The sequence below is a fragment of the Manis javanica genome, chromosome 4 (assembly GCF_040802235.1).
Source record: "Manis javanica isolate MJ-LG chromosome 4, MJ_LKY, whole genome shotgun sequence".
NCBI lineage: Eukaryota > Metazoa > Chordata > Mammalia > Pholidota > Manidae > Manis > Manis javanica.
The window spans coordinates 26721981-26932560 of NC_133159.1; the positions used below are offsets into that span (position 1 = coordinate 26721981).

The 210580-nt window shown below is 35.8% G+C and overlaps 1 protein-coding gene across 8 annotated transcripts; it reads left to right on the forward strand.

The window, feature by feature from the left end:
* The first annotated feature begins 47018 nt into the window (after window positions 1-47018).
* Window positions 47019-210352, forward strand: ZMYM4 (zinc finger MYM-type containing 4). Of its 8 annotated transcripts, none has more exons than XM_036990700.2 (30): window positions 48161-48685; window positions 131808-131853; window positions 157869-158393; window positions 160023-160084; window positions 160442-160612; window positions 167856-167940; window positions 168179-168434; window positions 172126-172300; window positions 172409-172621; window positions 175588-175738; window positions 176218-176333; window positions 177671-177946; window positions 178120-178270; window positions 179027-179199; window positions 179745-179895; window positions 180453-180593; window positions 180911-180948; window positions 181834-181978; window positions 184124-184242; window positions 184637-184808; window positions 186765-186818; window positions 187224-187403; window positions 187901-187995; window positions 191519-191690; window positions 191868-191963; window positions 195779-195930; window positions 202713-202824; window positions 204198-204446; window positions 206695-206824; window positions 207711-210352. In XM_036990700.2, exons 1-30 carry the CDS (start codon window positions 48647-48649, stop codon window positions 207916-207918), a joined length of 4653 nt encoding a protein of 1550 aa, XP_036846595.1. In that variant the 5' UTR covers window positions 48161-48646; the 3' UTR covers window positions 207919-210352. The 8 variants fall into 8 exon arrangements, 7 of the variants coding, with proteins under 7 accessions (XP_036846595.1, XP_036846598.1, XP_036846597.1 ...); XM_036990701.2 differs by lacking the exon at window positions 48161-48685 and adding an exon at window positions 48765-48880; XM_036990702.2 differs by lacking the exon at window positions 131808-131853 and having other exon boundaries at window positions 48411-48685.
* Window positions 210353-210580: the final 228 nt, after the last annotated feature.

Consider the following 210580-nt stretch of genomic DNA (forward strand, 5'->3'; position numbering starts at 1 on the left):
TATTTCTAGGCTCATTTCTGAGCCCTCTTTAATAAACTCTCTCCTTACCTAAATCTCTTCAAGACTTCAAACACCATCTAAATGTTAATAATCTTCAAGTGTGTATTTCCCATGGTGGAGTAGATCTCTGAGTCCCCAACTCATATATCTAATTATCAGGTATCTTCACTTGGAAGTTTAGCTGGCATGTAAGATTTAATATGTCCAAACTGAAGCTCTTGATTTTATCAACCTAACTTGTTCCTTCCCCCAATTTTCCCCAGCATAGTAAATACTACTACCTAGTTTATAAAAAATAAGGATTTATCCTCTTCAAAGATCCAAAAATCAGTTCTACCTCCAAATCCATTTACTTCTCTCCATTTCTACCACTAAAACTTACTGTTTCACCTCCATCTCTTACTTAAATTATTGCAACCACTTTTTAACTTGCCCCTTGACTCTCTTCTAGGCCCTCTCTAATCCATTTTGCACATGGTAACTAGAGCAGTATTATAAGAAAAAATAATTCAGATATCATTTTCCTTCCCTATTTAAAGATCTTCAGTAGCTCCCCATTGCTCTTAGAATAAAATCCAAACACCTTGCCAAGATTTACAAGGCCTGACTTGATCTGACCCCTCTCTGCTTCCCCTATCTTATATCTTTAGTTCCCTGACCCCATTCATAAGAAACCCCTATCTGTTCTTAGAATTTATCAAATTTGTTGCATGCCTTTTGCCTCAGGGTGTTTAGACCTGCTGTTTACTCAGCCTGAAGTGCTCTTCAACTTTCTGCAGAGTTGTATCTCAGCTTGAATATCACCTCAGAAAAGCCTTCCCTGCCACTGACTGCATTTAAAGTAAGCCTCTCCTCTTGTAATATATGTGATAGCTTTCTTCACAATTTGTATTCATCTTGTTTATCTTCTGTCTCTGTTAGACTTGGATTCTGTTTGAGTTCTTTAAGACCACCACTGGTACCTAACACAGACACTGGCCGAGATGCTTAATAAGCATGTGTTGAATGAATGAATGAAAGCATAATGGCTTGGGTTCCATATCCAGAGCCTTGTCTCAGTATCCTTCACTTTTCTGATATACACTCCTTAGGGAAGTTGTGAAGATTGTTATGAAGTGTTTAGTACTTTCTAAGTGCTCCATAAGTACTAGCTATTGTTATGAAAAAAAATCAGAGGCTTTTAAAAGTGCTTGAGTGTTATTGCCCAGAAGACAAACGGAGTTCAGTAATAAAAATCTTGTTAGTGTACTTTTGAAGAGGCAAGGAAGTTTCTAATGCATTTTATAAGAAAGCCTATCCTTGAATTGAGCAGATTAAAAGAATGATCCACCATAACTAAATGAGGGCTTTTCTTAAAACACTGGGATGTCTTAATATTGGGAAAGTTATTAAGATAGTAAAAGAAAAGTATTAAACGAATATATCCTATCAACAAATCAAATAAGAAAAAGCATGTGGATGCTGAAAAGGCATATGATAAAATTCAAAACCAGTGAATTTTAAGTCACACTGCCTTAGTTCTTTTAATTTGTCAGGCTATTGTCTGAAATAATCTCTCTCTGGTCAACCTCTTCCCACTTTTTGGCTAGCTCCCATCCATCTTTCAGGACTTGACTTACACCAGCCCATCTCTGAAGGCTTCTTTGACCTCCAAAGACCAAGTTGCTGCATTTGATTAGCACTCCTTGCTTTCCCTCTCCTACAGCCCATCCCACCTTAGTGTAGACTTTCTAAATCGTACCCTCTAGACTGTAAGATCATCAGGACAATGGCTGAGATTCTCTTTTTGTTGTTGTTGTTACATAAATTAACCCATTTATTATTATCTAGCAATACTTCAAATAGTGGCGCCACTACTGGTCTTTTAATTCCTTCAGTCTTCTGATGGCCAGATGCCACCACTACTGTTTTCATACAAGAACCACAGGGCTAGATCCCCACAACTCAACTCTTCATCTTGGTTTTGTCAGGAAAGGAGAAATTGTACTTGGCATGCTGGCTTATTTCAGTTTTTCTTTACCATTTTCCTGAGGGAGGCACCCTAATGGGCCCCATATTTACCGATGATTCCGACCCTCTTAGTGCATTTCACCATGTCGCCACCAACTAGGTGCAAGCCAAGAGAGGTGAGATTCTCTTTTAACCATCAAATCCTTAGAGCCTGGTGCTGGAATACTCAGTGTAAATCTGAATGAATGAATGAAACCATTAATCTTTCCTTTTCTAAGCCATTGAAGAATGGCCCTAGTCATAAGTGACTAATTTCAGATATTAAATATAACTCTGTGGTTCAAGTATGTGGAAATTACGCTGGATGGGATGTAATACAATCATTACCATGTTATACTCTGAATGTGGTGAACTTACAATTCAAAACCGTAATTAGAATAAATAAAAAGCGTAATTATCCTCTGGTTTGACTTGTTATGAGGCCTAAAAGGATAAGGGGGATGGAGATAATAGGTTTGATGGAAGACATTGCTACTCCCTAATGAATATTAATGCAATCAACTAAATTTACACCTTCAACTGTATCCTAGGGCCTGAGAAACTATGTTGATCAGCTTAATTTGTTTTAATTTAGCTTCACAGTTTCAACTTTGCAGAGGCTCTTCAGTTTCCTGATCTCTCAAATTGTGACGCCACTATTGGTCTTTCAATTCCTTCAGTCTTCTGATGGCCAGACACCACCTGGAGCTTGTCTCTGGAGCTTCATGCACAAAATAGGGGCCTCAAGTTATTTTGTTTGGGAACAGGAAAGGGGGGACCTAAGCAACCCAAATGCACAGTCCCCTGTAATAAGTGATTCATAGATGGAGCCAAAGGGCAAACACTAAGGGTGCCGTAAAGATCCTCACCACTAGGTGTCTCAGTGGCCGTGCCACTTCCTCCATCTCTATGGAGAGCAGCTAACAGCACAAACTCCATTACTCTATTGTTACAGAGCCTCCAAGCAAATAACCTTTCAGAAGGGTTGATTTCAAAACATGGGTAAATTTCAGCTCTAATCAGAATCTAGATCGCCTCTCTCAAGAGCAGAAACATTGGCTTAACCACAGTGTCTCACTCTGCTTTCCTTTGTTCAAGGATAGCATGCTGAAACTGAAGGAACAAAAACAACAACAGACTCCAAGAAGGGACTAGCAGTTACCAAAGGGGAGGCGGGGGAGGAGGAACGGAGGGAGGGAGAAGGGGATTGAAGGGTATTACGATTGGTACACATGGTGTGGGGGGGTCACGGGGAAGACAGTGTAGCACAGAGAAGACATGTAGTGATTCTGTGGCATCTTACTACACTGATGGACAGTGACTTCAATGGGGCATAGGGGGGAACTTAATAATACGGGTGACTGTAGTAACCACACATTTTTTGTGTGAAACCTTCATAAGAGTGTATATTTTATTATATACCTTAATAATAAATAATAATAATAATTTGCTATTCCTCCCTAAAAAGGATAGCACGCTGCGACGGTAGTATATTTGTTTATTTAATTATTTCTCTATTTATTATTTATTTATTGGGGGAGGGTGGAAGAGCCTTAGCCTGAAATTATTATGATATTCTACCTGATCTTGATCATCTCCAACCTCCACAGCGAACTAAATGTCCTTCTCGACTTTCTCCACACAGGTACCATAGTCTTGAAGGCATTTATCACACTTTGCAGCGAAATTGACCACTTGTACTGATTTTAAAAGTAAAAAAGCGTTCGAATTTAAAGAATCACAAAATGGAGGAAGATAGTGCCTAGACGGATCCCATGTATATGAATTTTTACCATAAGAGGACATCAGAAATCAGTGAGAAAGGAAAGAAGTAACTCAACAAATGGCAACAAATAGTTTACCAAAAAAAGTAGCAAGCTAATTCCAAATTGATTAAAGTGATAAATGTATTTTAAAATCAAATCCTGAAAGAATGTGAAAAAGAATGTATATCAGATCTTTGTCAGGAACAGAAATTTCTAAGATTTAATAATAAATTACAAAACAAAATATCAATAAATTTCCAGCATTAAGATTAGAAATCACCATGTGAAAAAATAAGACAACAAAAATTAAAAGTTAAACTGAATAATTGCAAAGAAAAGTTAAGTGGTTAATATCTTTGACATAGAGAGAATTTATACAATTTTAAAAGAAAAATTACCAAGGTCCCAATAAACAGCTAGAATAAGTGAACAAACATGTGGAAAACATTTGTTTTCACTGATAATTTACAGATATGCAAATTAAAATGAGATAACATTTTTCAACTTAGTTAACACAAATTGAAACAGCTACTACTGATATAGCCAATTTGGAAAATTATTTAACATATTCTTCAGCAAATTCATTCTCTCCCTCTCTCTCTCTCTCTCTCTCTCTCTCTCTCTCTCTCCCCTTCCTCCCTCCCAGACACCCTCTCCCTCCAGCTCCTTCCTCCTCTCTCATTAATTCATTTTTATTCCACGAATACCCTCTGTGTGCCTGCTCCTGCTAGAAGCTAGCCTAAATTCCAAATACAGAAAAAACTTCATGTACAAATTTGTTCATCTCAACATGATTAGTAGTAACCTCAAGTTGAAAATGTCCTATTTGTCATCCTTAGACAAAGTAACCTAATGTCATGTTTTGCTCAAGACAGTCTTGGTTTATGCCTGATGTCCCAGTCAATGGTGCACCTTATTAAGACAACTTTCTGGTTGATGGCAGTCAAGTATCTTGAGGAAGGACCAGTTTTTCTAATTTGCACAGAAGTATTTGTAGGAGCTGCTGTGCATCTAGTTACTGAGGTTGGGTGGTTTCTGTTTTTATCTTTATTTGTATGTAATTTCCAGATCTTCTAAAATGGATTTTATTTTTTACATGCATTAACTTCTAATTTTCACAATCCTATAATTTTTCTTCTTATTTCACCACTTTTTTGAAGATAAGGAAATTGAGGTCTGAGAGATTAAGTTACTTATCTAGAGTCCCACGGTTATTAAGTGGTGGATTTACACCCAGGCAGTCTGTCTCTACCTTTAAATACTAAGGTATCCTGCCCATAGGGACAACTGTGTCCAATATGTAATTGTGATTCATTTATGAGGTAATAAAAACTACTTGTGCTTATAAATGTTATTTGAAAAGTGCTCACAAATAAGAGGCCCAAAAGGTCTCTATCTCTCAGAAACAAAATATTTTCTCTTAAGTCCTCTAATTGAAAACACATTATAAATATAAATAGCTGAGTTTTAAAAAACATAAGATCATTAGATGCAAAAATTCATAAACAAGGAAGTTAACTGTAAGAATCCCAAACACCATAATTACGAACATCTCTTTTTGATACATGGTTATATTTATGTTTAAATTTCAACATACATTAAATACACATAAGAAAAAAATCTTTTAAATGTATTGGTTGACAAATACTATTTTTCTTACATGATTAACTAAAAATGAATTAAACAATATGCATTACTATTTAACTGAAGAAATGTAAAAAATTATGTGTACTTTATGAGTGTTATTAAAGATTTATAAAAACAACTGTATAAAGCTACCTTTAATTATAAGTTTAACTTAAAATGTAAAATAAATTAAATAAATTATTTAAATAAAATAATTTTTCTTATCATGTACTATAGAAAAACAAAATTTAAATTATCTTCTTAAAAGGGATGCTGGTATTTTCAAGTACCATATCACATGTCTAAATCATACTACACTGGTACCAATCAGTTAAATTCCCTTTAATGGGCTTGAATATTCCCAAGTCTCCTTGGCTACAGATGCACAGATCATGTTAAAGGCTGGCTGTAGATGTTTCATCCATTAAATTTGATACTGCCTAGTTTCATTCTGAGACATTGGAAGCTGTATAAATTGACTATGGGGATGAAACAGATTCAGGTTCCCATCCCAGCTCCATCACAGGCCATTTCTCCCTGGGCAAATTTCTGAACCTGAGTTTTAAATTCTTCATTTGTGAACTGATAAGGGTAATAATACCTCCTGGTGTTAGCTTGAGGATTAAATGAAATGAATCATACTGAGCACCTAACACAGGTCTGGCTTCTAGTAAATTCTCAATTAAAGTTAGTTATTATAATTGTTACGTCCAAATTCTGGGAACCCAACTGGGGCTTTTATGTGGTGACTCTGGTTGGACAGGGTCAAGTTTGAAAATAACCACACTGGCTTGAGCAAGGAAGGACACAGGGGAGGCACAGCTTGAGTGACATTTCCCCAGAGAACATAAGGGAACAATATGGAAGGGCAGGACAAAGCAGGCAAGATCATCAAGTCTGGTTGGTTTTTGGCTGGAATGCTGGGCACTGCAAGGGGTTATCTGGGGCAAGCCAGATTGAATTTTAATATCCTTTAGAACACTAAGGGGATAGGCTTCCTGTCCTGACACTGCAGTGAAAGTCAGTTTGGGCACTAGCTCTCCCCTGCTAGTCACTGGGACTGTAGTGAGAAGAGCAGCGAAAGAGCCTTTGTCTAACCTGCCTCCCCTCATACATCCCCAGAGTGGGGCCTTTGCTCCAGGTTATGTGCCATTCTTCAAGGCTGTCATCATTATCGCATAACATGCCCAGAGGCTCCATGAACACAGTACCACATAACAGGGGGCAGAGTGCACACAACAAGGGAGGCAGCATGCCATGAAATCCTTTGCCATCTTTCAAAGTCTAACTCAGGATTAAGGTTGTAAGGATTAAATGAGATAATGCAAATTAGTACGGGCCTATCACAAAGGTTGGGTGTTATTCCTCTGTACCACCAAGTTCCAAATGACCTAGAATACAGTGGGCATTGGTTGATTAAAGATCATTTCCCCCGACTTCTTTAGGCAAGGTCTATCTGTCACTTGCTCCCAGGGCTCCTAAACCCCCTGTTCCCCGTCTGTGGCTGTATTTACCACCCTACATTGCATTTCTATGGTTTGATGACTTGCATGTTTCCTCCACCGTGCTGTGAGTTCTCTGAAGGCAGGGATCACATCCTTTGCCTGTGAATTTCTATATTAGATGCTTAATGTTTCATGACTGTTAAATAAAGCAAAGTACGTTGAAAACAAATATGCATTTTAGAATCTTTATAGACCTGGCTTTGAATCCCAACCTGAGCATTAAAACCGTGTGTCCCTAGTAAGTTACTTCATTCACAGCCTGTTTTCTCACCTGAAAACAGGGAAGACAATAATTCCCTCTTAACATTGTTGTGAGAATTATAAAGGATAGTGTGAGAAAGGATGGAGCCTCCCAGACCTGGCCAGTTTTAGGTGCTCAGTAAATGAGTTCCTATTCCCCTCTAGGAATTTATACTCATAAACTAAAGAAATGAAATTAAAAATCTCCTGGACTCTGAGTTTCCTTCATTTGTAAATTCTCAAGGAAGAATACATGAGCTAAACGTACAGTACTATAGTGCCTTTAGCTGAGCCATGGCTGTTAAAGGAAAAGTCTAATGTTTTATTACAATGCTTAGTTAGGTCGTCCTTGATATTCTCTATAATGGAAGAAAATACAGTCTCTTTGGGGTCGACTCAAGGAATAGTCCTCATAGAAGGGAAAGTGTGGGCAGGAGTCATCACGGAGGCTACTCCTCGTCCCCTCTTATAAGCAGCGCCATTTCTTCCCAGCCTTCTTCACAGACACTAAGAGCTCTGCTAAGTGCCTCCTGCTCCTCCCCTGGGACTTCTTTGTGAATCACCCCAACCAGACCAAGGCTGGAAATAGAACTCAGGGTTTATCAGTGGGGGTGGAGGGCGGACAGCAGGGGCTGAGTCTGACAGAGGGAGTTAGTTGGATTTTTTTTTTTTTTTAGTTAGTTGGATTTTGAATAAACACACATCTGATTGCACAGAGGGTAAAAGGTGATGGGAAGGGAAGGGAAACCAAAGAGGTCAATGAAAAGATTTTCCTACGAATGCCCTTGTAAACTGCCTGCGGAGGTTGCCAAGTAGCTCCTCCTACAAATCCTGCCTTGCCCACCTTCCATCCCTCCCCCACTGCCTTTTTGCTGCCTGCTGAATTTAGACCACGAGCCACGTGCCTGCTGCCTCTTCCAGCCCTCCAGGGAGTGAGGAGCCAATCATTTCTGAAGAAGGCCCGTGATCCACGGCACAAAGTCCAAAGCCCGCTCCTTGTGCGTAGCACAGTTGGCCGCAATTATTTGAGGCGAAAGATGCAATCTTATGAGAGACGGCTCTAGGAGGCAATGGCCTAAAATTCTGATCAGCATATTCACAAAACTGGATTAAACACATCACCTGCCCCCAACCACATAGTTATCATTCCAGCCTTCTTGCCCTTTCTCTTGCCCATTGCCCTTTCCCCCCTGCGGCCCACTCAGTGAAGAATGACCTCTCCTGCCCTCACAGTCTTCTCTGAATTGAATTTTTTTTCAGAAAATTATCTCACCCCCACAAGTCTGAACCATGATTTTGAAAAAAGCTCAAAACGCTTAATTCTAAAACATTAGCACCTCCGACCTCTTTTCTTAGGATATTTTATCCAATTCCATAAGAAAATTGCCCTGTGTTATTTCTCTTCCTCTCAAAATTCTCAAGGAATTGTCTACTCCTAATTGCCTTAAATCAGTTTCTTTTTTTTAAAAGAAAAATAACAACAAAAACAAAAATGTTTCAGGAAATAGGAACAAACTCACTCCTGGAAGGCAGTAAGCATGATTTTCAAGAAGCATATAGATTCTTGTGCCAACTGTTTGGGTTTGAAGCCTGCGTCTGCCACTTAACTGATTAAATGGTTTTATCAGGTCTCTGAACCTCTCTGGGCCTTGAGAGAGGTTTCCTCATCTGTAATATGGGGGTGTGACAATAATAGTACTTGCTTTTAGTGTTAAGAGTATTAAATGAGTATTTGAAGCTCATAAAACAGCACCCAGCACATGAGGGTGCTATAAAAACATGCTGATATTTTACCAGAATGTAGATTTGAACTCCAGTATAAAGATGGCAATTGGAGCTTATATCTTAGGTCTCTAATAGCTCAACCACCCTGCTACATCCTGCAAACCACCAATCCCAGTCCATTTAAACCTGTTCCAGCCTTACACCACTCTCCTACTTGGCCACCTGAATGCTTGTTCTTATAATAAAGTACGTCCTTGAAAGAAGAGAAATGCACCTGCCTGGTCAGAACTTCTGCTATGACAAAACCACAGTGGTTCAGTTCCTAGGTTCGAAGAAACTCCAACTTATGGAAATGAGATTGTTTGCAGGAGTGAATGGAGGAAGGGCAGCCTTCAAAAAGGAAACCAATATTTGGTCTGTGAGTCTGTAATCATAGGCAACACAGTAGTATTTCGAAAGGTCAGCAGTGTCCCTTTTGAGCCAGCATTTCTGATGCAGGGGTTCTTGTTCACGGAGCCGAAGAATGAACTTCACAAATATTCAAGGTAGGAGAGCCAGGGAAAGGCTTTTATTGATAGAGATAAAGTGAGAGGACAGAACTGACTCACGCCAGGAGGGGACAAGAGAGTCCGTGATGGTGCGTTGTCTGGGGGATTTATAGTAAGTTGAAGATTTTCAGGAATGTGGGTAAAGGGCTAGGGGTGCAGACTTGTACCATGTGCCCTGCCCCCAAGGTGGGCTGGGTTGTTGTCTGTTTGCTAGGGCTGTTTACAGTGAAGTCATGGGTTATGCTGAGATACCCTTCTTTATTTGTGAAAGACTCAAACATTCCACGCCAAGTTGCGCCTGGCCTTTTGAGCTTTACCTGATCTCACTGAAGATGTCTATATTCCTAGTCTGGTGTCTTTACCCTAGAGAATTAGGGTGACCTTGACTTTCCATAATGCTTAACACAGAGTTTTAATAGGGACTTCATTGCACATTGTTACATTATTCTGTCTGTAATTATCTTGCTTTACTTTTTTTTCCAGAGGCCCTCACCCTACTCTGCCTAAACCCACGGTCCCTGTCTCATTTCTTCAGCCCTCATCCTTGAGTCTATATGATTTCTTCTTGGTTCTACACCAGATCCTTCAAGCTCCTAAGAGGAAAGTCCAGGGATTAGTGGCAAGGACACTGCCAATAGGTTACAAGGTAAAATTTCTCATCACAAGAAAAAAAAATTGTACCTGTGGGATGATGGATGTTAAATAGACTTACTGTAATCATTTCACAATGAATACAAAAATCAAATCATTATTTTGTACACCTGAAACTAATAGAATGTTGTATGTCAATTACAGTCCGATGAAAAAAGTTACAAGGAACCCCTCCTGAAATAACACTGGAAATAACACATAGCCAGAAAAGGGGCACAGCTATACCAAAGCTGCTGGGACTATTTCACTACCTTCTGCCCCTTTTTCCTTTCAATTTGCTTTCCTAATGCTAAGTACAAAGTACATTACAATGAGGAGAGACCTTTCTTGGGAGGAGGTAACAGATTATAAATATTAGGAAAGTCAATAATGTTTTTATTTTTCATGGCACTTAGCTAATTTGTCATTTTATTATTTGGTTTCTTGGTCTTTGTCTGTTACCCCACTACAATGGAAGCTCCAGGAGGGCAAGAAGCAGGCCCCAGTCTTGCTTACCCTTGTATCCCCAGCAGCCAACACATGCAATACAACACAACAGCATACTGTTATAGATTTTAACATAGAAAAAAAAGCTAGAAGGAGTATTGGAAAGCAGTTATTTATATAATTTTGGGGTGTATAAAACATTCCTAAATGAGAGAAAATCATGATGAAAAAGATAATTAGCTCTAACTACATAAAAAATGAAAAATAATGGTATCCAGCAGTTATTTGTCACTTTATACGTGCCAGTTTCTGTTCTTTCTGTTCTAGGCACTTTGTACATCTTAACTCAATTAAGCACCCCAACCATCTTATGACGCAGGCATTATTATTAACATCTCCCTTTTACAGAAGGAAACAGAGGCACAGCAAGATTAAATGTGCTCAAGATCAGCTACTAAATGGTGAAGGCTGGATTTGAACTCAAGCAGTCTAGTTCCAGAGTCTATGCTCTCAAATCATTTTGTCACAGTTGCCTCTGAAAGAAACTATAGCAAAATATTAGAAACAAGCAAAAGACTGGGAGAAAAATTGTGCAACATATATAGGAGACAATGGCTAAATTGTCAAAATATGTGAGTTTCTAAAAGTCAATAAAAAAATGCAGATAATCCAGTTGAAATATTGGCAAAAGATATGAATTGGAAATTCCCTGAAGAAATAAACATACATGGTTAATAAATATTCCTTATAGTCATGATTCTTAAAGTTATAACAGTAATGAGCTTCTACTGTTTACCCTTTTGATTGGCAAAAAGTAGAATATTGCTAATATCCAGTATGTGCAAGGGTATGGGGAAATAAAAAGAGTAAACCAGTAAAACTGCTTTCTTCTTTTATTCAATGGGTTACTTTTCATTACTCTCACTAATGATTGATCAATAAATGTTGATTTTCAAATTGTCCCAGATTTGTCCAGTGGGAGCTCCTTCAAGCAGGTTCATGTCTCCTTTTAACATGTCCCATAATTCTTTGAACACTACTTACTTTCTGGCACAAAAATAACATTTGCAGCCTTGTCCCTTCTCAACCATGTAATCAGTCATTTCTCTAAGATGCCCTGGTTCCTTGTACAAACCATTTGTATATATTCAACCAAGCCTCTTCAAGGGTAATTGTAGTATCATTGCTTTCAGGTCCTCTTGAAGGGCTGGAAAAATGAATGTATATAAAAATGATAACTATAATGTTAAGTAAAATAATCAAGACAGAAAATTATACATACTGTGCATATTATATGGTAGTTTTCATTATACACACACAGATATAGCAAAAGTCTGAATTATGACATTCAGGGTAACTTTTTAGAATATCAATTTGTATTCCAAATTTTCTGAAATGAGGCATTTATAAAAAATTTTGTCAAAAATACATCATAGTGATTCAACAGTCCACCTCCCACTCCCTTCTGCCCCTACCCATTCCCCTTCCCCTTGCTTACCACCAGTCACTTCTCAGTGTCTATGAGTCTACTGCTGTTTTGTTTTTTCTGTTTTGCTTTTTTATATTCCACAAATTAGTGAAATCATATGGTACTTGTCTTTCTCCACCTGGCTTATTTCACTGAGAGTAATACCTCTAGATCCATCTGTGTTGTTGCAAATGGCAGGATTTATTTTCTTCTTATGGCTGAATAATATTCTATTGTGTAAATGAGACATTTTTTAAATTGGTTTTTCAATAAAACTTTTTATTTTAGGGTAGATTTAGATTATAGAAAAGTTGCAAACTTAGAACAGAATTCCCTTATATGCTGCACTCAGTTTCCCTTATTATTAATGTCTTTTGTCATAATTAATGAACTAACATCAATCATTATTATGAATGGAAGTCTCCACCTTATTCAAATTTCCTCAGTTTTTACCTAACGTCTTTTTTCTATTCCAGGAGCCTATCCAGGACATCACATACATTTAGTCATTGTATCTCCTTAGGCTTCTTTTTGGATGTAACAGTTTTTCAGACTTTCCTTGTTTTTGATGACCTTCATAGTTTTGGGGAGTACAGGTCAGGCATTTTGTAGAACGCCCCTCAATTGGGATTTGTCTGACATTTTCCTCAGAATTGGACTGGAGTTACACAGGGGAAGACCATAGAAGGAGAGTACTATCCTCATCATATCATACCAAGGACACTTACAGCACTTATTGGAATATTATTTTTATATTGACAAAAATGAATATGCTTTTTAAAGTTCAGCCTAAGAACAAATAAAATGCATTTTCTTGTATATTGGTTTAGGATGTATATTTGGCTGCTATAATCAAAACAAAACCCACAAAAATTTTAAAACATGATGGAAGTTAATTTATTTCTCTCAAAAAGGTCCAGATAAAGCAGTACAGGGCTGGTGGGGCAATTTTCTTCATAAGGGTGATAAAAGATCTAGATTCTTATGGTTCTGTCTTCCTTAACAAGTAGCTTCCACAGCTACCACCAAAGCTGGCACAGTTGCAGCTAAGATGGGTGCTCTAGAGCCTGCCATCCCATTCATACCCACAGGGAGAAGGATATTATACTCTTTCCTTTTAAGACACACCTGGAAGTTGCCTGTTTCATTCATTCTGCTCATATTCCATTGGCCAGAACCTAGTCATATGGCTACCTCTAGCTGCAAGAGAGGCTGGAAGTGTACTCTTTTGGTAGGCAGCTCTGTGCCCAGCCAAAACTTCTAGAATGATTAAAGAAGGGGAGGCTGGATTTGGGGAAGACTATCAAGAGTCTCTGTCAAAGCTGGAATGCAAGCATCCTGAGGGTGAAAGATGGATATAGAAAATCCAGCACTTTAGTGGCTATTAACCATTACCCTCGTTACCACCCAAAATTTCCATGTGAACCCCAGACATTGCTTTTTCTAATGTCATTTGGCTACCCCACTGTTAAGGAATTTACACCAACCACTTCACTCCACATAATCCCCAACCTCATGTCATTTCCACATTTCTCTGTCCCATCCCATTTTCCTTTCCTTTTCCTCTAGGGAGCAAAGCCAAACCCCTCAATTTGCTTGAAGTGGTTTATCCAGCCACATTCATGCCCCTAGGGTTTCTCCTTCTACTTCAAGGGAATTCTCAAGATACGTTCTCAAATAAAGAGCTTCTCTTAGAAAAATTTTAAAATGTTCAGCACCTTTATGCTGAGAATATCCTTCCCACCAACAGACGTGGTAGAATTCCCTTGTCTGGCACTCCTTGAATGTTCCTTCATGTGGCAACCAGGAGTACAAGCTGAAACCATAGTTCACAGTAGGCTTCCTGACCCCGTGAAGGACGATATGGAAAGGTTTGTTCTTAGGTGCCCTCAAGCGTTCCCTCCGCTCTTCCCCTCTCCCTCAGGCTTTCCACTCCTTCCTTTCCCTTTGTGGTACTCCCAAGCCTCCCTCCCCACCTTTAGTTTTTCAAAACAATTCATGAACCATATTTGACTAAGTTAGACCTAACAGCAGGGCATCTAGTTACTAATTTCAGAGCATTTACATTTTAACAGAGACTAAGAGGTGAATGTCTAAAGAGAAGAATTTCAGGTATCTCATTGTTCTCAGAGGAAACTCCTTATCGTTGACATCATTCAGGCTAAAGAATGAGATAAAAACAAACTTTTAGTGAACAGCCAGTATGTACTATGCTTACTCGGTGCTCTCATGGTATAGGATTGCACCATGTCCATTGCCTGTCCAGATAGGCTGGTCAAAGTTGGAGAGCCGAGAGAACCACATCTCACAAAGTTGTTAAACTGACTTAGCTGGGGAGCAATCTTGATATCATAAACTCTGATGATGGGGAGGTAGGTAGAGAAAATGGATTATTGGATCCAAGAGTTATCCCACCCCATCCAGCCTGGGGAATCTGAAAACAGCAAAGGGAGCTTGGGAGGATTCCAGCGTAGTTTAGGTATTTGCTTCAGCTAGGCTGCACAAGATGGAAAATAAAATTCTTGTGGCTTGAATTTATTAATTCACTTAGGTCACAAAAGATGTTTCTCCCTTACTATTGCAAAATTCTCACAAACTGTTGACAGCCTTGTATGAGTAATACACTCCAGGAAAGAGAATAAGTAATTTCTTAGTGAATGCAGTTTGTATTGTAGATAAAAACCTGGTGTTCAAAAGAGGAGTCTGAGAGGTAAAAACTTTGAGGAGGTAAAAACGTCTGGTCCAAGCTCCTCACTTCACAGATGCTGACACTGAGGCCACAGGAAAGAAGAGGTGTTCAAAAGCACACCGCCAGGCAGCAGCAAATTAGATTTTTCTTCTTGGTCCAGGCTCCTCTTTGACCGAACAACCCTCCCAGCTCAGAATCCTGATTTCTAGTAGAAGGCACAAGAGTGACTCAGGAGGCAAATCAAAAATAACTTACTAAGTGGATTTGGCGCTGCTGACAACCTGGTGGGTAAGTGCAAAGATAAGTGCAAATCAGCCTAGCACTATACTGGAGAGTTATTTGGCAACCAGTGTCCATAGCCTTGAATATATACATGCCCCTGATCCTGAAAGTCTACTTCTTGGAGTTGATTGTAAAGGCATAATCGGAAGTGATGGACAAATATGTTTATTGGAGCATGATCTATAATTTTTAAAAATTAGTGTAAAAATTTTATACATGCATGTAATGAAAATATCAGTACGAGCAGGTTTATCATGAAATTTAGTAATCCTTGTCCTACCAGTCCCTACCCACTAGTTACACCCCCCAGGCTGTCGACTATATTCCGTTTTTTTTTTTTCTTTTTGGTATCAACTTTCATGTCGATTTCAGAAATTATTCATTTCTTTCCTGTTGTACTAAGTGAGGATTTAGCTCCTTACCCTTACTAACCTCTCCTACTTCCGCTCTTCATTCTCCCAGTATCACAGTGGCTTGTTAAACCAGTATTTACATTACTGTGATTCCAGGAGCATTATTCACTTCTGGGCCAGGTAGTGTTTTATGATTGCAATTTAGACTTTGTCCTTTTCTTCTTCTTGTTTTCCTACAGTTATCGCCTCATTTTTATATTTGCTTAGTTTTCAATATTCATAAAATTAGCTTTATTTATGTGTTCCATGGGGTCTGCTTTATGTCCACCAATATTATTTTTCAACTGGCCACAAATATCAGACATTCTATCATTTAAATTTTTCCCCTGGATATCTCTGTTCCAGTGTCTTCGGCTGCTCTTCTCTGGAGTAAGAGAGAGATTTCTAGAACTGTTGCAAGATATTACTATAGGACTTCTGTTCACCATTTTCCTGTATTGTATCTTCTGTTTTCCCCAATTTATTTCATTTTTTTTTTTTAGGCTTATTCCCTTCTTTTATTGGAGTATATCCTCCAGAAGTTTCTCCATTAAGGGGGCATGCAATTTAATCTACTGAATCCTTGTAGATTGGAAATGTCTTAATTCTACCCTTATACTTACTAGTACGGTAAGGTAAAGAAAACTAAGTTGATATCCCATATTTTTCCCCTCAGAATTTAGAAAGTCTTGCTCTACTGTCTTCTAGCTTCCAGTGTTACATTTTGATGTCAGAATGTCATTGGTTTTTTCCCCTCTCTGGAAATTGTCAGGAATTTCTTTTTATTGTCTGCAATCTGATATGTTAAGATAATGTGCCTATGGTGAGCCTCTTTTCATTCATTGCATTGGGCACATTGGTAGGCTCTTCCATCTGGAGACAATTTCTCTGAACCTAAATGTATATAAAATGTTAATTGTGCATAGATTCCTTGTATTTACATACAAATAGTTATAACATAGTTTAATTCTCTTAAACTGTCCTATATTGAATTCTAAAACTTCCTACTGTTATAAGATGCAGAACAGGGAGGGAGACATTTAGTGAGATTGTGAATAAACACACATATACTGAACCTTCTTTAAAATTATTCTATCAATGACTCAGTATCTTTAAGTGGAGTGTGATAACACAGCCCATGTTAAATATACACATTTCCCAACTTTCTCTTCTTCTCACATTCTGTTCATGTTAGCTAATCAACTGAATTTTGCATTTTTTTGGTTCTTGAGCTATGATTATATCCTTTCTTTCCAACTCTTAAAACCATTGAATTTGATAGGATCCTAGGATATATTCATGTCTTCCATTAAACATTTTAAGTTTTAAAGATGTTGGAACTTGAAGGAGTCTTAGAATCTTGCAGTTTTATATGTTCCTAGAATAAGCCAATTATTTACATTGAATATTTTAAATCTCTTAATTTAGAATATCTCATAGTTTTGTCTGACTTGCAGCCTCAGCCAAAAGATCATTCTCCCAACTTTTGAGTGCCTACCGTTCTCTGGGGAATCCTAAAAAGACTCATGAGCACAAGCCTGCATGAGGAAAGTAACAGGACTATTGGGACACTAGAATTTCCCTTGAAACAAAGGATTTGCTCCAGATGTTCTAATAGCAACTATTAGGACCTCATAATCCTAGTATTATCTATTGCTTTTTATTAGTAATTATCAAGATCACAAATGTTTCTCTATATCACCTTGTGAACTATACAATGCTTCCCTGTTCAAATTTGTTGATTTATCTGTTCATTCAACACATGTCAGGGGAAGAAAGGGTCTTCCCATTTATTGAGGACCTATAATATGCCTGGCACTAGGCTAGGCATCCACAGACATGACCTTATTGAATCTTCCCAGAAACTTTCAAGATGGGTGTCACTATCCCTATTTTACAGATGAGAAAACTGAAGTTAGGAGGGCAGCTCATTTGCTCAGGTTCACCCAGGAAGTCACTGTGCTGAGTATGCTTTGAGGGAAACAGGTTCTTAACTCTAGAACCTTTACAATCTAATGCCGACACACAAATGGCTATAAAGCAAAACAAAATAAATAAATGGGAAGGTAAAGGTACATGTAAAATGCACAGAGCCTGCAGAAGGGGAATTTTGTCCTGATTTGGTGGGGTCAGGTGTTTGGGCTGGACTCTAAAGGGTGAGTAGGATTTTAAACAAAATAAGGATGTTGCTTGAGCAAAGCCACAGTGGCGTGAAAGTGCATCTTGTGTTTGGAGAACAACAAGTGTCTCCGCTGTTGGAGAACAGAGAAAGTAGAGGCAGAGAGGGGAAACGAGGCTGGATCACGGATGGTCTTGAAGGCCCTGCTGTGGAATGTGGACTTGATTCTTAAGGCAATTGGGAGTCAGCAGATGGTTTAGAGCAACAGTTCTCACTGTGTGGTACATGGGAAACCCTAAGACCTTTTCAGAGGGTTGATGAGGTCAAACTTTTTTTTTTTTTTGATATCATTAATACACAATTACATGAGCAACATTGTGGTTACTAGATTCCCCCCATTATCAAGTCCCCACCACATACCCCATTGCAGTCACTGTCCATCAGCATAGTAAGATGCTATAGAATCACTGCTTGTCTTCTCTGTGCTATACTGTCTTCCCCGTGCCCCCCGCCTACATTATGTGTGCTAATTGTAATGTCCCTTTTCCCCCTTATCCCTTCTTTCCCACCCACCCTCCCCAGTCCCTTTCCCTTTGGTAGCTGTTAGTCCATTCTTGGGTTCTGTGAGTCTGCTGTTGTTTGGTTCCTTCAGTTTTTGCTTTGTTCTCATACTCCACAGATGAGTGAAATCATTTGATACTTGTTTTTCTCCACCTGGCTATTTCACTGAGCATAATGCCCTCTAACACCACCCATGTTGTCGCGAATGGTAGGGTTTGTTTTCTTCTTATAGCTGAATAATATTCCATTGTGTATATGTGCCACATCTTCTTTATCCATTCATCTACTGATGGACACTTAGGTTGCTTTCAATTCTTGGCTATTGTAAATAGTGCTGCGATAAACATAGGGGTGCATATGTCTTTTTGAGACTGGGAAACTGCACTCTTAGGTTAAATTCCTAGGAGTGGAATTCCTGGGTCAAATGGTATTTCTATTTTGAGTTTTTTGAGGAACCTCCTTACTGCTTTCCACACTGGTTGAACTAGTTTCCATTCCCACCAGCAGCATAGGAGGGTTCACCTTTCTCCACATCTTTGCCAGCATTTGTCAAAACTATTTTTAAAATAATAATAGTAATAATTTTTTCATCTTTTAAAAAAATTGTGATGAAAAGTACACACCATAATATCTGCCATCTTAAGCACTTTTAGTATACACTTCAATAGTGTTAAGTATATTCCCATGGTTGTGCAACTATCAGCATCGCTCATCTCCAGAACTTTTTCATCTCATAAAATCAAAACTCTATACCCATGAAATGGTAACCCCCTATTTCCCCTTCCACTAGCCCCTGACAACACTATTCTACTTTTGTTTCTACTTTAGATACCTCATATATATGGAAGCACATAGTATTTGTCTTTTTGTGACTGACCTATTTCACTTAGCGGAATTCTTCAAGGTTGTTCCCTGTTACAGCGTGTGTGTGTCATAATTTCCTTCCTTTTTAATGCTGAATGATTTTCCATTGTATGTATATATGACATTTTGTCATTCATTCATGGACATTTGGGCTGCTTCCACCTCTTAGCTAATGTGTATAATCCTGCTATGAACGTGAGGGGTCACATACCTCCTTGAGATCCTGCTTTTGATCCTTTTGGATGTATACCCAGAAGTGGAGTTGATAGATCATATTGTAATTCTATTAATAATTTTTTGAGGAGCTGTTATACTGTTTTCCTTAGTGGCTGTACCGGTTTACATTCTGTTGTTTGCTTTTTTAACTATGTTGACATTTGCATTTATGTTGCAAACCAATGGTGGGTTAATGTGCTGTCACTACAGCACAGTGGCCCCAAACTGAATCTGTAGTCTTTACTGCCACACAATCACAGAAAAAAGTATGTTCCTGAAGAAGCAGTAAAAATGATTAAGTTTATTAAATCTTGACTCTCTCTTACCTATCTTTTTGACTTTTTATGTGATGAAATATGACAAAAGCATGAAGTGCTTAGGCTGCATATAGAAGTATGAGGTTTATTTGAAGGAAAAGCACTAGTGGGATTATTTGAGTCGGGAGCAGAGTTAGCTGCTTTTTCACAGAACACTATTTTTACATGAAAAAATGATTGACAGACAAGTGATGTTTATGCAGACTTGGGTATTTGACAGATGTTTTCTCAAAATCAAATGAAATGAGACTATTACTTTAAGGAAAACAATTGACAGTATTTGTTACCAAAAATAAAATTCAAGGTTTCATGTGAAATTAAAATTTTGGAAAACCTGTCATTGTGACCTTGACAGTTTTGCAAAACTTAAAGATTTTTATGATAGATTGGTGGTGACATTAATGAGAGGTTTTTGATATTTTATAATGAAACATGTCAGCATTGGAAGGATCAGCATAAAGTAGTGAATCAATATTTTCCAAATGACCAATGCATGGTGTTATATAATCATTCAAAGTACAAGATAGACCAATGGACTTTAATGTAAGAAAATACAGAATTCATTGATGTGGTTTCAGATTGCCCACTGAAACTAATCTGTGATAAACTATAAATATTGATTATTGGTGAAATACCAAAGAAGAATCCATGTTCAAAAAGGCTTTTAAAATACTTCTCCCTTTTCCAATAATATATATCTGTGTGAGGCCAGATATTCTTCCTATACTTCAACCAGAACAGCATATAACAATAGATTGAATGCAGAAGATGAGAATTAGCTGTTTTTTTTCTTAAGCCAGACATGAAAGAGGTTTATAAAAATGTAAAACCTTCACTTTTCTCACTAATTTTTTTGTTTAGGAAAATGTATTTTTCATAAAATACTTATTTTAACACCTAATGGGTTCATACTATAATTTTAAATAAACTAATACGTATTTTAAAACCTTCTGAGTTTTGCTTTCATGCATAAACAAAAAAAGATCAACAATTTTATTTATTTATTTATTATTAAGGTATCATTGATATACAATCTTTGTTTTTCTTTTTTTTATTAAGGTACTATTGATATACACTCTTATGAATATTTCACATGGAAAACAATGTGGTTACTACATTTACCCAGATTATCAACTCCCCATCCGTACCCCATTGCAGTCACTATCCATCAGTGTAGTAAGATGCCACAAAATCACTATTTGCCTTCTCTGTGCTACACTGTCTTCCTCATGAACCGCCGACATCATGTGTACTAAACATAATGCCCCTCAATCCCCTTCTTGCTCCCTCCCCACTGGCCCTCCCACACCCCTTCCCTTTAGTAACCACTAGTCCCTTCTTGGAGTCTCTGAGTCTGCTGCTGTTTTGTTCCTTCAGTTTTGCTTCGCTGTTATACTCCACAAATGAGGGAAATCATTTGGTGCTTGTCTTTCTCTGCCTGGCTTATTTCACTGAGTATAATGTCCTCCAGCTCCATCCATGTTGTTGCAAATGGTAGGATTTCTTTCTTTCTTATGACTAAATAGCATTCTATTGTGTATATGTACCACATCTTCTTTACCCATTCATCTACTGATAGACACTTAGGTTGCTTCCATGTCTTGGCTATTGTAAATAGTGCTGCCATAAACATAGGGGTGCATGTGTCTTTTTGAATCTGAGAACTTGTATTCTTTGGGTACATTCCAAGGAGTGGAATTCCCGGGTCAAATGGTATTTCTATTTTTAGTTTTTTGAGGAACCTCCATACTGCTTTCCACAATGGTTGAACTAGCTTACATTCCCACCAGCAACGCAGGAGGGTTCCCCTTTCTACTTATCCTCACCAGCATTTGTTGTTCTTACAGGTGTTTTTCTGTGTTATACATTTATTTTTAAGTGCAGTGGAAGTGCAAGATAACCATAAGTCCCTAAAAGGTTGAAAAATTGGTGAAAATGTCCAATGGAAGAAAGCATCTTATAAAGAATAACTTCCTTGCACCCCTCCCCTAACAACCATCTTTCACAACCAAGTCTTCTCTTCTTTTGATGAGTGTAATGAAACTAATTGAATTATATTTTATGTGCAAAAGACTTCTTATTTGAGGGTTAATATGGTATATTGCATGGTATACATTATACAAAATTACCTTATATAATGGTCTCTATATATAATTATGTATCATATAATATATACCACATAATATACCATATAATGGTATCTTTATAATTATATTGCATAATATATACCATAATAAATGTATACACTATATAATTATATATAATCACATAATATATAATATGCAATATATGTTATATAATACACAATTCTCTCTATATAATATATATCTGAATATCATTATGTTATATATAATAACTATATAATTATAATATATATACCAGATTATATTTTTATAATTATACTACATACCCTTATATGATTCTATATGTTATATACTATAATCTACATGTAATATACTATTATATAAATTCATTTTCATTGCTTAATATTTATTTCCATTGTTTAATAAATGTATTTATCTACCTTTAAAAATTACATATCTTAGGTTCTAAGTTTGCTCCTAAGATTTTCATTCATTGGTGTATACACTCTAAAACTCCCTCCCCTTAAATTTTGGGTGGGACCTGTAAATATGACAGGATATAATTTTGTGGTTAGGTTATCTTATATGGCAAGAGTGAAGGGATTTTGGAGATGTTATAAGGTTCCTTATCAATTGACTTTAAAGTTAATCAAAAGGGAGATTATCTTGGGTGGGCTGGACCTAATCAGCTAGGCTTTTTATAAAGGGGTTAGAGGTTAGAAACAGAAGTCACAGAGAGTGGAAGCACCAGAGATGTTCACCTGTTTGCCTCGAAGAAGCAAACTATCATGTCATAGAGAAGCCCATGTCCAGGAAGTGGTGGGTGGCCTCTAACAGCTTCAGCCTAGGCCTTAGCTTAGGGCCTCAGTCCTATGGCTAGAAAGAACTGAATTCATCCAACACCAGTGAGCTCGGAAGAGGATCCCAAGCCTCATATGGGATTGAAGTCCTGGCTGGCATCTTAATTTCAGATAATAAGACCTGAGTAGAGAACCCAGCTAACCCATGCTCAGATTTCTGACCCATAGAAGCTATGAGATTAATAAATTTGTGTTGTTTTAATCCACTAAATTTCTGGTAGTTTGTTGTACAGCAATAGAAAACTGGTACAGATGTGTAAAATTATCTATTGCCACAGTAATTCTGTGTAACAAACCATCCCAAAACTTAGTGGCTTAAAGGAACCACCATTTATTATTTGTCATGACTCTCTGGATCACCTGGGCAATTCTTTTGACCTGAGCTGGGCTAGTCTAGTCTCACTTGGACTTGCTCATGAATCCATGTACACCTGCTGGGTTAGCTAGGGGTTGGCTAGTCTAGAATGGCGTCATATGGGATGATTTAGCTCTACTCCACATGGCCTCTTATTCTAGGAGGCCAGCCCGTGTTTGTTCTCACAGTAGAGGCAAGGTGAAAGAGAGGAAGAGAAAACACATTAACAATTTTTTCAATAGTTGGAACTAAGTTTGCTACTGCCCCATGGACTGAAGCAAGTCACACAAGAAGAGAAATGAAAATATATCCATAAAAAGACTTGTGAAAATGTTTATAGATTTATTCATAACAACCAACAACAGGAAACAATCCAAATATCCATAAGAGAAAGAATAAACAAACTGTGGGATACTCACAAAATGGAAAGTAACTCAGCAATAAAAGAATGGATTTAAACAAAAAAAATAATAAAACAACAGAACGGATAAACATCAAAACCAGTATGTTGAGCCAAAAAGGTTGAGATACAAAAGAGTACATCTGAATGATTCCATTTAAATAAAGTTAAAGAACAGGTGAAGTTCATCTATAGTGATAGAAATCAGGACAATAATTGCCTAAAGGGGATGAGGATTGAGTGGAAGGGGGCATGAGGGTACTCTCTGGGTTCATGGAAATGGGCTTTATTTTCATTAGGGTGGTAATTATACAAGTATATAAATTTATCAAAGTTCATTAAATTGAACATTTTAGATCTATGCATTTCATTGTATGTAAATTTTACCTTAAACAAACACAGATGTAGTAGAAAGGAACATAAGTGTTAGGGTCAAAAAGCCTTGGATTTGAATACCATTTCCATCTCCCAGCTGTATAAAGTTACTTAATCTTGATAGGCCTTAAATTTTTCACCTATAAAATAGGAAGGTTGTTTACCTCACTTTTTTTTTTACTGTGGTAAAATGTACCTAACATAAATTTAGCATTTGAATCATTCTTAAGTGTACAGTTCTATAACATTAAGTACATTCATATTGTTGTAAACCATCACCATGATCACAGCCATCATCTCCAGAAATCTTCCATCTTCCCCAGTAGAAATGTTGTACGCATTAAACACCAAACCTCTATTCTCCACTTCCCACAGTCTTTTGCAACCATCTTTTCACTTCCCATTTCTCTGAATTGGACTACTCTAGATACCTTATAAAACTGGAATCATACAATATTTGTCCTTTTGGGAATGGCTCTTTTCTCGCATAGCATAATTCTTTAAGGTTCATCCATTTTGTACCATGTGTCAAAATTTCCTTCCCTTAAAAGGCTGAATAATATTCCATTGTATTGATGTACCACCTTGTTTTAATCTATTCATCTGTCAATGGACCCTTAAGTAGCCTCTATCTTTTGGCTATTATGAATAATGTTGCTATGAACATGGGTATGCAAATATCTGTTCAAGTCCCTGCTTTCATTTCTTTTGGGTGTATGTCTGGAAGTAGATATGCTGGATCATATAGAAATTCAATGTTTAGTTTTTTGAGGAATTGCCATACCCTCTTCCACAGTGGCTTTACCATTTACATTCCCACTAGCAATGTACAAAGATTCTAATTTCCCCACATCCGCACCAACACTTGTTTTCATTTTTATATAATAGACATCCTAATGTGTGTGAAGTGGTATCTTATTTTGGTTTTGATTTAAATCTTCCAATGACTAGTGGTACTAAGCATCTTGCTTATGGATATTGCATACCTTCTTTGGAGGAATGTCTGTTCAAGTCCTTTGCTTATTTTTTAATTGGTTGTTGTTGCTGAATTGTAGGAGCTCTTTATATATATTATATATATTCTGAATATCAATCCCTTATCAGACACATGAATTGAAAATATATTATCCCATTCTATGGGTTGTCTTTTCACTCTATTGATAGTATCCTTTGATGAACAGAAGTTCTAGTTTTGATGAAGTTCAACTTATCTACTTTTCCTTGGTTGCCTGTGCTTTGGGTGTCATATCCAAAAATGGTTGCCAAATCCAATGTCATGAAGTTTTTCCCTTATGTTTTCTTCAAATAGCTTTATAGTTTTAGCTCTTATATTTAGGTCTTTGACCCATTTTGAGTTAATTTTTATATATGGTATATGGTAAGGGTCAAACTTCATTCCTGTGCAGGTGGATTCCAATTTTTCCAAAATCATTTGTTGAAAAAATTGTCCTTTTCCCATTGAATAGTCTTGGCACACCTTTGTCATAATAGTTTGACCATATATGAAAGGATTTCTTTTTCAGTTTTCTTTTCTATTGCATTGGTCTGTTTGTCTGCCTTTGTGCTAGTACTACCATACTTCTTAAAAATTTATTACTGCAGCTTTGTGGTAAGTTTTAAAATCAGGAAGTGTGAATCCTCCAGTTTTGTTGTTCTCTTTCAAGACTGTTTTGGCTATGTGGGGTCCCTTGAGATTCTATATGAATTTTAGGATGGATTATTTTTGTTCTGCATAAAACATCATTGGGATTTTGATAGGGATTGTATTGAATCTGTAGATCACTTTGGGCAGTACTGACATCTTAACATCATTACGTCTTCCATTCCATGCATTTCCATTTCTTATGCCTCCTCTCATTTCTTTCAGAATTGTAGTTTTCATTATACAAATCATTCATCTCCTTGGTTAAATTAATTTCCAGGCATTATATTCTTTTTATTATATTTATTATATTATTATAAATGGAATTCCTTTTGTAATTTCATTTTCAGATTATTCATTGCGAATGTATAGAAATGCAACTGATTTTTATTTTGTGTTGACTTATTCTGCTACACTGTAGAATTCCTTTATTAGTTGGAATATTTTTTTGTGGAATCTTTAGGGTTTTCTACAAATAGGATCATATCATCTGCAAACAGAGAAAATTTCACTTCCTCCTTTCCAATTTGGATGCCTTTGAATCTTTTTCTTGCCTAATTGCTCTGTCAATGATTTCCATCTTTACATTGTATGTAAGTGGCACAAGGGACATACTTGTCTTGTTTCTGATCTCAGAGGAAAGTTTTTACTCTTTCACTTTGAGTACGATGTTTGCTGTGGGTTTTCATTATTATATATTAATTATTCTATTGGTAGTGTCTTTCTATTTCTAGTATGCTGAATGTTTTTGTCATGAAAAGGTATTATATTTTGTCAACTGCTTCTTTTGTTTTAGTTGAGATGATCATACAGTTTTCTTCTCTTCATTCTGTTAATGTGGTATATTACATTGATTATTTTCATATGCTGAACCATCCTTGCATTTTGGGAATAAATCCTATTTGGTCATATAAATAATCCTTTTAATATTCTGTCAAACTCAGTTTGCTAGTTTTTGTTGAGAATTTTTGCTTCAGTGTTCATAAGGTGTATCAGTTTATAGTTTTCTTTTCCTGTATTGTCTTTATCTGGCTTATGTAACAAGGTTATGTTGACTTCATAGAAAAAGATGGAAAGTGTTCCCCCTCTTCAATTTTTTGGAAGCATTTGAGCAGAATTGATGTTAACGCTATAAATATTTAGTGGGATTTACCAGTAATGACACCTAGTCCTCACTTTTTCTTTCTTGGAAGGTTTTTTAAATTACTGATGAAATCTCTTTCTAGTTCAGATTTTTAAGATTTTCTCATTCTTCATTATCTAGTATTGGTAGGTTATGTGTCTTTAGGAATTTGTCCATTTCATCTAAGTTATCGAATTTATTGGCATATGATGTATATACTGCTCTCTTATGATCCTTTTCATTTCTGTAGAATCAGTAGTAATGTCCTCACTTTATTTCTTATTTAAGTTATTTGAATCTTCTCTCTTTTTTCTTAGTCAATCTAGCTAAAGGTTTGTAATTTCTACTTATCTAGAGAACCAACTCTTAGTTTCATTGATTTTTCTGTCACAGGTTTTTGTGAGGATTAAAGAAGATAAAGTGATACCAGTTGTTAAAGAAGAAATGAAAGTGGTCAAAAGTCATATTTTAAAGAGTTCAACTTCCTTAAATAATTCAAAGAAGTTAAGCTAACATTAAGATGCCATTATTTTACCAAGTTGGCATAGTTAGAAACAGAACCTGCTAGAAGTCACCTCCTTCTGGATGAGTTTAGTTACTAAAGGGAGATACTTAGAGGAGTTTTAGGGAGACTGGTAATATTTATTGAAGTGGGAGCTGCTTTGATGTTTTAAAAATTCATCAAGCAATGATCAAGCAATGAGTAGTTATTATTTACTGGGTACAGAGTTTCAGTTTTGCAAGATTAAAACAATTCCTGAATTGGATGGTAGTGATGATTGCAGAACAGCATTAATGTACTTTATGCCAGTTAATTGCATACTTAAAAATGGTAAAATGCCATGGGGAAATGACAGCATTTTCAACAGTTGGTGTTGACAAAATTGGATAGCTATATGAAAGAGAATGAAACTAGATTATTGTCTAACCCCATACAGAAAACCAAACTCAAAATGGATCAGAGACCAGAATGTAAGTCATGAAATGATAAAACTCTTAAAAGAAAACATAGCCAAAAATCTCTTGAATATAAACATGAGCAACTTTTTCCTGAATGCATCTCCTCAGGCAAGGGAAACAAAATCAAAAATAAACAAATGGGACTACATCAGGCTAAAAAGCTTCTGTATAACAAAGGACACTATTAACAGAACAAAAAGGCATCCTACATTATGGGAGAATATATTTGTAAATGACATATTTGACAAGGGGTTAACATCCAAAATATACAAAGAACTCATATGCCTCAACACCCAAAAAGCAAATAACCCTATTAAAAAATGAGCAGAGGATATGAACAGACTTCTCCAAAGAAGAAATTCAGATGGCCAACAGGCACATGAAAAGACGCTCCACATTGCTAATTATCAGGGAAATGCAAATTAAAACCGCAATATGATATCACCTTACACCAGTTAGGATGGCCTATATAGAAAAGAATAGGAACAACAAATGCTGACGAGGATGCAGAGAAAGAGGAACCTTCCTACACTGCTGGTGGGAATGTAAACTACTTCAGCCATTGTGGAAAGCAGTATGGAGGTTCCTCAAAAAACTCAAAATAGAAATGCTAGGAATTCCACTTCTAGGAATTTAACCTAAGGATGCAGGAGTTCAGTCTCAGAAAGACATATGCACACCTATGTTTATTGCAGCACTATTTATAATAGCTAAGAAATGGAGGCAACCTAAATGTCTATCAGTAGATGAATGGATAAAGAAGAGGTGGTACATATACATAATAGAGTATTATTCAGCCATAATAAGAAAACAAATCCTACCATTTGCAACAACATGGATGGAGCTAGAGGGTATTATGCTCAGTGAAATAAGCCAGGCGGAGAAAAACAAGTATCAAATGATTTCACTCATCTGTAGAGTATAAGAACAAAGCAAAAACTGAAGGAAGAAAACAGCAGCAGACTCACAGAACCCAAGAATGGACTAACAGTTGCCAAAGGGAAAGGGACGGTTGAGGGGGAGGGCCAGTGGGAAGAGAGGGAGAAGGAGAATAAGGGGCATTATGATTAGCACACATAATGTAGTGGAGGGGGGCACAAGGAAGGCAGTACAACAGAGAGAAGACAAGTAGTGATTCTATAGCATCTTACTATGCTGATGGACAGTGCCTGTAATGGGGTATTGGGTATGTTGTGGGGACTTGATAATGGGGGGAATCTAGTGACCACAGTGTTACTCATGTAACTATATATTAATGATACCAAAAAAAAAAGGTAAGATGCCAAATTTTATTTTATGCACATTTTACCACAATTTAAAAAATCTGTTGAGTTACATGCTTAAAATTTGTACACTTTTCTATATGTAAGTTATATTTTAATTATTAAAAAATATATAGTACCAAGGATGGGAGTCAGATATAAGCAGACTGCTGGTGAAAGTACAACTAATATTTTTCTGGAAGGATATCTGACAGAGCATGTATCAAAACCATAAACTTAGCCTTGCAATTCTAAATCTAGGAATTTAACCTAAGGAAATATATATATTTTTATTTTGGTATCATTAATATATACTTAAATGAGTAACATTGTGGTTACTGGATTCCCCCCATTATAAATTCCCCCCCCAAATACCTCATTACAGTCACTGTCCATCAGTGTAGTAAGATGCTATAGAATCACTATTTGTCTGCTCTGTGCTATACTGAATTCCCTGTGCCCCACCCCCACAACCTAAGGACTGGTTAAAAAAATATATGGTATAGGCACACAGTGGAATATGTGAAACCATAAACAATGCTGTAGGTTAATCTTTTTCAGCATGATAATATGTTTATGCTACATTAAGTGAAAAAAAAACAGGTGATAAATATGAGAGAATAAAAAGCAACAAGAAAATGCCAATGGTCATCTGCTTTGAGCAATAGGAATGTATATGATTTAAGTTTTCTCCCTTTTTTTGCTTTTCTGTGTTTTAACTTTTATTTAAACAATAAGATTTATAATAATAAAAAAATGCAAATAATTAGCAGTTAGAAAAAATTAAGTGTTTGGCACATAACAGGTGCCCCAAAATGATAGTGCCTGTTCCTTCTTTTGGAAAAGTAATCACTGACTGCTCATTACCTGTGTTTGTCAGGGTTCTCCAGAGAAAAAGGACAAACACCATACCTATACCATATCCATATCCATGTCTAATCTATCATCTCTAAAAAGAAGTATTTATTCTAAGGAATTGGCTCTCAAAATTATGGAGGCTGGCATGTCCAAAATGTAAAGCCTGGGTTGGCAGGCTGGAGACCCAAGAAAGAGCTGATGTTGCATTTTAAATCCAAACACTGTCAGTTGATAAAATTCCTTCTTGCCTGGACTCACTTCAAACCCAATGACCTACAAAGACTAAAAGTGAAGGGATGGAAAAAGATACTTCGTACAAATAATAGGGAAAAAAAGCAGGAGTTGCAGTACTTGTATCAGATAAAACAGACTTCAAAACAAAGAAAATAACAAGACACAAAGAAGGATATTACATAATGATAAAAGGATCAGTCCAACAAGAGGATGTAACTGTTATAAATATCTATGCACCCAACACAGGATCATCTGCATATGTGAAACAAATACAAACAGAATTAAAGGGGGAAATAGAATGCAATGCATTCATTTTAGGAGAGTTCAACACACGACTCACTCCAAAGTACAGATCAGCCAGATAGAAAATAAGTAAGGAGACAGAGGCACTGAACAACACATTAAAACAAATGGACCTAACAGACATCTACAGAACACTCTACCCAAAAGCAGCAGGATAAACCTTCTTCTCAAGTACACATGGAACATTTTATAGAATAGATCACATACAAGCCACAAATATAGCCTCAGTAAATTTAGAAGAATTGAAATTGTACCACAATTCAGACCACAAATGTATGAAACAAAAAAATAAATTATGCAAAGAAAACAAAAAAAGCATACAAACACATGGAGGCTTAACAACATGCTCCTAAATAATCAACAGCTCAATGATGAAATAAAAACAAATATCAAGCAGTATATGGAGACAAGTGAAAACAAGAACTAAACAACCCAAAATCTATGGTACACAGCAAAGGCAATTCTAATAGGGAAGTACATAGCAATAAGGCTTACCTCAAGAAAGAACAATCCCAAATGAACAGTCTAAACTCACAATTAATGAAACTAGAAAGAAAAGAACAAATGAGGCCCAAAACCAGTAGAAGGAGGGACATAATAAAGATCAGAACAGAAATAAATAAAATTGAAAAGAACAAAACAATAGGAAGAAACAATGAAACCAGGAGTTGATTCTTCAAGAAAATAAAATAGATAAACCCATAGCCAGACTTATCAGGAAAAAAAGAGAGTTTACACACACAAACAGAATCAGAAATGAGAAAGGAAAAAAATCATTACAGAAACCACAGAAATAGAAAGAATTATTAGAGAATACTATGAAAAATTATATGCTAACAAATTGGATTACCTAGAAGAAATGGACAACTTTTTAGAAAAATATAACCTCCAAAGGCTGACCCAGGAAGAAAACAGAAAATTTGAACAGACCAATTATCAGCAACAAAATTGAATTGGTAACCAAAAAACTACCTAAGAACAAATTCCTGGACCAGACAGCTTCACCACTGAATTTTATCAAACATTTAGTGAACACCTAATATCCACCCTCCTCAAAGTTTTCCAAAAAGTAGAAGAGGGAATACCTCCAAGCTCATTCTATGAGGCCAACATCACTCTAATACCAAAACCTGGAAAAGACACCACAAAAAGAAGAAAATTACAGATCAATATCCCTGACAAAAACAGATGCAAAAATACTCAACAAAATAGTAGCAAACTGAATTCAAAAATACATAAAAAAGATCATCCATCATGACCAAGTGGTATTTATTCCATGGATGCAAGGATGTTACAATATCGAAAAATCCATCAACATCATCCACCACATCAACAAAAAGAAGGAGAAAAACCACATGATCATCTCCATACATGCTGAAAAAGCATTTGACAAAGTTCAATATCCATTCATGATAAAAACTCTCAACAAAATTGGTAGAGAGGGCAAGTACCTCAACATAATAAAGGCCATATATGACAAACCCACAGCCAACATCATACTTAACAGCAAAAACCTGAAAGCTTTTCCTCTAAGATCAGGAACAGGAAAAAGATGCCCACTCTCCCCACTTTCATTCAACATAGTACTGGAAGTCCTAGCCAAGGCATCACACAAAATAAAGAAATAAAAGTCATCCAGATTGGTAAGGAAGTAGTTAAACTGTCACTGTTTGCAGATGACATGATATTGTCCATAAAAAAACCCTAAAGAACCCACCACAAAACTACTAGAAATAATAACTCCATTCAGCAAAGTTGCAGGATACAAAATTAATACACAGAAATCTGTGACATTCTTATATAACAACTATGAACTAATAGAAAGAGAAATCAGGAAAACAATTCCATTTATTATTGCATCAAAAAGAACAAAATACCTAGGTATAAACCTAACTGAGAATGTGGAAGACCTATATCCTGCAACTACAAGAAACATATGAGAAAAATTAAAAAAGACACAAATAAATGGAAATACATATCATGCTCATGGATAGGAAGAATTAATATCATCAAAATGGCCATCCTGCCTAAAGCAATTTACAGATTCAATACAATCCCTATCAAAATACCAACAGCGTTCTTCAACGAACTAGAACAATAGTTCTAGTTTAATAGAACTAGAACAAATTGTTCTAGAATTCATATGGAACCAAAAAGACCCCACATAGCCAAAGCTTTCCTGAGAAGGAAGAATAAAGCTGAGGGTATCATACTTCCCAACTTCAAGTTCTACTAAAATGCTACAGTATTGAAGACAATTTGGTACTGGCACAAGAACAGACCCATAGATCAATGGAACAGAATAGAGAGCCCATATATAAATTCACACATATATGGTCAATTAATATATGATAAAAGAGGTATGGATATACAATGGGGAAATGACAGCCTCTTCAACAACTGGCATTGGCAAAACTGGACAACTACTTCAGAACAAAACTGGATTATTGTCTAACCCCATACACAAAAGTAAACACAAAATGGATCAAAGACCTGAATGTAAGTCATAAAATGATAAAACTCTTAGATGAATACATAGGAAAAATCTCTTGAATATAAACATGAGCAACTTTTTCCAGAACACATCTTCCTTAGGCAGGGAAACAAAAGCAAAAATGGACATCAAACTAAAAAATTCTGTGCAGCACAGGACACCATCAGTAGAACAAAAAGACATCCTACAGTATGGGGTAATATACTTGTAAATGACATATCTAACAAGGGTTAAAACATCCAAACTATATAAAGAACTCACAAGCCTCAACACCCAAAAAGCAAATAACCTCATTTAAAAATGCACAGAGGTTCTCAATAGACACTTCTCAAAAGAAGAAATTCAGATGGCCAACAGGCACATGAAAAAAAGCTCCACGTCATAAATTATCAGGGAAATGCAAATTAAAACCACAATGAGATATCACCTCACTCTAGTTAGGATGGCCAACATCCAAAAGACAAGGAACAACAAATGCTGGCGAGGATGTGGAGAAAGGGGAACCCTCCTACACTGCTGGTGGGAATGTAAATTAGTTCAACCATTGTGGAAAGCAGTATGGAGGTTCCTCAAAAAACTCAAAATAGAAATACCATTTGACCCAGGAATTCCACTCCTAGGAATTTACCCAAAGAAAACAAGATCCCAGATTCAAAAAGACTTATATACCCCTATGTTTATCGCAGCACTATTTATAATAGCCAAGACATGGAAGCAACCTAAGTGTCCATCAGTAGATGAATGGGTAAAGAAGAGGTGGTATATATACACAATGGAATATTATTCAGCCATTACCAGAAAACAAATCCTACCATTTGCACCAATGTGGATGGAGCTAGAGGATATTACGATCAGTGAAATAAGCCTTGTGAAGAAAGAGAAGTACCAAATGATTTCCCTCATTTGTGGAGTGTAACAACGAAGCAAAAACTGAAGGATCAAAACAGCAGCCGACTCACAAACTCCAAGAAGAGACTAGCAATTACCAAAGAGAAGAGGATGGGGTGGGTGGTGGGGATGGAGGAAGAAGGGCAATAAAGGGTATTATGATTAACACACATAATGTAGGGGGTTGCGGGGAGGGCAGTATAGCACTGAGGAGACAAGTAGTGACTCTATAGCATCTTGCTGCACTGATGGACAGTGACTGCAATGGATGTGGGGTGGTGGACTTGATAATAGGGGTGAATGTAGTAACCACAATGTTGCTCCTATGACACCTTCATAATACTGTATATCGATGGTATCGTAATAATAAATTTTTAAAATTCCTTAAAAAAAAAAAAGATTGCCCAGACAGAGAGAGATTCCTTCTTGCTTGGCAGGGGTGAGGAGGTGTCTGTCTTTGTATTATTCAGCCCTTGTACTGATAACATGAGGCTCCCACAACTATGGAGGGCAATCTGTTGACTCATAATCCACTTATTTAAATGTTAATCTTATCCAAAAAGCATTCCTTCAGAAATATCCAGAATAATGTTTGACCAAATATTTGGGTATATGGCCTAGCCAAGTCAACACATAAGGTTAGCTGTCACATTAGTATTCTGTTGGGCTTGGCTGTGGGCATGTGGTGAGACATAGGGGAAAAAGATAAAAGATTTAGCTCTCTGGGCCAGTTGAGTGTTTCCATGGGACTTCCCATGTGGAAGCCAGCATGCCCACAAACTCTTACAATCTGCCTCAGTTAAGGTTTTCACAAACCTCGTAAAATCCAGCTGTTTACCCCACTTTAGGAAATATCCACTTTAGGCGTGATCTCACATGCAGATGCCTAAGATTAGAGCAATTGAGACTGAAGAGGACAGACTTCCTGTGCCTAGAAGAAAATAAATGCTCTTTTCCATGTAGTTCTTCATCTTAGGAGTTGGAACTTGCTATGTTTCTAGGCTGCCACCGTTGCTCAGGTGAGGCTACACAGAGAGGGGACTGTGTTGACCTCTCAGGATTGTGCCTATCTACATTTTCAGTATTTTTTCTCCCAAAATTTGCCTGCTTGTCATCCTTTACCACTGTTTCTTATTTTTTACTTTATCATTCTGTTAGGTGATATCTATTCTATGCTTATGGAAACATTGCAAACTGGGGGCTTTGTAGGTGCTTCTTGTTGGTATATGTGGAAAGTTTAAAACTATTTAACACCACTCAAAATCTGGAAATTGCATAGTATATCCATACAATGGAGTATTATTCAGCCATAAAAAGGAGTGAGGTTCTGATATAGGTTTTAACATAGATGAACCTTGAAAACGCTATGTGAAGTAAAAGAAACCACTCACAAAGACCACATGTTTTATGATTCCATTCATATGAAATGTTCAGGACAGGAAATCTATAGAGACAGAAAGTTGATTAGAAGTTGTTTAGGTCTACTGGGAGAGTTGAGGGTAGGCAGATAGGAGAGTGATAACTAAAGAGTATATTTCTGAGGTGATAGAAATGTTGTAAAGTGACTATGGTGATGGTTGCACACAGCTGTGAATACAGTAAAAAACATTGAATTGGTCACTTTAAATGGGTGAATCACATGGTGTATAAATTATATCTCCTTGAAGTTGTTTTAAAAAAACCTGAGTGTAAATGTCCAAAATAATTGAAATCAAAGTCACAAAGAGAGATGCGTATATCCATATTCATAGCAGCCTTTTTCACAATAGTCAGAAGATGGAAGCAATCCAACTGTCCGTCAGTGAATGAGTGTATAAACAAAATGTGGGATATACCTACAATGGAAAATTATACAGCCTTATAAAGGAAGGAAGTTCTGACACATACTGTAACATGAATGAACCTTGAGGACATTACGCTAAGTGAAGTTGGTCAGTCACAGAAAGGTAAATATTGTATGATTCCACCTATACAAGGTATCTAGAGTGGTCCAATTCATAGAAACAGGAAGCAGAATGGTGGTTGCAAGGGGCTGGGTGCAGAGGAGAATGGAGATTTAGTGTTTAAGGGTATACATTTCAGTTGGGGATGATGAAAAAGTTCTGGAGAAAACTCATGGTTATTCAGCTGGCCTACAACAATTACTGTCACTTGCCAGGCTATGTCTTTTTTCCTTGTCACACTAAAATTTCAAAATACCTAACTCATCAGCATTAATATGCTCATCTTTAATATATCCTTGTTAGTCCTGAATTTTACCCCATCCACTAAGACATGAAGATAAAGTTCTTAGAAGAAGCAGTACAATGATATTTACCTTCTTTCATAGAAAGAGACCAATAACTATGACAACTCTACAGAATGTATTTCCCAAGGGTTGAATGCTGGATAGAGTGTGGCTTCTAAAGTTGGATTGACTCCATCATGCATGATTTCCTCCTTTTGACACAGCTCATCATCCACTTCCTGGCCTCGATCCACTGTCTCAACCTCATTTCCAGTTTGTGCTGGCTCAGAGGCAGAGGTTTTGATGCTATATTGTACATTCAACCTTTGCAACATATTTTGAGAGGCTTTACTATTTTTATTTTTTATTTTATTTTTAAAAAATGTTTATTAAGGTATGATTGATATACACTCTTATGAAGGTTTTACATGAAAAAACAATGTGGTTACTACATTTACCCATATTATCAAGTCCCCACCCACACCCCAATGCAGCCACTGACTATCAGGTACAGCAAGTTGCCAGAGATCCACTGTGTGCCTTCTCTGTGATACACTGTTCTCCCCATGACCCCCACACCATGTGTACTAAACATAATACCCCTCAGTCCCCTTCTCCCTTCCTCCCCACCCGCCCTCCCACACCCCTCCCCTTTGGTAACCACTAGTTTGTTCTTGGAGTCTCTGAGTCTGCTGCCATTTTGTTCCTTCAGTTTTGCTTCATTGTTATACTCCACAAATGAGGGAAATCATTTGGCATTTGTCTTTCTCCACCTGGCTTATTTTACTGAGCATAATGTCCTCCAGCTCCATCCATATTGTTGCAAATGGTAGGATTTGTTTCTTTCTTATGGCTGAATAGTATTCCATTGGGAATATGTACCACATCTTCTTTATTCATTCATCTACTGATGGACACTTAGGTTGCTTCTGTATATTGGCTATTGTAAAAAGTGCTGCGATAAACATAGGGGTGCATCTGTCTTTTTGAATCTGAGAAGTTGTATTCTTTGGGTATATTCCAAGGAGTGGGATTCCCAGGTCAAATGGTATTTCTATTTTGAGTTTTTTGAGGAACCTCCATATTGCTTTCCACAATGGTTGAACTAGCTTACATTCCCAGCAGCAGTGTAGGAGGGTATCCCTTTCTCCACATCCTCGCTAGCATTTGTTGTTCTTAGTCTTTTCGACGCTGGCCATCCTTACTGGTGTGAGGTGATATCTCAGTGTGGTTTTAATTTGCATTTCCCTGATGATAAATAAGTGATGTGGAGCATCTTTTCATGTGTCTGTTAGCCAGCTGAATTTCTTCTTTGGAGAACTGTTTCTTCATATCCTCTGCCCATTTGTTAATCAGGTTATTTGCTTTTTGGGTGTTGAGGTGTGGAGGCTTTACTATTTTTAATATGCTTTGATGATTTCCCATCTTTGAAAAGAACTCTGTTGACCCAAATTTCCCTCCATCGACCACCCTATTTCTCTGCTCATCACAGCAAAAGTTCTTGAAAGAATTGCCCATACCTACTGTCTTCTTTAGCTCCTATTCTTCATCTCCTATTGTCTTTTTAGCCCACTCCAATCATGCTTCTGTCCATGTCAGTCCACTTAAATGACTCCAGTCTAGATTACTAATGGTCTTCCAATCCTATAGTCAATTTTGGGGCCTCATCTTATGTGTCCTTTCAGTGACATTTGACAAACTGGTACTTGAGTCTCTCTCTTGAAACCCTTTTTACTTGGCTTCTGAGGCCACACTCCTCCTGGTTTTCCTGCTACTTTATTGATTCTCCTTCTTTACCGGAGTTATAAATGTTGGAGTGCTTCAGGGCTCAGTTTACCCTCTCTATCCAGTCTTATGTCTTATTTTGGTGACTCCCCCATTTCTATCTCAAGCTGCTATCTCTCCTGAGCTTCAGACTCTAATGTCCACCTGTGCATTTGACATTTCCACCTGGACGTCTAAGAGCTATCTCTTGCTTCCTTCTTTGACCCACTCCCTCAAGTCTTCTGCTGTACTCTTCTCAACCTCAAATACTGAGCAACACAATTCTGAGTCATCCTTATGTCACCTTTTTCTCTCACTCCCAGCATCCAGTTCCTTAGCAGCAATCCTATTGACTAAACCTGCAAACATCCTCAATTAAACTAATTTTCACTAATTCCACTGCCAACGCCATAGGTCAAACCATTTGCCATCTGTCACCTGCACTACCACAAGGCCTCTTATGTGAACTCTTGCTCCATTATGGTTTGTTCTGCACATGGCATCTGCAGCATTCACGTCACTCCTTTAAAAAAAGCCTCCAATGAACAGAATAGAGACTCCAAACATTAATCCAAACATATATGGCCAATTAATATACGATAAAGGAACCATGGACATACAATGGGGAAATGACAGTCTCTTCAACACATGGTGCTGGCAAAACTGGACAGGTACATGTAAGAGAATGAAACTGGATCACTGTCTAACCCCATACACAAAAGTAAATTAGAAATGGATCAAAGACCTGAACATAAGTCATGAAACCATAAAACTCTTAGAAAAAAACATAGGCAAAAATCTCATGGACATAAACATGAATGACTTCTTCATGAACATATCTCCCCGGGCAAGGGAAACAAAAGCAAAAATGAACAAGTGGGACTATATCAAGCTGAAAAGCTTCTGTACAGCAAAGGACACCATCAATAGAACAAAAAGGTATCCTACAGTATGTGAGAATATATTCATAAATGACAGATCCGATAAAGGCTTGACATCCAAAATATATAAAGAACTCACACACATCAACAAACAAAAAGCAAATAATCCAATTAAAAAATGGGCAGAGGAGCTGAATAGACAGTTCTCTAAAGAGGAAATTCAGATGGCCAACAGGCACATGAAAAGATGCTCCACATGGCTTGTCATCAGAGGAATGTAAATTAAAACCACAATGAGATATCATCTCACACCAGTAAGGATCGCCATCATCGAAAAGACAACAACAAATGTTGGTGAGGTTGTGGAGAAAGGGGAACCCTCCTACACTGCTGGTGGGAATGTAAATTAGTTCAACCATTGTGGAAAGCAGTATGGAGGTTCCTCAAAAAACTCAAAATAGAAATACCATTTGATCCAGGAATTCCACTTCTGGGAATTTATCCTAAGAATGCAGCACTACAGTTTGAAAAAGACAGATACACCCCTATGTTTATCACTGCACTATTTACAATAGCCAAGATATGGAGGCAACCTAAGTGTCCATCAGTAGATGAATGGATAAAGAAGATGTGGTACATATACACAATGGAATATTACTCAGCCATAAGACAAAAACAGATCCTACCATTTGCAACAACATGGATGAAGCTAGAGGGTATTATGCTCAGTGAAATAAGCCAGGCAGAGAAAGACAAGTACCAAATAATTTCACTCATCTGTGGAGTATAAGAACAAAGGAAAACTGAAGGAACAAAACAACAGCAGATTCACAGAACCCAAGAATGGACTAACAGTTACCAAAGGGAAAGGGACTGTGGAGGATGGGTGGGAAGGGAGGGACAAGGGTGGGGAAAAAGAAAGGGAGCATTATGATTAGTATGTATAGTATGGCGGGGGCATGGGGAGGGCTGTGCAACACAGAGAAGACAAGTAGTGATTTTACAGCATTTTACTACTCTGATGGACAGTGACTGTGAAGTGGTATGTGGGTGGGGGGACTTGGTGAAGGGGGGAGCCTAGTAAACATAATGTTCTTCATGTAATTGTAGATTAATGATACCAAAAAAAAAAAAAGCCTGCTATGGCTTTCCTTCATGCACAGAATAAAATTAAAAAATTATTACCATAGCCTCAACTTCTCTGACTTCTTCTCCTTCCCATCTCTTATTTGGTTCTAGAAATATTGGCACATTGCTGTCCTTGAACACTCCAAGTTTGTTCCTCCTGAGGGGATTTACACTCGTGGATCCCCCTGCTAGGAATGCTCTGCTCATTTGCACACAGCCAGGCTCTTGCTCATCATTTAAATCTCAGCTCAAATGTCACCTCCTCAGAAAAATAGCCTCCCACTACCGTATTTAAAGTATCCCTTTTTCTGGACTATAAAATAAAGATAGCTAACTATAAACTTCCTTTTGTATAATGTATTAGAAATTGACATAGACTTATTTTTACCACTTATCACAAAATAAATGCAGAGATGAATTAAAAATTTCAAGGAACCAAACATATTGATGAAGATCATGGAGTGCCACAAATCCTTCTTCCATATTTTTTATGTCTACTTTGCTTTGTGATAGGAAGTTTTATGAGCAATAAATATCAATTGTTTACGGTTTCCACCATGAAAAAACAGAGCTGTCAGAAGTTGAAGGTTCAAATAATAATTTTAATTCCTCCACATGAGAACAAAACAGCACAAAAAGGTAAATTTATACAATTAGAGGCCGAATCAGAACAAAAATTACAGCTTTTCTAAACATCATTCTAGGGCTTTGCAACTTCACCTGGCTTTCTGAAGGATGTCCAGGGACTTTATACTACAAGGTTGCTTGACAGAATTAGATTCTCACAAGTTAAGTCAGATCCCCATAGTATGTCATCTGCTTTTAGTTTCTTGAAGTATGAGTTTAGGTGGGGACAGAGTTAAGGAGTTCAAGTTGAGACATTTGCAGTAATTGGAGTCTACACAGATTGGGTACCTCTCCTCTGTGCTCCCTACCATACTGTGTGTTTACCTCTTTCATACCAAACAATTTAATTTTCAAACTGTATGTCCATCTCAGCCATTATCTTATTTATCTCAGCACTTCTAATTTCTGGCATATGCCAGGTTCGTAAATAAGTAAATTATGTCAAGTCATCATGCAGTAGATATGAGGGTCTAGAACTCAGAAAAAGGTCTGGACTGAAAATGTCAATAGAGGCAGCCAATTAATTATGTGATGGATGAGATTCCATCAGGTAAGGTTTCCATCTTCCAGGTCCTGTAAAGCTGACTCTACTCTCGTCTCTGAGCCTATTTTACACACCTGGAGTATGTTCATGCCTTAGCTGGTCTTTTTTAGTGAAGGGAAATGGGTAAAACATATTTTTCACATGAAGGCTATGTAATATGCACTCATTGTTTGGGTGTGATAAACTTCTAAATCTCTATGATAGGAGATTTATATAAAAGACAGTCCCTGAAAAAAATTGAATTGAAAATGAGGACATTCTATTAATAAATGGTATAGTAAATTTGTTGTAAGGAATCTAAATAACTTCAGATAAATAACAATTTTCCCTCTCCTTTCTGCACTACTTTTTGAAACATGACAAAATTTCCCTTATTGCTCCAGTGTATATCAAGATATAGAGTCAGAGTTTGAAAAAGACATATGCACCCCTATGTTTATCACAGCACTATTTACAATAGCCAAGATATCAAAGCAACCTAAGTGTCCATCAGTAGATGAATGGATAAAGAAGATGTGGTACATATACACAATGGAATACTATTCAGCCATAAGAAGAAAATAAATCCTACCATTTGCAACAACATGGATGGAGCTAGAAGGTATTATGCTCAGTGAAATAAGCCAGGCAGAGAAAGACAAGTATCAAATGATTTTACTCATCTGTGGAGTATAATAACAAAGCAAAAACTGAAGGGACAGAACAGCAGCAGACTCACAGAACCCACAAATGGACTAACAGTTACCAAAGGGAACAGCACTGGGGAGGATGGGTGGGATGGTGGGGATAAGGGGTATAAGGGGTATTATGATTAGCACCTATAATGTAGGGAGGGGGTACGGGAAGACAGTATAGCACAAATAAGACAAGTAGTGATTCTATAGCATCTTACTATGCTGATGGACAGTAACTGTAATGGGGTATATGGTGGGGACTTGATAATGGGGGGAATCTAGTAACTACAATGTTGTTCACGTAAGTGTATATTAATGACACCAAAAAAATAAATTAAAAATAAATTAAAAAAGAAAAGATATAGAGTCAGGAAAGATTCAGTCCAATGCCCTCAATGCCCTACCCTTCTGTTAAAGAATAAGGGTCACATGTTGATGATTCAATGGTGGTACAAAATTTCCAAGTGTCTTCAAATCACCAGAGCATGAATAAAATAGTTTTAAAGTGAATTATACTCTCATATTCCAAATTTTTTGAAAGTTAGTAATTTATGCATGAGATGTATGTTAACTATCACTTAAATGGAATATTCTCTCTTTTTGGGTATGTAGGTGTTTATTTTATTTGTATTTAGGTGTTCACTTCTCTGAACTACTTTCCTTATACATACATCATTGAAGCTGAAAAGTTTCCATTGTCCTTACTATTATTTTTTATTCTTTCAGAAAGGTACAGGAATATACTTTATGACTTGTGTTAAGTTTAGTTTTTCCATTGTCCTCATTTCAGAATGAGAATCTTAAAACTTTTTAATTTAATTTTTTATTAAATAATATTTGAAAGCCTTTTTTTTTGGGTTAGATGCATATTTTTTCTTTCCTTTTTCTAAATTAAGGTATCACTGATATACAATCTTACAAAGGTTTTGCACAAGCAACATTGTGGTTACTACATTCATCCCTATTATACATCCCCCGCCCCACATCCCATTGCAGTCACTGTCCATCAGCATAGCAAGATGCTATAGTCACTACTTGTCTTCTCTGTGCTATACTGCCCTCTCCGTGACCTCCCTACATTATGTGTGTTAATCATAATGCCCTTTTATCCCCTTCTTCCTCCCTCCCCACACACCCTCCCCATCCCCTTTCCTTTGGTAACTGCTAGTCTCTTCTTGGAGTCTGTGAGTTTGCTGCTGTTTTGGTCCTTCGATTTTGCTTTGTTATTATACTCCAGAAATGAGTGAAATCATTTGGTACTTGTCTTTCTCTGCCTGGTTTATTTCACTGAGCATAACACTCTCTAGCTTCATCCACGTTGTTACAAGTGGTGGGATTTGTTTTATTTTTTATGGCTGAATAATATTCCATTGTGTATATGTAGCACCTCTTCTTTATCCATTCATCTACTGATGGACACTTAGGTTGCTTTGATATCTTGGCTATTATAAATAGTGCTGTGATAAACACAGGGGTGCATATGTCTTTTTCATTCTGCGTTACTGCATTCTCCTGTGTGGGTTTATATGTGGCCTCTCTGTTCTTTTCCATTGGTCAATGACTCTGTTCTTGTGCTAGTACCAAATTGTTTTGATTATTGTGACTTTGTAGTAGAGCTTGAAGTTAGGGAGCATAATCTCCCTGTCTTTGTTCTTCTTTCTCAGGATTGCTTTGGCTATTTGGGGTCTTTTGTGGTTCCATATGAATTTTAGAACTATTTGTTCTGGATCGTTTTTGATAGAGATTGTATTGAATCTGTAGATTGCTTTAGGCAGGATGGCCATTTTGACAATATGAATTCTTCCTATTCATGAGCATGGGATGTATTTCCATTTATTGGTGTCTTCTTTAATTTCTCTCATGAGTGCCTTGTAGTTTTCAGGGTATAGGTCTTTCACATTCTTGATTAGGTTTATTCCTAGGTATTTTATTCTTTTTGATGTAATTACAAATGGAGTTGTTTTCCTCATTTCTCTTTCTGCTAGTTCATCATTTATATATAGGGATGCCACAGATTTCTGTGTATTAATTTTGTATCCTGCAACTTTGCTGAATTGAATTATTCTAGTAGTTTTTTGGTGGATTATTTAGGGTTTTTATGTATAATATCATGTCTTCTGCAAACAGTGAGAGTTTAACTTGAAGGTTTTTCTTTATGTCAGAATATTGTACACAATTGCCTGGTGTGCTGAAAAGAAGATAAGCATTATTTTCTTCAAGGACAAGAAAAACAAGGGTTATCTTTTAACAAAGGAATCCATCTTCTCCAGTTTCTACAGATAATTAACAATGCTTTTGTGTAAATAAAAGTAGTAGATCAGATTACTGGGTCTTCATTACTCAAAGGGAAGTGTTAAATTGGATCAGTTTTTTCTGTTCCTTTCCTTCATTCCCATTGACAAAAAGACAAATACTTCAAATAGTGAGATAAAATTGTGACAGTTCTCATTAGCAGTCATAACTCGTAGAATCAAAGAAATTTAGAATTGAGTATAATTAGCAGAGCACTTAGCTTGGGGATGGCATATATGATGGTTATGCAGCCTCCCTCCACCCTCATCTGTGGCAGACATCAGTGATCAATTTTAGAAACTAACTGTGACCCAGTATATGCTTTCTACACAATGCACCCAGCAGCCATCACCAAGCACTTGGAGTTCCCAGTGAGGCCCATAAAGGTAAGGTGACCGGCCCACAGTGGCTGACAGAGAACCCCTATATTGTATAATGTAAAAATCCATTCTTTTATGAGCCTTGACTCAATTGATAATGCCTCAGAACCCAGCAAGGGCATATAAGAATTTATACAGTGTGGATCATTTCCATCTGGAAAGACAGACAGGGTCCTATGGCATCAAGAAACCCGAGGGAGCAGCTAGGGACAGACAGCAGAACATTACTGATCCTTCTCTTATCCCAGAGAGAGTCAGGGAGTAAAGAGGAGGAAAATTAAGATCCTTCCATAAGCCTTATAATTGTGGAATTCTTGAAACTGCCCCATCAGGTAGCAGGGAAGGAACAACGGTGTCCCTCTATAAGCAGCAGTCCACAAGAGGGGGTGCCCAACTCTCTTTCTGCGTGCTCATGTTGTGGGTAAAATGGTAATGTTTCCAGAATCTCTCGCCTGGCTTTAGTGCATCTCCATATCAATAGGTGTTTCCAAGGGGTGGAGAGAAGTAGCCATCTCCATATCAATAGGTGATTTCAAGGGCAAGCAGGGCACATCTGAGGTTGGGTTTGGTCCCTTCTCCTGCAGGCCCGTGGTGAGAGACATGGGAGGGCAAAAGTGGATGACTGCTTGTAAGAAATAAACGGGTTTCTGCCACTTTATTTCTTCCTTTGACTGATTTCAGTTTCGAAGGTGTTTTGCCCCTGAATTTTCCTTCTGGAGTTACAAGGTTCCCATAATTAGAGTTTAGAGGTTCTTCAGAAACTAATAAAAGAAAAAAGAAAAGGAAGGAAGGAAGGAAAAAGGAAGGAATGAAGAGATAGAGAGGAGGTGGGGGAAGGAAGGAAGAAGAGAGGGAAGAGAGAACAAACAAGAACAACAAATATACAAGAGAAGGAAGAAGTCCTTCTTGAGTCATTTTTATTTCAGCACTTTGTTTTACTCTCTTCTTAACATTCTCAGAATTTGTATCTAAATGTCTAATTTTGTTTAAAACATATTTGAAAATAATGGATAGAATTCCTTTAGGTAATAACTTCTTTGGGGAAGAAAGGCCAAGTCTTCCAGAGATTTGCTCCGTAGCTCTAACAATGTCCCTAAGACGGCGTTTGCATGTCTGCGCCACGGTGCTGGGGAAGCCTGAGGCTTTGGATCCATTTGGTGTCCTTGTATTACTCTCTTGATTTCTCTGGATGCTCAGCAGTCTGCTGGTCCAACAGTGGTGTATCTTTTAGCCTGGCCCCTCTAAGACTGCTAGGAGCCTAGAGGTAAACCACACCTTTCCTGAGGTTTAGTTGTTACACTTTTTGTTAATGGCGCTGTGAGATCTAGAGCTACTTACCCCCCACTCCATATCTGCCAGCCTGTTCCCTTGGCTACCTTCCCTATTCTTCCACATCTGTGAGAACTTCTGGACACGTTGTATATCAAATTGCAGTTATGCCCCACTCACCAGCAGAACTCCTTCCAAGATACACTGTATCTAATTTTGTATATGGAATACTGTGTTCTCATTCTTTAAAAACCTTGCCCCATCATGTAAGCTTCAATACTGCCAAGATTTGGATTCACCCCAGGCTACAAGACACTCTGAGGGGCCAAAGACAGGTCTTTTCCCTCTTCTCAACTACACCGAGTCATCACTTTTACTTGTGTGTAACTCTTTGCCTCTTTGCATGTGGCATAGTCTGCAAGTCATCTCTACTCGGATTCCAAAAGCAAGAATGCATTCTATTTTGAAGAGCTGGAGTGGAAAGAGAGGAACAAGACACGTGTCTCTCTTATCTCTTTTCCTTCTTCTTCCTTCTACTGTTTAATTAAGACTCAGGCTTTTCTTTTACTTCCCTCTGTTACAGCTTCATGGCTTCACTGCCCTATATGAAAGGAGCATCTCCTCTGAAGTATGAGAGAACTCTATGAGGGCCTTACTGGTGCTGAACTTCACAGGTTAAATGGAATTAAGGACATTTGGCAAATTCTTTTTCTCTCCACTAAGCCTATTCTACTCTTTCCTAATTAGGGAAATAAGTCTCAGAGTTACACTTCAGGCAAGAGTCTATAATGGAATATGAATAAAGAAGAAAATTAAAGTGAATCAGCTTGGTATTTGCTAAATATTACACCAATATATTATGCTTTTTTAAAAGAGAAGTCAGAAAATTGGATTTGTGTGTGAAATATTCCATTTTAAATATTGGCATATAATAAAACAATTTTTAAAAAATTTAAAAAATATATGAAATAGTTTATAGTACTTGGAACCAAAAGTGTTCTAAGAGATATAGGGATATTAGCTAAATCTCCCAACAACCCATTTTACAGATGAGGAAACAGACACAAAGCAAGTAACTTAACCAAGATCATATAGCTATATATGGTGCAAACCAAATATATGTCTGTGGGATAGAATTGTCTGCAAGGCCACCAATTTGCAGCCTATAGTTTATGATACGCTTGAATAAGCCAGAAAGAAAAAGTCTTAGAATTCTGGTTTGGCTTCTTTACTGAATGATCTTGGATTAGTTACTTAACCTCTATAAATTCCTCTGTAAAATTAGGATAATATGATTAACCTTGTAGTGCTTACTAAGATGATTTTTTCTTTTTTCCTTCTTCCATATGGATGATTGCACTAAAACATTCACTGTATGCTTGTATATTATTCACAGAATGCACAAATCCTGCCTATTGTTCAAGACCCTACACATTCATATCTCCAGAAACAGTCTGATGTAGGAGACAGGGCTAGCCTGGAAGTAAAAATGCCTATTCCAGTCCTGATGCTGTTACTAATTCCTTGTGCGATCTCAAACAAGTTTCTGGGCCTCAGTGGCTCCATCTTTAATATGTGGTGTTGGATGAAATCTTTGTTCTGAGAAATCTGACATTTCTCTATGGTGGGAAGGAGCACGAAAGGAGAAGAGAGAGGATAAGGGGGGAGGCTGGGTAAGCAGGCTTATGGTTTTCCCACTTGCACTTCAAATTTAGTAACTCCACTTTAAGCTGCCAGATTTTATTAGAAAGGAGTATTCCACTGCCAATAAAACAAGTGGAAACTACTGGACTTTTCATGCACCCACATTCCTTGGAATTATTTTTTTCTTGGCTTCTCTTTTTATTTCCTTCTTGTCCTGTACATGGAACTAAAGGTCTGATATGTTTTTTAAAATTTTGGCTGAAAAACACTTTTTTTGGGAGGGGATAGGGGGGGCATCCTTCTCTGTTCTTTCCTCTCCAGAAGTGAAATTAATGATGAACGTGTCTGAGCAAGGACCGGCATGGGAACCTCCAGCAATATCACAGACAGTTTTCAGTAAAATGTGATGGATTAGGAAACTTCTGTTTCAAAACAGCTACCAAGAGACACACACAAGTTAAAGTGAGGCACAGAAATTACATCTCATTCATTGTGATTTTAGTTGCTCATTTGCTGAACTCATTTGCATTTGAATGTTTCTTGTATAGGGAATGACCTTCAGTAGGCACATCTTCCTATTTCTTACATATATGGCTTACTCATTTGACTACTCTTAAGCTATCATTACGAACTCCAGTATGGTCCTCCACCTGAGGATGGAGGACTTGGATTGGACCCAGAGGAATGAATCAAACTCCCCCTTCTCTTCACCCATCCTCAGCTCTGGTTTCAGGGAAGACAAACTCAAACCTATTTCCCGTTTTCTGCTAAGATGCTCATCCTTTGAGTCAGATTCTTAAAGCTCCTTCAATGGAGGTGAATGAGGACACAGAGTATCTGCAAATCATCACATATCTTCAGAGGAGAATCACAAACTCTTCAAATATCATGGAAACTTCACTTTTAATCTTGTACATTAAAACTAATTTATCTCTTGAAGACAGCTTGGTGCACTGAAAAGCCTGGTAGGCTATGACTCAAATCTTGATTGTAATTCCACACCATCCTGTAGGTGCTTCAGGGCAAATTTCTTCTCTGGACCAGTCTGCAATTTTACCAGTGGGAGTATTGGAGTAGATGCTTCTCGAGATTCTTCTCGACTTAAATATTCTAAGGACAAATTACTATTGAGGAAAGTATCTCTAGTTGTTGGTTCAGTCCTCAAAATCACCAATGATCTGATTTTGAGGTTAGGCTGTCAGAGTTGGTCCTTAATAGTCTATGCCTTGTGCTTCAGATCAGGGTGTCTACAGGCAGAAAAGCTGCATCTCCCTGAGATGAATGGATTGTTCCCTCATTGGTTGGGGTTCTTCATGTTCAGAGGTCCATTGAGAACTTCAGCTCACCATCATTTTCCCTTTACAATGGTATCTCCGCAGTCAAGAGTAAGATGATGATGTGGACCCCTCACTGACATTTCACCCAATTCTCCAGATAGCCCTTTCACTAATTTCTTTCATTCCTCCTTCATCACTGCGTCATGGCCCCTTTAAGGAAGCGGCCATAGTTGAGTGGTGGGAGCAGCTGCTGGCAGCAAAGAGACTTGCAGGATTTGGCCTACCTTGGGCCACTCACCGCGCACGCTCCGGACCGGGGGCTTGGTGGGAAAGGAAGGCGGGGCTTAAGGTGCGCCTGCGCATCAGGGGCGCGCGCAAGAGGCTGGTTTGGTGATCCCTTTAAGAAACCGCAGGCGGAGGAATTTCTCTGAGAGAAAATAATCCTACTCACGGGGCCCCTTGGAGGCCATTAACCCCCCGAGTCCCGGCCCCCCTTTCCCGAGCGGCCCTACGGCCTACGCGCGCACCCGTGGGGTCTCCAGATATCCGATCCGGAGCGCGGCATTCGCCCCCTCCTCACTCCCTGCGCCAGGCCCGGCCAGGTCCGGGGGAGCTGCTGCCAGGCGGCCGTGCCTGCAGTGTGGGCGGGGGCCGGGGGCTCGAGAGGTTCCGCCGCCACCGCGCCGGGAGCCGCAGCGGTTCCGAGCGGGGCCCAACATGGCGGAGAGAGAGGTGGAGTCCGGCCCCCGAAAGAGGGTAGGTGAGGTGAGGCGAACTCGGGCGGCGGGCGGCGGGGGGGCGGGGCGGGAGCCGCCGCGTCCCGGGGCCGGGGCTGGAATGGGCCAAACGCAGGCTCGCCGAGGGGTCGCTGAGGCCCGGCTGGGGAAAGGTTGCGGGCAGGACTGAAACGCGCTGGGGTCTGGAGCGCGCTGGAGAGTGGTCCTTCGGCAGGTGGGACAAAGATTTGCTGTTGGTTCGGAGGGGGAGGGGCGGGGGTGGTTGTTTGCTTTTAAAATTTTCCTGTATTAGGGTGGGTTATCGGGGCCAGGGGAGGGAAGGTGTCAGATTCTTAGGTGCATCTTTAGTAAATCAGAGCCTGGAAGTTAGCTGGGGAGAGAGGTCAGGTGGGGGGTGGCGGGAATAAGTCGTGGAGGGGTCTCGTGAGAAATACCCAGAGGGTTTTTCAGGAACACTATCGCGAGCTCATTTTCCTGCCTCCTTTCCCCTCCCCCCATAATCGTTATCAAGACGAAGGTGGAGGTGGTGCTCTTACCTGTGAAGAAGTGGGGTCGTTGGCATGTCCTGATTCAGGAGAAAGATTTTGGCAGCTGTAAATGTCATGTTCTAGTCTAGACTCTTGACCAACAATTAAGAACGTGGAAAAAGAGTATGACAAGTTTTGTCGTAACAAGGATGTTCTCAACGAGCCTGCAGAGGTGAAGCCAGTTCTGTATAGGAGTTGTTGAGTTCCTTTTAAAGTTTGTCTTGAAACTTTTCTTACTTAATTTTGAATGATTTTTTTTCAGATGGAGAACAATACTGTGCCATCGATTGAGCAATATTTTTCAGATTTTTCTTTTACTTCCTTCCCCTACCTTAGCCTGTTAAGCAGTAAGCTTCCTGTGAGGAATCTTTCTGGGAATGGGCTCAATGTGATTAAATTAGTGTGAAGCCAACCGCATAGAGAATGACCTAATCTTTAAGAGTGTCCTTTCAATTTAGCATATAATTTTTGATTTCATAATGGTATTAGTGCTAACATTTTGAGTGCTTACTATGTGCCTGGGACTGTGCTTTACAAGAAGAATTTAACCTCACATTAACTCTGTAAAACCCATTTTGCAGATGAGCAAATGTAGGCGAAGAGTTAAGAAATTTACTTAAGGTAGCTAGTTAACAGGTTGAACTGGGATTTGAATCCAGGTTTGTCTCAGTTGTGGTGCTGTGCTGGACGCCACGCAGGAATTTCTTTAATACGTTTCTCTCCTTATAACTAAACGAAGTGTCAAATAAGTATTGAAATTTTCAACGATTTATTAGGCAAGTATTTTCAATTAAACAGCAGAATTGAAAAAATTTATAGGGAGTGTCCATATACCCCTAGATTCTGTGATTAACACTGTACGGCTATTTGTTTTATCACATATTTATCCATTTATCTATCCCTTTGTCCATTCATCAGTTATTTTATTTTACTATATCTCATTATAGTATTTTGAGCAATTAAAAGGTATTATTGATATACACTCTTATGAAGGTTTCACATGAAAAACAAATGTGGTTACTACATTTACCCATATTATCAAGTCCCCACCCATACCCCATTGCAGCCACTGTCTATCAGTACAGCAAGTTGCCAGAGATCCACTATGTGCCTTCTCTGTGATACACTGTTCTCCCCGTGATCCCCCACATCATGTGTATGAAACATAATACCCCTCAGTCCCCTTCTCCCGCCCTCCCCCACCCCTCCCCCCCGACCCCTCCCCTTTGGTAACCACTAGTTCGTTCTTGGAGTCTCTCAGTCCTCTATTTTCTTCCTTCAGTTTTGCTTCATTGTTATACTACACAAATGACGGAAATCATTTGTCATTTGTCTTTCTCTGCCTGGCTTATTTCACTGAGCATAATGTCCTCCAGTTCCATCCATGTTGTTGCAAATGGTAGGATTTGTTTCTTTCTTACGGTTGAATAGTATTCCATTGTGTATATGTACCACATTTTTATCCATTCATCTACTGATGGACACTTAGGTGAACAATTAAAATTTAATGTTGGTAGTCTTACCTTTATAAAGTTTTAGATCTTCATGTAATAATTTGTCAGATAAAATGTTAAGCTGCATGATAGTGTGTCCAAATAGTTCATTTAGTATAAATATTGAGGATGGAGTATACTTGTTTTGAAAGTTTAAATTGTTCTTCAAGCTGTGACTCAGTTTTAAACTGGATCCACATTATGCTTGAGTGAATGCAGATGACATGTGGTCCACCAATTAAATATATAGGGTAAATTACTTTAGGTATGTAATGTTCATTCACAGAGATTGCTGAATTCAGTTGCTACTCATGCCGTTGTTTTATTCACCTTGTAAGATAGAATGTTCTAGAAGACATCCATGCACTTCTATAACAAATTCAACTAGATTAAAACATTTTTTTTCTGTTGTAATACACTTAAAAGATGCCACATTGGTAGTAGTCTGAACTTTATTATTTTTTTTAACCTCATGTCATATACACAGTACTCGTACAGCTTTTCCCCATTATTTCCTGGTTTCATTATGGAAGAAAATTGAAGTACAGTATCTATCTTTTAGGTCCCGTAATCCATTTTGTGTTTGATATTTGGTCAAAATGTTCAGTAGGGTTGTCCTTAATGGTACACTTGGTACATGTGTTTTTTTTTTTTTTCTTATTTATTGTGTGTGCTACACTCCATGTGGGTTCCACATGTGTACTCCCAAGCAGATTTGTGGGGACTATGTACAAATGTACAGTATTTAAAAAAATAATTTAACTGTTTGCCTTGAGGCAGTTCAGCAGAATACATAGGCCTAGATAATTTAGGTTATTTAATCTGAAATTCATTGATGACATGGTATTGTATTTATGGTGCTTCCTGACTTTGATGTTTATTATCATAAGTCACAAAAAGTTGTTGAGCACCTATGGTAGTTGATGAACTAACTGTATGTGAGGCATTATGCCATGGTATTTATTATTATTTGGAATAATATATTCTGGCTCTTCTGCTAAATTGTGAAATTTATAGGACAGGGCACATTTTATTGTTTTTGCATTTCCAACACCTGTGACCTCCACATAATAGGAACTCAAAAGACATTGAATTTTGGTAAGAAATGTTTACTTGTTACAGTAAAGGCTGTGTGGCTTGGGTACTAAGTTAGGCGCTTTGTAATTTTGGGAGTGTCTATAAAGCATGCTGTCGCTTTATACCAAAGTTCTCTCCTATAGATTCACATATAGGGATTTCTGATTGTTTTGGATTATGGGTAGGTTGGAGAGTGTATTTTAAAACCATTGGTTTAACAAACTGAAGTTCTGTGTAGGTCTGTCTGGTGTCTTATATTCATGCTTGTGGGTAATTAGAGCAATAGTTATTAATTAGGTAAGTTTGATTTGGTTGTATTCAGACTATATCTGAATGCCAGTCTCTTAATTTGTGAACAAGGGGAGCTGAGTGTGTGGGTGGTCAGTACTATATCCATCTAACATCTCTGTTAGAGAAAGAACCAAGTTCATTTGAAGGCCAGTATTAAACATATACACATACAAACACTTTCTATCTTTAAAGTCAGGATATTGAGATATTATTTAACACTTTATTAGATTGTAAAACTTCTTTTCTAAAATTGGTTTTAAAATGCATTTCATAGGCATGTTGCAATGCAGGGTTATTATAATAAACTTATGAAACATGAGATTATCATCTGGTGCCCATTGTTTTGTGTGAAATCCCTATATCTTTTCAAACTTTACATATAAAGTAATAACTTTTGTAAATATGTGTTATTACATGGTCTTGTAAATGGTATTCAGTTTCATACGTAAACTTCTCTGTATATTAAATGAGATATGTATACTTGCTGTGTTTAAAAAAAGAGAAAGCTTATGTATAAGTAGTATGCTTCCATTTTTGTAAAGAACAAACTGACCTTTCTTCCTTCCCTGCATATGTGTCTATACTTCTGTATGTATGAGCTTGGAGAACATTGTGGAAGAGACATGCCAGACCCCATGTTCCCATTGATGAGGGAGTGGGGATGAGAAAGGAAGGGGAGAATAAGGGAAAATTTTGCAAAATAGAAAAATACTCATGTTACAGTAAGTGAAAATGTAGACTATAAAATGTTGTCTATATTGTAAATAGTAAAAACAACATGCACGTAGACAAGGACTAGAAAATATAACGAACAAATGAAAAACATTTTATTATATGATGGGATTATGGAGTTGTTTTATTTTGAATTTCTGTTATTTTAATATTTTATAATAAAGTAATTGTAAAAGGCTGATCCCTCTTAATTCCTTAGTGAACTTTATCTTTTGCTAAATGTTACTTAAAAACATCGTGCATATCATTAAGAATATTTGCAGTTTATGTGTACACAGTGTAAGTTGTGTACTTGAATGATGCATTGCCTTTGTGTAATGAGCATTTGAAAGTGCCATTCTAGTGTTGACAACTACCTGAATTGTTTTCCCATTGCCCGTCTTATAACTAGCAGAGGATTCTGTAAATAATGATAGTACTTGGTATTTATAAACATTTAAGTTCTGGTCGTTATTCTAAATATTGTATATGTAATATATGCTTCAATCCTCATTAATTCTGTAAAGAGTAGTCATTATTACTGTCTCATTTAATTTTTATTTCTATTTATCATCTTAACCATTTTTAAGCATACATACAGTAGTAGTAACTATTTGTACCTTATACAACATCTCTAGAACTTTATCTTGTAAAACGGAACTATATCCATTGAAAAATTACCATTTTCCCCTTCCCCAAACCTGAAAGTCAACATTCTACTTTGTTTCCAAAAGTTTGACTACTTTAAATACCTCAAATAAGTGGAGTCATGCAGCATTTGTCTTTTTGTGACTGGCTTATTCCATTTAGTATCTTCCAAGTTCATCCACGTTGTAGCATGTGACAGGCTGTTTTCTTTGTAAAGCTGAAAAACATTCCACTAGTGTATATATATCTGTATCTGTCTGTATCTCACAGTTTCTTTTTCCACTTACCTGCTGATATACTATACCATTTTATTAATGAGGAAACTGAGGCACGGAGATACGCAAGGTCATAATATAATAGGCTAAACAAGGATCAAATACCACTTGAAAGATTATACTGTTTGATAAAATTATAGATTAGAATTCATTATAATAATGTTATATAATATGCTAATTATGTATATGTATTATATGCATATTCTGTAATATATGATAATATAGGCCTAGAAATCACGAGTTTTGGTTGTTAAAATAAATTGAATGGTTTAATCAAACTGATGTAAATTATTTCTCAGGAAGCATCAAATAAACTTTTGCCTCAGAAATACATTCTTGTATGAGATTACCTTAAAACATAGCAAATCGGAGGTTTATTTTTAAGAAAATATACACCAAGTATTTTAAAGCTATGATTTATTTTAAAAATAAAGTTTGTGCTTCCTTGGAAAATGAAAAGGTTTTCCTTTTTATTAAAGAAAATATAAGTATATAAACATAAAATTGCAGTTTCTATGGATATTTAAAAGATTTCTGAATTTGAAAATAGGAAAGCAACCACTCTTTAAAAAAGATTGACATGTCCTTTAAATATTCTGATTCTTTTACTATTAGTTAACTATGTAGTTATTTTAGCAAAGGAAAGAGAAAGGAGGGCATTAAAGCATAGTATTAAGTTGAAGCATGTGAAATTGCTGACATTTGACTGACCTACAAAAAAATTCATTTTCATGTGGATCAACCTAATAGTAAGAGCATGAACTTTTCAAAGGTAGGTTATGGTGTAGTCTGTGGTATTTAGCAATATTGGGATAATAACATTCACACCTATTTTCTTATGTTTAGGGAATACTTATAATTAAAAAAAAATTTTATTAAAGTATTGTTAACATACAGTCTTGTGTTGGTTTCAAATGTACGTCATAGTAGTTCAACAGTCCCCGTGGTCAACTCTTACAATGTTATTTTAATTTCTTTCTTACCATCTTAATGGCATCCCAGAACTTGAGCTAGCTGCCTTCCTGCCTTTGACCTAACATAGCACCTGAGCAAACCTTTGCTGTCCAACATAGAGGCTGCCCATTCCTGTAAGTGCTTTGAGGTCAAGGATCATATGTATTCATCTTTCTTTACATCTCCTGACATGTTTTGTAAATTAATTTAGGTGTGTGTGTGTGTACTTGCATATTGCACATTTGTAGGCAGAAATTTAAACTTTTTATTATCATAATTCCAGATCAATATAGAATGTAAAATATAGATTGGTATAGTGAAACTCTATATTCCTATTACCCAGCTTTGACAACTAATCAGTTATGAACATTTTGCCATTCCTGTCTTACCTAGCTGCTTCCTTCCTTTCTTTTGGTTGAAATCATTTCAAAGAAATTTCAAATGTTACATCATTTAATGTATAAGTACTTTTGTATGTATGTCTAAAAGGTAAGAATTAAAAAAAACTACAACCACAATATTATTACACCTAACAACATTAAAAGTTCCTTAATCCAGTCTGTATTCAGGTTTCTCTGATTTTTAAAATCTGAGCCTTTACAATTCATTTTCTTAAATCACTATTATAATAAGGTGTACTGTTTTATTTGGTTTATATGTCCCTTAAATTTACCCATCTTGTCCCTACCCTATAATCCCTGCACTTTTTCTTGTTACTTGTTGAGAAAAACAGGTTGTTTGTCCAGGAAAATTTCCCACATTCTGGATTTGGCTGATCAGATCCTTGTGGTGTTTTAACATGTTCAATTACCCTTCTTCATATCTTTCACAAATTAGTAGTTAGATATAAAGCAGTGATTCTTAACTCTGGCTGAAACTAGAATTACCTGGAAAGCTTTTAAATACCCTGATTCTCAGGTCACATCTCAGATCAATTAAATCAGAATTTATGGGGTGGACTCTAAGCATCAATATTTAAAAATATTTCTCAAGTGATTCAGTCTATAGCCAATATCAAGAACCTTGAATTGATAGAGCTTTATGAAATTTAGGTTCAGTTTCTTTGGAAAGAAAAATTCATAAGTAGACATAATTTATTCTATAAATTATACCCATTTATAATTATATGTAAGTAATACTGTACACTATGTATTACATATAGTAATATAAAATAATACATTGTTAATATGTAGCTATATATTATCTATATATAAATTGTGTAATTTACTTTCTATCAATTTTAAGAATGAAAGGGTGTGCTATTTAATAATTACAGTGGGATAATAGCCATAGACTTGTACTGCCCTGAACAAATTAGGATGCTGTGGATTCTTGTTACATCATTCCAGGAGGCACATGAGTTGTCACACTTCAGTGATAACTAAAATTGGTAAGTATAAGTAATGTCAGTGGGATCCAAACATTCTACTTTGTTCTTTTCACCTGATGGATTTACCAGCTATTGATACTGCCTAGATTCACTATTTCATTCATTATAAAAATGATTTTTCTATCATTTCACCTATGTTTATTCACTAGAATTATTATTTTTTTACTTAAACTATTATTGATACATGATCTTAAAAGGTTTCATGTGAATAGCATCGTGGTTTCAACATTGGCCCTTATCATCAAGTCCTCATCCCCCCATTGCAGTCATTGTGTATCAGTGTAGTGAAATGCTGTAGAGTCATTACTTGTCTTCTCTGCTGTACTACCTTTTCCATGACCTACCTATATTGTGATTGCTAATTATTCACTAGAATTCTTATGTAAGAATTTCTTCATCTGTTATTTGGTTACCCTGTAGTATCATTTGCACAGGAAAAGAGTAAATGCTTTTTTTCACCCCCATTATTTACCAGTTTTCAGAAGAATGATTTAATGTCATAGCAAATGCCAAAGGTGATGTTGAGAGGGGATATCATTATGAACTTATGGATTTTAATATATTTGGTATATTTAAATTTACTGTGGCCAGTATTATTATTATTTAAGAAATTTTATTAAGGTATTATTGATATATACTCTTATGAAGGTTTCACATGAAAAACAATGTGGTTACTACATTTACCTATATTATCAAGTCCCCACCCATACCCCAATGCAGTCACTGTCCATCAGTGCAGCAAGATGCTGTGGCCAGTATTATTTTGATGTTTAAATGTGTCACAGTTTTGATCAATGGCTATCTGTATTAGTTTCCTAAGCCTGCCATAACAAATTATTACCAATTTGGTGGCTTAAAACAACATAAATTTATTTTTTCACAGTTCTGGAGGCTTAATGTCCAATATCAAGTTGTCAGCAAGGCCATGGTCTCTGAAGACTCAAGGGAAGAATCCTTCCTTGCCTCTTCTAGCTTCTGGTGGATTGACCTGTGTTCCTTGATTTGTGGCAGCATTACTCTAGTCGCTGTCTCCATCTTCACATGGCTTTCTCTCTTTGTTGTCTTGTGTCTTTTGTAAAGATACTCTTAATTGGATTTAGGGTCTGTTCTAATCCAGGATGAACTCTTCTCATCCTGGTAATTAAGGATCTTACCTTAATTACATCTGCAAAGACCCATGCTGCTCATATTCTGCGGTTCTAGGTGGACATAATTTTTTAGGGTCCATAATTCAGCCCACTTAGAGTCTGCCCTCTCATCCTCAAAACTGAATGCCATCTCACGTGTAAGATACACTCACCTCATCCCAGTATCCCCCAAAGTCTCAGTTTTACAGCATGAACTCTAAAGCTCCAAACCTCATCTAAATATCAGCTCAGAAGTCCCACATCTAAATCATCTAAATTAAGTATGAGTGTGACTCTGGTTATGGTCCATCTGAGGTTAAATTTATCTCTGGATTTGTGAAACCGGAAAACAAGTTTTCTGCTTCCAAAATACAATTTTCAGATGGGCATAGAATAAACGTTCCTATTCCAAAAGGAAGAAATAAAGGGATCACTGGTCCCAATAAAGTTAAAAACCCAGGAGGACAAATTTCATTAGGTTTCAAGGCCTAGGGATAATTCTCTGTGGCTTATGGACTCTTGCTTTGGTGGCCTACCTCTTTGGCCTCTGCTTCTGTTTGTGGCTCTGTTTTCAGAGTCATTTTCCTTTTCTTGAGGGGTAGCACATGTTTGCAGCTGATTGGCTTTATTCTTCCCTGTGCACAGAATTCCAAAAGTCAGCTTTTTTTTCTGTCCAGTCTCTTTTCCTTTAGGTACAGGTTGGCAATGTTTTTACTGTATAATATGCTCAGAAATACTGTAAATCTCTTTATATTAATGGGGGTTCATACAATTAGACAAGAGAATTATTCACAGCTCCTTTCTGGATAACCCATCCCTATTCCTGACTTAAGTTGAAGTGATTGATTGGGATCCATGAGTTCCAACCAAATGGTTGTCCAGCTAGACCCTTGGCCCTTTCTGTATAGCACATCTTTCTAATAGCGAATTTCCTAATTTTAACATCCTTTGCAATCTGGGTATGATGAGAACCTCCCAGTCATCGAGAGTTTCCTTTTTTGCTTAATCGTTCCTTCCTCGGTTTATCTCTTTCCTCTTGATTTTTACTGTAAGCAACAAGGAGAAACCAGGCTGTATTTTAATAACTGTGCTAGAAATCTCCATAGCTAAATATCACAAATTCATTGTTTCCAAGTTCTGCTTTTTACCCAACAGTAGAACCCAATTCAGCTAAGTTTTCTGCTACTTTGTAACAAGGATTAGTTCTAGTTTCCAGTAACAGAATTCTTCATTTCTTCCTGAGAACTCAACAGAAGTACCCTTATCTTTCATTTTTCCCAACATTCTTATTCATGGTATGTATGTGCTTTAAGATGATTGAAGCTTTCCCTTCTTTGCTCCTTATTTTCTTTTGAACCCTCACCAGAATTGCCTTTTATATCCATATTTGTACCAATCATCTTTAAGCAATCTAGACTTTATCATGCTTCTCAAAATTCATCCAGCCCCTACCCACTACTCAGTTCCAAAGCTACTTCCACCTTTTTAGGTGTTTATTACAGCAGCACTCCACTTCCATTACGAAAATCTCTTTTAGTTTCTTAGGTTTGCCATAACAAATCACCACAAACTTGGTGTCTTAAAACAGAAATTTATTCTCTCAGAGTTCTGGAGGCTAGAAGTCTGATATCAAGGTGTCAGCTCTCTGAAAAGGGAAGAGTCCTTCTTCTATTCCAGCCTGTACTGGTCCCAGGTGTTTCTTGATTTGTGCAGAACTCCAGTCTTTGCCTCTGACTTTACATGGCCTTCTTTTTTGTTTCTTCTTTTCTGTCTCCTGTAAGAACAGCCTTCATTAGATTTAGGCCCACCCTGATCCAGGATGACCTTATGTCAAGATCCTTACATTAGTTATATCTGCAAGGTTCATTCCAAAAAGGTCACATTCTGAGATTCTGGGAAGTCAGCTTTTGGGGGGGGTTGCAGTTCAACCTACAACAGGGTCTTTAAGGTTGGAACCTGAATTCTTTTTAAAATTGTTGTTTTATAGTTAAAGAATTCCCTTAAAATTCTTTTTGTGTTAAAGTGTACATAATATAAAGCTTACTGTTTTAATTATATAAAGTATATAATTCAAAGGTAGTTATATTAGCAGTGTTGTTCTGCTACCACCACTATTTCACACCAAAGAGAAACTTTACCCCATTGCCCTTCCCTCCAGCCTTTGGAGTGCTTTGATCTACTTTTTCTCTCAATGAATTTGCCTCTTTTAGATATTTTATGTAAGTGGAATCATGTAATATTTAACCTATGGTGTCTGGCTTATTTTACATAGCATAATGTTTCTTAGGTTTATCCATGTTGTAACATGTATCACAACTTCATTTTTTAAGGCTGAATAATATTCCAGTGTATGTATATAATGTATTTTGTTTGGGTATTCATCTGCTAATGGACAGTTGGGTTGTTTCTACCTTTTGGCTATTGCGAAAAATGCAGCTGTATACATTGTCATACAGATACCTGTTTGAGTCCCTGTGTTCAGTTTTCTTACCTAAAATGAATTTGCTGGATGGGAATTCTATGTTTATCTTTTGAGAAATTACCAAACTTTTCCACAGAGGCTGCACCAGTTTCTGTTCCTGCTCGCAATGCACAGGGGTTCTGATTTCTCCATATCCTCTCCAATACTTGTTCTGTTCTTTTCTTTCTGTACTTTTTTTTGTTTGAATAGTAACTATCCTAATGGGTGTGAAGAGGTATCTCATTGTGGTTTTGCTTTCTATTTTTTTAATGACTAATGATGAGTATCTTTTCATGTGCTCATCAGCTACTTGCTATCTTCCTTGGAGAAGTGTCTTTTTAAGTCCGTGCCCATTTTTTAATTAGGTAGTTTGTCTTTTTGTTGTTGAGTTGTAGGAGTTCTGTGTATATTCTGGATATTAAATGCTTATGAGATACGTGATTTGCAAATATTTTCTCCCATTCATTAAACTGTCTTGATAGTGTCCTTTGATCCACAAAAATTTTCAATTTTGATGAAGTCCAGTTTATCTGTTTTCCTTCCGTAGCTTGTGCTTTTGTTGTCATTTAAGAAATCATTGCCAAATCCAAGATCATCTAGTTTTTCTCATGCTTTCTTCTAGGAGTTTTTATAGCTTGGCTCTTTAATTTAGGTCTTCATCATTTTTAAGTTATTTTTTGTTTATGGTATAAATAGTTGGTGGCACTGTAAACCAAGATGGAAAAACTGGGAAAGAATACACATAGGCTGAAGGAGGAAAGTATTATTTCCTTACTTTAGATTACTGATCTAAATTGCCGATGAGTACATAACAACTTACATGTAAAATCTAGATCAGAGTTTTTCATCCTCAATACTGTTGACAGTTTGGACTGGATAATCTTTCCTTGGGGAGGGAGGGGGAGAAGTTGTCTTGTGCATTGTTGCTGTCTGGCAATATGGCTGCCCTCTGTCAACTACATGCCAGGAGCATTGACTCCCCATTTATGACTACTGAAAATAATCTCCAGACATTGCCAAATGTCTTTTAGGAGACCAAATTACTCCTGGGTGACTACAAATATCTAGATATTTTTACCATATATTCTAAAGACCTGTCCAAATTGTTCTTATTTATGTATTCAGCTACTTCTCATACCATTCTCTTATATAAATTCTGATAATACAGCCACATTGATTGACATGACAGTTTTCTTACCAATGTGCCTTTTAAGAAGCATTTTATTCAGCTATAACTTCTATTTATACTTAGCATATTTCTTTTCAGGATATTTCTGTGCATGTATACATGATGAACATCTATGCACAGTATGTTAACATGATTAAGATCATATGTATGATTTTGTTTCTTGAGTTTTTTAACTTGAATTTTCATCCTTAGCACTTTACTTTGTTATTAAAAATTTACTGTAAACATAATTTTTGTGGTTTGTAATATTATATGGCATAGATAAGCTATAATATAGGAGTGTTCTTCCATCTTTAGATTGTTTGATTTTTTTCTCTTAAAAATGGGGGGAATGCCAGGACAGGGAGGTAATAGCCAAAGAGTTTGAGATGTCTTTTCTGGGATGATAAAAATATTCAAAAATTGATTATGGTGATGGTTGTGCAATTCTGAATATACTAACAGTCACTGAATTGTGTACTTTAAATGAGTGAATTATATGGCATGTGAATATCTCAATAAAGTTGTTATGGAAAAAGGATGCTAAATTTAGCTAAAAGTATTATATATAATTTATAGCTCTAGTTTCCTAGAAGTGATTACTGATTCAAGGCATGTGAAAAATATATTTAAGGTTTATTGAGGTACAATTTTTTTAAAAGATCCTGGTATTTTTAAATATTTTAATTTTTTTATTAAGGTATTATTGATATACACTCTCGTAAAGGTTTCACATGAGAAAACAATGTGGTTACTACATTCACCCATGTTATCGAGTTCCCTTATACCCCATTGCAGTCACTGTCCATCAGTGCAGTAAGATGCCACAGATTCACTATTTGCCTTCTCTGAGCTACACTGTCTTCCCCATGACCCCCCATACCATGTGTACTAAACATAATACCCATACTGAGGTATAATTTATATAGAGTAAAACTTACTCTTTTTATTCTGTATTGTTTAAGTTTGTTTATCCATTTGCCAGTTGAAAGACAATTGTTTCTTAGCTCTTGGTGATTATAAATAACATCATTATAAATATTTGCCTATAGGATCTAAAAGGAAACATTTGTTTTAGCAATAATATTACTACTTTTAATAATTTGCTATCTCAAAAAGTTTGAAAGCAGAATATACAAAAGGAAAAACAGCTTCATTCTCAAGAAGGAATTAGCACAAAGGTAAAGCTGATTATGTTGGGTATAATTTCTTTATACTTGTTCAAAGTAACTCCATAGTGAATTTGAGGCAGTTTACAAAAAAACGTATTTAAAAAGATTAAGAGAAATGAGGACCATAGTGAAGGAAAATAGATAGGATAATTCTAATGTGCTTGATGAGATACTATGAGTAGTTAAAGAGGTCCCAGTGTCAAATAGAGCAAACATTACTGCATCTGTGAAGAAGCAGCATTTTCTAGCACAGCTTCTAAGTGCAGTAATTTCAGATGTGAATCTTCAGTAGGGGACACTGAGTAATGAACAATGTCTTCAGTACCATTTTCTTTTTAACAGAAAAAAGCAGTCTGAATTTCTTATCTATAGTTTTTGTATAAACGTGTTTTCATTTCCTTTGGGTAAATAATTAGGAGTGGGGCTTCTAGGTCATGTATGTTTTCTTACATTGTGTTTTAAGAGTTATTTATGTGTTTCGGATAAAAATTCCTTTATTAGATATGTGTTTTGCAAGTATTTTCTCCTAGTCTGTGGCTCATAATCGTTTTCTTAACTGTTTTTCAAAGAGCTGAAGTTGAGGTTGAGGCTGATGAATACACACACACATACACAGACACTAATATTGTGAGAATTAGCAGATAGATAACATCAGAGGACCTGGAGAAAACATAACATGTTGTATTTGTTTTTAATTAGCCATATGCTTCAGGATCCCCTTGGGGGAATTCCATCCCCCTCCCTTACAACACACAAATATTCAGCTCCTATTTATCCCAGACCTTCTGAAATAGAGTATGAGAAAGTGGAGGATTGCAGAGTAGGAAACACTGTCATGACAGAATTTGGCCCTGGTACTTAACATAACATGGTTTTTGTTTCCTTGTGGATAAAATGGAAACAAAGACAATCTAACTCTTAGTAGGTTTCAGTAGGTTAATGCACAGGAAGTACCTAGCTTATACTAGGTGGTAATTTCTAGAAGCAAAGGATAAAAAAATTAGAGCCAAGAATAGTGTCATGGAAGCCTTGAAAGTCATTTCCAGGAAGCAGGAGTGAAAAATTACTCTTTTCTTGCCTTCCATTCTATGTAGCATTGAATTATTGAAGAAACAAAAGTTTGCTTCAGTTACTTTTCAATTCATTTGTTCTCCTGAAATTGACTTTGGTTTTCCTGAAATTGGCTATGATGTTTTTCACAAGTTCTTGAATTCTAGCATATAACAACTTTCTTCTATGATCTTTATATAATTCTTTATAGAATTTATGTCAGAGTTAAATGTCTCTTTAAAGATTATAGAAAATACACATGCCTACTGTCCATCAGTCTTTGTGTTTGATATCTTAACATATATGTTAGAGAAAAACACTTCCCTTATTGTAATTTTTATATATGGAAAATAATTTTTCTTCAGAATTAATTTTGAACTAATACTTCATTTACTATAATTTTTATATATGGAAAATAAATTTAAAAAATTTGAGTAATAAATTTTTAATTTTGAAGAAAAACTATTTTCCACATATAAAATAGGAAGGAAGAGTGCTGCATTTAATAACAAAGGAAGATTTGCTTTGTTTAGTTGTCATTTGTTGTAAGAAAAGAATACAGAAAGACCCAAAAATAGCAAATTATTTTTTGCCTTACTGTATAAGTAAAAAGTTTTATTGGAGAAAAGCTGCTTTTGTTTAGTGTGAGGAATACAACTCTGCATTTAAGAGTTTTCTAGTTGAGCACTACTTTTTAAAAAATTCTTTGTTAGGGAAATTTTCAAAAAATGTAAAGCAAATGGTTGAACAACACTCAGGTATTCATCATTCTTCTGGAATAGTCATCAGTTTTCTGCCCTTGTTTCATCTATTCCTCTTAAATTTTTTCCCTCTAATATTTTAAAGCAAATCCTAGACATACTTCATTTCATCTATTAATACATGAAGTATACATCTCTAACAGATAGTCTTATAAAAAGAAAAACAATACCGTCATCTCACTGAACAAAATCAGTGATTCCTTAGTATACTTAATACTATCTGTTCAACTTTCTTGTTTCAAAAAGTTAGCGAAACAAGATTCATGGGTTGCTAAAACAAGACTCATGGGTTGCTGTGTCTCTTCAGATGTTTCTAATCAATAAATCTCTCCATTAAAAAAATACCATTTGTTTTTAGAAGACACTGGATGATGATATGTTCTGCAGCATTTTCCATGTTCTGGGTTTTGCTGATTATATTATGGTGGCATTGAACATGTTCCTCTGTCATGTTTCCTGTAAACTGTTAGATATGTGATTAGATTCAGGTTCAGTTTTTCTGTGTTTTTTTTAAAGAATTCTTCATAGGTGGTGCTTTGTACTTCCTATGACATTGCTAGTGGAAGCACTTCACTTTTAAGGAATTTTACCATTGTAAAATTTACCATTTTACAATGGTATATCAGGCAATGTCAGCCTAATGCATATATTAAAAAGTTCCTCTTCAACTGTTTCTGACCTAATGGTTTTAACATTCATTGATAATTATTTCTTGATTCATTGTTTCATTAGGGGTTATAAAAGGATAGTTTCCTAATTTATTTCTCCAATGTCTGTAGGTTAGGATTATTTTATAGAGAAGGACTTCACCATATCAGCCAACCATTGGGTTTCCTTGTTACCTTGAAATATTGTTAATATAGAAAGGACAAGATAAACACTTGATTCTTTTACTTGGCATTTTTGAGAATGAGTTGATGCCCTGGCAGCCTCCACAAATGATCAATGAGGGCTGTTTTTTGGCATGGGGGATAGCATGGTACATCATTATAAATGGATATATATGTATATTTATTGTATGTCAGTCTGTTGTACCATCTTTGGTCAGTAAAAGCCCCCAAGTTGACTCTTGTGTCATTTTGTATGAGTCCAGTAGTCTTTTATAACTTCCCTGATTTCTGGTGCAAGGTAAATCAGACTCATCTGTCTTCTCTACTCCAGATCTGAAATCAGCCATTTATCCCAGGAGGCCTGGTTCCTTTTAGTGGGAAATGGTATTTAGAGACTATAATATGTGATCACTTTTTAAAGTTACGTGATCTTAGATTTTAGATTTAGAAGGGTTCTTTGGAGTTTCTACCCAGTGTAATGGAATGTGTGTCCTAAGTACTTTGCATGTTCATAATTGGACTCATTTGAAAGCCATTTAAAATAAGTGATAAAGATTCTCATATTAAATATGATCTTTGTGTTGCTTATAAGAGAAATTTAAAATGAAATTAAACTAATATAAGTTAAAAATAAAAGGATAAAGCAAATGCAGCAAAAATTAGGATTTTAATATTAAAACTATTTATGGCAAAAGAAGCAACTGTCACAAATTTCTGATTCTATGTTTGTAAAAGATAAGAGTTCATATTGAGGATGCAACTACCACCAGTCATCATATATTATAAAACCTTGCACTGAAGTATATATAAAACTAAAACTTAAATGATTTAGAGGAACTGAAGTTCAATTGAATTTGTACACTATGAAGAGAACATTGCCATCTTTTTATACTCTCTTGGAATATTTATAGAAACAATTTACATTTCAGAAAATAATTGCAAATTAAAACCTTAAAATTTAGAGACTGTATTCTTTGACCACAGTGTAGTAAAGCTTAAATGAGTAAAGTGTCATTTAAAACAACACAACCATTTGGAAATTTTAAAACTAAGCAATTCACGGGTTAAGTGAGTTGAAGCTATCTTTAAGTACAAACTGTTCAGACTACAACAATGAGTTTTTATGTCAGTTATACTTCAATTAAAAAAAATATAACAATTGAGCATGCCATATTACAATTTTGAGATACAAGCAGAGCTATCCTTTAAGAAAATATTCAACATTAAGTGCTTTTTAATATAAAAAAAAGAATTGCATAGTGAACTTTGTTAGAACAGTGCAGTAAACGAGGAAGGGTAGAATTAATAAAGTTGAAAACAATGCATTAGAAAAAATGAATTAATGGATAGAAAATCTATAGACTGATAACTGATGCTTTGTGAAGAGACCAATAAAGTAAACAAGTTTCTGACAAGTCTAATTAAGGGGAAAGAAGAAAGAAAGTAGAAATAAATAGTATTAAGGAGAAGAAAATGCTGTAACTGTAAATAGATTGGGGATAATATGTTGAACTATTCTATGTATGATACATAGATTATTTTCTATTTTTTTATTTAACTTATTTTTTTTATTTTGGTATCATTAATATACAATTACGTGAACAACATTGTGGTTACTAGATTCCCCCCGTTATCAAGTCCCCATCACGTACACCATTACAGTCACTGTCGATCAAGTAGTAAGATTCTATAGAGTCACTACTTGTTTTCTTTGTGCTCTACTGCCTTCCCTGTGTCCCCCCCTTACATTATGTGTGCTAATCATAATGCCCGTTATTCCCCTTCTCCCTCCCTTCCTCCTCCCCCCAGTCCCTTTCCCTTTGGCAGCTGTTAGTCCATTCTTGGATTCTGTGAGTTTGCTGCTGTTTTTTTCCTTTCAGTTTTTGCTTTGTTCTTATGCTCCACAGACGAGTGAAATCATGTGGTACGTGTCTTTCTCCACCTGGCTTATTTCACTGAGCATAATACCCTAGCTCCATCTATTTTTCTGTTGTTTTTAAATGAGTGCTGATACATATGTAAGTTCAGTGAAATGGGAGATTTCCTAAAATAAGTTAATGAAATTGATTCAAGAAATAGAAAACCTGAATAGGCCAATAACTGTTTAATAAATGGTAGATCATGTCAAAGAACAACCTCCTCCTGCCCCCAAGTTTCTAGTCTTCTTTGTAACATCTGAGGAACAGTTTATTTTCATGTTTAAAAAATATTTGCTGCAGTCGAAAACCTCATATCAAGATGCTGTAAAAGACCTTGATATGTTTACTATTTATTTCCTATAAAACCTCTTTCTATAAAACTAAGAAGAGAGGGTTTTTCTTTCACATAATAAACATGTATTAGAATCCAACAAACATCCCTTGAAATTTAGGAAGGATACCTGCTGTTAGTAGAATTACTACTGTTCTGGAAGTTCTAGGCAATATAGTAGATGAGGAAAAGAAATAAGAGGTTTAAATCTTGGAAATTATGATTATTTTCTCATGGTATAGTTAGTTGCATGGAAATCTCAAGAGTATCAATAGGAAATATTTTAGGGCTAAGAAAAAAATGCAAAAATGAAAACAATCTGGAGGAAAAGAAGAAAAGACATTAGGATTATAAGAAACAGTAAATGCCTAGTTGTAAAATAGAAATATTTTAAAAAATCCCACAAAACTCAGTAACTGACTATAAGTAGTTGAGAAATACATTAAAAAAAGAAGATTCATGAAGCAATAAAAAATTAAAATTATTTGGAATAAACCTAATAAGAAATATGTGAGACTTAAAATGACAAGACTTTACCTAAGGACACGACACGATAATAAAATAATAACAACAGTAGTCACAACAACTAATCTTTATTGAACATTGTTTTTCAATACATGTTTTAGCTCCTTTCATCCTCAAAATGATCCTGTAATACATTGTTATGCCTGAGGGTAATGGAGAGGTAAATTGCCTTGTCAGAGTTACTTAGCTGGCTAGCATGAGGAAGAATGGGTTTGGGACTCATTCAGGCTGTGTGACTCCAAACTCCAGAGAATCAGTAACCACTATGCTTTGATGACTCTTGAAAAAAATAGAGTGATACAATGTGTTCCTGGATGGGAAAACCCAATATTATAAAAATATGTCCCATAAAGTTAATATTTCAGTCAGCATCCCAATGAGATTTTGTTTTTCTTTCTTTCTTTTTTATTAATGGTGAGGAGGGTAGAATTTGAGAAAACAATGATCAAGTTCATTAGGAATTACAGATATGAGAAAGACAGCCAAAACAGCTTTCAATTAGAAGAATAACGGGAGTGGAGGAGTAGGGGAATGGCTGGGTACCTTGTTCTACAAGATCTTGAATATAATAACAGTATAGAAATGCTCAGGTAGATTACTACAAATAAAGAGATTCATGTCTATATGTTAAATGGTGTTTGGACAGTCTGCCGGTCCTTTAGACAAAGTTAAGATTTTTTTCTCACTGCAGATACCAAAACAGATTCTAGAGGAGTTGGATATATGAATAGAAGAAAATGAGACTATTAAATGAAAAATTATTACCCAAAGAAAATAGGTAAATATAACAACTTGATATAGGGAATGCTTTTTTAAACATACCAAATATATATATATGTAATTCAAAAGAATGGTAGATTTGACTACATTGAAAAAAAATCACATTTTTATAAAGGAAAGTATTTGGAATACCTGACAAGCAGAAGTGACTGTTTTCAGAAGAATGAGGTATTGGGCAGATGAAAGCAGAGAACCACTTTAGTAGTCACCTTAGATTTCTCAGTGCTCTGTATCCCTAATTTCCATCCAGTAACCATTCATGCTTTCACTCAACAAATGTTTGAGTGTATATTATGTACAAGGAACCATTGTAAGTATTGAGGATACAGTAATGAATAAAATGGAGAAAATCTCTGCTCTATGGAGTTTACATTCTAGTGAGGAAACATTTAAAATGGAACACTTCTGTAGAGGAACATGAAGAAAAAGGTAAAGTGTGCTATGGTAGACAGGGCATTGCATTTTTAAATTGTGGCATTTAAGCAAAAATCTGAAGGGAATGAGAAAGCAAGCCCTGTGGGCTTCTGAGAGGAATAACATTCTACGTAGAGGGAATAACAAGGGCAAAGACTGAGGCTGGAGGGTGCTGTGCATGTTTTATGAACAGCAAAGAGGTGGTAGCTGAAGGTGAGCAAAGCGAGCAAGGTGGCCAGTAGTATGATGAGGTCAGGGAGGTAAATGCCTAGAATCATGTAGGGGCTTTAAAGGCTAGATAATTTGTTGTCATCCTCAGATGTTTCAAAGCACTCCTGGCCATTACTCACTAAAGATCAGTGGAATTATCCTGTTTTGGTAACCAAAAAAGCTAAATTTTCTAGATTTAGAGAGCAAAATTGCCTAATTGAAAACCACTGCCCTACTGAATTGCTTAGGTCCCTTTGGGGAAGGCTTAGAGGAATATTTATGGTGTACTTGTAGTGGTGCAGAGTCCTTCCTCAAGGGGACCCAGTCTTTTCTAATTCAGGAGGCTAAGGGTCTGAATTGACTAGGTCTGGAAACTATGTGAATGTTCATGACTTCCACTGTGATGACACAAGGCAGTTTTTGGTCACTAGATTTAGACATTTTTCTGCTAAACAGATTAAACTGCCCATCTGTTTCATTCCTAGGAGCAGCGTGAACAATTAGCCACAGCCCAAGATCCCTGTGAACCAAACCATTCTGATAACTGGTTTGTCCTTGCTGTCCTTATCTTTGGAGTTAACTGCTAAGACTTGGGCCCCTGCTACTTTGGGATCCCATCTTCCTCAATGAAATCAGGTAGCCCATATCAGTGGTGACATTCTCTACAGTCATATCTGACTTAGGAAAGAACAGTCACACAAGTTTTCATGTATGTGGTGCTCCCCTTCTGGGCCTTCTCAAGGAATGTAGTTGAGTGTACTGGCTATAGAGGGTAAATCTACTCCAGTGTTCCGGTCTCCCTGAGCTTCTGGATTTCCTCTTTGTATAATGCCAGTGAAACTCTAGTATCTTAAACTCATTAACCTCAAATGTTCATTGTTAGTGTAGTTTTTATTAGCATTTCCCTAATGATTGTCAAGAATTGCTGAGGATAAGTTTCAGTCAATAAAAAGCTGTTAGAGCCAATCTCCAAGCGCAGAAACTAACAAGTTAAATTCAGAACCTATGGTCAGTAAGCTCACCCATGTTGGTGAATTTAATCTCTTTGTTCTAATACTCTTAGCACCTACTTTCACACATACCTGTAGACTTTTGCCATTATACATTAGCAAAATCTTGGCATTTTTTTGATGTGTAAACTATCTCCTCTTGGGTCATAGTGTGTACCTTTTCCTCTACAACCTGCTGAAATTTGAACCTAGTTACAGGTCCAGTGGCAATGGGATTAGTTGTGGTTGGTCTTGAAGAGAATGAGCACCCTGCACTTTATTTGCTCTACATAAGATATCACAGTAATTTGAGGTAAAGGAAGGCTACTCTAACTTAGATACAGAAGGACAAGTTACTTCCTCTGGAGATTTGAAATTGTCTTTTTTCTGTTTCAAACACATGTTCTCATTCCAAGTTTCAGGGTGCCATTTTTTCCCAGTCATTGCACTTACTGTGAGAAACTTGGTGAGACTGAATTCTTCTGACATTGTAATTCAGATATTTGTGCAATTAAATTTTGTATTTGTCACCAATATTGGCCTGTGGTTATAAGGATTAAGAGATTTTTCTGTATTGTCATGAAAATGCTGTGTTTCTCAGACTGTGATTTGATCTGAGAATTAATGGAGCAGGACTTTGTTCTGTAACTGCTCAAGAGCACTTAGAAAACCCATCCCAAATTGCGGACCTTGTAGTCATCCTTACTGCCTGAATAGTGAAGTGCAACAGCCACTTGGGTTTGAACCCAAGGCACTTGCTTCAGTTGGTACTTTATCACAATCAAGCACAAGGGGTATGGCTTGATTAACTCATGCCACTGCATACAGGGAATTACTAGCATCCTTCTTCTGCTTGGGCCTAGCCTTAAACTCAAGGACACAACCAAGCCAATCTCCAAGTCTTTGTGAGTGTATCTACTACAACCACTGCCGGTACTAATCTTCTATCACTCAGGGTCAGAAACCACACAATAATTTGAATAGGGAAATTTTAATATATAAAGTATTATTAATCAGTAACAGAATTAACCTTAGGGGGTAAAGAACTAAAGTATATAGACTAGCAGGAAGGAAGGTGTACTTTACTTTAGAAGAGCAGCCACTAGCTCTATGGCTGAGGCAGTGTAGAAGAGATGGAACACATTTGGAAGATGCTCTACTTCTAGGTCTCAAGACTGAGATTAAGATCTTGGAGAGGGTGTGTTCCACTTACTACTGGAGAAGTTTGAAGTGCTGCACATTTTTGCTCTGTAGGATACCTTCTTCTGGAGTACTGACAAAAGTTACTATGAAACTCCTTGCTGGAACTGGCTAAGAAGCTAGCAGGGGCACTGGCATAATTCTCTGGGAAGTCTCCTGCCCGTTGGAGTGCTGCTGAAACTTGCTAGGTAGCTGTCCTCTGGGGTGCTGACAAAACCTGTAGGAATCTAGCCATGGGGTTGTGTGTGTGTGTCACTGAGAGCTGGTGGGAAGTTTGTGCCTGGTAAGAGGTCCATTTGTGTCTTGCCTGCCATTAGCCTCCACTGGGGCAAGCAGGTTAGTGCAGTGTAATGGGAAGAGAGCTCTCACCAGTCTGAATTATTCCTCCAGTGCCACCTGCTGACAAGGGTTTAACACAATGAAGACACGGTTAGAGGGGCTAGCTCTATTAATCACAAAGCAGCGCAGAGAAGAGTGGATTTGGAGTTGAGAGGCAATACATTTGTAATTGGTACACTTAGATACTTATATTTTTAGTACTTTACATGCCCTTGAGTAGACCTTGATTTCCATATTGTGTCATTTTGCTTCTTCCTGAAAGGTTTACCTTTAATCTCATTGTGCTGGCTTGCTGCTGATGAATTCTTCAGCTTTTGTATATCTGAAACACTTAATTTTGTCTTAAAAAAAAATAGTGGTAAAATACACATAACAAAATTTACCATCTTACCCGTTTTTTAAGTGTATACTTCAGTGGAATTAAATACATTTAATGTGCAAACATCACCACCATCTATCTATCTAACTTCATAGCTCTTTTCATCTTGTAAAACTGAAACTGTACCCATTAAACAATAATCTCCATTACCTTTTACCCAAGCCTTGTCAACTATATTCTGTGTTCTGTTTCTATTTCACTTAGTATATAATGTCCTCAAGTTTCAGCCATATGGTATGATGAGTCAGAATTTCCTTCCTTTTAAATGGTACATAATATCCCATTGTATGTGTATACCAGCTTTTGCTCATTCCACTTGGGTTACTATCACAGTTTAGCTGTTACAATGTTGCTATGAATGTGGGAGTCCAGTATCTCTTTAAGACTGTTTTCAGTTCTTTGGAGTATATATCCAGAAGTGGAATTACTTGATCACATAGTAATTCTGTTTTTAATTTTTTGAGGACCACTGAGTATATATCCAGAAAGTGGAACTGCTTGATCACATAGTAATTGTTTCTAATTTTTTGAGGACCCGCCATATTCTTAACCATAGCAGCTACACCTGTAACTTAAAAGATTTATTATTATTATTTATTTAAAAAAATTTTCATATCATTAATCTACAATTACATGAAGAATACGATGTTTACCAGGCTCCCCCCCTCACCAAGTCCCCCCCCCACCCCAGTCACTGTCCATCAGTGTAGCAAGATGCTGTGTAATCACCACCTGTCTTCTCTGTGTTGCACAGCCCTCCCCATAAACCCTGACAACACTATACATGCTAATCGTAATGCCCCCTTTCTTTTTCCCTGCTGGTATCCCTCCTTTCCCACCCATTGTCCCCAGTCCCTTTCCCTTTGGTAACTGTCAGTGCATTCTTGGGTTCTGTGATTCTGCTACTGTTACATCTGTTGAAGAGACTGTCATTTCCCCATTGTATGTCCATGGCTCCTTTATCATATATTAATTGACCATATATGTTTGGGTTAATGTTTGGAGTCTCTATTCTGTTCCATTGGTCCATGGCTCTGATCTTGTGCCAGTACCAAATTGTTTTGTTTACTGTGGCTTTGTAGTAGAGCTTCAAGTTGGAGAGTGAGATCCCCCCCCACTTTATTCTCCCTTCTCAGGATTGCTTTCTCTATTTGGGGTCTTTCGTGTTTCCAAATGAATTTTTGAAGTATTTGTTCCAGTTCATTGAAGAATGCTGTTGGTAATTTGATAGGGATTGCATGGAATCTGTATATTGTTTTGGGCAGGATGGCCATTTTGACAACATTAATTCTTCCTAGCCAGGAGCAAGGGATGAGTTTCCATTTGTTAGTGACCTCTTTAATTTTTCTTAAGAGTGTCTTGTAGTTTTCAGGGTATAGGTCTTTCACTTGTTTGGTTAGGTTTATTCCTAGGTATTTTATTTTTTTTGATGCAATTGTGAATGGAATTGTTTTCCTGATTTCTCTTTCTATTGGCTCATTGTTAGTGTATAGGAAAGCCACAGATTTCTGTGTATTAATTTTGTATCCTGCAACTTTGCTGTATTCTGATAATAGTTCTAGTAGTTTTGGAGTGGAGTCTTTAGGGTTTTTCATGTACAATATCATGTCATCTGCAAATAGTGACAGTTTACCTTCTTCTTCACGAATCTGGTTTCCTTGTATTTCTTTGTTTTGTCTAATTGCCGTGACTAGGACCTCCAGTACTATGTTGAATAACAGTGGGGAGAGTGTACATCCCTGTCTTGTTCCCGATCTCAGAGGAAAAGTTTTCAGCTTCGCACTGTTCAGTATGATGTTGGCTGTGGGTTTATCATGTATGGCTTTATTATGTTGACATACTTGCCCTGTATACCCATTGTGTTGAGAGTTTTTATCATGAATGGATGTTGAATTTTGTCCAATGCTTTTTCAGCATCTGTGGAGATGATCATGTGGTTTTTGTCCTTTTGTTGATGGTGGTGGATGATGTTGATGGATTTTTGAATGTTGTACCATCCTTGCATCCCTGGGATGAATCCCACTTGGTCATGGTGTATGAACCTCTTAATGTATTTTTGAATTTCGGTTTGCTAATATTTTGTTGAGTATTTTTGCATCTACATTCATCAGGGATATTGGTCTGTAGTTTTCTTTTTTGGTGGGGTCTTTGCCTGGTTTTGTTATTAGGGTGATGTTGGCTTCATAGAATGAGTTTGGGAGTATTCCCTCCTCTTCTATTTTTTGGAAAACTTTAAGGAGAATGGGTTTTATGTCTTCTCTGTATGTCTGATAAAATTCCAAGGTAAATCAATCTGGCCCAGGGGTTTTGTTCTTGGATAGTTTTTTGATTACTGCTTCAGTTATGTTGCTGGTAATTGGTCTGTTTAGATTTTCTGTATCTTTCTAGGTCAGTCTTGGAAGGTTGTATTTTTCTAGGACGTTGTCCATTTCTTCTAGGTTTTCCAGCTTATTAGCATATAGTTTTTCATAGTATTCTCTAATTCTTTGTATTTCTGTGGGGTCCGTCGTGATTTTTCCTTTCTCATTTCTGATTCTGTTGATTTGTGTTGATTCTCTTTTTCTCTTAATGAGTCTGGCTAGAGGCTTATCTATTTTGTTTATTCTCTTGAAGAGTCAGCTGTTGGTTTCATTGATTTTTTCTATTTTATTCTTCTCAATTTTATTTATTTCTTCTCTGATCTTTATTATGTCCCTCCTTCTGCTGACCTTAGGCCTCATTTGTTCTTCTTTTCCCAATGTTGATAATTGTGACATTATACTATTCATTTGGGATTGTTCTTCCTTCTTTAAATATGCCTGGAGTGCTCTATACTTTCCTCTTAAGACTGCTTTTTCTGCGTCACACAGAAGTTGGGGCTTTGTGTTGTTGTTGTCATTTGTTTCCATATATTGCTGGGTCTCCATTTTAATTTGGTTGTTGATCCATTGATTATTTAGGAGCATGTTGTTTAAGCCTCCATATGTTTGTGAGTCTTTTTGCTTTCTTTGTACAATTTATTTCTAATTTTATACCTTTGTGGTCTGAAAAGTTGGTTGGTAGGATTTCAATCTTTTGGAATTTACTGAGGCTCTTTTTGTGGCGTAGTGTGTGGTCTATTCCGGAGAATGTTCCATGTGCACTTGAGAAGAGTGTGTATCCTGTTGCTTTTGGATGTAGAGTTCTGTAGATGTCTGTTAGGTCCATCTTTTCTAGTGTGTTGTTCAGTGCCTCTGTATCCTTACTTATTTTCTGTCTGGGGGATCTGTCCTTTGGAGTGAGTGGTGTGTTGAAGTCTCCCAAAATGAATACATTGCATTCTATTTCCTCCTTTAATTCTGTTAGTATTTGTTTCACATATGTGGTGCTCCTGTGTTGGGTGCATATATATCTATAATGGTTATATCCTCTTGTTGGACTGAGCCCTTTATCATTATGTAATGTCCTTCTTTATCTCGTTACTTTCTTTGTTTTGATGTCTATTTTGTCTGATACTAGTACTGCAACACTTGCTTTCTTCTCACTGTTGTTTGCATGAAATATCTTTTTCTATCCCTTGACTTTTAATTTGTGCATGTCCTTGGGTTTGAAGTCTCTTGTAAGCAGCATATAGATGGGTCTTCTTTTTATATCAATTCTACTACTCTGTGTCTTTTGATTGGTGCTTTCAGTCCATTTGCATTTAGGGTGATTATTGAAAGATATGTACTTACTGCCCTTGCAGCATTTAAGTTAGTGGTTACCAAAGGATTAAGGTTAGCTTCTTTAGTATCTTACTGTCTCACTTAACTCACTTATTGAGCTATTATAAACACTGTCTGATGATTCTTTATTTCGCTCCCTTCTTATTCCTCCTCCTCCATTCTTCATATGTTGGGTGTTTTGTTCTGTGCTATCTAGAGCAGTCCCTCTAAGATATCCTGTAGACGTGGTTTGTGGGAGGCAAATTCACTCAACTTCTGCTTGTCTGGGAATTATTTAATCCCTCCTTCATATTTAAATGATAATCATGCTGGGTGCAGTATTCTTGTTTCATGGCCCATCTGTTTCATTGCATTAAGTATATCATGCCATTCTCTTCTGGCCTGTAAGGTTTCTGTTGAGAAGTCTGATGATAGCCAGATGGGTTTTCCTTTGTAGGTGACCTTTTTTTTCTCTCTGGCTGCCTTTAATACTCTGTCCTTGTCTTTGATGTTTGCTGTTTTAATTATTATGTGTCTTGGTGTTGCCCTCCTTGGGTCCCTTGTCATGGGAGTTCTGTGTGCTTCCGTAGTCTGAGAGGCCATTTCCTCCCCCAGTTTGGGGAAGTTTTCAGGAATTATTTCTTCAAAGACATTTTCTCTCTCTTCTTGTTCTGGTACTCGTGTAATGTGAATGTTGTTCCATTTTGATTGGTCACACAGTTCTCTTAATATTCTTTCATTCCTGGAGATCCTTTTACCTCTCTCTGTGTCAGCTTCTCTGAGTTGCTGTTCTCTGATTTCTAGTCCATTAATGGTCTCTTGCATCTCGTCCATTCTGCTTTGAAGTTCTTCCAGAGATCGTTTTATTTCTGTATTCATCCTCCTTAACTCTTGCATATTTCTCTGCAAGTCCATCAGCATGGTTATGACTTTTATTTTCAAATATATTTCAGGAAGATTGGTAAAATCTATCTCCCCAGATTCCTTCTCAGGGGAGGATGTGGAGGATGTCTAGGTTAGTCTGGTCTGGATCAAATTTTTCTGCCTTTTCATGTCGATAGATGCAGTGGTATGCTGTTGGCTCTTCTGTCAGCTGGGACAACCAAGAACCTTTCCACCTGCTCCTGACCTTTCTTTCCTGGGACAACAGCGGCCCCTAGCGCCTTGTGTTGGGCAGTTGCGCTTAGACTGGGTCTGTTTCTTGCCTGGCTGCTATTGAGGAAGCTCCCTTGCTGTGGGCGTGGCCAGCCTCAGGCTGCCGCCCTGCTATGGCGGGGCCGCACTGGAGGGGAACGGGCGGGGGGGCTGTTTATCACCTTGAGGTGTCTCAGAGCTGTGCTGCCACCCAGGGTGTTAGGGCGCCCAGAGTTCCCCGGGATTCTCAGCTGCTAGGCTAAGTGTCCCGGATGCTTCTGTCCAGCCATGGGGTCCCTGTCATTTTAAGACTTTCAAAAAGCACTCGCTTTTCTTTCTCCCAGGGGCACCGGCTGCAGGGACCCACTTGCAGGTTTTACTATCCTGTTTTGCTAGTTTCCTGCACTCCTCGCACTGTGTGCCTGTCCTCTGGGTGCGGATGGCTAGGGCTGGCTATTTAGCAGTCCTGGGCTACCTCTCTCTCCCTGCTCCGACTCCTCTTCTCCCGCTGGGAGCTGGGGTGAGGGGTGCTTGGGTCCCGCCGGGCCGGGGCTTGTATCTTACCCCCTTTGCGAGGCGCTGGATTCTCTCAGGGGTGGATGTAGTCTGGCTGTTGTCCTGTGTGTTCTGGTCTCTCTTTTAGGGATAGTTGTATTTGTTGTATTTTCAAAAATATATATGTTTTTGGGAGGAGATTCCCAGTGTCCTTCTCACGCTGCCATCTTGGCTCTGCTTTCAGATCCCAGCTGTAACTTTTTACATTCCTACCACCAGTATGTAAGTGTTCAAATTTTCCTACATCCTCATAATTACTTGTTTTGTTTTTTTGATAGTAGCCATCCTAGTGAGTGTGAGTGAGGTGGTATCCTATTGTAGTTTTGATTTGCATTTGCCTAATTATAAGTGATACTGAGTATCCTTTCATGCACTTTTTTGGCCACTTGTATATCTTCTTTGGAGAGAAGTCTGTTCAAGTCTTTTGCCCATTTTTGAATTGGGGTGGCTGTTTTTGGAGTTCTGTTTTGAGTTTTAGGAGTTCTCTATATATTCTGGATATTGATCTTTTTTCGGATAAAACATTTGTAAATATTTTAACCGTTTCTGTCAGGTGCCTTTTTTATTCTGTTAAGACTGTCTTTGGATGCACAAAAATTCTGAAATTTTCATGAAGTCTAATTTGTTTCTTTTCTTGTCTGAGCATTTGGTATCATATTTGAGAAGTCTCTGACAAATCCAGTGTCATGAAGCTTTTGCCCAGTGTTTTCTTCTAAGAATTTTATAATTTTAGGTCTAATATTTAAGTCTTTGATCCATTTTGAGTTAATTTTTGTATATGGTGTGAAATACGAGTTCAACTTCATTCCTTTACATGTGATTATCCATTTTCCCAAGATTTTTGTTGAAAAGAGTATCTTTTCTCCATTGAGTGGTCTTGGCACATCCTTGTAAAATCATTTGACTATATGTGAGGATTTCATTCTGAGCTGTCTATTCCATTGGTCTCTTCTGTAATGACCACATTGTTTTGATTACGGTACTTGTGATAAGTTTTAATATCAGGAAATGTGAGTCCTACAGGTTTGTTTTTCTTTGTCATGACTGTTTTTGACTATTTGGGGAATCTTAAAAATCCATATGAATTTTAGGATGGGTTATCCTAGTCTGCAAGCAATGTCATTGAGATTTTAATAGGGATTGCATTGAATCTGTGGATCACTTTGGATAGTACTGACATCTTAATATTAAATCTTTCTACCTGTGTGGGATATGGTTTCATATTTTTATATCTTATTTAATTTCATTCAAAATTTTTTGTAGTTTTTATTTTACAAGTCTTTTACCTCCTTGGTTAGGTACTGTATTATATCCTTTTAATGGTATTGCAAATTGAATTGTTCTGGAATTTCCATTTGGATTTTTCGTTGTTAGTGTATAGAAATGCAACTGATTACTGATTTTTGTGTGCTGACATTGTATCCTGCTACTTTGCTGAATTAATTTATCAGTTCTAACAGTTTTTTGTGTGGAATCTTACAGGGTTTTCCACATTTAAGATTATATCATGACTTCTTTAAAGAAGAAATTAGGATGACCAACAGGCACATGAAAAGATGTTCCACATTGCTAGTCATCAGGGAGATGCAAATTAAAACCACAATGAGATACCACCTCACATCAGTTAGGATGGCCAACATCCAAAGACAAGAAACAACAAATGTTGGAGAGGATGCATAGTTAGGGGAACCATCTTACACTGTTGTTGGAAATGTAAATTAGTTCAACCAGTGTGGAAAGAAATATGGAGGTTCCTGAAAAAAACTCAAAATAGAAATTCCATTTGACCAAGGATTTCCACTCCTAGGAATTTACCCAAAGAAAACAAGATCCCAGATTCAAAAAGATAAATTCACCCCTATGTTTATCAAAGCACTGTTTACAATAACCAGGATATGGAAGCAACCTAAGTGTCCATCAATAGATGACTGGATAAAGAAGAAATGTTACATATACACAATGGAATATTATTCAGCCATAAGAAGAAAACAAATCCTACATTTACAACAACATGGATGGAGCTAGATTGTATTATGTTTAGTGAAGTATGCTAGGTAGAGTAAAACAAGTACCAAATGACTTCACTTATTTGTGGAGTATAAAAACAAAGCAAAACTGAAGGAACAAAATAGTGGCAGACTCAGACTCCAAGGAGGGACTAGCAGTTACCCAAGGAAAGGGGGTGTGGAGGGTGTGTGGGGAGGGAGGGAGAAAGGAATTAAGGGACACTGTAATTTGCAATCACAATATAGGTAGGTCATGGGAAAGGCAGTACAACACGGAGAGGACGAGTAATGACTCTATAGCATGTTACTACGCTGATGGACAGTGAGTGCAGTGGGGGCGATAAGGATTTGGTTATATGAGTGAATGTTGAAACTGCAGTGAAACCTTCATAGGATTGTATATTAATGATACTTAAAAAAAATAAATCTGTGAACAGGTAAAATTTTGTTTTCAATTTGGATGCCTTTGATTTCTATTTCTTGCCTAATTGCTCTGTTTAGGACTTCTATTACTATGTTGTATATAAATACTGCAAGTGAACATCCTTGTCTTGTCCCTGATCTTAGAGAAAAAAGCTTTCAGTCTTTAACCATTGAGTATGATGTTTTCTGTGGGTTTCCATATATGGCCTTTATTATGTTAATGGTGTCTTTCTGTTACTAGTTTGTTGAGTATTTATCATGACAGTTATATTTTGTCAGATGCTTTTTTGCATCAATTGACATCATGTGCGTTTTTTCCCTTCATTCTGTTAATGTGGTGTATTGATCAGTTTTTATGTATTGAACCATCTTTGCATTCCAGGAATAAATTAAAGCTGGTTATGGTATATAATCCTTTTAATATGCTTAATTTAGTTTGCTAGTATTGAGGATTTTTCTTCCATATCATAAGGTATATCATTGTGTAGTTTTCTAACAGGGTCTTTATCTGGCTTTGGTTTCAGGGTGATGCAGGCCCCATAGAACGTGTTAGGAAATGTTTATAATGTTAACCTTTAAAGTAAAACTCAATTATTTTACCTGCAAAAATGGTTTTATCCAACAATAGCTGACAGTTGCAATCTGGGTCATGCAAGCTATGGTAAAACCATAAGCAAGTCCATCAAACGAAGGAGAGGAGCACTATTGTATGGAGAAGATTAGGAGGTTGGGAGGGGTTGTTTTGAATGAAAATCATTGGAGAAACAAGAGTTCTGGTGATGGTTTCACATTGGCTGAGTGGCAGGATAGTCAATTTCAATTTCTTGTAGGAGATGTGATGTACATTCTCCCTGCTGGGGCTTCTACTTGATCATTCCTTTCTGTTGACTAGTCTGTTGGGGTCTCTAATTGATGTGGAGTGGTGTGACTTAACTCTTCTAGCCTCCCACTCCCGTGAAGTTTCCCTTTATTAATTTTCAAACTTCCTTAGTTTTTTGGGGAAAGTTTGAAAAGGATTGATACTAATTCTTAAATGTTTGCTAGAATTCACCATGGAGCCATCAGGTCCAGGTTGCTTTTCCAGGAGATTTTTTTGATTACTGATTTCAATCTTCTGACCAGTTCTGTTGAGATTTTCGATTACTTCATATTCTATTTCTTGTTTTTTGTGTTTCTAGGAAATTGTACATTTTATCTAGTTATCCAGTATGTTGGTATGAAATTGTTTATAGTACTCTTTTATAGTCCTTTATTTCTGTAGAAATATTTCGGTAATTATGTATCCATTTGAATCTTTTTTTCTTAGTCCATATAGCTAAAAGTTTGTCAATTTTGTTAATATTTTTTGAAATATCAGTTTTTGGTCTTACTGGTTTTTCTCTGTTCCTTTTCCATTCTCAATTTTTAGAAGTTCTTCTCTAATCTTTATTATTTCCTTTTTCCTACTTGCTTTGGTTTAGTTTATCTTTTTCTAGTTCTTAAGTTGTAATGTTATGTTGTTGAAATGACATCTTCCTTATTTTGTATTGTAAGCATTTATGCTAATTTCCCCTGTAGCACTGCTTTCACTGTGTCCCATAACTTTGGGTATGTTGTGTTTTTCTACTTCTCTCAAAATATTTTCTACTTTAACCTGTCATTTCTCTGCTTTGTTCTTTAGTTGCTCAAGGGTGTGTTAATTTGCAGAAACTTGTAAATTTTCTAGTTTAACTTCTGTTACTGATGTTTAACTTTATTCTGTTGTGGTTGGAGAAGATACTTTGTAGGATACCTGTAGTTTTAAATATGTTGAGATTAGGCTACAATCCTGGAAAACGTCCCATGTGTACTAGAAAATAATACATATGCTGATATGTTATCAGGCATGAAACAACATTAATCTCATTGTACATCCCCATCAGAGCTCTTGGGTGACCACATTCATCGTCAGTGAGTAGTAATATTTTAGAAGGAATTTTTTTTTCTGCAGTAGATATTAAGAGTTAGGCTTAAAATGTTTAGTAAACCATGTTGTAAACAGATATGCTCTCATCCAGGCTTTGTTCCATTCATAGAGCACAGCCAGAGTAGATTTAGCATAATTCTTAAGAGCCTGAGTTTTCAGAATGAGCATTGGCTTCAACGTAGTCACCACCACCTGCATTAGCCACTAACAAGAGAGTCGACCTATCCTTTGACTAATTTAAGTCAGGTATTGACTTCACTCTAGCTGTGAAAATCCTAGATGGTGTCTTCTTCCAGTATTAGGCTGTTTTGTCAAAACAAATATGCTATTTAGTGTAGCCACCTTAATTGATCTGCTAACTTGCTGTAGCTTCTACATTAGTACTTGCTTTTTCTCATGGCACTTGTATGTTATGGAGACAGCTTCTTTCCTTAAACCTTGGAACCAACTTCTTCTAGCCTCAAATGTATCTTCCTCAGTTCCTCACCTTTCACCCTTCATAGAATTGAAGAGTCACGGTCTTTATCTAGAGTAGGCTTTTGCGTAAGGGAATGTTGTAGTTGGGTTGATCTTCTGTCCAGATCAATAAACAAACATTCTCCATATCAGCAACATTTAGGCTTGTTTCACCTTATCATTCGTGTTCTCATTGGAGTAGCACTTTGAATTTCCTTCAAGAACTTTTCTTCTGCATTCACAAGTTGGTTAGCTATTTGGCACCAGAGATCTAGCTTTCACTCTGTCTTAGTTTTCATCATGCCTTCTTTACTAAGCTTAATAATTTCTACCTTTTGATTTAAAGTGTGAGATGTGTGATTCTTCCTTTTACATGAACTCTTCAAGGTGTTAGGGTTATTATTGGGCCACATAACACTTAGAGTTATTAATTGGCCTAATTTCAATATTGTGTCTCTCAGTGAATAGGAAGACCTGAAGAGAGAGAGAAATACGGGACAGGCTGCTTGATAGACAGAAGCCACACAACATTTATAAGATAATTGGCCATCTTCTATGGCTGCTTATATGGTTTGACGTGCCCCAAAACAGTTACAGCAGTTAATATCAAAGAGGACTGAATACCGATCACCATAACGAATGTAATGAAAAAGTTTGAAATATTGTGAGAATTACCAAAATGTGACACACAGACATGAAGTGAGCAAAAATACCTTGGAAAAATGGTGCTGATAGTCTTGCTTGGTGTTGGGTTTCCACAAATCTTTGGTTTGTAAAATAAAACAACAACTTGTGAAGTGCAATAAAGTGAAATATAATAAAATAAGGTATTACTGTGTTCTAGAGCTAATTTTCTTCATGTTGCTGTAGTATTACATTTACCACCCTAAAATTATAACACTCCAAAATAAATATACTAGCTTAACCTCAGTAACATAGAATAACCAAACTCTTTAAAGCTCCAACCACTCCCATTTCACTCGTTGACGTCACAAAATTACATATTTATGTGTTGTGTGCCCAAAATAATAAAATGAGAATTCATTAAATTTCAAACATCTTAAATTGTGTAGGAAACAAAATTGGGAGTTACAAACCAAAATTACAGTAATACTAGTTTTATAATTGCCTGTGTATATACCTTTTCTTTGAATAAGATATCATTGATATACAGTCTTCTGAAGGTTTCACATGAGCAACATTGTGGTTATTACATTCACCCATATTATCAAGTCCCCCCACCACATCCCACTGCAGTCACTGTCCATCAGCATAGTAAGATGCTATAGAGTCATTACTTGTCTTTTCTGTGCTATACCTCCTTGCCCGTGACCTCCCTACATGATGTGTGCTAATCATAATGTCCCTTAATCCTCTTCTCCCTCCCTTCCCACCCACCCTCCCCATCCCCTTCCCTTTGGTAACGGCTGGCCCCTTCTTGGAGTCTCTGAGTCTGCTGCTGTTTTGTTCCTTCAGTTTTTGCTTTGTTATACTCCACAAATGAGGGAAATCATTTGGTACTTGTCTTTCTCTGCCTTGCTTAGTTCACTGAGCATACTACTCTCTAGCTCCATCCATGTTGCTGCAAATGGTAGCATTTGTTTTCTTATGGCTGAATAATATTCCATTGTGTATATGTATCACATCTTCTTTATCCATTCATCTACTGATGGACACTTAGGTTGCTTCCAATTCTTGGCTATTCTTAATAGTGCTGCAATAAACATAGGGGTGAATACGTCTTTTTCAAAGTGAACTCCTGCATTCTTAGGGTAAATTCCTGGGAGTAGAATTCCTGGGTCAAATGGTATTTCTATTTTTAGTTTTTTGAGGTACCTCCATACTGCTATCCACAATGGTTGAACTAGTTTACATTCCCACCAGCAGTGTAGGAGGGTTCCCCTTTCTCTGCATCCTCGCCAGCATTTGTTCCTGTTCTTTTCTATGTTGGCCATCCTGACTGGTGTGAGGTGGTATCTCATTGTGGTTTTAATTTACATTTCCCTGATAATAAGCCATGTGGAGAATCTTTTCATATGCCTCTTGGCCATCTTAATTTCTTCTTTGGAGAATTTTCTGTTCATATCCTCCGCCCATTTTTTAATAGGGTTATTTGCTTTTTGGGTGTTGAGGCATATGAGTTCTTTATATATTTTGGATGTTAACCCCTTGTCAAATATGTCATTTACAAATATATTCTCCCATACTGTAGCATGCCTTTTTGTTCTGCCGATAGTGTCCTTTGCTGTACGGAGGCTTTAACATGATGTAGTCCCATTTGTTCATTTTTTATTTTGTTTCCCTTCCCTGAGGAGATGCATTCAGGAAAAAATGGCTCATGTTTCTATTCAAGAGATTTTTTTTTTTTTTTTTTTTTTTGAGAGGGCATCTCTCATATTTATTGATCAAATGGTTGTTAACAACAATAAAATTCAGTATAGGGGGGTCAATGCTCAATGTACAATCATTAATCCATCTCAAGCCTAATTCTCGTCAGTCTCCAATCTTCTGAAGCATAACGAACAAGTTCTTACATGGTGAACGAATTCTTACAGAGTGAATAAATTCTTACATGGTGAACAGTACAAGGGCATTCATCACAGAAACTTTCGGTTTTGATCATGCAATATGACCTATAAACCATCAGGTCAAATATGAATATTCATTTGATTTTTGTACTTGATTTATATGTTGATCCCACATTTCTCCTATTATTATTATTATTTTTATTTTTAATAAAATGCTGAAGTGGTAGGTAGATGCAAGATAAAGGTAGAAAACATAGTTTAGTGCTGTAAGAAGGCAAATGTAGATGATCAGATGATCAGGTGTGTGCCTATGGACTAAGTATTAATCCAGGCTAGACAAGGGCATCAAGACATCCACGGATGCAGAAGATTTGTCTCAAAGCAGGGGGGGTGAGGTTCTGAGCCTCACCTCTGTTGATCCCCAAATTCTCACCTGATGGCCCCCCTGCGACTGTGCCTGTCTTAGGTTGTTCCTCCCTTGAGGAATCTTACCCGTCTCTGGCTAACCAGTCATCTTCCGGGGCCATACAGGGAAATGTAAAGTTGGTAAGTGAGAGAGAAGCCATATTGTTTGCAAAGGTTAGCTTTTTACTTCTTTGCAGATTTATGCCCTGTGGCTTCTATGCCCAGCACTTGTCTCGAGGTATCTTTACCACCTGGAGGAATTATGATACTCGGTAAATTCGATATGAGGCACGAATTCTATTTAAAGTTTGTAATTAGGAAGGAAGAAGAAAAGCTATAGATGTAGCATATGAAGGAAACTTGGGAGGATTGATTATTTCTTTGACATATCTTCTTGTATAGTACCTTAAGTATGTATAGGTTTTAAACTACTAACTAATTTGCACACACATATTGACATAATAGGAATATGGTGACATAAACAAAGCAAATCTATAATTACCAGCCATCTCCAGTGAAGCCAAGAAAACTATTTAGGCACCCTAGGCATTTGTGAAAATTTATCTATGATATGATGGATATTTTCCAACTGTACTTGAACCATCAGACAAATTAAAGCAGCCCATTTCTGGGATCTGTTCACATCCCATATGTTCTTTTAACCATAGATAGTCTATAGTCATGAGATTTTGGGGTGCTACAACTTGCACCCCTCCCAACTCCTGGTTGAGTTCCAACAGTACAGATCCAGTCAAATTCGTTGTCTCACTGTATGCACATGCCAGCCTAGACATCTCCCTCCTCCTTCTTATGGCAAGTCCAGGAGATGGTGGGCTGGATGCAGCCACAACCGCAGCATCGTCCGGATCCCTGTGGAGGCTTTTTGATGATCATCCCCCGGCACGAGTCCTCCAGAGAGTGCTGATGCCGGAAGCTCCTCCTCATATCGTATCTTAGTTCATTTTCTGGGTATCCAAGCTAGGCCTTGATCTTCTGCGTAGAAACAAACAGACCCTTTGCCCACACTTTGACATGCCCTCTATACCACTGTGCAGAACTCATTGGAGGTCAGCACACAGTAACTGCTTTTTTTTTTTTTTTTTTAATTAAGAGAAAGGAATATTATCAGAAAAGAGTACCTCCATAGCTGATCATCTGACACCCTTTAAGTGATCAACATTAAGGATATTTAAAGCATGCGTTGATCTTTGATTTACCAATAGTTTTATCCTGTTAAGGAGTAATCCCCCTTTTCTTTCTTTCTTTCTTTTTTTTTTTTTAAATTTTTAATCTACACTTACCTGAAGAATACTATGTTTACTATGCTCTCCCCTATATCAGGTCCCCCCTAACAACCACATTACGGTTACTGTCCATCAGCTTAGCAAAATGTTGTAGAGTCACTACTTGTCCTCTCTGTGTTGTGCAGCCCACCCTCCCCTTTCTCCCTCCCCCCCATGCATGCTAATCTTAATACCCCCCTTCTTCTTCCCCCCCCTTATCCCTCCCTGCCCACCCATCCTCCCCAGTTCCTTTCCCTTTGGTACCTGTTAGTCCATTTTTGGGTTCTGTAATTCTGCTGCTGTTTTGTTCCTTCAGTTTTTCCTTTGTTCCTATACTCCTCAGATGAGTGAAATCATTTGGTATTTCTCTTTCTCCGCTTGGCTTATTTCACTGAGCATAATACTCTCCAGCTCCATCCATGTTGCTGCAAATGGTTGGATTTTTCCACTTCTTATGGCTGAGTAGTATTCCATTGTGTATATGTACCACATCTTCTTTATCCATTCATCTACAGATGGACAGTTAGGTTGCTTCCAATTCTTGGCTATGGTAAATAGTGCTGCGATAAACATAGGAGTGCATCTGTCTTTCTCAAACTTGATTGCTGCGTTCTTAGGGTAAATTCCTAGGAGTGGAATTCCTGGGTCAAATGGTAGGTCTGTTTTGAGCATTTTGATGCACCTCCATACTGCTTTCCACAATGGTTGAACTAATTTACATTCCCACCAGCAGTGTAGGAGGGTTCCCCTTTCTCCACAGCCTCGCCAACATTTGTTGTTGTTTGTCTTTTGGATGGCAGCTATCCTTACTGGTGTGAGGTGATACCTCATTGTAGTTTTAATTTGCATTTCTCTGATAATTAGCGATGTGGAGCATCTTTTCATGTGTCTCTTGGCCATCTGTATTTCTTTTTTGGAGAACTGTCTGTTCAGTTCCTCTGCCCATTTTTTAATTGGGTTATTTGTTTTTTGTTTGTTGAGGCGTGTGAGCTCTTTATATATTCTGGACGTCAAGCCTTTATCAGATCTGTCATTTTCAAATATATTCTCCCATACTGTAGGGTTCCTTTTTGTTCTATTGATGGTGTCTTTCGCTGTACAGAAGCTTTTCAGCTTAATGTAGTCCCACTTGCTCATTTTTGCTGTTGTTTTCCTTGCCCGGGGAGATATGTTCAAGAAGAGATCACTCATGTTTATGTCTAAGAGGTTTTTGCCTATGTTTTTTTCCAAGAGTTTAATGGTTTCGTGACTTACATTCAGGTCTTTGATCCATTTTGAGTTTACCTTTGTATATGGGGTTAGACAATGGTCCAGTTTCATTCTCCTACATGTAGCTGTCCAGTTTTGCCAGCACCATCTGTTGAAGAGACTGTCATTTTGCCATTGTATGTCCATGGCTCCTTTATCAAATATTAATTGACCATATATGTTTGGGTTAATTTCTGGGGTCTCTAATCTGTTCCACTGGTCTGTGGCTCTGTTCTTGTGCCAGTACCAAATTGTCTTGATTACTATGGCTTTGTAGTAGAGCTTGAAGTTGGGGAGTGAGATCCCCCCTACTTTATTCTTCTTTTTCAGGATTGCTTTGGCTATTCGGGGTCTTTGGTGTTTCCATATGAATTTTTGAATTATTTGTTCCAATTCATTGAAGAATGTTGCTGGTAATTTGAGAGGGATTGCATCAAATTTGTATATTGCTTTCGGCAGGATGGCCATTTTGACGATATTAATTCTTCCTAGCCATGAGCATGGGATGAGTTTCCATTTATTAGTGTCCCCTTTAATTTCTCTTAAGAGTGACTTGTAGTTTTCAGAGTATAAGTCTTTCACTTCCTTGGTTAGGTTTATTCCTAGGTATTTTATTCTTTTTGATGCAATGGTGAATGGAATTGTTTTCCTGATTTCTCTTTCTATTGATTCGTTGTTAGTGTATAGGAAAGCTACAGATTTCTGTGTGTTGATTTTGTATCCTGCAACTTTGCTGTATTCCGATATCAGTTCTAGTAGTTTTGGAGTGGAGTCTTTAGGGTTTTTTATGTACAGTATCATATCATCTGCAAATAGTGACAGTTTAACTTCTTCTTTACCAATCTGGATTCCTTGTATTTCTTTGTTTTGTCTGATTGCCGTGGCTAGGACCTCCAGTACTATGTTATATAACAGTGGGAAGAGTGGGCATCCCTGTCTGGTTCCCGATCTCAGTGGAAATGCTTTCAGCTTCTCGCTGTTCAGTATAATGCTGGCTGTGGGTTTATCATATATGGCCTTTATTATGTTGAGGTACTTGCCCTCTATTCCCATTTTGCTGAGAGTTTTTATCATGAATGGATGTTGAATTTTGTCAAATGCTTTTTCAGCATCTATGGAGATGATCATGTGGTTTTTGTCTTTCTTTTTGTTGATGTGGTGGATGATGTTGATGGATTTTCGAATGTTGTACCATCCTTGCATCCCTGGGATGAACCCCACTTGGTCATGGTGTATGATCCTTTTGATATACTGTTGAATTCTGTTTGCTAATATTTTATTGAGTATTTTTGCATCTACATTCATCAGGGATATTGGTCTGTAATTTTCTTTTTTGGTGGGGTCTTTTCCTGGTTTTGGTATTAGGGTGATGTTGGCTTCATAGAATGAGTTTGGGAGTATTCCCTCTTCTTCTATTTTGTGGAACACTTTAAGGAGAATGGGTATTATGTCTTCTCTGTGTGTCTGATAAAATTCCGAGGTAAATCCGTCCGGCCCCGGGGTTTTGTTCTTGGGTAGTTTTTTGATTACTGTTTCAATTTCTTTGCTTGTAATTGGTTTGTTTAACTTTTGTGTTTCTTCCTTGGTCAGTCTTGGGAGGTTGTATTTTTCTAGGAAGTTGTCCATTTCTTCTAGGTTTTCCAGCTTGTTGGCATATAGGTTTTCATAGTAGTCTTTAATAATTCTTTGTATTTCTGTGGAGTCTGTCGTGATTTTTCCATTCTCATTTCTGATTATGTTGATTTGTGTTGACTCTCTTTTTCTCTTAATAAGTTGGGCTAGAGGCTTATCTATTTTGTTTATTTTCTCAAAGAACCAGCTCTTGGTTTCGTTGATTTTTGCTATTGTTTTATTCTTCTCAATTTTGTTTATTTCTTCTCTGATCTTTATTATGTCCCTCCTTCTGCTGACTTTAGGCCTCATTTGTTCTTCTTTTTCCAGTTTTAATAATTGTGATGTTAGACTATTCATTTGGGATTGTTCTTCCTTCTTCAAGTGTGCCTGGATTGCTATATACTTTCCTCTTAAGACTGCTTTCGCTGCATCCCACAGAAGTTGGGGCTTAGTGTTGTTGTTGTCATTTGTTTCTATATATTCCTTGATCTCTATTTTGATTTGTTCATTGATCCATTGATTATTTAGTAGCATGTTGTTAAGCCTCCATGTGTTTGTGAGCCTTTTTGTTTTCTTTGTAGAATTTATTTCTACTTTCATACCTTTGTGGTCTGAAAAATTGGTTGGTAGAATTTCAATATTGTGGAATTTACTGAGGCTCTTTTTGTGAGCTAGTATGTGGTCTATTCTGGAGAATGTTCCATGTGCACTTGAGAAGAATGTATATCCTGTTGCTTTTGGATGTAAAGTTCTATAGATGTCTATTAGGTCCATCTGTTCTAGTGTGTTGTTCAGTGCCTGTGTGTCTTTACTTATTTTCTGCCCGGTGGATCTATCCTTTGGGGTGAGTGGTGTGTTGAAGTCTCCTACAATGAATGCATTGCAGTCTATTTCCCTCTTTAGTTCTGTTAGTATTTGCTTCACATATGCTGGTGCTCCTGTATTGGGTGCATATATATTTAGAATGGTTATATCCTCTTGTTGGACTAAGCCCTTTATCATTATGTAGTGGCCTTCTTTATCTCTTGTTACTTTCTTTGTTTTGAAGTCTATTTTGTCTGATATTAGTACTGCAACCCCTGCTTTCTTCTCACTGTTGTTTGCCTGAAATATGTTTTTCCATCCCTTGACTTTTAGTCTATGCTTATCTTTGGGTTTAAGGTGAGTTTCTTGTAAGCAGCATATAGATGGGTCTTGCTTTTTTATCCATTCTATTACTCTGTGTCTTTTGATTGGTGCATTAAGTCCATTTACATTTAGGGTAACTATTGAGAGATATGTACTTATTGCCATTGCAGGCTTTAGATTCATGGTTACCAAAGGTTCAAGGTTAGCTTCTTTAGTATCTTACTGCCTAACTTAGCTCGCTTATTGAGCTGTTATATACACTGTCTGGAGAGTCTTTTCTTCTCTCCCTTCTTATTCCTCCTCCTCCATTCTTCATATGTTGTGTGTTTTGTTCTGTGCTCTTTTTAGGAGTGCTCCCATCTAGAGCAGTCCCTGTAGGATGCCCTGTAGAGGTGGTTTGTGGGAAGCAAATTCCCTCAGCTTTTGCTTGTCTGGGAATTGTTTGATCCCACCATCATATTTAAATGATAGTCGTGCTGGATACAGTATCCTTGGTTCAAGGCCCTTCTGTTTCATTGCATTAAGTATATCATGCCATTCTCTTCTGGCCTGTAGGGTTTCTGTTGAGAAGTCTGATGTTAGCCTGATTGGTTTTCCTTTATAGGTGACCTTTTTCTCTCTAGCTGCCTTTAAAACTCTTTCCTTGTCCTTGATCCTTGCCATTTTAATTATTATGTGTCTTGGTGTTGTCCTCCTTGGATCCTTTCTGTTGGGGGTTCTGTGTAATTCCATGGTCTGTTCGATTATTTCCTCCCCCAGTTTGGGGAAGTTTTCAGCAATTATTTCTTCAAAGACACTTTCTATCCCTTTTCCTCTTTCTTCCTCTTCTGGTATCCCTATAATACGAATGTTTTTCCTTTTGTATTGGTCACATATTTCTCTTAGTGTTGTTTCATTCCTGGAGATCCTTTTATCTCTCTCTATGTCAGCTTCTATACGTTCCTGTTCTCTGGCTTCTATTCCTTCAATGGCCTCTTGCATCTTATCCATTCTGCTTATAAATCCTTCCAGGGATTGTTTCACTTCTGTGATCTCTTTCCTGACATCTGTGATCTCCTTCCGGACTTCATCCCACTGCTCTTGCATTTTTCTCTGCATCTCATCCCATTGCTCTTGCATGTTTTTCTGCATCTCTGTCAGCATGTTCATGATTTTTATTTTGAATTCTTTTTCAGGAGGACTAGTTAGGTCTGTCTCCTTCTCAGGTATTGTCTCTGTGATCTTTGCCTGCCTGTAGTTTTGCCTTTTCATGGTGATAGAGATAGTTTGCAGAGCTGGTACAAGTGACCGCTGGAAGAGCTTCCCTTCTTGTTGGTTTGTAGCCTTTTCCTGGGAGAATAGCGACCTCTAGTGGCTTGTGCTGGGCAGCTGTGCGCAGACAGGGCTTCTGCTTCCTGCCCAGTTGCTTTGGGGTTTATCTCCGCTGTTGCTGTGGGCTTGGCCTGGCTGGGGCTGTTCCTCCAAAATGGTGGAGCCCCGTTGGAGGGGGAGCAGCCAGGAGACTATTTATCTCCGTAAGGGGCCTCTGTGCTCCCTGCTGCCCAGGGGGTTAGAGTGCCCAGAGATCCCCAGATTCCCTGCTTCTGGTCTAAGTGACCTGTCCTGCCCCTTTAAGATTTCCAAAAAGCACTCTCCAAACCAAAACAACAGCAGCAACAATGAGAGAGGGAACAGAAACAAAGAGAAAAAAAAAAGGAAAAAAAAGGAAAAAACAAGCGATTTTTTTTTTTTTTTTTTTGTCCTCAGGTGCCGGTCCCAGGCACCCGCTCACTGGTCCTGCTGCCCTGTCTCCCTAGCACCAGGGTCCCTGTCCTTTCAAGGCTTCCAAAAAGCACCCACCCACCGGTCCCGCAGGGAAGGAACGCTCAATATTCTTTGTCCTCAGGCAGTGGTCCCACGCACCCGCTCACCAGTCCCGCCGCCCTGCCTCCCTAGCACCGGGGTCCCTGTCCCTTCAAGGCTTCCAAAAAGCACTCGGCAAAAAGAGAGAAAAAAAAGGGGAAAAACGCGCGATTTCTTCCGTCCTCAGGTGCCGGTCTCAGGCACCCACCCACCGGTCCCACAGGGAAAAATGCGGGATATTCTTTGTCCTCAGGTGCCGGTCCCAGGCACCCGCTCACCAGTCCCGCCGCCCTGCCTCCCTAGCACCGGGGTCCCTGTCCCTTTTAGGCTTCCAAAAAGCACTCGCAGAAAAGAGAAAAAAAAAAGGGGAAAAACGCGCGATTTCCTCTGTCCTCAAGTGCCGGTCTCAGGCACCCGCCCACCGGTCCCGCAGGGAAAAACGGGGGATATTCTTTGTCCTCAGGTGCCGGTCCCAGCCACCCGCTCACCAGTCCCGCCACCGTGCCTCCCTAGCACTGGGGTCCCCGTCCCTTCAAGGCTTCCAAAAAGCGCTCGCCAAAAAGAGAAAAAAAAAAAAGGGGGAAAAACGCGCGACCTCCTCCGTCCTCAGGCACCGGTCTCAGGCATCCGCCCCCAGGTCTCGCAGGGAGAAACGCGGGATATTCTTTGTCCTCCGGCGCCGTTCCCAGGCACCTCCTCACCGGTCCCGCCACCCTGCCTCCCCAGCAACGGGGGCCCGTCCCTCTAAGGCTTCCAAAAAGCGCTCGCCAAAAAAAAAAAAAAAAAAAAAAACCGCTCCGGTTTCTCTCCACCCGCCGGGAGCCGGGGGGAGGGGCGCTCGGGTCCCGCCGGGCTGGGTTTTGTATCTTACCCCCTTCACAAGGCGCTGGGTTCTTGCAGGTGTGGATGTGGTCTGGATGTTGTCCTGTGTCCTGTGGTCTCTATTTTAGGAAGATTTTTCTCTGTTATATTTTCATAGCTCTATGTGTTTTTGGGAGGAGATTTCCACTGCTCTACTCACGCCGCCATCTTGGCTCCGCCAGCTATTCAAGAGATTTTTGCCTATGTTTTCTTCTAAGAGTTTTATCGTTATGACTTACATTCAGGTCTTTGATCCATTTTGAGTTTACTTTTGTGTATGGGGTTAGACAGTAATACAGTTTCATTCTCTTAACATGTAGCTTTTCAGTTTTGCCAACACCAGCTGTTGAAGAGTCTTGTCATTTCCCCTTTGTAAATCCATGGCTCCTTTATTGTATATTAATTGACCATATATTCTTGGGTTAATATCTGGGTTCTCTATTCTGTTCCACTGGTCTATGGATCTGTTCTTGTGCCAGTACCAAATTGTCTTCATTACTCTGACTTTGTAGTAGAGCTTGAAGTTGGGGAGCATAATTCCCCCCGCTTCATTCTTCCTTCTCAGGATTGCTTTGGTTATTCAGGGTCTTTTGTGGTTCCATATGAATTTTAGAACTATTTGCTCTAGTTTATGGAAAAGTGCTGTTGCTATTTTGATAGGGATTGCATTGAATATGTAGATTGCTCTAGGCAGGATAGCCATTTTGACAATATTAATTCTTCCTATCCATGAGCACGAGATGTGTTTCTATTTAATGTTGTCTTCTTTAATTTCTCTTGTGACTGTCTTGTAGTTTTCAGCATATAAGTCTTTCACCTCCTTGGTTAGATTTATTCCTAGGTATTTTATTCTTTTTGATGCAACTGTAAATGGAATTGTTTTCCTGATTTCTCCTGTAGTTCATAATTTGTATATAGGAATGCAACAGATTCTTGTGTATTAATTTTGTATCCTGCAGCTTTGCTGAATTAAGTTATTAGTTCTAGTAGTTTTTTGGTGGATTCTTTAGGGTTTTTTATGTACAGTATTGTCATCTGCACAGTGACAGTTTAACTTCTTCCTTATTGATCTGGATTACTTTTATTTCTTTATGTTGTCTGATTGCCTTGGCTAGGAACTCTAGTACTGTGTTGGTGGGCATCCTTTTCTTGTTCCTGATATTAGAGGCAAAGCTTTCAGATTTTTGCTGTTAAGTATGATCTTGTCTTTGGGTTTGTCATATATGGCCTTTATTATATTGAGGTACTTGCCCTCTATAACCATTTTTTTGAGAATTTTTATCATGAGTGTATGTTGGATTTTGTCGAATGCTTTTTCAGCATCTATTGAGATGATCATATGATATTTGTTCTTCCATTTGTTGGTGTATATGATGTTGATGGATTTTCAAATATTGTACCATCCTTGCATCCCTGGTATAAATCCCACTTGATCATGATGGATGATCTTTTTGATGTATTTTTGAATTTGGGTTGCTGATATTTTGCTGAGTATTTTGGCATCTATGTTCATCAGGGATATTGGTCTGTTATTTTCTATTTTTGTGGTGTTTTTGCCTGGTTTTGGTAGTAGAGTGATGCTGGCCACGTAGAATGAGTTTGGAAGTATTCCCTCCTCTTCTAGTTTTTGGAAAACTTTAAGGAGGATGGTATTAGGTCTTCACTAAATGTTTGATAAAATTCAGCAGTGACGTCATCTTGTACAGGCATTTTTTTCTTGGGTAGTTTTTTGATTACCAGTTCATTACTGTTAAATGGCCTGTTCAGATTTTCTGTTTCTTTGTGGGTCAGTCTTTGAAGTTTTTGTTTTTCTAGAAGGTTGTATATTTCTTCTAGGTAATCCAATTTGTTAGCATATAATTTTTCATAGTATTCTCTAATAATTCTTTATATTTCTGTGTTTTCTGTACTGATTTTCCCATTCTCATTTCTGATTCTGCTTATGTGTGTGGACTCTTTTTTTCTTGATATGTCTGGCTAGGGGTTTATCTATTTTGTTTATTTTCTCAAAGAACAAGCTCCTGGTTATATTGATTCTTTCTATTGTTTTATTCTTCTCAATTTTATTTATTTCTGCTCTAATCTTTATTATGTCTGCCCTTCTACTGACTTTGGGCCTGATTTGTTCTTCTTTTTCTAGTTTCATTAATTGTGAGTTTAGAGTGTTCATTTGGGATTGTTCTTCTTTCTTGAACTAAGCTTGCATTGTTCTACACTTCTATTATAGCTCGGTCTATCTTCCTCCGTCCCACAAATTTTGGGGTGTTGAGTTCTTTTTATCTCCGTATATTTCTTGATCTCTGTTTTCATTTGGTCATTGATCCATTGATTATTTAGGAACCTGTTGTTAAGCCTTCATGTGTTTGTCTTCTTGTTTTCTTTGCATAATTTATTTCTAGTTTGATTCCTTTGTGGTCTAAGAGGCTGGTTGGTAAAATTTCAATCATCCTGAATTTCCTGAGGCTTTTTTTATGTCCCAGTATATGATCTATTCTGGAAAATGTCCCATGTGTACTTGAGAAGAATGTGTATCCTGCTGCTTTTGGGTGGAGTGTTCTGTAGTTTTTCTGTTAAGTCCATCTGTTCTAATGTGTTGTTTGGTGCTTCTGTCTCTTTATTTTCTGTGTGGTTGATCTGTCCTTTGGAGTGTGTGGTGTATTAATATCTCCTAAAATGATTCCATTGCATTCTCTTTCCCTCTTTAATTCTGTTAGTATTTGTTTCACATATGTAGGTGCACTTGTGTTGGGTGCATAGATATTTATAATGGTCATATCCTTTTGTTGGACTAACCCCTTTGTCATTATGTAATGTCCTTGTCTTTTGTTTTTAAGTCTGTTTTGTCTGATACAAGTACTGCCACTCCTGCTTTTTTCTCCCTATTATTGGCATAAAATATCCTTTTCCTTCCCTTCGCTTTTAATCTGTGTATATATTTGGGTTTATGTGAGTCTCTTGTAGGCATTATCTAGAGGGGTCTAGTTTTTCTTATCCATTCTGTAATGCTGTTTATTTTGATTGGGGCATTCGATCCACTTACAATTAGGGTGATTATTGATAGATACGAAGTTAATGCCATTGCAGGCTTTTGTGGTTACCAACGGTTCAAGGGCAACTTCTTTACTATCTAACAGTCTAACTTAACTCACTTATTATGCTGTTTCAAACAGAGTCTAAAGGTATTTTTTTTCTTTTTCCTCCTCCTCCACTCTTTATATATTAGGTGTCATATTCTGTACTCTTTATGTTTCCCTTGACTGACTTTGTGGGTAGTTGATTCAGTTTTTCATATGCTTAGTAATTAATTGGTTTGCTTCCTTTACTGTGATTTTATTTTTTCTGGTGAGAGCTGTTTAGCCTTAGGAGCACTTACATCTATAGCAGTCCCTCCAAAATACACTGTAGAGATGGTTTGTGGGAGGTAAATTCTCTCAACTTTTGCTTATCTGGGAATTGTTTAATCCCTCCTACAATTTTTTAAATGATAATCTTGCCAGGTAGAGTATTCTTGCTTCACGGCTCTTCTGTTTCATTGCATTAAATATATTATGTCACTCCCTTCTGGCCTGTAAGGTTTCTTTTGAGAAATCTGATGATCACCTGTTGGGTTTTCCTTTGTATGTGATCTTTTTCTCTTTCTTGCTTTTTAGTGCTCTGTCCTTGTTCTTGTCCTTTGACATTTTAATTATTGTCCGTCTTGGTGTTGTCCTTCTTGGGTCCCTTGTGTTGGGAGATCTGTGCACTTCCGTGGCTTGAGAGACTATTTCCTTCCCCAGATTGCGGAAGGTTCCAGCAGTTACTTCCTCAAAGGCACTTTATATCCCTTTTTTTCTCTCTTCTTCTATTACCCTATAATGTACATATTGTTCTGTTTGGATTAGCTGCAGAGTTCTCTTAATGTTGTTTCATTCCTAGAGATTCTTTTCTCTCTTTTTACATCAGTTCCTTTGTATTCCTCTTCTCTCATTTCTGTTTCATTTACCATCTCTGCTTCATCTGATCTGCTTTTCAGTCCCTCTGTTGTATGTTTCATTTCAGATTCTGTATTTTTCAAAGTTTCTGTTCCTTTCTTGATGTCCTCCCTTAGGTCTTGAATATTTTTCTGTAGCTCCATGAACATGTTTATGATTTTTATTTTGAAATCTACCTAGAGGATTGGTGATTTCAGTTTCACTTTGTTGTCTTTCTGGTGTTTGAAGGATTTTGGTTTGTGTCAGTTCCTTTGCTGTTTTTTATCTCTAATGGTTACTGTCAAGTAATAACTTTACTGTTAGCATCCTTTAGTGCTCAAAAGCTCTATTCTCTGGAGCTTCCCAGTCCCTGGAGCAGTGGTGGGGCTTGCAGGCACTCAGTACCATTGTCTGGCGGGAGGGAAGGGCTCTTTTCCTGCTTCCTGCCTGCAGTGCCTGCCTCCACTGCCAGGACCAGTGGGCTGAGTGCACAGGGAGGAGACTCTGCATTATGCCCTTTTAGGTGCCATAGGCGTGGCTGCTCTACAGCTGGAGTGGTGGCATGGTGGGTGCAGCAGGTTTGCGAATTGTCAGCTGGGAGGAAGGAGTGGCAGGTTACGTATCACATTGGGGCTTCTCAGTGGCTTCACTAGCCAGGGAAATGGAGCACATGAAACTTCTGAAAGTTCTAACCTGCTGCTCTGAGAGTGCTGGGATCATTTTGTCCACTTGTTCTTTCTCCTGAGCAGCATGCTCTGTGTAATCCTTGCCCCTTTAGGTGCCCTCTTGCTGTTGGGAAGTCTTTCAAGATGCCTGCCTTACTTTTGTCCCGGAGTGGCTGATTTGGGGTACCTGTTCTCTATAAGTGTGTGGAATCTCCGTCTCTCTGAGTGTTCTGCATGTCTTTGCTTTCCAACCTCTTTAATATCCAGATCACCATTTAATATGGGTTCATGCTTCTGGAGCAGATCTCCATCTGTGGGTGTTTTGCAGTCCTGGGCTTTACTCTCTTCCCACTCCGTTTCTCTTCCTCCTGCCAGTGATTTCGTGTCGGGGGAAGGCTTAGATGCTGCTGGATTATCGCTTTGCTACCTTATCCTTTTCCATAAGGTCTTTTTTTCCTATATGTAGGCCATCTGCTGTAGTCTTCTGTCGCTCTTTCAGTATTAGTTGTATTTGCTGTATTTTAGTATTATATGCAGTTTTGGGAGGAGGTTTCTGCCTCACTTCCCATGCTTCCATCCTATTTAATTCTCCTGTATTTACCTTTTTTGAGAATCTCTATTTCTTCGTATGGCTTTGAATTGCTGTCCTGAGAGAATTTTGTTTTTCACACCTCCAGATCTCTTGAGCCTTTCTTGCAGGACAACTGTAGTGATGATAATGAATTCTCTCAGCTTTTGTTTGTTTTGGCATTTCTTAATTTCCCCCTATCTTTTGAAGGATATTTTTGTTGGGTATATTATTTTTGGTTAACTGTTTTTCTTTTGTTATAGCACTTTGGCTGTATCAGCTCTTGGATATACCTCTCTTGCTGCTTTCAAAATTCTGTCTTTATCTTTCTTGTCCAGAGTGTCTCATTATGCTGTGGTTCTCTTTGAGGTTGTTTCATGTGGGGCTTGTTGAGCCTCGTGGATTTTTATTTCATGTTTTCCATTAAGTTTGAGCACGTTTTCAGTTATTATTTCTTCACATATTCTCCTTGCCCCTTTCTGCCTGTCCTCTCCTCGTGGAACTGCTATGATTTTTATTCAGTCCTCTTGTTGGTGTCCAGAGGTACCTTACTCTGTTCATTGTTCTTTCATTTTTTGTTCTGTTTCTAAGATAGGATCATTTCCATCCCCTTATCTTCAAGTTTGCTGATTTCCTTTGCCTGCTTAGTTCTGCCTTTGATCCCTCTAGTGGGTTTTTAATTTCAGTTATTGTACTTTTTGTGTGTTGAATTTCTTTTTTGTGTCTTTATAGGTTTTCTATCTCTATCAGTATTTGTTTTTTACATAATTTAAAATATATTTTTTTTGTATTTTCCTTTAGTACTTTGAACTTCTTTAGACAGTTTTTTAAATGTTTTTGTTTAGTAGGTCCACTGTCAGTTCTTTTCAGGGATAGTTTCTGTTAGTTCATGTTTTTCCTTTTTATAGGCCATACTTTTCATAATTTTGTGATTTGTGTGTGTGTGCGTGTGTGTGTGCGTGCGTGTGTGTGTGTGTGTGTGTGTGTGTGTGGGTGGGTGTGGGTGTGGGTGTGGGCATCTCACTCACCCTAGTAATATGGTAACTATACACCAGATTCTCTACTTTTCCCCAGAATTGGTGTTCTTTCTTTTTTTGGTTATCTTACTTTGTCTTTGAGACTGAGATGTAAACATAAATTCTTGTCTTTTCTCACTTTGTGCCTTCCCTGTATGTGCATGTCAACTTTGTAATTTCTTCTGTATATGCAGTTGTTTTTTAATATCCTGATCATTAATATTTGGCTCCTAAAATGCAATACAGAGAAAAATGAAAGGGGAAAAGGACACCAGGTGAAAGGGAGAGACTTGTAGCAATGTGGGTAGATGCAACAAAGAATGGCCACTTGCCTCTTTGTCTTCATTTCTGTGATCAGAAGGATCAATAAGGAATTAGAGCCCAGATACCTAATATTTGGAGGACACAGTCATTTTTTCCACGCTAGTTCCCACAAGCTGCTTCTAGATGGTGTGTACATCTGCCCAGCACATAGCTGGAGGTGGAGCCATGGGTATCTTTTATCCTATGACAGTTGAAAAAGACCAGAATTTTCCTTCTGTATCTTCCTGGAAGTTTCAAGCTTTCAGTAGACTCTAAGTTCCAAATTAGTTATATCAGACAAATTCTGCCTGTGCAGTTGTAGTCTAGGTAGGGAGACAGAATCTTAGTGCTTCCTTACTCTTCTATTGTCTCAAAATCTCAATACATACTTTAAAAATTGAGATATAATTGATATATGATATGTTAATTTCAGGTTTTATAATATGATTCTGTATTTGTACATATTGCAAAATGATAATCACAGTAAGTCTAGTTAACCTTAATAGATGCAGGTTTTTAACATTTCCTTTTTCAAGTATTTATTGCTGGTGTATAGTAATAAGGTTGGTTTTTTGTATTTTACCTTTTTGACCTGGGATCTTGCTAAATTCATTAATTTTGGAAGCTTTTTGGAGATTCTTAGGAATGCCTATGTACATGATTATATTATCTGAAATAAACATTGACTTCTGTTCTGATTGCTCTCTTACTATTCTTGCAATATTGGTTCCACTAGGTCTTTCAGTACAGTGTTGAATAGAAATGGGAAGAGTGGACCTCCTTGCCTTACTCCAGACTTTAGGGTGAAAGCGTTTAGTCTTTTGTCATGAAGTATTATCCTAGTTGTAGGATCTTCATAGATTCTTTCAGGTTTAGAAAGTTCCTTCTATTATTGTGTTCTTGATAGTTTTTAACTTAATGGAGTTAGATTTTTGCCTAATGCTTTTCCTGTATGTATTACGAAGATCTTACAGATTTCTTCATTTTCAATCTGTTCGTTTGCTTTTTAAATGTTAAAGCAGCCTTGCATTCCTGTACTAAGCTCCATATGATCATAATGGATGATAAATTTTATATGTTGCTGGATTAATTTTAAAATACCTAGATAAGGATTTTTGTATTTGTGTTCATGTGTAGTATTGATTACTAGTTTATTTGTTTGTACTTTTTTCATCTGTTTCGGTATCAGGGTAGTCTGACCTTATAAATTTAGTTTAGAAATACTTCTTCCCCTTAATTTCTGAATAAGTTTGTGAGAGGTTCAAATAATAGTTTACTTTTTAAAATAGAGTAATTTCTATTTTTTCTTGTTTTATTTTTGGTGATTTGAGTCTTTAGAGGCATTTGTCCATTTCATCTTAACTGAATTTATTGGCATAAAACTGTACTTATTCCTTGATTGTCCTTTTAATGTGTGTAAATGTGTAGCTATATCCCTTTGATTCCTAAATGTCACTTTGTATCTTTGTTTTTTCTTTGATCAGTTTAAGTAGAGTTTTCAATTATATTGATTTTGAGAGAACCAGCTTTTTTACTGATTTTTAAATTGTTTCCCATTTTTAGTTTAATTGATTTTTGCTCCTTATTTCTTTCTCACTTTTTTTGGTTTACTTCTCTGTCTTTTCCTAGCTTCCTGGTTTGATACCCATTTTAAAAATACAAACTTTTTAAACTATAGACATCTCTGAGCTCTGCTTTATATGCATCCCAAAACTCCTGGTAAGTTTTGTTCTCATTGTCATAGTTCAAAATACTTTATTCCCATGTCATTTTATTTTACATTTTTCTTTGACATACTTAGAAGCCTGTTTAGTGTACAGATTTCAGTGCTGTTATTTGTTGATACCTAAGACTGCTGAGATCAGTGAATATATCCTATTATTCCAATTATCTTATTTTTGTTTTTTGTGGTACAGCATTTTGATGCTTAAAAAGTAGTATATACTACAGTTGCTTGGTGTTTTTATAAATATCAATTAGGTCAGTTAGGTCAATTTTACTGATAGGGCTAAAATTTTCTGTCTTCAATTTGGTAATTTTTGTCTCCTTATTCAAAAAATAGACCACTATGTATCTACAGTCATAGTTGTAGATTTTTTGATTCTCACTTCAGTTTTGTTTCTGCTTCATGTATTTTGAAGTTACGTTTATTAGTTGCCACGTATTTAGAATATACCTTGTTGACAATCATTATTAAATGATTGTTTTTGGAATATTTTAAGTCTGCTTTATCTGACCTTTAGTTATGTCAGCTTTCTTATTCTTAGTATTTGTATGCTATGTGTTCTCCTTCCCCCTTTTACTTTCAGTGTATCTGTGTCTGTATATTTAAAATGTCTTTCTTATAATACCATGTAGTTGTGTTTTGCCTTTTTTCCTAAGGTAACCATTTTTAGTTGTTGTATTTATTTTAGATTTAAGTGATCAATTTGTATAGTTCGTTTTAAGTCTTCCTTCTTGTTTTCTTATTTATCCTATTCTTTGTTCCTCTTTTATCTCAGTTGGTTTGCATCTTTTTTTTGTTCCATTTTTAGTATTTATGTACACTTCTTTGAATTTTTTTTGAGATTGCCTTACAGAATACAGCATGGAGTTATCACCATTAAAAATTACTTCATTTATCATCCTTAGCAACAGCGTATTCCATTTATCTCCCTCCCTCCCCTCCCCCTCATAATGCTTTAGGCCCTTGTCTGTATTTTATTTTTATGTATGCTTATTTGTTTCATTAATATCAGGGTGGTCTCATGGATTCTTAAATCAGTGTATTATGATCCATGGTTGCCATTATTTTGATGCTCAAATTCAGCCTGTGGGAGCCCCTCAAACCTAATTTCTGATTTTTAAAATATCCATTGGTTTGTTAGTCCTTTATTACTTATAGACACAAGATGTTTTCAGAACAATTTTATTTATATATATTAATAAAAGTTTTAATGAAGTCACTCTGTTTTTTCATTCCAGAGATGAAAGTTAACCATGGTGTACTTCCTTAATTTCTGAGGTCTTCAACATTCTTTTGATACCAGTCTTGTTTTGGTTCATAGATTCAGTAATCCCTTTTGTTCCTCAGAGGATATTAATTGTACTTTTTAAAATGTTTCAGTTTGTTGACATTTTTAATTTTGTTTTTTAGTTAGAATTTCTATTCCAAATTTGGTGGTTTTGGTTTTTGTCAAATGTTTATTGAGTCTTGGTTTTGTAAGAACGATCTTTAAAAAAATATTTTTAATCATGTTGCTCACTTAAAATTCTTCATTAGCCATGTGATAAAAGTTAAAAAGCCATAGACTGGGAATAGGTGATCCTGATTATGTACCCAGTTTTCCCTCTCATTTGTTTTAGACCTATCCCCCAGTTCATTTAACTGTTGTAGACCTCTTTCAGTTTCTCTGTATACTCTGCTCTTCTTAAAACTCCTTATTATAAATGCTTTTTCATCCTTCTGGTCCAAAAGATGTTTTTTTTAATTTATAGGCTATATTAAATCTCCATTAAATATAGCAATTTTCTCTTCTCCATAATTGCACTCATCTAAGTTTCTAATTTGTTTAATATCTGTATTCTCTGGTAGAGTATGAAGGAATATATAAGTCTTTGTTTTACTTCTCTGCTCTGTTTTAATATTGTGACTAGTACAGTTTCTGCTGATTTGTAGCAGACAGTCAAATATTCAGTAAATATTTGATAGGTAGTGACCGAACTGGACATATTAACTATTGTTATGTCCTTGGGTGATTTATTTTTCATAAGCTGTGAAGTGAGAAGCGTCTGTCTGGTATGACTAAGTAAATGATCATAATGTCACTTTCATTTTGAAGTTCTTTAATTGTATGCAGTATGTACATACTTTAAATGTATGTTGTAGGAATGATAAGGAAACTAACTGAATTTGTGTGCAAAAATGTACATCATGGAGTAGGGTGAGAAAACATTGGTTGAGTAGTGAAAACCTAGTAGATGTAGATTTATTCAGTGCTTCACAGTTTAGAAAGCCTTCAGGATATTAGTGGAGTAAAAGAAATGTTTACATTTTCTTACAAATTTTATCTCTGACACTTACTGATTGGGTAACCTTGGGCAAGCTGAAATTATTCATAAGCTAGTTATTTTTCTGTGTCTAAATACATGTACTTAATTTTTAAGCTTGTTCATTCTTTTAAGTATATAGAGCACCTAATGTGTACCATGGAAATGAAATATAATGGTATATGCAAACTACCAATTTCTTTTTAATGGTTTTGCAAACTACCAATATGCAAACTACTAGTTTCATTCTTTTGCATGTGGCTAGTTCATCTGATTCTTTAGAAGTCTTCTGATTATTCTTGGCTTAATTTTGAGAGAGAGAGAGAGATTGTGAAAGAGTCAGGGGAGGTGATAGCAGTGGTCTGCCGTTATGATTAACTTTATACTTTGAGGTTAGAGAACACTTTTATAAAGTTCTTATGTATTCATTTTCCATATATTACTATGAGGGACCTGTATTTAATAGCATATTCTTACCTTAAGTATATTGTGATAATTTTTGAGCATCTTATATTATAAAGACAGCATGTAGTTACTGCATATGATTTGAAAGATAGAAAAAGTATACAGAAAAGATAAAATTCTCTTGTAATTTACCTACTCAGTGTATTTGTTTACAATTATGCATAAATTAATTTATGTGTATGTGTTTTTTATTTTTAAAATGAACATAAACTAACATTTCTTTTTCATAGTTGGTGTATCATTATATGAATTTTAAACATAGATATAGGTACTTGTAAGCACTACCACAAACAGGATTCATAACTACTCTATCTCCCTAAACTCCTCACGCTCTCCTTTTGTAGTCACACTCTCCATGCCTTCCTGACCACTGTAACCAACTACTGTTGTGTTTTCTGTCACTATAGTTTTGTCTTTTCAAAAATATTACAAATGGACTTACAGTGTATTAGGTAATGTAACTGGCTTCTGGGACTGGCTTCTTAAAATCAGTATTTTATCACTTCAAGTGAAATTGTGATTCCACCAGGTAGGGTTTTTTTTCCCTTCTTTATGTTGCAGTTGTCGTATTACTTAAACATACCAAAGCTCTATCATATGATGTTATAATTTTTACATTCAACTGTCAAACATGTAAAAGAACTCAAGGGTAGAAGAATGGTCTTTTTATATTTGTAAATAGTTATATTTAGTCAGATCATTACCAATTCTGTTGCTCCTTCACTCTTGGTATTCAAAACTTTGATATCATTTCAATTTTATGAAGAACTTTCTTTAGCATTTCTTTTAGAGCAGGTCTGCTGACAGTGACTGCTTCAGTTTTCCTCATTAGAGAATATCTTTATTTTAAGTGTTATTCTTAAAAGGTATTTTCATTTTATGTAGATTCATGGGTTGACAGTTCTTTTTTTTTTCAGCACCTGAAAAATGTTTTTCTACTTTCTTTTGGCATCTAAGATTTCTGATGAGAAATTTGCAATGATAAGTAATATGTTATTTTTCTCTGGCTCTTTTTAATATTTTTTTCTTTGTCTTTAGTTTTCAATAGTTATAAGCTTATGCCTGTCTTGGTGTGCATATCTTTAGAGTCATCCTTTTTGAGGTTTGCATACCTTGAATCTGTGCTCTATTATGTCTTTTTTCAATTTTTCAAATTTGGAAAGTTTTTACCCTTTATTTCTTAAAGTATTTTTTTCTGCACTAAATTTTGTCTCTTTTTGGGACTCTTGATTACATGAATGTTTACCTTTTGATACCGTCTTACAGGTTTCTGAGGCTCTGTTCCTATTTTTTCTTCTCAGTCTTTTTTTTTTGTTTTACTCAATATGTCAATATGTTTGCACCAGACTTACTGTTTTAACAGTGAGACCAGATTTCACCATTTCATCTGTTTTTCCTCTTCATCTCTATTTTGCTGTTGAGCCCATATATGAGGGCTTGTTTTAGTTTTATTAATTTTTTATTGTGTAAAATATACATAAGTATAAATTTTACCATTTTAACCATTTTTAAGTGTACAGTTCATTTGTATAAATAACTTTCATGCTGTGTAACCACTGTTCATCTTCAGAATTGTTCCATTATCCCAGACTGAATATCTGTACCCTTTAAATAGTCATTATGCTTTACCCTTTTCTCCTAGAAAGTGACCTTATTTGTTGCAGTGTTAAACCATTTCTGTATTCTCTCAGTGTGTGTGTCCCATTATAGTAGTATATTCAGATCCACCTTGTCCTTCTTTTTGTAAAATAAATAAAACATTTGCCATTTTATCATTTTTAAACTTATAATTCAAGTCATTAAGTATATTTAGATTGTTGTGTAAACATCATCACCATCCATCTCTAGAATTTTCTGCTATTCTACATAGAATTTCATGGTTTAATGTGTATTAATAAATCATTTAATGATTTCTCTGAAGAGGGACTTCTTGTTAAATTTTCACTGTTGAAAATAATGTGGCAGCAAATGTCTGTCCAGTGTTCTAAAGGTAAGCTTTTATGTTGTTCCCGAGGACAGTTCTAGAGGTTAGAAGATTTGTAAAGGATTTGTGTGTTGGCTAAGATAAAAAATCTTACTGTATTAACAGTTGTTGCCATTACTTAAAAAAAATGTATGTTATATTCTAAATGTATATATAATATAATTTATCAAGGTATAACAATTACTTTCTGCTCATCAAATTGATACATAATCATTTACATTTTTTTAATATTACAGAACTGTTTATCATTGTGATTACATATAAATCAATTCTTACACACACACACACACACAAATAATTTACATATATAATTGATGCATTATTGGTTTAAAGAAGTATGTTTCAGGTCTATGTGGGTCCTTCCAGAAAATGAACAGCTAACCTTTAATAATTCTAAAAAAGCATTTGTAGGTATTTCATCAGTTAAGAGCTTTAGAGATATGTGATTCAGTACATCTAGCTTCAATAACTAGGAAAGCAATTTACTAGATTACTTTCCCATGTGTGACATGCTCAAAACTGACTTAGGAGATTATATCTTTTCCTCACTTTTAGAAAGAGAAAATATATGCATTAGTAAATGTTACTGAAAATGACAAATAAGTCTAGTTTTGTGTAAGATGAATGATCCAGAAATGCTGTTTTCATACTTGTTAAATATCTTTTTATTGGTTTCCTTTCTGCTATTTGCTGGTCTGTCATCTGGAATTAATGTAATTTGGTACTATACATTAGGTTTTAGAACTAAGAACTATGAAAATTTAACAATTTTTGGTAACAATTTAAGCTTGATCCTCCTGGTCTCTATATTTCTTGTTTAAGTTATTAAGTTTATATGAAAGTATAATTACATACAATGTTATAACTCTACTGTGGCTTTGGAAAAAGCACATAACTTAGATTTTGGTAATGTCTTTCATGATAGAAAAACCTTTTTCAAAGGTTGCTTATATGGTGGCAGACATTTGCAGGCTGAGTAATCTTTGTTTGCCTGCTGTCCATTTGATTTATATTATAGAATTATGAATTCATAAAATCCACCTTATTTGCTTCTAGTTAGAATTTTGGTTTTTATTCTACATAGCATTTAAAAAAGACTACTAATAAAGTATGCTGACAGCACATGAAATATGAATTAGGATTGTCAAGTATACCTACAGTAAGTTGATAGGTAGCCAGTCTTGTTTTGATGGAGTAATAAAGCCTTTTTAATTTCTTGTTCATGTCATTGTAATTTGAGGGGAAAAATTATTTTGTTTAATTAAATTTTCACAAAATTTGAAATGAATAAAAATGTGTAATAAAAATGGATTTTATTCATTTTAAAGAAAGAGTTGTTAATGTATTTTAATTAACAAAGTCATTTAATTAGGGAAAAAGTACCTTTGGAGAGAGAATGAGATCTACTTTTATTGTCCTTATCAAGTTTTCTATCACCATTCCACTAAACTGAGTTCATAATTCATGAGTTATGCCTAGCTTGATGTGAATTATGAGTATCAAATTTGAAAGTTTGGAAAGAACTTTTAAGGTTTTGTAGACCAACTTTGTTGATTACAATAGGTAAAGAGTTTGAGGCCCAAAGGAATTAAGTTTCTTGCTTAAGGTCTGTTAGTGAATTAATAGCACATCAGTGGCTGGAATGTAACAGTACTGATTTTAACAGTCTTCCTTGAAATCTATTACATATCTTTGAGAGCATATACTTTCCAGAGCTAACTACTAAATTTTTTTCTTTGTAAAGTCAGTCCTCATTTTTCAGGCTCCTAATATGCTTGAATTTCAGTTGCCAAAGTTTTGTTTAATAACACCAGTCTCCTAACGACACAGTTCATTTGTCATTTACCATAGTGTGTTAACTGTGATTAATTGTTTAGTGTATAAACTTCAGTGCTAGCTCATCAGTTCACAGATCAGTACATAATTAACAGATGGCCATTATGCTCAGTGACCAGTCATGTTACTTATATCAAAGTCTGTTGGAGATTGGTCATTGTGTGTCTGCTACTCTGTTCTTACAAAGACAGCAAAGTGTGTAGTTGTGTTATTTCCTTGTCTACAAATGGGAAATCCATGTGACATTTTACAAAACTGAATAATCAAAAGAGAGGGTTGACCAACAAAGACGGAAGTGTAGCAGAGCACTGAAAAGTGGTAACACTACATCTGAAAAACTGGATGTCATAGAAGATTTGAAAATAGTGATAGGTAAGTGAAGATAGGACAAGAGCTGGGCTTGCATGAAGGTACAGTATGAATTGTATTGAAAAAGTTGGATGAATGTAAAAAAAAAACAAGCTAAAATTGAATTAACATAATTCAATGTAATTGTAATAGGAACAGATCTCAATCAACTTGGCTAGCATTCATAGGAAGACATTGAAGTTAGTTGTTGCATTGAAAGAAAACTGATTACCAAGAGACCAAAGAACTTTTTATTGTCATTAATGGCTGGTTTCATTTCAAGATCAGCATGAATTAAGCTGCTAGAGCAGATAGGGATACTATTCTGAATTTTATACCCAGACTCCAGATTAATTGAGCAAGTAATTACAATTATCAACCATTTAATGTGGTATAGGGCTGTTTTGGAAGGCAATTCCATCAATAATTTATGTGATGATAGGATCGTGAAGTGGTCGTAAAGAGACCATATAGATATGAAGCCTGAGGAACTTGTAGTAAGTTTTATTTATCAACATAAATGAGGAAAGTGGTTGTGACAAAAAGTATGAATATGTCTCAGAAGAAATGACTCTGGCAAAAATTTCATGTTAAAGGAACTCTTGGAAATATTTGATAAGATTGAAAGGGCTAAGGGTAAAATGTTGAAAGCTGAACTAAACTTGTAAAGGATTATGACAGTTTGCCAAGCTGTAGAAAAGACACTCTGTGTCAAAAGTTGTAACAGGAAGAGAAGGTGGCAGGCACTGTTTACTCTTGGTAAGTTTTTTATATAAGGTAAAACAAACTTTGATTCTCAATGTTTCCTGTGTTTTAAATTATGAAATAGTAAATAAGAGTTGCATAGTATTTTTCGTTTCCCTATGCATTTATAACAAATAATAAAAGTTTTAAATGTCTTTATATGTTTTGACAAAAATTTTAAAGATTGCAGAACAACCAGTTTTTTCCCTTTGATTAGTAAGATCAGTTTGCTCCATTTCAGCTTGCAGTGTTTTTTTTTATGGCCCTGTACTACAGTGCAAAGTGAGTACTGTCTGTATAAAAAATAAGTCTTCCCTATTACAAATTTGTTTCGTTTTGTGACTTGATAAAATGACAATAAAGATCATCAGTATGAATAAGTTTTAAAATATAAGTAAGGGATATTTGAATTGGAGTAGCAATAGGAAAGCTAGCATTACCATTGTGGGGGTGAGGGAAGAGGATTGGACAGTTCGGGGGGGTTGCAGGCATAAAAACTACATGGAGCTTCTGTTTAATCTTTGAGAGTCTTGCAAATTTTAAAGAACACTCTAGAATGTCCAAGCTTTATTATAAACAAATTTTGGACTACTTATTAACTAGTAAAAGTGATTATTTTGTTCAGCAAACATTTATTGAGCTTTTGTTATATATTAGGCATTGTAGATGCTAGGCTTTACAGTAAGTAGTATGGAACAGACAGTCTGTCTAGACTAGGATGTACTTTAACCTGCCCCCTCTCTGAGAAATGTGGTATCTCTTATCCTTTATAGAGGCTTGATTTCATTTAGATTATGTTGAAACTAACTGGATTATTTTAAATTTCATATGTATAAACTCTAAAGGCTTTTGTATAAAAATAGTTCTTATTTTTGTTGATTTCTTTTTTAGATGTTCTCCTAAATGGGGTTAAAATTCCAGGCTTGCATAACCCAGCATATTGATTTGTCAGCATATTGATCTACAAAAAGAATGGGATATTTCATGATATAGTTTCAGAAATGTGTATGAATACTGGATTTCTTACACCTCCAACTTTGGAGTAAATTTTTTATAATTGCTGTCATAGTCACATCTGCTGTGGTAGTGCTAGGAAACAGTGTTGTGAATTCTATCATACTCAAAAATTTGGGTGTATGTGGGTTGTGTGAGATTGTAGCACCATTAAGAGTCATAACTTTAGCTCTGTAATGAAAGCTGAGTAGGTGTTTACTATTGAAGTAAGACTAGAAAAGCTGAAGCACTGTGCACAGCAGTCCAGAGGTATGAAAAACCACCTGCAAGGCTGGGTGAGCTATGGGTCATTCATAATAGCTAGAGCATTTGCTTTGGGGAAGGGGATGTAATCCGAGCATGAAAGCAGGAAAAGATGAAGCAGTAATAGAAGGTAGGGTCAGAAATTTGGACCTTTTCATGGGGATCCTTTCTCAGAACTGTGTATACATATGTGTACCCTTAACCTCTTTAGTACCTCCATTTCTTCATCTATAAGATGGGGATGTTAACAGTACTAATTTGATGAGATTTTGGGGACTTGAAATTGAATTAACTTATGTAAAGTGCTTGGAAAAAGTGCTAGACACAGGATGAGGTTCCTGCTAAGTGTCAACCAGTAATTATAATGGTTTAGGAATCACTGCCTCAGATCACCTAAAAAAATTGCATAATCAGGCAGTTGACAGAAACAAGATTCACAGATGGTAACTATAATGGAAAGATTCTTACTCAAAATTTTAAAAATGAAAATAAATGTGAACTAAAAATGCAAATTTAAGCAATGAGGTAACATTTTTTGCCTACCAAATTGAGGAAGATGAAAAAAACTTCATGCCAAGTGGCGAAGTTCTTGAGAACCAGGATCTCATCTATTGGTGACTATATATATATGTTGGTAGAATGCTTTTGGTGGGCAGTTTGGTAACTATCAAAATTTATAAGCCCGTTCCCTTTTAATCTCCTATTTACTTTTCTAGGAATCGAGTTCATACATATATGCCTGTAAGTGTATGTGTGTGTGATATATACATATCACACATACATACCCATTCACAAGGTAACTTAAATGTACATGGGTAACAACTATAAAATATTTGGGAAAAAAACTCTGAGAAACATAAATGTCTATCGATAGAATGAATACAGTAAAAAACTATGCAATTACTAAAAAGTGAATTAGATCTAGTAATGAAATTTTCTGTATATTCTTAGGCTTGAAAAAATAGAATTTTGATTTATCTATTTGTAGCTTTGCTAGTCTCAGAGAAAGTGGTGTCTCATTTTGATTTTGACTTCAGGTGAATATGAATATGTAGAGCTATTTATATAGTCTTGGTCATTTTCTATTGGAAGCCTACTCTTTCTTTAATGGATCCTACGCCTGATTTATAAGTAGGACATTAACCATTATGATACTATTAATAGAAACATTTCCCCCAGATTATCTTTAAGTTTTCCCAAATAATTTTCATTTTTAATATGGTCAAGTTTACTGAACTTTCTCAAGAGGATTTGTTTCTCTTCCTGCTTAAAAGACTTTCTTGTCTTCTATTGTTTTTAATTTTTCAATTGTTTTTAATCTCTCTGGGATTTATCTTGGTGTACAATGTGAGGTGGTGATCCAAACATTCCACCTTAAATGGTTCTGGTCATATTCTATTTTTATTTATTTATTTATTTATCTATTCATTCATTCATTCATTCATTTATTTATTTTCCATTTTGGTTTCATTAATCTGCACTTACATGAGGAACATTATGTTTACTAGACTCCCCCCATCACCAAGTTCCCCACACATACCCCATTGTAGTCATTGTCCATCAGCGTAGTAAGATGTTGTAGAATCAATACGTTGTCTTCTCTGTGTTGTACATCCCTCCCCGTGACTCCCCCACATTATACATGCTAATCATAATGCCCCCCACTTTTATCCCCCCCACATTATCCCTCCCTTTGCACCTGTCCTCCCCAGTCCTTTTCCCTTTGGTAACTCTTAGTCCATTCTTGGGTTCTGTGAGTCTTATGGTGTGTTCCTCCTTCATTTTTTTCTTTGTTCTTATACTCCACAGATGAATGAAATCATTTGATACTTGTCTCTCTCTGCCTGGCTTATTTCACTGAGCATAATACCCTTTAGCTCCATCCATGCTGTTGCAAATGGTAGGATTTGTTTTCTTCTTATGGCTGAATAACATTCCATTGTGTATATGTACCACATCTTCATTATCCATTCATCTACTGATGGACACTTAGGTTGCTTCCATTTCTTGGCTATTGTAAATAGTGCTATGATAAACATAGGAGTGCATTTGTCTTTTTCAAACTGGGCTGCTGCATTCTTAGGGTACATTCCTAGGAGTGGAATTCCTGGGTCAAATGGTATTTCTACTTTGAGTTTTTTGAGGAACCTCCATACTGCTTTACACAATGGTTGAACTAGTTTACATTCCCAGCAGCAGTGTAGGAGGGTTCCCCTTTCTCCGCAACCTCGCCAACATTTGTTGTTTGTCTTTTGGATGGTAGAGATCCTTACTGGTATGAGGTGATATCTCATTGTGGTTTTAATTTGCATTTCTCTGATGACTAGTGATGTGGAGCATCTTTTCATGTGTCTTTTGGCCATCTGAATTTCTTCTTTGGAGAAATGTCCAGCTTCTTTGACCATTTTATTTTTTATTTTGTTATTGTGGTATCATTAATCTGCAATTACATGAGGAACATTATGTTTACTAGACTCCCCCCATCACCAAGTCCTCCTAACAAACCCCATGACAGTCACTGTCCATCAGCGTAGTAAGATGCTGTGGAATCACTACTTGTCTTCTGTGTTGCACAACCCTCCTCATGCTGCCCTCCCATTATACATACTAATTGTAATGCCCCCTTTCTTTTGCCCCTCCCTTATCCCTCCCCGCCCATCCTCCCAAATCCCTTTCCCTTTTGTAACTGTTAGTCCATTCTTGGGTTCTGTGATTCTGCTGCTGTTTTGTTCCTTCACTTTTTTCTTTGTTCTTACACTCCATGTATGAGTGAAATCACTTGGTACTTGTCTTTCTCTGCCTGGCTTATTTCACTGAGCATAATACCCTCTAGCTCCATCAATGTTGTTGCAAATGGTAGGATTTGTTTTCTTCTTATGGCTGAATAATATTCCATTCTGTATATGTACCACATCTTCTTTATCCATTCATCTACTGATGGACACTTAGGTTGCTTCCATTTCTTGGCTATTGTAAATAGGGCTGTGATAAACATAGGGGTGCATCTGTCTTTTTCAAATTGGGCTGCTGTATTCGTAGGGTAAATTCCTAGAAGTGGAATTCTTAAGTCAAATGGTATTTCTATTTTGAGCTTTTTGAGGAACCTCCATACTGCTGTCCAGAGTGGTTGAACTAGTTCACATTTCCAGCAGCAGTGTAGGAGGGTTCCCCTTTCTCCACAACCTTGCTAACATTTGTTGTTTGTCTTTTGGATGGTGGCGATCCTTACTGGTGTGAGGTGATATCTCATTGTGGTTATAATTTGTGTTTCTCTGATAACTAACGATGTGGAGCATCTTTTCATGTGTCTGTTGGAGAAGTGTCTGTTCAGTTCCTCTGCCCATTTTTTAATTGGAGTATTTGCTTTTTGATTGTTGAGGCATGTGAGATCTTTATATATTTTGGATGTCAACCCTTTATCAGGTCTGTCATTTATGAATATGTTCTTCCACGCTGTAGGATGTCTTTTTGTTCTCTTGGTGTTGTCCCTTGCTGTACAGAAGCTTTTCAGCTTGATATAGTTCCACTTGTTCATTTATGCTTTTGTTTCCCTTGCCCAGAGAGAGATGTTCATGAAGGAGTCGCTCATGTTATGTCCAACAGATTTCTGCCTATGTTCTTTTTAGGTATTTTATGGTTTCATGACTTACATTCAAGTCTTTGATCCATTTCCAATTTACTTTTGTGTAAGGGGTTAGACAATGATCCAGTTTCATTCTCTTACATATAGCTGTCAGTTTTGCCAACACCAGCTATTGAAGAGGCTGTCATTTCTGTATTGTATGTCCATGGCTCCTTTATCATGTATTAATTGACAGTATATGTTTGGGTTAATATGTGGACTCTCTATGCTGTTCCACTGGTCTGTGGGTCCGTTCTTGTGCTAGTACCAAATTGTCTTGATTACTGTGGCTTTGTAGTACAGCTTTAAGTTGGGAAGCAAGATCTCCCCAGCTTTATTCTTCCTTCTCAGGATTGCTTTGGCTATTTGAGGTCTTTTGTGATTCCATATGAATTTTAGAACTATTTGTTCCAGTACGCTGAAGAATGCTGTTGGTATTTTGATAGGCATTACATTGAATCTGTAGATTGCTTTAGGCAGGATGGCCATTTTGACGATATTAAGTCTTCCTAGCCATGAGCATGGGATGAGTTTCTGTTTGTTAATGTCCTCTTTAATTTCTCTTAAGAGTGTCTTGTAGTGTTCAGGGTATAGGTCTTTCACTTCCTTGGTCAGGTTTATTCCTAGGTATTTTATTATTTTTGATGCAATTGTGAATGGAGTTGTTTTCCTGATTTCTCTTTCTGCTACTTCATCATTACTGTAAGGAAAGCAACAGATTTCTGTGTATTAATTTTGTATCCTGCAACTTTGCTGAATTCAGATATTAGTTCTAGTAGTGTTGGAGTGGAGTCCTTAGGGTTTTTTCTGTACAATATCATGTCATCTGCAAATAGTGACAGGTTGACTTCTTCTTTACCAAATGGATGCCTTGTATTTCTTTGTTTTGTCTAATTGCCGTGGCTAGGACCTCCAGAATTATGTTCAATAACAGTGGGGATAGTGGGCATCACTGTCTTGTTCCCGATCTCAGAGGAAAAGCTTTCAGCTTCTCGCTGTTAAGTATGATGTTGGCTGTGGGTTTATCGTATATGGCCTTTATTATGTTGAAGTACTTGCCCTCTATACCCATTTTGCTGAGAGTTTTTATCATGAATGGATATTGAATTTTGTTGAATGCTTTTTCAGCATCTATGGAGATGATCATGTGGTTTTTGTCCTTTTTGTTTATGTGGTGGATGATGTTGATGGATTTTCGAATGTTGTACCCTCCTTGCATCCCTGGGATGAATCCCACTTGGTAATGGTGTATCATCCTTTTGATGTATTTTTGAATTCGGTTTGCTAATATTTTGTTGAGTATTTTTGCATCTACGATCATTAGGGATATTGGTCTGTAGTTTTCTTTTTTGGTGGGATCTTTGCCTGGTTTTGGTATTAGGGTGATGTTGGCTTCATAGAATGAGTTTGGGAGTATTCCCTCCTCTTCTATTTTTTGGAAAACTTTAAGGAGAATGGGTATTATGTCTTCTCTCTATGTCTGATAAAATTCCAAGGTAAATCCATCTGGCCCGAGGGTTTTGTTCTTGGGTACTTTTTTTTATTATAGCTTCAATTTCATTGCTGGTAATTGGTCTGTTTCGATTTTCTGTTTCTTTCTAGGTCAGTCTTGGAAAGTTGTATTTTTCTAGGAAGTTGTCCATTTCTTGTAGCTTTTCCAGCTTGTTAGCACATAGATTTTTGTAGCACTCTCTAATACATTTTTGTATTTCTGTGGGTTCTGTTGTGATTCTTCCTTTCTCATTTCTGATTCTGTTGATGTGTGTAGATTCTCTTTTTCTCTTAATAAGTCTGGCTAGGGTATTACCTATTATGTTTATTTTCTCAAAGAACCAGTTCTGGGTTTCACTGATTTTTTTCTATTGTTTTATTGTTCTCAATTTTGTTTCTTTTCTGATCTTTATTATGTCCCTCCTTCTGCTTATTTTAGGCCTCATTTGTTCTTCTTTTTCCAATTCCGAAAATTTTGACTTTAGACTATTCATTTGGGATTGTTCTTTCTTCTCTAAATAGGCCTGGATTGCTGTATACTTTCCTCTTAGAACTGCCTTCGCTGCGTCCCACAGAACTTGGAGGTTTGTGTTGTTGTTGTCATTTGTCTCCATATATTGCTTCATCTCTGTTTTAATTTGGTTATTGATCCATTGATTATTTAGGAGCATGTTGTTAAGCCTCTATGTGTTTATGAGCTTTTTTATTTTCTTTGTAGAAATTATTTCTAGTTTTATGCCTTGTGGTCTGAGAAGTTGGTTGGTAAAATTTCAATGTTTTTGAATTAACTGAGGCTCTTTTTGTGGCTTAGTGTGGTCTATTCTGGAAAATGTTCCATGTGCACTTGAAAAGAATATGTGTCCTGCTGCTTTTGGCTGTAGGGCTCTGTAGATGTCTGTTACGTTCATCTGTTCTAGTGTGTTGTTCAGTGTCTCTGTGTCCTAAAATTTTCTGTCTAGTGGATTTGTCCTTTGGAGTGAGTGGTGTGTTGAGGTCTCCTAAAATGAATGCTTTGCATTGTATTTGCTCCTTTAATTTTGTTAGTATCTGTTTCACATATGCTGGTGCTCCTGTATTAGGTGCATATATGTTTATAATGGTCATATTTTCTTGTTGGACTGATCCTTTGCTCCCGGGCCTCTCTGCTGCTGCTTGCCTGCACGGCCACTCCTGGCCAATGCACCTGTGCGAGTGTGTGCGTGGCCACTCCCAGGTGTGGGGGCCGCTGGGTGCGCATATCTGCTACTGTGGTTGTAAGTCACTGTGCGTGTGCTCAGTCGTGTGCTGTGTGTCCTGGACCTTTCTGCGTCTGCCTGTGGTCACGGGGCTGCTCCTCGTCAGCTCTGCCCGCTGCATGCACATGCGCGGCCTCACCTGGGGTTGTCTGCCATTGCATGTGTGCACAAGTCTGATCCCCAGCCGATCCACCACTGTGTACGCGGCCTTTCCTGGCTGATTCACTGGTGCATGCGCCTGTGCGTGGCTGTTTCCTGGCCACTTGGCTGTTGCGTGTGCTCTGGGTCCCGCTCACTGGCTCCTCAGCCGGACTGGAGCAGCTGCACCAGAGGGGTAACACTGGCAGGCTGTTTATCTCTGTGGGGGCATCAGGGCCGCATTGCCTCCCAGGGGGCGGGGGCACCCGAAGTTTCCAGGATTCGCAGCAGCTGGGCTGCGTGTGCTGGGACGGTTCCTTACTGCTGTGAGTCTTCTGTCCGTTTAAGAGTTTCAAAAAGCACTCACTTTTCTTTTTTCCCAGGGAAGCCGACTCCGGGGGACCTGCTCACAGGTTTTACTTTTCCTTGTCTCTAATATTCAGCACACCATGCAGTGTGTGTCTGCGCTCCCGGTGGGGATTACTAGAGCTGGTTGTTTAGCAGTCCTGGGCTTCCACTCCCTCCCCGCTGTGACTCCTTTCCTCCCCCCAGTGAGCTGGTGTTGGGGGAGTGCTCAGGTCCCACTGGTCTGCAGCTTGTATCTTACCCCCTTCGTGAGATGGTGTGTTCTCGCAGATGTAGATGTAGCCTGGCTGTTGTATCCTCTGGTCTCTCTTTTAGGAATAGTTATATTTGTTGTAGTTTCAAAAATATATATGGTTTTGGCAGGAGATTTCTCCTGCCCTACTCACGCCACCATCTTGGCTCCTCCTTTATAGTCTAATTTTTAAGTGTACTTTAGACTTTGTATTTTCTTTTCTGTTTCATTAATCTGTATTAATTGCCATGTCAGTACCACTTATTTAGTTACTGCATCTTTTACATATGATGGGGCATATTTTTCTTTGTTAGTTTTGTAATTAAGTGTTCTCTCGTATTTCTTTTTACCATTATTCTTCCAGGTGTTACTGATAATGATTTTGTTTAGTTCACCTCTCTCCCACCCAAACCTCCCTGTTTTGTGAAGAAATTGAGCTTTTCATAGTATTGCTTTTTTCCCTTTTGTAAAAATTGGTTTATCATGTATTTATGCTCTGAAAAATTTTGTATTTATTTTCATTGTGAGTTTAAACATTTAAGCCTATTCTCAGAACTTTATGTATTTTTTGTGTATCGGATTTTTTTTTCTATTATATTCTGGGTAATGTTGGTTCAGAGAAATGCAGTTGATTTTTTGAATGTTGAATTTTCTAGAGCTTCACTCTTAATCAAATGTATTCTGTAAGAAGTGTAGTTGATAAATATGTTATATTGGTTTCAAGTATATTGCACACTGGCTGAGCAATTAGCCATGTTATTAAATCCTCACCCCCACTAGTACAGTTACTATCTGTCAACATAGGAAGATACTACAAAATCATTTGCTATGTTTTCTATCCTGTACTACTGTCCCCGTGACCAATTTATATTATGATTGCGATCTTTTGTGCATCCTCATGTTCCCCACCCACCTACTCCTCCCCCTCCCCCATAGTATCCAGTCACTTCTTGGTGCCTGTGAATCACTGCTATTTTGTCCATTTTGTTTTGTTCTGTTTTTAATGTTCTAATAAGTGAAGTCTTGGTATCTGTCTTTCTCTGCCTCGTTTAGTTTAGTGAGCATAATACCCTCTAAGTCCATCCATGTTGCTGCAACTGGCAGGAATGAAATGTATTCTTACTCCTAATATTTTTTCAGTCTACTGTGTTGGACTTGCCAAGTAGACATATATGTTAAGTGTAAAAAATACCTTTGTTTCCTTTTCATTATTTTTACACTTTATATTTTTTCTTATTGCATTGACTAGTACCTTCAAAACAAGGTAAATACTGGTAGTATTAGAAGTTCAGTGGTATTATATGGTATATGTCTGGTCTTGCCTACTAACTTCAGTTGATTATTAATGGACACCTGAATTTTAAGTTGAGAAAATTCTCATAACTTACCTATAATTTGTAGGAAACATTGCTGTGATTGATTAGTGGTGGAAGTTAATATTTAGATGGAAGAGAGTATTAGAAACCAAGTATTTGTTGTCTTTATTCAATATTATTAATGTGGCTGATAATTTAAGATAAATATTCTTAGCATGTTAAATAATCACACTCTGAGAGGCTTAAAGATGGCGCTGTAAGAAGTGAGGCAGAAACCTCTTCCATAAACCACATATAATATGAAAATGCAGCAAATACAACTAATCCTGAAAAGGCGACTTGACAGAAAACTGCATCAGACTGCTTACCTCTGGATAAAAGAGTAGACCTAAGGGAAAAGGGTAAAGTAGCAAAGGTACAGTCTGGTGGGACCCAAGTCCAATATTCACATTGTAGTGGTACCAGAAGAAGAAGAGAGAAAAAAAGGGATAGAAAGTGCCTTTGAGGAAATAACTGTTGAACATGACCCCAATTTGGGGAAGGAAATAGTTTCTCAGGCCATGGAAGTGCACAGATCTCCCAACACAAGGGACCCAAGGAAGGCAACACCAAGACATATAGTAATTAAAATGTCAAGGGACAAGGACAAGGACAGAGTATTAAAAGCAGCAAGAAAGAGAAAAAGGTCACATACAAAAGAAAGCCCAGCAGGTGATGATGAGACTCTTAGCAGAAACCTTACAGGCCAGAAGAGAATGGCATGATATATTCAACACAATGAAACAGAAGGGCCTTAAACCTAGAATACTGTATCCAGCAAGATTATCATTTAAATTTGAAGGAGGGATTAAACACTCCCAGATAAGCAAAAGTTGAGGGAATTGACCTCCCCCAATCCATCTCTGCAGTGTATTTTGTAGGGACTGCTATAAATGTAAGTGCTCCTAAGGCTAAATAGCTCTCACCAGAAAAAGTAAAACCACAGTAAAAGGAGCAAGCCAATTAATTACTAAGCATATGAAAAATTAAATTACTACCCACAAAGTCAGTCAAGGGGAACATAAAAGAGTACAGAATAAAACACCTTAACATATCAAGAGTGGAGGAGGAAGAAAAAGAAGGGAGAGAAATAAAGAATCATCAGACTGTTTATAATAGTGTAATAAGTGAGTAATGTCAGATGGTTAGAAAGTAAAGAAGCAATCCTTGCACCTTTGGTAACCATGAATGCAAAGCCTGCAGTGGCCTTAACTACATATCTATCGATAATCACCCTAAATGTAAATGGATTGAATGCTCCAATCAAATAGATTTGCAGAATGGATTAAAAAAAAAAATAGACCCCACAAATGATGCCTGCAAGAGAGTCACTTCAAACCCAAAGACATACACAGACTGAAAGTGAAGGGGTGGAGAAAGATATTACATGCAAATACTAGGGAGAAAAAAGCAGGAGTTGCAGTACTTGTATCAGACAAAGTAGACATCAAAACAAAGTAACAGAAGGTTAAGGACATTGTGTGATGATTCAGGGGTCAGTCCAATCAGAGGATATAATCATTATAAATGTCTATATTCCCAACATAGGAGCACCTAAATATGTGAAACAAATACTAACAGAATTAGAAGGGGAAATAGAATGCAATGCATTCATTTTAGGAGACTTCAACATACAACTCACTCCAAAGGACACATCAAGCAGGCAGAAAATAAGGAGACAGAGGCACTAAACAACACATTAGAACAGATGGACCTAAAAAACATCTACAGAACACTCCACCCAAAAGCAATGGAATACACATTCTTAAGTGCACATGGAACATTTTCAAGATTAGATCATATATTAGGCCACAAAAAGAGCCTCAGTAAATTCAGAATGATTGAAATTGTACCAGCCAGCTTCTCAGACCATAAAGGTATCAAACTAGAAATAAGTAATGCAAAGAAAACAAAAAAACCCAAAACACATGAAGGCTTAACATCATGCTCCTAAATAATCAAAGCATCAATGACAACAACAGAGGTCCAGCAATATATGAAGACAAATGAAAACAATAGCTCAACACTGCAAAATCTGTGGGATGCAGTGAAGGCTGTGCTAAGAGGGACGTATATTGCAATACAGGCCTATGTCAAGAAAGAAGAACAATCCGAAATGAACAGTCTACACTCAAAATTAATGAAAGTAGAAAAAGAAGGAATGAGGTCCAACGTCAGTAGAAAGAGGGACATAATAAAAATCAGAGCAGAAATAAATAAAATTGAGGAGAATAAAAAAATAGAATCAATGCAACCATGAGCTGCTTATTTGAGAAAATAAAATATACAGCTAGCCAGACTTATAAAGAAGAAAAGAAAGTCCACAAACATAAGCAGAATCAGTAATGAGAAAGGAAAAATCAATACAGAAACCACAGAAATACAAAGAATTATTAAAGAATACTATGAAAAATTACATGCGAACAAATTGGATTACCTAGAAGAAGTGGACAACCTTCTAGAAAAATACAAACTTTGAAGACTGACCCATGAAGAAACAAAATCTAAACAGGCCATTTACCAGTAATGAACTGTAATAAAAAACTACCTAAGAAAAAAACTGCTGGACGAGATGGCTTCACTGCTGAATTTTACCAAACATTTAGTGAAGATCTAATACACATCCTCCTGAAAGTTTTCCAAAAACTGAAAGAGAAGGGAATACTTCCAAATTCATTCTATGTGGCCAGCATCACTCTAATACCAAAACCAGGCAAATATACCACGAAAAAGAAAATTACAGACCAATATCCCTGTTGGATATAGATGCAAATATGCACAGCAAAATATTAGCAAACCAAATTCAAAAATACATCAAAAAGAACATCTACCATGATCAACTGGGATTTATTCCAGGGATGCAAGGATGGTACAATACTTGAAAATCCATCAACATCATATGCCGTATCAACAAAAAGAATGATGAAAATCACATGATCCTCCCTATAGATCCTGAACATACATTTTGACAAAATTAAACATCCATTCATAATAAAAATTCACAACAAAATGGGTATAGAGGGCAAGTAAAAATATACATAATAAAGGGCATGTATGACATCCCCACAGCCAACATCATTCTTAACACCAAAAGCTGAAAGCTTTTCCTTTAAGATAAGGAACAAGACTAGGGTGCCACTTTCCCCACTTTTATTCAACATAGTATTGGAGATCCTAGCCACGGCCATCAGACAACACAAAGAAATAAAAGGCATCCAGATTGGTAAGGAAGAAGCCAAACTGTCACTGTTTGCAGATGACAAGGTATTGTACATAAAAAAAAAAAAACTGAAGAATCCACTCCAAAACTACCTGAACTAATATCTGAATTCAGCAAAGTTGCAGGATACAAAATTAACACACAGAAATCTGTTGCATTCCTATACACTATCAATGAACTAGCAGAAGGAAAAAATCAGGAAAACAATTCCATTTACAATTGCATCAGAAGAATAAAATACCTAGGAATAAACCTAACCAAGGAGGTGAAAGACCTATATCCTGGGAAGTACAGGATGCTCATGAGAGAAATTAAAGAAGGCACCAATAAATGGAAATACATTCCCTGCTTATGAATAGAAAGAATTCATATTGTTAGAATGGCCATTCTGCCTAAAGCAATCTACAGATTCAATGCAATCCCTATCAAAATGACGACAGCATTCTTCAACAAACTCGAACAAATAGTTCTAAAATTCATATGGAATCACAAAAGACCTTGAAGAGCCAAAGCATTCCTGAGAAGGAAGAATAAAGCTGGGGGAAGTATGCTTCCCAACTTCAAGCTCTACTACAAAGCCACAGTAATCAAGACAATTTGGTACTGGCACAAGAACAGACCCATAGATCAATGGAACAGAAAAGGGAACCCAGTTAAAAACCAAAGGAAATATGGTCAATTAATATACGATAAAGGAGCCATGATTATACAATGGGGAAGTGACAGCCTCTTCAACATCTGGTGTTTGGAAAAGTGAACAGCTACATGTAAGGAAAGAAAACTGGATTATTGCCTAATTCCATACACAAAAGTAAATTCATAGTGGATCAAAGACCTGAATGTAAGTCATGAAACCATAGATATTTTAGAAGAAAACATAGGCAAAAATGTCTTGAACATAAACATGGGCAACTTTTTTCTGAACACATCTCCTCGGGCCAGGGAAACAAAATAAAAAATGAACAAATGGGAGTACATGAAGCCAAAACGCTTCTATACAGAAGAGGATACCATCAGTAGAACAAAAAAGCATCCTATAGTATGGGAGAATATATTCGCAAATGACATATCCGACAAGGGGTTAACATACAAAATTTATAAAAACTCACATGCCTCAACATAAAACAAACAACTAATCCTATTTAAAAAGAGAATGCAGAATCTGAACAGACACTTGTCTAAAGATGAAGTTCAGATGGCCAACAGGCACATGAAAAGATTCTCCACATCACAAATTATCAGGGAAATGCAAATTAAAACCATAATGTGAAATCACCTCACAACAGCTAGGATGGCCAACATCCAAAAGACAAGGGACAACAAATGCTGGCGAGGATGCAGAGAAAGTGTTGGTGGGAATGTAAATTAGTTCATTTATTGTGGAAAGTAATATGGAGGTTACTCAAAAGAGTGAATATAGAAATACCATTTGACCCTGAAATTCCATTCCTAGTAATTTGCCCAAAGAAAACAAGATCCCAGGTTTGAAAAGAGCTATGAACCCCTATATTTATCACAGCCATGATTTGGAATATATTTACAATAACCAAGATATGGAAGCAACCTAAGTGTCCATCAGTAGTTGAATGGATAAAGAAGATGTACCATATACATAATGGTATGTTATTCAGCCATAAGAAGAAAACAAATCCTATGATTTGCAGCAACATGGATGGAGCTAGAGGGTATTATGCTCAGTGAAATGAGCCAGTTGGACAAAGACAAATATCCAATGATTTTGCTCATTTGTGGAGTGTAACAACAAAGTAAAACTGAAGGAACAAAACAGCAGCCGACTCACAGACTCCAGAAGGGACTTTCTGCTTATCAAATGGGTGGGGTGGGGTAGGATGGGTGGGCACTGAGGGAGACAGAGATTGAGGGGCATTATGATTGGCACACATGGTGTGGGGGCATCTTGGGGAAGACAGTGTAGCACAGAGAAGACATATAGTGACTTGTATCTTACTACACTGATGGACTGCAATGTAGTGTTGGGTGACTTGATAATATGGGTGAATGTAGTAACCATAGTATTGCTCATGTGAAACCTTCATAAGATTGTATGTCAATGATACCTTAATAAGAAAAGAAAATAGTAACTTATCAAATACAACAAAGGAAAAAGTCCAATCATATTCTGATTAATGTTTTTGTTAAACTATCAGGTGGAAAAGTCCTTGTTTATACAGTACTTATTAAAACCATGGTCAAATGGCATCATTATTTAAAAAAGTAAAGATATTCTTTTGGAGTATATTATTAAATTTAAGAATGACTTTCTTATATTAAAATGTTTAAAAGTCTACAGATTTCTGATGCTAGTTTCAGTTAGCATCATTTCGTATAGTAGTTCTTCAGTATGTTAATGTGTTATGCTTTTGAAGCATTCTGTGGTTAAGTACATTTGGAAAATTCTCGGTGAAGAGAGTACTACAGTTTTCTTTAGTGTTAGACTTCTTAGTGTTTAGTAAATTAACAAGCATTGTTAATCACTAAAAGAAGAGATTTGTGTTTACCGTATTTATTTGGTCATAGACCTCTTTTTTTCTTAGAGCACCTTCCAGGTTTTGCATAACAAATACCAAGAAATGCAAAGTTAAGGCATTCAGTTAATAAAAAATTTATTGAGAGATTATACAATAAAGTGTGTAGGTCCTTTGGATATCCCAGTATGAAAAAGACATCTAGGAAGTGATACTGAGATATGATTAAATTATTTGTGTCACAAGTGATTGTAAGTGAAATATAAATCTGAGTACTCCATCGGAGTCATGAATTTTATGTGGGTTATCAGAAAAGGTCTTGCTGAAGTACTGCCCTTTGAAAAGCAGTGTGATTTCATTAGGTAGTTGTTATTCCCAGTAGGGAAAGAACAGCACAAGAATGGAATGAGTAGAATTTTGGGTAGGATCAAGAAATGACTACATAGCCAGCATGATTGTTTTCAGAACTTAAAATCTCCCTACATGCCATCTCTTTAATGATTTTTGTCAGGGTTAAGCCCAGTATCTCGACTAGATTAATATAGTGACCAAACAGACATTTTTGAGAGAGAGTGGGAGCACATTAACAGTTGATTACATAGAGATGGTAGATGTAAACTCAGATTTTTGGGCTAACTGATATATGCAGTCACCCTGGTTATGAACAGTGTCTTGCAGTGTTTGACCCATAATTTGTCGTCAGCTTTATCTTATAGTGCTGTCCTGCTTTATTCCCAGAATTGCAATCTACTGTCCTTTCCGTCCTTTGAATTCTATATATTTTTTTCCTGCTAAGCACCTTTACATTTGCTGTTCTTTTCTTGATTCTCATCTTTTCACCTGCTTTAATTCTTACTCATCCTTCAGATCTTAAATCAAGGAACAGTTCCTTTGCCTTTCATGACTTCCTGTATAGGTTAGCTCACCATGGAGAGTAGAGATTTATCTAAAACCCGCAGATGTTTTAGAAATAGAAATAACAGTACTTGCTGTTGATCAGTTGACAGGAATGGGGGGAAAAACAACAATTTTGAGAGGTCATGTTTGATTTCAGGGTGTTGGGGCTTCCACTAAAATGAAAAAGGGGCCAGTAGTGAAAAGAGTAGGGTTTAGAGAAGAAGAAAATAAAGCACATTTGACAGTTTTCAGTTGCCACTTGGTCACTGAAAACCCAGCTTAGCTCCCCAGACTATTTTAGAGCTATTGGTCTCAGTGAATAAGTTTATCATATATAAACTCTGAAATTGTTACAAATAATAAAATCAGTTTGAGAATAATGCTTATGCTTTAATCATTCTTTCCGTTTTGTCCAGGGAATTTGTGAAGTGTTATCATGTTTGTATGGAGGATAGAAGAGAACATTCAGACATGGAATTTATTGGTTCTGAATCCAATAAATTTCTAATTATGGGTTTGTGTGTGTGTTTCTTTTGGCAGGTGGGTATGGGTGGTATGTTTACCGATTCACAGTATATTTGTTTTTTTTTTTTCTTCCCTCCAGGGTTAGGGAACTTGAATGTTATATAAGTAATAAATGTACTTATCCCCATTCTTAATTTTTGAAAAAAAGAGGGCTGCCTGTTTGCTGAGTTCTTTACTTTTATTTTAAGCAGTGGATACATTTTACAAATGAAATGTAGTAATTTCAGATTGTTAAAATAAGGAAAGATATCTTTTAGTGTAAATATAATAGCTTTCATTTATTGTGTATTTACAGTTTGCTAAGCACCATGCTAAGTGCTTTTCTTCTAATCATTCTAACAATCCAGAGAAGTAGGTACCGTTGTATTTATAGATGAAGAAATTTGAGATAGAAAGTTACAGAGCTTGTAAGTGTTCAGAATTGGCATTCAAACTCATGCAAGACTGTAGCTCATGCTCTTAACTAATGTACTTTCATTTTTATACCTCTTAAAAATTCTAACACTTATAAATTTAAATACTCAGTTAAATGTTTTGAAGTCAGTGGGTGGAATCTAGGAGACTATAATGAGACTTTTTTGTCACACATCAGTATCCACAGAATGTATTATCACTTTCATAAAATTTTTACTTTTGGTTTTATATTATTGAGAAAGTCCTTGCCTATGTAGAATAGTTATTACAGTTTCTTAAAACATTCTTTACTGCATGGCTTTTAAAGTTCTAAATCTTTCATGAAACTTGAGGGATGACCAGTACGACATTAATTTCCGTACTAAATTGCTTAATGCTTGTGTCTAATTTCTTATTTATAAATACACAGGTTGGACAAGAAGCACCCAGTCAAGTTTAGTGAAACCATCATATTATTACAAAGCTAAGTGTTACGTGTGAGGTTGCCATCCGATAGTGAGATGATAGGCCAAGCAGAGTTCTGGAGTCCTGTCCATTACATAATTGAGAGCAGTGTTAGTACTAACGTACCTGTACAGTGTTGAGTAGTCACCAGCAGGTTTTGAAATAAAGAGAAAACAAAAAATAATAAAGAGAGTCAAAGATAAACTGTCCCTTAACTGATGCATTATCTTATCAAGAATTTCAAATATATAATGTATTTAATACATTAAAATGATGTAACCTTATGGCACAGGAAATTGTGCCTTAGGGGTTTTTATATTAAACATACTATTTATTTAACATATTTGTTGTATATTTTTAAAATTACTGTTTTAGTGGTATATAACATCTCCCTAGTCATCTTTTTTCAATAATGTCCTTCAGTTTTGTTTAAAAAATTATTTTTATTGAAGTATAGTCAACATACAATATTAGCTTCAGGTATACAACATAGTGATTCACAATTATACACACTATGAAATGTTTATTGCGATAAGTGTAGTTTATTGATACCATACAAAGTTAACACAATATTTTTTTGCTATATTCCCTATGCTGTACTTTTTATTCCTGTGACTATATAGGAAATTTCCACCTCTTTATCCTCTTCACCTGTTTCATCCAATACCTAAACTTCATAAAAGCTTCTCGCTGTTAAGTATGATGATGCTGGCTGTGGGTTTATCATATATGGCCTTCATTATGTTGAGGTACTTGCCCTGTATACCCATTTTGTTGAGAGTTTTGATCATGAACGGATGTTGAATTTTGTCGAATACTTTTTCAGCATCTATGGTGATGATCATGTGGTTTTTGTCCTTTTTGTTTATGTGGTGGATAATGTTGATGGATTTTCAAATATTGTGCCATCCTTGCATCCCTGAGATGAATCCCTCTTGATCATGGTGTATGATACTCTTGATGTATTTTTGAATTCTGTTTGCTAATATTTAGTGGAGTATTTTTATTTCTTTGTTAATCAAGGATAGTAGTCTGTAGTTTTGTTTTTTTGTGGTGTCTTTGCCTGTTTTTTTGTATTAGTGTGATGCTGACCTCATAGAATGAGTTTGGAAGTATTCCCTCTTCTTCTACTACTTTTTTTTGTTGATATCATTAATGTGCAATTTACATGAGCAACATTATAGTTACCAGACAGCCCCCCATTGTCAAGACCCCACTATGTAGCTCATTACAGATACTTCTACTACTTTTTGGAAAACTTTAAGGAGGGTGGGTATTAGGTCTTCACTAAATGTTTGATAAAATTCAGCAGTGAAGCCATCTGGTCCAGGAGTTTTGTTCTTGGGTAGTTTTTTAATTACCAATTCAATTTCGTTGCTGGTGATTAGTCTGTTCAGATTTTCTGTTTCTGTCTCTGTCAGCCTTGGAACGTTGTATTTTTCTACAAAGTTGTCCATTTCTTGTAGGTTATCCAGTTTGTTAGCATGTAGTTTTTCATAGTATTCTCTAATAATTCTTTGTATATCTGTGGTGTCTATAGTGATTTTTTCCTATCTCATTTCTGATTCTTTTTATGTGTGTAGACTCTCTTTTTTTCTTGATAAGTCTAGCTATTGGTTTATCTATTTTGTAGATTTTCTTGAAGAAGCAGCTCCAGGTTACAGTGATTCTTTTATTGTTTTTTTATTCTTGATTTTATTTATTTCTGCTCTAATCTTTATTATGTTCCTCCTACTGACTTCGGGCCTCATTTGTTCTTCTTTTTCTAGTTTCACTATTTGTGAGTTTAGACTGTTAATATGGTATTGTTCTTCTTTCCTAAGGTAGGCCTGTATTGCAATATACTTCCCTCTTAGCATGGCCTTTGCTGCCTCCCATAGATTTTGCAGTGTTGAATTATTGTTGTCATTTGTTTCCATATATTTCATGACCTCTGTTTTTATTTCATCATTGATCCATTGGGTATTTACATGAATGTTGGGAAACCTTGTGTTTGTGGGATTTTTTGTTTCCTTTGTGTAATTTATTTCTACTTTGATTGCTTTGTGGTCTGAGAAGCTGGTTGGTAAAATTTCAATCTGCTTGAATTTACCAAGGCTCTTTTTGTGGCCTAGTATATGTTCTATTCTTGATAGTGTTCCATGTGCACTTGAGAAGAATGTGTATTCTGCTGCTTTTGGGTGTAGAGTTCTGTAGATGTCTGTTAGGTCCATCTAATGTGTTGTTCAGTACCTCTGTCTCCTTACTTATTTTCTGTCTGATTAATGTGTTCTTTGGAGTGAGTGAAGTGTTTAATTCTCCTAGAATGAATGCATTAGATTCTATTTCCTCCTTTAATTCTGTTAGTATTTGTTTCACATATGTTGGTGCTCCTGTGTTCGGTGCATAGATAATTTATAATGGTTGTATCTTGTTGAGTTGACCCTTTTATCATTATGTAATCTGTTCTTTGTCTCTTGTGAGTTTCTTTGTTTTAAAGTCTGTTTTGTCTGATGCAAGTACTGCAACTCCTGTTTTTTTCCCTATTAGTTGCATGAAATATCTTTTTCCATCCCTTTACTGTTAGTCTGTGTATGTCTTTGGGTTTAAAGTAAGTCTCTTGTAGGCAGCATATAGATGGGTCTTGTTTTTTTATCCATATACTGACTTTATCTTTTGATTGATGCATTCAGACCATTTACATTTAGAGTGATTATCAATGGTTATGTACTTATTGGCATTGCAGGCTTTAGATTCATGGTTATCAAAAGTTCACGGGTAACTTCCTTACTATCTAAGAGTCTAACTTAACTCACTTAGTATGCTATTACAAGCATAATCTAAATGTTCTTTTTTCTTTCTCCTCTGGGTGCACTCTGCCCAGCAGGTTGGGAACTTATTATATTCTGTATTCTTTATTATAGTTCTATATTATACAGAATTATTATATTCTGTATTCTTTGTCTATCCCTTGACTGACTTCTGGGATACTTGATTCAATTTTGCATTTTCTTTGTAATTAACTGTTCTACTTTCTTTACTGTGGTTTTATTACCTGTGTTGACAGCTATTAAACCTTAGGAACACTTCCATCTATAGTAGTCCCTCCAAAACACACTGTAGAGATGGTTTGTGGGAGGTAAATTCTCTCAGCTTTAGCTTTTTTGGATATTGTTTAATCCTTCTTTTATTTAAATGATAATCTTGCCGGATAAAGTATTTTTGGTTCAAGGCTCTTCTACTTCATTGCATTAAATATGTGATGCCACTCACTTCTGGCTTCTGCTATGGTTTCTGCTGAGAAGTCTGATGATAGCCTGATGGGCTTTCCTTTGTATGTGATCTTATTTCTCTCGGTGGCTGCTTTTAATACTCTGTCCTTGTCATTGATCATTGCCATTTTAATTATTATATGTCTTGGTGTTGTCCTCCTTGGTCCCTTGTGTTGGGAGATCTGTGCACCTCCATTGCCTGAGAGACTACCTCCTTCCACAGATTGGGGACGTTTTCAGCAATTACCCTTCAAAGACAACTTCTATCCCTTTTTCTCTCACTTCTTCTTTGGTACCCCTATAATATGAATATTGTTCCGTTCGGATTGGTCACACAGTTCTCTCAGTATTCTTTAATTCCTAGAGATCCTTTCTTCTCCCTGTGCCTCAGTTTCTTTGTATTCCTCTTCTCTAATTTCTATTTCATTTATTGTCTCCTTCACCATATCTAATCTTCTTTTAAAATCTTCCATTGTATGTTTCATTTCTGACAGTGTGTTCCATAATGATTGGATCTCTGACCGGAGGTTATTCTGAGTTCATGGATGTTTTTCTGTAGCTCCGTGTGAATGTTTATGATTTTTATTTTGAAATCTCTTTCTGGAAGATTCATGAGATTGGTTTCATTTGACTTTTTCTGGTGTATGTAGGATTTCGCTTTGAACCAGTTTCTTTTGATGTGACGTTTCATATTTGTATATGGCCCCCTCTTGTGCCCAGAAGCTCTATTCTGCAGAGCTGCTCATTCCCTGGAGCAGTATCAGGGGTCGCAGGGGTACGGTTTTGGTGCCTGGAGAGGAAGAAAGAGCTGTTTCCTGCTTCCTGGCTGCTATGCCTGTCTCCACTGCCAGAACCAGTGGGCCAGACACACAGGTATAAGCCTCTATGTTTTGCGTTTGTAGCTTCTATAGGTGGGGCTTCCCTCTGGCGAGCCTGACACCAGGGCAGGGTTTTCCGGTTTGTGAGCCAGGTGCAGGTTGTCCAGGAGGAAGGTGCAGCAGACTGAGTATCACAGAGGGGGTGCCTTGGAGCTGTGTAGCCAGCCAGTGGCCTGGAGCGCCTGAAGATCTTGAAAGTTCCCAACATGCTGGGCAGAGTGCACCTGGACACAAATTTGTCTCTCTGTATTTTCTCCTGAGCAGTAAGCTTTGTGCAGTCCTTACCCTTTTACCTGCCCTCTCACTGTTAGGAATTCTCTCAGACTGCCCGCCTATCTTTTGTCCTGTAGCAGCTGGATATGGATCTTGTTTTTGCACACGTAGCTGGAATATTAGTCTCTCCAGGTATTCTGCCTGTCTTAGCTTTCCACTTCCCCTAATCACAAGAGCACCGTGCAATGTAGGTTTGTGCTCCCAGAGCAGATCTCCAGAGCTATGTGTTTAGCAGTCCCCGGCCTCCACCCATCACAAGAGCACCGTGCAATGTAGGTTTGTGCTCCCAGAGCAGATCTCCAGAGCTATGTGTTTAGCAGTCCCCGGCCTCCACCCCCTCCTCACTCCGTTTCTGTTCCTCCCACCAGTGAGTTGCTGTGGGGAGAGGTCTTGGGTCCCTGCTGGGTCACGACTTTGGTACGTATCATGTTCTGTGAGGTCTGTTCTTTTCTTCAGGTGTATGTAGTCTGATGCAGCCTTCTTTTCTGTTGCTCTTTCAAGATTACTTGTATTAATTTTATTTTCATATCATATGTAGTTGTAGGAGGTGGCATCTTATCTCACCTCTCATGCCACTATCTTGAATCCTCTCCCTATGGCTAACTTTCATTTAAAGAGCAATAGATTTCTGGCTTTAGCCTAAGAGCAAAACCTGTTGCAGTTGATTTTTCTCTTCAGTTTTGTAAGAAGTTTTACATAGTTCTCAGTAAGTATAGTAAGTCCTACTAAGTGTTTGCTGTTTATTATTATTACAAATATGTATATATCTCTTTTGTGACAAGTGAGGTTTTAAATTCTTTTTTATACTAAGGGCATGTGTTTTTCTTTTCATATTTGGTTTGGGGGCTTTCACCTGAGAATTTATTTTGTTCATTCCAGTTATATTTGATTCTATTTGGTAATGTTTTTGTTTATGTTGTGTATTTGTATACTTTGGTTTGAAAATTACAGCTCTTGGGGAGTGAGGAGAGATAACAAAAACTAAGGTAAAAGACTGACAATAATGCTACTTTTCTTTTTCCTTTTTTACTTTTTCAGTTTGAGCAGAAAACTGGTGCAGTTTTTGATGAAATTGTAGAGAACTGTAAGTACCATTTTAGAAAAAAAATCCTGTCTTTAGATACATATTAAATACAGATATAGATAGGGCATATATCTGTAAAAATAGCTCAACAGTTTAGTTAGGACTGATTAATGTAATATAATTTGATAGAGTTCAGATCATATTAGACCTTATTAATATATTCAGCAAGTTAATCTGACTTGTAATCATTTTTTTAAGTATTTTATTTTTAGTTATTAAATGTTGAAATATAAGTGGTTTGTGTATGTGTGAATTATGTAGGAGTACTTACCCAATGAAGGTTTCTACTGTGTTTAATTACAGGGTCTTTTAATTTTATATTCTTCTATGTTACATGATGTTCACAGAAAAAAAAAAACTTTTTTTTTCATGCTTATAAAAGTAATACATTCAATTTTACTATACAAAAATGGATAAGACAGGGAATAAAGCCTTTGTACCATTCTCCAAAGATAACCAGTTTAAAAAGTTTAATATATATCTTTCCAGACTTTTTTCTATTAAATAAATATCAATATATGGTTGGTGGGGATTTATGTATGAATGTAGAGATCATATGAATACTGTTCGTCCTGTTGTCATTCAAATGATGACATTTTTCTATGTCAGTTCATTTGGACATATTGCCTCCTTTTTAATAGGTACTCAGTATTTTATTATATGGCTGTGCTGTAATTTAACCAACTTCCTCTTTTACACATGTGAATGTTATTTTCAATTTTTCATTATTACAAACTATAGTGAGTGTGTATTCTTATACTTATTTTTGTCTTTTGAAGTGTTTCTGTAGGGCAAATTTTAAAAATAGAATTTATGAATCATCAAAGAATGTTTGTGTACTTGTTTATTATGAGGGATAAGTTTTGTCATCTAGAATTTCTCAGTCATGGGGAATGTGCATTTCTTTGTTTTGAGTTTACTTCCAGCAGTAGGATCTGAGTACAGCCTTTCTTTTTGAAATTAGTTTGTTAGTATTTGAGTGAGTTAGTATTTGAGCTTTTGTAGATTGCCTATTGAGAGGTAACTACCTCTCCTAATCTTAAGGAACTGATGGAATAATCTGGAAGTTCATTCATTTATGTCTAGTGTGGGCTATGATGACTCAAAGACTGGGACTGCTGACTTGAGCACTTATACATCGTCTCACTATTGCCTTGTCTTCCTCATAGTATGGTGTTGTGAGGGTACATGGCCTTCTTTCAGGGATGCTCAGGGCTGCAAGCAGGAATAGTTCAGAAGGCAGAAGCTGCATCTTTTCTGACCTAGCTTCAAAAAATTACACAGTATCACTTTATTACATTCTTTTGGCTACAAGAAAGTCACAAGCCTGCTCAGATTCAGGGGAAGATGTAAACGTCACTTTTTGATAGGAGAAAGGTCATGGTCACACTATAGAAAAAGCATGTAGATGGGAGGTAATATTGCAGCCATATTTGGAAAAAGAATCTGCTGTCACAGAATTTTCATTCTAAAACCTGTGATAATTTGTTATAAACCAGATGATAACAGCTTTTGAAAAAAACTTCATCTTAAAGGTCTATTTGGATTCACATTTAACCACCTAATGTAATACATAAATACAAACTACATGAATTTACTCATACATGATTTTTCAAGAGTAACTTTTTGGCTTAACCTCTTCCCATATCATTGTCCTTATCTCCTCTCAAAAACTGTCAGCAGCTTTGTAGGTGAGGTGTCTTTCCATGTTTTTCCCCAATGTTCATAAGATCATTATATACACAAATGTATATAGGTACACATAAGTAAGGATTTTGAGGGTTTTTACTTCTGCTTATTTAACAAATAGGATCATCATATACATACTTTTCTCCACCTAAGTTGTCTCTTTCAAGAGTACTTCATGATATCCCTCCACCTCACTGGGATAGTGCCAATGCTTCTGCTATAATTCCATGATTTAGATGTACAAGTAATCTTTGGCCTTCTTTTTAGGTATTCAAACTGTTTTAGTTTTTGTACCATGATAAATTGATGTGTTAAAAATCCTTTAATATATGTCCGTATATATTGTGGTTTTATATTTGTGGATAGATTACAAAGAGTGGGGTTTGTGAGGTAGAGGGTAAGTGTAATTTTAATAAGTGTTGCTAGCTGTTTTCTAAAAAAGCTTCAGTGCCTCAGATGTCTACCAGAAGTGTGTAGGAACACCTCCTCCTACCCTTAGTCAGTGTATATTACAGCTCTATTTCGTGTTTGCGATCTGATGGTTGCAAAAATGTCACTTAATTTAATTTGCATTTTCTTAACACCTATTGAATTTAAAACTTCAGCAGCTTTGAGTAAGTTTAACATTTGGACTGGCTTCTCTGTCTTGTTTAGTCATAAATATTTGTTAAATAAATGAATACCCTTTGCCCATTTCTTAAAGGTTTTTTAATACCATGTTGGACACTTGTTTTATATTATAATAGTTGTAAAGTGAGTCATAGTAAGTATGGTAAAGGATAAATCTGAAGTAAGATTCAGGTATACATTTAAAAAGATGAACAATCACTTGTTCATTTGGAAAATTTAACTTTTTAACTACATGACCTAAAGTTATTTTGATGATGGAGTAGGGGATTTTTGTGTCAACTTTTCCTGAATTAACATTTAATTAATTTATTTTAATTTATTTTATTTTGGTATCATTAATGTACAATTACATGAAGGACATTATGTTTACTAGACTCCCCCCTTCACCAAGTCCCCCCCACATGCCCCTTCACAGTCACTGTCCATCTGCATAGTAGGATGGCTATAAAATCACTACTTGTCTTCTCTGTGTTGCACAGCCCTCCCCGTGCCTCCCCCACACTATGCATGTTAATTGTAATTATAATGCCCCCTTTTTTTCCCCACCCTTATCCCTCCCTTCCCACCCATCCTCCACAGTCCCTTTCCCTTTGGTAACTGTTAGTCCATTCTTGGGTTCTGTGATTCTGCTGCTGTTTTGTTCCTTCAGTTTTCTTTGTTCTTATACTCCACATATGAGTGAAATCATTTGGTACTTGTCTTTCTCCACCTGGCTTATTTCACTGAGCATAATGCCCTCTAGCTCCATCCATGTTGCTGAACAAACTTTTTAACATACAAAAATTTGATCTTTTTTAACATCACAATTTTCAGTCTTCTTCAGAAGTTTTCCTTATCCCTTAATTACACACTATCCTAATTTCTTGGGACAGTTAGAAAACCCTTTTCCTAAAGTATTAAATAAACCCAAAAATATATAACATGTGAGATATATTAAAAAAAAAACCTTGGCTTTACTACCCTGTTTAAAAAAAGTACATTTATAATTGACTTTAATGCAAGTGATTGTCCCTGTCCACCTTTAATATCATTTTCTCAGTCCCATTTGTTCTCTTTCAAATAGTCATTATCCTGAATTTTGCTTATTTCCTTGATTTTATTTATAGTTTTTACTGAATTTATATTAATATATTGTTTAGTTCTGCTTCTTTATGAACTTAATATTGTTTGTGAGTCATACTCTTACCATTTCTTTTTCTCTCTCACATGTTCCTGAGATTTGACATTGACTGTACTGATCATGTAGCTCTCATTCATTCATCACTTATGGAATGAATTACTACTCATTATATAAATAAATTATAATTTTAATTTATTCACATGCCATTTTAGTCAATTAAAAATGTTCAGTTAAATGCATTCACATTGTTGCACAACAGGTCTCTAGAACTTTTTCATCTTGCAAAACTGAAATTTCTATATCCTCTGAACAACGATTCCCTTCCTCCTTTAAGGATCATCCATGTTGTAACATGTGTCATGTAACAAATGTCCTTCCTTCTTATTCCATTTTATGGCTAAGCCTCATTTTGTTTATCCATTGTTAGGCATTTAGACTGCTTCCACCTCCTGGCTGTTGTAAATAATGCTGCAATGAACAGGGATGTGCAAATAGCTCTTCAAGATCCTACTTCCATTTGTCTTGGATATATGCCCATAATTGGAATTACGGCTCAGGTAGAAATACTATATTCAATTTTTTGAGGAACTGCTCTACTGTTTTCAGTAGTGGTAGCAACATTTGACATTTGCATTAGCAGTGTGCAGTTGTTTGAGTTTCTCCACATTCTTACCAACAGTTGTTATTTTCTGTGCTTTTGATAATAAGCCATCCTAATGGATATGAGTTTGATACCTCATTTTAGTTTTGATTTGCATTTCTCTAACAATGTGTGATGTTGGACATTTTTCATATGTTTGTTGGCTGTTGTATATCTTCTTTAGAAAAATACCTATTTAAGTCCTTTGCCCAGTTTTGGATTGGTTGTTTTTTGTAGTTGTTGATTTGCAGTTCCTTGTATATTATGGATATTAACCCAGAATATCTGGACTATCAGATGCATGATATGTAGATATTAGATATTGTCTCCCACTCCATACATTGCCTTTTTGGTCTGTTGATAGTTCCTTTTGATGTGCACTTGTTTTAAAAATGTGATGAAGTCCTATTTGTTTATTTAATTTTTTGTTTCCTGTGCTTTCAGTGTCATATCCAAGAAATGATTGCCAAATCCAGTGTCATGAAGCTTTACCCTAATGTTTTCTTCTAGCAGTTTTATAGTTTTAGGTCTTATGTCTAAAATACATCACAATTTAAAAGTGTGTTCTACTGTCTATATGCTTCTTGATGCTTCTAGTTTTCCTATTACAAGTCTTTCCTCTATGAACATTCTTCTGTATGTTTTATGATACATATAGTAAAGTGCTATGTATGAAATTTGGTGTAAAATCTGTTCTGGTGGTTTCTGTCAAAACAAGTTTAAAATCTATTACTTTTGAACAGGGATTGGCAGACTTTTTCTCTGAAGGGCCAGATAGTAAATATTTTAGGCCTTATACATCATACTACCTTTGTGGCAGCAACTAAAATTCTTGCTGTTGTAGCATGAAAACAGCCATATACAGTTCATTAAGGAATCAACATGATTGTTTCCAGTAAAACTTTATGTACACTGAATTTTGAACTTAACATAATTTTCATGTCAGGAAATATTTTCATTTTGATAGTTTTAGCTACCATTTAAAGTGTGAAAACCTTCTTAGTTCATGGGTTGTACAAAAACAACAGGTGGCTTTTGGATTTGGCATGCAGGCGTAGTTTACTGTCCTGTTCCAGGGTCTGTATGGGAAGGTTGCTCGGGCCTAGGGTATGTACATTCTCAACTTCACTAGAAATGCAAAACTTACTTTCCAAAGTAGTTTTATCCATTCCCACATCTACCATTGGTTAAAGTTTTTGTCACTGTGTATCTGGCCAACAATTATTATCAGATTTAAAAAAGTTTTCAGCACAGTAAGTAAAACAAGAAATTCATATTTAAAGAAATTTGCATTTCTCTGGTTAATAATTTAGGTAAACATGTTTTCTTGTTTATTGTTCATTTCTGATTCCTCTTTTGCAAAATTCCTGTTGAATATTAAATTTGTTGCCCACTTGCTATTGGCAAGTGAATTTTACGAGTTCTCTAAATATTTTAAAGAATAAATTTTTTTACTTACAGATAAATCAAATAACCTCCTAATTCATGAATTGTCTTTACGTAAAGTCTTTGCTTAAGTAGAAATTAATTTTAATGTTTTTAAATGATAAATATGTCAGTCTTTCCTTTATGGTTTGCATTTTTTTTTTTCATGTAGGAAAATAATTTCTATGCTGCAGTCAGAAAGCCCTTTTATATTGTTTTCTAATTCCTTAGTTTTACCTTTGACTTGTAGCTCTTGGATTATCCTAGAATTAGGTTTTTATATGGCTTGGGTTAGGGAACTAATTTTATTTCTTTTCATAATGGTAAAAGATTGACCCACCATTTATCAGATACGATTTCGTTTTCCCAGTGATCTATAAAACTACTCTATAATGCTTATATGTGGGCTTTGTTCCACATTTTGTTAATGTTCCATTGGACTGTTTGTTTATGCCTGTGCCAGTACTATATACTGTTTTCATTAATTTAGTTATATAATAAGGCTTAATAATCTGATGATTCACATTCCTGGAAGTTGTTCTTTAGGAATGTTTTGCCTTTTCTTGCCACTGTTCGATATAGAAATATCTTGCCAAGTACCTAACAAAAGAAAATCAAATAACAACAAAACCTTGTTGGGAATTTGATTGGAATTCTCTTAAGTGTATAGATCAGCTGGGAGTGTATCAGATTGTATATGATATTGAGTCTTCCTATCCATGAACTTGGTATCTTTACACTTACTTAGATCTTTAATGCCTTTAAATAAAATTTTATAGTCTGCTTCATGAAGGATTATCTTGTAAGTCCTTTATATTTAGCATGTAAGTCTTATTTAAAATTTTTGATTGTAGGGTAAAATTAGGGTACATTTTTTTTTGGATGAATAGCTGATTATGCTACCATATGTTAAAAATTCATATTGTCATTTAAATATTTGATGTTTTCATCACTAAACTGAATAGGGACTACCAAGATTGGGAATTTCTATTATATGCTTGTATTTATATGTTAATACTAAATACTGAATTTATTTTTATACCGGAATGATTGTTTATTATATATATTATTGTAAGAAATATTTTAGTACTGTCTATTTACTGGCTATGGGGTATAAACATTTATTTTTTATGTCGAACCACTATTCTAGATTTATTTTTTGTTGTTTTAAAACGTTACCAAGCTGTCCTTCCACTAAATTTTAGTATGATTTTATTCAAATTCCAGAAATTTTCTCTTAGAATTCTAATTGGAAATGCATAAGTTTATATATTACTATTAAAAGATTCAGTATTTCTATTATTACATTTTTCTATTCTGAAACAGACTATATCTAATATAGATCTTGCTTTATACCATTTACTTAAATTTATAGTTTTCTAGTAGTATTTATTATGCTTTTCTTCTATCATTTGTTCTTAAGTGTCTTGTCATCTTTGCACATGGAGTATTTTTTAAATTGTTATGTTCTTACTGCAAGAATAATCAAGCTATCTAACTCAATTCCCTTATCAAATTTAATAGCCTTTTAAAATTTGAGTTTAGTTATCCAGACATTAAACCATACCCAACTAAATGTGTTTTATTTCTTTTTCCCAGTGACTGCTCAAATTATATAATTTATTTTTGCTAAAATTTGTGGGATTACATTAAATGATAAGGTAGTTACCACTTTTGACTTACTTCTGTTAAGTAGTTTTCATATTTTGTTATTTAGGCCTGATTGTTTTCTTGTTTCTGTCACCTATGGTTGGGCTTTATTACTTAAAAAAAAAATACTCCAATTTCCCTTGAGGAATGGCTGGGGAATATTAGTATTTATATATTGCTGTTTTCAATTTGCTGATACTTTATTTTTTTTATTTTGATATTATTGATCTACAATTACATGAAAGATATGTTTACTAGGCTCCCCCCTTCACCAAGTAACCCCCCACATACCCCTTCACAGTCACTGTCCTTCAGTGTAGTAAGATGCTATAAAATCACTACTTGTCTTCTCTGTGTTGCACAGCCCTCCCCGTGCCCCTCCACACTGTAATGCTAATCACAACACCCCCTTTATCCCTGCCCTTATCCCTCCCTTCCTACCCATCCTCCACAGTCCCTTTCCCTTTGGTAACTGTTAGTCCATTCTTGGGTTCTGTGCTTCTGCTGCTGTTTTGTTCCTTCAGTTTTCCTTTGTTCTTATACTCTACATATGAGTGAAATCATTTGGTACTTGTCTTTCTCCACCTGGCGTATTTCACTGAGCATAATACCCTCTAGCTCCATCCATGTTGTTGCAAATAGTAGGGTCTGTATTTTTCTCATGGCTGAGTAATATCCCATTGTGTATATGTACCACATCTTCTTTATCCATTCATCTACTGACGGACATTCAGGTTGCCTCCATATCTTGGCTATTGTAAATAGTGCAGTGATAAACATAGGGGTGTATGTGTCTTTTTCAAACTGTAGTGCTTCTTTCTTAGGGTAAATTCCCAGAAGTGGAATTCCTGGATCAAATGGTATTTCTATTTTGAGCATTTTGAGAAGCCACCATACTGCTTTCCACAATGGTTGAACTAATTTACATTCCTACCAGCAGTGTAGGAGGGTTCCCCTTTCTCCACAACTTTGCCAACATTTGTTGTTGTTTCTCTTTTGGATGGTAGCCATCCTTACTGGTGTGAGATGATGTCTCATTGTGGTTTTAATTTGCATTTCTCTGATGACAAGTGATGTGGAGCATCTTTTTATGTGTCTGTTGGCCATCTGAATTTCCTCTTTAGAGAACTGTCTATTCAGCTCCTCTGCCCATTTTTTAATTGGATTATTTGCTTTTTGTTTGTTGAGGTGAGTGAGCTCTTTATATATTTTGAATGTCAAGCCTTTATCGAATCTGTCATTTATGAATATATTCTCACATACTGTAGGATACCTTTTTGTTCTATTGATGGTGTCCTTTGCTGTACAGAAGCTTTTCAGCTTGTTATAGTCCCACTTGTTCATTTTTGCTTTTGTTTCCCTTGCCCAGGGAGATATGTTCAAGAAGAGGTCACTCCTGTTTACATCTAAGAGATTTTTGCCTATGTTTTTTTCTAAGAGTTTTATGATTCATGACTTACATTCAAGTCTTTGATCCATTTTGTGTTTACTTTTGTGTATGGGGTTAGACAATAATCCACTTTCATTCTCTCGCATGTAACTGTCCAGTTTTGCCAACACCAGCTGTTGAAGAGTCTATCACTTCCCCATTGTATATCCATGGCTCCTTTACTGTATTTTAATTGACTGTATATAGTTGGGTTTATATCTTGGCTCTCTAGTCTGTTCCATTGGTCCATGGGTTCCCCCATTGTTTTTCAAGAATTCCTATTACATCCTATTAATAATGTAATAATGTAGAAAAAAGTTTGCCCAATTTTTAATTTGGTTGTCTTTTTATTCTTAAGTTGTAAGTTGTGTTTTTATTGCCAAGTTGTATTAACTTGTTATTTTTGTAGTATGTTGGATACAGCTCTTCTACTGTATTGATCAGTAGATAGAAATAGATGGGATATCTTTGTGTCTCTGTCTATATTTATCTGTACATCTCTTTCCATAGCCATCCATCCTCCCATCATTCTTTGGTTTGCCTTTTCATTATCTGTGGTATCCTTTGAAAAGCACAAGTTTTCAATTTTGAGGAAGGTCACATTTTATTATTATATTTTTGTGTCTGTGTGTTCTAAGAGAATTATCCCAAGATCATAAATATGTTTATTTTATTTTTTCCTAGAAACTTCATGGCTTTAGCTTTAGCTTTTATGATTAGGTGTATTATCCATTTCAATTTAGTTTTTGTATATAGTGTTTTGTAAAAGAAAATGTTTGTGTATGTGGATATCTAGTTTTATCATCCCCATTTATTGTAAAAATGCTTTGTGATCGATTTAATTTAGCCCTTTTACTGAAAACCAGTTGATTTGTATATTTGGGTTTATTTCTTAACTCATTCCGTTCCATGGTCTGTATTTCTGTCCTTATGCCCCTACCACAGTGTTTTGTTACTGTATTCTTTTATTAAACAATCAGATATTCTAAGTCATATTTTACTAAGTTGTTTTGTTATTGCAGATCTTTTGCATTTTAATGTAGTGTTTTAGAAGAAGCTTGTCAGTTTCTTTAAAACACTTCCTGGGGTCTTGATTGGGGTTGTGTTGGGTACGTAGATCAGTTTGGGGAGAATTGACATTAAAATAATACTGTTTTCCACGTCATTAATATGATCTGTGTTCAATTTATTTAGGTCATCTTTCATGTCTTTAAATGGTGTTTTGTTTTCAGAACATAGATATTGTATGTAATTTGATATCACTATGTATCAAATTACTTATACTTTTGTAAATGAAATTTAAAAAATTGTTGAGATACAATGTACAGATAATAAAACTTAGTGTATTTTAAAATCATTTTTACTTTTCATTTTGAAATAATTACTTACAAAATGAGTTAGTATAAGTCATTCTACTCTGCTCTTAAAAATTGTTTCATCTATTCAAGTCCTTTGCATATACACAGACATTAGTATCAGTGTGTAAATTTATGCAAATAAGCCACTGGGACTTTGGTTGGAATTGAATTAAACCCATAGATTAATTTGGGGGAGAATTGACATCTTAAATACATTGAATCTTCCTATCTGTGAGCATGGCATATTTCTCAGTGTTTTTAGGTCTTCTTTAAATCTCTAAATAATTTGTAAATTATCATTAAATTTTAAAGGACCATTTGTTAGTCTCAGTCTATAGATTTTGCACATATTTTATGAAATTTAGCATTCCTGATTTTTTTGTCTTGTCAAAATTTTGTGTGAATTTTTTGTGTGTGGGTAATTTGAGACAGTTTTCCTTCTATAGAGATATTCCTTTCTAAGTCAGTGAATAATAATCCATTTTTTCCTTACTCATTTTCAATGTCATATTCCTATTTATTCTAATGATTTTTTAAATAAATTTTAGCTTTTGATTCATCTTCATTGTCTTTGTAAATGCCCTCTCAGGTTCATCTTTATTATCCTTGCTAAATGCCCTCTCAGGTTGAGGACTTTCTTTTTACAGTTTGCTGAGAGATTTTTTTTTTTTAAGAGTGAATATTAAATTTTGTCAAATGATTTCTCTTCATCTACTGAGATGAGTTTTTTTTTCCCTTTATTATGTTGATGTGAATTGCTTTTTTCATATTAAACTCACCTGCTTTCGTGGAATAAATCATGTCATGGCATTTTATTTGTCTTACATCTTTTAATATTCAATTTGTTAGTATTTTAAATATTTATGCTTATATTTTAAGCACTTACATTTTTGAAGGGTATTGGTGTCAAAACATACTTTTCTTTTTTTGTTCTTCTGGTTCCAGGGTAATGCTGTCCTCATAAAATTTGCTTGGAGGTGTTCCTTTCTCTTATATTTGCTGAAAGACTTCATGTAAGATGGGTGTAATTTCTTCCTTAAGTTTTTAATTTACTAGTGAAGTCATCTGGCCTTATGCTCTTCAGATTTTCTGTTTCTTCTGTGTCTGTTTCAATAATTTGCACCTTTCAAGGCATTTGTTCTTGGTTATCACAGTCCAGTAGAATTTTTCTGTGATTGTGGAAATGTCCTATATGTAGACTATTAAAGTATAGCAACAACCAGCTTCCTGTGCCAGTTGAGTACTTGAAATGATAATTGAACATTTTGATTTTTTTTAACTTAAATTTTATTTTAATTAATTGTATCTTAAGTTTTAAGTTTTACTTTAAATAATAAATAGTCACAGGTGGCTAGTAGCTTACCCTATTGGATACTGTTGATCCAAGCTGTCACATTCATTTCATAAAGTTTTTAATATTTTTTAATGTATTATCATAAAGTTGTTATAGTATTTTAAAATTTATTGCTACAAAGTTGTTTTATAACATTTTCTTAATTTATATTTACTCTATATGAAATCGTTAGTGCTGTCTCTTCTTTCATGCATGCTATAGGTAATTTGTTTCTTCTTACTCTTGCTAGTCTCATCTTTGCGTTAATTTTTTAAATTAAATTATTTTAAATGTAAAATAAAAGAAACTAAATTTACCATCTTCACCACTTTTAAGTGTATAGTTCAGTAGGGTTAATGTTAAGTGCACTGGCATTGATAACACAACTAATTTCAGTAACTCTTCATTTTGGCAAACAAACTCTTTACCTAATTTTTTTTTCCCATGCAAGAGATTTTATTATCTGAAGGAGAAAGTGGCTGCCCCAGAGGGGGTGTTGGGGAGAGAGAAAGAGGGAGAGAGAGAGGGAAGGAGAGCAGGGAGAACAGGGGGACAGAGAGACAGTGACAAAGAGAGAGAGGGCAGCAGAGAGACAGACAGAGAGAGAGAGGACAGCCTGTTTACCTATTTTTTTAAGTGAAGGACCTTTGATACACAATCTTATGTTGGTTTCAAATGTTCAGCACTTAACCACATTATCAAATCCTTACCCCCTCTAGTGTGGTTATTGTTTATTAGAGTAGAAAGATACCACAGAATCATTGCATATATTCTCCATTCTGTACTACTGTCCCTGTGACCAACTTAAATTGTGATTGTGAATTACTGTGTCCCTTTATCCCCCTCATCCTCCCCTACAACTTGCCCCTCCCCTTCCCCTTGATAACTACTAGTCACTTCTCAGTGTCTATGAGCTAGTTTTTGTTCCTTCTACTTTGTGTGTGTTTGTGTGTTCTTATTTCTGCTTTATTTCTGTATTTTTTATTAAGGTATCATTGATATACAATCTTATGAAGGTTTCTTGTGAACAACATTATAGTTACTATATTCACCCATATTATCAAGTCCCCCTGCACATACCCCATTGCAGTCACTGTCCATTGGCATAGTAAGATGCTATAGAGTCACTACTTGTCTTTTCTGTGCTATACTACCTTCCCTGTGTCCCCACCCCCTACATTATGTGTGCTAATCACAATACCCCTTAATCCCCTTCTCCCTCCCACCCTTTCCCTCCCCATCCCTTTTCCCTTTGGGAACTGCTAGTCCCTTCTTGGGAGTCTGTGAGCCTGCTGTTGTTTTGTTCCTTCAGTTTTGCTTTGTTATACTCCACAAGTAAATGAAATCATTTGGTATTTGTCTTTCTCTGCCTGGCTTATTTCACTGAGCTTGTTCCTTCTATTTTGCTTTGTTTTTATATTTCACAAATAAGAGAAATCATGGTATTTGTCTGTCTCCACCTGGCTTATTTCACTTAGCATAATAATCTCTAAATCCATCCATATTGTTGCCAATGGCAGGATTTGTTTTCTTCTTATGGCAGAATAATATTCCATTGTGTATACGTACCACATCTTCTTTATCCATTCATCTGATGATGGACACTTACGTTGCTTCCATATCTTCACTATTGAAAATAGTGTGGCAATAAACATAGGGATGCATATGTCTTTCTAAATCAGGGATTTTGTTTTCTTCAGGTAAATTCCTAGATGTGGGATTACTAATCAGATGGTATTTCTGATTTTAGTTTTTTGAGGAACCTTTCTACCTGCTTGCCACAATGGTTACATCAATTGACATTCCCACCAACAGTGTAGGAGGGTTCTCATGTTCTCATTTCTCTGCATCCTTGTCAACATTTGTTACTTCTTGTTTTTTGGATAGTGGCCATGCTAACTGGTGTGAGGTGATCTCATTGTGGTTTTGATTTGCATTGCATTTTGCTGATGCTGAGCAATGTGGGAGCATCTTTTGCCTTTGGCCTTTTGTATTTCTTTGGGGGAATGTCTTTTCAGGTCCTCTGCCCATTTTTCAGTCGGGTTATTTGTTTTTTTGGGTGTTGAGGTGTATGAGTTCTTTATATATTTTAGATGTGAACCCCTTACCAGATAAATCACTTACAAATATATTCTCCCATACTGTAGGATGCCTTTTTGTTCTGCTGATGGTGTGCTTTGCTGTACAGAAGCTTTTTAATTTGATGTAGTCCCACTTGTTCATCTTTTATATTGTTTCCCTTGTCTGAGGAGAAGTGTCCAGGAAAAAATTGCTCATACTTATGTTCAAGAGGTTTTTGCCTATATTTTCTTCTTAGAGTTTTATGGTTTCATGTCTTTGATCCATTTCGAGTTTACTTTTGTATGTGGAGTTATACAGTATTGAGTTTCATTTTCTTACATGTAGCTGTCCAGCTTTGCCAACAGCAGTTTTTGAAGAGGCTGTCTTTTCCCTATTGTATATTCATGGCTCCTTTATTGTATATTAATTAACCATATATGTGTGAGGTTATATCTGGGCTCAAAACTATGTACCGGTTAAGCAGCAACTCCCCATACCTCCTCCCTCCAGCTGTGTCAACCACCTTTATACTTTCTTTCATTAATTTGACTACTGTGGGTACCTAATATAAGTGGAATCATGTGTTTTTTTTGTGTGACTGACTTATTTCACTTAAAATAATGTACTCAAGGCTCATCTATGTCATAGCATGTGCCAGAATTTCTGAAGCAGAATAATGCTCCATTGTATGGTTATACCATATTCTGTTTATCAGTTCACCCATCACTGGACAGACACTTGTGTTCCTTCAGCCTTTTAGGTATTGTGTATAATGAAGTGAACATGGTATACAAATATCTCTTCAAGACTCTCCTTTCAGTTTGAGAACATATCGTAATTCATTTTAAGTTTTTTGAGGATCTGCCATACTGTTTCCCTCAACTGCCGCACCATTTTGCTTTCATATCAACAGTGTACAAGTGTTCCTGTTTCTTCACATTTTCTCCAATACTTGGTATTTTTGTTTTTGTTATGATAATTCAGCCTACTGGTTGTGAAGTGTTAACTCATTGTAATTTTGATTTGCATCTCCTAATAATTAGTGGAACATATTTTCATGTGCTTATCTGCCATTTGTATTTCTTTTTTATGGTCAGTTTTGAGGAGATTTTTATTAGTTTTGCTTTTTTTATTACAAAGATCTTGCTTTGATTTCGTTAGTTTTTCTCCACTGTTCATTTTCTGTGATACATATTCTTCTCTTATCTTTATTTTTCCTTCCTGCTACTTTGGATTTAATTTGATCTTTTTCTAGTGTTTTAAGATGAAAGTATAAGTAATAGATTTTAGACATTTTCTTTCTTAATTGAAGCATATACATCTGTAAGTCTCCCTTTAAGTACTTCTTTTACTGCACCACTCAAATTTTGCTAATAACTTGTTTTCATTATCATTCAATTCATAATGTTTTCTTATTTTTCTTGTGATTTCTTCTTTAATGAATGGCTTTATTTTAAACAAGTATTTTGTTTTAGTTCTAAGTATTTGGAGGTTTTCCAAATGTACTTTTGTTACTGAGTACAGATTTAATTCATGTTGGTCAAGGTAGATGTTCCATATGATTTCCATTATTTGGTAATTCTACCATACTGTATTTCCATCAGTTATTATATAATCTGTGTTGGGTATGGGAAAAGAATATGTGTTCTGCCATTTGGGGACTGATATTTTGTAAATGTCATTTAGGCCTGTTTGGGTGGCAGCATATTTTGGGGTCTATATTTTTACTCATTTTCAATTTTTTTTATCAGTTACTGGCAGGGAAATGTTGAACTCTTCAGTATTAACTATGGCATTGTCTATTTTTATTTTTGTTTTTTTTAAAACACAATTTCCAGTGTTCTTTTGTGGAGATCCAGGTGGCCATTGGGTGTCTTTCTCCTTCGATCAACACAATTTTCTTGAACATTCCTTTTCATTTATACCTGCTGAGTAACATATTCTTTCAGCTTTCATCTAAAAATATTTTTACTTAATATTCCTATTTGAAGATTATATAATTTCTTGGTATGGAATTCTGGGTTGATAGGAATTTTTTTCAGCACTTTAAAAATAAATGACTTTGGGAAGTAATTTGTTTCTTCAAATACCTTCCCTTCCAATTCATTAAATATATGGCAGCCTGTTTAATATTGTATCACAAGTCTGGTGCTACTTTTGCTCTTTTATTATTTTTCAGCCTTTTTTTTCTCTATGCTTTTGTCAATATAGTTTTTACTGCCATCTTCCTCTATCATGGTTACTTTCTTACTCATTGTCTAATGTGCTATTAGCCTATCCTTTTAACTTTTCATTTTGGATACTATATTTTTCAGTTTTAGAAGTTCCCTTTTAAAAATAATCGTTTCTGCTTTTCTCTTCATTAACTTCATCTGTTCCTTTAAATCTTTCTACTTACTTGTAACTTTTTAACTCCTGTGTGCTATTTCTATTCCATCATTTCTATTATTTCTGACTCCGTATCTGTTGGCTGGTTTTTCTCCTGATTATGGCTCTCATATCCTGTTTTTTCAGAGATGATAATTTTCTACTGGATGCTCTGGTATAGTTAATGTTCATTTGAATGTTGGATTATATTTTCTTTATGGGATGTTAAATTTTATTGTAACATGCAGTTATTATGGTTTGGATCAGCTTGCTCTTTTTGATACTTGTTTTTAAACCTTGTTGAGGCAACTCTAGAGTTAGTCTAGCCCTACTCTTAATGTGACACTTCTGAGGTTTCCAGTGATTGTCCCAGGTGTTTGACAAGGGCTCTTTTCTCAAAGTAGACTGTAATTTTTAGAGCATTGTTAGGCTCACAGCAAAATGGAATGGAATGTAGAGTTCCCATATATCCCCTTACCTCATGAGCAGGAACCTCTTTACTATCTCATGTGTGTCTTACAATTCAAGCAAAGAATTTTTAGTGCCCTTTCAGTGTGCATTTTTCTTTTCTTCGGCACTCCATCCTGGAAATCCCTGCTGCTTCAGCTTTCTTAAACTCTTTGCTCCTCAATTTATTGAGACTGGTGTACTCTACTTGAGTTTTCTCTCTTTTTACTGGGGTTTGCTAAATGTTCCCAGGCAGAAAGCTGAAGTCAGTCACTTCATTTATCTCCATTTTCTCAAACGTTACAGACTTGTGTTGCTTGTTGGCCATACTCTAAAAACATTTGTGTTATATATTTGGTCTGGTTTTTAGTTACTCACAGTAGGAGGGTTATTTTGGTACTGATACTCTGCATGGCCAGACGTGGAGTTTTATGATCAGTGGATTGTAGTTAGTGTCTAATTTACAATCTCTGTGTTATCAGTCATTTTGGATTTAAATCAGAAATAGTTCTATGGATAATTGTCCTAAGGAGTTTTCTAGGCCTGTGTGGATCCCTATGTTTATTCTAGCATAATGCTAATTGTACTGTGTAAACTACACTCAGCAATATTCCTGTGGGTAGTAGTCAGCAAATTTTTTCTGTAAGGTCCAAATAGTAAACATTTTGACTCTTTTGGCTAACAAATATGGTCTCTAATACATTATTCTCCTCTCACACCCCACCCCCAACCCTTTCTTTTGTCTTCTTTCTTTTACTGTTTTAAAAATGCAAAAACTATTCTCCAGCTCGGAGGCCATCCCTTGGTTAAGGACTCTCTGGTTTAACAACTTGTACTATAGATAAAGTTGTTCAAGTGGATTTTTGTCTTTGTTTAATCTCCATCAGCCATTGTTGCAGATAATATGAGCTAGTGGGATTGGTGTATCTTGTGTTTATGAGCTCATGAGAATAACACAGTGAAATTGTTATGTGTTTACTGATGCCATTGATGGGGAGAAAGTGCAAGTTACTCTGTTTTCACAGTTTTATAGCCTTTAAAAGTGGTTATTTTAACATTGCATTTTTTCCTCCCTGGTTGTAAGGGGTGGGATAAAAAATTAGGTTCAGAACTTGAACAGATCCTTGTTTATCTGAGTAGAAAGGAATAGCAGCAACACAGAGAAGACAGGTGGTGATTGTACAGCATCTTGCTACGCTGATGGACAGTGACTGTAGTGGGGTGTGTGTGGGGGACTTGGTGAGGGGGATAGCCTGGTAAACATAGTGTTCTTCATGTAACTAGATTAATGATAGCAAAAATAAAAAAATTAAAGAAAAAACAAAGAAAGGGATAGCAGCTTAATCTGGTGAGACAGGAAGGGTGAGAAGATGAGAATTAAAACTTTCCTTTGACAAATAACCATGTTACAGAAATTTTGGAATTAGAAGGAAGAATAGCAGGAATGTTGTGGAAGTATAGATTGGGACACAGCTGGAACTGGCTCCCCATACCTTTGTGGCATTGTGCTTCTGCAGTTTTTGGCATAAATTACTTTTGCTTCTATTATTTTGTTAAAATTTCATTTTATTCTGCTTACAAAGTAATATGCTATCTGAAATAATGAAATATTATAAAAATATGTAGACATTTTATTCCATTAAGAGGTATGATATTCTGTTGTAGTGATTTGCTTCAGTTTGAATAGACTCCGCACAGTCTTTAAGTACATGCTGAATATATCAGTTTATAGAAAGCTTTGATCTTCTTTGTCATTGCTTTCAGAGAAGTATAAATATCAGTTCTTGAGTTGTCCTGTAGTTGAGAACAGATGGTTATGTTTCATAAAATGTTTGTAATGTGCTTTAAAATTATATTTTTTAAGCCTTAATATGCACAAGTCAACTATTGAAATTGGTTAAATGTAAATAATTTCTATCTGAGGTGTGTCAGGTGTCCACATTTGCTGATCACCTTTCAGTAAGTTATAAAATCAAACTGTTCTGGATATATGCATGGTTTCAAACTTTTTCCCCATGGGTACAAATAAAAGCAAAAATTAATATAGTAGGCTCTGTGACTCTCCCTATAAGTGTCATCTCTCCTCACTGAATGTGTAGAGAGAACAATGGCATACTTTAATAGTTTCATAGTAACAAATATTTAAATAAAAACAAGAAAAGAGAGCTATCATCTTTAGTCATGATACCTGAGAAAACTTATTCATGTTCTTTTGCTTTTATTATTTTGTTAAAATTTCATTTTATTCTGTACTTAACATAGATTGCTGTTGATAAACGTAAGCCAGTATTTCTAATCTGGTTTCGTATAGCGTGCAGTTGTCCATCTTTGTTGGCAGAACATTTAAGAGGCTGGTTGGCCACCTGGTGGGGATTTTGTGGAAGAAATTCAGCTATCTGATAAGAGGTTGGATTTGATGAATCTGAAGATTGCTAGGTGCAGTGATTTATTATCTGTATTTAATTAATTTATGTCTGGTTCATTAAAAAACTAGAGCCTGTTACTCAGAGTCTGGTCTGTGGATCAGCAGTACTAGCATCACCTGGGAGTATGCTAGAAATCAAATTCTTGGCACCACCCATGACCTACTGAATCAGAATCATTGGAGGTGGAGCTCAAAATTTGTCTCCAAGAAGGTCACCAAAAGATTCTGATGGCCAGAACCTGTTGAGAAGTGTGCTTTAGCTCAGTGATCTTCAAGCACTGTTGTGCATCAGAAGCAAAATTATCTAGTGGTGCTCATTTTTGTTTAAATATTTTTTTAATTGAGATAAAATTGGATTTACATTGTATTTTTGGTGTACAACATAATGATTTTCTGTATGTATATATTGTGAAATGATTACTATAATAAATTTATCTAACATCCATGACTTTTTTTTAAAACTTTGAAACACTGTTAGAAATATTTTCCTTGAGACATGTGTGTGTACAAAGGTTTTTTGTAGCATTACTTATTGTCAGTCTGAATGATATACTGTTTTCTATTCTAGTCTATTAAAAAAAATCCTGGCATTGGATTATTAATGCATTAATACCTAAAGCTTGAAAGAAGACTGGATTGGTGTATTCTAGTTATTATCTCATTTCCATGAACTTTTTCTTTTGGTTATTGGCCCGTTAATAGCTAATACACTTTTGCAGCTTAGGATCATGAATAGGAATTAACATTTTCCCTATTACTGTGAGTGTGCCCTGGTGAGAATCAGGATTCTGTCATTAAGGGAGGAAGCTAGAGTGGATGTTGAGGGAACATCTGGTAGTTTTAGGCAAATACACATGATTCAGCTGTTGAATTGCATGCTTACCAAGATTCCGTTGTTCCCAAACCTGTTTATTCTAGTAGTTGTTGTCAATTGTAATTATATAATTTTAATTGTACCATTTTTACACTAATGAAATTTTCTCTGAAAAGTGAGTTGTCTCTGAATAATTTGCTTTAGAAAGACTTACTAGGTAAGTCAGTAGAAATATGGAAGTGCAACTTTCTTTATTTTCTCATTATACTTTAAAGAAACCAAAATTGCAGTCATGAGGATTGTTTTATGGGTGTGATTTATTCAAGAAAGAACTCAAATTAGCATACTTATTCTCAATATCTTGGCTGATCATCATATGATTGGCCAATGTGCTGTTATATATCCTCAGTAAAAATAAGTCTTTAAATCATGTACATTTCATTTTAAAAAAATAATTCCTAGCTTTATTGGACTTTTAACTGTTGGACTACTTTCCTGATTATATAAAGAGGCACTTATTACTTAGGAAATAGTATTTTATTGAATAATAGTAAATCATCTATTAGAAATATTTCATTGACAAAATAAATGCTAATTTAAGGTTTTATTTAAAATGTACTAGATTAGCTTATTGTTGTGTTTACATTCTTCAACATAGTGTTGATTTTTTGTTCCTTCATTAAGAGAGAAAAGCAATGTCAGTGAATTGTTAGAGAACCATGACTTACAAAGTAAAATTATAATTGATATTACTGCATTTCAGGAAGTTAAGCTTTGATTAGAAACAAAAATATAAGAGAGGAATTAAGTAATATATTGGCAATGAAAGTAATAGTCCTTTTACAATGTTCATTTATATGGTTATTGAGTTCCTTAGTTGGTGATTGTACCTTAAATGGGATAATTCTTGGGTGTATAGAAATATCAGTATGCCACTAAAGCAAGGACTAAGCAGAAGGAGTAAAGTTGACTTGGCATCATGAAATTTACTTTCATTATCAAACACAGATATTGTACTTAAATTGCTTAAACAACTCTTTTATTCTACTTTCACGAGGTCCAACAACCTACCTGCATTTAACCCATGTACTCCTTTCATTCTTTTACAAAGCAAGTTTATGTACTGATCACATCTGTTGCACAAAGATTTTCCTTTGAACTCCTTAGTTATTTCATCTTTTTTGGATCATGCTCATGATCATACTGTAAGCTGTAATATTCTCCATCTTTAAAAAAAAGTCTCACCGAAAAAATAAAAAGCCAAAAAAGAAAACAAAAAAATACTAAGTCAAGAAAACTCTTTTAACTCTAGACTTTAGTTTCTGCTCATTTTCTTTAATTTACAACAAAACTATAAAGATTTGTCTGTATTTAAGACTCCCAAGTTCTCTTCTCTCAGTCTCTATTAGGATCACCCCACTCCAAGATTGTACACTTACTTTTTCATGATACAACTCTTGTTAGTTAAGTTAGAAGTTTATTCAGCTTTGCCAATATTAATAGTCAGTTCTCAATCTTCAGTGTATGTGCTATCTCTGCAGTACTTGCTATCGCAGGTCACTTCTTCCCTGTTGAAACACTTCCATCACTTCTATGACAACAGTCACCTAGTTTTCCTCCTACCTCACTGTGTGTTCCATCTTAGTCCTTTTTCCTGATTCCTTCCTCTCTACCAGATTGCTGAATGTTGAAGTATTTCAGGGCTGTCCCATCTCTAGTAATTAAACTCACTATATGGTCTTACCTAGCTCCTAATAATAAGTACCATCTCTTCATTGATGATTCCCAAATTTATATGTCATTTCTTGGCAAAAGTCTCCTTTTTAACTCCTTGTTAATATATCCAGTTGCCTTCTTGTAGCTCCATTTCAAAACAATATTATTCATCCTACCTCTTTCAATCTGTTGCTCTCTTAGAGTTCCCATCTGAAGAAATGGCACCCTGTTATCTTTGACTTCTTTCATGTCCTCCTCATATATCAGGAAATGCCTCTACCTTCAAAATATATCTAAATTTGACTACTTCTCACATCTATCCTGGTCTTAGCTACTAGTTTTTCCTTGGATTATTGCAGTAACCTCCTAACTGGTCTTCCTGCTTCTATTCTTCACTCCTGTAACATTTAACAGCCTTAATGGAGTCATAAGACACTGGGATGATGCTTATAAAACAAATCATGTCAGTCCCTTGTCAGGACCTTTTAATGATATCCTTTCACACTTAAATATTTCACATTTTTTTTCTGTGATCTTTAGATTCCTAATAAACCTATCTTATGGCTTTTCCTCTTTTCTCATATTTTAGCAATCTTCCTCCCAACCTCCTTTTAAAGTATCATTGATACACAATCTTATGTTGGTTTCAAATATGCAACACAGTGGTTCAACAGTTACCCATATTATTAAATCCTCACCTCCTCTAGTGCGGTTACTGTCTATCAATGTAGTCAAATGTTACAGAACCATGTATTCCCTATGCTATACTACTGTCCCCATGACCAGCTTATATTGTGATTGTGAATTACTTTAACACTCTTCCTCTTGCTCATTCAGTTCCAGCCATGCAGTTCTTGCTTTTCCCCAAACATTCCCAGCATGTTCACTCTGTCTAAAAGCTAGGGATCTTCCATGAGAAATTTGTCTTTTATTTGTTTTGCTAGCTACTATGATCCCCAGACAGAATGTAGTGTCATGTTTTATTCTGTAGATTTAGGCTCTAAGAAACAAGCTGTTTCTTTTATCTGATTGCATGGACCACAAAAGTAAGTCGAATTCTGTTCCAGTTAATTGTATATATTAAGATAACTAGGACTTTTTAACCTCACAAGATTTCATGTAGCCTATAGATTTTTTGTGTGGTAACTAGCAACATTGCAAGTTAAGATTATATGCTTTGTTAGAAATTGCCATCTCTGAAAAAGCTTTAAGTCTTGAGTGTATTCTCAAGTAAGGGTAAATTTTTTTTTCAATAGATAGATAAATTTGCTTCAAAACTCCAACATATAAAGTGGTATGCTTTGAAAAATTGGTGTTCTTTTAGCCACCTAATTCTTGTTTTCATAGAAAATCAATGGAAGATACTTTTATGTATTAACAATTTACATACACATAAATTTTAAAAAATACAGCAGTTATAGCATTATATATATGTGTGTACATTTGTATGTATATTCTTCCTCAGATATTTTTACTTAATTGATTGGGAACTCATAAAACTGCCTCATTCTTTATAACAAATATATAATATTCCATTGTAGGTATGTACCGTAGTTAATTTTGCCTCATTGATGAACAGATAGGTTCTTTGCTGGTATAAATGTTCTTTTTCATAGATCTCTTGAGAGGTTATATCTATAGGATAAATTCTTAGAAGTTGAAATACTGGCTCAAGAGGTATGTGTATTTTAAAGTATAAGTATTGCCTGGTTATTCTTAAATAGGATTGTACTAGTTTATACTCCTACCAGTAGTAGTTGGCTACAGGGACGGGTTGGCAAACTTGTTTTCTATCTATTAAGGGTCAGAAGTAAATATTTTAGGCTTTTCAGTTCACATATGTTCTGTGTCACAAGCTCTGTATATTTTTTGGCCTATAGCATCGCTAGGCTGTTAGGAAAACCCTTTTGTCATTACCAGCGTGTTTTGTGAACATGGTATCTCATTGTATTATTAACTTGAATTTCACTTAATGAGCAAGGTTCAGCCTTAGTGTTTCCTTCCCTGTGAAATGTTTGTTCACGTACTTTGCTTTTATATATGTATTTGGTTGTATTTTATTCAACTGTAAGAGTCTTATCTTTATTAGGGAAATGACCCTTTGTAATATAAAGTGCAGTAAAATCTTTTTAACTAGTTTAACCTCAGTCTTTTGGTTTGTTTTGGATTTTCTCTCTGTAGGAATTTTAAGTCACATTTGATCTTTTATTACTTTATTCAATAAATTGGTCTTTTATTCTGGATTTTGTGGTGTCTTTAGAAAGGCTTTTCCCCTCTTTAAGACTTGAAAATAATTCTTTGAAAATAACTTTTCCATGGTACTTTAATATTAGTGTTCTATTTTTTAAAGTAAAATACATCTGGAAATTAATTTGGTATGAGGTGGGGATTCAGTTTTTTCCAGGTAGTTGCCATTTTCTCCCAATACCATAGGCTGGATTAAAAATTTTGAAACAGAGATTTCAAAAGTTGCTCATAATGTTACTTTTTAGTATTGCTTCTCATATACTAGAGACCTTGGATTAAACTGCTGACCACATATGTGCATATTCTCTCATTTACTGAAGTTACTGAGCACATGCTATGTGTATAGAGAAGTTCTGACTTTGACCTTTAGTTGCTTACAGTTTGGTAGATTTATCACACTGTATGTGTATGTGTTTTTTACCATCTTAATCCTTTATTTATATTTTCACCCTAATCTATTAGGAGAATTTTCACATAAGTAGAACAATTGAAAGAACAGTACAATGAATATCTACAGTGTTATGCATGTTCTCATCTCTCCTTGCTTCTCTTCTCTCTCTTTGGCTTGCTATGTGTAATAAATTGTAGACATTCCCAAGATTTAGCATCTGTTGTTTGGATTATTTTTTAGTTAGATAAAAATGGCAATTTTCTTATTTTATTATATCCTCTATTTGTTTTTATAGGTGTGAGGAGGGGGAATTGTAGCTATCTTTTTCATCATTTTATCCCAGAACAGTGTTTACCACAGTTATTTCCTAATAAATATTAGGAATGCTGAATGAATGAGTACTTTAGGCAGTGGGGAACTATTGAAGAATTTCAAGGGAAGGTATAATAATGGACCGATTTATGGTTTAGAAAGATAATTCTGGTGTTTTTATGGAGGAGGGCAACCTGAGGAACACATTAATTTGGACCTTGTGTCAGTTAGGACTTGATTACAAGTTAATCCAACTCAAACCAGCTTATCCAAAAATATCCAGAAATATCCCTAGTGCATGGAATCCAGGGAATGATTTGAAGAACCTACCACATGAAGGGTTTATTTGTGCTTTACGAACAAGTAAAAACAAGGCTAGGCTATCAGTGGCACTAAAATTTTAGTCTGCTTCACTCCGTGTTTTTATCAGTTCCGTTTTGCTTGCTCATGAACCAACTGAATGTAATTTGGAGGTATGGTTTGTAAGAACATGGTTGCTTCCTAGATACCCATGTGGGCTGACTTAATACACTGTCAACAGAAAGAGATGTGTGGCATGTTGGAATGGTGCCAAGTGGACGAATTGGATTTGAAAGATAGTAAGGAGTACAGTTGACAGAATTTGTCCAGGAGGAAGGAGAACTGGGGTGATTTTCTATCCTGTGAGCAAATTGCTGGCTTGGGGAAGCTATTAATAAGTGACAGAAGTACAAAAAGAGTATGCTTGGAATGGGAACATGGTGAGTTTGGTTTTGGAGGTACTAAGTAGGAGATTCTTAGGGAATCTATAGGAGCTAGTTGAATAATAGACATCTGAATCTTCAAATAAAGGATTAAGCCAGAATGCTTAGGAAGTTAGTCAACAGCAAAAGTAAAGGTTATGGTGATGAATGAAATAGTCTTGAGTGTATAAAATTAAAAAGAGAACTGGATTATTGAGTTCATATATAGAGGAAAAGAAGTATGAAATAAATTAATAGACTAATTAGAAAGGTAGGAAGAAATAAAGTGTGAAAGAAACCAAAGGAATTTTATCCAGGAGGGATATGCCATATAAGGATTGAAAAAAGTCAATTGGAAATCAATAGGGGATCATTGGTGATCTTTAATGAGAGCAGATCCAAAGTGAAGTTGACAATATGAATGCATTAAATTCAAAGGGTTAATGATTAGGATATGAAGTAGAAAGACCAATGTAGATTTCTTTTGAAGTTTGTGAAGAAAAGGTAGATGAGGGCAGCAGAAGGAAGTACAGGGCTGGGAGGTTTTTTATGTTGGAATGGAGAGATTTGAGCATGTAGTGTTAAACAGTAAATGGTTTTTTTAATTTATTATAGCTTGGATGAATTAAAGTTTTGTGTTTAAATATTTACCATTATAAACATTAGCTGCTGTAAGTCTTTATTAGAGTGAGTGCAGAGAAATTGGGACTCTGAGACCAGAGAGAGATCTAGGTTCTATTCTCAGCTCCCTAGAATAATCATTATAATAATTACAATTTCCACTTTATAATTCCCTTCTGTGTGTCATTCACTGTGTTAGTAGGCCCTTTATACATGATATCATTAATCCTCACCACAAATTAATCTCCAAGGTGAGTATTATACTGTTTCACACATAAAGAAATCAGGAGAGTTTACTTCTCAGGGTCACATAGATTTTCATTGATCATGCTGATCCAACACAGATATATCTGATTCTGAAGTTGGTATTCTTTTTTCTGTATCACCTTGCCTGTCTTCCTAACCTGAAAAAGCTTTAGGTCCTTGTTTCCTTATCAGTAAGATAAGGATAGTCATAAACTGTCACATCTGTATCAAGGTGCTAATCAAATACTGCAGTATTATTATCTATATTTTGTTTGAAAAGAAAAAATATATTTGGTTAAACACCAGACAGACCTTATAAATATGGTCATCTTTAGCACTATCATTTGTCTAAACAGTATTTTACTTTTTAAGGTGGTGGTATCATGGATACAGAAATGTCTGAAGATATAGACCACAACTTAACTCCTACCCTTGACAGCATGTCTTATGGAATGCCGAATCAAACAGGATCTGAAAATTCATTGCTGGATGAAGATGATTATTTTTTGAACTCTGGGGATCTTGCAGGAATTCCAGTCGTTGGTAGTGACAATGAGGATGAACAGGATTTTAGTTCAAAGGACAATCTTGTTTCTTCAATTCATACTGATGATAGCTTGGAAATAGAGAGAAGAGTCACACAGCATGAATCAGACAATGAAAATGAAATACAGATTCAAAATAAATTAAAAAAAGACTTTCCTAAACAGTTTGATCAGGTTTCTGTGTTTAAATCAATACGGAAAGATTTTAGTCTAGTAAGAGAAAACAGCAAAGAGACATTTTCTGGAAAGGAGAAAAATAGAGACCCAACTTATCATGAACGAGAAAAACGGTTGGATAAACCCCATAAAGAGTTGGATTCAAGGTTGAAAAGCAGTTTTTTTGATAAAGCAGGTAATAATTGTTGGAATAGAGTCATAAATACAATAAATAACATACTGGTAATACTATAGCTTTTATTACTTCTGATGCTAAGCAAAGTATGAACAGTTAAAATCAGTGTAAGCGTGTCATTTTTCTTTTATCCTTGTTCTTTGCAGAGTGAATTTCTCCCAGTAACTTTTGGTAATGGTATAAATGGTTGGAAAATAGCTCTAAACCTCATTTCTCCCTCTCCTGGTTGTAATATTTTGATGAGGAGGCAAGATACTTGAAATCATTTTCTTTGGTTGAATATTGGAACCTGAAGTTGGATTTAACTTCTTTGTGCTGTAAGCACTGATTCAAACTGCTGTCCCACCAGTCAGTCCAAATTAGGGAGGGTTTTTCTTTTTGATAACATTTCTGTTTTGTGTTTGAATTTCTTAAGGCCCCTCTAAGGCCCCTCTTGAGCCTCTTTGTCTGGTGTACCCTATACTTGAGTTCCGGTTCCATTCTTGAATATATCATAAAGTTTCTTACTTCAGTGCCTCCCTTTCTTCTTGCTGTTCCATTTGCCTGCCTGTCATTTTCTCTCTTTGTATGTATACCTGTAAAAGTACTTGTATCCAACAATGCCTAACTCATAAACCTCTTCTACTCTGTAGTCTTCCCTAACTTCTCTATGTTAAGAATGAATTGTTTCCTTAACTATATTTCCATAGCATTTTGTTATTACCTCATTATGTATAGTACTTACTCTACAATATTATAGTTCAGTATTTTTTTTGCCTTACCTGTTAGTATAGGTGTTTATTGAGGGCCAGATTGTATCTTATTCATCTTTGGTGCAGTAAAAATAGTAATACTTCAATAAATGACCAGTGCATGTGAAGGAAAGCAAGGTATAATACACCATTTCTTCTGGCAATGCTAGGTAAAATACGGGAGAAAGAATAAATCAGTATAGTTAAAAAGAAGAATTTATATAAGTATCCATTATGTCCAGGGTTATACAAGGGTACTATATTTTTCAACATCTATTAGTAAATACATATTTTCTATATCTCTTTGGGGGACAAATTAGGGTATTTGTCCTCAAGGAACATAATGTATAGTAATAGAAGGGACAAGTGAAGTAGTAGAAGTGTCAGTGACCAGTTAAATAGCATAAGATTTAATTTATAATTAAAGACAGTGATAGAAGAGTTTGTTATAAGGCAGTACAGATGATGTCTTTCAAATGACTGAAGCAGTATATTAGATGATTTTTAACTCAGTGGACAGTGACGATTTTATTGAGAAGAGGTGAATTTGGAACTGAGCTGAGTCTGGCAGACTGTAAATATTTGGATAGATAGAAGAGACTTGGTATGATAGAGGCAGAAATGGGGAAGTTATTTTTGAGGCATAGTGACAAAACTATCCACTTTATTTAGGTTTGAGCAAGGATAAGTATGAGGTGAGGCTAAAAGTTAAATGGGGCCAAAATATTTATTTTGAGTGAAATCACGTTTTGGGTATTTCTTGGGACCCATTTCACTCTATTGAGCACCTTTGTTGGAAAAGAGAGGTAATTATCAAATGATAGCTTGTTAGGTCACTCTTTATAAGATTTGTTATTCATGTACATATGTTTGTTTTGTTTTGTTTTTCTTTCAATAGCTAATCAAGTTGAAGAAACATTACATACCCATTTACCACAAACCCCAGAAACAAACTTTAGGGTAAGTTTTCAGTGTGTATGTAGATTGCTGTAACTGTGGCAAGTGTCAAAGTTTTTTTTTTTAATGTCATTTTCTAAACTGTAACTATATGTGTTAGGTAGAGCACTGATTTTTTTTTTTTAATTTGCTTTATTATTTGGGTAAGGACATCTTTGGAGATGTTCTGAGAAGTCTCAGCTCTTAGATTTTTTATTTGTATTTGATATTTAGACAAAAATCACATTTACTGTTAGGCATAAGGACTCTAATGAATATCCATAGAGTTCTTCATTCCAGTGAACTTTTCTTTGGGTGTTAACCTGAAGAGGAATAATTTTTAAATCTGAATATTTATTAATCCTTTATATTGTGTTTTAGGATTCCAGCTTCCCATTTGCCAATAAAGAATCCATTGGTTCGGAACTGGGGAATTCCTTTGCATCAAATATTAGAATTAAAGAAGAACCTTTGGATGATGAGTATGACAAAGCAATGGCACCACAGCAGGGACTACTAGACAAAATTAAAGATGAACCTGACAATGCTCAAGTAAACATTTCACCTTTTCTTCCCTCCTTTTTTTGTGCCACACAATGAATTACTCATTTGAGAGAGGAAGTTCTTGATTAAAAAGTTAACTGGTTTGTTGATAGGGTGAGAGGAGACTCTTCATGAAGGTTGAGGCAGTTTGAATTATCTTGTGAGAATAATACTGAGGAGTCAAAGAGTTAGGTGAAGCTTTCCCTGAGTAGTAATTAAGGCTTTTAATCCATTTTGTCCTTAATATCACTCTTCTATGATTTTTATAGTTTTGTTGCAGGATTAGGCAAAGTGTGAGGCTTCAAGATTTGAGATTCATATAGCAGATGTGGCTGAAGGTGTATGGTGGTTTATGAGTTTATGGTGTGATTGAGCTTCTATAAGGTAATAAGCCCTTTTGCAGCTACAACTAATGAAGTACAGGCAAATGTATAGATTTAAGTGTTTTTCAGGAGGTATTAACGAACAGATTGTCTATGGAAGGGTTAATTGATTGATAAACCTGTTCATTGGATCAGTGGCTAGAAAGTAAAGGAGGTATTGATGGAGGTTATGGGATTCCAAATTGGAGTCTGTGAGGAATAAGGGAAAGTAAGGATAGAGCTCTGCTATTTTAAGGTTCCTCTGGAGATGAAAGTCATAGATATCTGTAACTGAGGTCCTGAAGTCATCGAAGTTATATGTGAAGTTAATGCCATTAATTACAGTGGTTGGAATGGATTATGTAAGGTGTGGTAGTCATTTTGGAATGTAGGAAGAGGACTGAAGGACCACAGAATAGCAGCAATAATTTGAGTACTCTGTGTTTTATATAGATGACATGAGTTCAAGGCTAAGAAGTAAAGATAGCATGAATTAGCTATTTTTCTGAAATGATATTTGATCTGGAGAAAACTTATCTTTCCCTATCTTTCTATTATAATAGGGGACTGAGAATTTAAGACTCCTGTGGAAGAGATTTTTTTTGTTCAGATGTCTCTGAGCAGGTTTTTCTCAGTCTCAGCACTACTGACATTTTGGGCCAGATAATTATTTGTTATAAGGGGCTGTTCCTGTTACTATAGGATGTTTAGCAGCAGCCTTGGCTTCTACCTACCAGATACTAGTAGCATCCACATTACCCAGTGTCACCAGACATTGCCACATGTTCTCTGGGCAGGGGGCAAAATCATCTTCTATCGAGAATCACTGTTTCATAGTAAGGAGATGGAAGAATAGGTGATTTGTAGATGTAGATGATTTCTTTGAGTCAGATTGATGCTCAGTTAGGCAATCTGGTGTCTAGTGGAAGTAACAATCTGGTGTCCAGTGGAAGTAGCTATGTGGGGTAGTGATGATAAAGCTGATGATAGGAGTTGAATGAGTATGAGTGTGGTGGCTACAAAAATATGGTAGAGTAGGTATATGAAAATATCTGAGTAGATTGTAGTTGGAAAGCATGTTAGCAGAAGCAGCAAAATGGAGATCTTGGATATCTGAATTAGGGATTACGAAATGCCCTAACACATAGGGAACATTCATGTGGCAGTATATACCTTAGATTATAACCATGTCTGTATACAGGGCAGAACTCCTATTTCTTTACATGCTCCAAAGTAGACAAGAGAAATCCATAAAAAATGAATGTTGGCATGGTACCAAAGGCATCGCTTTCTCTCCTACATGACCCAGTGACACTTTTCTTGGGTTGATAAAGGCAGTTAAAGCAAAGACCAATTACACTGGGGGAAGAGGGCATCAGGAAGCGTTATTTGTATTACTGTTTTGAAAGCGGTCAGAAGTCCCAGTGGCTGGAGAATACCGATAGGATGCACTGTCAGGACACAGAAACACCTACATTTTTATAAGTTATTTAAAGTATAATAATGTCTATAAAAGTGACAAATATATGAAGTTTCATCGTTTGTGAGGAAGAATTTCCCCAAAGGCTCACCACCTGATTGATTGAACTCTTGAGAACCAAGCAGGAGGCTATGTAGATATGGGAATAAGGTTCGGGAAGCATTCTTTACCCTGACCCCACAATAAGCAAGTCCCAGCATGTGAGTAAGTAAACCTAGGTTTTCTATGAGAAGTCCTCTCTACTATCACCTATACCAATCCCATGGACTTAGACCTCTGATAATTCTTGTAGAAATTCCTCAGGGGTCTCATGTTAAACTATAGATAACCTGTTCTTTTAGTTTTCTTCCCCTTCCCTCCCTCTTACCTGCCTTTCCCCTTCTCCCTCTCCCTTCTTCATTGTCCTGTTCTTTAGGTATGTCTACCCCATGACCATTGGAAATCTGTATTCCTTGCTGTCAATACTGCCTAATGCTTTATCACTCTTAATTCATTTCCTCAGACTGCAAAAGGGAGCTCCAAAATGTTATTTTCATAGGCTCTAAAATAGTGCTATTAACCTAACTCTCATAAAATATTAGTAGATTTAACACTGTGGTCAACCTTTACTTTTGACAGTTACTACTAGTAACTTTTTTCATGGTTTAATAAGGTGATAGCTTTAGTTCTTGGTGCTTTGTCAAAATTTCCCTTGGCTTTTCTCTTTGTTGAACTTGTAGTTTTGCTTTCAGCTCACTTCTGAATTCTCCTTTCTATACAATTCATTTTGGTCTTAATTTCTTTACTTTCCCATATAAATCACCTAAGGTGCTGAAGTGTGTGTATAATACATTTAACCACTACCCATTTGCTCTTAATTATTTCTTCATTAATGATTTTCTGGGTTCTCCAGTTATCATCCTCCTGCCTTTGTCACTGGCATAACATCATTTAGCATCCCAGTTTAATTTTATTCAAATCACATTGCATATTACTGTATATAACTTTTTTTGTAGTGTTTTACAGTTAGAGATACTTTTACCTATACTATGTTGTTCATCCTCCTATATAAGAAGGCCATAGTATATGACTAAGTACATAGTAGTATAAACTCGCATTTGTAGGTGAGAGAACTGAGGTTCATGGAAGTTAAGTTAGTTACTCAACACCATATGGCCAGGAAGGAGGTAATTTGGGGCCATACTCAAGTCTTACTCTTATTAGTTTGCCAGTCTTTCTGTAAATAGAAGTTAATTTTAAAAAATGCATAGGAAGGTTTTGAAACAGAACTTTTTTTTCTTTTCAAAGAAAAACACATTTTTTATTGTACATAAAATGCACAAATCTTAGTGTACAATTTCAGTGAATTTTGACATGTATATACTCATGTATCCATCACCCAGATCGGTTATCAAACATTTTCACTAGTTTTTTCCCCCACCTTCACCTTAAAATAGACATTTAAAAAAGCCAGAGACTTCATTTTCCTTTTCTATAGGTTTGAAAAGCTGGACATTCAGTGAATATTATATTAAAATCATAATTTTCTTTTTGTTCATAATAAAAGAGCTAATTTGTAATCTCTCACTGAAGTAAATGGATTGGATGGGTAAGCAAAATAATTGTCAAAATAGTGAGTCATACAATCTTGGAAAGTAGAGTGCAGTAATTAAATGTTGGTCTTTTTGTAATCATGTCAGGTTAACGGCTTATAGGAACTGGGTTCATTTCCAGAATTCTGTTCTGGGATACTGATACAGATCTTCCTTTTTGGTAAACTAAGGGAAGGTAAAGAATTTGCTATGTTTTGACACCTGTGTTTCTGTTTCTGAAAGCTTTCGAATCATCAGATTTTCACTTCTCAAGTTACTAGTTGTTGATTTGTTAATTAAATATTCTTAAAATTAGTCACTGAGGGGATACTAGTAAAACATGATTCTGCCTTGAAGGCATAGTGGAGTGTACAAGCGGAGTACCTAAGGTAGATATTTACTTGTAATACATAAGTAATACGTACTTGAGGCTTAAGGAAGTATCTGAATTCGGAATAACTCACAGTGATAAAGAGGACTGACTGGAGACCAGTAAAGTATGCCAGTGAGTATTGTTTCTTTCTGGACTTTTCATTACTTGAAATTTGCTATAATGTATTTTATATAAACATAGGAATGTCAGGATGAGTATAATATTGGAAAATCTTTTAATATGTAACTTCATCAACTAATCAGATAAGACTATATAGATACCAAAAGGCATCTCATGTAATTCACTGTACATTTCTTATAATAGATACTGTCTTGATCATGGTAAGGAAATATGTACTTCAGATCAAAAACAGTCATTGAATTTAAAAGTAAAATGATGGAAACCTTCTGTTAATAATTGCTAAAAGAAAACAAATTATCGATGTCAGCATTATTATTTAACTCTCGTTGGATTTTCGACCCAATACATGTTAAAGAAATTAGAAGAAATATGGGAAAAAGGGGAGACAGATTGTCATCGTTCGCGGTAAGGATCTTTATTAAAGAGTAATAAAATTCATGAAAGTTCAGTGGAGTAGCTAGTTGAATTTTAATTATATATAGCAATATTTCTATAAACCAGTTGTTTCCCAGTTAGATAGTATCATGAAAAGTACCCTATTCCCTACAGCAAAGCAACTAAAAAGTGCTTACATCAGATGAAAGATACCTTGAATGAATGGAGAGACTTAAAAATGTAAGATATCAGTTATTCCTGAATTAAGATTTAGTTTGGTACAACTCTGATGAAAATATCAATAGGTTCTGAAGAATAAATAGGAATACACATACACACATTACACATATGTTCTGAAAAATAGGAAGGTTGATAGTAGCAAGCTCTGTTAAGTGATTAAACATCCTACAATTATATTCATTAGGATAGTTTGATATTATATGATTAGACAGGCTAATAATGATCCAGAATAGATTGCCACAAAAGACACATTTTTAAAGGAATTTGATATGTTAATGCTGAATGGAAGGAATTCACCAGCTAACCAGAGAAAGAAAGAAAAATGCCATTTATATATCAAAATTAATAAATCCCAGATGGATTAAAGCAGGGATTGGAAGATTATTAGCAGTTGGCCAGATCTAGCCTGCCCTCTGTGTTTGTTTTGTTTGTCTGCACACTCTTCTTATGAATAAAGTTCTGTTGGATCGTTGACACATTTGTTCACTTTCATATTATCTGTGGGTACTTTCGCTGTACTTGGGCAGAGTTGAGTAGTCGTGACAGTATGGCCTAAAAGTTGAAAATAGCTAGTACAGTTGGGCCCTTTGTAGACAAAGTTTGCTGACTTTGGATTAAGGGACTGTATTATAAACAATGAAGCCACTTTCTTAGTATTTTATTGTGGAAGTAGAACTTTGTAGGAAATACGAATCATGAAGGTAAAAACTAAGATTTTTGACATAAAAATGGAAACAAGTACATAAACACTACCTCGAAATACATATTGAGGAAATGTTGATAACATGCTACAGAGGGTTAATATTGTTACACTGCTTTTTTGTAAATGGATCTTAAAAAAAGAATCAAATTTGAAAGAACAGTGGGAAAAGACTTTTAAATGCCCTTTTTTTAAAATTAAGGTATCATTGATAAACACTCTTATAAAGTTTTCACAAGAAAAACAATGTGGTTATTACATTCACCCTTATTATTGAGTTCCCCCCTCCATACCCCATTGCAGTCACTGTCCATCAGTGTAGTAAGATGCCACAGAGTCCCTATTTGTCCTCTCTGAGCTACACTGTCTTCCCTGTGACCCCACACACACGATGTATACCAAGCATGATACCCCACAGTCCCCTTCTTCCCTCTCACCCACTCTCCCTCACCCCTCCCCTTTGGTAACCACTTGTTTCTTCTTGGAGTCTGAGTCTGCTACTATTTTGTTCCTTCAGTTTTGCTTCATTGTTGTACTCCACAAATGAGGGAAATCATTTGGTATTTGTCTTTTTCGCAAATTGTTAGAATAATTCAAAAATTTTTAAGAAACAGTCCGTCATTGTGTATCAAGAACCTTTTTTACTATGTACCTTTTTACCTAGTAATTCTATTTTAAGAATCCTTTTCTTAGGAGATAATCCTAAATATGAGAGTGAGTATTCACAAGAATGTTAATCCATGGCATTACTGATAATACCAGATGTATAGAAAGATATGGATCAGCAATAGGTTGTGGTTATATAATCTCAGTGCCCATGCTGGGCCTTCAAATAGAGACCAAGACCAAAGAAAAAGCCAGTAATACCCATCCTATCTTACTGTACTTAAAGTTTTAGTATTTTGTTCATCATGGATTTTTGCATATTTGATTTTTAAAAATATTAAGTATATTTCTCTCGATTACTGATATTTTTGGTGCCTTAATTTTGTGCCTGAGGGAAGTGCCTCAGTCACCTTACCTCAGTCTCATCCCTGTGGGATGTGATACATCTGTTAAATAATTTATATCAACATTCCTCAAACTTGAGTACCACAAAAGGGGCTATGTTGAAGTTGCTTGAGAAATCCAAGGATAAAAGGTCTTGTGGGGTTTTGTAAGTTTCAGTATGATATACTATGAATTATGAGATGAAAGTTAAATTTACACTTAGGGGTTTCATGGTATAATCATATAACTGTAAAAGCAGACAACAGTGCCGAAAACTTGTAGTATAACTCAGCTGCATGTGGTTATTCATGACTAAAAATATGTTTACATTCACTTAAAAAAATCATTGAAATAAAGACACAGTTTTAAAAAATACTATTTTAGAATTTTCAGATTCCCTAGAGTACATCTATAGACCTTAGGGATTCTTGGACTCATAACTTAAAAAACACTTAATATCTGGTCATTAGAAGTTATTTTGAAGTAATATGTAATAATATGCAAATATTCATTGATTCAAGTGATCGAAAAATCATAAGAATTGTATATTCAGCATAATTACAACTATGTAAAGAAATAAAATCTCTGAATACAGGAGTGGAAAAGACTGGAAAGAAATATACCAAAAAAACAACAGTGGTTATTTTGGGGTGATGGAAATGCTAGATTTTTTTCTTATTTCTACTTGCTTAAATTTTTTACAGTGAGTGTGTATTACTTTTATAATAAACAGCAACTTTAAATAATGTAATATTAAGAATTTAATAAATAAATTGTAAAGATCTGATGGTGCTACAGGCTAATTAGGTAGCTATTCTCATTCTTCGCGTACTCTCAGCATATACAAACATATTATCCCTCATTGTAATTACAGTTTGCTTGCTATTATTTCGTAGTGATGTTAATGTAATGAATACTTTCCACCTCTCTATAGCCATAATAAAATGTCTTGAATGTCTGGATTTCTTTAGGTACGTTGTATTTATTCTTTTCTCTGCGTATTTATTTCCTTTTTTAAAGGAGTATAGTCATGGCCAACAGCAAAAATCTCAAGAGGGGGAACTGAAAATTAGTGCTGTGTTTTCAGTCAGCGGCAGTCCTCTTGGTAAGAAACTGAACTAAATAAATGACTCATGTTTGTTTATTCTGACCAATGTGAGAGAGAGGAAGTTTTGCTTGTATTGGTAAAGTAGGCAGTTCTCTGTGCCCATTTAGAATGGCTTTAATTGTATATTGCATAATTAGTATTGGGTTTCAAGACTAGTTCTAGAAGAGAAAGGAAGGATATATACTTAAAATTCATGGTAAAAAGTAAAACATTTTTCTTTCAATTTTTTTTAAAGCTCCACAGTTGACTACTGGCTTTCAGCCTTCACTGGCGTCATCTGGCATGAATAAAATGCTTCCTTCAGTTCCAGCCACAGCTGTTCGAGTTTCCTGTTCTGGTTGTAAAAAAATCCTGCAGAAGGGGCAAACTGCTTATCAGAGGAAAGGGTCTACTCAGCTTTTCTGCTCTACACTGTGCCTCACTGGATATACAGTTCCACCTGCCCGCCCACCACCTCCTACCACCAAGAAAACTTGTTCAAGTTGCTCAAAGTATAGCAGAATTCTCAATTATCTTGTTCCCTTTCTTTTAAGATACTTTATTTTTATCTGTGTATTTTTTAATTTTCTGCATTCCCATGTTTTTTGAGATAGATCACGTACTGACTTGTTCCTGCTTTCAGTCTCTCTGGATGCTAGGTGCTCAGCTTTCTTTTAACTTTAAATAAGGTGCCTTTATATATTAAGAGATGTTTTTGAAGTCAACCTTTCCATCCTTATTAGTTGAGATGTTTTATAACACAAAAACTATACCATTTAGGGGCATCATATGAACACAATATTTTATCTTATAACTATAAGCAATAGATACTTAAATTTAAATACTTAAGGTTATGTTTCCTATTTTCTCAATATCTCTGAACTTCTCAGAGGTTCCATTTCAGTGTTTAACAACAAAAAATATGACCTTAGATCTTAATAAGGTTATCCTGATATATTTGAAGAATATCAACGAATTTTGTAAAGTAATTGTTAAAAATTGTTTAAGTCAGAAAAAGTTGAATACCCTTGTTCTGAAACACTTTGGCATCTGTTATTAAACTACTCCAACCATGATTTATTGGTTTATAGTTTGTCACATGGGTGGTGTCTTTTCTTGTCTCCCGAAAGGGAAAAAAGATGCTCCCTTTTCTGGTTCATTTGGGAAAATGCATATAGATAAAAGACTTAAACTTGAATATCCTTAGAGGTTTTTCTGGTAGTTATATGTACATTCCTTTATGTTTCAAGTTTAATTTAGCAAAAATAGACTTTATTTATACTGTTTGAATTAGCAAACATGCTTTTAAAAATGGGCGTTTATGTGCACGTGTCTAATTTCTATATTCCAGGATATTCATCATCAGAATTGAATATTAAATCGACGTGAGAATTACAGTTTTATAGTTTTTTTCCAGTTTCTTACTTTGCCATAAAATTATTTCACATAATAATTGCCTTTTTTGCTGCTATATTTCATTCTTAACTTTAGGAATTAGCATTTTCTAAAATTTCAGTGATATCTTCTCCTTGCATAATCATAGTCATAAATGTTTCTTTCAAAGATTTATCAGTGAATTTCAAAATGACCATAGATAACTCATAAAAGTTATAATGTGTGCTCTCTTTCTGTGTTTTTAGATTTTTGTTTTTAGATGTATGTTACTCTTCATCTAAATTTATTATATGGTCTCTGTTGTAATTCTAGCAGTATTTGGAGACAGCTCATTTTTATCTACATCATATCTTGTCAGTGTCTTAACCCTACCTAATTCAGTCATTCTATAAGATTATATATATATTTTTATGTTTGGTATAAACCTTAAACTTTCCATTTTTTAACCAGTCATTCCTTGACTCTTAATTGTTCTACTTCTATATTCACTTACTATCCTTTTTTCTTCGTTCTTCTCCGTTCGCCCTTTTCTTCTTTTGGGTACTTCTTATTAGCCTATCACCTCAGCTTCTCCATCTTCATTTTCTGTCTTCTTATTCCCCTTTCCCATTTTATGCAATACCTTTCTTTTCTCAGTCCTCAACGACTGATCAGTGTTGCTTTTCCTTGTGCTCCATTTCATTTCCTGAACTACTTGTTCATCTCCTTTTCACCACTTCGCTTTCCTTATCTTCTTTCCCTTTTACTTATAAAGGCATTGCAGCAGTTTGGAGTAATTTGATTTATCTGATTATAAAATTGTTCAGTTATATTGTATCTTAAATGTAAGGAAATTAGGTTCAAAGAGGTTAAAAGATTTACTCAAGTGTCACACAGCTGATTAGTTTTGGCATATGCCTTTTTTTCCCCCAGATAGTCGATAGTCGATACAGTTAAAAACAGGTTTATTTGTATGTCACTCCCTATAAGAAGGATTACTGTTTAATTTGATTAGGTGGAAATAGAAAAGATACCCTTCGTAATGCTACTGCTATTTTTATAGACCAGTAGAAATGTACTTAGGTTGAAACATCACTTAGTTTGAAAGAAACCATTAGCTGTTCAGAGTTACAATTTTATTTTTCTTAATATTTTATTAACTGTATTTCTTAGCATTCTTGAATTTAACCTAAACTGTGAATGTATTTTGGCTAATTATACACTGATTTTTAGGTTTCCCTAGTAATAGGGACCTCACAATTTGTTTTTAAAAAGTTTTTCAAATCCTACATGAAAGAGGCAATTAGGAGGGTAATTTTGTTAATACTGTTAGGAAGATCAGGTTCTTGATATAGTGTCAGTCAAAGAAGTAACTTGCAGAGTTACACCATTTCCCAACTTTTACTATCTGGTATGAGATTGCTCCTTCTCATTCTGGCATAAGATGTATACAACAATAATAAGACATACTGTTAATTGGACACTGGGCATACTGAGAGCAATGAGAAATAACTTCCATAGTTTCTATAGCCTTGATCTATGCTACCCTCAACCCGTATCTCCTTAACTTTCTAGAAAACTCCTATTTAAGGCCTGGCTAAAATGTTACCATCTTTTGGGTAGCCTTTTGTGTCACATTGTCTGAAATTTCTGTTTCTTTATTTCTATTTCTGTGGTACATTATATGTATCTTCTTCAAATTATATTTTTATATATAAGAATGCTTCTATTAAGGTGTTTTGTATATCATTTATCTCTTTCTCCCATTATACTGTGTACTCCTTGAGTTGCATGCCTGTACACAGGATTTAGCTATTGTCTGACTCAGTGTTACTGCTCAATAAATATCCCTGTAAATGAAATACATTAAAACCTAGTAAAAAAAAGAACTGAAAAGGCAAAACAAAATGAAAAAAGAGCACTGTGGAGCTACTAAGTATAGAAGATGAGGTATGGAGTTACATAATATACATGAAATCACAGCATAGTACAGTATCAGATGTTCTTGTGATGATACCCATTATGTTTAATGTTATCTTGCGTTAAAGCAGTGTTATTTGTAATCTTTTCTATAAGGTATTCTACTAATCTGTTTAAGATGCAGGAATTAATGTAACTTTATTTACTTTTATGTGGGTGTTTACTCATGGGAGAGAGAGATACTGACTAGAAAATTTCATCAAAGTATTTTTAAAAATTGGTTTTTAAAATGGTTTACATTTAAACTATCTGATTACTATGTAGAAAGACTGGTTTGGGGGTGGGATAAAGGGTAGAGAGGTAGGGAGCCTTAAATTAATCATTGCCTTTGCTACTAATGCTTACAAATTAGCTTATTTAGATAGGGAAATAATCAAAGAATAAAAATTATATAACCATGCTAGAATAATGTCACCACATAGTTTGAAGTGTGTTTTTACTTTTACAAGATAGTGGTTTTTAGAATTTCCAAGGGTAATAATTTTTAAAGAATATTTTGAAAATACAATAGAGGCTAAAGGAGAAAATTTAAATCTCTTACAATCTCACTTACTAGAGGTAATGAATGATAACCATTTGATGTACATCCTTTTAATCATCAAACATAGTATACTAATTCTAACAATAGTTCTGTGAAGTCAGTTGTGCAGTAGTTCCATTTTATAGACCAGACAGACCTTAAGGAACACAGCAATTTGTCAGTTTATCCAAGAAAACCCAGGTTTTCTGATTTAAATATTAATGCCTTTCCCTACACTATAATTGCCTGTTTTATTTGATTTTAACTCACAAAAGGAAGAAAAACATGAATTATACTGTGGCTTATTTGATCTTTGTTATCATTTGTAGAGACATTTTAAATCCAAAGGATGTGATCAGTGCCCAGTTTGAAAATACCACTACTAGTAAAGATTTTTGCAGTCAGTCATGTTTGTCAACATATGAACTGAAAAGAAAACCTATTGTTACCATAAATACGAATAGCATTTCAACTAAATGCAGCATGTGTCAGAAGAATGCTGTTGTAAGTTATCTTTTACTTCATGGGGGTGGGGAGGAGTCTAAGGTTGTGCTTCAAGTATAGCTTTTGATGGTCACTGCTTGTTTGTATGTTGTTTTATTTAATTCCCAGATTCGACATGAAGTTAATTACCAGAACGTGGTACATAAACTTTGCAGTGATGCCTGCTTTTCTAAGTTTCGCTCTGCCAACAACCTCACCATGAACTGTTGTGAGAACTGTGGGGGTTACTGTTACAGTGGCTCTGGACAGTGCCACATGCTTCAGATAGAGGGACAGTCTAAGAAGTTCTGTAGTTCAACATGTGTCACAGCATATAAACAGGTACATGATTATTTAATCCTAATGTCTCTGTTCATTTCAGGAGGATCTAAATTTTTGGTAAAAATTGTTTATGAAAATATAACAAAAATATTATTATTATCTTAGTATTTTTACATATAAATGGAATTTGTCAACTAAGTACATTATACAACGTTTCTGTTTGTTTATTGTTAATATAAAAACACACTAAAAGGGCTTATTAGCTTTACTATTTGTTCTTCCCTTTACAAACACCTTGTTATTGCTGTCTGGAGCGGGGGTGGTGGTGGGGGAGCCAGTATGTTGGTATGCTTTATCCTTGTCCAAAGGACTATTTTCCTGATAATGTAGCAAATATTAAAAGTTACTTGGATTTACTCCATTTAAAGATGCTTCAACTTCACAAGAGAAAGAGATATAGGTTGGAACATATTTTTAAATTTATTTATTACTTTTAGCTAGCAAATATTAACATTTCTCATGTATTAATATGCAGTGTGATATTGAGAAAAGACTTCAATTTAAAAGTAAAGTAGATTTTGGTTTGATTCCCAGACTTTCTATTCAGGTAGAATCTTACCTTGGAGAAAGCAGTAAAACTCCCTGAATCTACTTTCTTATCTGTAAATGAGTATTATACTGCCTGTGCCACTGGTATGTTTTGAGGATTATATAAAGTAACAAAGAGCAGTACCTAATATAGAACCTGGCACATTGAAGGTTGTCATTTCTGCTAATTTCTTTTCTTCCTTAATTCATTCAACAAATATTAGATGTGATTTCTGTTTTGAGGGGCTATATGTCTCCTGGGGGGGATAGACATGTAACTGAGATGAGATGCTATGTGGAAGTATTATGAGGTATAGGGGGGCACAGAGGAAACATGGTCAGTTCTACTTGATAGGGCAAGATGAGACTATTAGCATAAATTTCACAGAGGTAACTCTTGATCTAATTCTTATAAATCAAATTTGTGTCTGTAGTCCTGATTGAGGTGGAAAGGAGAAAAATAGGGTTGAAGATACAGAAGATATTCCAGAATGTAGGAATATGCCCACTTTGACATTATCTATTACAACAACAAATCTAACAGATTTATCCTTGAAGAGAGAGTAGAGATCTTAAAATGGATGCTGGATATACTGTATAAGTGACCCTGAATGTGTAACATGTTAATAGTATTTAACATTATTTGTCACTGAATCCCTGAGTGGGAACTTAAGGTAATAGACTCTTTGGTTATTTATGTTTTGATGCTTGAGATACTTAAAGTTGTGCTCCCACCTTTACAGTTTACAGTGTGCTTTGCTACAACTGTAAAATACTTGACAGTGAATTTTCTAGTAAGTTTATTAACTTCCTTGAATTCACATTTTGTTGCTATATATAGCACCTTCTGTGGGGAGGTTCTTCCAATTTTTAGGATAGCTTCAGAGCATGAATTCCCTGTTGAGTGATTTTTAAAAATACTTTTTAAAACACTATAGTTCCAGTCAGTTAGCAGATGCCCTAATGAACTGCTTGTTGTGGCCAGCATTTTTTTTTAATGAAATAGAATGGAGAATATCAAAGAGTATCATGTGTTACCATGATAAATACTGCTCTGTAAAGTTTTTTCAGTTTTCCATATACAAATGTGTAATACACAAACACAAACCTTTTCAGAAGTATGTATATACTAGGTCACTTTGTAAAATTTATTTCTAACTGAGGACTGTAATAAAGGTTTGAAAACCACTAACTTAAAATATTTCAACAGTGTTAAGTATTAACATTTCAAAGTAGTTATGCTTTTACTTATTTTTTGGGGAGGGCATTTTTGTATTATTAAGTTATCATTACTATATACTCTTATGAAGGTTTCACAAGAAAAACAATGTGGTTATTACATTCACTCTTACTATCAAGTCTCCCTGCCATGCCCCATTGAAGTCACTGTCCATCAGTGTAGTAAGATGCCACGGAGTCCCCTGTTTGTCTTCTCTGAGCTACACTGTCTTCCCCCATGTGCACCAAGCATGATACCCCACAATCCCCTTCTGTCTCACTCCCCACCTGCCCTCCTTCACCCCTCCCCTTTGGTAACCACTAGTCCCTTCTTGGAGTCTGTGAGTCCACTGCTATTTTGTTCCTTCAGTTTTGCTTCATTGTTATACTCCACAAATGAGGGAAATCATTTGGTAGTTTTCTCACAAATGAGGGAAATCATTTGGTAGTTGTCTTTCTCTGCCTGACTTACTTCACTGAGCATAATACCCTCTAGCTCCATCCATGTTGTTGCACATGGTAGGATTTGTTTTCTTCTTATGGCTGAATAATACTCCATTGTGTATATGTACCACATCTTCTTTATCCATTCATCTACTGATTGACTCTTAGGTTGCTTCCATATCTTGGCTTTTGTAAAAAGTGCTGCGGTAAATATAGGGGTGCATATGTCTTTTTGAATCTGAGAAGTTGTTTTCTTTGGGTAACTTCCTAAGAGTGGAATTCCCGGGTCAAATGATATTTCTATTTTTAGTTTTTTGAGGAACCTCCATATTACTTTCCACAATGGTTGAACTAATTAACATTCCCACCAGCAGTGTAGGAGGGTTCCCCTTTCTCCACATCCTCTCCAGAATTTACTGTTCCTAGTCTTTTCTATGTTGGCCATCCTAACTGGTATGAGGTGATATCTCATTGTGGTTTTAATTTGCGTTTCCCTTATAGTTGGTGATGTGGAGCATCTTTTCATATGCCTGTTGGCCATCTGAATTTCTTCTTTGGAGAAATGTCTGTTCATATCCTCCACCCATTTTTTAATAGGTTATTTGCTTTTGGGGTGTTGAGGCTTGTGAGTTCTTTACATATTTTGGATGTTAACCCCTTGTCGGATATGTCATTTACAAATATATTCTCCCATACTGTAGAATGCCTTTTTGTTCTGCTGATATGCTTTTACTTGTAATTTGGCAAAAATGAATGTTATTTTATTCTCTTAATAGAAATCAGCCAAAATTACACCATGTGCGCTTTGCAAATCATTGAGATCCTCATCAGAAATGATTGAAAATACCAATAGCTTGGGAAAGACAGAGCTTTTCTGTTCTGTTAATTGCTTATCTGCTTACAGAGTTAAAATGGTTACTTCTGCAGGTAATATTGGTTTCATAAACTATATATAATAATAGTTAAAAATTATAGTTCTTGCTTTGTTTTTATAGTATAGATTTTTGTCCAAATTTAGTTGATTTTTATGGCAAATTAAAAATATTTCAGATCTGCATTGTAAAATAACACCTACTACCTTGATGGCTTATTTTATGTTTATTCACTTGCTTGACTGTTTGAGCACTTCCCCTTACCAAAGAATTTTATAGGCTTCTTTAATGCATTTTCTTTATCCACACGTAACTTACTTCAGGATTCATTTATTTATTTTGTAGCTTCAGGGTAGATTGTGACTGTAAGAAAAACATTTTTTAATGTTAAATTACTTTAGTCTATATGTGATGTGATAGTTGCTGCAACTTGACCTGGTCCCTGAATTTTCATATACTGTATAATACTTATTTTCTCATACATTTGCTACATTTGTATATATTACTCATTGGTTTTTATTTTGATTTGCTAAGGTGTACAAGTTCAGTGTAACAGTTGTAAAACCTCAGCAATCCCTCAGTATCACCTAGCCATGTCAGATGGAAGCATACGCAACTTCTGCAGCTACAGTTGTGTGGTAGCTTTCCAGGTATGGCTTCAGGAATCTTCCTCTTCTCCAGTCAGCAAGTCACTCACTATAGTAATGTAAACTTACTAGGTGTGTGCGAGTACCTGCACTGCCTAAATGTCTATCTCAGTCCTCTGAATCTTGGATTTTTTGCTTCATCCTGTATTTGGAGACATGTCATTTAACTGCCTTCTGTAAAATTGAATGGTACTATTATTACCCAGATTATCTATTGGCAGGACATTAATATATTATGTATTTTTTATGATTCTTTTTTTTAAATTAAGATATCATTGATATACACTCTTATGAAGGTTTCACAAGAAAAAATGTGGTTATTACATTAACCCTTATTATCAAGTCCCCCCCATACCTCATTGCAGTCACTGTCCATCAGTGTAGTAAGATGCCACAGAGTCCCTACTTGTCTTCTCTGAGCTACACTGTCTTCTCTGTGACTCCATACACACTATGTGCACCAAGCATGATACCCCACAATCCCCTTCTGTGTCACTCCCCACCCGCCCTCCTTCACCCCTCCCCTTTGGTAACCACTAGTCCCTTCTTGGAGTCTGTGAGTCTGTTGCTATTTTGTTCCTTCAGTTTTGCTTCGTTGTTATACTCCACAAATGAGGGAAATCATTTGGTAGTTGTCTTTCTCTGCCTGAGCATAATCCCCTCTAGCTCCATCCATGTTGTTGCAAATAGTAAGATTTGTTTCTTTCTTATGGTTGAATAGTATTCCATTGTGCGTATGTACCGTATCTTCTTTATCCATTCATCTATTAATGGACACTTAGGTTGCTTCTATATCTTGGCTATTGTAAATAGTGCTGCGGTAAACATAGGGGTGCATATGTCTTTTTGAATCTGAGAAGTTGTTTTCTTTGGGTAAATTCCTAGGAGTGGAAATCCTGGGTCAAATGGTATTTCTGTTTTTAGTTTTTGAGGAACCTCCATATTGCTTTCCACACCACAATATGGGAGGGTTCCCTTTTCTCTGCATCCTCGCCAGAATTTGTTGTTCTTAGTCTTTTCTATGTTGGCCATCCTAACTGGTGAGAGGTGATATCTCATTGTGGTTTTAATTTGCATTTCCCTTATAATTAGCTATGTGGAGCATCTTTTCATGTGCAGGAGGACATTTTTGAAAAATGATTATTAGTTAAATTAATTTATTTTTTGGACAAATGAACTCCTGCTCCCCATTCAGTTATAATCTGCTCAAAGGCAAAGATTTTTTGCCCATTCACAAATTAATCTTAAATGGCTAGAACTGTGCTTTATCTACTAGGGACTCAGTGCTTGCTTGTTTGAACAAAAATTACAGTGATCTATTTCTTTTTTTTTTTTTTCAGAATTTGTTCAACAAACCAACAGGAATGAATTCTTCAGTAGTGCCCTTATCTCAGGGCCAAGTAATTGTAAGCATCCCCACAGGTTCAACAGTGTCAGCAGGAGGAAGTAGCACCTCTGCTGTTTCTCCCACCTCCATCAGTAGCTCCGCTGCAGCTGGTCTCCAGCGTCTTGCCGCTCAATCCCAACATGTTGGATTTGCGCGAAGTGTTGTAAAACTCAAGTGTCAGCACTGTAATCGTCTTTTTGCCACAAAACCAGAACTACTTGACTATAAGGTAAAATACAGAATCATGATAAAGGGTTTGTGTGTAAACTGGTCTACCTGTAAAATTATTTCTGACTTTTCATCTCTTAGAACTACACTATTTTGAAAGTAAGAGGGATAAGGATTTCCGAAAGATAAATCCACCAGATGTTTAATTAGTACTTAATGATTATTTCTTTGCAGGGTAAAATGTTTCAGTTTTGTGGCAAGAATTGTTCTGATGAATATAAGAAAATAAATAATGTAATGGCAATGTGTGAATATTGTAAAATTGAGAAAATTGTAAAGGAGACTGTGCGATTCTCAGGTGCTGACAAGTCGTTCTGTAGTGAAGGTAAAGACAAGATTATTTTACCTACTGAGCATGTTAGTTGTTACAAAAGCAGTTCATGATTTAAGCTGTTACTGTGTAAGTTCATCTGCTTTTTCATTTATGTATAACACCAAAGCCTTTTTGTCTACACTTGGCTCACTCTTTTCTGATCTAATCCTTCATATTATATAGATCTTAAAATGAAGGAAATATGTTGCAGCAGATGGTAGTGATACGAATAACATTTAATGTTGTTAGGTTGATAGGGATCTTTTAGTTCTTGCACTTATTTCTAAAGGGAACTCCTTAAATTTTGGTAGCACCTAAGATCATACGTTTCTTGTTTTAAACAGCTATTACGTTTCTGAATGTAAATGATCTGAATATGCAAATCAGTATAAGGTAGATTGTCTTCCTTATGTAGATGACTATTTTATATATTTAGAATATTCTAAAACTGAACAAGATTAGCCTCATAGACTTTCAAACCGTTTGATCACAACACAAAAGAAGAAATATATTTTACATTGTAACCCAGTATATAATCACATACCCAAATAAAACAAGAATATCATGGAAAAAAACCTTGACTTTTACTATATGTGGTGCACTTTAATAATTTCTATCCTGTCTTTCTTCATTTTAAAAAAGAAAATGGTAGCATTGATCCTCTAAATGTATCTCTTCATCTACTAATTGGTGAGGATTCAAGTGTGAAAACCTTGTCTTAGAGTATTAGTATTTCTAATGTTAATTGTATCTTCCCTGATTTTTTAGGTTGCAAATTGCTTTATAAACATGACTTGGCAAAACGCTGGGGAAATCACTGTAAAATGTGCAGTTATTGTTTACAGACCTCTCCTAAATTGTTACAGAATAATGTGGGAGGGAAGATGGAAGAGTTCTGTTGTGAAGAATGCGTGTCCAAATTCTCAGTTCTCTGTTATCAGGTAAATATGATTCACATTCCTGAATTTTTCAAATTTGGTCATATTTCCCTTTTATTGTTTGATGCAACGTGAAGGGCAATTTAAAACTTTTCAGTATTAAATGTATTATGTTCTCCTTTGGTATTAATATAAGATTTAAGGCTTTAATATCACTGAAGTTATATTCCTTTTGTTTTTAATTTCCTTGTAGAAGACATACCAGTCTTAAGACAGTAAAATACTGAAAACTGTAATTTTATCCATTTGTTATTTCAGTAAAATGAATTTGCCTTCTGAAGTTTTGGGGGAAGATAGGTCTTATTTTCATGTCAATATGTTTTTTAATTTACTACTTATTGTCATCGCAATAATGTGACTTTTAAAATGTTTAATATAAAACCATTGATTGATAAATAAGGATTTACCAATTTAGGATAATTGACCTTCATTTTGTGATCTACATTGTAAGTTAATTTCTTTGCTTGTTAAGTGTGTCCTACTTTTATTCTGTCAGACCATAGATAATTTGTTTTTTATTCCTTTACTATTATCTGTTTCTTTTTCAGATGGCCAAATGTGATGGTTGTAAGCGACAGGGTAAACTCAGTGAGTCCTTGAAATGGCGAGGAGAAATTAAACATTTCTGTAACCTGCTCTGTATCTTGATGTTCTGTAATCAGCAAAGTATGTGTGACCTGCCTTCACAAAACAATGCAGGTGAAGTTCAACTTTAGTCTTTGATCAATGCCGGAACTAATTACTGTTTTACAGATGAGAAACTTTAAAACAGTTGTCAGTAAGTTTCATGAAAAGTAAATTTCATTCCATGCAAATGACATTAACATTCACATCCCTTTTTGTTTAACATCTTAGATTAAAGCTCTAAAAATGAGTTCTTTTAGTTTTCTCTGAGCGTATTGAGTCAAAGTCTGTAAGAACTTTATGGGTAAGAATGGCAGTTAATATTTTGTAATTGGATGTATATACCTTGACTTCCTTATAAAGGATTTGAGGCTAGAAGAAAGACATAGAATCCAAATTACACAGCATTTTAAACACACCAGATGCTTAGTTAAGCAAGAGATGGTACATGAAATACTTTTAAGTTTCATTAATTAAAAAATAGAAAAAGGCCTGGTTAGTCCTGAAGTGACTTTGCTCCAACAGAATTTACTCTAACCTAAAAGCATTGTTTAATCTCCTTGAGTTATTGGGTTCTGTGTATGTGCATATAAATTACATGAGATTTAATTATTTTTGTTTGTTTTAATCAGCAAGTATTTCCATGGTGCCTGCTGCTTCAGCAGGACCTCCATCTCTAAGAAAAGATTCAACTCCAGTTATAGCTAATGTGGTATCATTAGCAAGTGCTCCTGCTGCTCAGCCCACAGTGAATTCTAACAGTGTTTTACAAGGTATGACTTAATTGGAAAGCATTTATTTAGTGTTTTTGAGGTTGAATATAGTGGTTCTCTATTTTTTTTCCATCAATGATCATTTTCATGTGTTCGACACATTCATGTTAAGAATGGTGGCTCACTGTGGACTGCTAGGACATTAAACAGAGTTCATATAATTTTCCAGATCTCTTTTTCTCACATTATCCTTGCTAGTCTTTCTCTGAATTAAACTAAGGTAATACATATTTTTATTATAAGACTTTTTATTGTCCAAAAATCAGCTTTTAATGCCAATGTTTTATATAAGATTCTAAATATGTGTTTTGTATCAGGTGCAGTTCCAACAGTAACAGCGAAAATCATTGGGGATGTAAGTTTCATTTATGTTTTTATTGATATTGCCACTATTTTCCATTTTTTTGCAGGATGAATATAAGCTTATTTGCCTTTATTATTATATAACAAATTCTGTGAGCTCATTTACTCTTTGTTCAGGAACAGGATTTTCTGGTTAATGAGGTCTTTTGTGTACTAAAATTTTTTTGAATGCTTGCTATTTCTGTGTAATTATTGAAGGATTTTTTTATTGTACATAATTAAGAGTAAATTTTACAGAAGTCAAGCGTAAAAATTTTTGGCATTTTGTAATGTAGTAATACTGTAAATAAATTATTTATAAAATGTGATTTGTTCCTCCCTCAGTGTAGATTATGCTGTAAATAAGCATAATCTTTTATGCTTTAAAAAACTCAATATTTTTTGCTTTGTGACTCCTTTAAAAGAAGAAGAAAATAATGGGAAAAACTTGTAACTAGAATAGAAGCATTTCTAGTGTTTCCTGAGATGACTTCCACGTTATCTCTTTTCAAGTTATAAAAAAGTGATTCTGTTACTTCTAGTTACCTTGAAACTAAGTCTTCTAAGACTTAACTCAGTCAAGAAGTAACAGTTCTCATTTTAAACTCTGCCAGCATTCTTGTTGATCAATGTCTTATAGAAATAGCATTTTTCTTGGTAAACAGAACTAGTAATTTGATATATTCAGAGTTGACAAATAGTTATCAAGACATTTGCTTTATTGCTGTTTATATTTCAGGAATATTGTTATATCCTACATATTGTGTTGAATATTTATGTTCTTTGTCTTCTTATAATTTCATTATAGTATATCTTTTGAAATACAGTATCTCTTGTAATTAATGATAAGCTTTTAAAAATCTCTTTGATTATTTATTTATTTATTTATTTTTACTAGGCAAGTACACAAACAGATGCCCTGAAACTTCCACCTTCCCAGCCTCCAAGACTTTTGAAGAATAAAGCTTTATTATGTAAACCCATCACACAGACTAAAGCCACCTCTTGCAAACCACATACGCAAAACAAAGAATGCCAAACAGGTATGTTCCTTGCACTTTCCTAATTTTTTAGGAGTAAGGAATATGGAAATAAGGAAACTACTTAAACTAATTGAGTGCCTACTATTTCTGAGAGAATGTGTTTGGTTGCTTATACATGCATTTTGCAGTTTAGATCTCACAACATCCCTGAGTTAGGTATTTTCACCATCTGAGACTGAACAGGTTATGCCAAAGGGAAGATAGTTAATTTATAATACCATACTGTGAATACTTCATTTAATTTACTTATTAATTACAGTGTGGTATTAGGGCTAAATAGAATTTGGAATTGTATAGACAAGGTCTTAATTAAGAGGAACTGCTGTTGTCCAGAGCACCCTTACGCTTGAACTTTTCCATGCTCTTATTTCAAATAAAAGTCAGTTCCTTTGGGAAGAGCTTTAGGGCTTTTTTTATGAATTGCCTTTCCCCCAGGCAAAAATCTCTGAGCTACTACTTCTCTGGATGCTGGGCGCAGTGCTAGTCTCTGACCTTCTCAGCTTGCCTCTTCTGGTTTGGAATCTCTGCCTCCAAGGGTTCTGGGGTTAGGGTGGTGTGGACCCCCAGTTCTCCTGGACAGCCATTCCTGGAGTAGGGACTCTGTTCTGTGGGTGGAGAAAAGGGAGTCCGTATCCTGTCAGCTGTACTCACCGAGAGATTAATCTCTTCAGCTCAGAGTTGGAGGCGATGAGAAATGATGGTGGCCTGCTCTTGATTGGGAGCTAAGAGCCAGTTCTTCCTGGCCACACCTACCCAGAATGGAGCTTCTGTCAAGTTGAGCTGGCTGGAGTGGGGATATGAAGCAGATGGCAGATCAAATGTCATAGACTCCCACTGTTCTTAGTATGTTTCAGTAGATTTTCTTGATTAAATGTTTCTATATTTGCTTTATGCCCTTAGGACAATTTCCAAAACATTTATATTTAAGCAGGTTTTTTTTCCTAACATTTTTTGCCACCTTTGGTTGTTTTACTAGGGAAAGTCTATGGAGTTCCTGACATGTGAAGGTCCCAGAATTCTTAAACTAGAACAGAATCCTAGATTTCTAGATCTGGAAGGTTATCCTGTAGGCCAGTGCTTCTCAGACATTAATATGCGTATAAATTACTTGGGAATTTTGTTGAGTGGATTTTGATTCAGTAGGGTGGGAGGCACTGCATGTACAAGATCCCCCATGATGTCAGTGCCACTGGTCAGTGGGCCACACTGAATAGCAGGGCTATAGAGGACTCAGTCCTGTATTTTTATTCTATCAATAGTGACTTACTTAGTACTATGTAGCTTAGTTATCAGATATCTTTAATCAGATCTTTTTTTTAATGTCCACTGGACCATGGTAAAATTGACCCCATATTATTTCCCAGCTGTAACCCGAGTCAGATTGTCAACTTTTCACTTGTCACTAACATTACCTTTCTTCTACAGTAATGATTTTATAATTACATATATATTGTCACATAGGATGCTGTAAATAATGGTTAAATAATTGAATAAGTCCTCCATTTGCCTTGCTTTTTCCCTACTTTTATTTGTTAGTTTCCAAATTCTGTTTCATATAGAAATAGAACTTTTCATTTTAAATACCTTAGAACATCTGTTGTAAATACAAATTTTTTTGTTGGTATTCATAACCACCTGAGTTTAGGCCCTCATCAATTGTAATTGCCCCCTACTTTTATACTTCATATACTTGTTTTCCATGTTAAGATGGCAGCCAAATTAATTTTTAATGCCATTTTCATCATGTTACTCTCTGCTCACAGATCTGTAGTAGTTCCTCACTCTCTATTAGAAATTATTTCAAAATGTATAGTATAGCCTCACCAAAATGGCCCTTTAACCTGTGTAATCTCCTTTCTAACATGCCCTTATTCTGTTAACAGTATTCCATACCCCCTCTTCTAAGATCACTATTCTAGTCCTTTCCATTCATCATCCAGATTATTCCTTCATTCATTTTACCTCACATTATTGATAGTACTGTGTTGCCCACTTTTTGTTAGTGTTATACTCAAGCCTTTCTTTGCTATCTCAGTTATTTCTTCTTTCAGTAAACTTCTAGTATTATAGTCTATAAACATTTTATTAAAATACTGTTTCTAACCCTCTTTGTTTTTTGTGATTCTTTTTTTTTTTTTCCATTAGGAGACACTCCAAGTCAGACCCAGATCATTGTCGTGCCAGTTCCTGTACCAGTGTTTGTGCCCATACCTCTTCATCTTTATACTCAGTATGCACCAGTCCCATTTGGAATTCCAGTTCCAGTGAGTAGTCATTTGGAGATGGCTAATGAATATACATGATACTGATTTTCATCAATTAAAATTTTACAGTCCATTAAGAAACTTTCACTTTGGTAAAATATACCTGATCCTTGCTATTACCATATTAGTATATTACTTAATATGGAGTATATAAAGGACGGCTTCGGTTTGTATCTTGCCTTGTCACAGAAGGCTATGATACAGCTTTTTAAAACGTTTCATACACAGTAAGGCCACTCAAATAGAAGAAACTACTAGCAGGAATATTTTAATCAGTAGCAGAAGTATCTTTTGAATTTATTTATTATTTTAGTACTTAAGTAATCTCACAAGTAATAGTTTTGCAACATATGTATCGACCAGGAAACTCTTTAGTCTGTCTTTGGTCTTTCAGATGCCTGTCCCTATGCTTATCCCATCCTCACTGGATAATGAAGATAAAGTGACTGAGAGTATTGAAGATATTAAGGAAAAGCTTCCCTCACATCCATTTGAAGCTGATCTCCTTGAGATGGCAGAAATGATTGCAGAAGACGAAGAGAAGGAGAAAACTTTATCCCAGGGAGGTTGGTATATTTTAAAGTAAAGAAAGGAAAAACACACCTTCAGATGTTCACGTAACTCAAGTAATTTTATGTATCAGACAGTTAAGGTTTTTCTAAAATTTTTATTTGTGTTTAAATACCAAGTCTGTGGGTTTGTTAAACTTACTGATACATAGGAAAGTGTTATCCTACCTTATGAAGGAAGCAGCTGATACTCTGTACAGTTTTTAGTTCCTAATGGTTCCAGAAAAATAACCTGTAGATCCATTTCATGATCATTTTCTGGTTTTATCCCTGTATTCAACGTTGTGGTCCCCATATAAGAATTCCCTGTTGTATAATACTCAGCATGTTGACAGAAGGTAAATAGAAACTTAGGATGAAAAACTACTTTGGCTTAAAATAACCTACAGATAAATCCTGTTCTATGAGTATAGAGTAGTAACAGTGGTTAAGTTAATGTGCTTACTCTAGGCATTGTCCTAAATGCTCTATGTGCCTTGCCTCTTTTAATCTTCACAACAGCAGTTCTGGTTGGTTACTGTTTACTTCAGAGTCCTCATTTGGAAAATAAGATGTTTTCAGTATATTCTGTTGGAAAATAGGGTATTTTACACTTGCCCTGGTTTTGCAATCAAGAAGTGATGGAACTAGAAGTCATGTCCAGATTGGTCTAACTCCAAAGCAAAATATATTAACCAGACTCAGTAGTACATACTGCAGAAAGGTTTCTAGCCTTAATTAGTACCTCCTTGATTTTCAGATAGAAGAGATAGAGAAAATGGTGTTTAAGATAGTTGAAATACATAGGTGAATTTTTGCAAGAACCTTTTTGTATATCTCTGTTAAGCCAAGGAATATTCTTTCCAGATAACTTTTTTTTTTCAGTGTTAGTTTTTATATACCTAGGTTTTGATATTGCATAATACATGATAGATGGTTTTTTTTTAACACTGAGCATTTGAAAAAGCTATTAATTTTCAATTATGTTGCCAGTAAATTTGTAAGTTATATATTCTGAGAGAGGGTAAAAAGCTTATTTGTTATAATCTCAGTGTTTCTGATCTCATTTTGCTCTTTGGTATATTATTGCAGAATTATAACCCATTTATATGTGGATTTTCGTGTCTTAGAATATTCCTCCTATTCTTGATTTTCTAACTTCTGTTCTGGAAGTTCAAGCAATTCCTGATAATAAACCTCATTTTATGTGGGCTTCTCCATGCACATTTAGTTAATTAACATTTATCAAGTGCCTCCTTTATATAAATACTGACTTTGCTTTAGTCTACAATTGAACAAACAAAATCTTTCAAAACTAAACTTCAGGATAGTTGTAATCACTGTAGTGTAAGTAAAGTCAAATGGTTTAAAAACATAAAAGGGGAGAAATGAATTGTAACTGAAGGGATCTGGCTAATTTATCTTTGATTTTAGGGAAAGTCAATTTTTCTGGGTTTAAAAAAAAGCTGTCTATTTAATACTTTTAATCTTACTTTTAAAGTAGTTTCGGGTTTATAGAACAGCGTTCTGTTTAGTTCCATGTGCTGATTGCTGCTGTAACTTATGTTTCAACTCTTTTGACTTTTCAGTGTAGTAGCAAAGCGTATTATATCTTAGAGGGGAAAAGCAATTTAAAACAGATTCGTCAGTCTGTGAATAAATATAGTGTGTGTGTGTTTCATGGCAAAAAAAATTTTTTTTGAGATAGCACAAGAGTGTAAAACTCAAAATAAAGGCTCTTCTTGCCATGACTTCTTTCATACTGCTGTCTAGAAGTACAACCACCGTTATCAGCCATAAATTTACCACTAATGTCTGATTTTTTTTAATGACTCATTCTTTCTGCATATGAAGGCTGTTCACTTAGAGCTCCGAAGTATCATTCATGTACACAGTGCAGTCATTTCATTTGAGATAGAATTTGCTTTGTGTATACATATAAGTCATTTTATTATGTGCTTTTTTTTTTTAAAGGATCCCAAACTTCTGAGCAGGAACTTTTTCTAGACACCAAGATATTTGAAAAAGGTCTGTAATTATGAATATATTTTGAATTTTAAAAATACTGTTTATTCTCTGTTAATAGTTCAAACACATAAAGTATTAGCATCCTTGGATTTAATATTTGCAATTTCTTCTGTTGGTAGAGGGCATCAGATGTATATGATTGTGTGCTAATTTGTAATGAGAATAAAAGCTACTTCAGCTACTGGTTTTAAGGATTAACTGAGACAAAGCTATAAATAAAGTATGTACCAAGAATGAATCTAGTTCTGTGAGGCTGGTAAACAGGTTACTTCATTCTTGAGTGTACCTATGTAACCAGCAACCATATCTCAGGTTTTGGTGTTAAGGGGGGCATTCATGAAGGTTTCTGAGCATGTCAAGAGTCTGTCTTATTTGGAGTCCTTGTTTGTTTTCTGTGTATTTCAGACCAAGGAAGTACATACAGTGGTGATCTTGAATCAGAGGCAGTATCTACTCCACATAGCTGGGAGGAAGAATTGAATCATTATGCCTTAAAGTCAAATGCTGTGCAAGAGGCTGATTCAGAATTAAAGCAGTTTTCAAAAGGGGAAACTGAACAGGATCTAGAAGCAGATTTTCCATCAGGTTTGTGCAATGTAATCTGTCTACTGAAAATCCTTTATTTTAGAAGATGAGTACAACTCTGAATTGACATTATGAAATAGTTACAATATGTGATGATAATCTAGGGTACAAGTGGTCCCTGCCTTTAAAGGTGTTCATTTGTACCATATTGTTCTTATCAGTTGCTAATTTTGAGGTTTGTTTTTTTGTTAACTGCTTTTTTACCTTTCCCACAGTAATGATACAGTTTTCTTGATTGTTAATTTAAGTGCTGTATCCTTTGTTTCTCTTAAGTATACAAGTTAAGTTTTCGGGGAGTCAAAAGTTATACATGAATTTTCAACTGTGCATGGCATCAGCACCCTTAGCCCCTGCTTTGTACAAGGATCAACTGTAAAATCCTTACTTATCCCAAACAAAATAATGAGTATAGTGATGATTACCTGATTATTCCCCCAGTGTGTCTTTTAGTTTGTGAGTTATGTATCTCACATTATGCTTTCTATTGATTATTATAGAATCTTTTGACCCACTGAATAAAGGCCAGGGAATCCAGGCACGTTCACGAACCAGACGACGACACAGAGATGGCTTCCCCCAGCCCAGACGAAGAGTAAGCAGTAGTTTAATTTTTCTAGTGTTTTCTTTTCCCTTCATTCTGTATGTGGTTATTCATTCCTGCTGTTTACAAAACTTTATAACAGCTGGGGTTGGGGAATTCCATCCTTTGATTTATAATCTCATATTTTTGTGTTTTTCTTTTGTTTCTTAAACAGTATCTTTTATTTTACATTTCCTTCAGCAAGGGCACTTCATTATTGTTTCTATAATTGAGGGGTGTTTTATTTACTTCAAAAGCTTTTATTCTTGTTATAGACTTTTCTCTTTTTTTAAAGTCTCTAAATCTAGAGACTTTTTAAACATATTTTAATAATGAAGTTCATATGGACTGATTTTCTTATTGACAAGGCTTTCCCATACCAAAATTAAAAGAAAAATAGCCTTATTTAAAAAATATTTTAGAAGTTAGCTCTATGAAGTGAAATTACATTTAAAAATTTGTAAATTTTAAGCATAAAATTTGATAGGCTTTGACAGGTCTATTTGGTATGTAATCACCACCACCATCTTAACGCTTCCACTGTTCCAGAAAGCTCCTTTGTGACCTTGCAGCCAGTCTTCATCTCTAGCTCCTGATAACCACTAATCTGGGTATAGGTTGACACAAAATTGTACAGCTTTGCCTTTTCTAAAATTTCATATAAATGGAATTACATAATTTGTAAGTCATCTGTGTCAGGCTATAGCATAATGTTCTTGAGAGTCATTAATATTATTTCATGTATTAGTAGTTCATTCATTTTTATTTCTGAGTAGTATTTCATTGTATGGACAAACCACAATTTAACTCTTTAACAGTTGGTGGAAATTTGGGTTGTTTCCAGTTTGAAGGTATTTCAAATAAAGCTGCTATAAGCATTCTAATGTAATCTCTGTAAATAAATATTTTCATGTGAGAAAAAATATCCAGGAGTAGGATTGCTAGGTCTTATAGTATATTTTTAACTTTGCAAGTAAGCTGCCAGACTTATCCAAAGTGGATGTACCATTTTGAATTACCACCAGCAATGTAAGAGTGGTGTCTGCTCCTTGACTTTGCTAATACTTGCTGCTGTTGATTTTTAATTTTAGTCATTCTAGTGAGTATGTAGTGATACCCCATTGTGGCTTTAATTTTTATTTTTCTAATGACTAATGATGTTGGGCATCTTTTCATATGTGTATTTGCCATTTGTGTATCTTCCTTGGTAAAGTGTCTATTCAAAACTGTTGCACTTTTTTTCCTGGATTGGTTGCCATTTTACTGAGTTGTAAGTGTTCTTTGTTACGGATATAATTCTTCTATCAAATAGGAATTTGCTCTTATTCTGTTACTACTTTATTTTCTCAATGGTGAAGAAAAACATTTTCTAATAAAGAGTCTACTTCTCAATTTTCTTTTATGGTTCATGCTTTTTAGTAGCTCATCTAAAAATCTTTGCTTACTTTAAATTATTGGTAACTAAGATACTCTCTTAGTTTTCTTCTAGTTTTAAAGTTTTAGCTTTTATATTTGTGATCTATTTTCAGATATTTTTTATGTGTAAGTTTATGCAAGTGTCAAGGTTCATTGGTAGATAGATAGATAGATAGATAGATAGATAGATAGCCAGCCAATCGTTCAGTACCACTCTGGGAAAGCACAGTGACATCTTAGTAATTTTGAGCCATCCAATCCATGAAGATGGTATCTTCCTCCATTATTTATATATCATCTTAAATTTCTCTCAAAATGTTGTATATGTTTCATTGTACAAGCCTTTGTTAAATTTATCTAATATTTAAAATTTTTTGATCCTGTTGTGAATAGTAGTATTACAAAATTTACTTTCTAGAGTTCCTCATTGGCATATAGAAATAGAGATGGTTTATGTATTTTGACTTTATGTACTATATTTTACTCAACTATAATCCTTAGGATTTTCTACCTAGACAATCATGTTTTCTGTGAATAAAGACAATTTTTCCTTTCCAGTCTTAATGCATTTTCTTTATTTTCCTTGTTTTATTGCAGTAGCTAGTATCTTCAGTATGATGTTGAACATTAGTGGTGAGAGGAGACCATTGGGCCTCTTCCCAGTCTTAGGGCATGTGTTGAGCCATGCAACATGAAATATGATATTACCTCTAGGTTTCTCATAAATGTCCTCTTTCAGTTTCAGGAAATTCTCTCCTTTTTCTAATTTGCTGAGAGTTTTTGTGTGTTGATCTTTGTCAGGTAGATCTCTTGCATCTGTTGAGATGCTCATGTATTTTTTTTTCCCTGATTCTGTTAAAATGGTGAAATGCCTAATTTTTAAAATGGTAAATCTACTTTGCATTCATTCAAAGAATGCTACTTTCGTATAATGTATTTATACTTTTATATATTGCTGGATTCCTTTGCTAATATTCTGTTAAGGTTTTAAGTGGCTTTGTTTAAGAAGGATATTCATGCATAGAGTTTTCTTGTAATGACTTTATCTGACTTTGCTATCAGGGTAATGGTAACATCATAAAGTGAGTTAGTGTTTTGTTTCTCTTCTATGTTCTGAAATAAAATTTATATAATTACTTTAACAGGGATCAAATTCAACAGTTCATCCATCTGGGTCTGGGATTTTTTATGGGAATGTTTCGAACTGTTAATTCAGTTTCTGTGGCTACTTAGGTCCCGTATCTCTTCTCACTTTTAACAAGCTTTGTTAGTGTTTTTTAAGAAGTTGGTTCATTTCATCTAAGTTGTCAAGTTTATTGACATGAGAATGTTGACAATATTTTCCTATTACCTTTTAATGTCTGTAGAATCAGGTGTTGCTAATTTGTATCTTCTCCCTCTTTTTCCTGGTAATTCTGGCTAGAGATTATCAATTTTTTAAATCTTATAAAAGAACAAGCTTTTAGTTTTACTGATTTTTCTTTTATCTTTTTTACCATTGATTTTTGTTCTTTTATTATTTCTTTCATTTTCCACTGGGTTTTAATGTCTTCTTCTTCTAGTTTCTTAAGATAGAAGTTTTGTGCAATGGTTTTTAGACTTTTTTCTACTTTTCATAAAAATGTTTTAATACTGTAATTGTCACTGTAAGTACTGTGTTAGTGCCATCACAAAGATTTTGATATGTTTTGTTTTCATTTTCACTGAAGTTCAAAATATTTTCTAATTGGATTGTGGTTTTTTTCTTTGACCCGTAGATTATTTTTAAATGTATTGCTTAACTTCCAATTTTGAGGATTTAATTAATGTTCCATTATTGGTTTCTGGCTTAACTTCCATCAAAGAGAATTTATTGAGGCTTGTTTTATAGCCCAGAATATGTTTTATTTGTGTGTTCCATTAAATATACCATGAATGGCAATAACTGTTACACATACCTCATTGGGTGGGTCTAAATGTACTCAATATATTAAGTACTCAATGTTAGAATTTTGACTCTTTAGTATTAATTCTAAGTTCCAAATTCTTTAAATGTATGGCTTTTCTATCTTTGAGAAACATGATTCCTCAAGATCCGAAACTAAATTTTATATTCTGTAAATTTTTGGAATTCTTACAGGGGCGAAAGAAGTCTATAGTGGCTGTGGAGCCCAGAAGTCTTATTCAAGGAGCCTTTCAAGGGTGCTCAGTGTCTGGGATGACACTGAAATACATGTATGGGGTAAATGCCTGGAAGAACTGGGTTCAGTGGAAAAATGCCAAGGAAGAGCAGGGGAATCTGAAATGTGGCGGTAAATACACAGCATAAATTTGTGTCTTGATTTAGGGGGTGGGGGAGAATATAGATTAATAAGGTCATAAGGGCACTCAAAGATACATTAGGTCAAAATCCCATAAAACTTTGGTTTTGGCTTTACTTAAATTTTTTTCCATCTTAAACTTCTCATTTATTTTTCTCTTCTTGCCAGGAATTGAACATGCCTCATCTAGCCCATGTTCTGACCCCTTAGGAAGTGCTCAAGACCATGTAGTCTCTCAAGAATCCTCTGAGCCAGGCTATAGAGGTAAAACTCATTTCTCTCCTTATGGTCTACTTGTAATGTCATTGTCAATTTTAAATTTCTAAATGGAATATTTAAAACTTGAGGCTTTATGGTAAAAAAAGAGAAACTCATAGCCTGCTCCTAATTATAAAAAGCTGTTACAAAGGTAAGGGTTGTATCTTCTGATCATGAGTTTATTAAGCAAGTATAAGGAGTTTTCTTTTTCTGACATTGTGCAGATGGCTCAAATCTGTCATCTCGAGCCCTGTATCTGTAGAGGAGCCATTCTGAAGCCCATGTGAAACTTTTCTTTTCCCCTAAAAAAAATACCTGGAAGGGGCTTCTGTCATCTGCAGGAATTTCTCCTGACAGCAAGCCCATATGACCATGTTCGTGGGTTTCACTTAGGGTACCAGGAATTTTGGAACCCATAAACAGTTCAAATAGAGCAACATTGTATAATTCAGAGCACACATTAGGTCTTCTTTTTTCTTTTTTGGTTTTGTTGTCCTCTTATAAACTTTTGTTTTTAATTTAAATTTTGCTTTCTTACTGTCTGTTTTATGTGAGATGCTTACACAGTCTTAGTGGAATGAGATGAGGCAGGAAGGGATTAGAATGTCCTGTATCTAGAGTTTTTGCCTTTTCCACCTATACCTTCTAACAACTGAGTGTTTGCATGTATTCCCAGCTGTGGCACAGTGGTAGTCATTGTTTATTCTGTGAATCAAGTAATGTTTCTGTTGCTTATAAGTTAATATTTCAGTCTAGTTGGTTTTTGGATACACATGACCCTCCATATTGGAGCAGTTAATTGTCCTCTGACTGACTCACTGAGTTCCTGCAAATTAAGTGTAGTCTCTGTTCCAAAGTCATACAAATATACGTGAGGGTTCATCAGGCCTTTTATCTCTCACTTTGAGCCAAGTATTCTTTGCTTTAAAAAAGAAAGAGGGGTAGTAAGACTGGAAAGATAATATTGTATTAGACTACCAGGCCTAATACAGTAGTAGCCACATGAAATGAGTACAGTAGTCTACTAATTTTATCCAAAAATTTAACGCATCCAAAAAATTGATTGAATATTTACCATGAGGCATGGTAGTAGGCATTTGGGCAAAAAGGACAAACATGGTTCTTCATGAACCACCACATACCTTTTTCAAAACCAACTCAGGAAGCGATCAAGTGTATTTTGGAAACATGCAATCTTGTCTACAGAAGAACAATGACTAGAAAGGATGTTCCATTTCTAATTCCACAGTGTGGACCATCCTATTGCAGTAGGATTTCTAAAACTCCAGTGGGATAATTCCTCTGCTTCAAATTATGGGAGGCAAATTCCCTCAACTTTTGCTTGTCTGGGAATTTTTTAATCCCTCCTTGTTATTTAAATGATAATCGTGCTGGGTACAGTATTCGTGGTTCAAGCCCCTTCTTTTTCATTGCATTAAATATATCATGCCATTCTCTTCTGGCCTGTAAGGTTTCTGCTGAGAAGTCTGATGATAGCCAGATGGGTTTTCCTTTGTAGGTGACCTTTTTTCTCTCTCTGGCTACCTTTAATACTCTGTCCTTGTCTTTGATCTTTGCCATTTTAATTATTATATATCTTGGTGTTGTCCTACTTGGGTCCCTTGTGTTGGAAGATCTGTGGGCTTCCATGGTGTGAGAGACTATTTCCTCCCCCAGTTTGGGGAAGTTTTCAGCAATTATTTCTTCAAAGACACTTTCTATCCCTTTGTGTCTCTCTTCTTCTTCCTCTGGTACCCCTATACTGCAGATATTGTTCCATTTTGATTGGTCACACAGTTCTCCTAGTATTCTTTCATTCCTGGAGATCCTTTTATCTCTCTCTGCCTCAGCTTCTCTGTGTTCCTGTTCTCTGATTTCTATTCCATTAATGGCCTCTGGCACCTCATCCAGTCTGCTCTTAAGTCCTTCCAGAGATTGTTTTATTTCTGTATTCTCCCTCCTAACTTAATCCTTTAGCTCTTGCATATTTCTCTGCAGGTTCATCAGCATGGTTATGACCTTTATTTTGAATTCTTTTTCAGGAAGATTGGTTATATCTGTTTGCCCAGGCCCTCCTCTCTCGGGGGTTGTCTGGGTGATTCTGGACTGGACCAAATTCTTCTGCCTTTTCATGGCGACAGAGGTAGCTATAGGCAGGTAGTGTGTGTCAGCTGGGAGAACAAAGTCCCTTCCTGCTTGCTGGTCACCCTTCCCCTCTCCGCTGCCTGTGTCGTTCCCCGCAAACTGGGAGCAGCCGTCAGGGCGGCCCAGAGCCCTGTGGGGAGAGGCAGACGCGCAGGGTGTGCTCTCCCTTCGCGCCCTGTTCCGGCTTCCTCTGTCTGTGCCGGGCAGCTGCTCGCCAGGTGGCCCGGACTGGCCCAGGCGGCTGCGCTCCGGGAGGAGACTCTCATCGGCTGCTGTGGGCGTGGCCGGCCTCAGGCTACTTGGCAGCTGTAGCGGGCCGCACCGGAGGGGGAATGAATGGCAGGCTGAATGGCAGGCTGTATATCGCTGTGAGGGGCCTCCAAGCTGTGCTGCCTCCCAAGGGGCTGGGACGCAGAGTTCCTCAGGATTCCCAGCTGCTGGGCTGAGTGTGCCAGGACGAGTCCACCCATTTGTGAGGCCCCTGTCCCATTAAGACTTTCAAAAAGCACTCGCTTTTCTTTTGTCCCAGGGGCGCCGTCTGTGGGGACCCAGTCGCAGATTTTACTGTTCCGTTTCCCTAATATCCAGCATACCACTCACTGTGTGTCTGTGCTCCCCGTGTGGATGGCTAGGGCTGGGTGTTTAGCAGTCCTGGGCTCCCTCTTCCTCCCCACTCCAACTCCTCTCCTCCCGCTGGGAGCTGGGGTAGGGGTGTCGCTTGGGTCCCACTGGGTCGCAGCTTGTATCTTACCCCCTTTGTGACATGCCCAGTTCTCACAGATGTAGATGTAGCCTAGCTGTTGACCTATATCCTCTGTTCTCTCTTTTAGGAATAGTTGTATTTGTTATATTTTCAAAAGTATATATGGTTTTGGGAGGAGATTTCTGCTGCCCTACTCACGCCGCCATCTTCTCATGGAATTTTTCCTCTGCTTCAAATTAATTCAGTTCTTAGTTGTCTTCTAAATCTTAATATATATATGAGGCTTACCACAATCTGCCCCCATCTGTTTTCTCTTGTACACCCGTATCCCCTGAACCTTTTCACTCTTGTGGCTCTGCACATACCTTATTCCAGTATTTCCAAGGGCATGAAGATGTTACATTATTTGAAGTGTTCTGTATTCAAACAATTAAAGTTGAACAACATTCTTTTCTGCAAATATCCTTAGAGCCCTTAATATACTGAAAGCATTGTGAATTCTTTAAAGGCAGATATATAATATGCTACTGCTTTTCAGATTTATGAGATCTTAGAAATCCAATCTTCTGCTCTCACATGACCAGTATTTTATGGAATATGCTTTAGCAAATCTTTCTGTAACCTCAGATTTGAATTCTTTATCCACATGTTTAATTCTTCTTCACCTTTCAAGATCCAGCATTAGTATCACAGCCTCCAGAATCTAACCTTAACCTTTCTTGTCCATTAGATCCCCCTCATTTGCCTTCATAGAATCTTGTTTAAATAAAACCTCTGTCCTAGCACTTATTACATCATATTCACTGTGTATATCTTTATTTGATATTGATATAAGATCTGTCTTTAATCCATGTAATCACTAGTATGCACTACAATGCCTGGGCCACAGTAGTAGTCTGTGTTTATTCTGTGAATCAAGTTATGTTGCTATGTATCTTATAAGGTAATCCAAACTTTTTCTGCCTCTCCACAGCCCGCTCTGTTAAGCTGAAGGAAGATATCCTATCCTGCACTTTTGCTGAGTTGAGTTTGGGCTTGTGCCAGTTTATCCAAGAGGTGCGGAGACCAAATGGTGAAAAGTATGATCCAGACAGTATCTTATACTTGTGCCTTGGAATTCAGCAGGTATCAAATTCAATAATTGTTGTAAAATAGATTGCACTTTTAATAATTCTGCTTGTGAATAAAGTTGAAAAATTATAGTAGGTATTGTTTGTTTAGTTGCTCCTATACTCTTTTCTTAGTGAACCACCAACCCTGTTTAAAAGTCTTGATCCTATATACCCACCCTTTTGTGAGCTAAGTGGAGACTGTAATAGAGTAACAAATTGAGGGTGGTGCATTTTATTGTTAAATGGACAAAAAAGGCATAAAATAGCAATTCACAAAAGAAGTGACATAGTGACTGTTGTGTGTGTATATGTATGTATATAAATCATGCAGTCTCATTTAAATTTTTTAAATGCAAATTAAAATAATAGATATACCATTATTTGTCACATTAGCAAAAATAAAAAAATAAGACTCATTGCTAATACAAGTTCTGTGAAATTGGTGCTTGCCTTCATAGCTAGTGGTAATTAGTACATACTTTGATTAGAAAGCATTTTTGAGCATGTTTCAAAAATATTTTTGAATGTCCATACTCTTTCACCCTTTTTGGGAGTCTGTTGAAGCTAATTCTGAAGTTCAGACATCAGTGCTCAAAATTGGAAATAACCTCAATATCCACCGAAGTGTGATGTTTAAGTGAATTACAGTATATTTATAAAGTTGTATAATGTGTTACCATAAAAATTGTTTACAAAGTGACCTCTAGATATTAAAATATTAATATTAAAGCCTAAATGAACAAAACATAGTACAAATTGTATGTCTTATCACTATGTGCTAACATATAGTGGTTTAAAAACCAGTCACATTATATACATAATAAAATGCAGGGAACCAAAAATGTTAACAGTGACTTATCATCCCAAGGTGGTAGAACTCTGGGTGTTGTTGATTTTTTTCTTTAGTGTATTTGCCAAATTTTCTTCCATTTATATGGGGGAGGGGTGTTATTTTATTTAGACATTTATGCTTAAAAAAATTTTTTTTTAGTTACAAAAGTGGTATGTGCTCAGTATAACTGAAAACAGTGAAGGCATATAAAGAAAGATTTCTCAACCTCCAGTCCCACCCTGAGAGTAACCAGTGTTGCAGCATAAGTGTCCTTCTATGCCTTCTTGTACATGTGTGTAAATATTAATAGTTTTTGTTCTGCTTATTTTTTGGCAAAATGGGGTCCATCCCATACCCATTTTTTGCAGCTTTTCTCAGTCTGTGCATCCGTCCAGGTGAATATAAATCAGACTCCTTTCTATAAGAAAAAGCTGCATAATATGATGGAGTATGACTATATCAGTTATTCGGCCTTTTCTCTTTTATAGATTCAGGGTTTTTTTTCCCTCTTTACACTCACAAACAGTGCTTCAGTAAATATTTTGTTTGTATACCTGATGAATTGGTACTTTCATTTCCAGGTATATGTACTTTTCCAGTTCTAAGATACTAAGATTACTTGCCGGAATGGTTATAGGAATTTACAGTTTTACCAGGTCTGTGTGAGAGCACATTGAATACTCTTTGCTACTTCTTTTTTTAATGCTTATTATTCCTATGGGTTAAAAAAGCCATCTTGTGGTGCCAGTTTGTATTTTTCCAGTTTTGTAAAGTAGAATGTCTTTTCATGTTGTTGGTAATTTGGATTTTTCTTTTTTATCACTAGGATCTCTTTTATATTGGGGGTATTAACTCTAATATGTAAAGTCTTTGAAATGAATCTTTCTGATAATTTATTTTTTCAGTTTTTGTTTCTTATGTTTGCCATTCGAAGTTCTCCTTTTTATATGGTCTAATATATGTATACTTTCCCTAATTATTCCTGGATTTTCCATGTTGCTTTGGACGATCTTCCTACTCGTATTTAAATTCTCACAAATTTCTCTCTAAAAATTTTTTTTAAGATTGACATCTTTAATACTTCTGAAATTCATTTTTGTACATGATACAAGCTTATTTTGGATGAGTAACATTTATGATGGGTAGCTAGGTATGTAAAAAGCATTCATTTTCCCACGGAGTCAAATTGGCACCTTTATTTAATAAGTTCCTATTATATATTGTTCCAGTTTCTAGACTACAAGATATTTTTAAGTAGCATATGAGAGGACTTTTATAGGTTCTTTCAACACCTGTTAGGTGCCATGTGTGCCTTTTTTCTCAGGGAGATATTTTGAAGAATTTTAAACACAGTTCCTGTGTTTTGGGAGTTCATAATACTATGGATCTTAAAAACATTTTCAAATTTTTATCTATTCAGAGTATCAAGAAATAAGATGTTTTGTGGTAATTATTAATATTCTAACTTAAATATAATGTGGTCATTACTATGATCTCAAAAAGATTTGAGTACTTTATATGTCAGACATTCTGCTATATATAAAATAAACTCTACTTTGTGAGACAAATGATAAACCTATGAAAGTTTTTTTTCTAGTATATTTGTCCTGTTTGTTTATATTCATAAATGGCTTTTATATAACGATACAATTAACAAGAAGTCATAAGTTAACAAATTATTAGGTTGTTATAGAAAGTAAATGTTACAAACCTTTACCAGTTTTGACAAGAAATAAACTTTTCTTAACTGTAAGGAATTTAAAAAGGTTACTTATGTTGACATCTGAAATGTGCTTCCTCTTTTTTTATTTTTTCTGATTATAAAAATAATTGTGCTAATTCTAAAGAATTTTGAAAATACATAAAAATGTAAAGAAAGAAACTAAACTCAACTGTAATAACACCTGGACCACCACTGTTAACATTAGCTGGGAAGGGGATAATTGGCAAAAGAAACATTTAGGTAAGTAACAGAAGAAAACAGATTGTTAATAGGCAAAATGTACCAGGAATACCTAACAATCATTTTCTATGTATGCTATGTATTAATATAAGCCCATTTCATATATTAACTCACTTAATTGTTAGTGTGGCCCTTTGACGTGTAACAACTATTATCACCATTTTCTGCTGAGGAACCTGAGGTATAGTGAGTTAAATAACTTGCGTAAGTTCTCAGGTGGTTAAGTGGTGGACCCAAGATGTGAACCCAGGTGATTTAACTTCAGGGTTCATACTTATGATTACTGTTTTGGACTGCCTTTCTAATACAAAGAGGTGCTCAACTTTAATCAGGGAAAATTTTCACCTATCAATCAGATGGATTAAAAATTTGAAAGATTGAGAAGTTTGATAATACCAAATACTAGTGAAGATACATGTGTACTGTTGGAGGACTTTTCAGAGGGTAAGTTAACAATTGCCGTTAAAACTTTAAATGCATGTAGATTCTTCAGTCTAGCAAGTCCATTGATCAGCATCTCTCCCCAAAGAAGTAGAAAGATAGGCACTGGTATTTTCATTGGAGCATTGTTTTTAACAGCAAAAAATTGGAAACCTAAAGTGTTTATCAAAAGAATAATGAATATTTTGATCAACTGTAATATGTCCTATGTATGTTAATAGACTATTAAATACCATCAATAGTTAAAAAGGAATGAATTGCCTCTATACATGTTGACATGGAAAACTCTTAACGAAACATACATTTTAAAAAGTAACTTGCAGAACTATATGTGTAGTGTGATGTTTATATTGTGTTAAAATACACATAACATAAAATTCAGTAATTTAAATTGTGCAGTTCAGTGGCATTAAGTACATTCATGATGTTGTGCAACCATCACCAGTATCTAATTCTAGCACCTAAATGGAAACCCCATACCCATTAAGCAGTCACTCCCCATTACCCGCTCCATCCAGTCTCTGGTAAGCATATCTCTGCTTTCTGTTTCCATGGATTGGCCTATTTTGGATATTTCATGTAGGAATTATGCAGCATGTGGCCTTTTGTGTCTGGTCACATACCGTGTATATACATTCTTCCACTTAATATGTGTTCAGGGTTCATCCATGTTACAGCATGAATCGGTACTTGTTCTTTTTAGTGGCTTTATAATTTTCCATTATTAGATACACATTTTGTTTATCCATTCATCTGCTGAAGAACATTTGAGTTGTTTCTACCTTTTGGCTGTAATGAGTGCTGCTGTGAAATCACATACAAGTTTTTGTTTGAATATTTGTTTTCAGTGTTTTTGGGTATATGCCTAAATGTAGAATTGCAGGATCATGTGACTAGCCCCGTGACTAGCTTGATGAGTAACTACCAGACCATTTTTCACAGTGGCTGCACCATTTTACATTCCCAGCAGCAATGTATGAGGGTTCCAGTTATCTCCACAGCCTTGTCAACACTTGTAAATTTCTGCTTTTGTTTTGTTCTCTGACAGTCATCTCTTGGGTATGAGGTGGTATCTCCTTGTGGCTTTGATTTACATTTCCCTAATGACTTATGACATTGAGCATCTTTTCATGTCCTTGTTGGCCTTTGCATATCTTTGGAGAAATTCTGTTTAAGTCCTTTGCCCAATTAAATTTGTCTAATTTAATGCAGTTAATACTGTTTGTCCAATACAGTTGTAGGATTTCTCTATATAATGTGGATATTAAAAACTCCTATCAGATTAAGTGATTTGCAGATATTTTCTCCCATTCTTTGGATAACTCTCGATAGAGTTTGCACAAAAGTTTTTAATTTTGATGTGAAGTTCATTTTATTTTTTTTTGTTGTTGCTTCTGCCTTTGGTGTTAAGAATCCATTGCCAAATTCCAGTTCATGAAGATTAATCCCTGTGTTTTAAGAGTTTTATGGTTTTAGCTCTAATGTTTGTCATTGATCCCATTCGAATTAAGTTTTGTATCTTGTATGAAGTAGGGATATATGTGAGTTAGGGATAACTGCATATGTAGATATCGGGTTCACCCAACACCATTTGTTGAAGAGACTGTTATTTGTCTATTGAATGGTCCTGATGTAAAAAATCATTCGACTAAATACGTATATGTTTATTTTGGACTCTTAATTCTGATACATTGGTCTACATGGCTGTTCTTCTGTGCATGGTATTTTAATTACTGTAGCTTTGTAGTAAGTTTTGAAATCTGGAAGTAAAATGTGAATCCTCAAGATTCTTTTGGTTATTCAAGATTCCTTGCAATTCCATATGACTTTTAGGGTGGGCTTTTCCACCTCTGTGGAGAAAAAAAAAAGGCTATTGGAATTTTGATAGGATTACATTGAATCTATAGATTGCTTTGGGGAATATTACCATTTTATTAGTGTGTTCTGATCCATGAGTATGAGATGTTTTTCTTAGGTCTACTTGAATTTCTCTCAGCAGTTTTTTGTAGTTTTAAGTGTGTAAGTCCTGTGCCTCCTTGGTTAAATTTATTCTTATGTTTTCTTTCTGATACTATTGTAAATGGAATTCTTAATTTCCTTTTTGGATTGCTTATTGCAGCTGGTTTTCGTGTTCCTCCTAAATTTATTTTTTAGCTCTGATAACTAGTATTTGTGGATTCTTTAGAATTTTTTTATATGTAGGATCATGTCATCTGTAAACAGAAATAGTTTTACTTCTTCCTTTCCTGTTCAAATGCTTTTAATTTCTTTTTTGTTCCTGATTACACTAGCTAGGATTTCCAGTACAATCTTGAACAGAAGTGACAAGTAAAAGCATTTCTTTTCTTGTCCCTGATCAGGGGGAAGTGAGTAAAAAAAACAAAACAAAACATGTATTTTATATGTACCTCATGTCTTTGAATAAATGTACAAAGCTCAATTCTAGGTATTTATAAAAGAATTTTTTTTTAACATTGAAATATCCTTGAGTGTCAGTAGTAGTTGCCTTTGTGTAGTGAGTTTGTCTTTTTTACACCTCTGTTTTTTAAATTTTTTTTATAATGAGGATATAATATTTTTAAGTTATAATAACTTTATTAAAAGAAGAAAAATACTTTTCAACAAAACTGTCATCTGGCAGTACAATTATAAATTGCCTTTGATGAGGCCTATAAAAATGTACATTCAAATGGTATATAGTTTTTATTAGCCAGAATAAATTTAAGTGGCAATAAAAATTTTCTCCAAGTCATACATTGATAGAAAAGCAGGAAACCAAGATAGCCATAGATAAGTCCATTTAAAACAACAATCTGAAAAACAGAAAAAATTTAGCATGTAAGCACTGCCTTGTGTTACTCTGTACTCTGTAAGTGCTCACTGTGTTTTCTGAGTGATTTTATTTGACCTGCCCTGCACCTGTAGAATGTTTTCAAAGAATGCTTTACCTAAACTGTTACTTATTTCTCATCCTGTGATATGGTTCTTAATGGCTGTAATTGATGTAGTTTTATGGCATATACTTAGATATGAACTTTGTGAAGGCTGGATTGTGGGGTGGGGAGCTGAAAGCTGTGGTTAGAAGGCTCCAAACAATGTTTAAATTTGGAAATCCTCAGGTCACCTAACACAGGCTAACTGTGTTATTTCAGGAAGTGATCTTATATCTATGGTAAAAACAGGCAAAACTTTAACAGAGCACACCTGCAGATAGACACTGTGAGTTAGAAAGATATTTGGGAGCTAGGAATTAGGACCGATGTTTGGTGTATTAGTTTCATGAGTTGAGTAAAAGGTACTTATTTTACATATTACAGTTATTCTGTAACACTTGTTTTAATAAGGAAATAGAAAATTGTAAGCTCAGCACTTGAGATACCAATTCATGTGAAAGGGAATTTTAGCTTGCCTGCTATTTTAACAAGTATCCTTAAAATGGTTTCTGATACTCTAAGGGCCAAAAGTAAGGGTGAACTATACTCCTTAAAATAATCTTTAAAAAAAACAAACTTGTGTTTCTTTGTATCAACATATATGTTTCCATTTTTTTCTCTTATAGTACCTGTTTGAAAATGGTAGAATAGATAACATTTTTACTGAGCCCTATTCCAGATTTATGATTGAACTTACCAAACTCTTGAAAATATGGGAACCTACAATACTTCCTAATGGTAGGATGATGATTTTCTATTTTGATTCTTTTCATGATGCTTAAATTTTATGATTATCTTTTAGAAGACTGTTCATTGTACATTTCTGTCCTGATTGATAACATCTTGGACTTTTGAAGACAAAGTCTTTAGCTTATTATTGACTATTTTAGTAAAACTGTAACTTCCACTCAGTGCATGCATGTATAGATACCAACTGTTGAAAATAAATAACTGGAGGTTACATTGACTTTATAGAAACCGAGTGTGATCAGCTAGTTATGGTAAAACTGCACACTCTACCTGTTAGAGTGGATCTTCAATATTACAGGAAGTGCTCTGAATTGGCTAGTAAAAGAGCTCATTTTTCATCCTCAAATTATTTTTTGACTGTAGGTGGTTGGACAACTCCTGGTCTCAGGCTCCTCAGCTGTGAATGGGGAGGTTGGATGGGATGCTCAGGAGTGTATTCTCCTTTCTCTTGGTCTACAGGTTACCTTTGAAGCATTCTGAGCACTGTGGGTGCTTGATACATTCAGCTTTCAAAGAAGGGACTAGGGGCATAGATTTGAAAGTAATAAATCACATTGTGGATATTCTCCAAGAGTAAAAGGCAGAAGCAGCAACAAAGAGGATTAGGGAGAGACTATTAGGAAAGATCTGCCTTCAAAGTGTTACCATGAAGAAGGTGCTTTAAAAGTATACTTATTTTAATTCTTCTGTAAGACCTCTGCTTTTCAAGAAAAATCCCGGATAAGTCATCATGAAGTAATCACTCTTACTATAAATTGAAAATAATAGGGGGTGGGAGGAAGCGAGCTATCTGCCTTCTAATGATCTTAAATAAAAGGGAACCTAGTTAAGAGTAAGTGTAGTGATCTCAAACAGGATTTGGCACACTGCTGTCCATAGGTTAGATATGGCCTGCTGCCTGTCTCTGTATAGTCCTTGAGCTAAAAGTGGTTTTTACATTTTTAAATGGTTGGGGAAAATCCAAAGGATAATTAATATTTTGTGGCATGTGGAAATTACATGAAATTCAAATATGTGTCTATAAATAAAATTGTATTGATATATAGCCACACATGTTTATGTATTGTCTGCAGCTTGTTATCTTAAAATATGTACCATCTGGCTCCTTGCAGAAAAAATTTGCCAGCCCTGGCTTAAAATAACAATAGATTAAAACTGCTTCCGGGGAATGCTCAATAATGTTTGCTTCAGTGGAATCATCTGCCCTTGTGGTGTCTTTCCTGATTTTCTATATAAGGAAGAGGGGAAAAGAGAGGAACAATCAGCCTTTTCCTCCATATCTTCCTAAGAATTTGAGAAACTACATAGTCCTCTTTAGCAGGAACTTAGTACCATTTCTCTTCCCCCTTCCTTCGCTCCAGGTTACATGTTCTCTCGCATCGAAGAAGAGCATTTGTGGGAGTGCAAACAGCTGGGCGCTTATTCACCAATTGTCCTCTTGAACACGCTCCTTTTCTTCAATACCAAATATTTTCAGCTAAAGAATGTTACTGAGCACTTGAAGCTTTCCTTTGCCCACGTGATGAGACGGACCAGGACGCTGAAATACAGTACCAAAATGACCTATCTGAGGTTCTTCCCACCTTTACAGAAGCAGGAGTCAGAACCAGGTTTGTGGTGGAGTTTGTAAGATTTCTCTTTGATGCCTTATTGGTATTCAGATAGAGACTTAAGCAGAGGGGCTTTTTTAATCTTGGTTTAATCTTGATGTGGAAGAGTGTAGCTGTAGTGTAACAAATGCTTTCCTTTATTGTCAGGGCTAGGTTAAAGGCTTGCTTCAAAATAAGAGGAATCACTTACTTCAATATATTTTTATTAGCTTTTAAATTAGAAATTATGATTTAGTTGGTGTAGGATAGAGCCCAAATAATCTGCATTTTAAAACTTCCTGGGGAATTTAAATATACAACCAAGATTGATAATCACTGACTTAGTAGCAAATGTGTTTCTTAATCTTTGTCTTGATCAGAGCACCTCTTTTTAGTTACCACTTTTAAATTCTAAAGGAACTTAAAAGCTGGTAGAGAGTATGGATGGCCCCTAACTTAATGATGATTCACCTAAGTTCTTTGAACTTAATGCTGGTGTGAAAGTGGCTTGTATTCAAAAGAAACCACACTCTGAATTTTGAATTCTCATGTTTTCCTTGGCTAGCGATGTACAGTAGGGTGCTCTCTCATGATGGCAGGCAGTGGTGGCGAACCCCAGCTCCCAGTCAGCTGTGCAGTCACAAGGGTAAACTACCAATATTTTACAGCCACTCTTTTTTTCCACTTTCAGTACAGTGTTCAGTTATGCGAGATCCTCAACACTTTATTATAAAAAGGCTTTGTGTTAGATGGTTTTGCCCAGTTGTAGACTAATCTTACGTGTTCTGAACATGTTTAAGGTAGGCTAGGCTAATAAGCTATGATGTCTGGAGGGTTAGGTTTAGTAAATGTGTGTTTTTACTCAGTGGTATTTTCAATTTATGTTTGATTTATTGGGTTGTAACCCGATTGTAAGTCAGGGAAGATCTGTAGTGCTTTTTGTACACAGTAGAATAATAGCAGTGACAATTTTATTAGAAGGTTTATCGTCTTGCATTCCAAAAAGAGCCTATTAAATAATAGTTCTAATATTTTTAAAAATTAGTATTGGTATTATGGAACTAAATTAAATTAGATAGAAATTAAATGTATTAATTTTGACCAAAATTATAAGTTCAAAAATTCACTAAATCATATTGTTACTTCAATTGTGTAAGAGTATAAGAGTGAAATACATATTTTGATTGTGAGAATTTAAAGACCAAAGCTAAAATCTGTAAAGAATAATTGTGATGTTCATTTTTGTGTTAACTTTTTCCTTAGTTGCTCTTTTACTCTAGAAAATACTAGTATTATCTTGGGTTTTCACCACATGTCTATGTCCTGTTCCCTTTGTTTTATTCATATATAGCCCACTTTGTGTTATTAATTGATACTAATTGGGGGAGGGAGGACTATCAGGTAGTATTTCCCTATTTTTTCATTAGGTGCTTGACAAGATTAGTAATAAGTTCAGGTTCTTCTCTCAATAAGTACCTGGCAAAGTCTTTCTATTTAGGTAGCCTCTAAATAGAAAAATGGGGTTAATTTGTTTAATAACTAGTACAGAAAGTTGGGGAAAATTCTGTGCCAGTTGTAATGAACATCTAGAAGAAGAAGAGAACTTTTTCCTTTGGTTGTCAGCTCTACCTGCTGTTTGCCCGAAGGCTGCATGAAGAAAGTGGGAAAGAAACAGCCTACTTTCCACAGCTTCACCCTTTTTTCTGATAACCCTTCACCTCTGCAAAATTCTGTTGAAGAGTTTGCTCTTTTCTTAACAAATGGTCAGCTTTACTGAGAATTCCTTTTCCCAAAAAAATTCCATTTCTTACAATACTATGACTTTAATAGAAGGAACTTGAACAAATGCCCAGTGGACACTGGTGCCCAGTAGAAGTATTTTTGGATAAAGAGGCAACAACTTCTAACTCTATCTCTACCGTAGAAGAGCACGTGGAAGCCTTTTTCCAAAAAAATCTCTTAAAGACAGGCACAGAATTGAGACATACTCTCCAGCACCTTACTCTTTTGCCATGCTGCCCCAATTTTGGTGAGCAAGGGAACATTAATTTTACAGGGCAGGAACTTTGTTACATTCTGTGCTATTAGCCTACCACTTAAAATAGTATCAGGCACTTCCCTAGGCGCTCAGTAACCATTTGTTGAATGAGGGAGTGAGTGAGGGATGGGGTAGGGGTGGCAGTTCTGATTGGAAGCAGAGCTCATCCGGTGTTTTGAGACTTGAAGAAAAGACTTCTCTAATCTTTTGACTGTTATTTCGCATCTCAAGATAAACTGACTGTTGGCAAGAGGAAACGAAACGAAGATGAGGAGGTTCCGGTGGGTGTGGAGATGGCAGAGAATACGGACAACCCACTGCGGTGCCCAGTCCGCCTGTATGAGTTTTACCTGTCAAAATGGTAAGTGGTCCCCACTGAGCTTGACACAGTGCACTTCAGAAAGTGGTTAACCTATCTTGAATTTCAGAAGCTTGAATATCAAAAATGTAGCTGTTGTGTGACTTGGGACAAGGATTTACCTCTAATTTTATTTTTTCCCCATTTTTCTATCTGACTGGATTTTAAACCAAGAAACAAATTGCTTCATCTTGATCATTCTTTTTCTGAAAATCTCTTAGAAAACATGAATTGCTGCCATTGTTTGATCTTCACAGCTGTTGCTCAACCTTACGTGATATTGAAACTGCTGTGATTTTTATTATTTATATAGAAATTTGGAGGGGAGGTTATACTGCTCACCTGTAAACAGAAAAACTATTTTTAAGGAATTGATATTTTTTAAGTGGACTTTTTCTTACAGAAACTTTATAACTTTAAAGTTGTAAGATCCACACTAAAGCACTTTCTTCTCAAAGAAATACGACGACTGGGTTTGCCCTTTGAAAATGTGTATTGAGTGCTCTTGGGGTTCATTCCAAGATATTGGGTGCTGGGAATATGTGGTTCTCAGCCATAGTGTCACATGTGAGTTGAATTTTTTATTGCTCCTAATAATATTTAAGTATTAAGGTTTGTGAAGGATTTACACTTCATCTTCTGCTAACATGATACTCACTTCCAGTCCAGTGCGGTTTCATGAGTGTGGGAGAAAAGACATGGCGTTACAGGTTGCTCCTGGTGGGTGATGCCTGTACACTTGTTCATATCTTTGGGGACATTGCCTATCTATGAGATTAGTCACAGTAGGGAAAAGTTGAGAGCCATTACATTAAAGAGTAGTTACATATTTCCTATACTCACTGATGCCAAATGTTCTTTCTTTTTTCTTTTTTTTCCCTATGGATAGTTCTGAAAGTGTGAAGCAGAGGAATGATGTGTTCTATCTTCAACCTGAGCGCTCCTGTGTTCCAAATAGCCCCATGTGGTACTCCACATTTGCGATAGACCCTGGGACCCTGGACACCATGTTAACACGTATCCTCATGGTGAGGGAGGTACACGAAGAACTCACCAAAGCCAAACCAGAAGACTCTGATGTTGAATTATCAGATTAAAGTGGAAGTGGGGTTCCTATTTTCATATGCATTGGTGTGCACCAAACTGTGAATGCATCCAGCTTTGGAAAACGATGTGTAAGTCCAAGTCCTCTTGACTTGATTATAAGATAGTGGAAAACAGACAACTCGTGAACCACAGTGTGGATGTACAAATGAAAATTGAAGGGAAGAATATGAACTTAAGAAGCATTTTTCTTGAGCAGTGAGATAGTGCTTAAACATCTTCAGAATGACTAACCAGTTTCTCTGAGTGGTGCATAATCTTATTTTGTTTGGGAATAACAAATTGTGGAATATTTTTAAGGAAAACTTGTATAAAACTCTACCATAGTAACCTTAGACCTTAGAGAGGTAGCTTTGGAGTAAAACCTTGGGTGCAAATAGGCTACTTGGGCAACCCCTTCGTCAAAGGGGAGAAATCAGTGCAGAGCTAAGAGTCACATCAGATGAGGACTGTGGGACCCAGACTTAAAGACCCAAGAAATAATACTCAACTTTTTTTAAAAGGTAGAGAAGGAAGTGGTCTTGATTTTGATTTTCACTGCCAAACCAGTTCTGTGAAGGACAGAAGCCTCTGGTGCTTTCGCCAGGGGCCCCTCACATCAGGGAAAAAGGCCTTCACTGCTGTTCACAGTAATGTGTCCTTTTCACTTTCTGGGTCTGCCTTCTCAGCTGTGGGTCTGGACGGATGTGGGTAACTTAAGGGAAAGGGGCTGAAACTCCACAAACTGATCATGCACACAAAATTTGTGGAGCCCATTGGAACCAAGTGTCTTGAAATGTTTGTAGAAAACCCACTAAAATGCCCACTTCTCTGGGTGTCAGCCTTTATTGCTGCTGTCTCATAGCACGAGCTGTGGTACACAGAAATGGGGGTTCTCTTTTGTTTTCAATTTATCCCCAAATGGCAGCTTTTCCTATTGTTTTATCTCTGTGTTTTCCAAATAATCCTTCTTACTTTGTCTTTTGCACCAGTTCCTAGAGGCCCTCGTCATTTCAAAATGAAGTCTCTCTCCTTACTCTGGCAAATCTGTGGGTGATTCCACAAAGACACAGTATTACTTAGTTATCAGAATTATGGTAGAAAAGGTTTTAGTATGTTCCTATATAAAGCATTTGGAAGATAGCCTTGTTGCCCTAAGAAACTTGAAAACAGGGATTCTGGGGTTAGGATACAAAGACATGGACTGTCTTGCATATCCACAAGCAGGTCTTCTTATAGCATTATTCCAAACTCTAGTTGTTTTAGTAGTTTTATGAGGATTGCAAGTCACAGGTGTGTTTGGCATATCGACCCATCTCCCTTCATCTCCATTCTCAGTTTCTTCCCCACAGAATTTTGAATCAAAGCTTTTATGATGTGGGCTAATCACAGAACTTCTTTAAATGAGGATAATTTGACCCTGTAAAGAAATGACAGAAGTCCAAAAACCTCTTAGAAATTTTAACCTTGAAAGACTTCTCAATATGTCCCATTTTTTTTAGATGGGAGTGGCAAGTATTTCTTTTCTTTTTTTTAAATAAATAAATGGAAGTCATTTAACTACAGTAAAAATTTTTTAAATAGGCCTTTTGACATTGTGTACTTGATGGTTCTGTCCCTCTGCCTGTAACAAATTTTGTTTTGTTACCAAAAACTGTGTGAATGAAGTAAATCTGCTCCAATTCTCTATGATCAATTCCATTTGTGTTTGTCATTTCTGACTGGAAAACTTATTTCTAGACCTTGTTTGATATGGAAGAAAAACAATTGGATTGTCTGATAAGTCTGCCAATAAACTATCCAGAAACATCAGATGAAATAATCCCCATTATATAAATTTTATGGTCTGTGTAAACACTAACATTTCCCTTTCTATAGTTGTATGAAAAACAAATATTGTTGGCATAGCAGATAAATTGTTATCAAACACCAGAGGGAAAAAAACAACCTGTATCTTTTAACTGAGAATAGCCAATATCTGGGTAAATGACTGTATCAGGATTTCAATTACATGTTAGTCCACAGAGTTGTCCAGACTCTAAATTAATTTGTTAAAGAAAATATTAATTATCGGTCATTCTTCATAAGCATACCTGTTAATATGTGTGTCAGATTGCTTTTTAAAAATTTTATTAAAGTTATGTAAAATTACATTTTTTTTCAGGGGAGAAAAAAAATCATCAAACAAGACAAACGTCTAAATTATCCTTTCTGGGTTTTTTTTGTTTTTTAACCACTTTGGGTTTTCCCCTTGGCAGAAACCACAGAAATATTCCCTTAGAATAAAATAGTATATTTGTATTTGATGGGTGAGTTATTCCTTTTCTTTATGTCTTGAAAGAATTTTAACTGTTTTTTTCTTTTGACCCTCTTGGTATGACCCAACAGATGGTGTATTACAAAGAAAGAGAGTGGTTTTCAGAAAATAAATTATTTGGTTTTTACTCAGTTCTGTAATCATCTGTTTCATTGCGGAGTCTTTTCAGTTGTCTGCTTTTTTCCATCAAAAGAATTGTTCCCATTTTTAGTTAATTATTAACTATATTCAAAGCCCTGAAAGCTAGAAATACCAGGTATCATGTACCTATTTTGTTTCAGGCAAACTTTTTTGAGGTTTCCAATGCTTGCATCGTTCAACTTGAATGATTTTTAAATTGTGGTACTAGGATAAAGAAT

What these genes read in the sequence shown, in the direction of transcription:
- ZMYM4 (XM_036990700.2), top strand. Translation starts at nt 48,647, where the DNA reads ATGGCGGAGAGAGAGGTGGAGTCCGGCCCCCGAAAGAGG. An exon ending in GCCTTCACAAAACAATGCAG is followed by an intron (nt 179,896 to 180,452) that starts GTGAAGTTCAAC and finishes TGTTTTAATCAG; the next exon opens with CAAGTATTTCCATGGTGCCT. An exon ending in CATTTGGAATTCCAGTTCCA is followed by an intron (nt 184,243 to 184,636) that starts GTGAGTAGTCAT and finishes TTGGTCTTTCAG; the next exon opens with ATGCCTGTCCCTATGCTTAT.